The following is a 288,358-nucleotide window of genomic DNA, read 5'->3' as shown; positions in this document are numbered from 1 at the left end:
TTCAAATGCAGATATTGTGGAGGTTCACTTTAGTATTTTTTGTTTTTCTTTTTTGTTTAGATTTTATTTATTATTATTTATTAAATTATATTAGTTCCTTTGTTGGGATTGCACAAAAATAATGTTCTAATGTTAGTTCTGAATTAATAGAATATGAATATTTGAACAGGATCTTAAACTGTAATGTCTGTGAAACATAATTTAAGACCGAGTTTAATTAAATTAAATTTAATTAAATTTTCAGGGTTTGTTGGAAATGGGATAAGGAAGAAATGATTAAATTTTGGTGGTGATCGGGGGTGGGGGGGCCCACGGGGGGGGGGGGGGCGCAGACCACAAAATTTCATCAAAATCTGTCCATGACTTTTTGAGTTATGTTGCACACTAACGGACAGATAAACAGACAGACAGACAGACAGACAAACAAACAAACCCTGGCAAAAACATAACCTCCTTGGCGTGGGGGGGCCCATGGGGGGGGGCCACTGATCAGCCTTGGCGGAGGTCTGCGCTCTCCGAGTGCTTCTAGTTCATTCTAGTTTAGTTTTATTTAGTTTTGACTTATTTTCTCTAATTCAGTTAGTTTTAATTCGTTTTTAGAGCAGGTTTGCTAGTTTTTATTAGTTTTCATTTTTTTCTAAATGCTTAGTTTTAGTTTAGTTTTAGTATTAATTTTAGCTTTGTCGTATCTTTTATCTTCTTCGCCATCATATTCACATAAATCCCAGACAGGACTCTGCTGCTTTCTCCCAACTTTAGTCTCCATGTTTCCAGGTAGAGTGGGGACCAGAAGACGACTAAACGACAAGTGACGAGAAGTGACGGACCGTGAAGTACCATATGGTGCTCTAGCTAAAATTGCTAGAGCGAAATAAATCACTTTTGTATCAATCCGACGTTGACAAAGACGAAAACGAAGGGAATTTTATCCATAATTTTATACGTTTTAGTTACTTTTGTAAGCTCACAATACAGTTTCAGTTAGTTATCGTTTTCTTTAAATTCTAGTTTTTATTTATTTCAGTTAACAAAAATGTTTTTCAATTCTAGTTTTCGTCATTTCGTTACTTTTCGTTAACGATGATAACCTTGGTTCAGAGTCGCCGTAAATGTTTCTGGGTCAAAACACAGTAATGTCCCATCAGAGAGCGAACTTTAATTGATTGCCCTGCAGACATTTATTTCAATATAAAGTAGCTCCTTGGTTTCGATAAACCCTTACGGTCCAACTACAGCAAAAATGAATTTAAAAGTTAAAATATGGGTCATTTAGCAACACTAATCTGTCAAATGGTCTCTAAAATGTCCTGTCAGAGAGATTTCGAATAGCGTGTTTTGACCCCTCTGCAGCTTCATGACCAGACTGTAATGATTTTCACCTCCTCGAACACCTTTTCCCTTTGCTCTTGAAGCCATTTTAGTGCAACAAGAGACGCAGTCCATTGAGCTTTAACCACAAATTGACTTTCTCGGCCCATAAAATTATCTATTAACATCATATTTGTAAATGGTGGCACAATTAAACAAGCTCCAATTATACAGTTATTAAAATTATTTGTCTCTCTCCATTCCTCGTATTCTGTCCACTTTCATTGCCCTAACATTACCCCTTGTCAATCCTCACGTTATCTTTTGATCACTCTCTCATTTCATCCTGTTTTTTTGGACCTTTTGTCTTTTTTTTTGTTTTATTTCCCTCCTTCAGTGTTTTAACAGCATGAAGTTTCATAGCACCAAAGGAGCAAGACAAAGATGCACTGAGAGACAGAGGATCTAAAATGATGAAACAGGTCTCCACAATATTATCTTAGACGGATGATCAATTTCAACATCGGTTTTGGAGAGTATTACAAAGATTAATGTTATATAAGTTTAACTTAATGTTTTGAAAGACGTATCAGGAGTAAGTAGGAGCACTTTTTCCACACATTTATTTTTTTTCCCTCTCAGGCCAAGTGCATTAACACAAAATGTAATTTTTTTCATGGCCTTTTATGCAAGAGGTACTCTTCTGGAGACCACAGGGGAAATGCTACAATCCAAATTCAACAAATTATATCAATTACAAAAGTAAAGTAAGACATATATAACATGTAAACTTGAGACTATACACAGCCTGAGTAGTGGACATTATACTTGGTTTTAAGAGAATGATGAATACAACTCAAATCAGAAAAGGATGAGTTTAGAAAATGCAAATTAACCCTTTCATGCATGAATTATGAAAACCTTAATCAAGATTTTTTTTTCCTGAGTGTTTTTATTCCTCTTTAGGCATGGAAAAAAAAAAACAATGTAATTGAATTTTTTTTTTAATCAACCTGTTTTTCATGGAGTTACAAAAATGTCCACTCAGCTACACCATGAATTTTATTCTTGAAGCAAAGAAACATGTATTTAAAACCCAATATCATAAAGTGATATGAAAACAGTGAAATGAAACCATGTTTAATGCAGCTAATCTGATGTTTTCTCACATTTTAACATATTCTAATACTAGTTATTCACATCACTTCATGGAGATAATATGCAAAAAATAAATATTAACAATTGATTTCCACTCAAGAACCAATCAAGAACAGCAAAGTTACAATAATGGTATGAATTGCAGTTTATGAGATGATGCATAAGTGTCCACTGTGTTGGTTGATATGGAACTAAAACAACAAAACCCATGAATATACAAGAGTAAAGCTGTAGAGTAACTGTCCACTGGAGTGACCACTATGCATGAAAAGGTTAAAAAAGAGCAGTCCCTAAAGGTTAAAACTGACTTTGACCTGTATTCACTGCAGACAGTAAGAACACATTTCATAATTCGTTTGGTCAGTTTCATTCATTTGTACATATGCACCTTTTCCTCACTTTCAGGATGCAATACATTCAAACAAGAAGAAAAAAAGAACAGGGGCTATTTGGGGTTAGTAATGGGTTAAAATAATGAAATACTAATGTGATTTATGATGTGAACAGAGGATTGATATAATGATTTATCCCAAAAACAGAATCCAGTGAAGATATTCAAATAGAATATTCAACAGATATTCAAAATCTTTTATTCCTTCAGCTATCACACTTTTAAACTCTGACAGAAGCCATTTTAGTCATTTTATATGATTTTTTTTTATGTTAGCAGAACCAATAGGGTCTTTTAGTATTTTAGTCTGCATTGGTATTTATTGATTATTTATTGTTGATTATGTAAATGCATTTATTCATAGTTGCTTTCAGTGATCCTGCATTTGTGCACTGATTTATTTATGTTTCTCACATTGCACTTTGGATGAGGCTGATGTCTGTGGTAAACTGCAAATGAACTGCCCGTATGGGATAAATAAAGTTTTCTGAATCTGAATCTGAAGGACTAACCCTTTAGGACCAAAGATGGACTACCAGTTTGTAAAAAAAAAAAAAAAAATCGAATCATTTAGAAAGATAGAATGGGATATGGATGTTCCACCCTCTTCAGTGCAGAATTTAATCAACAGTTCCATGGAATCTTAATGTATTTTTAGTGCATAAATGGTGTAAACTCAACCTTAAACTGGATACAGTGATCTCTGGTCCTTAGACGACACCATATTAAGAACCGTCATTCATCTGTAACTGATAAAACCACGTGGTCAGGATTATAACACTACTACAGTTACATCCACCAGTGCCAGGTCAAACTTCACTGAGCCAAAAGGAAGCCAGACTGTTGCCAGCAACAAGTCCATTAACCAGGGTCTGTCATGGTCTGGGGTTGTGTGGGTGCAAAGGGCAAAGGTCACTGTCACTTGCATGATGCACCATTAATGCAACAACTGTTCTAAGGATATCTATATGTATTTCAACAGTCAATGCAAAAGCACCTTCTGCACACATGACAAAAGCCTGGCTGTGGAGGAGGACAGTGGGAATTCTGTACTGGCCTGATGCAGCCCCGACTTTTAATCAATTTGGAAAGTCTGGAGCATCTTCAAACCCCCAAAACAACAATGAAGACACAGTACTGTTGCACACCTTATGATTTGTTAACAGGAGGAATGAGACAAAAGTACACTTGTGATCACTTGCTGTCTTAAGTCTGTAAATACAGTGAACAGAAATGGTAACCTTACAAAGTGGTGAATGCTTGACTGTCCCAACATTTTTTGGAAAGTGTTTAATTTTACATTAGGTAAAATGTCAAATATTTTGATAGTAATACAGGACAGGTCAAAGATAATTAACTAATCACTGCTTTCAGTTTTTTTTTTTTTTAAAAGAACAACAGGAAGAAAACACAAAAACATAAATAAGTCAGGGTAGCACAGTCTTATCAATTATTTTGCTTATATAATGTCCATTTTTTTTCCACTTTTTGTTCATTTGTGGTTCTTGTAGTCTCAATCTGTGTGTTAGTTTTTCCATTAGAAATATGTCCTCGATTGTAGTTATCCATTGATCCTTTGATGGTACGTTCATCTTCCCCCAATTCCTTGTTATACATTTTTTTGCAGCTATCAACATCACCTTTACCAATTATTTATCGTATTCACGTATAGTGCCATCACCAAAGTTGCATAAATAAAGAATTTCAGGTTTCTTTGGAATTGTGTATCCTAATACTTGACATAGGACATTGCAGGTCATTTCTCAATATTCCGAAAGTTTTGAACATTTCCAAAAAACATGAGAATGGTCAACATCCATCTCCTCGCATTCTCTCCAACATTCCTGATGCCTCTGGAACTGTTTACTTTTAAACTTGGGTGGAATAAAAAATCTTATAAGATTTTTCCAGGCAAATTCCCTCCATGTCCGAGAGCTAGTAGTTGTATGATGTAATTTCCACATGTTTAGCCAATCTATATCATCCATTTCTATGTCAAATTCTCTTTCCCATTTCACTTTTACATAGCAAGTTGTTTGCTTGTCGAGATTTATCAAGGCTTTATATAATGCTGAGATTATCCTAATATTACCATCTTTATATGCTTTAGTCATGATTTGAACCACATCACTCTCTTCCATGGAGGGTCTCACTTGTATTTCCCCTTTATAGTAGTCTCTCATTTGAAGATAACACTCCTTTCAGTTTTAATCTTAGAAGAACATTCTGTCCTATACTATCTGAATTGGGATTGGAGATGATTATAAGCAGCGTAAAATAATAGAATAATAGAATAGCAACAGGAAATGTAACATACCATAACGAAACTCTGATGTGATGCAGAGTTTTTAAACCAAAAGTTGTTAAACTCACTCTAATTTCACCATCTGCAGTGAGAGGTTGAACTTCAGTCTGCTGGGTCCTCAACATGAAGGTTTTATCTTCTGCTGCCTCCCAGTGGACATGCAATGAACTGCATGAAGTCAGTCCACTTGGAGGGGTGCCAACTCATTCCAGTTCAGGGGCCACATTCCACTAAATTTGATCTGAAGTGGGCCGAACCAGTAAAATAATAATATAATAATATATAAATAATGTCAACTCCAATCTTTCCTCTATGTTTTAGAGTGAAAAAAGTAAAATTACATTATGAAAATGTTTACATCTCCAAACTATCCTTTCAAACATTGTGAATAGCATGAACAAACTGAAAAAAATAAGTGTAATTCTAATAATATCATGCTTCAGTTTATCATTTACACATGTACATTAAAACTTACAGATCAGAGTAGGTCTACAAACACACAAAACATTTATTAACAGGTGGAATATTGTTAAAATTGCACTTCTCTTAAGACATTTCAAGTTCTTCACATTTTTTGTGAAATTATACTTAGTTTTAGTGTAAATTTATACAAATATTTACATTTTCAAAGAGAAAAATTTGAAGTTAGGAGTATTTATAGTTTATTGGGGAGTATTTTACTGATCTGACCCATTTGAGATTGAATTGGTTCAAATGTGGAACCTGAACTAAAAGGATTGTTAATATATTAGTGTAATTTTTGAATTTCACAAATTCAGCCCAAGGGCCGGACTGGACCCTTTGGTGGGCCAGATTTGGGCCCCAGGCCACATGTTTGACACCGGTGACTTGTTGACTCTATTAAAAAAAAAAAAAAAAAGTAGAAAATCAGAAAAGCTGCTTGCAAATACAACATCGACAATATGAAATAATTGCTTGCATCAGTAAGTAATTAGGATTTTTTTTGAGTAACAGCAAAGCTAAACACAGACTGACAAAAAAAAAATCCTAATCTGTCAAACTCTGAACACTGGAAGACGAGAACCTCCTTTGTCAATTCTGTTGCAGTGACGTGTGGTCAGGGGAGGCAGGGAAGGAAGAGCCTCACCTGTCATCATGAAAAAAACAAAACAAAAAACAAATAATGATAAAATGAAATGAATGTTGATAATTGTCTGCTGATCTGTACTTGTAGTTTTTATGCTCCACACATCTGGAACAAACTACCAGAAAACTGCAGGTCTGCTGAAACTCTCAGTTCTTTAAAATCAAGATTAAAGACTCATGTGTTTACAGCTGCCTTTGATTGGAGTAGTTTTTTTCCCTCATAATTTTAACTGTCTTGATTGATTTAACATCAAATTCTTAATTTTAGTCAAGACTGTTTTTAGCTCATTCCTGTTTTAATTTGCGTCATTATTATTATTATTATTATTTTTATTTATTTATTTTTTTTTTTAATCTTTTCTACACTGTCCTTTTGTTTAATGTTTTCTTCTCTATGATTTTAATGTAATTTTACACCTCTGTGAAGCGCTTTGAATTGCCCTGTGTATGAACGGTGCTGTATAAATAAATTTGCCTTGCCTTACTATAAACTTATACAAGCCGGTCAGTAATGATTGACAGCTGCCGAGGAAGCTCCTTGGACCACCGCACCCAAACAGAAAAAATACTTTACAGTGTACATTCACCTCATGTAACCTGCAAAATACTCCTGCGGTAGCAGGTCTATTTTAACTCAAATGAATGGAAAAACATGATCAAATGTACATCACCTGTCACCTGACAATGGAAAGCATGTGGAAATGTGTGATTTAATGCTAAAATCGGTGCCCAGGTTCGGCCTACGAAACCCAATGGAGAACCTACGAGCAGCAGTTTTCAGTGATGGTCCAGTGAAACTTTGTGAAACAGTGAAGCTTGTATTGAAAAAAGATTCATTACTCAAAGCTTTTCAACACAGTCCTCTTTGGTGGCATCTAGTGGTCAAAAGTATGAAGAACAGCTTGATTCCACTCCTGCTAACCTACTGCTAACCATAGAGATGAGTTGACAGATTGGTGAAAAAATAATGTTTTGTTTATTTGATTAATGAATCATTTTGATGAATAAACGTTCCTTGTTAAAACATGACACACCCTTGGCTTTCCTCTTTTCTGTCTATGGGCCCGTCTACCTCCTCTTTTTGACCAACCTATCCCAATTTCTGCCAGCACCGTGTTCATCAGTAGCACAATGGGACTTCAGTCTGAATGGTCGTGTCATTTTATCCGACTGTTATGTCACTAAATTGCAACAGACGTCATATCTCTGCACTGGAGGGGGCGGGACCAAGAACCAGGAAAGATCCTCATATTTACTTCCATCAACACAGTGTACTGTGTGTGACATCACATTTTCTGGTTTCAGCCAAAAATGGGAAATAGTTATTGAGAGCTACAGTGTGAATGTACAGTTATAGTTGAAAACCATTTTCCTTCTGGTCCACAATTACCAAAAACAACTAATCTAATACATAAACTGCACTAATTCTAATCAAACAAACAGCAGCACTTCTAATCTGATGTGACTGACTAGGAGGCAAAATATAAGATACAGATATGAACAGAAGTCAGAGGTCAGATATGTTATATGGACAAAAGTATTTGGACATGTTGAATTAACCCTATTCAGAATAACCGAAAAACTTACATTACTGGACAACTAGGGTCCAAATGGACCCTGTTTTTCAAAAAATTACCAAAAATTTATTTGAAGTCCAATTTTCATGATCAATAGCTCAACTGAAAGGCTGGATTGTCTACTTTTAGATAAGCTATAGATAATTTGGATCAAAGTAGTCTGTAAGGGTCCCACATCTCCACTTCTGTAGAAAAGTGTGAAACTAAAGACATATTTTCTTTCAAAACTCAAAAACATCAAATACAAATTTGACAACACTCTATGCAATTTTTGGTACACTAGTGCTGAGCCTATAAACCAAATATGAAAGAAAAATACAGAGTAGTTTTTTTTTCTATGAATTTTTTATTCCCGAAAAGTAACAATTTTTTGTGATTTGGGCATTTGAAAGAACATACAATATATGCCCTATTACCTAAGGAATTAATATTCAATAATAAAGTCAACAAAAGTTATTCTTTCTCTTTCCTTTCAACAATCCTTTTCCAAAACAACTGTTATATAATTTATATAATTTGGTTGATTATCATTTGGATCTGGTGGATTTACTACACCTTGGTCATGAACAGCAATCTGGTGTTGCACTTGATCATGGCCTCTGCCACGGCCTCTGCCACGGCCTCTGCCACGGCCTCTGCCACGGCCTCTGCCCCTGTAATTGCCTCTTTCTCTGTCACCTCTGAGTTCATTGTTTCTACATTACATCAATTTCCAAGACATCATCAATATCTGAGTTTATTTCAGCCTCTGTATCACTATCAAGATTGTTGTCACTGTTTGGAACAAAATCATCATCTGAATCACTTGGATTAGCACCATCTGAATCACTTTCACTATTAAATAGTCCTTGGATGACAGCTGGGGTTGGGAATTTTGTCCTTCTGTGGGCCATGGTTCAGTTATTTACATTTCTGGAAAATAAGAAAAAAGGTTAGTAAAGTAAACCCAGAATTAAAGCATAAAATAAGTGATCAATTTTACAGGGTCCGAATGGACCCTGTTGAGAAACTTAATGCTACATAAAAACGAACAAAGCTATCATCATAATTTTCTACGGTCCACAAAATAACAAAATTTGGTTCACTGAAAAAAAAAAAATCTGACCGATTCATTGATCTTTGCAAAAAATAGGAACGTTTTTTCATCCACAGGGTCCGTTCGGACCCTGGTTATCCTGAATAGAGTTAAGCTGTTTCTTTTCTAACAGGGGTCTGAGCTTTAAGGAAAAAAAAATTGACATTTATATCACAAATAAGCATTAATGGGACATCTTACAATCAGCTGTAGCCATGATATGTCCCAAGTGTTTTTTTTTTTCCATACAGTTTATAAACATCAGCTTTTTCTTAAAATTTGATGGGAGAATTTTCTTCCTAAGTGAGATGTGAAGAAAGAAGATGGTTTGTTGTGGTAGAAAGTTATTATTTACAGTCAAATATTTAAGAAATTTAGAGGTAAAACATTTAAAATCATACCTTTATACATACACATGTATCATTGTTGAAAGAAATTAAGTAAAAACCATACCCAAGGAATTTTGGAAGCAAAGACAATTTAAACAAAACAAATCAATGCAATGCAATGATGTCTTTCCCAACATAAAACCATATTATGACATTTGTCATTATTGTTTTATATCCTAGACCCCTGTTAGAAAAGAAACACCTGAATTCAACGTGTCCCAATACTTCTGTCCAAATAGTGGATCTCAGGTTGGATATTAACGTAAGGCCTGAACAGGGCTGGTGCGTGTCAACACGAGGACTGGGCCTCTAAAGAAACAGATTGGATTACATAAAGCTCTGGAAAAAATTCAGAGACCACTGCCATTTCTTGTGAAATCAGCGTGTGTGCATGTATGACAGCCATTCCATTCCTGTGTCTGTTGAATTCCAACACAAGTGCACCTTATTCTACTGAATAAACACCTGACCCATGTCTTATTTAAGAAGGAGAAGTATAAATACCACTACTGCATCCATCACTATCTTCTTATAGGCAAAAACAGTGCTATTAATGCCGCAAAAGTAACTGGAATCCAAAAATAACTATGGAAAACTACTGGGTCTTCTATCAGGAAAATGCTCCTGGTCTCAGCTAGGTCCATAAAGGTGTAGATGATGGACCACCAGATGAAGACCCTGTCATGGCCAGCCCAATCTCCAGACCTGAACACACTTTGAAAACTTCTGGAGGAACATGGATGGTCCAAGCCATCGAACATCACTGAGCTTTTTGAATTTCTCTGTCAGGAGCTGCATAAAGTCATCCAACAGCAATGGTGGAGAGCCAAGACACGTGGAAACTGTCATTGAAAATCAGGGTTATTCCACCGAATATTGATGCCTCAACTTTTCTCAAGTTCCAACATTAGTATTGTGTTGTTTATAAATGAATATGACCTGGTTTTCTTTGCATTATTACCTCCACCTGGAGGTATTGTGAACACTTTGCTTTGTGTGTTTGTGTGCGTGTTTGTTTGTTAGCAAGATAACTCAAAAAGTTATGGATGGATTTTCAGGAAATTTTCAGGAAATGTTGATACTGGCACAAAGAAGAAATGAGTAAATTTTGGTGGTGATCGGGGGGGATCTGTCTTGGCAGAGGTCTGCGCTCTCCGAGTGCTTTTCTTGTTTGAGATCTGAAAACACTGCATCTTTTTGTTACTTTAACCATGTGTCGTGTTCTGCAAAGACATGCTCTAAACTACAAAAGCACTCAGAGAGCGCAGACCTCCGCCAAGCCAGATCAGTGCCCCCCCCGATCACCACCAAAATTTAATCATTTGTTCCTTGTGCCAGTATCAACATTTCCTGAAATTTTCATCCAAATCTGTCCTTAACTTTTTGAGTTATCTTGCACACAGACAGACAGACAAACCAATGCCGGCAAAACATAACCTCCTTGGCGGAGGTAATAACAATATTTTCATTTGGAATTTGGGAGAAATGCTGTTGGTAGTTTAGAGAATAAAAAAAAAATGTTCATTTTACTCAAACATACCTATAAATGGTAAAATCAGAGAAAGTGATTTTTTTGCATTGGTCTCTTATTTTTTTCCAGAGCTGTAGTTAATTTGGTTCACAGTTTGACACTAGAGAACCTGGGCCTCTAGGCCAAATGACTGCCCGCTGCTCTTTTCACAAACTTCACCTCTGTTTCAGTAATTTTGATAAATGTGGGTGACTTTAGTACCAGTACCAGTTTGTTTCACAGCTTCAGATCATTTGTGCTGCAGATTTTTTATGTTCTTGTCAGTGCACATTTACACTGAGCAGAATGAGTGGGCGTTGTTTGCTTTGTTGTGACCGCCCAGGTCCAGCTGAACGCCCCCACACTGCAACTCTGTCACAAACAGAGTCCATTCTCCTGTTCTCACCACAGAACCACTGTCATCACCAAGAGGCTGAATCATGTCTGAAATCTGACAAACACAGAGATAAAGGGAGAAGTAAAGAGGCGTAAAAAAACACCAAAAACTGATTGTGAGATAAACATCACCCACGGTTAAATCAATATTTTTTACTCGGTGATGTGCTCGTTCACATTAACTGACTGCAGATTGAGAGTTTTGGGGAAATATGTGGAGTTTCTTGGAACAGATTGAGAAGTCATAATGTTAACCAAAAAAAAAAAAAAAAAAACACTCACTATGACTAAAACACATTATGTGCAACCATATGACTACACATATATTTGTTAAGTTGATTTAGATTAGTTTTTATTATGCATTAATAGGTTTTGTACAGAAAGTGCAGGGGACATGCTAAAATTTCCTTTGCTTTGAGAGAAGTTGACATTGAATGTGACAATAAAGTTTGAATGAATGGCTTTGGCAAACTTTCTAACTATGAACTTTATCAGTGATCAAAAACACAACACATTCTTCGACATAGACCAAACCTTATGTAAATAACAAGTTCTTCCAAAAGTGACACATATGCATGAAACTTTAAGCAAAAACACCACAAACATTATAAAATACCACATAATGTAACACTGAACAATTTCTCACCCTGGTGCTGTTCATTTATGTGCAAAATAATAACAGTGCAATATTCAGCTAGTTTTATTACAAAACAATGTGCAACCATTTGTTTACATTTCCCAGTCAGTTCCTCATCCTCCTCTATGTCGATTTGTTGATTATTATTATCTGCACTCTGCTTTTGTTGTTTTTCTATTTAGAAAATTGTGTGCTTTTCTATTTAAATGTGTGGTTGTTTTTAAACGTCTGCCTGCGAAGACGACTTTCATTCTACATGTCAAATATTGAATGACAACAAAGAATCTTGAATCTTGAACGTAACCATTACACTTAGGCTGTGAGGATGTCGAGGCTGCGCTTTGGTTGGATTTAAGCACAAAAACAACTTGGTTAGGTTAAAAAATAAAGATCATCTGTGCTAAAATAAAAAAAAAAAAATTGTATTGCATTAACAATAACAAAACCATTGTTATGAAATGCAAATGCACAAAATTTGTTTAGGGTTAAGAAAAGATTGCGGAAATGGTTAAAATAGGCTACAAAAATGCATTATTTTTGCCATCATATCCATCCCATGCCATCTCCTTCTTAAGTTAATGTCACTTTTTATGTGAATCTATTCCTACAACCTCACCACTTAAAAATTCAATACTGAACAGTATTTTCTAGTATTGGGCTGCAAAATGTGTTTAATATTTGCTTTTTTTCAGATGTAATTACAAAATACATGTTATTACAATTTAATATTATTATCATTCTTATTATTTTACCACCAATGAGTGTGACAATCTTCCATCTTCCTTTATTTTTACATCCTATAGTGTAGCACAGTGATGATCTGTCAGGTTTGAACATTAACTAGGTACCAGGTGGGTGGCAGTTGTTGTGTACAGACTCTTCACTGTTCAGCCTGAAGAACACGGCCCATATCTGGCTTTACTCTTCTTTAATTAATCTCTTCTTTTAATATTTGTATTTCTTGTCATCTACCTCCACATCAGACACCCACCCGGTGAGTTCTGACCATCTTTCGCTTCACCTGACCTTCTTCCTGGAAATTATGGGCCACAGCTAAAATTTCCTGAAGCTCTCAAACAAATAACAGATTATAAATGTTGATCATTAGATGTAATCTGTGGTCAGTTACAATTAGCTTCATGATTATTTCATAGTCATAGGTGGTATATATACATGACTGTATTTTGTGGTCTGTGTACTCTGCGTACTCCAGCTCAGCCAGAAAAGGATCTGAAACGGTAACCTTTAGTCGCCCAGTAAACATAGCTGCCATATCTGAAACCTCAATTGACTCTCAACCCAAACAGAAGCATGATGAGGTACCATTATAATCACAAAGTATGAAATCTCCACAGCCCTCATTTTCATTACCGACAGTATTGTATGTATGGTTCGGTCTGTGTTGAAACATTTAACAACGTACGGTTTAGATCATCATGTTAATGGATGAAGACCTTTCAGTTTCTAAGGGGTAACCTTTTGTAACCCTAGGAATTTCCCTGTTATGTCACTGGGGAAAAAATAGTCTTCATCATTTCAGATCATGACAGTCTAGATAACTTTTAAACCAGTGTAGTCACTCTTTTCAGAAGAGAAAATTGTTGCTGATAGATTTTTTACCGTTTGTAATTATCAACATTAGCTTAAGTTAGCATTCACAGTTACTTAAGTACACACCTGTCAGAATACCTAAGTTCCACAAGCTAAAATTAGCCTCAAGTTTGACTTTATTACAATGTTTGGCTCGTTCGCATAATGAGCTACATCTGCGCATGGTAATATTACATAACACCCAGACTATATTATCACTACTAGATAACAATAGCATTATATTACACTGGGTTACAAAAAAAATGTTTTTTGCAAGTTGTCTAGGTTTTTTCAACTGAATTAGGACCATTTTGCACCGCTAAATCCAAAAATGACATCTGTTTTTCCCAATCAGGTCAGGTCTTTTTGCTAATTTGATTTTGAAAAAATTGATCTTCCCACAAAATTGATTACATTTTTGTGACTTTATCAGTTGATTTTTTATATAGTTCTCACCCAAAATAGGTTTTAAGAGAAAAAAAAAAATCATTTGATCACTTGATTCCTGTTAGGTACAATGGTGTATTCACCGCAGATGTAGCAGAATATGTCAGGCTTATTTTTGCAAGATCTTCTAGTCGAAGCCATTTCATTCACCTGTAATATTAAAAAAACCATTAATCATAAATTGGCAAAAGTAAAATCTTCAGAACTCGTTTATTGCAAGAAATATGAAAGAATTTTGTATCATATGATGTGAAAATGCCCATAAATGTAAGCAAAAATGTTAAAAAGCCAATATGTAGCATAGTTCAGAAAGTTGACCTGATTGAGCAAAATGAATGTGATTTTTGGATTCAGCACACCAACATTATCCTAAATCAGCTCAAAAAACTTAAACCATAAATTTGTTATTGACCAGTGTTATTGATGGTTATTTACAATTCCTCTTAACCTGTTAACACAACGTAGCTACATAAGATAATATTAGTATTATGCTTATCTTACTAGCATTAGTCACTGTGTTATTGATCAGGCTCATCTTTAAGTTTACTGTAGGCAACAATGGGAGCGCTCACAAACGTCACATCCAGTTAGAACAGGGGTCTCAAACATGCGGCCAGGGGGCCAAATGCAGCCAGCCAATGGTTCCAATGCGGCCTGTGGGATAAATTTGCAAAGTGAAAAAAATTCCTCAGTCAAGGCTGTTGAACTCATTTTAGTTCAGGTTCCACATACAGACCAATATGAGCTACAGTCAAATAACAGCATAATAACCTACAAAATTAATGGCTCCAAATTTTCTTCTCTGTTTAATGTGAAAAAAATATTACATTATGCCTATAAATAATAACAACTTCAAATTTTTGTCTTTGTTTTAGTGCAAAAAATAACATTAAATTCAGAAAATATTTACATTTACAAACTATCTTGTAACAATAAAATGTGAATAACCTGAACAAATATGAACAACCTGAAATGTCTAAAGAAAATTAAGCACAATTTTAACAATTTTTCTGCCTGTTACTAAGTGTTTAGTGTCTTTGTAGATCCGAGCCATAATAAACATGAATAAATGATAAGTTGAGGCATAATATTGTTAAAATTGTACTTATTTTTCTTAACAAATTTCAGTTTTTTTCAGGTTTGGAAAGTTTATAAAAGTAACTATTTTCATAATTTAATGTTTTGTTTTGTTTTTTTTGCACTAAAACAAAGTCATTATTTATAGCTTATCATGCTATTATTTTACTAGTCTAGCCCACTTGAGATCAAATTGGCTTGAATGTGGCCCCTGAAAGAAAATGAGTTTGAGACCCCTGGGTTAGAGTGAGGGGGAAAACAATCCGCCATAATCAAATCAAATCAAATTTTATTTATATAGCGCCAAATCATAACAGAAGTTATCTCATGACACGTTACATATAGAGCTGGTCAAAAACAGACTCTAAGCCAATTTATAAAAACCCAACAGAATCCTCAGAATAATGCTAAAGAGTTGCTGTCTGCCCCTTCGCACCCCAAATAAACATAAAAAAAATCACCAATGAAAGTTTTACATTTTACCAAATAATAAAATGGAACCACAAAGGAGGACAAAATGGCTTCGAGCTATCAGAAGAGAGGACGAGTTTGGCAGATTATGGACCCAACAACAAAACATGTGTGTATCTGCAGTCAGCACTTCATTTCAGGCCAGTTTAATGGAATGTGAACCATTTCCAAACAATAGTAGACAATGTCAGGGGTATCAGGAATATTAGATTAATTGTTTAAACCAGGGGTGTCAAACTCATTTTAGTTCAGGGGCCATATTCAGCTAAATTTGATCTGCAGTGGGCCGGACCAGTAAAATAATAACATAATAACGTATAAATAATGACAACTCCAAATTTTTGTCTTTGTTTTAGTGTAAAAAAAAACAACAACATTAAATTAGGAAAATACTTACTTTTATAAACTATCAAAAAAAAAAAAAAAAAAAAAAAAAACCCTGAAAAACTGAAATTTAAATTAAAAAATGTAAGAAAATTTAGTGCAAGTCTAACAATATTATTCCTCAACTTATCATTTCTCCATGTGCATTATGGATCAGATCTACAAAGACACTAAACACTGAGGAAAAGGCAGAAAAATTGTTCAAATTGTGCTTAATTTTCTTTAGACATTTCAGGTGTTTCATATTTGTTCAGGTTATTCACATTTTAGTGTTACAGGATAGTTTGTAAATGTAAATATTTTCATAATTTAATATTATTTTTTGCACTAAAACAAAGAAAAAAAATTAAGTTGTTAATTCTAGATTTTTTTTTTTTTTTGGCTTAATTGAAGATATTTTTACTTAATTGAAGATTTTTTTTTTTGGCTTAATTCAAGATTTTTTTTTTACTTAACTGAAGAATATTTTGGAGCTTAATTCAAGATTTTTTTTTTTTTTTTACTTAATTGAAGATTTTTTTTTTTAGCTTAATTCAAGACTTTTTGCTAAATTTGAGATTTTTTTTTTACTTAATTGAAGATTTTTTTTTACTTAATTGAAGATTTTTTTTTTTTTTTTTTTTGGCTTAATTCAAGATTTTTTCATTAATTCAAGCTAAATTTTTTTTTTGCTTAATTCAGTTCAAGACTGTGGAATTTTTGCACTTGGTAAAAACATCCCAGGGGCCGAACTGGACCCTTTGACACCCCTGGTTTAAACACTAGTGAATTTTGTATTATATTTGTAATTTGTGTAGATTTCCTCGCAACATGTACAAAAGTACAAATACAGTACCTAAGTAGAAGTACTGATACTTGTGTACAAAGGTCTGGTAAAAGTAGAAGTACTGTCTCTGAAATGTACTCCAAGCATAAAACCACATATAACCCTCTGAGGGACATTTCTATTGCCTGTTTCTGTGCAAAGCTAAAAGAACCACACGTCATATTTGACCAATAACAACATTAATTCGTCTATTTAATGTCAGGTACTGAAATAATGCTAAGTTTAATTCACCCTATCTACAGCAAAAGCGACATAGTCTCTTACCAGGTGACTCCATTAAGTAGCAGACGTCTGGAAATGACACTTCAGGACACTGAGTCGGATCATTGGCCCAGTCTTTTAAAACGTATGGACAACAGTCCAACCCCAGTGGATTTAATTTTTTAATATATTGATCCTTGTCAGAAGGGTTTAGCGACTCAAAGTACGTCATGACAACTTATTAGCGTTAGCAAAACAAGTTGACACTCCGCGTTTTAACATTATAGTGGACAGGCGGAAGGATCGGTTTGTTGTGCCGAATTCTATTCCCTGCCGAAAACAGCTCCCCCTTCCTATGTCAGCCATAAATAGGACAAAGTGCACCACATTCACCCTGTCACACCAGAATAGCTCCAAATGTGAGCTGCTAAAGTAATTTCACTCCTTTAGCTTCATAAGCTAATTCTAATGGGGGATGCAGTTTTCGGCAGTACCCGGTGCCGAATTCTGCTCCCTGCCGAAAACTGCATCCCCAGCTGCAGGTGATGCAGTTTTCGGCAGTATCTGTTTATATTGTTATATATTTTGTGTGTTGTGTATCTAAGATTTAACTTTAGAAAGTTTTATATACCTTACAGTTGCATATTCTTTAATATTAAACAGACAAAAACCATAACTGCAATACTGTCCTCTTCATGGCTGACTTAGGAAGGGGGAGCAGTTTTTGGCAGGGAGTAGAATTCAGCACTGCACAGTTTACCTCTCGGGTTTCCCCGCCCCCCGCTGTGATGTCGTTGCTGACTGTTAGCATACCTTGGCTACATTGGGTAATGTTATCAAAACATTTCAGACTACTGTTAATTAAAATAGTTGACCTGATATATTAAATCATCTTCAGTGGTGAATGTTAGTGTTAAGTTTATACTACTTTCATTCAACAACTGGCCTGTTAGCCACATTTTGCTACATAAGATAATGTTAGCATTTAATCAGCATTGGAATGTGCGGTCTTTTAGCTTGCACAAATGAGTGTTTTTATACTTTAAGCACAATTTTCAATAGTTACATTCATCATTTCATTATTAAAAACAACTTAATACAGTGTGTGCTGACATTTATTAAGCAACTCAGTTGAAATGACTTGGTGATTTTTAACATGACTGTGTTTATGAGCAGTGTCCACAGTGTCTTTAATTAGACAAGAGTCCACAGACCAAAGGATGGTGTCCCAATGCTACATTCACTTCTTTTAAACACTCTGGCTGAACTTAGGAAGACTTTAAGGACCAATATGTGATGGAAAAACCCTGATTTTCAGCTTTCATTTGTCTTGATATACTTTCTTTCACATTGCTGATGGCTGCTTTATGTCACTCCTGGACATTGGAAAGGGTCTCCAGTCCACTGCTGTGTATATTTACAGTGACCTCAACTGAAAACACTGACCTTAACTTGTAACTGAGCTTTAACAGTTAAATGTGCATGCTTATATGTCTTATACAGAGACATACCATTAAGTACACTCACAGTCAATGAAAACTTTGAGACCATATTTTTTGACGTAATTTTCATTTTGAAACCCTAAACTGGAATTTTTTCATATGAATCATTTGTTAGGATACTGGCATACAGAAACAAAAATCTAAAGTTTCAAGAAAAATTTCAAAACAAAAAACCTAACAAAAGAAAATGGCACCTGCCAAACACAAAGTCACAACAGTAGCGGTCCTGGTCAGGAGTTGTCACTCTCTCTCGCCCTGGATGTGGTCTATTGTCAGCAGAGCCTGTGGTGTTGTGGTGTTCAACCAGATTTCTGATTGTGGGTTGGGAACAGCCCATACATAGGCCTGGCTATATCACTGGAGCTGAAAGCGGCCTCCACCATACCCAGTGCCCAGAGACGTTGTTCACATGATAGACGTGGCATGATGCCGTTCACTGGACTAACAATGGTGGCCTTTTTGGGCCTTTATATACTGTAGGCCTTCAAAACCAATCCTCAAATAGTGCAGATACCCACTGAGTATTGCTCAATGTGTATTTGGTCCACTTTTGCAAAGAGACCAACCCATGTGCAATGAACCGTGACAACATGACAACTCATCATTATCTCAACTACCTGAGCACTAAGTCATCAATAAATCCACAATGAATAATTACAACCCACCTACAAATAGAAATATGCATACATTTCTACCTCAAAGTTTCTATTGAGTGTCAGTATAGATATAAAAAATTCAACTGGCTATGTAGGACATTAGTCAACGACAAAGAATTTGGGGAACTTAACAAATCTACAAAGTCTACTGAAAGCAGACATGTAGAAATGAAAAGTAGACCTTGCAGAGAAATTACACACCCACTGATAAAACCAAGAAACAATAGGAGGAGGAACACATAGAGATACTACAACTCTGTGCACAGAAACCCAAATTCCTCCCAAAATAGATGAAACAATGTAAATTGTGTGGCAGTAGCAAAAAACACTGACAAAAAAATTATAAGAAAGAGGTGAACGAATTGTGGTTATTGAGAAGAGCTCTCAGAACTGTTGGAAAAGTAGCTCTGTTGTGGTAGAATTTTATTAAATGGAAATGGTATATCAGCCTTCAGCTGTTTTCAGTGTAGATTCTTTTGGTGTGACTGTGGAAGGATCTCACTTTCAGAAAACCAGAGCAACCACAGGGTAGGACAGTGAAGTGAACATAGAGTAATTACTATAATTTTGTTTGAGCTCTTGTTTGAGAAAGAAGTCGTTTCTATTCACTGCGTAGACAGTATGAAGTCATATCTCATCTGTCCTGTTTTTGATGAATCTGTTGAAATCTCACAAAATTAACCAACCTCACATTATCATTCTGTCTTTCAGGTTGGTTGCTTTGAAATGAAGCGGTATCTCCTTCTCTTGCTATGTATCTGCCACCTGGGCTGGCTGTAAGAACAACTTCAGCATAGACTTTATGCTTTAAACGTATCTTCTCCTACAGAGGTTTTTCTGTGATGTGACCTTAACATTAACCTTTTGTTTTGCCAGGAGGAGCCCAGTTCAGCTTCCAGAGCCCACTGATCTACCCCAGAGCCCACTGATCTGACCCTAGAGCCCACTGATCTGACTCCATAACCTACTTCTGGTCAGTAGAAGGGAGAGGAAGCACACAGCTGTGAAGGCGGAGAACACTTCAGTCCTAAAGACTACCGGGCAATGGGGGGCGCCATAGAGCAACTTGGTTTAGAACTGCTGCAAAATCTTCCTGTTGGTCCACAACAGCCGAATGTCATCCTATCACCTCTCAGTGTAGCGTTTGCCCTCGCTCAGTCTTGCCTTAGGTCTGTCAGAGTATATATCTTCTGCAGAATAAATTTCCCACTTCATCCATGAGGATGTTGCAATGTTGACATTCCAAATTTAGTTTTCTTCCAGAAAATGAAGAACTGTCATTATTATTTCCTGTATATAAGCCTACCTGATACTTCTGTGGAACATCTTGGCAATTATGGGTTTTATTAATGCTAAAGTAAAAGGTCAAAATGCTTATTACAGACACGATATTATTATTCTTATTACAGACACTTGTTGGTTTGTAAATCCTGGGCTTTTTTAGTTTGGGTTAGTTTAACTCTCAAATGTAGTAGTGGACAGTAATGTACTTTAATGCTGGATGCCACTCACTATAAATAGATAAAAGGAGAATTTAACCCTAACCTTATGAACACTAAACATTAAAGCAGTTAACACTAGCACTAACTTCATGGTAAAGTATCATTCGATACCTAGAATCAAATAATGAATTCACATTTTCAGAACTTTCTGAGTTGTTTCACTTTTCATGTGTGTGATTTCATTGACTGCAGCCCTTGACAAAAAAACTGGACATGCACATAATTCATTAAAGCACTTTAAATAATTTCCATCTGCACAAAGTCAAGATGTTCACATTGTTAATGTTACTGTTTCATTTTTATTGATGTTTTTGCACAGATTATTATTTATATATTTATTTATTTATTTGGTCTTTAAGGTGCTCGTAATGAAACAGAGAAGCTGCTGATGAAGAGCCTTCATGCTAACAGTTTGCCATGTTATCATCACATCTTGGGAGGCCTTGTGCCCCACTTTACAAATACATCACTGGAGGTGGCAGCACGCATGTACCTGAAGCCAGGTGTGTGCTAAAACCAAGTTGTTCTTTTATAGGTTTGGGATAATATGTATTCTACCTCACATTGGTTACTATCACTTTTTTCTGTTTCTCTGTTTATCTGTCAGGTTTCGATGTGAAGCTGTCTTTTCTTGAAGAGTCTCTGGCCAGGTATTGGTTACATTCAGCCCATACAGAAAACAGTCCCACCCTTTCAGTTGTGCCCCACAGGAACTTGTTTCAGAAAAAAATGTATTGCATTCAGTGGCCAGACTATTTTTTTTATTTTAGTTGAATTAGGTTATCATTTACATGTGATGTTTGCAATTTAAAACATAACTTTATAGGTAAAGAAAGTCAATTTTTTGTAAAACTTGAAGTGTCAGACTGTGGAAATACATAAATATAAGGACTACACACCTGAAAGTCACAGTTCAGTTCAGTTCAGTTTATTGCCATTTCCAGTAGAAAACCACTTTGGAAAAAAGGTACAATAATCACAAAGTGCACAGTCAACATTTAAATAGACACAATACACAGATCTGAAAGACACACATGAAACAAACACTGTTATGGTAAAAACACAATAAAGACCAAATAAATATAGGAAGAGACGTCATTGCAACCGTCTCTTGCCATGATTTGTTCCAGTGCAGATGTTTTTGCAACTTCAACATAGACAAATTTAAAACTAAGTCATTTTCACCTCTTTTAATACTTGTTCACCTTGCTCTTGAAGATTGAGGTAAAAGGTGCCAAGGTTGAAGCCATTTTGTTGTTTGTGTATCACATGCAGAGATGCAGCTCATTGAGCTACTGAACACAAAACTAAATGTATCTTCACTATTTTGCCACCAACCAACCAACCAACCACCCAACCAGTCTTTATTTATACAGCACTTTTCATACATTGAGGACGAAGCACAAACACGCCCCCCCCCCGACACACACACTTAAAAAGACTGACTGAGTACGAGAGGACCAGAAAGTAAAAGAGGAGGCACTGTCTCAGGTGCTGTCCCATGGACTAAGACTTTCGTGTCCCCTTAAATTATCTTTTAAATGGACAAACATCATATGTGTAAGTGGTGGCACTATTACTATGGGATCAAAAAAAACATTTGTCTCTCTGTAGACTGTGTTCATGTTTTTCTGAAGTTAGGAAGAGGTCATGATTTTGGCTCCCTATACACACTATTATTCCGTAAAACGTTCCTATAAAGTTATATGGGGGATGGTGTGGTTGCAATGAGTGACCTGATCGGGCCAAAACTCTAGGATGGACTCCAGCTTCATGGGACCTCTGAGTTAATTTTTAATCTCCAGAGTTAAAATTGATACAACTGATTGGACTTACAGCCCATCAAACAACAAAATATGAAAAAAAAAAAAAAAAACCCCACATTTTTCACATTTTTTAATACATAGGTGGAATGACAAATATTTTCAGCAAATAAACACAGTATTGGATCAGTGTCTATTAAAATGCTTAAATTGTAATTTCTAAATAAATAATACATATAAATTTTGACCATCTAACCGCAGTGATGCTGCTAGTCATTAGTAAAACAAAGACAGAAGGGCAAGTATTTTACGTGGGAATGATAGAAAAATGTTGAATTATTATAACAGTTTATAAGCAGAGGCTGTGATAATGTATAGTTTCTTTGTCAATTGCAGAATTCTGTCTGTGTTTTTTTGAAATAGCATAAATAACATGTTGGAATGTTTTTCCGCGTAAGGTACCGATCACAGCCGAGTCCTCTGGTCTCTGTCGAAGAGATCAACCAGTGGGTGGAGAAGGCAACCAACAGTCACGTCCAGAACTTTCTGGAAAGTATCCCACATGAGGTGGTGCTGATGCTTATCAATGCTGTGTATTTCAAAGGTGAGCTGTCACCAAGGGCCACTCAGAATTATTGATGTGGTACACCATGTATAGGGACCTATGGACTGTTCTTACATGTCCTTTGCTCACCTTCTTCAGGTGAATGGCAGACTCGTTTTAACCCCCAGGCAACCACTAAGGGAGTCTTCTACCTGGACGGACAAAACTTTGTGTCAGTGGACATGATGTCGTCTGGCCAGTACCCTGTACGTGTGATGCATGACCCCGAACTGAAGGCACAGGTAATACTGGAGATGATGTTCACCTCTAACATCTGAGATGTGATTCTGGAAATATAAAAATGCATTTTTTTTCTCCCTCGTCTTACGCAGGTTGCCAGTTTTCCATTCAAGGGAAACGCTAGTTTCCTCATTGTCATGCCAATATTAGGAAGAGCAAATGTGTCATCAGTACTTCCCAGACTGAACATTTCAGACCTTTACAGTCGACTTCCTCCAGAGAAAGCAATAATGGTCAACTTACCCAAAGTGAAGCTGCAGTATCGCGAAGAGCTCAAGGAGGCGCTCACTAACATGGGTAAGGTTTTCACTGAGTCACAGCTACATCTGTGATTCTACTAACAAACAACAGGTGTATTTCAATTTAAAACAGGCGTAGATAACTCCTCCTTGATTTGCCACCTTATTGAGCTTTGTTGCTGGGGGCACATAGCTCCTGGAAGGGTCTCCCAAGGCAAACTGTCGGAGGGGAAGGGCCAGTCCAAGAGTGATTTATAGACCTTTATGAAGAGGACAAAAAAAGGAACGTGACCTTGCCCGGATCAGGGAAACCAGGGTGAAGAGCCCCTGTAGAGATACTGCTCCTCCACATCAAAAGGAACCAACTGCGTTTGTTTGTGCACATGGTCAGGATGTCTCCTGGACACCTGTCTGGACAGGTGTTCTGGGCATGTCCAGCCAGAAGGAAACTCCAGGGCAGACTCAAGAGATGCCAGAGAGATTACATCTCTTGGCTGGCCTGGGAATGACTTGGAACCCCCCCAGAGGAGCTAGAGGAGATGGCTGGGGGGGAGGGAAGTCTGGATTCTCTGCACAGACTGCTGCCCCCGTAACCTGGACCCAGATAAGTCAAAGAAGATGGACGGATGGTAAAGACAATAAAATATCACTATTATTTGTATTAGTACAAAGTTCATATTGATGATCGGAGTCTTTGATCATGACTCAGAGCTCACTTTGACGTCACTGATGCACCAGTGAATGTGTACCATGTACACAGGTTTACTTTCCCTTAGAAGAACTCTACTTTAGCCTCATAATTACCCACATGTTCACCTTCTGTCTCTGAAGTCTCTAATGCTTGTACTTTTCATGTTGTTTCAGGTCTGGGCTCACTGTTTTCAGTTCCTGATCTCTCTGGGATTCCAATCAACCTCTGAGGGTGACAGGTGTCCGTCATGCCAGTACTGTCGACACTCAGCGAGGAAGGTGTTGAGGCGGCCGCCACTGACAGCCGTCATGGCCACACGCACATCTCTCCATCTTCTCCATTAACCTCCCCCTTCCTCTTTGCTCTGGTTGATGACACGTCTCTGACCCCCCTCTTTATGGGTGTTTGTCACAAACCCCGCCCCTGACAATGACCTGATGCTAAAAGATGATCCCCATGGCAACAGCACCATGAGCGACCAGCCTGAGGCTGCACAGTATGAGTGAACCAGCAGAGGGCAGCAGCATGTGGCTGTGTAGCGCCTCCACTGGCCAGGATGAGCAACAGCAGGATGAAAACAGACTGGAGGTGACAACAGCAGGAGATAAGGAATGAAATCTGCTCTGAACCAACTGACTGTTGTGCCAGCCTGAAGTTTAAGATTGTACTTCTGATGAAACCTTGCTCTGTGTGTTCCCACTAAGGCTTAATAGTATTAAATACAAAATGCACTGCAATTATATTGATCACAATGTTTTGTATTCTCTGAGTTTGAGATAGATAATATTTTTTAAGACTGTCAGATTTCTGTTATAATTACTTTGAAAAACTTTGTGTTTATGGTAATAATATTGACTCTAAAGGTCTAGCGTGCAAGACTCAGGAGGATCTAATTACAGAAGTGTATAATCACTGAAGAGGGTTGCTGTTTTCGTTTCCTAAGAATGAGTCTTTTGTTTCTGCAGAGGAATCAACTACAGAGTTGTCTGTTGATAAAGCAGCTCAGAATAAACTTCACCCACTATGTCTGTGTGGACCAGAGTTAATATCTGCTCAATTAGAAAGATTAGAACAGACAAAACAAATACATTCTAACAAAACACTTTTGTGTTTGTGGAGTGAGTAGGGGTGATATGCATATGGTTGAAATTTGCAACTTTGCCATCAGATTTCACTAAATATCACACACTGAACCATTAAAAGTAACATTTTATTTGCTGTTTTGAAGTTGTTTCTTAGCTACATAGAAGATCTGGAAACAAAATGAAAATGATACTGTCACAAAAAAAGTGACGATATGAGCAGAGTGAAACTTCAGATCATGCATTGGTACATTGGTTGTGGACACTGTATATTTTTTCTCTTTGTTTAAAAATCACAACTTACAAAACACCTGTATTATTTATGTTCTCTATGGTCCAATGTCATGTTTTTATTTCCTTTAGATAAATGGCATTAGTGGTGGTGGAGGAAAATAATCTGTTTTTGATAATGGTCGACTGGAAACATTACTAATATTGATTTATTTTAATAGATTAACACAAATTAAAGGGTCATTCTTGGCTTTGTATCTCCAGGTCACAACTGAGTGATCCATTTTTTTTTTTTTTTTTACTTTTTCAGAGCTGACTGTCTCTCCAAGAGAGCTTTACATGAGTATCTGTTAACTGAGTTTAGCTGTTAATTTTGTTACATTCACGGTTATGTTAAGGTCCACTAAACTACCAAAGAGTACACACAGTAGTTGAGCTCAGCCTTAAAAAAATAGAGCAAAATGAATCCATAAACATGATACCAACAGTGACAGAGGGTAATTTATTGCACAGTCTACTTTGGCTGATAATATAATTTTTTCCAAGAAAATATTTAAATGTGTATTTCAGTATCATATTTGTACTTTTAATTAAGGTAATAACCTCTTACACAAGTTGAAGGACCTTCTAAATTCTGTGTTTGGCTGATTTATTACCCATGCGCGTCCCCGGCCGTTTTTGGCCGCAGCTCGACGCGCGCCGCTGAATGCGCGGAACAGGAAGCGCGTTCCCGGACAGACAGACGGACTCTTCTGCAGAGACTGAGGGACGTGGACGGTCCGGGAGCAGAACAGAGCAGAGGTGAGTGCGCTCTCTATGCACTTTATTGGTCATTTTGCGCTTTTATGACCAAGTTTAGTTGAACTATAGGAATGTTCACGGTGTTTACTGCAGGTTTGAACTGCAGCTCATCCTGCAGTCTGGAACCAAACTAGAAGAAAAGCTTCATCATGACACAGCTCATAATAAAGATATTTTATATGCATTTTATTTTTCGGGATGTTTTCAAGTAAAACGTTTTAGTCTGAGCGAACTTGGAGCTTTTCCATCTTGGCCACTCCGGTGCCAGCAGACACAAAGCCAGTTCTTTTTCCACTCAATAGTTTATATAATAGTTCAGATTTCACAGCAGCGGGGTCACTAATCTAATGGATCAGCAAAAACTCGCATATTCAGCACTTTTGGTATTACGTAATTGCACTGCATTTATACTAAGGAAAAAGCAAATGATCAGGGCAGCAGTGGAACATTCTGGGGCCCTAATTGCTTTGGGGTGCCCTCTTTCAAAAAAAAAAAAAAAAAAAAAATGTCTTTAAAAAATGCGTTGCTCAGTTTTGAGAACCAAGCTAGTTTTGGTGCTTAAATTAAAACTGTACAGCTGGATAACTACATGTATTTATTTATTTATTTATTTATTTATTTATTAGGGACAGTGAATATTAACCCTTTCATGCATGAACTATGATAGCCTTAATCAAGACTTTTTTTCTTGAGTGTTTTTATTCCTCTTTAGGCATGAAAAAGGCAATGCGATTGGGATATTTCTTATGAACCAATTTTTCATAGAGTTCCAAAAATGTCCACTCAGCTGGACACCATGTGTTTAATTTTGAAGCAAAGAAACATGTGTTTATTGATATATTGTGTGAAAACTATGACATAAAAACATTTTGAATGCTGCTAATCTGATGTTTTCTCATATTTTAACATATTCTAATACTGGTTACTACTCACTTCATGGAGATAACATGCAAAAAAAAAAACCTTTTTGTTTAAAAAACAAACAAACAAAAAAACAAACAAAAAACCTGTTACTTACAGCACAATAACAATAACAAGCAATTGATTTACACTCAGACATGTAACTGCAGATTAGTTTAATCAAGAACAGCGAAGTTACAGTAATGGTATAAATTACAGTGTATGGGATGATGCTTAATCGTCCACTGTGTTGGCTGATATGGAACTAAAACAACAAAATCTATGAATATACAAGAGAACAGCTGGAGAATAGCTGCCCACTGTAGTGACCAGTATGCATGAAAGGGTTAATGAACATCTACAACAACTGCAGCTGTAAATATGCCAGATTGTAGCAGCAGTGCTAATTTCCATCAGTAGTCCCTAAGATTAGTGCTAGTACTTGTTCCCAGACCCCCCCGATTTTCACAACCATGTGCATGTAAGTATGTAAATATTATTTAAATCTAAATTCACATAATATTTTTTATAAATACCAGATTTCTTTTTTTGTCTTATATTTCATGTTTCACTCTTATGTTGTTTTTCTACCCGTCTTTCTCTGCACTTATTTTGCTGCTGCTAAGTGTGGAATTTCCCCATGGTGGGATAAATAAAGTTTTATCTTATCTTATCTTATCTTATCTTATCTTATCTTATCTTATCTTATCTTATGTGAGACTGAATCCCATTATTCCACAAAATTCCAATGATGTATTTGTTTTCCCATAGCGGTGCAGCAGAGACTCCTGTCATTTATAAAAAAAAAAAAGTCTGACACTATATTAATAGTTTGGAACAGGAAAAGGCTGATAGCAGATCCCTGTCATGATCTGAAAACATGTAGACACTAAAAAAACAACATGCAAGTCTGAAATAACTTCTAAATCAAAATCTTCCCGAGTGTATTTTTCTCATTTCTAGTCAAAATATCTCATCACACTTAAAATAAGACAGAATCACCTAAAGAATAACTTTTTAGTGAGATATAAGAGCTTATTTTTAGACAGTAGATCTTGAAAATCTTATTTTAAGAAATCTTAACAAGATCATTTTCACTTGTTCCATTGGCAGATTTTTTTTTTTTTTTGCTTAATTCAAGATTTTTTAATTTTTTTTGCTTAATTCAAGCAAAAAAAAAAAAAAAAAATCAGCTTGTTTCCATGGTGTATTTTTTCTTCAGTGAATGCAATGAATGTCCATAAGATCTTGTTCAGATGAAAATATTTCTGATATTTGGAAGCTTTTTTTTTTTTTTTTTTTTTCTTCTTTCTTCTCTTCAGTCCAGTTGAATAAATGCAAACGTGTCAAAGTTCATTCAGGGCCGTAAAGGGTTTGGTGCCAAGAACAACTTTTCTGCAGTTCCGTGGAGTAATTTGTGGGTCGTGGCCTCAAAATCTGTTACCATCAAGGAGGAGAATCAGTGGAAACATCAGCTTCAGCAGAGACAGTTGTTCATCTGCAGGTTTTAACAGGACAAACAGTCAAATGAGACACACTTTGCCTTTAATGACCCCTACTTAAGACTGACTCTTATAAAGACAGCAGGATTTTTCCATGTAAATATTTAAGGAGCTGGAGTAAAACGGTAAAACCACTGCATTAAAAAAAAGTCAGATTTTCCACTGCTCATATACAAAGACTTTTGTGTGAAGCAGAAAGTGTTTAGATTCTGTTAGATCATCGGTCTGTCATCTTTAACCACAGTCGTTTCCATGTTGTGTTCATGTTCAGCTGGAAATTTACAAGACTATTCCATTCAGTTGCTGCTTTATAAAAATCTGGTTAAATGAAGAAAAGAAGTGAAGTAAAAAAAAACTCCCTTTGTCTGACAGCTTTACTTCGCAGATTTATACGTATTATTATAATACAAGTGCAATGATGATGTATCATTGTAGATTTAAGGGATTTGATGGATCTGGAGGTCCACATAACAGAATCTGGTAAAAGCAGGAACACAGATTTAACTCCTTTATTACAATAACAGTGAAAAAGTGAAAAAGAAGGAGATTTCTGATAAACAAAAGCAAACTGAACCTCACATTATAATAACAGAATAGGATGTGAAGACTAAAAATGATGTTCAGCCTTTTGTTTCTGATATGGATAAAAACATGTTAACACTTTAATCAATCTATAAAGCTTCTTTTATTGTCAGTTTCATGTGGTTATGACTTTTGGGTTGTTTTTTTGTCTTATTCATCATTTTCATCTTGTTTTGTCTTCTGTATCTTTTATGTTGATTTTGTCTTTTACACAGTTTTTGTCTAGTTTTGTCTTTAACAATGTTTATTTCATCTTGTTATGACTCCTTTTCTCCATAATCCAGTATGTGTTGTCATTTCATCATTTTCATCTTATTGTGTTACCTTTTTTCACAGTCTCTCTGTTCCATGTTGGTTTTGACTGTTATATTGTTTTTGCTTTGTTGCTTCTTTTACCTCATTTTCATGTTGTAAATCAGAATTTTCATCTTTTGTGTCATTTTCATCTTACGTCTTTTACATTGTTTTCATCATTTATGTTATGTTTGTTGTGTGTGATCGTCACTGATGCACCATGACGTGGTATTTTCAGCGTCTAATCAAAGAGGCAGAAAGTGAAGTTGGGCAAACTGGACAAAAATTTTGTCATTATTACTTGATAATTATCACAGTAAATATCATCAGAAATCATCATTTCCTTCCAGTTTTAATACAGATGTTTTGTCCTGAGTGAAAGTTAAAGAAACTAGGCAGTTATTGATAGCTCTTTTGTGACAATAAATGGAATATCTTTGGCTTGTGGGTCAAATGCGATATGTTTGGATATCATCTTGGCTTTGGGGAACACTTTTTTTTTTGGACATTTTCTGACATTTTATAGACAAAACACTTAACTGGCAAAAGAATTAAATAAAATAGTTGCTGAATAATATCACAATATTATTGTAATGTGATGTTTAATCTGTTTTAACATTGAGCCAGAACAAAAAGTGTGTTAAAATGTACTGGATGAGAGGAAAAAGTACAAATAAAGAGCAGTTGAACTGAAGTTGGCAAACATTAATCCATCAATAATTATATAATCCAGCAATTGCCCAATTCAGGGCAATTACTTGAACTTTTGGACTTTTAATTCCCATAAAGTTGGAATAATTGTGTTTTCAGATACATCAGTATCACCTTTGACCTCTGTATTTTTTATCTAATCTTTTGCATGAGAAGAGATAAACATGATTTATTCCATCTTTATGGGCAACAGTGTGTATTTTAATGCCGTCTTTAAATCTTGCAGTGTTTTTAGAATGAGTAGTGTAGTTTTAGTATTATAATATAAGTATTTTTACACTGTGGCATTTAAATCTCTTAGTTAAATCATATTTTATTTGTCCAGTTTTAATCAGTTTAGCTCAAGTTTTCAGTGTGGAAAAGCTCATAATATTATCGACTCGTAGCAGCTTCACTGTTCTGTTCAGGTCTAATGGTGAGAACGTTAGAACCTGAGGTTTTGGACACCGTCTGCTGGAATGAGAGGCTGGATTTCCCATCAGGCATCTGGTGTATGCGTGTGTGGTCTGAGGTTCAAATGACAGAGTTTTGTTTTTGTGAATCCAGGAGAAGCAGGTCCAGATGTGTGAAGGAACAAAAGAAACGTTGTCTGTTTGATTTTCCTATCAAGTGTGTGTTCAATTTCATATCAGAAATCACATCAAATAAGAAGCTCTCAGTTGATAATATGTTTTCATGAAACATTGCACCTACTATTGTTTTTCTGATTAACTTTGACATTATTATTCCTAATTTCATTACACACACAATGACAATAAAGGCTATTCTATTCTATTCTATTCTATTCTATTCTATTCTATTCTATTCTATTCTATTCTATTCTATTCTATTCTTCGTGGCGTTTACAGCATCATCACTTTGTTTTTTGAGGTGAAATTGGAGCCAGTTGTATAACTTCGTGGTATTTCTCTGTAACTGTGAGACCCTGTGGTCCTACACGATAAATCCACTAAAAAACAAGGCTTTAAACAGGACAGTTTATCATTCCGTGCAGAAATCAGCAGTTGCACAAATGGGACATTCATGTACAGTATTGGATTTGCTGACGTTGGGGCTTGTTGGATGATTTTAAAGGTTGTCATGTTTTTTTGCTGGAGCCCACAGCACCAGCCAAACATAGTCCTGAAGAAAAATAGTGTTTCAGTGACATCTAAAATGCAATGTAGACATGAAGAACTGAAAATCTACTAGCAAAGCTCCAGTTTGCAACATTCTGAAAACAGTTAAGATGGTGTATCAGTTCCATGGCTACAACTCTGAGTGATGTAAATATATGTAACCGGTGGCGTCGGACTCTGCATTGTGTTTTTTAAGGACGAGACCCGCACGTATGACTTTGGAGGCAGTCTCCGTTTATTGTTTCTCGGCTCCTGTCAAAAGTGACAAAGATACAAAAACCTCCGGTCAGCGACCCCCTTAAAACATGCCCCTCTCCCATAGAGATCCACAACAAAAGGGAAGAGGTAAAGGCACGAAAACTCTAGTTATAGCGGGCAGTGTCACACTGTAAATGACTCATTGGGGAACAGACTCAAATTAAAAGTTCCACATACTGACTCGGAGGCCCATAATGTCAGGTATTAAGCAAAAGAAATGAAAATAAAATGAACAGATTTTGTGTAATTATAACAAACAATACACAATATCATCTACGCACCCACATTGCTGCAAAATAATTGACCCTGTTACATATACGGGAGTAAGAATTAACTGACAAAATCAACAATTACAGGTGTGTTTCCATATTCTGTGTAAGTTCATTTAGTGAAAACCAGCCTCTAAAGTTCAAATAAAATAGTGATATTTATCACAATAAATGTTAATTTATTACACCGGTCTACAATCTTTTTTTTTTTTTTTTTTTTTTTTTAGAAATTATCAGCTTCAGAGATTAAATATACTAATTGTTACGCATTTTAATAAGATTAATCAGAAAACAAATAACAAAAGTGCTGGTTTGCTGATGTTTTCAAGGTATATGATAAAGTGTTATTCCACATATATATTGGTTTATGTACATTTATACAATAGATTTATAAATCTTACACTAGATAGAACCTGTACAGTGAATGCATTGTCATGTGCAGACAGTGTTTTGAAGTAGATCTGGTAGCTCTGACACTAATATTCCTTTGGAGTCAAACCCATTCTCTGGTTAATTCTTGAATTTCACATTTTGACCCAAGACTGTATCTTGGAAACTTCAGCCAATCAGCATTTGATTTTTCTTTATCAGTGACTCACACATGGTAAAATTTCACTACTTTTATTCTGGAAGTTATTGACCAATATGAAAAGGTTTATTGTGAAAACGTTTCTGGCTGTATCGCACAGTTCTACCACAGATATTGCTTAGCTTTGACAAAATTATAGGTTTCTGTAGACATGGTGTCTGTGTGTCTGACAGGCGTTTATTCAAGTCATCTTTGTGGGAAAATGAAACATTGTTGTGAACAATGTGCTAACATCCACTCGTCACCGCTATGTCCTCCAATAAAACACCCGAATCTCTAAACCTAACCTACCCGTACCACAGCTGCCATAACATAAACAGGTGAAGTTATCTGTGTCATTTCTTCTGCCATCGTCCAAACACTAACATGAGTTCAATCTGACAGTTTCAGTGTTTAACTTCACGACTGGATTTGATTTTTTTCCTCCAGGATGAAGCGAACAACTTTCCTGCTGGTGTTTGGAGTAGTCCTGGGTTTGACTCAGGCTCAGGTATTCAGATCTATGTATTTACATCAACTTATTTTAATCGTACTTTTTGCAAAAAGTATAAAGAACAGACTTTGTGGAGGGTTTTTTTTTTTCAGAAGTGTTTATTGTTACAGAAGGCAGTGTGTGCATGTTTAGTTTTGTTCTGAGCTGCAAAATTTATTAAATTAATTTAATTACTGTAATAACCTAACCCTTTTATGTGTGGTGTAGACATTGGACAGTTAAACTCCTTTTTGGGGTTAGTTTATAATGATGATTGTGAGTTCTCAGTGTCAGTCCATCTAATTTGATATTTTAACAGTAACTTATGTCTTACATTCCAAAAATTCCTTGATTGATATTTAGGTACTTGTGATTTAATTTCTCACTATTTATTTATTTTTTAAATTTTACAAGCCAAATAGTCAGTTGAATAATGGAGAAAATAATCAATAGATTACTCCATGATAAAAAAAAAAACTATCCAATCTTTGTGGAATAAAAATGATGCCACCTCAGCTACAACAATAATAACAAGTGTTCAGAGAACGCAAACCTCCGCCAAGAACCCTGAACGGTGTGCATGTGTGGATTGACTATTTCTTTTTAAATTAAATAGTTTCAAGGTTGTTCCATACAACAGAAAAAGTTGAAGCTTGGTACCAGTTGTGTTTGTCAAATTATATTAAATTCCATTCAATATTTGTTGAGTTCTAATGAAAAATGTGTGGTAAATGGGATTGACAATGTTAAATGTAAATGTCCACAGAGTCCACATTCCACAGTGGATGTGGACAATTTTGTGCCAGATACAAGATATTGTTCTAAGATACAGGTGTATGAAATTGGACGCTAATCGGAGTCATTTTGAATTTTTATGAATTTTCAAAAATTGCTCAATGATGACAGATAGGAAAATTGGAGATTTTGCGACCTTGCTGTGACCTTGAACTTTGGCCTACTTGGGCCAAAATTTAATGGGTTCATCCCAGGGCCTAGGCCTATCTGTGGGTAAAATTTGGTAAAAATGGTTGGAATAGTTTCCTGTAAAATTGCTAACAAATAAACAAACAAACAAACAAACAAACAAACAAACACACAAACAAACACACAAAGCAAAGTGATCACAGTACCTCCTGGAGGTAAAAAAATCCTGCTCTTCAGCCGGTGCGTAACTAACAATTGTAATAATGTATTTTGGTCAAACGCTACAAGGACCATTTCACAGTGATTAATATCGATTAATGTCAGAAAGCAGGATTTTCCGTTGCCATGGTAACACATGTCTTATCTCTTCCAGTTGGAGACGGGCGCTGAGGAGACAGGGGGAGAGGAGGAACATGTGGAACTCTTCACCACCCCAACGACAAAGATGGGCGCCGCCACTTCTGACTTCGGCTATAACCTGTTTCGTGCTTTGGCGAGTCGCGACAGCACGGCAAACATCTTCCTGTCGCCCATCAGCGTCTCTGCGGTGCTGACTCAGCTCTCTATGGGTGAAGGCACACACTGTCCACACTGTTTTAAGTACGCACAATGCTCTCCTAACCCCCTCCCATCTGCCCACAGGAGGGTCTGAGCGCGCTCAGAGGCAGCTGTTCAGAGCCCTGAGGTACCACACCCTGCAGGACCCTCAGCTCCACAACACCCTGAGGGACCTGCTGGCCTCGGTCCGGACGGCCGGAAAAGGCCTGAGCACCGCCGCTCGCATCTACCTGTCCAGACGTGAGTTACCTGAGAACCAACAGGCCCGGTCCTGGGACGGTTTATTTCAGGCTTTTCTTTTATTCTGTCAAAACACTTGATGCCCCCATTTTTTAAACGAATCAGCATAATTCATCTTTAAAGAATCTGGTCCTTCCTGTCTTTCTTTCTCTCAGTTATGTTGTTCATTTTATTTTTCACTTATTTGAGGTGTTTTTGTCTTTTTCCAGAAAGAGTAAATGCTCATATGCTGAATTAACTCCAATATAGTGAAGACTGAGCTATCTACTACAGTGGTTTTCAACCCCTCTGAGGGGTGTGGACACTTTCCCATGGGGGGCTAGCACATGGGGCGGGGGGGGGGGGTCGCGAGTGACATTGTCGTGAGTGTGTGTTAGTGACTACTGTTGTACCTCACATTATAAATCACTTGGCACATACTCTAACCCCACTCATGGATTGAGGTCTGTGAGTGGGGGGGGTTGCATATAGTCCGGCCCATCGTCCCCACTCCACCCACCCCCGTGGTCACAAATTCGTTTTTGGGGGGCGGTAGGTAGTCAATGATAATGTGAGTGGAGCTCACTTTCACTTTCTCACAGCTTTATCTACAGATCATTATAACCCACCACGTCCTCATATAGGTCTGTCATTTTACTTTTAGAATTATGTACCCCCTGGTCCCATAATTTTTTTCAGGCATGGGGGGGCATCAGTAGGCTTATGATGCTGTTAGTGGGGCGTGGTTCAAAAAAGGTTGAGAAACCCTGATCTACTAGAACACCAGGTTTCATGGAATGATGAGGAGACAAAATTCTTCCTCTGCCTCATCCATGACAGAAAAGGAAAAAAGTCATTTTAAATGGAAAACAGCCCATGTATTCTACACTTCTTCCACTCTATTTATGAGCCATGTGTAACGTGGCCCATAGCGCCACCTTCTGACTAATAAGATGTTGAGGAGGAGGTGACCATATTGCAGCCTCAAAGTTTTGTATTTTGTAATTTTTTTTTCCAAGCTTTTTGCAATTTGGGGTCTTTGTTAGGTTATGTTTAGGATTTTTTTTTTTTCATTTTTTTGCACATTAATATCTTGTATCTCAGTTAAATAAGAGATACGCCTGCACAGAAGTGGGTCACAGGGCTTTTGTTTACCGTATGCATTGAATCAGCTGCAAAAAGACTGGAAAGTAACTGAGTTAATTTCTTCGATTTTTCTTTTAAGTCAAAACAGAGTTTTTGAGGCCGACTCCATAACCTGCACTTGTTTTCCTTAATCTGCTCATAAATGTTATTATTATTATCTTTTATTTTTTATTTTTTTTACCAATTATTTATCGTGACATGTGTCAGTAATTTGTGTTTTACAGTTTAATCTTGTAACTGTTTGTTGTATTTGCTGCTGCCTATCTTGGCCAGCACTCCCTTGTAAAAGAGGTTCTTAATCTCAATAGGATTTTTTTCCTGGTTAAACAGAGGTTAATAAATCAATCAGTTTAGCAGATATATCATTGTCTGTGCTGAACTCGTTCCTAGGTCTTCGTCTGAAGCAGGACTTCTTCACGCTCGTGGAGCAGCAGTACGGTGTTCGTCCTAAACCACTGCAGGGCGGCACCAAAGACCTGAAAGAAATCAACGATTGGGTTTCTCAGGAGACGGGGGGGAAGGTGCTGCGTCTCCTGACCAAAGCCCTCCCCCGCAGCCCCGGCGTGAACACAGTGAGCGCCACCTACTTTAAAGGTGAGTACGGTTGGGGGGGGGCGCGGCAGCTACATGGACATCTATACTGAAAACTGTGTTTGTGAACAGGGAAGTGGGCGACTCGATTTGGTCAGAGTGGAATGACAGAGAACTTCCAGATAGATGGAGGAGCCCCTGTTCGTGTTCCCATGATGCAACAGGATAACTACCCTGTGAAGATGGGGATCGACTCAGATTTGAGCTGCACAGTGAGTGTTTCTAACCCACCGGCTGATAGGTCATGAGGTATTATGAAGGTGCTGTGTCTGTTGTTGTCGTCTTTGTGGTCGTCTTCTCTGATAAACCTACTGGTCGGATTGATTTCAAATTTTATATGTAGCTTCCTCCGGACAATGTCCACGAAGTTGGTTTACAGTTTTGAGAAATTTAGATTTTTGCATTTTTTAAAATTTATTTATTTATTTTTACAGCGTTTAATATATTAAAAATTTGCCTTTACTTGTAATGGTCCATATTTTGACGGCTTATAACATGGAAATGGTCACAGATATTTACTATTGATTACTGATAGGAAGTCATATATGGACTTTCATTTAATTAGTTGAGTTCTCCTCCAGTGAAAGTACCACCCACTTCTATTGGAGACTGATCTGCATCAAGACCACATGGCTCTAATATAGCGGCAGAACCTGACATCCTCACAAATTCAACTTATTGATTCTTGATAGGACCAGTGTCCCTGTATCTCACTGGCATGTTCTATTTTTTTTTATTTATTTGTTGAAATTTCTGACAAGTAAACTACAGTGATATCGCTAACACATGCTTTTCTGATTGGGTCCAATCAGATCGCCCAGATCCAGATGCAGGATGATGTCAGCATGTTTGTCTTCCTGCCTGATGATGTGACGTCCAACATGACGCTGCTGGAGGAGACTCTGACGGCCGAGTTTGTTCAGGACCTGTCCATGACACTCCTACCTGCTCAGGTGTCCCTCACTCTGCCTGTTCTGAGGCTCAGCTACAGCACTGACCTTCTGCCTCTGCTCAGCGACATCGGTGAGTCCTTTGATAACATAGATGCATTGAGGCACTATATTGTTAAAATTGCACTTTTTTCTTGAGAAATCTCAGGTTGTTCAGGTTATTCATGTTTTATTGAAAGGATAGTTTGTAAATGTAAACATTTTATAAGTGAATTTTCCTTTTTTGCACTAAAACAAAGAGAAAAATTTCTCATTATTTAAAGGTGCCGTATGTAGGATTGTGGCTAAAACTGGTACTGCAGTCACATTCAAAATACTGTAGAGCGTGGTATCCTCTCTGCCTCCCCCCAGACTAGGGGTTGCCAGATCCAACATGAGCATCTACTACTAGCGTTTCCACTAATCCTTGCCACCACACCATAAATTTCATACAAAAAATCATCACCAGACTTATTCTACATAAGTCTAATATATAATAGACCAGGACAAACGTCCTGCGCACTCGAATGAAAGTTTGCACAGATTCAGGAGGTACTTCTTTTTCTTGTACTTCCGCCAAGTACAAGCGACATGGATCACTACCGTAACCCCCCCTCTGACCAAACCACAGATGCCAGACTACTGAACCCCTCCGCCCCCCCCCCTTTCGGCTCATGGATTGTTACCGTACTCCACCCGCCAACTGAACTATGGACGTCTGACTACCCCCCCCCCCCTTTGGATAATGGATTGCTACTGTACCCCCCCACCCCCACCCCCTCGGATTACACACTGCTACATGCAGAGGTCACTTCCACAGAAAACACTGAACTACAAGGAGCTACCATGGCAAGAGACAAGTCCTACACCGGTACCCGGTCTCTTCACCAGTCCTGGACCAGCAGTCTCTTCACCAGGGCCAGGTGAAGAGACTGCAGCCCGGCCCTGGGAGAAGGGACCAGGTGAAGAGACTGCAGCCCGGCCCTGGGAGAAGGGACCAGGTGAAGAGACTGCAGCCTGGCCCTGGGAGAAGGGACCAGGTGAAGAGACTGCAGCCTGGCCCCGGCTCTCAGTGGTTCTTACCGGGGTTCAGACTAAGAGAGAGCCGGCGTCAGTCTTCAAATTCTTCTCCACTTTCATCCGTCTCCATGTTTCTAAATTATCTCCTGTACATCTCCTTGTTTTGTCTCTCACTTTGATGTGATGTATTTGGAAATAATAAGAGGCCTTTTAGGTTTATTAATGTCAGACATTTATGATCAGAAATGTTCCAGCTGCAGCTCAGTGGGAACTGGCATCCTGGATGCTGAAAGGCTACTGACTCTGTGATTGGCAGACAGGTGATGGGTGGAGCCTCAGACCAAAACACACAACGTCAACATAAACATAATTTCGGGGCTGACACTGAGCTTTTCAACTGCAAATATTCTGGCTGGACTACTACGGTCAGTGATATCAGTATTTGAAATGAACATGATTCCTTAATGTCTGGTGACAGTCAAGGCCATTTTATAATTACTTAGAACAGAATTCCTACATATTGCACCTTTAAAGGCTATTATGCTATTATTTTACTGTTTTTGGCCCATTTGAGATCAAACTGGGCTGTTTGTGGCCCCTGAACTAAATTGAGTTTGACACCCCTGGTCTACTTTATCCCAAACAAAGGTGAACATTCAAATAAAGGATGATATCATCTGCAAACCAGTTTACAAATAATGACTTACATAGTCAGTGCAAGTGATGTTTATGGGATGTTTCTATGTCCTATCCCACTATTCGCTTCACTCTCTTCATCCCTCTTATTTTTTTATCTATCCTTTCTTATCTTTTTTCATCCTCTCCTCTCCCCTCTTGCCACTTTATTTTTCATCCCCTTTCCTTTTTGTTTCTCTTTCCTTTCTGCAGGTCTCTCAGAATGGCTGTCAGATACTGACCTGGAGAAGATCTCAGCTCAGCCCGCCAAGCTCACCAGTGTCCATCACAAAGTTGTCATGGAGACGGCGCCTGAGGGGAACCAGTATCCAGGCGTCACCACGTCACCTAGCAACCTGTCGTACCGTGTGGACCGGCCCTTCCTGTACCTGATCCGAGATGAAGCGTCGGGGGCGCTGCTGTTCATCGGCCGTGTGTTGAACCCTAAAGCCCTGACAATGTAACGCACTAACAGGGGTCTTCCTGACGATCTTTAACTGAAGTTCTCACTATGGTGGCTTTAACCTGAACATGGTCCTCGCAAGAATAGACACACATGTACACACTCTTAGCAGGTCCTAGGAGGGAATTCAGCTGTTTGCCGAATATAAACAAGAATATTTGATGATGATTTGACACAATTTCTACTTTTAATGTCCATTAAAACACTCTGAGCTCAGCAAAGTATTTTTTTTCAAATATTGTCCTAAGTGTTAAAATGAAATAAACACGACAATGAAACAAAACCTGACTTTGATGTAGGTTTTACTTTGTCAAACTTTAACCTATGAAGACCCAAACACCCACCAGTGACCAAAACCATCTACTCAACATTCAGTGCATGTTGTAAACCAGTGTTTTTCAACCTTGGGGTCCGGACCCCATGTGGGGTCGCCTGGAATTCAAATGGGGTCGCCTGAAATTTCTAGTAATTGATAAAAATAAAAAAAACTTATTAATAAAAAATATATGGTGAGTTGAGAGAGACAATCACAACACATAAAAGACATGAAAAGCTGAAACTGAAACACTGTTTCTGTTTATCTGTCAAATGTTCATTGTGGTCAGTTTAAAGATGCTGCAGCTCTTTCATAAATAAATTTGACCCTGTCATTCAGGGGGCAGTGTCATACATTCATAAGATCTTGTATGATGGGACTGTATTAGACATGACTAAAATTAAGAAGGCATGGCAGGATGAGCTGGGGGTAAAACTAACTGATGAGGTCGGGGGTGAATGTTTAGAGAGTATACGCCAGTGTTTTTCAACCTTGGGGTCGTGACTCCACATGGGGTCGCCTGAAATTTCTTGTAATTGATAAAAATAAAAATAAAAAAACTTATTAATAAAAAAATATATGGTGAGTTGAGAGAGACAATCACAACACATATAAGACATGACAAACTGAAGCTGAAACTGCAGCACTGTGGTTCTGTTTATCTGTCAAATGTTCATTGTGGTCAGTTTCAGATGCTGCAGCTCTTTCATAATTCATAGTTGGAGTTATTTTTTTGGTTTGTTCAATATTAATTGTCCTCCTTGTAAATCCAAGCTGGACTGACTGCACATATTTTGACCAAGAAAATAAAATTCTCACTTTGTGCAGTAATCTACATCTGGCTTTTCTGCCTCTGTCCATAATAATATATACTATATAAACTAAATATTGTCTAAAATTAACGTTTATTTGCAACATAGTATAGCAAACTATTACATGATCTGAAACAAATTAATTTTTAGAAAAAAAGTCTCTGTTTTGAATGTCTGGGATCGCCAGAAATTTGTGATGTTAAAATGGAGTCATGAGCCAAAAAAGGTTGGGAACCACTGATACATACACTTTGCTTTCCAAATTTAAAAAAAAATATGAAAATGCTAAAAAATGAACAAAAAAATTATTTCAAACATAAAATTATTCTTTTATGACCAAAATGTAAAAGAAATTATTAATTTAAAGTTGCATAAAAACACATCGACTTTCACATGGGTAATTTTTGACCCATTTATGGAGGAGTGTGGGGTCCAGACACTCGTGCATTTAAGGTTTATTGTTCAACCAGCAGAGAGTACAACATATGTTTCTCTTTGTTTTATCATGTATCTAGGTTAGGTTGTAAATATGTGCTGTTATTTTTATGTAGGTATTTTAAAGTTTAATTTTAGATGTGTATTTTACTTATTTTAAATTAGCCTTAGTTTTAGTCTATTTTAATGTATTAATTTATTTATTAGTTATTTATTTTATTGATATGGCAAATACGGGTCCTCAGAAACCAGTTTCGTTCTCTTAGTTGTGATGGAATGACAAAACTCCTTTGAATTCTTTAAATCCTTTGAATCTTTTAAACTGTGGACTGTCTGCTGTACTTTGGGCTCCACTAAAGTACAGTTGTGGAAAAAATTATTAGACCACCTTTGTTTTCTTCAGTTTCTTGTTCATTTTAATGCCTGGTACAATTAAAGGTACATTTGTTTGGACAAATATAATGATAACAACAAAAATAGCTCATAGTAGTTTAATTTCAGAGCTGATATCCATCCATTTTCCATGTTTTTTTGATAAAAGCCAAAATCACTTCAGTTCTTACATCAGTATCTATGGCATTGTACTGACAAAAACAGCGCTTGTAGACATTCCATGTTTTCTTTTCTGTCTTTTTTAGTCATATGATACACACAGGAGTTAGTACTTGATTGCATAACCATTGTTTTTGATGACTTTTGATGGTCTAATAATTTTTTCCGCGACTTTATGTTCAGACTGTAGATCCACAGTAATGAAAAAGTTCCTGGATTATGTTTGTTTCAGCATCAGAGCAGTTCCATCTAAATCAGTGCTGGAATAGATAGAAAAAGAGTTTCGAAATGAAAAAAAATTAAGAACAAACCTCAAACATCTAAATGGTTTGTTGTCCTTTGTGTTTTTCTGTGCAACTTTGTGATTTTAATTCATTGTAGCAACACTGGGGTTTTTCTACAGACACAGAAACAGCAGCTCCTTTTACTTTCTGATTATTTCCCCATATGTGAAAGTCTGTCCAGGAGAAAATGCCAAAAAGACATCATATTACGTGACACCAAAGTGAGGTTACTTGTCATGTGTCTCCAAGAAAAGGGTCAAAAGCATCAATGTTTCAAGTCATTGGAATAGAATAAGGCCAAAGATAATGAATTTGGAATTAAAAAAAAAAATAATAATAAAACCATACAGGAAATGTGTGCTCAGCTCAGTCAGAGGAGCTGGTTCTGATGATCTGTGTTTGGTGGTTTTAAAGCTTCAAATGTGGTTTCATTGTGAACGTTATGTGTCCTCACATGTGTAGAGGAACAGATGTGTGTGTTTCACATGTGGTCTTGATTTTCCACAGTCACAGATTCCAGACCTTGAAGCGTTTCCCAGAAGAGAAGAAGAATCTACAAGAAAACAGACTCAATAAACCCTCAGACTCACAGATTTAACTGAAAGTAAAATAATACATCTTATAGTTTTAAAACTTCCATTAGCCTTTTTTTATGATTGATCTGTTAGTTTGGTTTAAGTTAATTGGTGCATGAGTCGTTTTTTTTTTTTACTTAGACTTTTCATTTTTCAGGTACGAGCAAAGTTTTGATTGATAGAAACGAAAAGAGGTCAGAAGTACGGGAGGTTCTGGAGAATTTTACATGAAGTGGAAAAAAAAGGGGGTGGGGGGGCATCTTCACATGGTGGTATGGAGAACAATATGTGGGAATCCCCAAATAGATTCCACAGAAATACTTTCAAAACCATTTACTGTCATATATTGGCCTGTATCAACACACTAACCAACAGGAACAAAAAAAATAAAATAAAATGGCAAAACTCTTAAAAAGTAAATGTATTCACATCAAAATGAAACTGTTACACTATAGGTTAAAGTTATAGGTAAATGTAAAAGGTTTCATATTGAGCTGTAATCCTGTTTATTAAGAAACTCTAACACCGGGGAAAACAAAAACGACTTTACCGGCTGATTTTGTTCATGTCAGAGGTTGACAGTAATACATGCATTTGGTTGTTAATAATATATAGTTTGAGCAGGTAAAAGTAGATTAATGATGAATCAGCTGATATAAAAGAAAACTTCATTGCATATTTAGACTTTTCTTTCTTATTCTACATACTTAACTCAACTATTTACAAGCCTTTTCATACAGACATGGAGCGGTAAGCGCCTCACAAAACAAAGCACATAAAATTAAAAGGAAAAAAAAGAGAAATTATGAAAACTCTGCAACACAAAAAACTAGAAAACAATACTTAAGCACATAAATTAAAAGAAAAAGAAGAGAAATTATGAAAATTCTGCAACACAAAAAACTAGGAAACAATACTAGCAGGATTAAAATTCAATTGAATAAACAAAAAACAGAGATTAAACCATATAAGAAACAGTGATTTAGTTTGAAAATTAGGATAATTTACAATATTTATAATATTTATAATACTCTTTAGTTCTGCAGAAAAATGTTGCAAATGAGCTGTTTGGACACTTTAAGATGTAAAATGTGTTTGGATCTAATTTCACTTTGTTGTAGTTCAGCAGAATTTCCAGCAGGAGGAGACAAACACTGATAAAGGGATGAAGTGGACTTTATTTTATCACTTGATGCGCATATTTGCCTCATATATGCACACAGAATTCGGTAATTCTTTTAACTTTTTTAATTTTTCTTTGTCTATTTTGTTTGTAAACAGAAAATACATGTATATTGGACCTTATTACATATTAAAATCAAATGAAATGTTTAAAATTTGAGCAAAAACTGTGTGTTTCTGATAAAAGAATAATTTATTGTAAAAATAAATTTACTTTAATAGTTTTCAAATCAGCTACAATGAGTTCACATTGGCATTAAATACTATAGTAAATACCATAACTGTGTAATGGAACCCTGATGTAGACAGGACTGTTTTATTTTGGTCACTTTCCACATCTCTGAGTTACACAAGAGGAAACAGTCTGACATTATTTTAACCCTGGAAAACAGCTGAGACACAAACCAGCTGCCGGGAAACCTGCAGACATCTGAGGGTTGAAGGTCAACGTATTTACTTCTCCTTTCATTAATGAGTCTGAACCCTCAAACAGACGTTCAAAAAAAAATAAAAAATAAAAAATAAAAAATAACTGACAAACTGAATTTCTCAGTTTGGAGAAAACCAGGCCACTTTCCAAAACAACATCCCACATCACCACATTCTTTTACTCATTTAGAAATCTTTCACTTTTCACTTTTCTTTTTTTGGTTTGTTTTAGGGTTTTTTTCTTCTTTTTTGGGGGGGTTTATAGGTTTGTAGGTTTGTTGTATAATTTCTTTGTATATATTGTGTCTACATGGTTCCTTATGTATAAGTACATGTTTATGCAAATGTATAATTTAAAATAACTAAAAAAAAAAAAAAAAGAAGAAGAAATCTTTCATTTTACAAACATGTGCTACTTTCTGAGTGCATGTTGTTCTTTATAACTGTAGCTACACTAAACAGAACATTATTATTCTGAATATACGTTATTTAGAGTTCGTCCTGATTCTGAATGTATTAAATTCTGCTCCACTGAATCACATTATCCCACTAATAATCAAAATAACAGTCCAATCAAAGTAAAAATGCTTGTTTTAACCACCCCAGTTGCTGTGGTTTCAGTATTTTTCAGTGTACTTGAAATAATTCTGATCGCTTTTTCATACTTTAAAAATTTGAAAAGCAAAGTGTATACTGTATATCAGTGGTTCCCAACCTTTTTTGATTTGTGATCCCATTTGAACATCACAAATTTCTGGCGACCCCAGACATTCAAAACGGAGACTTTTTTTTGGGTAAAATTAATTTGTTTTTGATCTTGTAATAATTTGCAATACTATGTTGCAAAAAAACGCTAATTTTAGAGGACATTTAGTCTATATAATGTATATTATTATGAACGGAGGCAGTAAAACCAGGTGTAGATTACTGCACAAAGTGAGAATTTGATTTTCCTTGGTCAGGATATGTACAGTCAGTCCAGCTTGGATTTACAAGGAGGACAGTTAATACTGAACAAACAAGAACTCAAACTATGAATTATGAAAGAGCTGCAGCATCTGAAACTGACCACAATGAACATTTGACAGATAAACAGAACCACAGTGCTGCAGTGTCAGCCTCACAGTTTGTCATGTCTTTTATGTATTGGGATTGCCTCTGTCAACACACCATATATTTTTTATTAGTAAGTTTTAAATTTTATTTTTATCAATTACTAGAAATTTCAGGTGACCCCATTTGAATACCAGGTGACCTCAGGTGGGGTCCCGACCCCAAGGTTCAAAACCACTGCTTTAGTGTGTACATAGGTTACTCTGATAACGCTGGTCTCCAATTTTTTTTCATTTATTTATTAATTTTTTTCAGAAATTGTCAGCTTCAGAGATTAATTGTGCTAAATGTTCCATATTTTAATAAGATTAATTGGAAAACAAATTACAAAAATGCCGGTTTTGCTGATGTTTTCAAGGTATACGATGAAGTGTTATGACACATGTATTACACATATGGTTTATGTACATTTATACAATAAAATTCAAAGTGTTCCACCAGATAGAACCTGTAAAGTGAATGTATTGTCATGTGCAGACAGTGTTTTGAAGTAGAGCTGGTAGCTCTGACACTAATATTCCTTTGGAGTTAAACCCATTCTCTCATTGATTCTCGAATTTCTTATTTTGACCCAAGACTGTATCTTGGAAACTTCAGCCAACTAGCTTTTATTTAAAAAAGAAAAAAATCCAAATAAACAAAACAAAACAAAACAAAAAAACATATTTATTCATTTTTACAAAAAAGAGCAGCTTTCTCATATTTATTGACTGATGGTAAAGCACTAGAAGGCCAAATGATGGCAATGAGTGGATCTGGATCCCGGTGCTTCCCAAAAACCACTGAAAAACAATGAAAAATACTCTTCCAGAATGAGTAAAGTTTAATGCATGACCAGATGGAGTGCGTCAAGTTGCTGATTGCAGACTTGCATTGGTTGCAAACTGGTGACACATTGGTAAAAAAGTTATTTAACTTCTCCCTGAGTAGTAGAGTCTATGAAATGTTTTAAACTGTATAAGATTGTGCCTGGTGTTACTCTCTAAACATTCACCCCAGACCTCATCGGTTAGTTTTACCCCCAGCTCATCCTCCCATGCCCTCTTAATTTTAGTCATGTCTAATACAGTCCCATCATACAAGATCTGATGAAAATATTATACTGCCCCCCCCGACTGACAGGGTCAGATTTATTTATTGTTTTCAGGGCCTCATGTCTGGTTAAGACACCAAAGTCTGACACCTTTTTCCTGACGTAATCCTGGATCTGTAAGTATCAAAAAAAAACTTGATGAGTAGATATTGTATACAGAGCAAAAGATACAAAGCTCCCGTTAACATATAGAACTCCTATTACACAGATCCCTTTCTGTCTCCACGCCTCACCCAACCTTCTGACTGGATTTTTCCACTCACACATGGTAAAATTTCCCTACTTTTGTTCTGGAAGCATTTTACTTGTAGACCAGTGTAATGTGTATGTTGACATGGTTAGAACTGTGAACTTCATTTATGTGCAAAGTAAAATTTCACCAGTTTTGCCTGAAATATAGCAGCAGAAGATGATCTTTTGCAGCTTTTTATTATGAAGATAACCCAGATGGATCCACAGTATGGTCTGGGGAAAAATATTGTTGCTTTTTTTTTTTAGAAAAAAAAAAAAAAACATTTAAAATGATGTATTATTCATGTCTCTATCTTAAATACTTTTTGAATTACAGTATAAAATGTAGTCGGGCACTCCCTACATAACCACGTGACTTGACCCTTCTATTTTTGCAAGCCTTTCAACCATAGTCATGTGAACTAATGTTACCATCAGATCAAGGCTTTATTTTCCTGTTGAAAGATTCTCATAGGTTTACACTATCCCTCTTATTCAGATTGAAAATTCATTCCAATCAGACCAGTCTCCAACTGAAGCCAATATATGACATTTGACTCTGTATGGACCCTAATGTTCCACCAATAATGTGAACAGCACTTAAATCAGAGTCTAAGAGGGAGGTTGTGTTGGGCTTTTTACATGGAACAGGGTTTGGGTTGTAACAGAGGTGTGAGGTCTGTGTTCATGTACCACTTCTGCAACGAACATGTGTCTAAATCCCAACCAAAACTACATTTTAACCCATAAAGACCCAGTGATACTTCTGTGGCAGTTCCAAAATGTTTTTTTCCTCTATATTTAGCTTTTAAGTAATTTATCGCCATTTATTTTCATATTATCCTCTGTGTTTTGCATTTTTTCCAATAAAAATCTGATATTTTCCTATATTTAATTCACTGATCATGTAGATCAGGGGTGTCAAACTCATTTTAGTTCAGGGGCCACATTCACCCCAATATGATCTCAAGTGGGCCGGACCAGTAAAAGAATATCAGTGAAAAAAGTAAAATTACATCATTTCCTTAAAAGTCTGAATAACGTGAACAACTTGAAATGTGTTAAGAAAAATAAGTGCAGTTTTAACAATATTCTGCCTCAGTTTATCATTTACACTTGTGCATTATAACTTACATTACAATTACAAATACACAAAACATTTAGTAAAATTAAAATATTGTTAAAAATATTGTTGAAATTGCATTTAATTTTGTCAAGACTTTTCACGTTCATATTTCTTCAGGTTATTCACATTTTTTGTAAAAGGATAGTTTGTTAATGCAAGCATTTTAATGTAATTTTACTTTTTTTTTATACTAAAGCAAAGATAAAATCTGTAGTAGTCATTATTTATAGGTTATTATGACAGTATTTTTCTGGTCTCACCCAATTGAGATCTAATTGGTTTATATGTGTGTGTATGGAACCTGAAATTACATGATTTTTACACTATTGATTAAAATCTTCAGTGTAATTTTTGCATTTCATAAATTCATCCCACGGGCCAGATTGGACCCTTTTGCGGGCCGGATTTGGCCCCCGAGCCGCATGTTTGACACCTGTGATGTAGATGTTCATAAACGCTCAGATTAAAGTTGAGGGTTATTCTATCAAAAACAGAGAAAAAAACTGAAGGAAAAGGGAATTTTTCAGTAAAATCTCTCATTAACTGAACATAAACCCAGTGTGTCCATCCACTGTCATTGATCCAACTCCATGGGTTTTACTGGTGAATCAATGTTGTAGAAGATGACAGTGTTTCCACGGTAACTACAGAGCCTCTGAACATCCAAATGGGTCATATCTGATGACCATGAAAAGATGAAGAACTGCACTTTACTTAAATTACTGAAATGTATCAATTAGATTAGTTCACCAAAAATTCCTGAACATTTTAAATCAGTAGATGCTTTTAGTCGTCACCAGCCATTTAGGTTTGAGAGGGTTAACCGTGTAAACAGCTGAGTAAGAAACTTCACCACTGACCCCTCACCCTCTTTCTACCCTTAACAGTCTGAACACACAGTCCACCTTCCTCTTCCTCCTCATTTCTGTTGTGGGGGCAGACTGTCCCATGTCTTTGTGATGAAACAGCTCAGTTTCCTGTTCGTGCTTGCTCAGTGTGCGTCTGTGCTCTTAAATGGCATTCGTTGGAGGGTTCAGACTTGTTTCCATGCACTAGAAGACTTGGAAAAAACTCACAAAGGTGAAGATATGACATGTCCTCTCACATGTAAACACAACAGGTTATCAGCAGGGTGGCAGTGGGATCAAAACTGATGATTATCGTACTGTGTATGCATGCATGTCTGTTTATCTATTTATTTTTTAAATTTAACCCTTTATTGGGCAAGTGACTATTTTTGGCAATTTCTGCACACATTACAAGATAGTAACAGCAACAGGTATAGAGAGGCAACAATCTCAGGTCCACTGTGGTCTACAGGGTCTGTAAGGTCCACCTCAGCATGAACAGTTAGTGGACCTGCTTTGTTAGGTACCATGAAGTAATGGTACTAATTTGATGGTACTTAAGTGACTTTGAGTACTTAGAGAAGCACTATATAATACAGATTTACTACTACTACTACTACTACTACTACTACTACTACTACTACTACTACTACTACTACTACTACTACTACTACTACTACTACTACTACTACTACTACTACTACTACTACTACTACTACTACTACCTCCGCCAAGGAGGTTATGTTTTTGCCAGGGTTTGTTTGTCTGTTTGTTTGTTTGTCCGTTAGTGTGCAACATAACTCAAAAAGTTATGGACAGATTTGGATGAAATTTTCAGGGTTTGTTGGAAATGGGATAAGGAAGAAATGATTAAATTCTGGTGGTGATCGGGGGTGGGGGGGCGCCACTGATCAGCCTTGGCGGTGGTCTGTGCTCTCCGAGTGCTTCTAGTTATTATTATTATTATTATTATTATTATTATTATTATTATTATTATTATTATTATTATTATTATTATTATTATTGTAAGGAATGATGTTCAAAGGGATAATGTGGATGTGGACAGGTGTCTGGATCAGCATTTATGTTGGTCTAATCTTCTAAAATACATGTTCCTTACACGTGTTTTTCTTGGTTTTTTTAATATATTTAATTCTTGATTTTTTATTTATTTATTTTTTTTGCCATTTATGGTAAGGAACCAAATATGGTAACTTCACTGACAATGATTTTCTACATTAACCCATGAGGACCCAGGGTGACATTTGTGACAGTTCCCAAATGAATTTTTCCTCTATATTTAAGAGTGATAAGTGTTTTATCACCATTTATTGTAATACTGTCTTTTGTATTTTGTGGCATTTTCAGTGAAAATCAGGTATTTTTTTGACATTTAATTTACTAATCATGTAGAGGTTCATAAAAACTCAGAGTAAATTTGAGGATTACTATATCATAAACAGAGAAAACTGAAGAAAAACTGACTTTTTCAGTCCAGTCTCTGATTAACTGAACAAAAACCCAGTGTCCATCCACTGTCACTGATCCAACTCCATGGGTTTTACCGGTGAATCGATGTTGTAGAAGATGACGGTGTTTCCACAGTTACCAGGCTGTTGGAGCAGAACATCTAAAAGCTTTCTTTTCCAGTTCTCTTCTGACTTTTGGAACTTGTAGATATAGCAGATCCTGGGACTGGAGACTGTAATTATGTAAGTCATTCCAACAGATGCAGACCAGTAAATATGATGGAATACATTTATAATTAAAGGAATACGAGTGTTTTAGTCTGAGTGTAAGGTTCGGTCCATCCAGCTGGAGCGTACAAAAGACAATGATGAGTCTGAGCTCTGATAATAAACCTCAGAGCACCGTGATAAACAGTATCAAGGGCACGCAAACACTGAGATGACGCATTTATATAAATAATGCTCCTGTAATCAAGCACAGACATAAGTTGCAACACCAACTACTGAAAGGATCTGAAAAAGAAAAACAGGAGGAATCTCACCTGTGAGTGGATATCATTTCCACCTGTTTCCGTTTGACTCATCTCTAATGACAGATTTTTAACCTTTAATCATCCACCTATTACATCTGACTCACACACACGATGTCTAGTGTGAATTTTCAGCCTTTTATTTAATGACCATGACAATTTGAGGTTCAGTTGGAAACACCTGAACATAAAATGATCATAAGTCTATAAACTTTTTGTTTTTGTTAACGCTGATGTTGTCTTTGTGATGCCTCAGATGTTTATATGGCTGCTCTGCTGTAGCTAAGACTGTTATTTAGAATTCACTGGTTAAATCTATTTCAGCAGAAATGCTCTGAAACTGAGCTCAGTCCAATTCTTTTCTCTTCTTTTCCCCTCTTCTTTACAGGGTGTATAAGCAGCACAATCAGTTTGATGTACATTTCTGCTGTATTGTAGTCGTCTGTCCGTAATTGCATTATCTGAAGAATGCATTGAGATATCTGCACCAAATTTATACTGTGGATGCATCTTGGCATAGAGCAGAAGAATATTAAAAACAGGTGACCTTGACCTATTTTTTCAAGGTCAAATGGCATCAAATGGAGACATGTCCACCAAATGTATACCATGTATACATCTTGGCATGGCTTGATTTGTTGGGGCGATAGGTTTGCTGGAAATAGCCTTGTGCAGTTATAATATCTGAGTACTTTCAAGTATAAATATGTATGTTACATGTTTTACACAAAGACAATCTAATGTAAACTAGAATAGCACTTAGAGAGCACAGACCTCCGCCAAGGCAGATCAGCCCCCCCCGATCACCGCTAAAATTTAAACATTTCTTCCTTGTGCCAGTATCAATATTTTCTGAAAATTTCATGAAAATCCGTCCGTAACTGAGTTATCTTGCTAACAAACACACAAACACGCACGCAAACACATAACGCAAAGCTATCACAATACCTCCTGGCGGAGGTAATAATTATAGGGCAGTAACTTTCACCAGAATCGTACACTATATTTGGCTGAGGGGGATTAAAAGTGCACAACACGTTATGTTTCTTTCTGTACTTTGTGTGAAATTTCTCTCAGAATGAAAAGTAAATGGCATTAATGTGAAGACAAATACGGTGAAAATTATGTAGATGAGGCTGCATTTCCATTCTGTTCTGGTTTCACTTGAATTTTGGCAGGTTTACTTGTTTACTGCATGTTCAGTGATACTGTTTGAATGACACATGACTGTGGTGTGATCGGTGTTCAGGTAACATCAGTTCAGCGGAATGAAGAGCCGACTATCATACATGCTAGAACCTGCAGCAGAAAAACATCTGCATGTCACATTTTTTGAGTTTTGCTGTTGAATCTGCCTTGACTTGTCTGTGAATGTGCCACCAGAGAAGAAAATACATGATGACTAATGAGGTTACATTTTGGATTTGGCTCAGTTCAGTTATTTATGGTTAATAATTTAGAAAATTTAGAGCTAGATTCATGCTTTTGCTAAAGGCAAATAAGAGCGACAAAAACTATATGTCATATTGTCTTGTCTGTCCAAGGTTTCCTTTAAGATACCCTTCAGGTGTCTATCAGCCTGTTTACATGACCGCAAAAATCTGATAAGTGGGAGTAATTACCTGCACCAGGGGGTATTGTGATCACTTTGCTTTGTGTGTTTGCGTGTTTGTTTGTTTGTTTGTTAGCAAATTTACAGGAAAACTATTCCAACCATCTTTACCAAATTGTACCCACAGATAGGCCTAGGCCCTGGAACCAACCCATTAAATTTTGGGCCAAGTAGGCCAAAGTTCAAGGTCACAGCAAGGTCACAAAATCTACAATTTTCCTATCTCTCATTATTGAGCAATTTTTGAAAATTCCTAAAAAATTCAAAATGACTCAGATTAGCCTCCAATTTGAGCTTATAACAATATCTTGCATCTGGCACAAAATTGTCCACATCCACGGTGGAATGTGGACTCTGGACATTTACATTTAACACTGAAAATCCCATTTACCACACATTTTTCATTAGAACTCAACAAATATTGATTGGAATTGAATCTAATTTGACATACACATGACTGGTAGCAAGCTTCGACTTTTTCTGCTGTATGGAACAACCTGGAAACTGTTTAATTTAAAAAGAAATAGTCAGTCCACATGCACACTGTTTGGGGTGCTTGGTGGAGGTTTGCGTTCTCTGAACACTTGTTATATAATTGAAATGATCTGATCTTGACACAAGCACATGGAGAACCCAAAAGCAGCACCACTGATTCAAGTCTTTTGACAAATTTATTATCAGACGAACTAGTAACAGACAAGGAACAGAGGGTGGGTTGGTCAAGGCAGGAAGGGGGTCGTGAACCGGAGAATCCAGACAGAACCAGAGGGAGCAGGCTGAGCCGTGGTCGGAGGACGGAAGGTGGGTCGATATCCAGGGCAGAGACAAACAGGCTTGGTCGGGCGAAGGCGGGTCGATACCGGGGGCTGAGGACAGGCAGGCGTAGTCAGACGAGCGGGGGTTCAGGGAATCCGGACAGGTGGGTCAGGTCGGGACAAAACAGGTTCTGGATCAGAGGTTCAGACAGGTAACGCTGGATAGTTGCAACTGGGTTGAACAACCTGGTAAAATACACATGTACAGGCAGAGGTTAAACAGGCCCAGGCCTAATGAGCAGCAGCTGGGACCAACAGGTGAAAGGAGTTGAGTAATTAGGGGAAAAGTCAGAGATGAGGAGGTGTGACTGAGAAAGCGAAAGCAAGTAGAGATGTGACAGATCTGTTTACATGCACTTCAGAAATGTATGCTGATGAATTTCACACACACACAAAAAAAAACAAACAAACAAAAAACACATGTAAAATATTAAAGAAAAAAATACAGAAATTTGGTATTTACATAAATATAATCACAATTAAATGCTATTTACATATTTACATTGTGGTTGCACATGCACATGGTGTGATATGGGGGCGAGTGGGGTGGAATGACCTGTGGTATCGATAATCAAAAACCCTGGTTTAGACACTCTAGTTCACTATCAGATTTCCTTCGAAGTACAGATGTGTGTATTGATGGTAGAATCAAACTTCCTATCATAGTTTTCTGCTCACTTTTGACTACGTAACTTCGAGTTTCTACACTTATTCTAACCCTAACCCCAAAAGAATTAAATTAAACCAGATTAACATGTATACATGCAGAAAGATGTCGAAGTATTGGAGAGAAAAATCAGGAGTGGTCTGTAATCTGATTTATTATAATCAGATTACTGCTGTTATCTGATGATCCAGATCAGATTATCCTGTTTACATGATCCATTGAATAATCTGATAACTCCAGAAATCAGATCATGATCGGAGTATTATTGTGGATGTAAACAGGCTCAGTGTGATGTCTTCATTGTTGTATTTTTCCATTTTAAGAAGCTCCACGCATTTTCTTTTTGTGACAAGTCAGGACAGCATCAGACCAGCCCAGCTCCTGCATACTCCTCTGCAGCCTGGCCCTCAGAATGTGGTGGTTTTTTCTCAGTGAAATATGCCTGGTGTCTCAGAAGTCGTCTTGGTGGGTAAGGCAGCATGTGTCGCTCTAAGGCTACGATCAGACTGCAGGAAAATGTGACCCAAAGCTTTTTTGCCCATATGTGACCTGTATCTGATTTGTTAAAGACAGTTTGAACAGCACAAATCCAATTTCAAATCTGACCCAGGCCGCTTTCATATGTGGTCCTAAATCTGATACGTACACTGTAAAAAAAAAAAGACTGTAGAATTAACACCGAAAAGTTGTAAAATTGCAGCATAAAAAAAACTGTAAGTGACAATACAATGCAAAGTTGTTTATTTGAAAAGATTTGTGTGAACGATTGAATCAAATATAGCTGTAGTTTTTACAGGAAGAGTATGTGAACAAAACCAGATTTGTATGTAGAAATTATGTATCTCTATTGTTTTTAGAAAATAAAACTGTAAATTAAAAAACAATGTGTGCCGTTTAAATTTCAAAGACCAAAGTTTATTTCTCTCAAATATTGTTCACAAATCTGTCTAAGTTTGTGTTAGTGAACACTTCTCCTTTGCTGAGATAATCCATCCACCTCACAGGTGTGGCATATTAAAATGCTGATTAGACAGCAGGATTATTACACAGGTGTGCCTTAGGCTGGCCACCATAAAAGGCCACTCTAAAATGTGCAGTTTTATCACACAGCACAATGCCACAGATGTCACAAGTTTGGAGGGAATATGCAATTGGCATGCAGACTTCAGGAATCTCCACCAGAGCTTTTGCCTGTGAATTGAATGTTCATTTCTCTACCATAAGCCATCTCCAAAGGTGTTTCAGAGAATTCATGAAGACTGCATGAGGAAAATGGTGGTCACACCAAATACTGACTGGTTTTCTGACCCCCCTGGACCACCCAATACAGTAAAAGTGCACATTTTGGAGTGGCCTTTTATTGTGGCCAGCCTAAGGCACACCTGGGCAATAATCCTGCTGTCTAATCAGCATCTTGATATGCCACACCTGTGAGGAGGATGGATCATCTCAGCAAAGGACAAAGGAGAAGTGCTCACTAACACAGATTTAGACAAATTTATGAACAATATTTGAGAAAAATAGGCCTTTTGTGTACATAGAAAAAGTTTTAGATCTTTGAGTTCAGCTCATGAAAAATGGGAGCAAAAACAAAAGTGGGGCATTTATATTTTTGTTCAGTGTAGAACCACAAAGTTTGAACGTGGCTGTAACTCCATATTGTGGATCATGACCGTGGTCTACTACAGTAATCCGAACCTGTGTTTGTGTCAGATATAGATGAGTGATAGTTCCTCATGTGGTGTCGTTTGATAAATCACACATCATAGTGTTCATCTTAGACCTGTGTCTTTGCCCTTTAAGCACTGAAACACATGCCTTGAACCTTTAAATTACACACCAAAGAAGATGAAGAATCCAAATCTCTATGTTTTTAAGTTTTTCAGTATTTTCCACAGTTCCTCATCTGTCTTTGCTTTTAAAGGACAAGACCTTTTCTAGATGGGGCTTTGATCGTGATTATTTTACCTTTCCCGAACATCAAGTGAAGGCCTGGGGGTAGATCTAAGAGAAAATCATAAAAACTATATAAACATGAGCCAAAAAGGGTAGAAACCCTCACCACCTGAATCTATCCCAACAGTAGACAAAAAAAGGTGCTTAGACCCACAAAACCAAGTGGGAAAAAAAATGGGGGGTGGGGGGTCTTTTCTTTCAACGGCAATACAGGGGGATCAGAATGGAGCTGTTGACTCCTCAGAGGTCACAACCAAACTGAACAGTGGGCGTCAGCCTCCTTATATCCCCTCCCACTCAGGACAATTGTCCTCAGCTGTGGTGGAAACACAGGCGCATCCACTCACCTGAAAACTAACAATGAGGCTGCTTACGTGACCATGAATGTCCGATAAATGGGAGTAATCCCATAATTGTAACCCTGGTTTAGACACTCCAGTCCTTATCGGATTTCTTTTGGAGTATGTTATGTAGTGGTGGTAGAATCAAACTTCTTGTTATTGTCTTCCGCTCATATTTGACTACGGAACTTCAGTTCTCTACTATTTTAATTGTGTTTACGCATGCACAGACGTAAAAGAACGAAATAGATCAGATTAACCTGTACAGGTGACATGGGAGTACTGGGGAGAAATCCTGGTGTTTTAATCCGAGTTCTCATAATCAGATTACTGCTGTTATCTGATCAAACATATCAGATTATCCTGTTTACATGATCACGTCAATAATGTGACAACTCCAGAAATCGGATAATGATCGGAGTATTAGTGTGGATGTGAACAGGCTCATTACCACCATGCATTATCATTGTTGGATGTTCCTTTGTACATCAGATATTCACTGGATCTGGATTCATCAGAATTGTATTTTGTGCAATCTCTAGTTTCATAGACACTTTCCAATCCTTTTTCCCATGTAATACATCCAGTCAGTTTTATATTACCATCACCTGCTTCAAATCGCAATGTCACTGAATTATTCCTACTCATTAGTGACCATAAATGACCTCTGATTTTTTTTTCAATGTTTTATCCTGAATGGATGCACATGTACAAACAAAATGAAGGTGAGCACGCAAACACATGACACATGATGTGATCTGATTTATAATTGTATGTTGTAAATCTAGTTGCGTGCTCATAATTTACTACTCTTAGATTTAAAGTACACATTTACAAAGAAGTGGGTCAACTCACCCCAAGATGTATGGAAATAGACCACATACATGTCTAATATAATAATATTAGTCTAATTAATACACCAAAACCAATTTCAGATTTTGCTTTATTGGAATGTCACACTAACATTTTTACCATAAACTCCTCACAGTTTCACATAAATTCAGCTTAAATCACCAAATTTGAGAAAATGTTCTAGACAACCATGTTCAATTTGCTTCACACTTTGTGTGTTGTTTACTAGGACTATTAACAGTATTTTTATGGAAGTATGACACAAATTGAACATGGTCAGTCAGGAGGTGTCTGGTGATTTCACATGGATTATCCCAAACACACCCATACATTCTAAAAAAAAAAAAAAAAAAATAGGGCCAAGGGTCCTGTAGTCCAACAGCATATTTAAAGACATTCATTGACATTCATTTCACCTTTCAAGGTCACTCAAGGTCAATGGTCATGGCACCAAATTAAAGCCCATATGTGACTTCTTATCTATTAGTGATTATATCACTATCTTCAACTGTTTTGAAATTATAGCACTTTGACATGTTTCCCATTATAAACCAAAGGGGATTTTTAAAATTTAAAAAATTCATTAAAAAATAAAAAACTCAATATCTCTCAGTTTATTTGAACAAACTTGGTAGACATTGCCCTAAGGAACCTCTGCTATGAATTTCAATCGATTCTGGCAGACAGTTTTGGAGAAGACATTTCTATAAATCTGGACATAAATGACCTTGGGTTTGACCTTTCACAATCAGTCAAGGTCAAAGGTCATGGCACCAAATGAAAGCCCCTATGACAGACAGACAACACCTGATACCAGTAGTCCATTGGACCCTTTGGGCCATTGGATTAAAAAGCAGAAAAACAAGTGCTGGTGATTTGTTTTCAGTGGATACAAAATGTAAGAAAAAGTAAAAAAAACTTTCATGACTGTGAAAAATAAAACAACACAAAGTAATAGTTCAAATTCTATTAAATTATTTACAAAAAGATATAAAATGTTCATAAAATGTAAAATATATATATATCTGCTTTAGTAGAAACTTGATAAACAGGACATTTTTAAAGCAGCGTATGACATTCGTCACCAATTTTTCATCAAATCTGTAAAACCCCAGTGATAGCCTAAGTATCATGAATCCGTTAGTCTTCCTGTGATTCACTTGGGTTTTACAGATTTGATGAAAAATAGGTGACAGATGTCATACGCTGCTTTAAGCGATTATTTAATACATACAGTAAAAAAACATTTCCACTATTTACATGGGGGGGGGGCATATACCTGTTAAAATCTGCACTTCCTGGTAGAGGAGGGGCAGGAACAGGCCACACCCACCCCTTTAATAAGATGGGTCAAGCCCATCTCCTGCCTTTCCTTTGTCTGATGTAGCATACAGCCTGTGTGAGACTGATTTTAGCCCACTGATTGGATCAATAGATGCATATTTGCACCATTTGCACTTCACATTTTGGTTATTTAAGTAAATTTCCTTTAGTTTGGAATTGCATGGTTAATTTAGTTTAATAGATTTTTCTTTGTTTAAACCTTTCATCATCTGATCTGAAATAAGTAAAAGCCTGTAAATAATCCTGCTGAAGACTAAAATAAAATCCTAGACCACTTCATACCTTACTGCATTATCTCATCCTACATAGTTTTTACAATACCTAAACACAAACTCAGATTAGGACCCTGTTCCAAAGCACTAAAGTTGTCCAAACATATTATTTTCTCTATTGTGACCCTAATATGCCACTGTACTCACACACAGAGTGATACGAAAATAACATTTTTGGAATGATACACCTCACCAAAAGTAATATTGTAAAACATCTTTTGTTGTAAATCTTGTGACGCATTGAGCATTAAAAATGTAACTGTGCTCTTTATCCTGATGGCGGTGCATCCTAACATACAACAGTTTTTCTTATTGGACAAAAGTGACAAACGGTATCTTAACATAATACAGTTAAAGGAGAGGGATGGTGGGCGTGGCTTTGATGTGTGATCTCTCATTATGAGTCAAAGTCCCGCCCCTTTCTGGTTGTATCTCATTAGACCAGGGGTGTCAAACTCATTTTAGTTCAGTTCCACATTCAGCTAAATTTGATCTGAAGTGGGCTGAACCAGTAAAATAATAAAATAATAATATATAAATAATGTCAACTCCAAACTTTTCTCTATGTTTAAGAGCGAAAAAAAATTAATTTACATTATGAAAAGGTTTATATCTACAAACTATCCTTTCAAAAGATGTGAATAACATGAACAGACTGAAAAAATAACTGTGATTTTAACAATATTCTGTCTCAGTTTATCATTTACACATGTACATTATAACGTACAGATCACAGTGGATCTACAAACACATAAAACATTTAGTAACAGACAGAATATTGTTAAAATTGTACTTACTTCTCTTAAGACATTTCCAGTTGTTCATATTTGTTCAGATTATTCACATTTTTTGCAAAATTATACTTTGTTTTAGTGTAAATACATGAAAATATTTACATTTACAAAGAGAAACATTTGGAGTTCCCATTACTTCTATGTTATTATGATAGTATTTTACTGCTCCTGCCCACTTCAGATTAAATTGGTCTGAATGCAGAACTCCAACTACAAGGATTGTTAATATCTTAGTGTTATTTTTGGATTTCACAAATTCATCCCATGGGCCAGATTGGTCCCTTTGGCGGGCCGGATTTGGCCCCCGGGCCGCATGTTTGACACCTGTGCATTAGACCTAATAAATGTATCATAGCCAATGGGGAGAGATATATTATTTTTTTGATCCCCTTTGAATCATGCCATCATTTGTATATATCTTTGCCGATTTAAAAGACAATTTTACAAGTTAATAAAGTCAAAACTCTGCCTCAACCTGTGAAAATACAGAAATACAAAGACTACACAACAGAGCATCATGGCACGGATGTCATTAACTGTCTCTGGGTGATGTGTTCAGAGTCACTGAAGATGTCTCTGCAGCTTCAACACAAGCAGACTGTAGTGACTTTCACCTTTCATACTTTTTCACCACGGTCTAGACTCTAGAAGGTTAGAAGGTAAATGTTGGTGTTGTTGACGTGTATCATGTGTGATGAGAGATGCAGTCCATTGAGCTGTTCAACACAACACTGGATGTTATTTTACCATCTCTGCCAAAAACTATGACTTTCTTCGCTCGTAAAATTATCCTTTAAATTGAGAAATATGGAGGCATCATTGAGAGAGAAATCAAACATTTGTCTCTCACCATTTCCTGTGGTGTTATGTTGCCTCCACGTGCCATCGGGAAGGTAATCCTCTCCACTTGTGTATTCGAAATTACAAGTGCATTGTGTTCAAGTGCTTTTTTTGTTGTAACGAAATGAAAAACGGCCGACACAGTTTCTCATGACCTGCTTCTTGGTTTTGTTACTTCATCTACTACTACTTTTTAATTCATTTTTTTGCAAATTGTGTCTGCTATAAAACTACAGCAGAATTTAATAAAAGCATCGTTTATCATTTGCGATGAAATCTCTCATTGCTCTTTGCCATGTTGAAAAGGTCAAAGGTAGGAGCTCGTTATCAAAAAATGTTCCCAGTTCTCCAGTGGAAAATACGACGTGAGAGGGTGTTCATGTCCAATTTTGAGTTTGTAACCAGTATTTACCATAAATCTCATAGCACGTGAAGGCAGGATTTGTTCCCATGGAGCTCTGCAGAAGGGGCGGGACTTCGGTTGTCCATAGTTTTCTTGGTGCAGCATCCAGTGAATGTGAGAGAAACTGCAGCTTATTCATATAAAACCATCAGTATAGTGTATGTACACCAAAATAAATCTATCAGCTTACATACTCATAACAGTGATCCCAGTGGAAATGTTCATAGAATGAAGACATAAAAACAGCTGTAGCCAACTGAAACAGCAGCTTCCTGTTTCTCTTTAGCATGGCTTTGTTCACGTGCTCAGTGTTTGTCTTTCCTTTCAGTGTCTGTCTGCGTGTTTTCAGGTTTTGACTGGACTTGTGCGCTCTTTATTTGAAGGGCCATCGGGCATTTTCTGGTCGTTCACCAGCTCGTAGCCGCCTTTGCTTTCCAGATGCTCATCCTTGTGTACCGCCCGTCTGCGTAGCACCACAACAGTCAACAGGAAGCAGAGCAACGCCCCGCAAACAAACACCACCTGTACACCCAGAAACCTGCAGCAAGAACAAGCACAAATGAAACGCTGTCCTACAAACCCCAAAATAAAGACTGTATATGGTCAATACTGTGTTCAGATGTTTCTGACTTTTAAAAAACACCATCTTCAAAGAATGTAGCTGTTAAACGTTCTGAGTTGTTCTCTAGTTGCACAGGAAAAATTACTGAGCATTTTTTCCAGAGTCAAAATTATTTTCCTCAACAAGAATAAATTTAACTCTACACTGAGTAAATTTGGCTCTATATTGAGCTTGGAGAGCTCTACCCAACGAATAACTTTAACTCTTTTTAGAGAGGGACCAAATGTTATCTGAGTAGAGTAAAATTTTCTTCAATTTGAGTAAATTTTACTCAGGCAAATTTCCTGAGTGGTCTCTGTACAATATGTGTCTGCCTGCTGTTGGGTGATGGAGACCAAAACTTGGTTAAAAGGACTGGACTGAAACTCAAAAGCATCACCTTTCTCAAATGATTGCCTGTCATTTTTTTGTGACAAAAAAGTTATTTATTTATTTATTTTTTGCCTAAATCATCAAATACTGAGTTTCTGGTTAAGTTTTCTATTTCCTGAAAAATCTGGGGAAAAAAGTTACTTAGGTAATTTATTACCTCCGCCAGGAGGTATTGTGATCGCTTTGCTTTGTGTGCATATGTGCGTGTTTGTTTGTTTGTTAGCAAGATAACTCAAAAAGTTACGGACGGATTTTCATGAAATTTTCAGGAAATGTTGATACTGGCACCAGGAAGAAATGATTAAATTTTGGTGGTGATCAGGGAGGGGTGTTTTGAGTTATCTTGCAAACAAACAAACAAACACGCACAGGAGGCAGATCTGTCTTGGCGGAGGTCTGCGCTCTCCGAGTGCTTTTCTTGTTATTTATTTATTTATTTAACCAGGTAAGTTAGTTGAGAACTGATTGTCATTTTCAATAACGACCTGGACAAATAGAGACGAACCACCAGTCACTCTCACATTCACACCTATGGGCAATTTAGATTAACCAATTAACCTATTAGTGCATGTCTTTAATTCTATTATTAATAATAGAAAGTGACAAAGTGGTCACAATCCTGCAGAATGAGATCCCATGTCTATGTGGCTGTACAGTGTGAAAGTATGTGAATGTGTGCTCAATAATTTGTCAACATTGTATCTGACAGTATGCTCTTCAGCTCCACCACAGGCAAGACAAGTTTATTCATATAATGCATTTCATCTGCAAAAGTAGAGCATCGTAATCCAATGGGTGCCTTTATCATCACCTGATGAGTGTCAATCCAGTCTTTTTTGCTTGGTTTTGGTCTCCACCATCTCCTCAGAAAGTAGCTGCTACATAGTCCAATTTTATTCACTAACTGGTTTTATTTTAAAAAGAAGTATGTGGGTATATAGGTGAAAACTTTTGTTATGATGTGGCGCTATATAAACAAAATTTGATTGATTGACAATTGAACCATGACAAAAAGGGTGTTGTGATAAATGCTAACAAAGACAAAGTTTGGATATTGTTACTTGATATATACATCCAACTGGTCACACAAAAAACAAGTGATATGGCATCATAACATTCAGTACAATAATATTCAGTGCGTCTAGTAAACTCTGAAATCTGCTTATCTTTAACCAATAAACTGCAATGTTCGGTGATAGATGAAATGCTGCATTCAGGTACATCCTGTACCTCAGAAATTTAGACTCTTATGGATAACAATTGGCTATATTTTCTGTCAGATCATCCATCCCTAATGTGGACTCAGCTGATTGTGTTACCTCTGTCTGAAGCGGTCCAGGTTGTAGTAATGACAGGAAGTCTGCCTGTTGCACTTCCTGCCCCACAAGATGCAGGTGGAGTCGATGACGCTGCCGTACAGCACCGGGCCAGGCATGAACGCTAAAAACACACACAGGAAACATTAGCTGTGTTCACACAGATTCTAATAACCACGATTTGATTAGATAGAACTTTATTGATCCTTTGGGCAGATCCCTCAGGATATTAAGGTTCTGATAGCAGCACAACACTGAATGTACACACATAAGAAATACAAGACAAATAGCAAAACAACTCTAAAAAACAGTAATAAAAAACAAACAGGCAATTGCACATTGGAAAGTACTAGTAGAAACAACAAGCAGCAAAGTAGTATTAATAAAGTAGTGGTAATAGTAATAATAAAAATAATGATAAGCAGTGGTAAGATAAATGAAATTACCAACAAGAAAACCAACTTTGCACACTGAAATAAACAATAAACAATATAATCAATGTGAGTAACAGGCCAGTTAGAAAAAAAACGTTTTATGTAATCAATTCAATAAGATGAAACTGACCCAATTACAAAGAATATTCAAGAGATGAAACCTTTCATTGTCTATTCAATGGGCAAACTTTGGGGCGTCATCACAACTAATGAAACAGCAGAAAGAGCCACGCCTTTATTTAAAGCAGGTTTCTATTTTTATTTGTAAAAAAAAAAAATTCTGTTGGATATGGGTCAAAACACAGTAATGTCCTGTCAGAGAGCGAACTTTAATCGATTACCATTCCAACATTTATTTCAATATAAAGTAGCTCCTTGTTTTGAATAATCCTTTATGGTCCAACTAAAGTAAAAATGAATTTAAAAGTAAAAATGTGGGTCATTTAGCAACACTAATCTGTCAAATTGTCTCTAAAATGTTCCGTCAGAGAGATTTCAAATACTATGTTTTGACCCAGATGCAGAATTAGTCATAATTAATGCAAAACCTCATGGTGTCAGATACTAATCAAACAATACGTCTATTGTCAACAAAAAATATGGATTTGAGTTATTAAAACTCATTTTTATTTGAGAATTAGACATTTTCCTAATCATATTATAACACAATTAGCTTTCTCACTTCCCCTGAATGGCCTGAAAACTATAGGTAACGTATTCATCACATTTATACTCAGCCTCGTCAAACCTTTGAACCATAGCTTGACTAAAGTTATAAGAACCTAAAAATGAGATGCTGACTTCACAGGTCAGATCAAAACAATGATCAGTTAATGAAAATATCGCTGTAAACATGTTGATAAAGTAGAATGAACTCCATCAGGTGACATTTAAATGTTTTAGTAAATGCATCAGAATCATGCTTTGCAGAGTTTTCAGTCTAACATACCTATTTTTTGTAGATTATATATAAATAATGTGACTGATCCTTCATCATGTGACTCACCGAGTACTCTGAACAACATGTACTGAACTCCAACTGCGAAAGACTTATCCTCTGTGGACACCGTCCTGCACAAACACACAAAAGTTGTAATTATGACTTCATATTCATTAATCATGTTGAATATTCCATCATCATTATCGGCGGTGGAAAACACTTTCTTCATTCAAGTACAGATATTTGTGTACAAATAGACGGTGGTAAAAGTGGAAGTACTGATTCGATTCTAAATTACTGCAGTAAAAGTGAAAAAGTACAAGCTCTGAGACGTACTCAGAGTATGAGGAGCAAAAGAAGGCCTTGGGAGGATATTTCTACAGGTTGTGTTGCAAAATGAACTGAATTACACTACAAATTCATACAAATTCAAGACAATAAAACATTTTAACTTAAATACCACAAAAATAGGCTCAGAAAATAACATTTATTCCTTTTCCTGAACTTCCCCTAATATTTCAGGGTATGAATGGGCAGAATTGTACTGCTGAATTTACAATAAAGATACAAATTACATTTACATTAAAATTGCACAAGCATGCACTTAATTTTATAGCTATGTCGTTCTGGTCAGCTGTTTATCGTTTGCTTTCCAACGCAAATTCCCCGATACATTCTTGTATCGGTAGCCTACACTGTTGAATTCCCCATGCACGTCGAGCATCAATGGGTTGTCTATGAGGCAGCGCTGAGCTGTTTTTTTCACTGCAGGGAAGCACTGTGGTCATAGGCTAAATGCATAAAACTATCCCACCCAAAACCCTCCCACAGACGTTCAGCTCCTCTGGGGGTGAATGGGTCAGTAGGTGGGCCAGGACGCTGGACTTTGGATGTTAGATAGGATGAACTGTTCACGTAGCATAACATGGAGAGCAGGAAATCAACCCCAAACAATTCCATTGGGAAAATGCAACAAAAGATAATAGAACATGCAGGAAATTTACTCCCTAAACAGGAAAGAACAGATTGTTTGAATCAGGAAGAGTAGAGAATGACATCAAAAGCATGTTGAAGTGAACAGTGACAGTGTGTAGTATAGTAGAGGGCTGATCAGGTTTTTGAGGGTAACTAGGCAACGTGAACAGATGTAAACAAGTCAAAAAGTAGGCAGAGCTTACTAATACCCCTGCCCGATCACACAACACTTTGCCCCTCCTACTCACTGATACCCCTGTCTACACAGGGATTTATTTTGTGTCTTCACTTTCAGCTTCTCAAAAATGTTTTAAAAATTTGCAAAAAAAAATTGAGAAAAAGGCAAATGTAAAGAACATGTGTGAAATTTGAAAATATTTGGGTAAACAGTGCTCGAGAAATTGGTTGGACAAAAATCTCTCTCTCTCTAGAGAGTATTAGAGTACTTGTATTTGAGAGTGTATAGAGTACTTGTATTTGACAGTACATAAAGTACTTGTACTTGAGACCATAAAAAGTACTTTTAATTGAGAGTATATAGAGTATTTGTATTTGAGAGTATAGAGAGTACTTGTATTTGAGAGTATATGTAGTATTTGTATTTGAGAGTACAGAGAGCATTTGTGTTTGAGAGTATATGCATTATTTCTGCTCTTATAGGAATTTTTAAAGGATGTTTTAGATGTTTTCCCAGCGGGGACTTGCACGAATGTTGAAGGTTTTTTACTGTTTTTTATGGAATGAATGAAAGTTCTACAATATGAGACTATGAGCTGAATCTTCGATATAATAATAACCACCTTTATGTCATATGCAGCACAAATAAACATGAAACCTGAATAAAGCTTCCTTCCTCTGTTCTACCAAACAGTTAAAACTTTTTCTTTCCTGCAGCCAAAAGACCATGTTGCATAAGTCACCTCCATGACCTACCATTAAGTCATGGAGGCTTTTTCCTGAAGCGGTTTCACTACAACCTGCAGTTTGTGTTAACGTTTTGCAGATGTGAGCAGCTCCTTAAATATCAGGGATCGTACAGCAAATTCATGAACTCATAAACATTCACAGTTTGTCCTAAATTTCTGTGTGTCCTAATTTTTGGATATTTGTAAAGTTGAGCTGTTCATGCTGTGTGCATTGAAAAAGTCAGGAATCACTGCTGTCTGTTTTAATGTGAAATGATTTGCTTGTGTTACTAACGATCGCTCCTCTGCTGGTTTTACTGAACCTGTTTCACAGAAGGAATGTCTGGTATTTCCACGTCTCTGTACCTGAGGATCATCATGTAGGACGGCGTCTGGGAGAAGGAGGCGACGAAGCTGGTGATGGCCATCAGTGCCATGAAGGGGATGAGGAGGTGGGAGCAGCCGCTGCCGCAAGTCCCAGGAGACGCCACTCCAGACCCAGTAACGCACGAACAGCCAGTGTAGTTCTGCAAAGACAGAACAGATAAGGGTCATCTGTGAACTAAAAGGACAGTTTGGCATATTACTAACGGAAAACACATCAAAATTAATGTTAAAATTCTACAAATGAAATGACAAATGTGATCAGGTTGTTGATTTAATGCAGAAAAACTGGAAAATAATGTATAAGAATTTCATGGAAGCTGTTTTTTCTCCACCATTGTCATCTAAGTCTGTATTTTCTTTTTAGCTGAAATTGCATAAATACACGAAAAAAAGACGATGAATAAACTATAGTTTTAAGTGTTAAAATTCTGTAAATATTTTACAGTCAATTTGAGTTTTATTGCAGTTTTGGACATGCTTTTCTCTATAACAAGCTGATTTTTTAACTGTTATGTCACAAAATGTAGAAACACATCAAAATCAACATTCAACTGCAAATTAACAGAATCTTGATAATAATGACAGGGTTGACCTTTGGTAGAGGACATAAAAAAAGGCCATATTAATGTCAATTATTAAAATACATTTACACGTACATTTACAGCTGCTATTGGAGATTTTTTTTTTTTTTTTTTTTTAAACAATTTACTTTTTAAACTAACACTTTACAAATAGTCCAAAAAATATTGTATTTAACATTTAGTAGACAGATAAATATCTTAACAAGGTGATCAAACTTAAATCTAAAGTGTTAAAATTCTGAAAATGACTATTCCATTGTAAGGATCAAGGACAGATGCTGCTGAATTTAACCCATAAAGACCCAGTGCTACTTTTGTGGCAGTTCCAAAATGAATTTTTCTCTACATTTAACCTTCCTTAAGTGATTTATCACCATTTATTGTAATATTATGTTCTTCATTTCACCTTTTTTTTCCAATGAAAATCAAGTATTTTCCAATATCTAATTTACTGATCATGTAGATGTTTATTAACTCTTTCAGTGCCATGGGCCGATTAAATCGGCTTTACGAATACAACCTTTAAAGTGCCGCGGACTGATCAGATCGGCTTTGGAGAACACGCCGGATGTTACCGAGCGGTTTCCTGCAGGATTCTTCAAATATTATAAAAACGACGCGAAATACTGAAAAATTCTGTGGCACTTTTAAGGCTTATTAGCCCCTTAACTGTCTGGCACTGAAAGAGTTAAAGCTCAGAGTAAAGTTGAGGGTTATTATATAAAAACTGAGAAAACTGAAGAAAAAGTGACTTTTTCTGCAAAATATATCATTAACTGAACATAAACCTAGTGTGTCCATCCACTATTGTTTTTCTATGTTCACTACAGAGCCTCTGAACGTCCACATAGGTCATATCTGATGACCATGAAAAGATGACAAACTGTATTTTACATCAATTATTGACATGTATTGAAAGGATTAATGGATCAACAGGTATTAAACATTTAGATCAGTAGATGGTTTTGGTCACCAGTAGCTGTTTGGGTCTTTATGGGTTAATGATATAATACTTTTAATGCAGTTCTTTGATGGGACCTTTCCCAAAAACAACATCGGATGTTACTGACAGTACTATTCTACTGCAGATTCATTGTTCTAAACTCTCTGTGGAGGTGACTCTAGTCATTCCTATATCCTCCGTCATTTACTCAGTCTGGTGGGTTTTCTCATAAACTGTTCTCTGAGGAACAAGGAACATTACTGAGGAAAAAGCGAAAGCAAAAACAGGGGTAAATATCTTCCAGCTGATGTCAGAGTTACTCCCATGTGGATAATACGTCTAAGCAGAGCTGCTGCAGATTAAAACAAATATTTAACTCTTAATGGTTAAAAAGAATCATGAAGTCAAGTTTACAAACATGCTCAAAACATCTGGATATGACATCTTTTCCCAAGTGAAGATAAAAAATGACAAGATTATGAAGCTAATGATGATGATTATTGTTGTTATTAGTAGTAGTAATAGTGGTATTTTAATGGTACATTTTCATATACTTTATCTGGGAGTTCAAGTTAAAGTATTAAATAGTGGCCTATATTTACCGCAGTGTCACACATTCATATAAGAATAACATGTATATTACTAACAAAATGAGAGGTTAAACAACAAATATCAATTTTGAACCAAAAAGGCTGATTTACGCTAATATTTTAGCATTTATAAAAAGAAAGTTATTTTGTTGTTGTTGCTGTTGACCAATTTATTTTGGACTATGCAAAAATTCCAGCCTCATATTTTTTAAATCTTGGAACTTAATTTTAAATGACATCAAGAATTTGGCTTCTTTTTTGGGATCTTTGTGTAAAAATTTTAACTTCACAAGCCATATATGTCAGAACCTAAATCTGATGTGGAATATGAAAGACGAAAACACGAACAACCTCAGCGACAAAGATTACAGATTAGGTGACGTATGCAATTGGTCAATATTTAACTCTTCACCTGCATATTTTTGAGACATAATACTGGATGTGGCCTTTTAATCATTAGCTCTAAATATACATGAGCTCTAAATATTCTGTTGGGTTTCTGTAAATTGGCTTAGAGTCTAGTTTTGACCAACTCTATATGTAAAGTGTCATGAGATAACTTTTGTTATGATTTGGCGCTATATAAATAAAATTTGATTTGATTTGACTGTTTCTATGAACACATGTATTATTTGGCAAATGCGTTTATTCCACATACAAAGTGATACCAGGATCTACTGTATTTTCTACTGTTTTCTTGATTTCTACTTTTATACTTAACAGAGAAAAGCTGACGTCTGCTTTTGGAGTTTGTTTTGAACATTCCTCCAGTCCCTGAAGGTCACACATGGAGCTTTATTTTGGCGTCTACATTAGTTGAACTGGAGATGTCAAGGTTTCCTGTTTTCCCTGACAGCGTTTCCACTTATACAAACTACAGGGAGGCTGGGTCTGTGTGTTGGAGATACGGTCAGATTATCGTCAGAGGATGTCTGACTTCAAAGACAAACGAAAATAAAAAATGAATAAAGTGAATCTGGATGCGAGTCAGTGACAAATGCTTAGATTGAACAATATGAATGTGAACACCTGATATTTTCAAGATAGGATGATGAAATAATTCTCACAATAACTTTGTTGTTGTTGTCCATCTCCATGGATAAACAGCCGGCGTGACATGGAGACCTGAACTCCACCCCGTCGGAACCACAGACGGGATTAAATGCCTCCTGAGGACACCCACAGCCAGCACTACACGGCAATGCATCAGACCTGTAAACACACAGTTGAAAACATATAATAATCTGTGGGCATTTATTTCATATTTGCAGCAATATAATGAAAATAATCATTCATATGGACAATTTTCACTGACATTTCTAAACTTGTATCTTCCTTTTGTTTAGTGACAGTCATAATTAAACCTACAGTTGGATACATTTCTGATTCTGCAGTTTCAGTCTGATGTCGGGGCTGAACTAATATCTGTCATTATGATAAATAAATGAACATAATGTTAGTGTCTGAGCTGAGACAAACAACATGAGGAAGATCACATTTTAATAGAGGGAGTTAAGAGCTAGAAAGTTCATGTGTTTTATACAGATTAGACTCAAAGAAAACGGAAATGCACCAAATTTGAAGCTGATGGAAGAGGTGAAAAAAAGATGTAAACTCCCTGGAGGGAAAAATCATGGGAAAACTGTTTCGTCCTGCATATATGGACCTACTTTCATATTTTGTCGGAGCTGTGCCAGCACTGAAGATGGGTTTGACATCAGAATCAACCAAAATTAGAATCAGAACGTTTTATTAATCCCAGGGGGAACTGTTGTGTATTACAGTTGCTCCATTCAGGTATAATAAAGAGTAGCAGGAAAGATATACAAATATCTAAATATACATGTTAATATACAGCTCTAAATAATATGTACCAAATATGTATTAAAACACAATTACAACAGCAATTTGTACATTATGTACTTGGCAATATATTATAAATATGATAATTAAAAGAAAAAGACATAAATAAGTGTGCAAAAATATTGTGTTATTAGAATTATGAGGTTATACAGTAGAAATCATCCACTATTGCTCTATAATAAATAACAACAACAAAAACCTCCAGTTTGTTTGGTTAGTTTGTGTTTCTCTAAATGAATTTAATTTGTTTTGGGTGTGGTGTAGGAAGACAGCAATGTTTTTGACAAACACTGTAATGGAGGGTGATTTGGGTTGAACATTTGCAGGCGGTGAGTAATGGAACAATAGCCTTAATTAAAGATTGATTCCCTGGAGAAGAAAATGCTGCATGCAGCATGTTGTTGCAGTTTGGAACACATTAAGGAGGTCTCTATAAATGCTAACATGCAGATAAACAATGGAGGGAGAATAAAGACTGAAACTGTGGCCCCATTTCAGGATTCCAAGTCCAACATGTGAGCCAGACTAGTACTGCTTCACTCTCTGCTTCTTCCTTTTTATATGTTTTTTATTGGAGGTCTCATTAGGTTCCACTCAGGAGTTTCTGCTGAGGCAAGAACAAAAGCTAATAATCTGTTTGGCTTTTTGGTGAAATTAGATCCCTACAACAAGGAAAACCACTCCCAGCTAAATGGGGGGATTAGTTTCTTCATGGTTGTGTAGTCAACCTTAATCACTTCCCCATCTACTGTAAATTACATTTCTGAAGTAAAATTTGTTCCTCTGTGTAGTAAATAAATAAGAAATGAAATATGTTCTCTATCACTGATAAACCAAATTACCTGTTAGTTGTAAATGGAGCTCACTCTCAGCAAACATTTTATCCCTATTAGTACTTGAATCATGGTATACAAATAAATCCTTCACTTAAAGGATTAAAATGAGTGTCGACAAAAAGAGCTCCTTTCTGTTTTCAAATTATTTTTCATGGAGCAAAAATAATTCCCTATCTCCACATCGTAATGGTAGTTAAATTACTATGCAGCTAGAAGAACAGTTTCCCGTCACATATCCTGATTATTAATTTTCCGATGTCATATCAGTTTCTTTTTGGGGAAATTATATGTCACAGGTTAAGCGTTTTAAGTGTCAAAGTCACAACAAAGCATCATAACTGACTGAAACAGACCATAGCTCCAGATGGCGTTTCCAAAACTTGTTAAGACTTATAGATATTATCTCTCTCATTCACTGTGTTTATTTCCTCAGTCTTTGGTTCCTGAAGGTGAACCTACCTGCTAGGAAACACCCCAGCAACTGTTTGTGTGGGGCAGCCAATCAGCAGCAGCGGCACGGCAGAGAAAATGCAGAGCAGGATGGCGGTGAAGCACAATCTACTGGCACCACGGACGGACAGATTCAGCCTTCGCATCAGGGCTCCACCCAGGACGGTCCCTAACACGGCCAAGGGGATCCCAATTCCACCTGGAACACACCACACCTTTCATTCAATATCATACTGAAGTCTCAACATTTATCAACTAACTAAACTCAGCTAATTTTTCATCCTCATTTTGTTTTCATTTACTGAAAATATCACTGTAATTACTATATTGTAGATTCACAGTTTAACTCTCGAAGCACTAACAAAGGTGTGCTGTTGGTGTCCACTGCCAAACTGAAGTCATGTTTGCAGATCTTTCTAAAGGGAACTGAAGTCTTGAAGCTCCTTATAAACCCACCAGAGTCTGTTTCAAAAGAAAATAGGACCAATATCCCTGTATTTCACCAGCATGTTCTATCACGAATCAATAATAACTTTAATGTGTGAAGTTGTCAGGTTGTGTTCTATGTTAGAGTCCTGTGGTCTTGGTGCAGAAGTGGGTGGTACTTTCACTGGAGGAGAACTCAAATAATTAACCTCCTAAGACCCAGCTATGGGTTTTCTGTCCACATTTGTGGACAAGAGTTTCACAACTTTATACAAAAAAAAAGAAAGAAAACTGTCCACCACAAAGGACATTCCATAAAAATTTAAAAAACTGCATCTGAAAAAACTGTTGCATCATGATGTTTCCAATATAGGCACTTATTTAATAAAAAAACAAAAAAAGCTTGTACTTTGCTGACAATTCCAGGGTCTCAGGAGGTTAAATCAAAGTCCATATGGGAATTCCTATCAGTGATCAATAGTAACTACACTGATATCTCTAAACATTTACATATTATAAGCCATGAAAATATGGACCACTATAAGTAAAGGCCCATTTTCAACATTTCAAAACATTTGTCAAAAATTTCTCAAAACTGTTAACAAACTTTGTAGACATTGTCCCAAGGAAACTACATGTAAAATTTTAAATGAACCCGACCAATAGCTTTGTAGAAGATTGTAGAGATCTAGACATCAGCGACCTAGCGCTTGACCCTTCAAGGTCACTCAAGGTCAAAGGTCATAGACCCAAATGAAAGTCCATATATTACTTCCTATCAGTGCTAATAGTAACTATATTGATATCTCTAAGCATTTCCACGTTTTAAGCCAGCAAAATATGGACCATTCTAAGTAAAGGCAAATTTTTAATATTTCAAAAATACGTAAAAATCACAATTTCTCAAAACTGTTAACAAACTTTGTTGACATTGTCCCAAGGAAGTTACATATAACATTTAAAATAACGTGACTAGTGATTTAGTCAGAGAAGATGTTTGAAGAAATTGCTAACAAAGATGACGTCAATGACGAAGATGCCGCTGGACACATCCCCTTCACTCATGGCCTATCGACCGGTGAGATAAACAACAATTTTACCACATTGACCAAGGGTGTTGCTGATCTACTACTACCATTTATTTGCTCATGTTAAAGTGGTTTAAGAAGCTAGTTTATCGAGGCAGCATTGACATGTGTTCTGTAAAATAATAAATAGTCATAATAAATATTAATAAAGAATAAAATTGTTTGACAAGTGAGTCTGCTGGTTCTTAAGAAGGTGATGAAGCTTTTATTATTATTATTATTTTTTTTTTTACTGCATTTTTGGTACAGTTTTCAGTAATAAAGAAACAACACTTAAAGTATTATAACTTGAAGACGTTAAATGCATCTATGTCTACGTGTTTTTGAACTTATTTATCGAGACGCGCTGGTCTAAGGTAAGATGCTGAACACGTTTAGTGTTTTATAATGCTAGTGCTATTAACTCATCCTTCATTTTAGTTACAGCTAATGAATCAATCACAGCCCTGTAACAAAAAGTCTTATCACAGTAATGCACTATTCCTTCTCCTCCAATCAGGACCAACCATAGATGTAGTATTTACTCCTTCAATTGATAAATTGATGACAATGACCCAAAGGACTATGTAGTTGTGATATTGATATGAGAAAATTGATTATTATGAGAAAGGATGGAGGACGGTCACCTGGTTAACACGCTAACTGCTGGGTATGTGTCTGCATTATGTTTGAAAGTATAAAAATACAGAACATTATCTCACCTATCATCATTGTTGAGAAGGAGATGGACTGATTGAACTGTCTCTCGATGAATTTGGCCATGAAGGTGGCAAGACCAGACAGCAGCGCCGCCAGGTTCACCTGCGCCAGAACCACCAGCAGGTAGACAGGATTGCGTAGGGTCCGCAGAGCGATACGGGGGAAACCTGAGGGGCAGCGAATGGAGATATTTGAGACATTTAAGACAAGACTTAAGACACGAAAGCACCGGTAAAACACTGGCCCAGATATTTTACTGGTCTAAACCACTTGAGATTGAATTGCTCTGTATGTGGAACCTGAACTAAAATGATTGTTAATGTCTTCAGTGTAATTTTTGCATTTCTCAGATTCATCCCTGGTGCTGGATTGGACCCTTTGTCAGGCTGGTTTTGGCCTATGTTTGACACCCGTGTTGTAGATGGCATGACCCCTCCTCACTGCGTTGACCTGTGGTGACTCCCGTTCCCTCCTCAGACAGGAAACATAAGAAACTCAAACGTACTTTTGAGGAACTGAAGCAGAGACATCTGCTGCACGTCGTCTGTCTGCTGTTTACAGTCTGACCCGGACTCCACCTCATCTGCAAAGTCCTGCACAAATATGGAAACATAACATCACAAACTGCAGCCGCTCTGTCTCACACTGAGGATAAATAAACACCATATCTACCAGATATAGTTACCGATGTTTAATGGACATTTTTCACTATATCTAAACAAATATTTTAGTCTTTTCATATTAAATGGTTGTGTCCTCCTTAAATTAGTCTCTAAGATTTTAATCTCATTTTATTTCTTTTTAAATCTTTTCCACGACTTTTATTATTGTTTTTGGTTCGGTTTGTTTGTTTGTTAACACTTTAGCAGCAAAACTACTGGTTGAACTCATACCAAATTGGGTTTATAGATTGCCAGTGACCCAGAATAGATGTGATTACATTTTAGGAAAAGTAGGTCAAAGTAAAAATTTTTCATGAATTTTTTACATCTTCTTTTCCCAATTTACTAATAATGGCCAAAATTTGTCTATGCCGACATCAGCACATGCATAGACATGATGACATCAGCTGGATTGAGGCCACAATAAGCTACAATACATGTGAGGGGTGGGGCTTATTAGTTGCTCATTTTATCTGAATAGCTTTAATTGTATTTTCATTTTAAATAATTGCATAAAAATCCGCTGAATTCACAAATGAAAGAAAACTGGACAATTACTTTAGATGTTTTAGATTAAGATCAAGTAATTATAAGAAAAGTTAAGTCTGGGTATCAATTATTGTCACATAAAATGCAAACTATATAAACAATTAAAAGAAGCGCTTTTTGTTCTCACTTTTGAGTTCAGTAGGTTCTTTTTTTTTTAACCTTTATGGTGACTTTATTATTTTTTTGAAAGTTGAGTTGCATGTCATTACATTCATTATCTGACACACCTCCCCATATCTTGACTTCATATCTGATCAAAGATAACACTGAAAGGTTTCTAAAGTGATCTGTTTATCAGACCTCCTGTTTCCCGCATAGCATTTAACAAAAATCTACATGGATGCTTTAAACACTGTATTCCATCAATAGATCAGATTTTATCTGCTGGCTTATATCCTGTCAGACCCAGAGACACTAATATGGAGGAGTTTTTACTCTGTTACTGCAAGTGAAATGAGCAGCAATTGCTCAACAGTTTTATCTGATTTATGTGACTGTGTGTGCTCAAACTGCAGCCAAAGTCCACAGGATTGTTTGTTATCCAAGCAGCTGAACTCTCCTCAACTTTCACTTTTAAAAGCATGAAATATGAGAGATTACAGGCACGAAAGCTTTCCTTCAGCATTTTTTTTTTTTTACATTTTTAAAAGCTTTTACAATATCAATGTACAAAAAAGCAAACAAAAAATAGTACACTGTTTAAGTGAGTGAACTCTTTATCATCTTATTCAAGTGTTTTTCCCCTAAAATGCAGCAAAGATATATGAACATTTTTAACCCTGGGTATTGTTTGTTTGAACCAATGATCGATGGTCTGATGGGTGGTCTTATGGTCTTTATTTCCTGCCAAGACATAACAAACCAAACATGTTTCACAAATGCACTGATTCACAAAAAAAGAAAAGCAAAATACTAAATACAGTGACTAATGCATTTAATTTTGTGTTTTCTATGTGACTGATGCACATATCATGTTATTTATATTTTATGGACAACATTAGTGTGATTTGGTGGAAACTTTACAACTTAAACTAATGTTCACCATGTAATTGTGTGGCCATTATGTTAACACCAATACAGGATCAAACAAAAATACAATTTAGAAAAAGACCAAAATTGGAAAAACACAACAGCAGAAAAAAGTTGGGAAAAATATGTTTTGTTAAGAGTTTGATCGGTGGAAGACATCGTCAGATGGCAAAGACAGGACCCATCAACAGCTGATCAATGCAATAAAACTGCCTGATCAGCTGATGTTCACATCTGCTGACACACACTGGATCTAAATCATTCCAAGCACTTTATCACTTTGGGCTTTCTATAAAAAAGGGTTTAGACGGTTTCATTTCGACATCTTCGTGGTGCTTAATGGTGTTTATTTTGGTGTGTGAGTGTTTCAGTGAGGCTCATTACCTCCTGACAAACATCAACACAAACAACAACTTCCTCAGACAGACAGTTTGATACTTGACATTATCGTGATATAATTAAGATAGACCATCGGCACTTCACGTGTGTTTCAATTAAGACATAAACACATAAACAGCAGGAAACTTCAAAGTTTAAAGGTCTGCACACGATTCAGTTCAAAGTCTTTTGATTATCCTTGGTTAACATGGTGCATTTACTGTCCTAGATTAAGATGGTGCATTTATTGTCCTTGGTTAATATGGTGCATTTACCGTCCTCAGTTAAAATAGTGTGTTTATTGTCCTTGGATAACATGGTGCATTTACTGTCCTCAGTTACAATAGTGTGTTAATTGTCCTTGGTTAAAATGGTGCATTTACTGTCCTCAGTTAAAATAGTGTTTATTGTCCTTGGTTAACATGGTGCATTTACTGTCCTCAGTTATAACAGTGTGTTTATTGTCCTTGGATAACATGGTGCATTTACTTTCCTCAGTTGTAATAGTGTGTTTATTGTCCTTGGTTAATATGGTGCATTTACTGGCCTCAGTTTTAATAGTGCGATTATTGTTCTTGGTTAGCATGGTGTATTTACTGTCCTCAGTTATAATAGTGTGTTTATTGTCCTTGGTTAATATGGTGCATTTACTGTCCTCAGTTATAAAAGTGCGATTATTGTTCTTGGTTAAAATGGTGCATTTACTGTCCTCAGTTATAATAGTGTGTTTATTGTCCTTGGTTAATATGGTGCATTTACTGTCCTCAGTTATAATAGTGCGATTATTGTTCTTGGTTAAAATGGTGCATTTACTGTCCTCAGTTATAATAGTGTGTTTATTGTCCTTGGTTAATATGGTGCATTTACTGGCCTCAGTTATAATAGTGCGATTATTGTTCTTGGTTAACATGGTGCATTTACTGTCGTCAGTTATAATAGTGCCTCTATATGGTGCATTTACTGCCATTGGTTAAAATGCTGTGTTTACTGCCCTAGTTTGACTTACAATTATGTGTCAGTTAAGATGAAAAACATTTGGGTTCAGATTTTTAAAAATGTGATTATGTGTAATATAATATTTTGTGGGTCACATGACTGATCAGAAGTCAGGTGATCTTGATTTGTCCAATAATATTTAATCTGCGTGGTGAAGTAGGATGTGGTCTCACCTCTTTGGGCATTTTCCTGGGGAAGAAGAAGTACGGCAGCGCTGTGAGGAAGAGGAAGCAGGACGCTATGAGGAAGCCGAGCCACCAGGCTCCGACCCAGCGCAGGTCTGTGAGGTCCAGAGGGATCTGGTCTGAAGAACACCAGATGACAATCACTATACCATCATTTTATTAAAAAAAAAAAACATCAACAAAACATGAAGGTTTTAGCATTTTTCTAGCAACAAACACTGAAATATCTTCTATAATGAACAATAACTAATATGTCAACATGTCAAATAATGTGGCACATTAATATCTAGGGCCTCATTCACTAATATGTGCAAATAAATTAAACATGGGGAGTATGTGTGACTCAAATACAGTCCTCCTGCTTATTGACACTAATTGAGCAGAATGAAACTGCAATGAAAATGAAGCATTGATTTCATGGCTATGTCACTAATAAATGTATGTTTTGAGATTTAATGCACGAACTGAATGGCCTTCCAGTGATTGCAAAAAAATATAGAAATCCCTTGTTTGAGTCAGTCAGTAATTTGAGGCCCATTTAGACTGTTGATTGGGTTGTTTCCCTGAATTAAAATAGAGAAAGATTGCAAAATTTTTTGCAAGACCACTGAAAAAAACACACAATCAGACTAACCCTTATGAATAATTAATGTTTATGAGGTTTCTGTTCTTTGTTGGATCTGCTGCCAGAGCAATTTGAATGTGGCTGAACAAGATTCAACTGATAAAGTGTGTTTACAGCTTCTGTTGGATAAATGCCCGAAATGCAGACTGTGACAGCAGCAGAGCCGGAACTCAGTTGATGAATTATTACTGAACAGGCGGTGACAGTAATCTACTACAGGTTTTATGGCATTAAAATTACATAAGCATTGGCTACAAACATATACTTAACATCCTAAATCTACAGCTCCCTGGGTTGTAGGCAGCAAATAAAAATATACAATAGCCAGTCAGAGTTGGGGACACTGAGAAAAGTCATTCTATATAATGTGTTTTGTCCAGTAGAACAGATACATGTAGTAAAGGAAAAGTAGTGATCCATTCATTTTTTCTGCAGTAAAAGGGAATAAGCTTCTATTGGTGCTGATTACTGCTCTATTGCTAATTACTTTAATGATTTCACAAGTTTAAGGTAAATTCCAACATAATTGTAAATATGTATATAGTTGTTAGAGTTTTATTACTTATTACTATTATTAATACTATTTTATATTGTTTGTCTTTTGCACGATCTTCATGCATGCACATTGTTTCATGTACTCGATTCTGTTGCTGCCTTGACCACTGAACTTCCCCGTTGTGGGATCAATAAACTAAACTAATCTAATGTAATCTAATCTAATCTAATCTAATCTAATGTAATCTAATCGTTTAGACCAGGGGTGTCAAACTCATTATAGTTCAGGGGCCACATTTAGCTAAATTTGATCTGAAGTGGGCAGGACCAGTAAAATAATAACGTAATAATATATAAATGTCAACTCCAAACTTTATTCTATGTGTTTGTTAGTGTGAAAAAAGTAAGATTACATTATGAAAATGTTTACATCTACAAACTATCCTTCAAAACCATGTGAATAACTTGCACAAACTGAATAAATAAGTGCAATTTTAACAATATTATGCTTCAGTTTATTATTTACAGACATAGTATTGTTAAAATTGCACTTACTTCTCTTAAGATATTTCAGGTTGTTCATATTTGTTCAAGTTATTCACAGTTTTTGCGAAATTATACTTTGTTTTAGTGTAAAGACATGAAAATGTTTACATTTACACAGAGAAACATTTGGAGTTGTGAGTATTTATAGGTTATTACCATAGTATTTTAGTGATCTGACCGCCTTTAGCTATATTGGTCTGAATGTGGAAACTGAATGAAAATGATTGTTAATATCTTAGTGTGATTTTGCATTTCACACATTCATCCAAAGGGCCGGACTAAACCCTTTGGCGGGTCAGATTTGGCCCCTGGGCCACATGTTTGACACCTGTGGTTTAGACTGTTCCATTTTGTTACATCTGTGTTTTCCATCAGGGGGCGCTGCAGCTCTTATGGCCTCAGACCTGCAGTCTTTCCTCACACTGTGACTGTGGACACCTGCGTAGACGATAACACTCATCCACACTCAGTGAACTCCTGCTTCAGTTGATGTAACATCCATATTAGACTCAGTTCCATTAGTCCGGTAGGTGTCAAATGTAGCCTCAATTTCATGGTCAACCAATACCACTGATGGAGTCTGGGAAAACATCTGAACAACTGAAACATGAGACGAACCAAAGCTTTCTTAAAAAGGGTGGTATCTTTACCACAGCAGAACCAGACGAACGAGTCATCACTTTCACCACCTCTCAGTGCTTTGACATGCGCAGCAGAATAAACAGAAGCTTTGGTTTTCATTTTTTCCCAGTGACTGTGTTTAGTTTCTCTTCTGCTTATTCGGCTGTTTTGATTGTCAGTGTGAACAGCCTGAGGCTCTGCTGCCGAACTGAACCGGTGCAGGTCAACAGAGGGTGAAATCGGATTGTTTAAAAGAAACTTGTCAAACGGATGCTCTGCTGTCGGATGTGTAACATCTGTGAATGCAGCACTGTTTGTTCATGAAAACATCCATTAAAGTTTGGATGCGCCTTCCCATTAAGTGTTTTTTCTAGTTTCCATTACTTTTTAGATCTTTAATCTAGAACTTAGAACTTTTTTTTTTAGAACTTTAATTTATTTACCTGGGTAATAGTATTCCTGGTAATCTGTCTGGTTTGCATTTCTACTGTATGGGGGAGTGGCAAAAGAAACTGCACTACACCTCCAGTCCAGTAGGTGGTGGTAGGAAGAGGCTTAAAGCAGCGTATGACTTTCATCACAAATTTTTCTTCAAATTTGTAAAACCCCAGTGACAGCCTCATTATCACTAATCCATTAGTCTTTCCGTGCTTATGCATCTAAATCACTTTCATCACAGTGAACAACTTTGAAGATAACTCCATCGCAAGCAGTCCATTTGTTTACATATTGTTAGAAAGCCCACACTGTTTTATGTATTGTTCCTATGCTTGTTTAATTGAATTGAAGGTTCTATAGTATGTTTTACTGTAAGTTTTCATATGTCCTACATAAAAAAAAAACAACAACGCACCATTGCCGTACCGGCACTACTAAATGCCAATATGTTAAACAACTGAAAACCGCTAATTTTCCTCTGACACAGCGACTGTTTATGTTCACTTGCTTTCCTCATCATTCACCTGTACCATCCTGGTTTTGTTGCTGTGTGTATGCCAAAAGGTGAGATTAATGACGTGTTGTCTGGATTGAATGTACTGTTGAACTGTTGGTTGGTGTTGTTTACCTGTGTATGGGTTGATGCTGTCTTATGCTAGTGTGTTGATGAAGCTAGTTTGGTCATACTGTTTGTGTGCTTTATGAGGTGTATGCAGGGGGAATTTGTTTCTACTGTATGTACCAGATAATATGATTGAGTGCTGAGTGCAGTACTTTATAACTTCAGTTATGTCATTGTATTTCTGTGTGATGTGTAGTGTTTACTATACTCATATTACTTCATGTTATTGTTACAGACCACAGCAAAATAAATCAAACATTAACTGGACATCTGTATCCGTGCTCTTTAACTGGAACACCACCCCCACAACTTGCCACTCTACCCAGTTGAATTCCTGGAGACAACAAACCTTCTCTCCTTTTTACATATCAAACCGAAACGTCACTCAGGCCTTTTCGGAAATGTTGTCACAAAGTGCATTGTGGGAATGGGAACGCCATGCAGCTGTGACAGGAACAAACATGGAGACAACAAGCAATGAAACCGTATCCGCTACCGGGTCGGAAGAAACGGAAGGAATCACTTTAAGTCACTTGTGGTGTTATAATATGGGGCGTGTGCTTGTGAAATCAATACTTAGTCATCAGTGTCATGGCATTTTCGGGAAATATGTCATTGTGTAGGCTTATCATACACACCTCGCAAGCATACAGGGTATGGCCGGGGCCTCACCGCTCCCTCGCTCCTTACAGTACGTGTTTCGTAAGCCTACACAATGACATATCCATCCACATCAGGAAGATTAGCTTGTAACTTTGGTGGCAGCTAATGGGGATCATTGAACATTAAAGGTGCTGGAGACTTTCGTCAGCAATTTTTCATCAAATCTGTAAAACCTCAGTCATAGCCTAAGTATCATGAATCTGTAAGTCTTTCTGCGATTACTCACCTGAATCTCTTGCATTACAGCGAACAATTCTGATGTGCCATCGACCATAAATAAAGCGTGTGTTTACACTCAGAGCCAGTAGGTAACTCGGGCATCTTCGGAATTTTGTCGCGACGTGCATTGTGGGAAACGCCGGTTTGCACTGCTGTCTTACAGTAGCAGCTGCTACAGACGACGCGGAAACGGCAGGAGCTCCCTTCCTTCTATGCATATTCCTTCAGCCGTTTTTGCGTTTCAGCCATTTCCGCGTAGTGTTTCATCCATATAATATCAGATGCTTGCGCTGCGACTGTCAGGCGGCGGCGCGAGCCTTCACTTCCCACAATGCACGTCGCGATGAAATTCTGAAGATGCCCGAGTTACCTCCCGACTCTGTTTGTAAACACGGGTTTGTTTATGGTGGATCGAACTAAGAAACTGTTCACCGTAATGCAAGAGATTCAGGTGAGCAATGACAGAAAGATTTACAGATTAGTGATACTGAGGATATGACTGAGGTTTGACAGATTTGATGAAAAATTGGTAACGAAAGTCTCCCGCACCTTTAAGACCTCATTAATGTTTTCATGTTTGTCCCTTTGGAGCCAGATGTGATATGCAAAATTTTTATATGATAGCCTACATTTCAAGAAAAATAAGAAACGCCTCATCATTGGCTGAAATACACATTGGGAAGTTACATTTCTGGCAAACAAACAAATGGTAAAAGTGCTCTAAAAACATATTAAAGACGATCTCCATAATGCATTTTGCCTTGTTTATGTGTATGCCAGACCATCACACTGACTTAATGGTAACGTGTGTCAGAAACAACAACTATAAATGAGCATCCCACTCTGAAACGGGCTAATTTTGTTTGATGTCTGTGGACATTTCTTAGCCAAAAAAGAAGAAAAACTATTTGTCATATATAATTATGCCTAAGGGATGCTTCTGCAAAATGCCAAGAAAATAAATAAGTCCTTGTTGAACGTGTTGTTTTCTTGAAACTGATCCGTTCTGTCCTTGTTTCTTGTCTGAACATGAGTCTGACATTGTTTTGAGGTGTCTCACTGTGATACGGATAAGTAATGTATGATCTGAAGTTCACTACTGATGACAGGTATGCAAAACTAGAATTACCAGCTTAGTTACGCCGTCTTTTTTTTTTTTTAATCTCTGTCCAGTATAAATGCCCATAGTTATTTCTATAAAGGGATTTAATAACACATAATCCTTTTCCATCCACACGAATCTGGTTCTAGTTCTGATCTAGGTCAGTTGTTTCAACTTGTAAATCCTCAGAGAACAGGTCTAAACATAAGACTTAACAAACACTTCCTAGTTTTCTTATGTGACTGTAACCACTGGAAGGCAAAAACCTAGTTCCTAGATGATGGTTAATGCTGGACAGTTAGCAAAACCCTGTCATTTCAAGATCTGTTTTAAGCCACAGATACTTGATCATATCTCATAAGAATTAAAAGAAATACACTATCTATCTATCTATCTATCTATCTATCTATCTGGACAAAAATTTTGGGTCACATCATGGCTACTGTTCACAAGATGTCCTGTTCATGCCAATTTGAGATATAAACGTCAATATTTCCTTAACCCTTTAAACCCTGAGCCTAAGCTGGTCTGTCTGGCCTTTTTTTCTTATTTTGACTATAAAAAGGTTAGAAAATATGCTGTGTGTGACTCCTTTTGCCCATTTTTCCAGTGCACTTAGAAATTTCTAAATCAAGCAGTCATTTACAATTTACTGCATGTTATAATCCTGCTAAAACAGCTTACTCTCCAGCTTCCAGTAACAGGTGTGACTGAAATCACCAAAATGACCCAATAAAGCCTGTAAAGCACAGCGTCTCAGGTTTCAGAAACCGTTGGAATTTTTCCAATTGCACAAGCAGTGAAAGAGTTACAGCCATCCAAACTGCATATGCTCAGGGTGTGTCAGATGTGAAGAAAGTAGATAGTGGTTAGCAGTGGTTAGCTGTGGTAGAAAATTATTATTTACAGTCAGAGCATGAAAAATATTTTAGAAAGTTAGAAGTAGAATATTTAAAATCACAGTCATGGATAAAAAAAACAAACAAAAAATGTTGAGAAAAATTAAGTAATGACAATCTCTAAGGCATTTTTGAAGCAAAGATAATTTAAGCAAAACTAACCAATGTAATGCAATTATATTTATCACAATATAAAACTATATTATGACATTTGTCATTATTATTTTGTATCCCAGACCCGTTTTAGAAAAGAAACACCTGAATTCAACGTGTCCACATACTTTTATCCATACAGTGTAAGTACAAACATTTGTGTTTCATGCCTGGATGGGTTATTTCTGCTGCTGCTGTTTGGGTGATGAACAACAGGAAATTGTTTATTGTCAAAGGTGAAGCTGATTCTGAATAAAACTCCAAATAGAAGTCACAGTTGTGCGAAAAGGCTAAACACATGAAAATGTCAACTACATTGTTGACCTGAATGCACCACACACACCAGCTGAGGGAAATCAAGAATAAAACATCCAGGCAGGAAGTCCTCCTCTTCCTAACACCATAAACCTGATGAATTCAGTGTGGCAGGTTGTGTTTTATGTGTGGGAGTGTCCTTACTTTTAGGAGTCTTGTCAAAGTCGACATAAAAGCGGAGCATTAAGGAGCCGGTGACAAAGCCAAAGGCCGGGCCGATGGACGTGACAGCGAGGAGGATCCCTGCAAAACATCAGAAGAACTACAGTAGAATGACAGTGGAAAAAAGAAAACCAGTGTCCCTGTATCTCACTGGCATGTTCTATCAAGAATCAATAACAAGTAGAATTTGTGAGGTTGTCAGGTTCTGTTCTGTGTTTGAGTCCTGTGGTCTTGATGCAGGAGATCAATCTCCCAATAGAAGTGGGTGGTACTTTGACTGGAGGAGAACTCAACTAATTCAATTAACGTCCATATATGACTTCCTAGATGAAATTTAGACATTGGTGACCTTGAGTTTCACCCTTCAAGGTGACTTAAGGTCAAAGGTCACAGACCCAAATTAAAGTCCATATATGACTTCCTATCAGTGCTCAATAGTAACTATAGTGATATCTTCATTTCCATGTTGTAAGCCATCAAACCATGGACCATTACAAGTAAAGGCACATTTTGAATATTTAAAAAATTCACCAAAAATTTAAAAATCACTATGTCTCAAACCTGTAATCAAAATTTGTAACCAAATTCGTCGGAGAACATGTTGCTGAAAATAGCGAACAAAGATGACAATGACAAAGATGATGAAGATGCTCATGGCCTGTTGGCTGCTCAGCTAAAAATGCTGTCAAAGTGGAAAATGTACGAGTCCATGTTCTGCAGCAGTCATTAACAGAAGCTCAAACGTGTCATTATAATATGTAAAAAGCATCATTTGCCATCAAATACAGCTAATGTTTCAAGGTTGCATATTTGGAATACAATCAAGATGTCAAAATAGTTTTGTGAAAGCAGTTTGCAAACACCTGACCCTCCTCTGTTACATTGATACAAGTCTCAAATTACAGATTCTGTACGACAATACCCATGAGTCTTAACTACTGTTGCCATGGAGATCACAGCTTAATGTACGGCTGTTTCAAAAAGTTACCTTCATTTATATAGTTCTATAAAATGCTTCCAGGGATCTTCAAATAAAAAATATAGATTAGAGTTATAACAGAAGAAATGTGAGGTCAATATATATATTAGACCTCATTAGAAGGAAAACATCTTCTGGTTTTTGTTTAAACATGTCCTAACATGGCTCATGACCCTAAAATCTAAAGTCTATAAGTTTATCCTAATGGACAAAGCAGGTTTATTTATGGTATATAGCACATTTCCTACAGTAAGGTCATTCAATATGTTTATATAAACTGCAAAAATAAGAAAAGATAAAAATACTGAGATGGAATACATGAAATTAGAATAAAAGAAAATAATATATTCACATTAAAAGAAGTCACAGCACTGAATTAAAGTAATGAGGAATTAATACAGCGCAACCAAATTAAGTTTAATAATAGAAAAAGATAAATGTTTTAAACTAGATTAGAAAATGTCTGTTTTGGGTTAATTCTAAGTCAGGGTTTCTGAAGGTATCAGCAAATCTAATCTAATGCTTTTTAATGCCCTTTTTAATGCCATTTTAAACAAATGTAATGCTCATGTCCAGCTGCAGATACAGTTTTTTTTATACAATTTTATGACAGTTTACCGTTGACAGGCTTTCACCAGGTTCTGAATAGTTCCTCCTCCAACCACTTCTGCTGAAACTTGCATTTTCCCATTTTTCCAACATTTGCTAATATTACCTCTGCTCTTTTGCCATGGCATGAGCACACTCACAACGTGTTGTATTCCAAGCATTCGGTGTTGCGACTTCGTGTATCGGCCATAAACAATAGCCAATTAAAGGGTTCCACCTGTCAATCATCACACGATACTTCCGATCAAAATTAATAAATGTTTATATAATCAAAATAAATTGTGAATAACAATGCTTTTTTCCATCAAGTGTATTTCATTTTTTAATGCCTCTGGACATCGAATTTAATGCTTTTTAATGTCATTTAAGGCCTTAATTTTCACAAAATCTATTTAATGACTTTGAATGCTTTTTAATGACCTGCAGAAACCCTGTAAGTTGAGTTTGTCCCATGTTGCAGTAGAATAGTTTAACATTGCTCCACCTTTATCACTGCCCTTGTCTATTTATTGATTAATTTCCTACTAAATACTGCTTTCATTGTATATGTGTAATAATAGACTACATCCCAGAATCTGTGTAGCTGCTTGTTGTCGTTTCCACCTTCAGCTGTGGTTTCATTTCCATCTACCAATAATGTATCAAATATTCAGTGTATGCTACTGTCACACAGAATACACTCACTAGACTGATTCATGGATGTTTGGGTAAGTAGGAGGGATTCTGGTCTGGATGACATGGAGAAACAGATTATTTCTACCTAGCATAATCTGAGTCCAGTTTCATGAGTGTGCAGATTCTGCAGGTTGGTGTTACTCCGCAGAGGCTCTTTCACATCAGCTTATTAACATGAAGACTCCAACACTTCAATGTATTTGTTTTTCTGTTTTTGACTCCTCATGTCAGTTTGTCACGGTTCATGGTTTACAGCTGTTAACCGTCGCTCTGTACTGAAGATGTGTCAAGACAGGAAATGCTGGGTCCTATCAACCTCTAATGACAAATGACAAATTCCATTCGTGTCAACAGCTAAATGATAATTATCAACAGGAAGGAGGTATTTGTCACCTCGCTGGGTTGCAAAATAGACCAGGAAGTGTTTCAGAAAATCAATGAGGTTAACATTAGAAAAAATAAACAGAGTAACAAGAAAAAACAGAACAAACCTATGTTTTAATGCTTTAAACTGCAGCATAGTGTTCCTTGCCTTCACACTTTAACTTGACAGTATAAAAAAACCACACATTTAACTTTAAAAGTAAATTTACTTTTAAACTAAATGTGTTGTGTGATGTGGACACAGTATCTGAGTAATAGCAACAACATAAATGTTAATCGTAGATGAACCAGTCCATGATACAACACCTAAAACATACTTTATGTCATGTAAACTTGGTATTTTTTGTTTATTTAAATGGCTTCCTCAATAAATTACTTCTAAAAAGGGTAGCATAATTGTAATTAGTAAATTGCAATACATTAATCAATAGCCTGCATAGTTAAAATATCCTACAGTGGCCAAATTTAGTTCCAGGATTTAGATATTTTATTTAATATACTACTTTGAGTTGAAATCTACCGTGAATAATCACTGTTTTCTCTGTTATTTGCATGTGAAATCCAGTGGAAACATTTTTATGGCCGTATAATTTATGCAATGAACCTAGAATTTTTAGTTATGGATATTTTGTGTAACATATTTATTTTGGTACAAGATAAAATGGATTATCCTGGACGCCTCCCTGGGGAGGTGTTCCGGGCATGTCCCACCGGGAGGAGACCTCGGGGAAGACCCAGGACACGCTGGAGAGACTATGTCTCTCGGCTGGCCTGGGAACGCCTTGGGGTCTCCCCGGAAGAGCTGGAGGAAGTGTCTGGGGAGAGGGAAGTCTGGGCATCCCTGATTAAACTGTTGCCCCCGCGACCCGGCCCCGGATAAAGTGGAGGATAATGAATGAATGAATGAATAAAATGGATTATTATTATGTTTGGGTTTCTTTCTACAAGGACTAAGATTGTTTAAAAGAAGTAACCACAAAATTTTTACTCAGTCGGGTGTGTGAGAATTCGAGGGAATTTAGGCGGATCTGATTACAGTAAATGTATTATATTACTGGTTTCGTTTTCATTAATGTATAATTAAAATCAGTGTATAAAAATGAGGTTTGTTGTGTTTTTGTTCCCAGATTTCTATAGAAGTTCAGAATGTTCCTCAGCTTGATTTTGTTAAATATCAAGGTACGTCCAGTGTTAATGTACTTTATTATCATATATTATGTCTGAATGTGGTTTATATTCCCTGAACTAAAACATCCAGACTTCCACTGTTTCTGTGACATCTATAGGGTGAGGAGGGTTTACATTTGGTTCTAGTCTAGAACTTCACCACTAGACAACACTGAACATTCCACACTGAAACCGTATACTTTGCACCCACCCCTGGTGTGTATCCAGTTTCATTTCAGGTGTATTTTTTGGTTGAATGAATGAATAAACAATGAATAAACTTTAAAGGTCAACAACTCTTTTATGCAAGTCCTCTGTGAACCTTTTCTACCATCAAAGTTGACTTGAATGCCTGCTCACAGTGGCTTGACAAAGCTGTTTCCTCTGTAATGTTAAGTGCTTTGTGTTGAGCTGTTATTTTCGGCACCAATTCTATGAAAAGAGCAATGCTTTAGTCAATGGTTGCATCTGGGTTCTTTTTTAATGTGTGTTTAAGTGGCTGTGGACAGAACATGGTTAGTAACATATGGAGACATTTGGGATTACAGAGTGTGGAGTTTTATGTTCTATAATCAGAATTACCATGTATATTATAAAAGCCAAATGGCCTCTGTGTGTGCGTGCTTATGTGTGTGTGTCTGGGGATTCACATAAAATCCGGAAATAGCTGACTGCTGCTGTTTGGCATACTTATGGATTTTTGGTTAAGGAAGACAGGAGTGAAAACAGAAAATTGATAGGACCAATATTTTGGGAGATATTAGTAATTTTGGAATACAATAGCCTTACAATCACGTTGCTATGGCCAGAACGCTTTGGCGGTGACTGCTGGACAAATGCGCTTCAGCATGCACGAATACATAACAGCATAAAACAGGGGTGGCCAATCCTGGTCCTCAAGGGCTGGCATCCTGCATGTTTTAGATATTTCCCTCTTCCAGCACACCTGACGGTCGTTATCAGACTTCTACAGAGCCTGCTGATAGGCTTATTATTTGAATCAGGTGTGTTGGAAGAGGGATATACCTAAAACATGCAGGATACCGGCCCTCGAGGAACAGGATTGGACACCCCTGGCATAAAAACTACCACATCTAGAACCTGTGGACCCCCAAGGATCAAAGCACTAGTATTAGTGTAACTGTTACTACGCAATGTAACCCCAGTCTATGATGTTACATGCAGGTAGATCCCTATTCACTGTTTCCATGGTAACATACCAAGGTAGAGTGGTGAGTTCTTCTTGCTGGCGTAGTCATCGATATAGGAGATGCCAAACGGTTGGATGGGGACAGCGCCAATGCCAAGCAGCAGCTGACCCAGCAGCAACACGGCATACACCCCCTGGTGGGTGGAGCTGTCCTTCTGACTGCAGCTCTGATTGGACGACAGGGTGAGGACGGAGCTCTCTGACTGGCAAAGGCCGGAAGTGTTATCACCTGAGGCTTGACGGTTAAAAAAAGAAAAGAAAAAAGTTGCGCATCCTTTCACCATCTTATCAGTTTGAACACTGAGTAAAGTGTAAATGTCATGAAATTCCAAAGTTCTACCGAAATGACTCAGACATGACTCATATTTTGGCTTCACTTTTTCCACAGCAGCATAAAGTAGCATCATGTTATGTATCTTTAGATTTGATCTTTAAATTTGGACAGAGTTTTTTGCACCTCCTGCCAACGCAAGGATTTTTAGAGATAGACTGATAAAGAGTTGAAGAAAAAGGTGTAAACTTTCAAGAGAAAGGTGTAAACTAACAAAAATCTCGTATGTTGCCCACGATAATAATAAAATACAATGATCCTGCCATATTTCACAAACATGCAAGATTATGATGCTGATATAGTATTTGTCATTTTACTTTTGTAGATCCCCTTTACTTTTTTTCTGTCTTACCATTATTTTCCACAGGCTACTATTTTCTCATACAGAAGACTGAAGAAATTACACTACTTCAGCTATTGCGCTGAGTTGTACAGTTGCAGCTTATCAGGTACCCCTTGACTTGTTGAGCAAAGGGAGTAAGACCTATGGAGTGTTTATAATGAAGATACTTAGAAGCGATGTATTTAGACCACCCACCCTCTGTCTAACAGCAGTAAACGTAAACATTTACAGCAGAGAAAACGTCATGAAAAAGCGGAACACTTTGTGTTTTTAACAATATCCTGATGGATCATTGCAGTGTTTAAATGTAGCTAGATGCTCAGGCTGCTTTTAGAGTCCAAGAACATATAATTTCTGGTCTGGCATAAGCTAAATACAACATTTGTCCAAATATCTGTTAAGGATGCATAAGGATTTTGCAAAAAAAAAAAAAAAAAAAAGATATTTTGGTTTACAAACGTATGTTATTCTTCTGGATTTACAGAAAACCTCCCACTATAATTTAGCTGTATAAATAGATTCTTGTTTTGACCAATGCAGAGGCTCAGTAAAGAGAAAATACAACAGCTTCACAGATATGCTACACATATGGTTACCCAGAGATCTAAACAATACCATGCAGAAAGGAAAGGTCACTATGGATAGACATTTCTCATTTATTTAATTAGCAGTAAATATTAATCAGCTGTGCCATCATCCTTTTCATCCTTTTCACCTTACTTTCACGTTAGACTGGGTCGTTAGACCAAAATATATGCATTATATTTCATTGGAAAAGGGACATTCTCTAGTTTCTGTGTTCAACATGTGGATAAAACACAACCAAAACTAATACACAATCCTTAGCATGTTAATATCCAAGACTTAAAGCTTCAGATGCTGTAATCAGGGTGAATATTGGAAAAAAAAATAAATAATGAAAATCCTTCTGCTGCTTCTTTTTGTCTGAATCAGAGGACTAAATATGAAAATGACCTAATCTGACCTGCAGTGAAAGATTCATCCAAAGAATGGATGTTAAAAAGGTTAATATATACAAGTGGGGTTTGTTTAGCTTTGTTTTTTTCCTCTTTTTTTCCATCATGTCCAATACTAATATGATTGTGTGTGTGATGTAAACTAAACTATCCTCAGCTGTACAGATGTGACCTTGCTTTAGATTCTCTTCGGCCTGTCAGGTCCATGTATGTCCAGTGCTTCTCTGTATAAGTGCCACATTTTCCAAAGTAAACACAAGCTGAATTCCTTTTGCAATGGCTGCTGGGAGTATTTGGCTTCTCCCTTGTGTAGATACACTTTCAGAATGTGAGCTGTGCTGTAAAACGATCAGGGAGGATAGTATCTCTTATAATGTAACACTGAAGAATGCAGGGCAGCCATTCAATAGCACAATAAATAAATCAAGGCAATATGAAATAGTTAATAGGTCATATGGGTATAAAAGATGACAATACATGTATTAAATGGAGTGTAGTTGAGTGAACTTTTTTCCATTTGTTGTGTAATTAAATTTAATTTCATTGGTTTGGTATAACAAAGAACACAATGATCCACCATCCCACTCAAACCACAGCCCTGCAGAGAAATCTGGGTCATTTCAGAATAAAAAGCATCTTAGTCTTGTTAACGAATCGTCACAAAAGAGGTAATTACATATAATCTTCAAATACACCAGCTCAGAGAGAATGGATCAGCAAAGCAAAAGAAATAATTAAGCTGGAAAACACATGCGTTAAAACATGGAAACCAGTGGAAAATTACTTTAAGTCTCTATTAATCATTGTCCTGAGCCAATAATTACCATCTTTTTTACATTAGCGTTCCTCTACCTTAACAGAACCTGTAGTATGTAGGAAGTCTGTGCAGCAGCTCCTTAAGATTTCAACTGAATTTGTTGTGAAATATTGAAAAAAAAAATAAAAATGTGTGGTTGCATTAACTGGCTTGGAGCAAATGAATTAGGCTGCATTATCATCAGCATCAACATCAGAAAGTGACAATACGGCCTACATTACAGATAGTTAGTAGTAGACCATTCTGTTACCATCTCACACTCTATTCTGTGAAAAGTACCTGAACATACAGTGAAAACTGAAAAGTGTAATACAGGCAATAATGGTTAAAAATTATGTAATTTCTGCCCATTGGAGTTCAATAAAGTTTGAGAGGAAACGATGCTGCACCGTCTCCTCAAGAGTTTAGAGGCTGAAGAAAATATACATTGTAATGGATGATTTTGATCAGATTTTATCTTGTTTTCAGACGGGTAAGTGGTTAAACAACTATAATATAGTTACATACTAACTATAATGTGACTGATGGCTGTAATTGTGCATCATTGTTCAGATTCCATCAGACATGACTCTGTTGTTTTACTCATATTTTGGTGTCACTTTTTTACAGCAGCATAAAGTAATGTCATGTTATCCAGACGCACCTGCAGACTTGAATTGTGAGGTAAGCACAGATAGGGGTAGTGAATGAGTTAGAAGACTGTGGGGGGGTAATGCATAAGAGCGGGGGGAGGAACTTCTCCAAAAGTACCAAGATGTACCTCTCTCTCTCTCTCTCTCTCTCTCAAATTTCACTGTGTACGCACAAGGCACACTCAACCCATATGGATGTACACTTGCAGGTGCCAATGATGTTATCTATCTTTATATGTAGTCTTTTGATTTGGACAGAAAGTAAGGCTTTTAAGGGACAGATTGATAAAGGGTGGAAAAAAAAATGTGTCAACTCACAAAACTCATGATTTGTTACCCATGATAATGAAAACATGAGAATACAATGATCTGGTGATATTTCATAAACATGCATAATGATGAAGTGTGTGACTTTTATTTGTTTTATCTTCTGGTTGTGTTTTAGATGCTATTGATCCTATTACTGTGCACCTGTTTTTACCAGTTTTAGCATATTTTATATTTATTATTATTTTTACTAGTTTTAGCATATGCTGTATTTTTATCTATAACTTTGTACAGCACTTTGGGTACTTTGTGTTCTTTTAAATGGGCTACATAAATAAAACTGATCTTTTGTTCTGTCTTATCATCCATTTGCACAGCTTAATATTTTCTCATACAAAAAACTGAAGATATGATACAACTTCAGCTATTGCAGTTGCTGCTTATCAGGTATTCCTTTGTCTGTAGGTTGTAGGTTACTATTTGTTGAATGAAATATTTGAAGGGAGTACAATTCAAAGACGGTGTAGGCTTATACATGAGCCAAGGTGTTTAAAAACACATCCTTTGTGTGTGTATGTGCTCTTACAGCTGATGTGGTTCGTGTACTCATATGGTCCGTTCACTAGATGCGGCAGAGCCATCAACAATGAAGCGAAGCTGGCCAGCAGAGCTCCGCCTCCGATTAACCTCGGCCGGTGGACTCGACTACCGAAGAAACTGACGAAGACGATAAGCACCGTGTTCCCCACCTTAAATAGAGGTTGAATGAATTGACTGAACCTCCTTCTTTTCTGGTTTGGTTATAGTTTTCATTAAAGACCTTTCAGTTCTGACCTCGTTAAAAGCAGCCAGCAGACCAGACTTCTGACTGGACAGACCATAACGCCGCTCAATGGTGGAGATGGAGCTCTTCATGTAGCCCGACACCAACAACTGGGCAAGCTGCAGCAAACTGTGACAAAACACAAAGAACTGCAAACAGAAGAAGAAGAAGAAGAAGAAGAAGAACAAATGAATGGGAAAATAGAAAGCACAGTGAATTTATTAGAGCTGATTAATTAATGATGCTTCTACATCATTCCATTCCATCAGTGTTCCATCCATTCCATTAGTAATACATAAAAAATGTATCACAAGTACTAACATTAGATGGACAGAATAAAATGACCTTTCCATTCAACACAAGTATTGTAAGCTTGAAACAAACTTTGGAGAAAAAAAACCCTAGTGTTTTATTTTAATTCACTTTCTTTTATCTTTATACATAAGTACACCTCCATGAAAGTATTTTGACAGGTAGCTGTTAATATACTTCCTCATCATTATTTCCATTATCTAACACTTAGGTATTAGCTTAGAGGCAACTGTTTGCTGATTGCTAATGCTAACCTGTTAGATGATTACTGTTAAGCTAATGGCTAACAGTGTGTTTCAAGTCTGAATTTTGGCTAAAATACTGTTTTTTTTTGTAACACCCAGTCAAAATGGATTGAGTAATTTGTCCAGTTGATTAAGTGGCCACATGTAAAATGTGGATAGTGTGTTAGCTCATTATTTTTCCAGCTATATATTGCATAAAATGTGCTTTAACCTACCTGAGGTTCGGATAAAGTGCGCTAACATCAGCATCGTAGGTCACAAGCTGTTGCTCATAGTACACCGTTGTTGGCTAAAGCTAACAAATAGTGTAAACATGTATTTCGTATATTATTCAGAACATAGTTTAATGTGGAAAACAGTATGATTGACTTTAAGTTAAGCAGGAAATCGCTTCTCACATTTTCCTCCCAAGGCAACAGAGCTAGCATGTTTTATCTCAGTCCTGGCTGAGGGAGAATTTTTGGAAAGTGATATCAGTAAAGTCTCCTATAGTCTGAATATCTGAACAGTTTAACAAACAATGTACTAAAACTACAAAAGTCAAATAATTTTTGTTTGCATTGTGTAGATACATATTTCGGCACCAGTCAGGACAATAATTCTCAGTGTTTGCATTTTACTGCAAATGTTTATTACCTCCACCAAAGAGGTTATGTTTTTGCCAGTGTTGGTTTGTCTGTCTGTTTGTCCGTGTGCAAGATAACTCAAAAAGTTATGGACAGATTTGGATGAAAATTTCAGGAAATGTTGATACTGGCACAAGGAACAAATGATTAAATTTTGGTGGTGATCGGGGGGGAGCACTGATCTGCCTTGGTGGAGGTCTGCACTCTCTGAGTGCTTTTCTTGTTTTATTTAAGTGTTCCTAAATCCATGTATCATTCGTTCTTTTCATATTCAATTGAGAATCCACAATTGGAAAACCAAAAAAATGACTCGTTATTTCATTATTCATGTACAAATCAAAACTCAAAAAACGGGTTGTTCTTCATTCTTTTGATTGCATGCGCAAATTAAAAATTGAAAATAAGCAAATGGACCAAATGTCAGGTTTCATGTTGACTTTTTTGATATCCGATTTGGCATGACCCAGAAGTTACTGACTTCTTCGTGTGTTGAGCTGGACAATCGTGGGTTTGTTAGTATTCTGCCTAATGCATTCTGTGCAAATGGAAAATTTAGTGTTTTTCAGAGTCAACAAACATGTTACTCTCAAGGAGGACGACGTGACAACTGAAAAAATCAGCAGGATCCTCCAGGTATTGTTGTTTTGTCTAATACAGTGCGGCCATGGTAACCAATCGAAGTAGAACCCACTTTGCGTAACACATGAAGAAGTCAGTAACTTCCGGGTCACACCAAATCGGGTGTCAAAAATGTCAACGTGAAACCCAACATTTGGTCCGTTTGCTTATTTCCAGTTTTTAATTTGTGCATATAATCGAAAGAATGTAAAACAATTCATTTCTTGATTTGTACATGAATAATGAAATAACAAGTAATTTTTTCGTTTTCCGATTGTGGATTCTCAATTGAATATGAAAAGAATGAATGATACATAGATTGTTCCTATAATATAGTTTCAGTGTTTCTGATCTGTGGGGTTAATCAGAATGTGATGTTATTGCATCTGTCTCTGAGTGCTGACAAAACTCAGCACACCATCTGAGATATTTACAAGTCAACAAAACTTCATACACAGGCAAATTACCATAGCTCCAAACTGCCTTTGTATGGTAAAATTAGAGCCAAAGGTCACATATAAACTACAGTGGAACCAGGTAGGGCTCATCTCCCTTTAATAATACATGACTCCACTGAAAACATTAGGAGGTCTCTGAAATATTAACAATATGCTATTTTTGCTATGCATTTTTGAATCTTCATTGTTGTGAATCATGTGTGAAATTAGGTTACGGTTGAATGAGTCATTCAAGAAGTTGATTCATTATTTAGTAATGATAGGGGCGTGTGTGTTGCTTTTGTTATTAGTGTCAAAGCGTCATGGTGCAATATCACAACCACCATAAAACAAACGGAACAAATTGTCCTCCTCAGTCTGCGTGCTGTGACACATTTTTCATTTCTGTTTTGTAGAAAACAAACAAATACATCATAAAGGAAGTACAACAACATGAGGAATGGGAATCAGGAACTGGATCCACATTGGACTTGGAACTGGAATCATGTGTCTTAGCTTATCAGTATCTTTTATTGACTCTGGCACGATTTCTGAACAGAGCTGAGCCATTTTATACGCTCACAACAACTCTTAAGGGCTCAGACTCATGTCAAAGCAGCTGTGACAGTTGATGAATCAGAACTATCCTTCCTTTCAAAATAGAAAATAAAACACACACTCCAGAACTGAAGTTGACTTCAGAGTGAACTGTAATCAGGTAGCCTTCTGTTGTCTCCAACCCACTATCAGTAACATTAAAAGAGATGTCTGCACTGCAACTCTAGCTTGTTTTCCATTAAATGTTAAAAGAATTTGAGGTTACAAAAATAAAAATATGATCTAGTTTGGAGTAAAAACCCTCATCTGCATTATGTTGTGAGCAAGCGGTGCATATCCTCTATCTACATACATTTACTCCTCGCCAAAAAAAAAAAAAAAAATCCTCAAGTGAGTGATTTTTGAGAATTAGGGTAATTTTTAAAATTTTGCTGCTTACACTGGCATTCTCTCGAGCAAAATTTCAAAATGTGCATTAAATAAACTGATGTTAAATTATTATATGTTTATGTAAAATGGATATATTATTTGTCTGTGTCTTTCAATTCTGTGTTCTCAGAAGATTAGAGTGAAATAAAACTATTATCTTTCTTAAGAACAGTGTGAACTACAGCTCAAATAAGATACTTTATACTCTTATACATATATATAAAAATAAAACTTCCTAAGCTATCACAGAACTTCCTATATTTTATTCAAGTACCATAGAACATATATTGGCAGCCACAGCTTATAGACTTATGTTTACATTCTATATCCAAAACTAATTGTACAATGTTCTGAAGACTGTAGGAATTACCAAGCAGCAAAGTTCAAGCTCATGAGAAATTTGTATTGTGTCCATATATGTTTACCTTCTTTTTTTTTTTCTTTTCTTTTAATGGGCTCAGCTGGCTGACAGGCAGCTGTCTATACCGATAAGGCAGCAGCTGACACCAACTGTAGGTAAACATATATGGAGTACAGTCCATATATGTTTACCTATTAAATTTAAAATGATATATCCAAGAAATGATTCAACAGAATTGGAAATGTTCACTTGGACACCACGATGAAATGTGTGATGAAGATTTTGGCAAAAGGTTCAAGTTTAAAGTCTCTTTTGCCCATTGTTATGGGTGCAAAATATCAGGAATGACATAAGAGAATTTAATAATAATAATGGATTAGATTTCTGCAGCGCTTTTTTGGTCACTCAAAGCGCTTTACATTATTGACCCATTATTCATTCATATATTCCCCCTCTGGTGGGGGTAACTACATTTGTAGCCACAGCTGCCCTGGGGCAGGCTGACAGAAGCGTGGCTGCCTGCACTGGAGGCAAGGAGGGTGAAGTGTCTTGCCCAAGGACACAACGGACTGTCTGGGACAGAGTGGGATTTGAACCTCCAACCCTTCAGTTATTGGACAACCCGCTCTACCATCTGAGCCATGGCCAAATTTGGTCAAACTGATTCCACTTTGGTGGCAGGAAGTCAAATGTCAAGGTCATTCTTACCTCAAAAAATACATTTTTTTGATTAAAAAAAATACATATTTGCCCGTAATTGTTAATAACTGATAGGAATGCAATGATACCACTTTTTTCCAGACCAAGTACAAGTACTTACATTTGAGTATTTGCCGATACAGAGTACCGATATGAGTACTTAATACCATTACAGTTCTTAGTTACTTTTGTAAATGTGCTTTATTGTCGTTGTCATTAGTCTGACTAGAACAAAGTGCTGCAACTGACATTTAATGTGTTGGAATGAGCATTTCTCAATCAATCCACCAGAGGGCACTGCTCTTACTTATTAACCATACTGGACAAATACCACAAAGAAGAGTAAAGCTTTTTGAGAAGAAGAAGAAGAAAGTCAATAATAACAAACATGGTGACGACAGAGGGGGTAATACTAATGTCGATGCTAATATTGATATTGATGAGGGTTGTTGTCATAAATCTGTCAGTAGTTTTTCTCTAACTCACACAGTCGCTCTATGAACAGATTAGCTACCTCCACGATTCCCGGTGGTACTGCTTCTTCATCTGGGTATGCACAGAGCCTTATAAGATAAGACGATGATCTTTATATGGCTCTTGGTACATATGCGCTAGCTCCCGGAAAACAGACAGAATTACATGTGGAATGTGCACAGAGGATGGACAACATGCTCCATCCGTATCCGTCTATGTCTTTAACGTTACTTTTGTCGCCGCAACTTTTGTCACCGTCGTTTATTTGCAAACATCTCCACGCTGCTGACATTACTCCTCCACCACGTACCTGCTGCACTATGAGGTGATCATCATGCTGCTGTCAAGTGGTATCGATGTGTTTGTATTGGAGCACTTTTACGAGTATGAGTAGTAGTACACGCGCTCAGTATTGGACCAATACCTGATACTGGTATCGGTATCAGTGCATCCCTTATAACTGAGTGAACTGGATGTACACATTATGATGTAGGGATAGTGGATTATTAACCCATAAAGACCCAGTGCTACTTTTATGTCAGTTCCCAAATGAATTGTTTTCTATATTTAACCTTATTTAAGTGATTTATCACATTACATTATGATATTACCCTCTGTATTTTGCATTTTTAAGTGGAAATCAGTTATTTTCCTATATTTAATTTACTGATCATGTAGTTCACAGGTGCCAAACATGTGGCCCGGGGGCCAAAACTGGCCCGCCGAAGGGTCTAATCCAGCCCCTAGGATGAATTTGTGAAATGCAAAAGTTACACTGAAATTACACCGAAGACATTAAAAATCAAAGACATTAAAATAATTTTAGGTTAATTCAATCTAAAGTGGGTCAGACCAGTAAAATACTATCATAATAACCTACAAATAATGAAAACAGCCAATTTAATCTCTTTGTTTCAGTTTTAAAAATGTTAAAATTACACAAAAATATTTACATTTACAGACAAGCCTTTTACAAAAATGTGAATAACCTGAAATGTCTTAACAGTATTCTAATTTTACTAATATTCTGCCTGTTACGAAATTTTTTGTGCATTTGTAGATCACTGTGATCTGTATGTTATAATGCAGATGTATAAATTATAAAATAATGCATAATATTGTTAAAATTGCGCTTATTTTTTTTAAAGAATTTTCAGGTTCGTATTTGTTCATGTTATGTTCAAGTACAGTTTGTAAATGTAAACATTTTCACCACGGAATTTGACTTTTTTTTCACTCAAACACATAGAGCAAACTTTGCAGTTCACATTATTTATAAGTCGTTATCCTATTATTTATATTATTTTATTGGTCCGGCCCACTTTATAAAATATTAGGCTGTATGTGGCCCCTGAATTGAAATGAGTTTGACACCCCTGATGTAGTTGTTCATACAAACTCAGGTTAAAGTTGAGGGTTATATCAAAAACAGAGAAAACGGAAGAAAAAGTGACTTTTTCAGCAAAATATATTATTAGCTGGACATAAAAATAGTGTCATTTATCAAACTCCATGGGTTTTACTGGTGAATCAATGCTGTGCTGAAGATGACAGTGTTTCCACATTAACTACGGAGCCTCTGAACGTCCAAATGGGTCATATCTGATGACCATGAAAAGATGACAAACTGTATTTTACACCAATTATTTACATGTATTGATAGGATTAGTGGATCAACAGCTATTAAACATTATATATCAGTAGATGCTTTTGGTCGTCAGTAAGTGTTTGGGTCTTTATGGGTTAAAATCTTGCCAAACATATCTTGTGCTTTAAAGGTAATCTTTTCTTTGGATTTACTAAAAAAACCATAAACCAGTTGACACAGCTCTAGCTACATCTAATTTTTTTATTGTTTGTTTTATTATGCATATAATTACTGATCAAATAATGAGAAATAAATCAGTTCTTAATAGAGGATTATAGCAGCTGTACCATTTCCCCAAACTGTCAGAGGAAACCAGTCAGACCACAAAAACCAGCAAATGACATAAAACGGAAGCAAACCTTAATGTTCCTGAAGAGACTCCTACATGTGGCCGGACGTCGTGACCCACTGAGGTCAGAGTTCATGTTGCTGGCTACCATTGTTTACCTTCACCGCCGAATCTCCAAAACCTGCCAAAGACAAACACAGTGTTGAGTAGATACATGGCCAGCCCAGTGGGTGAGGACTAGTGCCTGCAGATCCTGGTACTGGGACATTTATTCCACAATCTGTAGATGTTTATTCTCTAACCTTGAGCACAGTAACCAACATGGTGCTTTCGATTTTCAAGCCAAATGGGCCTGCAGAAACATGTCTTAAGTGAGACCATGTGCACGCTCAGTTTACACAGTCTTTTTTTTGCACAATAACATTTCACTTTGCTCCTCCTCTGCTCTTCACTGACATACTACACACTGGTGTAATGGAAGATAAAGGCTCAAAATACTGACGGGAAACAACCACCCGGAGAGAGGTTAAACATGCACAGAAAAATGAGCAAAAACAGATTTAGGGCAAAGTTTGAAGATTAAAAAAAGTTGCTGTGTGCTCTTTAATTGGCTTCTCATGTATAGTAAATGATAACAATATGACAAACACCACAGGACTCACATTTCATCATTTGCCTGAATATAATGGACATTATGAATTTTAATTGATAATTAGTATGGAATGAAAGACTGGCACCATGCATCTAAAATTAAATTAGCATTGAATACAACTTGCATAAAAATGGAAGTGGGAAAATATACAATGAAGCTTGAATGTGTGGAATGAAAATACACTGAATTAAACTTTAATACCTTCGATACAATCAACATTCCTTCTAATTTTATTTCTGCGTATTCCAACTTTTCTTCCATATATTCAGCTTTCATTCCATGTACTGTAACGTTCCATATTTTCAAACTTCACCTCCATATATTCAAACTTTTCCTTAATATATCCCAACTTTCTTTGCATAGTTTTTGTTTTTCTGTCACCGTATTCCAACCATTCATTTCATGTATTTAAAATTTTCTTTGACATATTTCGTAAGTTTTGTCAAAATATTTCATTTATTGACATTTTTCATTCCCCATATTCCAACTTTCATTCCGTAGTTTGACTTCTTTACCATATTTTCCAACTCTTCATCCACATATTTTACTTTCCATTCTTTTCTTTCTATATATTCATACTTCCATACACTATATTCAGCTTTTAGTCCACATTGTCAAGCTAACAACATACACACGCACATTAAAACATTTTCACATGTCATAATGTACAGGGTGGGGAAGCAAAATTTACAATGAACATTTAGTTGTTTTTTCTCAGCAGGCACTACGTCAATTGTTTTGAAACCAAACATATATTGATGTCATAATCATACCTAACACTATTATCCATACCTTTTCAGAAACTTTTGCCCATATGAGTAATCAGGAAAGCAAACGTCAAAGAGTGTGTGATTTGCTGAATGCACTCGTTACACCAAAGGAGATTTCAAAAATAGTTGGAGTGTCCATAAAGACTGTTTATAATGGAAAGAAGAGAATGACTATGAGCAAAACTATTACGAGAAAGTCTGGAAGATACTATTAAAGAAGAATGGGAGAAGTTGTCACCTGAATATTTGAGGAACACTTGCGCAAGTTTCAGGAAGCGTGTGAAGGCAGTTATTGAGAAAGAAGGAGGACACATAGAATAAAAACATTTTCTATTATGGACATTTTCTTGTGGCAAATAAATTCTCATGACTTTCAATAAACTAACTGGTCATACACTGTCTTTCAATCCCTGCCTCAAAATATTGTAAATTTTGCTTCCCCACCCTGTATATTCAGACTTTTTTTCAATATCATCAAACTTTCATCCATTCATATTCAGCCATACTTTCATACTTACAAGCATAACAAAATCCACATCTATCTGACTATGTTGTGTACATTTAGCCTACGTTATCTTATTATGGTTTAAAACCACCCAAACACTGTGACAGTTTTCTGTGTGGGCAATAAATGAGCTCAGCTGTTTGAATTTAGGCTGTCAGTGGTCACATGAGTCCCAGAGTAAGCATTCCTCCAGATAAAAGAGAGGAACAGGCCTTGAAACCACTGACCATATGGACGGCATTATCTCATCAACTCCCACCGCGTTACAAAGTGTTTAATGAATTCTACATTTTATGTTGATGAACTCAAAACTTCACAGAAACACCGATGCAAAGATGAGGTTAGAGTTCAAAGATTCTATGCACCAACAGTGTGTTAGCAATAGTTTTTGCTGTATTTTTTTGTGCTTTTTCAAAGATAAAAATAGAACCAATAGCCTTGTATGTCACTGGCATGTTCTATCAAGAATCAAAATCAAGTTGAATTTGTGAGGTTGTCATTTTATCCAGGTTGTCAACTAATTCAAAGTCCATATATGACTTCCTATCAGTGCTCAAAAGTAAGTATATTGGTATCTCTATGTTATAAGCCATCAAAATATGGTCATTTAAAAGTAATGGCAAATTTTTAATATTTAAAAAATTCATAAAAAATTTAAAAAACTGAATTTCCCAAAACTGTGTATACATTGTCCCAAGGAAGCTACATATATAATTTCAAATGAATCTGAGCAGTAGTTTTGGCAGAAAAGATGTTTGAAGAAATTGCTAACAAAGATGATGAGAAAGACGAAGATGATGACAAAGACGATGCTGGACACAGCACCTTCACATCGGCTAGTGAAGTAAAACCACAAATCTGTTAGAATGTGAGTGTAGTTTAAATGTTATGACCAAAATAATGACCCAATGGATGAACAGTTGTAGTAATAGTGGTGTTGGTAGTATTATTATGGGAGGAATTATTCATTCATTCATTCATCCATTCATTCATCCTCACGAGGGTCAAGTGTATGTTAGAGCCGATCCCAGCTACACCTTGGTTGTGTTACCAGTTCATCACAGGGCTGACATATACAGACAACCATCCACTGTCACATTCACTCCTACCGCTGATGTAGATTAATCACTTAACCTTTTAACTGCAAGAGTTTGGACGGTGGGAGGAAACCCCACTGACACAGGGATAACATGCAAACTCCACACAGAAAGACCATAATAGTAGTACTAGAAGAAAAACATAATGTGCTGCACACTTTTAGTACCCCTCGGCCAAATATAGTGTACACTGCAAAAAATGACTTCTAAGAAAGTGAAAAAAGCCTTATTTCTAGAACATCTGTCTTATTTTTCATCTAAATAGGGAAAAAAGCTTGCCAAGAAACTTTTAAATAAGAAAAATATTCTTATTTAAAAAAAAAAAAAAAAATCTAACTTTTTCTAAATAAGATTTTCCAGCTAATATCAAGGTGATTTTATTTCTTGTACAAAGCACTGTTTGCTAAAATTCTAGCATTTTTGTCTAGTTTTAAGGCACATTATGTTTTTTTTTAGTTGTTAGACTTTTTTGCTTGTTTTAAGAATTCCAGCAAATAATTGTTGGCAGAATTTTTTTGCTCAATATAAACCAATTTGACCAGATTTAGGAGTATTAGGCTTATTTCTAGCAGGGCATTTTTTGCAGTGTAAGATTCTGTTGAAAGTTACTGTCCTATAATTTAGATTAGATTGTCTTTATGTAAAACTTATTACATTAGGGATGCACTGATTCCAATACGAGTATCGGGTATCGGCTCCGATACTCAGTGTGTGTACTCGCATTCGTACTCGTAAAAGCAATCCGATACAACTGCACCAATACCACTTATGGCCGTGTGACATTCACAGTTCAGTGCAGCAGGTACGCGGCGGTGGAATAATGTGTGGGGAGTGTGAAGAGTGTAGAGATTTTTCAAAATAAATGACGGTGATAAAAGTAACGCTGACTGCAAGTAGTGAAAACGAAACCTATCGCTCATTTATCTTCTCTCTATCTGCTGAAGCTTCGCTTTTAAACCTTATCAGTGAAAACACTGCAATATTAGTATCACATTAGTGTTTCCTCTGTCATCTCCATTTGTTACGAACTTTCCTCTTCTTCTCAAAAAAACTTTACTCTTCTTCGTGGTATTTGTCCAGTATGATTAATTAAGAGTGGCCCCCCCTGGTGGATTAATTGAGAAACGCTCATTCCAACACATTAAATGTCAGTAGCATGACTTTGTTCCAGTCAGACTAATGACAACGACAATAAAGCACATTTACAAAAGGAACTAAGAACTGGAATGGGATTATTAAGTACTTAAATCGGTACTCGGTATCGACAAGTACTCAAATATAAGTACTCGTACTTGGTGCATCCCTATAATACATACATATTTATATTTGAAAGTACTCAGATATTATAACTGCACAAGACTATTTGACCATGAAAAAGTAGGTCAAGGTCACTTATTTTCAACAGGCTTCTGCTCCATGCCAAGATGCATCCACAGAATAAATTTGGTGCAGATATTTAAATGCATTCTTCAGATAATGCAATTATGTCATTGAATGGACAGACAGATGACAAAATGATTACAATACCCCTTTGGCCAGAAGTTGGCTGAGGGGTAATTAGTATTATTACTAGTACAAGCGCAAATAATCATCATATTAGTATTTATATTTATATTTGGCTATTGCAAGAAGCAAAGCCCCTCCCCTTCTGCTATGCCCCATGGGACCTAACTTTAGAAAAAAATGTGAACAAGGAGAGACAAATACATTTCTGATCCCGATTCAGATTTGAGTTTAAGATTTTTTGCTTTCCTTCTTTGCACTTTGTTCAGCACTGAGAAATACAACACTTTTTGTCATTTTTAATGTCATCAGAAGTCAGGCAAGGCTCTTTAAAAGAACTGCACACATGCTGCATGACAGTATCTATCAATATGATCAATTTCTTGCTGATCTGAAGACGAACCAGCGATGACAGTATATTTTCACTTCATTTCTAAATCTGGCATTTAGTATTTATAGTAGTATGGCACTGATATTAGTTGCTAGTAGAAACAGTATGATAATGACTATGATTGTTATTACACAATCATTTCCATAGTAGTAGTAATAGTAATACTACTAGTAGTGTATATTACTATAGCAGAATCTGTGTGGTGGTACTGACTGCTGTTTTATTCTGTGCATGACAATAAATCTTTAATACATCATATTATTAAAAGTCATTCATGACTGTTGTTTAATGATTAAGAGCAATGACTGATAGTGTGCTGGTTTCATTGATAAAACCCTAAAATTAGATGAGATGAGTAAAAATATTTTTTTTTATCACACAGCAGGAGAGTCAGTCAGTTTTCTTTGCTTTTAATTTGTAAAATGATACAGAGAAAATCTGCTGTTTCCAAAGAGCAGTGGAGGTACTCCCAGTATTCCCAGTATTCCCAGTATTCCCAGTATTCCCAGTTAAGGCTGCCATGTTAATAAGGATTCTGTGAGACTCACTGTGACGCTGGGCTGTCCTCGTCCTGTGTTTCGTCGTAATTCTGCAGCTCTGAGTTTCTTTGCTGTTGATTCTGCAGAAGCCTGAAAGGGCGGGGCTTCAGTAGGAGGGGGGAGGGAATCCAAGAAGGAGGATGTGGAATATGAACCAGTCTGAAGGCAGGGAGGGAAAACCACTGAAAACAATGAGGAAAGAAAGGAAATACAGTCCCACGTGTATTGTCTATCTGGAAACTGAAAGAAAGAATATTTCACAACAAAAAACTATTGTTATCTTCCCAAGATGCTATAGCTCATCTTGATGCCATCACTTAGTTATGTCTATCAGCTGCTCAGGTTTTCCCTTACAACTTCTTTTTCTTTTTTACAATTTAAAACATATATCTCTCTGTACTTTTTACTCCATATCTGCGTTACTTTAGTTTCAATACATTTATGGATCATTACTGATTATTTTTGTTGCCTCATTGTGCAACATTTAAGACAAAATCACCATATAATGTTGACCAGAAAAAAAAACAACAACCAAAAAACCACTACAACAAAAACAACAATCTGAGAGATACACCGAGATGAAAATGATGCAAAAGACGTAGAATGAAAAAGGTGAAAAGGATAAAAGCAATGTGAAAGATGAAAAAGAATTAGCGTAATTCATAACAAATAAAAAATAACATAAAAAGATACCAGCCTGAAATAACATGAGGAAAATGACATGAAAGACAACAAGTGAAAACAAAATAAAACTTGTACAAAGACAAAAACAATGTAAAACCTGTAATACAATGAACATGAATTATATTAAAAAATAAAAAATGAGTAGCTGTGACACTCTGGTGGACATAAAAAATGCTTTTGGAGGCGGACATGAGGCATCAGTCTATTATAAAATGTTTCTATCGGCCTCTGAGCTCAATGTTCTGCCTCTTAAAAAACATGGGAAATTGACTTAAAAGTCAGCTTCTCAGAAGATGAGTGGAGTAGAATTCTCAAGAATATGAAAAAATTGCCACGAGAATTACGATCAAGGTTGGTCCAATTTAAGATCTTAAACCAAGTATACTGGACGCCTTCTAGGTTAAAGAAAGCGGGGATAGCGGGGACTGATGCCTGTTGGAAGTGCCAGCATGATAGTGGCACTCTGTTACATATGCTCTGGGAATGTCCCAAAATCTAGGAATACTGGTCTTTGGTTCACACTGTAGCGAAGAAAGTTGCTGGTCAGGGCATTCCCTTTACTAATAGGCTTTATGTGCCAGGGCAGGGGTGTTAAACTCATTTTAGTTCAGGGGCCACATCCAGCCGAAGATGATATAAAGTGGGCCGGACCTGTAAAGTAATATAAACAATAGGATAAGAACTTTTGAGTGAAAAAAGTAAATTCTGTAAAATAAAAAATACACTTAAATATCCTACAATACACGCAAAAATACACTTAAAATTCCATAATTGAAATGTTTACATCAATGAATTGTACTTGAATATAACATGACCAAATATGAACAACCTGAAAATTTGTTAGTAAAATAAGTGCAATGTTAACAGTGTTACGCCTTAGTTTATCATTTATACATGTGAATCACAACTTACAGATCACAGTGGATCTACAAAAGCACAAAACAATAAGGAACAGGCAGAATATTATTAAAATTCCACATACTTAAGAGATTTCAGATATTCACATGTTTTTTTTTGTAAAAGGCTAGTCTGTAAATGTGAACACTTTTGTGTAAATTTACATTTTTTACACTAAAACAAAGAGACAAATGTACAGTTGTCATTATTTATAGGTTATTATGATAGTATTTTACTGGTCTGATCCACTTTAGAATTAACTGACCTAAAATTATTTTAACATCCTTGATTGTTAATATTTTCAGTGTAATTTTTGTATTTCACAAATTCATCCCACGGGCCGGATTGAACCCTTTGGTGGGCCGGATTTGGCCCCTGGGCCGCATGTTTGAAACCCCTGTGCTAGGGGATCCTTCTGTTCTGACTTTTTTGCCCTCCTCCGTTGCGCAGTGGGTACAAACTGCCATCATGATGGGGAGAAAACTCTTAGTAAGGGAGTGGAAGGCTCCATCATCTCCAACTTTCCCCCACTGGTATACCTCTCTTGGTCAATTGGCAGCATCTGAAAGATGATCGTATAGACTGTTAAATAGAGTAGATGATTACAATGACAAATGGGCCCGATACTTCTGCTACACAGGTCAATGACGTCTCCAGCTCAAAAATGTAAACTGGACTTAGTGATAAATAATGACTGTAGTAACCATGTATGTGTGTATTATTGGCATCGTCCTTATTGTTGAAATGATACATCTTCTGATACTAAGCCAGGACACATAATCAGTGATGTATCCTGAGGTCACTGGGTGTTTCGGGTCTCACGAACATCAGACATCCTCACTCAGGCGACCCTACTGAGGCTGATCAGGCCTCAGCACGTGCCCTGGCAGCTCACCCACGGATCGGCTCTCTTTATCCGGAGCCATCTAGAGGCTTTCTCTGCTGCCCTATTATTTGTGTTTCGTCTGGTCAGAGATTGTCCACATCTGCAGTATACTGGCATTGATAACTGGCATAAGATGTGGAAATGTATAGCATGTAAGAATTTATTATTATTATTATTTTTTATATGTATAAAAGAAAAACTTACTAAAGATCAAGTCATAAAAAATAAAAAATGATGTCAAGCATGTAGATTGGAGTAAAGTGAAGTTGTCATATAATTATTTTCCATAAATTCTTTCCTATTTACTTAGAGTAGGAATGATTTTCTTGGTGTCACATAACATTAATATGACATACGGTTCATGAAGCTTAATCATTTCTCACTTTCATCTCTTTTACACTGGTACCTTTACTTCTACTGCAGAATCAATGTGTGGACTTTTGTCACTTTTATATTTAAAAAATATCATTAATTTACTTGATATGTATGTAAACAGTTATATAGCAGTTGATTGAGTCGGTCAGGTTTAGGTCCAAAGAAGAATTGAAAAGACTGTTATGATATTGCATAAGGTTGTTGAAATAATACTATGTTGAATGTATGCCGTGGTCAAAGATTACAGTTTAACAAAATAAGGGACATTTATTGACCAATCTGTGTATGTAACTGTGGGCTACAGTTTAGGTGCAAAACCGACTTGTTTATTGTTGGAAAAGATCTTGTCTACAGGCTAAATTAAGAAAATTAAAAGCTGAAGATTACAAAAACGCAAATGTACTCCATATATTCAACCTAGGTCACCTTCCATGCATTTATTATTCATATGATCACACAAAGTAAGGTTTGACAAACACCTTCAAAATCAAACCAGTATTACTGAGGTTGGGCTCAACTCAAACAATTTCATCTGAAATGGACATAATATGGTGAATAATCAAACATCTGAACATCAACAGATCATGCTTCCATTTAATTTTTATTTTCTACTTCAGACAGCCTAATGTTGTGATATATTTAGTGTCGTAAATTAGTGGGATATCCCCATCTCCACAGGAAATAACTAAGAGAACAGTCATAACTGTAAAATTATAGGAAATATATTTAAGACATCATATCATCAGATTTTCCAGAATGCCTGTGTATTTTTTTTCTGTTTTGTGGCTGAGGTTTTAGTGCCCCCTAATGGTCATGATATGAGTTTACCCCTCAGTTTATATCTGACAGATGGATAAAGAAAAACGTATTAAAATTTAATTTTTTTTTTTTTTTTTTTTTTTGGGGGGGGGGCATGAAATTACCGGTAAAGTTACCCTGATGGGTGTTCTTCATTCAATTTAATTTTACATTGTTTTCTAGAAAAAACAAAATGGGTGACTGATGACTGGAACTGATTACTGTTTTTTTTTATTTTATTTTTTATATTTCATATTTACATTTAGATTTTGAATTATATTCATTTATTTACCACCATCAATTGTTTCCATTGCAAAGTATTGTTCTATTTATTTATTTATTTACTTTGTTAGTTAATTATACCTACATTATCCATTGTTGGTTGTATGTGGGGATGTCTGTTGGGATGGGTCAGTGTGTTTTTGTACTGCTGTCGTAACCAAATAATTTCCTGCAAAGGATCAATAAAGAATCTATCTATCTGTTATTAAGGCATATATCACAATGTATATTTTAGATTTTAGATAGAATAATCGGGTTCAGTTTGGGAAAGTTCATTGACCTCCAGGTTTTCCTTGTGGATGTTTTTTTTGTTGGAGTCAGGTTTTAGACGTGATGATAGATGATTGTTTTCACTTTATATTTCACTGTTTTCATTGAATTATTTGTTTAAAAACATGCAGGTTATTAATCTTCACGTTACACAGTGCAACACTGCATGAAATAAACAGAAAGTGTTGAAGTCTTTAAATGTAAAATGATCAATTACCTCTTCAGATTGACTTGAGTTTGGTTTGTAGACATAATTTAAAACTCATTTTATTTATTAATGTTTATAGATTGTAGTTATTTTACTGATAACTTATTTTTCTGGATTTTATATTGTTTCACTGGCTTTATTAAAAATTCAAGCTCTACAAGTTTATCTATTTAACTGTCTATTTGTTTAATCGATTATATCTGACTCTATTGGTATTTGTTCTGTCTTATTACATCTATGAAACATTTTGACCTACATTTAAAACAATGGCCTCATTAAACACTAGTATATGATTAATACGTCACCTTCCTGCTAACTGAGATAAAGGTAAAATAATGTCTGAAAGAGAAACAGCACAGTTCTCATACTTAACTCCAGTATATTTGCATTTTTTATTCTATTTTCTCTTTTTGTTGCAGTTTTAATCCTCATAAATTCATGTCAAATAAATCAAGTTTCACAGTCTGACCAGCAGGTGGAGACAAAGTCAAACATTCATCAACCACACACACAAAACCGCATTATTTTTATGCAGTTAATGTTTTCATGCTGCTTTAAAAGATGACATCATTGTGATCAATAAAGTTTTAAATATGCAGCTATTCATACTTTGTGTAATGAATGTGGCTGAATATGAATAATAATTTTAAAAGCTCCAGATTTGTATCATAAATAAATGATGAGAGTAAATAATTTACAGAAATGCTCGAAAGTAATAATTTATTAGGTTTTGAGGGTGAATGGGCAGGATAATAGATTTTTACTGATGACAATATGAATGTACATCTAGTGTTTCTTTCTTATGTTCGGCGTGAATTATTTACACACAAGCCAAACAAATGTTATCTCCTGTAACTTAGATATTTATCATTTGAACGTTCTCAGGGTTTGACCTGAAATACGGAGGTGAGCCTTCAGTTTTACTGCCCCCTCTGCCTGGAATACTCTTCAATTGCAGGTGAAAGTACCAGAACTCACTTCACTACAAGCTTTTCGAACCGTCCTATTGGCTAGACAGTGAGAATCCTTTGGACACGGCCTGTGTTTTCAATTATTCACAGACACTTTAAAATTTGAAACTTTGGAACGGCCTGCCCGAGGAGATAAGGCTTGCGGAATCAGTGACATCTTTTAAATCACAAAACACATTTTCATAGACTTGCTTTTATGTGATGTCTGTCCCTTTTTAATTTTATTTTTTTAAATTTGATTTATATCCTGTTTGATTATTAATTTATATTCCCATACATGATGTTGTTTTGTCATTTCATTTTTTGCATTGATTTAACAGCATCATGTTACGTTATCCCTGCCCTCTTTACTCTGATTCACTCATTTATTCGAAGTGCCATATTTTTTGCATTTGTTGTACACATCTCTCTTATTGTGTTGCTTCTATTTTAGTGTTTTCACTTGCTTCTTGTATCCTGCTGTTGTGCCCTCTGTCAAAGCACTTTGTAAACTTTGTTTTTAAAGGTGCCATACAAGTAAAGCTTTTATTATTATTATTATTATTATTATTATTATTATTATTATTATTATTATTATAAATTTGCTGTAGACCACAGGTGTCAAACATGTGGCCCGGGGGCCAAAACCGGCCCACCAAAGGTTCCAATCAGGATGAATTTTCAAAGTGCAAGTAAGGGCATCAAACTCAAAAATAATGTCATAATAACCTATAATTAATGACAACACCCTTTTTTTCTTTTTGATTTAGTGCAAGAACATTAAATTATGAAAATGTTTACATTAACAAACTATCTTTTAACAATAAAATGTGAATAACCTGCACAAATATGAAAAACCTGAATTGTAGAAAGAAAATTAAGTTGAATTTCAATAATATTCTGCCTGTTACTAAATGTTTTGTGCCTTTGTAGATCTGATCTGTAATGTAAATATATATAAATGGTAAGTCGAGGTATAATATTGATAAAATTGTACTTATATTTCTTAACAAATTCCATTTTTTTTTAGGTTATTCACATCCTTTTTGTTTGGATAGTTTGTAAATGTAAATATTGACATAATTGAATGTTATTTCTTGCACTAAAACAATTAGGAGTTCTCATTATTTATTGGCTATTGTGCTATTATTTGACTGGTCCTGCCAACTGCAGATTAAATTGGGCTGAATGTGGCTCCAGGAAGAAAATGTGTTTGACACCCCTGCTGTAGACTGCCATTACTAAATTATAGCCTGTTTTTTATTATTATTTTTTTAAAATTCATTGTTATCACTGATCTTTTAACCTGTTTTTCCATCATGGTGTGTGCTGTTATTATTTGGTTAAATAAAGGTTTAAAAAAAATGAACTGTCAGAGCTGCAGATTTTGGCCTGTTGGTAACTATCTGCTGCACCCACAGGCCAGCCATGTGTGGTAGGACTTGGCAGCTCTCTTTAACACCAGTGTCCATGAAAGGGTTTGGGCAGTGACGCCATGACACACACCAGTGACCTTATTTATGGCCACAATTCCAGCTGCTTCAGCCATGGAGGTGCTGGAAACTGCCCGTTCAGACTTAATGTCTCCTGCCTCCATCAGGCTGATCAGTTGACAGTTCACTCTCAAAGCATCCAAGACATACGCCACTTTTACACAGGGATCCTGGAAAAAAGGCGAGATGGTGATCCCACCTTTTTTTTTTACCACTGACCGATTTCCACAGCCAAGCCAAAGGAGTAACAGAGGTGAGACAGGCTGGACTTTTACACAGCAGACCTGCATTATGAATTCAAAGTTGCAGTGATGCGTCGGAAATACCCCGAGCACAGAGGTGTTGCTTGTTGTGCTGAATTCTACTCCCTGCCGAAAACTGCATCGCGCAGCAGCTGCTGAAAACAGCTCCCCCTTCCATAAGTCAGCCATAAAGAGGGCAAAGTGCACCAAATTCACCCTGTCACACCAGAATAGCTCCTAATGTGGGCTGCTAAAGTCATTTCACTGCTTTAGCTTCACAAGCTAATTCTGATAGGGGATGCAGTTTTCTGCAACATCTGATGCTGAATTCTGCTCCCTGCCGAAAACTGCATCCCCAGCCGCAGGTGATGTAGTTTTTGGCAGTATCTGTTTATATTGTTATATATTTTGTGTGTTGTGTATCTAAGATTTAAGTTTAGAAAGTTTTATATACCTTATAGTTTGCACATTCTTTAATATTAAACAGATTAAAAAAAAAAATAAAAAAATCTTACAATATTATTAACTGCTTAATTGCTACACAGGTATGATGGTGTTAAGAGGCTGAATAATTCACAGTTAATTTCATACCCTACAGTCAGAAAGGAGAAAAAGTTGTGACAGGATGAATTCGGTGCACACTGTCCTCTTCATGGCTGACTTAGGAAGGGGGAGCAGTTTTCAGCAGGGAGTAGAATTCGGCACGACATTGCTAACTTCTCCAGAGTCTTTCAACATTCCACAAATATTAGCATGTCAACAACATGCATGACAACAGCTTGCGGGTCTCAACATCTCCACAGTTTGACATCTTTCTGGTCGCATTGATATGTTTGTTTACTGTACACAGCCCACGCTCATTTTTAAATCCCCCTGGAGTGGGGGTTGCACATGCAATACCCTTTTTTGCCCTTTTGTATTAGCTCTGTATCTGTTTTTACCCGTTTCTTGTGTGTTTGTCCCTGGGCTGCTTATTGTGAAGCATCTTTGCGTACCTAGAAAAGCGCTATGTAAAACCGATGAAAACAAAAAAAAAAACGTCATCAAAATGACACCTTGTTTGTAGAGGAGGTGTTCCTTTTACACAGCATTCCAAAATCATGATTCCACCTTAACAGGGCTCTGTTACTACGTCCAGAGGTGTTACAGAGCTGTGACAGAGGTGGGACCAAATGATCCACCATTTTATTTACATAGACGTCGTTCTGGAATAAAGGTGAAATATTCCAGTAACAGAAATGTTGTGTAAAAGGGGTTACAGACTTACAGGTGTGATGACACAACTACAAGGTTGATCAGCGACCCATGGCCTAAGGCAGAGATGTCAAACTTGTGGCTCACAGACCAAAACTGACCAGCCAAGGGGTTCATTCCAGCCCATGGGATGAATTTATGAAATGCAAAAATTACACCAAAGATATTAACAATCAAGGGTGTTCAAATCATTTTAGTTCAGGGTCCACATATAGCTAAATTCAGTCTCAAGTGGGTCAGACCAGTAAAATATTATAACCTGCATACATAATGACAACTCCAAACTGTTTTCTTTTTTTTAAGTGTAAAAAAGTACAATTACATGACAATACTTACATTTAAAAACTATTCTTTTATAAAAAAAAATATGAATAACCTGAACAAATATGAACAGCCTGACATGTCTTAAATCAAGTGTAATTTTAACAATATTCTGCCTGTTAAAAATGTTTTCTGCCTTTGTAGATCCACTGTATTCTGTAAGTTGTAATGCACATGTATAAACGATAAGCTGAGACATGATATTGTTAAAATTGCACCTATAGTTATTCAAGACATTTCAGGTTGGTCGTGTTATTCTTTTTTAAAAGATAATTTGTAGATTTAAACATTTTCATAATGTAATTTTACTTTTTTCACTGTGACTATTTTACAGATCCAGCCCACTTTAGATCATATTGAGCTGAATGTGGAACCTGAACTAAAATGACCTAGGTGTTCTATTGCCATGCGCACATATGAACATTATTATGCATGAACAGGGTGTTTGTAGCAGATAAACTGTCTCTACAGAACACCACTCAGATTCAGGATGGACAGGTAGTTTGACCCAGTCAACCACCTCCAGCTATCACTGTTGTCCCCCAAATCCTAACTGGACCTGCTCCCAGTACTATACCTGAGGGATTCTGAGTAGGCAAGGGGCTTCTGGGTAAAAGGGAACTGCTTTTCACAATCCAGTGACTGATATTTTCTGAAATAAAACTATTATTTTATTCTCACAACATTCATTCTTTATCATGATTTTTTTCCCAAAGAAGATGAGGATTTTGTTGCTGATCTAATTTATTGTTTGTATTATTAGGACTATTTTCTCTTTATTCTAAATTATCATGACTTTTTTTATCATGATAAAAACACATTTCACTTAAAACAATCCAGATGCAGAATCCGATTGACCTAATGCTATTGTAGATTTAAATAAATAAATAAATAAATAAATAAATAAAAAAAACAAACAGACTCAAACAAAACAACTTTAATCTTATAATATTATCTCATTATATTATGGCTTCGGTCTGAAATGATCAGATTTGTTTTCCCTTCCCTAATGCATAACCATGGGACCTGTTCATCATCATTACTATATTTGTTCTAAACTTAAAACTTGTTTGACATGTTGCGTGTATGGAGCTCAGGGGAGCACAGCGCCCTCTAATGGTGTGTTAATGTCTCCATCAGGAGTAATGAGAGTTGTGTTTCTGAAACAGAAGCGATCATTAATGAGGTCCACTGTGAGCTGCCACTGAACAAAACACTTATCAACAGTTTCTGATGGTAATTAGTCCTGTGGGAGCAGAGACGGAGGACAGTCCTACATGTTTATCGGAGCTCAGAGGAGACCAGTGTTTACAGGAGCTGATGAAAACCGCTGAGGTCTACAGGGACTCACTGCCCCATCACCACAAACCCCAACATTATGTAACACCAACATCCAGCAGAACACAAACACTGGCATGACCCAAGACACACACTTCACTGCAAGGTCAAGTCCGAAAACCTCTGCAGACCATCCACAAAGGCCTTTGGACATGATACTGTTTTACCCAAACCTGCAGGATCCATCCATCCGTCCGTCTGTCCGTCCAGCCATCCATCCATCCATCCATCTATCATCTGTCTGTCCATCTGTCCATCCATCATCTGTATGTCCATCCATCTATCCATCCATCCATCCATCCATCCATCCATCATCTGTCTATCCATCCGTCCATCCATCATCTGTCCGACCAACCATCTGCCTATCATGTCTGTCCATCCGTCCATCCATCATCTGTCTGTCCATCCATCCATCCATCCATCCATCCATCATCTGTCTGTCCATCCGTCCATCCATCATCTGTCTGTCCATCCGTCCATCCATCATCTGCATGTCTGTCCATCTATCCATCTGTCCGACCGACCATCCGTCTATAATCTGTATGTCCGCCCGTCCGTACATCTATATGTCTGTCCATCCATCCATCCATCCATCCATCCATCCATCCATCTATCCGTCTGGCTATGTGTCATTTAATTGTACAGATCGAATCAAAAACTCACAAAGATCCTATGTCAGGCCAGTTCATACCATGATGTTGGACTTTACAAACAACCAAGAGACTTCAGCTGATGTAGATCGGCCTTTTGAAAATGCCATCATTCAGCATGAACAGAAATGGACAATATATTTTTTATCTTAAAGCTAACTCTAATGACAAAGGCCATACCCCTTGAGAGGATTGAGATTAGCTTTTGCCATTTTGTCACATAATAAGAGTGGAAATACATGAGGTCAGTGTGGTTAGTTGTTATTAGTCTATTTGCACTTGCAGACAATACCCCATGGAGGTCAAAAATAAATCATACTAATTCTATTTAAGAACAGCCCCCAGTTCACTGCAGACACTATATCAATCCACCTGTCAATATGTATCACTGATGGTGTCATGTGTGATTGTTTACAAATCTAATGCTTTCCTGATATACACAATGTGATTTCCACTAAAGCAAGTCACACTACTGTACATGCAATAAATTGGTCCAGATAGATAATAAGCCACCAAGTTATTTAGAATGTTGTAAAGCATATTCTGCCAAACCATAAACTATAAAGGGTTAAAATTGTTTGTTTTTGAAAGACTATGATTGATCTGCACAGACTTCTCGAGAACCTCTTTGTAAACGCTGCATGTTTCACCACCATCATCATAGTTCAGAGGCTGAATGGGAGAAAATCTGGCAGCAAGATAGACTGAAACCACAGCACAAACTCTGCAGCTTCAGATGAAGTGGATTTAATGAGGTGAATGCATGTGAGGATAAATACAATGGTCTGCAGGCTGGAGTCCCCTCAGAGACAGAGAACCTTCCTGTCCAACAGTCCCTGAATGCCTCACTGGAGCTTTTAATTCTATAACCCTGCTGGTCACTGAGAGGACACCTGGGAATACTGAGGCCTCCAGGACACTCATTACACACCAGTAATCACACAAATATACCCACTGAAATCAGTTTGTGCCTCAGCTTCAGGTAAATGGAGCTTAAGTGAAACCAGTTCCTGTCCCAACAGTTAGAAAAACACTTCAGAGTTCAATAGACATTTTTACTAATTAAAAAAAAACATACAGCCTGGAAGAATTACTGTACTGAAATACCCTCTTTTTTAACTATAAGTTTTTTGGGTTTTTTTGTTTTTACTTTTATTCTACATTTTATACATATATATATTCTCCAATTTGTGAGAACTAAGGTAAAGCTGGAGTCAAATTCCTTGTTTGTGTGCACAATCTTGGCCAGTAAAGCTGATTCAACTTCCGATTCTGAATGACATACAGTAATGTTGTGGTGGCTGTTAACCAGTATCATTTCCCACAATGCAACAACCAGACAGACTCAAACTGGTGAAATGAAAATATATTTTAAAATCACAAAGTTTTCAGATCCTGCTGTCAAACATTGCAGATTGTTTTGAGTTACAGTAGCAGCGTTGCCAGATGCAAAATGTTAAAGCATCAAATCAGACAAACCATGTCATGTTATAATTTAAGGAAAATTATTGTAATAATTATGCATCTGGCAACCCAGTACAAAAGCTGGTACAGGAGGCCTGACAGGAAATGGTGTCATCACAGCTTCAAAGTGAGGCCAGTGAATAAAAGATGTAACACTAGAAGATACTCGCTCCAAGACCGCTACCACTAACTTAGACTGAAACCCACTGAGTCTGTCATTTTTCTCCAGGAGTCACTCTGGTCTCCGTCCTTTAATAAGTACTAGTGGCATTGTACCCGTGGTGCCATTGTACGATAGCATGATAAGTAGAACTTGTCTGCCACCACTATCCATTTGTAAACTATCATTTAATCATGCATTGTGCAGGTAATCATTTGAGCCAACATGTGAAGCATGAAGGTAAGAGCGTGTATTTGTTTGGCCTGTCAAGGATGATTAAATTCATACAGCGGTAGTGAACTGCAGCCTTCACATTGTAGCATCGTCTGCTAGCAGTAGAAATGTCATGAATGGCAGCATAACCACTTCCAAAAATGGAGTATGGCGGAAGGGATGAAGAATTCAAAGTAGAGAGAGGCTAAAATCACCCAGCATCCCTCACAACATTTGAATACAGACATAAAATTGTGCCTAGTAGATAGTCAGGTAATGTTTCTATTCATCTGGTGAGCTTGGTGGCGATAGGGCCTGTGAAGGCTGAGGAAAATCCGTACAAACGCCCTCCTGTGCTGCAACATCGATGGGACACAGAACGTGTATTATGTAGTAGGATTCTGTGTAGTAGTGGTGGAAAAAAAAAAAAAGTGTTCTGCGAGGTTGCAGGTCACCTTGACTTTTAGCTACCAAAATCTAACAATCAGTCCCTCATGGCATTCCTGAGATTTCCCATTGATAAGAACGGACGGACATGAGGCCGTGGTGACTTCAGCCTTTAGTCACCCAAATGTTTTCTGTTGATGGTCAAGTCCAACTGAATATTTGTTCCAAACCTGATGAAAGTCCTTCAAGGTGTTTCTGAAATAATGTGTTCATAAAAACAGACAGACATGAAGACAAAGTGAGCTTCACCTTTGACCTTTGGCCACCAGAAATGACTCATTTCAATTTTGCAACATTTTGTCAAATTGTTCCAGAGTTTTAAACACAAAGGAGACAAACACACCTTATAGAGATGGTGTGTCATGGACAAGACCATTAAAAACTTTAAAACACAAATGCTTGATGAGGTTTCCTGTTTTACTTTAAAGTATTTGGTTCTGGTCCATTCAAAGGAAATATGTTTGATAATCCAAGAGGAAGTGTCGGTCAGGCGTCTACAGCCAAGACTGTTATGTGCATCTGTCACAGAAGCTCAGGAAACAATTTTCTGATGGTGACTTTGTGAGAGTCTGCGCATTTTTAAAATATTTTTATAGCACGTTTCCCCAATGACTTATGCAATAAGGCAGACCCATGATAAAATGTAGGACGATTTAAAAGTTGCATTTAAGTTTTACATTATTTTTTCACTATAACATCAGAGTACAGCAGACTGACAACCTACAGCTATAAAAAGTCCATATCTCCCAAAAGAGAAGTCTTGTTTTTTTTTTTTTTTTGTTAAACTGGACTGTAATAGTTTGCGTGGGTTCTCTCCAGGTACTCCGGCTTCCTCCCACCATCTAAAGACACGCACTGATAGGTTAATTGGTTAACCTAAATTGCCCATAGGTGTAAATGTGAGAGTGATTGTTTGTCTCTATATGTCTGTCCTGTGATGAACTGGTGACATGTCCAGGGTGTACCCCGCCTTCACCCATAAGTAGCTGGAATAGGCTCCAGCGACCCCCATGACCCTAGTGAGGATAAAGCAGGTTCAGAAAATGAATGATGAATGATTGAATTTAATAGTATCTTACATGCAAATGATTGTGGGTAGGAAAAGTCAGAAAAGTACGCTGGATTGAATATTGCTAAATACATCTAGAGATCTGCAGTTCATTGGTATATTGGACATACTAGAACTCAGTCTTTTTTTGGACATACTAAAAGAATGTTAATTTGGATTGGAATGCGTGGTGTATTTCATGTTTTAATTTAATAATCCAAAGTGTCTCCCTTTATAATAACAATAATAATAATAATGGATTAGATTTCTGGCTGACAGAGGCGTGGCTGCCAATTTGTGCCTACGGTCCCTCCGACCACCACCACCATACACATTCATATGCCGCGTTTCCACTACGTGGTATCGACTCGACTCGATTCGGTCTTTGTGCATTTCCACTACGAAAAAGGGCCTGGAATCTGGTACCCGGTACTAGGTTTTGGTATCACCTCCACTGAGGTTCCAGGACTGGGGACCAGATACTAAAACGTGACATGTAAACAATGCAGACCACTGATTGCTTGTCTCTGTGACCTGCCGTTTTACAAAAAACAGATACAGAAGTTTACAGTCAATATAGCGGTAGGTTAATCCACACGATGACAGCCGTAAAACTACACCATGGTTTGTCGAGGAGGTTCAGACGTAAAAATTCAGCATGAGCTTGACGAGACAACACGCACCGAGCGAGTTTATCAGCAACTCTCTGAGCAGATGACACGGAAGTAACGCGCCGCATCGCTATGATGTCCAGGTACTGTGAAGTGGGTAGTATCCTTTCATGGAAACGTTCTCCAGGAATAGGACCTGGTACCCGAGTCGAGCCGGTTCTATGTAGTGGAAATGTGGCAATACACCAGTGTGAGTGGCACTGGAGGGTGAAGTGTCTTGTCCAAGGACACAATGGACAGACTAGGACAGAGCGGGATTTGAACCGCCAACCATTATTGGACAACCCACTCTATCTCCTGAGCCATGGCCGCCCCTTTGTCTATGTCACAATGCCCCTCTGGAGCCATCTTTTGCTCACTCTTTATCTAAAACAGACACATCTTTAGTTTGTGCTGTTACCATAGTGGAAATGGTTTTAACTTTGTAAGAAGAAACGCCAATGTGTATTTTTGTGTTTGGACTTCTCTTAATTACTAAACTTGTTGGAGCAGCAACACCAGTATGAGTCATCAACTTATTTCATGTTATTTGTTGTTTTGAGCGATGCATCTTTGTTGTAGAGTGATCCATGAGGGAGGTCGAGTCTTTGGGGGAATCCCTGCAGAGTCCTGCTGCCTCCTGACACTAATTAACAAACCATCACTGTAACAACAGGAAACAAACATTAATTACATTACAGCAGACCCCAAACTCCGTAATGACCCTGTTATCTAAAAACCACATTCTATTCCTGGAAACTGACCCCAGACATTAAACAATGAAGTCGTGTTTACCAAGTAAGTTTGTGTAGTCTGTTAATAATTGTCTACACCAACATGTTTTGATGTAATGAAAGAAGCAGCTAAAAACATTGTGATATTCTAACAAAATGGATGGGCAAAACAATGGACTTGAGCTTATAAATGGAAAATAAATATTTGGCGCTAATGTAGAAATGACAACTAAGAGTGAAACAGGAAATTCACTCTTTCCAACCTATCTGACATGCTATTAATGCAGCGTTAGTTGGGTCTTATGCTGTGATCCAGTCCACCCGTAACTCGTGTTTTTCCAACCTTCTACCAGTGAAAAAGCACTGGAATGTCAGTCAAACCTGTGACTTCCCACCCATGAACTCGTACTAAATCGATGTTCTCCCAGTTCCGACTTCTGACGTCACGTAGCAATGGCCATGGATGCAGTGTTTATGCAGATTGTTTATTAAAACAAGGTGTTGCTCTGACATTATTTATCTGCAAATGTTCTGCATAATCAGCAGCTGTTCTAGCGTTAGCTAGTTTTCAGTCCAATGAGTGCAAGAATAAATTAATACCAAATACGTATCCAAATATACAAATAACATAACATAAAAGGTATAACAGCTTCTCTTGCCTTATTCGCTGTTTTTCCTCCTCTCTGTTTCCCTCAAATAAGCAAAGAGCAAGCACCTTTGGCGATAGAAATGATTGTAAATGAGCATAACATACGGTCCACCATGCTGGTTTGTTTACACGTAGCTCCCACAATTCCTTGCACTCAGGCAGTTTGGTGTGACTTGCCTGGAACGTTACAAAGTCGTGAGTCGTGGTTTGAAGTTGTGACTTAACGGGCTCAAAAACCAGCTTGGAACCCAGCATTAATGTCAGGTGACAAATGAAAGTAAAACACTGAATAAATTAGTGGAGGAAAATTACTCCATAGGGCTCCATCATGGGCCTCTGATCGCACACCATTCCTCCATGCAGCCTGTCTGGAGGTTTGACCATCAGTACTGGTGAGCCAAGCAGATGGCATCTCCCCATCTTGATCACATATCCATTCTAAGTTCCTGCACTACAGGGCTACATTCCATTCCTGTGTTTAAAGATTCTAGAGCCAATTCTATCCTTTTGGACTCACAACTGGAAGTAAGTCCCCACCACTGTCCACCTCTGTCTGTAACCTGGATGACAACTTCTTTCAGGTTGAAGTTATGCACCAGATGACCCCAGTGCCCCTCACTTTCTTGCCTGTCTTTTATTCCTACTGTTCGGCACATACTTCTTTGCTGTGAGTCTTTGCACCTTTCGGGGCGCAAAAATCTGCACCACTCACATCCGAAAAGAATCAACACCTTCCTCAGAAATACAATGTCACAAGATCGTGTAAACCAGGGGTGCCCACACTTTTTCAGCTTGTTAGCTACTTTTAAATTGACCAAGATAAAATAATATCCATCCACTAGCCTACATATTATACATTATATATCAACAGGTAGCTCAGTAGATAATACTACTGACACTGATGCAGGAAACCAGGGTTCAAATCCTTGCAGGACATGGACTAAATTCTTTTTTTTAAAGGACTGATATTTTGCTCTTTCAAATGGAATTATGCATTTTCAAACATTTCCCTGTGGTCGACATAAACTGTAAATGCTCTGCTTGGGTCTGAATTCTTCATTAATTCAACTCCACAGGTCCATCTTCAACCCTATTTCTGAGTAATGACACCAGAAAGGTGGTTTTGAGCGCTGGCCCTTTACATGAAAATGAGCCACTTCACACCCCACCCCCTCCAAGGTGTTGAACGTGCTTTCTGTCCCGTTCAGCCACTTGTGCTCCTTACTACAGCCAACAACTGAACATTTTAGGTAATTGACTTGAAGTTTTGATATATTTTCAGTTTTTACTACAACCGCTGCTGTTGACACACAATTATGGCGTACTCTCAGAAAAGTTCGTCACAAGTCTTCACCTTATATGTGCAAATGTTGTGATGTGACTAGTTGTACACATAACAAATTAAGCAGAAATTAAAACGGGTTGTAGAAATCCACTTGAATTTTGCCGGAATGAATATAAAGATAACTTTGCAGCACCTGGAGGGTTCAAATTCAAACTTTTTGAACTGTTAGGGTGCAAATGGACAAATAAATGAACCAAAGACTAATAAAAGTGGGTTTAGCAAAATATGACCCCTTTAAGAGGTGATATCTAACCATTTTTCATAGTTTTCTTGGTAATAACCAAAATCACTTCAGTTCTTACATCAATAGCTATGGCATTGTACTGACAAAAACAGTGCTTTTAGGCTTTCCATGTTTTCTTTTCTGTCTGTTTTAGTCACGTGATACACACAGGAGTTAGGACTTGATTGCATAACCATTGTTCTTGATAACTTTTGATGGTCTAATAATTTTTTCCAAGACTGTATTTCACCAGACGCCACTGGTGATAATATGTATCCAAGTAAAGTCCATTTGCCTGGAAAAACTACTGAGGTACGTTATGACATCCTACCCCTGCCATCAAACACCTGACCTGATATAAATAATTTTGTGATGGTATGGTTACACTGTTCTCTCTACTCCTTTGCTATATCACTTAGGGTTAAGGTGTTAGGTGTTTTTGCATTAGCTGCATCTTTTTCCCCACTGATATCGTTTCAAGTTCATCATCCTCAGCGCAAAATCACCTTTATTGTACAGGCTTTTTCTGCTGCTCTGAGTGTAACAGAGTAAATGTATGCAGAAATGAAATGCTTATTAAATGCATTAAGACTATTTTTACCATTCCAAAGATAGAAAGACACGCCATACCTCAACAGTACAATCACAGTCCTTTTTAGAACTCTTCAAAAAAAAAAAAATTAATAGCTGAGAACTTGTCATCCATGAACATCTTTGTCCTTCAGGAATATGCAATATGCAGTTAACTGTTATCATGACCTGACTGTGTTTCAATACTGCCTGTTTACTTTGGTCACTAAGTTGATGACACAATGTTCCATTATACATTACCTCCCCAGATAATAATCATAGTTATAAAAGGTAGAACAGAGACACACATCTTCTTTAACTTGTCAGGCACAGTTAAAGTACTTTCATTCACTTGCTGGTGCTGGAGACGTTTAAGTACTGTCTGTATTTGATGTTCTGTTGACTTTATATGTATTCGGAAAAATATTCATGAATACATAAGTAATATTTTACAACTAAAAAAGCTGGACATTTGTGTCTTGTTTCAGGCTAATGGAGAACTACACCCACAACAGTTTAATCTTGCAGGTGGAGGGGTTAAAGATCACAGGGGGTTCTATATATCCTGTGTTTTCCATTTTCATTTTTTTGTATATATTCATCATCTTTTCCAATTTGGGAATTTTGATCCTAATTGTCCTGGACAAAAGCCTCCACCGGCCAATGTATCTGCTGTTTTTAAACCTGCCTGTCAATGACATACTTGGAAACTCCAATGTGATTCCCCGTTTACTTGTGGACATGTTGCGTCCTCCGTCTGAACGTCTTATTAGTTATTATGAGTGTGTGGTTCAGGCTTTTATTACACATATGTGTGGTACAGCTGGCCACACTGTGCTCATGATTATGGCCTTTGACAGATATGTTGCTATCTGTAACCCACTGCACTATGCTTCCATAATGACCAACAAAATGATGATAAAGCTGACAGTTTTGGCCTGGGGGGCAGCCTTTGTTTTAGTGGGGATTCTGCTCAGTCTGACTGTAAGACTGAGCAGATGTAGGACAATAATTAAAGGTCTTTACTGTAGCAACCCCTCACTGTTTAAGCTGTCCTGTGAGAGTGTCTTCATTAATCATGTATATGGTTTCACCTTCGCTGTATCCACGTTTACAGCTTCTATAGGCAGTATATTACTCACCTACTCTAAGATCACTGTGGTCTGTCTGACCAGTAAGAATAAGTCTTTGAACAGGAAAGCCTTACAGACCTGCAGCACTCATCTCTCTGTGTATCTGATCATGCTGTTCTGTGGAATGTTCATAATTGTCTTACATCGCTTCCCCCAACATGCAATGCTCAGAGAAACTGCTTCCATCCTGTTGAACTTTGTCCCCAGCAGCCTCAACCCCATAATTTATGGAATTCAGTCTAAAGAGATACAAAAATTCCTGTCCAATCTATGTCAGCACAGAAAGGTTTTGAAAAGGGTTTAATTTTCTTATATTGTTAATTTTCTGTACATTCTTATCATATTTATCTTTAAAATAAATGAGCATGATGTGGACATACCTTCTGTTACCCTCACCTGAAAGGTGTATTTTATTCTGAGACATATAATCAAATGAGGGACTAATAGAAAACATAAGGATCTTACAGAAAAGAAGCAAAAAAGTAACAGATTTTGTTTAATGTCATCACAACTTCATATGAGCTATGAATATATTGGATAAGTTCATTATAGAATCATTATAACAGAATGGCATGGAAAAGGCCCTATTCCAAGCCAACAACCATATATGATAATAATCGCTTACAATCGTAGTCATTGTGAAAGTACTAACACTGTGAACTTCTCTAGAGATATTCATTCCAAGAGCCCTTCTGCTCTGAGCTGTTAGGTTTGGACGCTCTAATAAGTACAATAAAGATCTGTTTGTAAGTTATTGCCACTATTGAGGGCAACTCATGAAAATGTGACATAAGAAATGAACAAAACAAGACTACAAATAAATAAACTATGGTTGCACATGTCCTTGACTTTATTCATTGACTAGTATTTTTAACAAATAGACAACTCTACTGTGGAGTTATGGTTGACTTAAACTAACAGGATGGTTAAAAGTAAATTTTTTACGCACATAATGTCATTGATTTTGCCGTGCTGGGCCAAGGAACAGTTCCAGAAATCATTATCTGTTATAATGGAAAATCCCTGGTCCTCATTATTATATTTAATGTATTCCTTGAACCACAGTATTCCTTGTGCCCACATATGCCTGCTTAAACTTCTGCCTTCCCAGACTGGGTCAGTTTGACCTGGCTCTTCATTCTTAGGAAAGGATGCAGCTGCAGACTCCTGTCGGTAACTGTCAGTGCTGTACTCCTGCATGGCCTTGAAGCTACTCTGGAGCATTCCTTCATTCTGTATCGCACATACACATGGTTCTACTAAGCTACAAAGATTTTACAAATACACCCAAAAACTTCTCTTCGGTTAAGAACTCCAATCAGACTGTGACTTCACTCTGTCAGACTTCTGTGCAGAATAAAATTCACACAAAGACAACTTCTTTGTCTCAGCAACTTCCTCTCTCGACAGGTGTCACATGAAATTTCAGTAAAGTCAGTGGAACAATAAAGGGATGGATGGTGTGGTTAACAGTAAATTTAATACATAAATCTATTTTACCATTTATCAAATCAAATCAAATTTTATTTCTGTAGCGCCAAATCATACCAAAAGTTATCTCATGACACTTTACATATCGAGTTGGTCCAAACCAGACTCTAAGCCAATTTACAGAAACTCAACAGAGCAAACACTAGTGACTGGTGACAGTGGAAGGAAAAACTTCCTTTTAACAGCAGAGACCTCAAGCAGACCCAGACTGAGGAGGATGGCTGTCTGCCTTAACCATTAGGGGTTAGAGATAGAGGGTAAAGGAGGAAAAAAAGAGAGAGCGATCGAGATAGAGAAAGACTAAGGGAGAAGGGGGGAAGTAGGGGGAGACACATGGATGCAGTTGATGCACAGATAACTGAACTAGAACTGTCAAAAGTAGATCAGCTGGTGTTAGTATAATTACTAGAAACCAGAACAAAGGTCCATGACTGTTAATACTACTACTACAAATACAAGTACTAACAATGGATATACTACTATTACAACAGTTAGTACAAATAATAGAAACCTCTACCATCTATTTATGGGATGATAACACTTTTCTATATTTAATTATATATTTAACCTGCTGGGAATGTGTGAAGGTTGAACAGTAGAGACCCAAAAATGCAGCCTTGGGGAACTCCACACAAACGTTTTGAAATATACTAGTCAACATTTGCTAGGGATCAGTTTTATATTTGCACAATAATTGATGTTGTATAATATTTTGGGTGACTTCATATATTATGTGTGTACTTTGGCTAGTCATGTAAAGAAAAATGGACCAAAAGGTAAAAAGGTAAAAAAAAACATAAATTTTTATTGCACTTTCAGGCAAAAGGGTGATACAACCCTAGAAATTAGAGTTCATAACAATTACTCTTCCAATTTTGTTTTCACTGAAACCACTCAGAATGTTCTGAAACACATACGGTGTGATGTCAATAATGTGTGTGGCCACCATCCGCATCCGCAGGCTGTACTCCACTGGGAAAATAAACTGTCAAGTTTCCAGAATTATACCCCCGAATATAGCAAAGTTATAGTCCTGATCCCTAGCAAATGTTGACTAGTGTATTTTGCAGACGTGTAGGCACCATTCAGGCCAAAAGAGTCAGACTGATCTCAATAAATGGCATTGTATGTCACTGCGGTTCTTATGGCATTTGGCGTGCTATACCTGCACATTTTTGACCTTTCACCCCAACCCTAACCCAGTGGTTCCCCACCTTTTTTGGCTCGTGACCCCATTTTAACATCACAAATTTCTAGTGACCCCAGACATTCAAAACAGAAACATATTTTAGGTAAAATTAATTTGTTTTCGATCATGTAATAGTTTGCTATACTATGTTGCAAAAAAACGTTAATTTTAGAGGACATTTAGTCTATATAAAGTATTGATTGCTGTATTTATTTTGAATATGAATGTCAAAAAGAAGAAAAATAAACAAACAAAACTTTTAAACATATGACATACAATACATATTCGAAAAGGAGTGAGAAGAAGCATAACTTATAAACTCCCACCCCTCCTCCTTACATAATTAATAACAATAATAAGCTTCCTAGTCTAAACATATCTATATTTATACTATACTTAATGCATATTATTATGGACGGAGGCAGAAAAGCCAGGTGTAGATTACTGCACAAAGTGAGAATTGGATTTTCCTTGGTCAGGATATGTACAGTCAGTCCAGCTTGGATTTACAAGGCTGACAATTAATACTGAACAAACAAGAACTCAAACTATGAATTATGAAAGAGCTGCAGCATCTGAAACTGACCACAATGAACATTTGACAGATAAACAGAACCACAGTGCTTCAGTTTCAGCTTCACAGTTTGTCATTAGTAAGGTTTTTTTTTTTTTTTTTTTTATTAATTACTAGAAATTTCAGGAGACCCTTATTTGAATTCCAGGTGACCTCACGTGGTGTCCTGACCCCAAGGTTGAAAAACACTGCCCTAACCCAACACCATTTGATCGTGTGTCAATTTACGCCAAGATCTCTGGTTCACATAACCCTAACCCTCAGTGCATGGTATTTGATACATCGATTCAGGTTGGACAGGGGGCTAATAATAATAAAAGTGGCATGTATATTCACACGACTCATGATATCATGTTGAAATAGTCGTCAAATACCTAATGCAGCACTATGATCCAGTACTTTTACCACTGTTTAACACTGTTAAAATGGTGTGGTTGAGTATTTACAGAACATCAGGTTACATGCAGCTAAAACATTTTTTAAGATTGCTGCAGAAAAAAAACAAAAAACAAAAAAACAAAAAAAAACATCAAGGCATCTGCAGAAGGGCTTTAAATATTTCACAATTTATCTCCAGGGTTTGGGCTGAAAATTGTGCCATGTTAGTTTAAGATTTTTTTAGATGCACTATAAGTTTAGTTTACTACAAGTTACACAATTATCCAAATTATTCCAGGAAAGGAAAAAGCACATAGACTAGGAAGTGATCACATAAAAATGCACTGACATTTAGTAGGAAATACAAGCTAGTTTATGTATATATTTTATATGTATTTTTATCTTACATGTTTGCAGACTGTTTTTGTCATCATTATAAATTAACCAAAAACGCATGCCAGGTGCCAGGTGCCGTCTTAGCAGTTACAGTTACTAAGCAACTGTTGACCTGTGAGCTTGTGAAAAAGCAAATAAAAGCCTCCGCTGCTCCATTCGAGCTCTGGTTGGAAGTGGTGTGTGTTTCAGATGGTAATGTGATACACAGATACAAAGGCTGAATCATTACATTGTGATGGATTATGAAAGTATTTAACATTTACAACGGTATTCCTGTTTGATATTGTCACTTTACAAAGACTCAATTTGCCTTGAAAATGACATACCATTAAGTACTGTATGATGTAAAGAGTTAAACACACATTTAACATGTCTGAAATTGGATAACTGAGTTTAATAACTAAAAACCATCTATTTTTAGGTGTTTGTTGACAGATTTAAATATGTCTTAAACTTTCTGAAATTGAAGTTTGTTAAATTGCATCAGTGTATGTATTACAATACACTGTTGTTATGTCTTGTTTCTAAATTATATCATATTATGGGGTTTTGTTTTTATTTTTGTAAATGCCACACCTTTGTATTGAGAGGTTTTAATACTGGTGAGATTTGACATATTCAGCATCACAATCTAACAGCATTTTCCATGATTTATTATAGTTACTATAGTTCAGTTTGTCCTTTTATCAGCTTTCGAACACATGTTATTGTTTAATGACAGTGAATATTAGATAAATGTTTTCATAGTTAAGTGTTTCATGTTACCTTTCTGAAATTACAGAACATTTGTTAAGATGACTGGTTTAAATGTTTGCTATATTGTCAATATTTCACATTGATCAACTAATTGGAAACATTTAAATATGTTGTCATGTCCTTACACATTTTATTAGCGTTACTATGAAGTTAACTTAGTCATGTTTATTAAATTGTATAGACTATTGTTAAGATGACAGATTTAAATGTCTGTCAGATTTTCCATATTTAGCAGAACATTCACTGGAAAATATGAAAAATCTAACTGTAAATGATGACTTCCTTCTCCTGGAGGGGTTAAAAGTCACCACCCAGTCATCCACCCCCGCCTTCATCCTCCTTCTCCTCATCTACATTTTCATTATGGTGTCTAATGTGGGCCTGGTAGTGCTGATCTTCGGGAGCAGGAATCTCCGTCAGCCCATGTACATGCTCTTCTGTAACCTTATTATTAATGATGTTTTTGGAGCCACGATAATAATCCCACATGTACTCAGAGATATTTTCATTTCACAGTCAGATCGACACATTCATTACATTGACTGTGTGCTTCAAGCTTTCTGTGTTCACTTTTACGGCAGCACCTCTCACACTGTCCTCATGATCATGGCCTTTGACCGATACGTGGCCATCTGTAACCCTCTACGCTACGCCTCCATCATGACTAACAGGATGGTGCTGAAGCTGTCGGTGGCAGCATGGGGGTCTGCTTTAGTGATGGTGGCCATCCTCCTGGGCCTCACCATCCGCCTTTCACGCTGCAGGAGGATCATTCCCAACCTGTTCTGCGACAACGCTTCCTTATTCAGTCTTTCCTGTGAAAGTGTCCTCATCAATAACATCTACGGTCTCGCATACACCGTCCTCCTGCTCGGCTCTTCCATCGGCAGTGTCACACTCACCTACCTGAAAATCGCTGCGGTGTGCATGCGAAGTAAAAACAAAGCTCTGAACAGGAAAGCGCTGCAGACCTGTGCTTCCCACCTGGCTGTGTACGTCCTGCTGCTGGTATCAGCCTTCATCATCGTCGTCCTCCATCGCTTTCCTCAGCTTTCCAACTACAGGAAATTAGCGGCCATCTTGGGCGAAGTGCTTCTGCCGGCTCTGAATGCAGTGATCTATGGGCTGCAGATAAAAGAGATCAGACAGAGGATTACTGCTTTGTTTCATAACGGCAGAAGAGCTGTAGTCAATGTAAAATGATTGAATTGAGACCACTTTCAGGAAAATGTTTCCACCTTTCGTTACGGACACTGAATTATGTTTTATGGACCTGAAAACTGTGCCTTTATATGTAAAGTTTAATTCATATTGTTTCACAGCCTTTCGTAAGAAGTATTAAACACTAACCAGTGGTTGGAAGTACTTTTACTAGAGTTTTGTGTTTGTACTCTTCATGAGAACTACATTAACAATATACACCAAGTTCTATGTTAAGAGGCTGCTTTGGGTGTGTTAAAATGTTGACAAGCCAGAAAATAAAGAAAAGATAAGATACGATATACTTTATTGATCCCCTAAGGGAGATATTCAAATGTACTGCAGCAAAAGAAGCATCAAATACAAAAATAGAGAAGATAAAAAATATTTAAAAATTGTTAGTGACTAAAAATTTCACCAATAGTAATATTACTACTACTACTACTACAACTACTACTACTAATAATAATAACAATAATAATAAATACAGTAATAACAAGCATATAGTAGGTGACACTGACAAAAAGTGTGCAAGTGAGTGACACTGACACATGCAAAAAGCTAAAGGGTCAGGGTAATACTAAAGATTTGTACCATATAGTCTTCTGTTTTAATTAAAACATATTTTATACATTTGTATTGAAAATAGTACCATTCAGGCCTGGAAGTGAAGTTAAGGGACTTAACCCTGTACTCTCTCTGTATCATGGATGCCATGGCTCAGGAGATAGAGCGGGTTGTCCAATAATGGCAGTTTGATTCCTGCTCTGTCCCAGTCATGTGACGCTGTGTCCTTGGGCAAGACGCATCACCCACCTTGCCTCCAGCGTCACTCACACTGGTGTATGAATGTGTATGGTCGGAGGTGTCGCTTAGCACAGCCATGCTTCTGTCAGCCTCCAGGGCAGCTGTGGCTACAAACATAGTTTACCACCACCAGAGCATGAGTGAATGAATGAATAATGGATCACTAATGTAGCTTTTAAAAGCGCTATAGAAATCGAATCCATTACTATCATAGGAAAGTCACTGATGTGCTGAGTCAGTGGTTGCTAAGCAACAGCTGACCTGTCATCATGTGATGCTGCTGTACTAAAGTGTGTGCAGCTGCTTTTGGTCCAGACTGAGGGCTGTTAGTGATGTGAGAACTGTCTGAGGTTCACATTAACCTGAATTCGTTCAGTTAAAGCTGCAGAAACATTAATGACTTCCTGCTCTCAGGTTGACTTGTCCATCTGTATTTTAAATCCAGTTCATTGTTTGTTTGTTGTATGTCTATTTAACTGTATTTATATGTTACATATTTAGATGTTAAACAGTGAAAATCAAATAAGGGCAATTGTTTGATAAATCTGCACAGTCGAGATTAAATTATGTATTTTTGGTAGAATATCACTTAAATGTATTTATAATAAGAACAAATGCAGATTATTACTTTTTTGGTTGTTCCACCCCTAGTAATAGAGCATTTAGATTTCTGCAGTCAGACTTTATCTGTTAAAATTCACATTCATAGGAAAACAACTAAAAGTAACTCCTGTTATATAATCTTACAAATACAATAATTACTAAATGTTGTTAATTAAGGTAATTTCCTCTTCACAAACCTGGCCTGACACTGCAGTGTTGATAAACTGTTAATGGTTATTAGTCACTCACTGGTTAGGAAGACATAGAACTGGCTTTTTGCACCAGATGCTACTAATTTTGTCTCCTAGTCCACACTTAACTCTGCTGTAAAATTGTCATAAAATATAAAACATTGTCATAAAGATTATGTCCTGATTTCCAGTTTGCAATCAGTATACTGCAATATTATTAAGGCGGTGTTTATTAGTAAAAGTCAAATCACTGAACTTGCCCTTGTCATTTTGTTGTGTTTTACCGGCAACTAAAAATTTTTGCTATGAAATAGTGAAAAGACCAAAGGTTAAAAATAACTAACAATTACTAGACAAAGAAGTAAGTAGGACCAAGCCTTATGGCTAAATTAAGATTTTACTAGAGTTTGACTAACAGTGGATTTTTAAAGATGACATAATAATGATTTTACTGAAAATGAACTATTTCTGACTTTATTAGAAACTATTCCCTATTAGAAATAACTGCTATACAGAGCATCTCAGCCAGAGTAATAAATATCTTAATGAATAAACAAATACTATATAGGCCTACATCTGGAACTGAACATCAAACTGCCAATTTATTGTGTTGATTTTTTTTCGACTGGCATTTTCCCTCTATTTCTTAAATATATCACCTTAAACTACAGCTACAAGTACACAACTGAGTCATGAAAACTGTCAAGTAAAAACCCTAAAGTAACTAAAGTAATAGTATATTATTGGACAGATCGAAACGTAATGTTATACTAAAACAAATAATAATATTCTACACTAACAAACTGTTATAAAACTGAGTTGCTGTTGATTAGAAAGCTTTCATTATTCTATTGTAGCACAGAATAGAGAGAAATGGGCTACAGTTAACATTCCCCTTTACTGTCACTATAGGAATTAAGTTGCAACTTTGCCACTAGATTTTATTACATGTTACACACTAAAGCCTGAAAAGCATGAGTCATACACATCTGAGAGGCGTCTAGCACAGAAAATGTGTTATTGGTACACTTTATTCCTCTTTTTTTTTCTCAAATATTTATAAAAGTTGCTCCATATCAACCATTATTTCACAGAGGACTTTGCACCTACTGAGGAACATGTGTCAAATTCAAGTATTTATTTTTATATTTCAACCTTTAAAATTTTAACAGTGTGGAAACTCTTTACTATGTTAGAAATTGAGGATGACTTGAACTGTTCAAATGAGGCAAGTCTGCAGAAATGTAAAACACACACACAAAAAAAAAAAAACGACTTGCAGCTAATGGCTTGTCTTTTCACAGGTATGGAAAACTGGACTATAAGCATGGACATCCTTCATTTAGAGGGGTTCAAGGTCCCTCAGGAGTCCTCTGTCCCCGTCTTTATCCTCCTCATCTACATCTTCATCATGGTGGCCAACCTGAGTCTGGTGGTGCTGATCTTCAGGACCAGGAGCCTACATCAGCCCATGTACCTGCTCTTCTGTAACCTGAGTATTAACGATCTTTTTGGAGCCACGATAATAATACCTCACGTACTCAGAAATATTTTCGTCTCGCAGTCGGAGCGATACATTCATTATATTCAGTGCGTTGCTCAGGCCTTCTGTGTTCATCTTTATGCCACCTGCTCCCACACTGTGCTCATGATCATGGCCTTCGACCGGTACGTGGCCATCTGTAACCCTCTGCGCTACGCCTCCATCATGACCGACAAGATGGTGATTAAACTCTCTCTGTCAGCGTGGGGTGTCGCCTCAGTGCTCGTGTCGATACTTCTGGGCCTCACCATCCGCCTTTCGCGCTGCAGGTGGGTCATTTTCAACCCATACTGCGATAACGCTTCCCTGTTTAAACTCTCCTGTGAAAGCGTCTTCATTAATCAGATCTACGGTTTGGGCTTCACTGCAGTGCTACTCAGCTCCTCCATTGGATTCATCACTTTCACCTACTTGAGGATCACTGTGTTGTGTCTGAGCAGCAGAGATAAAGTTCTGAACAGTAAAGCGCTACAGACCTGCACCACCCACCTCCTGGTGTACATCTTGCTTCTGGCCTCAGGCTTCATCATAGTCACGCTGCATCGTTTTCCTCAGCTGTCGGACCACAGGAAGATGTTGGCGGTCATCAGTGAAGCAGTTCTGCCATCTCTGAATGCCATCATCTATGGCCTACAAATAAAAGAAATCAAACAGAGGATAATCATTTTGTTTTACAAAAGTAAATGTGATCAGCTATCGTGAACAAATGCAATATGGTCAGACAAGCCATAGATCAGAGGTATTCAAATCTGGTCCTCAAGGGCCGGTATCCTGCCGGACACCAAAGGGTCCAGTCTGGCCCCTGGGATGAATTTGTGAAATGCAAAAATTACACTGAAGATATTAATCATTCTAGTTTAGGGACCACAAACAGACCACTTAAATCTCTAGTGGGTCGGATCAGTAAAATACCATCATAATAAGTAATAAATACTCACAACTCCAAATTTTTCCCTTTGTAAATATTAACATTTTCATGTCATTTCACTGTATTTACACTAAAACAAACTAAATTTTCACAAAAACACAAACAACCTCAACAAATATGAACCTTTTGAGATGTCTGAAGTATAATTTTGACAATATTCTGCTTGTTATTAAATGTTCTGTGTATTTTTTTTGATCCACTGCGATTTGTATGTTGTAATTTACATGTGTAAATGATAAACTGAGACATAATATCATTAAAATTGCACTTTGTTTTCTTAAGAAATTTTAATTTGTTCATGTTATTCACAGTGTTTTAAAGGATAGTTGGTAAATGTACACATTTTTATCGCATAATTTTCAAGTTTGAAGTTGACATTATTTACATGTTATTATGTTATTATTTCACTGGTCTGGCCCACTTCAGATCAAATACCTAGCATGAAGACAAAACTGAAACTCAACATTCTTTCAACATCCAACTCCCTGCTTCTATACATCTCTTATACAGCAGACCTTACACAAAATTTCCCAACTTCTAGCCTGTATCCACTGCACCCCCTCCACTGCTCTATGGGCCCCCCACACAAATGCTGGGTCCCATGAATTTGTCATGCTTACCCCCCCTTACCGGTGCCCCAGGGTATACTATATTTTTCATCACTGTCATCACTGAGACCACTGCCTCCTCAGTCTCATCTGGTGGGACTCTTGTCTAAAGTCGACCTACTCACTTCCCATAATAATAATAATAATAATAATAATAATAATAATAATACTGGATTAGATTTCTATAATGCTTTTCAAGGTAACCAAAGCATGTTACATTATCGATCCATTATTCATTCACTCTCACATTCACACTGTGGTGGTGGTAAACTATGTTTGTAGCCACAGCTGCCCTGACATTGTTACATTCATTTTGATCTGCGTAAAAAAATAATGGTCAGAAAATGCATTTATATCCCTGCATGTTATTTTTATAGTGATTATACAAATGGCACTAAAATGAGTCTGACATCCCATCTTTCAAATTAAAAGATTGAGCTTGTGTTTGGTGCCAGGCACAGCAAACCCCACCCCTTACACATAATATAGGTTATTTTTTCGTCGATCCAGCTAATGACATCATGTTTTTGCATGTGCTGATTTCAGCATATCAATTGTCTCTAAATATGTGGCATGTTTGAAGTAAATCCAAACAAAATTAATGTTTTTATAGACATTTGAAATTTCACCCCTTATTATAAAAAAATGGGAGGGAAAAAGATTTTTTAAAAATTCATAAAACATTTTAACTTTGACCTACTTCACCCAAAATGTAATGACATCTATTCTGTGTCACTGGCAATCTATAAACCAAATATGGTATGAATTCAAACAATAGTTTTGCTGCTACAGACATTTGAAACTTCACCCCTAATGGGAAAAAACAAAGATTTACAAATTCATTTAAAAAAAAAAAAAATCTACTGCGACCTACTTTTCCTAAAATGTAATCAAATCTATTCTGGGTCACTGGCAATCTATAAAACTAACTTGGTATGAATTCAAACAATAGTTTTGCTGCTAGAGTGTTAACAAAGAAACAAACAAACCGAACCAAAAACAATGCCTCTTGCCTCCCCTTTGGGGGGCTGGGTAATAATAGTTGAAATAGTTAGTGTTACAGTCAGAACACTAAAAATAATGTGGCATCAACAAAACCATCTCCAAGCATGAGGCTGGAAAATGTTTTTTGTTTTTACTTTGATTGCCTGTTGCCAATATGCAACATACCCAAAACTCTACTTAATGTCCCATAGTCAAACAACCTTAAATTAGCATCTATTTGAAAGCCAAAACACAAATACTTTCTTTTAATATACTTGTACAAAAATTCAGGCCTTATAGGGTAAAGAATCACATTGTTTGGACAAATGGAGACAGGAAGCTGCATTTTGAGTCAGGAAAGACAATGAGACAAAAAATGACCTGTTTGTCCGTTTCTACTCCTGTTTCATCTTGTTTGATTTGGGTTTTACTATTCAGATTAGAAAACTTAACTGAAATTCACATTTTTTTTTGCTGCATTTCTGAAACTTGGATAAAATTTTGTAAAAAACAAAAAAGTAAAACAAACAGGCAACACAAGGGAGAGGAATGGAAGGAACTAAAAAAAGTAAAAGTAGTTAACACTATGAGACTTTGTGACCATTCTCCTCAAACAATCATTTACTTTAAATCCTAAAATTTCCTGATGTCACTTTTCTCAATGTACTAAAATCACAAAACAGTCAAAGGCACAAAATACACATAACTTTTAATACATTAAATTATTTCTTTATGCTATGATGAAATCATATTGAAGCTGCACACAGATGCTGGATGTGGAGTCATTTTCTGTGGTTGCCTAGCAACAGTTGGCCGGTCAACATGTGACGCTGCAGCTGATTTACAACATGACAGTGAATAAAAGTGTGTCCTCATGCAGGTCTGTGGTGGGGGTGGGTCATGTTTCAGCTGTTTAACCTTTGCATGAGTTTTAACTTTATCTTTATGAAAAAAGCATAGACACAGGGATAATTTTATTTGAATCATTCATTCATTCATTTTCTGAACCCACTTCATCCTCACTAGGGTCACAGTGGTCGCTGGAGGCTATCCCAGCTACTTATGGGTGAAGGCGGGGTACACCCTGGGTATTTCACCAGTTCATCGCAGGGCTGAACATATAGAGACAATCACTCTCACATTCACACCTATGGCCAATTTTAAATTAACCGATTAACAGTGCATGATCAGTGCATGTCTTTGGATGGTGGTATTTGAATCATATATGAAATAATTATTGCTAATATTGTTTGCACTAGACAAAAGGAATTTAACCGACTTCACAGCACCTGTTGACATAATTTATATATGCATTCGCGGTACATGCAGTGTTTTTCGCCTCAGTCTCTGCTATAACACACTGAACATATAGAGATTGTCTATTTATTTCTACCATACAGTATGGTCTGTGTGTTCCTACAGAATAGTCTATAGTTTAAATAAGCACTTTGACTATTAACAGTTTTGTTTAAAATTATTTTATCATTACCCAACAACTTTAGTTTAATTTTGATGAAATAATAGTTTTTACTAACTTTTCAATTAGTATTCATGTTTTGTTCTGGTTGTTGTTTTTGTTGTATTGTGACAAAAGCTTTGATTTATACAGACAAGGATCCATGACAGAAGAACTGTTTTGCAAAGCCATTTCATTCTGATTCAGAATTAACTATTAACAATAGAGGACAGTTTAGTTATATTTTGTTTAGTTTGTGTTACATTTTTCATAGAAACGTATCGTGACAATTACCATCACGTTTAATGAGGACATGTATATTTTTGCTTGTTGAAACAATGAGAGATGTCACATGGAAAATCTTACTTTAAATGAGGACCTCCTCATCTTGGAGGGATTAAAGGTCACTTCTCAGTTTAAGACCCCTGCCTTTATCCTCCTCCTCCTCAGCTTCATCTTCATCATAGTGTCTAACATGGGCCTGGTGGTGCTGATCTTTAGGAGCAGGAGCCTTCGTCAGCCCATGTACCTGCTCTTCTGTAACCTTGTCATTAATGATATTTTTGGAGCAGCGATAATAATCCCTCATGTTCTCAAAGACATTTTAATCCTTCACTCAGAGCGACACATTCATTACATAAACTGTGTGGCTCAGTCTTTTTGTGTGCACTTTCATGGCATTGCTTCCCACACTGTACTCATGGTCATGGCCTTTGACCGATACCAGGCCATCTGTAACCCTCTACGCTACACCTCCATCATGACCAACAGGATGGTGGTGAAGCTGTCGGTGGTGGCGTGGGGGTCCGCTTTTGTGATGGTGGTCATACCCACAGGCCTCACCGTCCGCCTGTCACGCTGCAGGAGGATCATTCCCAACCTGTTCTGTGATAACGCCTCTTTGTTCAACCTTTCCTGTGAAAACATCTTCATCGATAACATCTACAGCCTCGCATACACCGTCCTCCTGCTCAGCTCTTCCATCGGCAGCGTCACACTCACCTACCTGAAAATCGCTGCAGTGTGTGCGCGCAGTAAAAGCAAATCTCTGAACAGGAAAGCGCTGCAGACCTGTGCTTCCCACCTGGCTCTGTACGTCCTGCTGGTGGCGTTGGGCTTCATCGTCATCATCCTACATCGATTCCCTCAGTTTTCCGATCACAGAAAGATAGTGACTGTAATGGGACACATCATAATACCAGCTCTGAATGCAGTGATCTACGGTGTGCAGATAAAAGAGATCAGGCAGACAATAAAGGCTCTGTTTCACATCCACAAATTGGCTCTGAAAGGAAAATAATATCATCGCAGACACACTATATGGACAAAAGTATTGGGACACATCATGGCTACAGCTCATATGATATCCTGTTCATGCTGATTTGAGGTAAACATCAATATTTCCTTAAGGTTTAATGGGAGCTTTTTCTTCCTAAGTGAGATGTGAAGAAAGTCGATGGTTAGTTGTGGTAGAAAATTATTTACAATCACAGCAGGAAAAATATCTTAGAAATTTAGAGAACATTTAAAATCACAGTCATGAATTAAAAAAACATCTTTGAGGCATTTTGGAAGCAAAGATAACAATTTAAACAAAACTAATCAATGCAATGATATTTATAACAATATTGAAGTACATTATTTCATTTGTCATTATTGTTTCGCAGCTCAGACCCCCGTTACAAAAGAAATAGGTCCCAGTAGTTTTGTCCATATAGTGTATTTATCCCAATGTGAGAAGTCAGAAAACACACTGTATGTGGAGCAACAGAATCCACCATAAAAGACCTGCAGCTTTCAATGCCTCATAAGTTAGTAATAAGTCAAATAAGAAGGACATAATGGCATGAATCTGGTTAATAAATATATTTGTTTATTCATTACATAAAAGTGTGACTTCAGTTTGAGTAGTTTAGTGCTTAAAGCAGCGTATGACTTTCATCACAAATATTTTTTTCTGTAAAACCAGAGCGATAGCCTAATTATCACTAATCCAGTGTTTCCTGTACAATTGATCTCTTGGTGTGCCTGTGTGTCATGGGGGGGGGGGGTTAATTGGTTTCTGTTTTGCACTTTTAAGGAAAGAAAATAACTACATTGCAACAGCATTTCATAGTTTAATAACATTTAATAATGAAAATAGTATTAATTAAAGCTGCAAGCAGCTTTGGGGTGGGATCCTGCATCCTGACCAGGTTCTGCCTCCCGTCACCATGAGGGAGTAACTGGTATAGAAAACCAAGCAAAATCTCACATACCCACAATGCAATATAGCAAACCCCCGTTAGAAAATGTACAGGAAAAAAGTCCACTCCCCCCAGGAATCAAACCTGAGTCTACTGCATGGCAGTCTGATGCATTATCCACTACACTACACAGCCACTGTGTGTGTCTTAGTAAAATGGCTCCTTATGGAGCAGACGTGTGTCTGTGTTACATTCAATGAGAAACCACCTCTCAAACTAACTACTACTAATCCATAACTGTACATCATATCTAAACATTTTTTTGAACGTGAGTCTTGTGAATGTATCGATATATAATATGTGGGGAAAAAGTCTGAAGTGAAAAATCAGTTTCAAATTTAGCAACTTTCAAGGCTTATTAAAAAAAAAAAAAAAAAAGACATTTATAACAAAAGAGATCAGTTTTTTGACAAGAGTTTACTCTATCTTTTGTTGCTATTTATAAGCCAAACAGCTTGGGACTAGATCCATTTTAATGTTTTAGTTTGAAAGACAAACTGCGAACTTCGTGTTGGACTTAGCTCATAAGTGTCAGCATATGATTTGTAGAGCTGGATGAGACCAACATTTTGGTGTTGGTTTCATGTCTCTACGACACTCCTACTGGAAGTTTGTGTGCATGTGTTTTTTCATTGAAAGGTAAATTGCTAACTTCCTGTTGGAGTTAGCTCATGGGTGCCAACATATGATTTGTCTGACTCAATAAGACAAAAATTTTGGCGTTCATCTCTACGACATTCCTACTGGCTGCTGCGGACCTTTTAGTGTATGTAGGTGGCACTACACAGCACATTTTGGCACTTATGGGGTTAATTTTTATATTTTATCAAACTTTTTGCCAGATGTGACATGCGTGCCAAATGCGTGTCAAATTGTTTAGACAAATGGAGACCGGAAGCAGCATTTTGAGTAAGGAAAGACAATGAGACAAGAGTTGACCTATCTGTCCGTTTCTACTCCTGTTTCAGGTTATCTGATTAGTGCTGTACCATTCAGATTACAAAAGTGAACTGATATTCACACAGTCACATTTAAATTTATCGAATCCCTGAAATATGGTTAAAATTCTATAAGAAAACAAAAACAAAAAGGCAAAATAAGGGAGGGGAATGGAAGGAGCTAAAAAAAAAGGAAAAGTAGTTAACACTGAGACTTTGTGACCATTCTCCTCAAACAATCATTTACTTTAAATCCTAAAATTTCCTGATGTCACTTTTCTCAATGTACTAAAATCACAAAACAGTCAAAGGCACAAAATACACATAACTTTTAATGCATTAAATTATTTCTTTATGCTATGATGAAATCATATTGAAGCTGCACACAGATGCTGGATGTGGAGTCATTTTCTGTGGTTGCCTAGCAACAGTTGGCCGGTCAACATGTGACGCTGCAGCTGATTTACAACATGACAGTGAATAAAAGTGTGTCCTCATGCAGGTCTGTGGTGGGGGTGGGTCATGTTTCAGCTGTTTAACCTTTGCATGAGTTTTAACTTTATCTTTATGAAAAAAGCATAGACACAGGGATAATTTTATTTGAATCATTCATTCATTCATTTTTTGAACCCACTTCATCCTCACTAGGGTCACAGTGGTCGCTGGAGGCTATCCCAGCTACTTATGGGTGAAGGCGGGGTACACCCTGGACATTTCACCAGTTCATCACAGGGCCGACATATACAGACAAACAATCACTCTCACATTCACACCTATGGCCAATTTTAAATTAACCAATTAACCTATCAGTGCATGTCTTTGGATGGTGGTATTTGAAACATATATGAAATAATTATTGCTAATATTGTTTGCACTAGACAAAAGGAATTTAACTGACTTCACAGCACCTGTTGACATAATTTATATATGCATTCGCGGTACATGCAGTGTTTTTCGCCTCAGTCTCTGCTATAACACACTGAACATATAGAGATTGTCTATTTATTTCTACCATACAGTATGGTCTGTGTGTTCCTACAGAATAGTCTATAGTTTAAATAAGCACTTTGACTATTAACAGTTTTGTTTAAAATTATTTTATCATTACCCAACAACTTTAGTTTAATTTTGATGAAATAATAGTTTTTACTAACTTTTCAATTAGTATTCATGTTTTGTTCTGGTTGTTGTTTTTGTTGTATTGTGACAAAAGCTTTGATTTATACAGAAAAGGATCCATGACAGAAGAACTGTTTTGCAAAGCCATTTCATTCTGATTCAGAATTAACTATTAACAATAGAGGACAGTTTACTTATATTTTGTTTAGTTTGTGTTACATTTTTCATAGAAACGTATCGTGACAATTACCATCACGTTTAATGAGGACATGTATATTTTTGCTTGTTGAAACAATGAGAGATGTCACATGGAAAATCTTACTTTAAATGAGGACCTCCTCATCTTGGAGGGATTAAAGGTCACTTCTCAGTTTAAGACCCCTGCCTTTATCCTCCTCCTCCTCAGCTTCATCTTCATCATAGTGTCTAACATGGGCCTGGTGGTGCTGATCTTTAGGAGCAGGAGCCTTCGTCAGCCCATGTACCTGCTCTTCTGTAACCTTGTCATTAATGATATTTTTGGAGCAGCGATAATAATCCCTCATGTTCTCAAAGACATTTTAATCCTTCACTCAGAGCGACACATTCATTATATAAGCTGTGTGGTTCAGTCTTTTTGTGTGCACTTTCATGGCATTGCTTCCCACACTGTACTCATGGTCATGGCCTTTGACCGATACCAGGCCATCTGTAACCCTCTACGCTACACCTCCATCATGACCAACAGGATGGTGGTGAAGCTGTCGGTGGTGGCGTGGGGGTCTGCTTTTGTGATGGTGGTCATACCCACAGGCCTCACCGTCCGCCTGTCACGCTGCAGGAGGATCATTCCCAACCTGTTCTGTGATAACGCCTCTTTGTTCAACCTTTCCTGTGAAAACATCTTCATCGATAACATCTATGGCCTCGCATACACCGTCCTCCTGCTCAGCTCTTCCATCGGCAGCGTCACACTCACCTACCTGAAAATCGCTGCAGTGTGTGTGCGCAGTAAAAGCAAATCTCTGAACAGGAAAGCGCTGCAGACCTGTGCTTCCCACCTGGCTCTGTACGTCCTGCTGGTGGCGTTGGGCTTCATCGTCATCATCCTACATCGATTCCCTCAGTTTTCCGATCACAGAAAGATAGTGACTGTAATGGGACACATCATAATACCAGCTCTGAATGCAGTGATCTACGGTGTGCAGATAAAAGAGATCAGGCAGACAATAAAGGCTCTGTTTCACATCCACAAATTGGCTCTGAAAGGAAAATAATATCATCACAGACACACTATATGGACAAAAGTATTGGGACACATCATGGCTACAGCTCATATGATATCCTGTTCATGCTGATTTGAGGTAAACATCAATATTTCCTTAAGGTTTAATGGGAGCTTTTTCTTCCTAAGTGAGATGTGAAGAAAGTCGATGGTTAGTTGTGGTAGAAAATTATTTACAATCACAGCAGGAAAAATATCTTAGAAATTTAGAGAACATTTAAAATCACAGTCATGAATTAAAAAAACATCTTTGAGGCATTTTGGAAGCAAAGATAACAATTTAAACAAAACTAATCAATGCAATGATATTTATAACAATATTGAAGTACATTATTTCATTTGTCATTATTGTTTCACAGCTCAGACCCCCGTTACAAAAGAAATAGGTCCCAGTAGTTTTGTCCATATAGTGTATTTATCCCAATGTGAGAAGTCAGAAAACACACTGTATGTGGAGCAACAGAATCCACCATAAAAGACCTGCAGCTTTCAATGCCTCATAAGTTAGTAATAAGTCAAATAAGAAGGACATAATGGCATGAATCTGGTTAATAAATATATTTGTTTATTCATTACATAAAAGTGTGACTTCAGTTTGAGTAGTTTAGTGCTTAAAGCAGCGTATGACTTTCATCACAAATATTTTTTTCTGTAAAACCAGAGCGATAGCCTAATTATCACTAATCCAGTGTTTCCTGTGCAATTGATCTCTTGGTGTGCCAGTGTGTCATGGGGGGGGGGGGGGGTTAATTGGTTTCTGTTTTGCACTTTTAAGGAAAGAAAATAACTACATTGCAACAGCATTTCATAGTTTAATAACATTTAATAATGAAAATAGTATTAATTAAAGCTGCAAGCAGCTTTGGGGTGGGATCCTGCATCCTGACCAGGTTCTGCCTCCCGTCACCATGAGGGAGTAACTGGTATAGAAAACCAAGCAAAATCTCACATACCCACAATGCAATATAGCAAACCCCCGTTAGAAAATGTACAGGAAAAAAGTCCACTCCCCCCAGGAATCAAACCTGAGTCTACTGCATGGCAGTCTGATGCATTATCCACTACACTACACAGCCACTGTGTGTGTCTTAGTAAAATGGCTCCTTATGGAGCAGACGTGTGTCTGTGTTACATTCAATGAGAAACCACCTCTCAAACTAACTACTACTAATCCATAACTGTACATCATATCTAAACATTTTTTTGAACGTGAGTCTTGTGAATGTATCGATATATAATATGTGGGGAAAAAGTCTGAAGTGAAAAATCAGTTTCAAATTTAGCAACTTTCAAGGCTTATAAAAAAAAAAAAAAAGAAAAAAAAAGACATTTATGACAAAAGAGATCAGTTTTTTGACAAGAGTTTACTCTATCTTTTGTTGCTATTTATAAGCCAAACAGCTTGGGACTAGATCCATTTTAATGTTTTAGTTTGAAAGACAAATTGCGAACTTCGTGTTGGACTTAGCTCATAAGTGTCAGCATATGATTTGTAGAGCTGGATGAGACCAACATTTTGGTGTTGGTTTCATGTCTCTACGACACTCCTACTGGAAGTTTGTGTGCATGTGTTTTTTCATTGAAAGGTAAATTGCTAACTTCCTGTTGGAGTTAGCTCATGGGTGCCAACATATGATTTGTCTGACTCAATAAGACAAAAATTTTGGCGTTCATCTCTACGACATTCCTACTGGCTGCTGCGGACCTTTTAGTGTATGTAGGTGGCACTACACAGCACATTTTGGCACTTATGGGGTTAATTTTTATATTTTATCAAACTTTTTGCCAGATGTGACATGCCTGCCAAATGCGTGTCAAATTGTTTAGACAAATGGAGACCGGAAGCAGCATTTTGAGTAAGGAAAGACAATGAGACAAGAGTTGACCTATCTGTCCGTTTCTACTCCTGTTTCAGGTTATCTGATTAGTGCTGTACCATTCAGATTACAAAAGTGAACTGACATTCACACAGTCACATTTAAATTTATCGAATCCCTGAAATATGGTTAAAATTCTATAAGAAAACAAAAACAAAAAGGCAAAATAAGGGAGGGGAATGGAAGGAGCTAAAAAAAAAAGGAAAAGTAGTTAACACTGAGACTTTGTGACCATTCTCCTCAAACAATCATTTACTTTAAATCCTAAAATTTCCTGATGTCACTTTTCCCAATGTACTAAAATCACAAAACAGTCAAAGGCACAAAATACACAAAACTTTTAATACATTAAATTATTGCTTTATGCTATGATGAAATCATATTGAAGCTGCACACAGATGCTGGATGTGGAGTCATTTTCTGTGGTTGCCTAGCAACAGTTGGCCGGTCAACATGTGACGCTGCAGCTGATTTACGACATGACAGTGAATAAAAGTGTGTCCTCATGCAGGTCTGTGGTGGGGGTGGGTCATGTTTCAGCTGTTTAACCTTTGCATGAGTTTTAACTTTATCTTTATGAAAAAAGCATAGACACAGGGATAATTTTATTTGAATCATTCATTCATTCATTTTCTGAACCCACTTCATCCTCACTAGGGTCACAGTGGTCGCTGGAGGCTATCCCAGCTACTTATGGGTGAAGGCGGGGTACACCCTGGACATTTCACCAGTTCATCACAGGGCCGACATATACAGACAAACAATCACTCTCACATTCACACCTATGGCCAATTTTAAATTAACCAATTAACCTATCAGTGCATGTCTTTGGATGGTGGTATTTGAAACATATATGAAATAATTATTGCTAATATTGTTTGCACTAGACAAAAGGAATTTAACTGACTTCACAGCACCTGTTGACATAATTTATATATGCATTCGCGGTACATGCAGTGTTTTTCGCCTCAGTCTCTGCTATAACACACTGAACATATAGAGATTGTCTATTTATTTCTACCATACAGTATGGTCTGTGTGTTCCTACAGAATAGTCTATAGTTTAAATAAGCACTTTGACTATTAACAGTTTTGTTTAAAATTATTTTATCATTACCCAACAACTTTAGTTTAATTTTGATGAAATAATAGTTTTTACTAACTTTTCAATTAGTATTCATGTTTTGTTCTGGTTGTTGTTTTTGTTGTATTGTGACAAAAGCTTTGATTTATACAGAAAAGGATCCATGACAGAAGAACTGTTTTGCAAAGCCATTTCATTCTGATTCAGAATTAACTATTAACAATAGAGGACAGTTTACTTATATTTTGTTTAGTTTGTGTTACATTTTTCATAGAAACGTATCGTGACAATTACCATCACGTTTAATGAGGACATGTATATTTTTGCTTGTTGAAACAATGAGAGATGTCACATGGAAAATCTTACTTTAAATGAGGACCTCCTCATCTTGGAGGGATTAAAGGTCACTTCTCAGTTTAAGACCCCTGCCTTTATCCTCCTCCTCCTCAGCTTCATCTTCATCATAGTGTCTAACATGGGCCTGGTGGTGCTGATCTTTAGGAGCAGGAGCCTTCGTCAGCCCATGTACCTGCTCTTCTGTAACCTTGTCATTAATGATATTTTTGGAGCAGCGATAATAATCCCTCATGTTCTCAAAGACATTTTAATCCTTCACTCAGAGCGATACATTCATTACATAAACTGTGTGGCTCAGTCTTTTTGTGTGCACTTTCATGGCATTGCTTCCCACACTGTACTCATGGTCATGGCCTTTGACCGATACCAGGCCATCTGTAACCCTCTACGCTACACCTCCATCATGACCAACAGGATGGTGGTGAAGCTGTCGGTGGTGGCGTGGGGGTCTGCTTTTGTGATGGTGGTCATACCCACAGGCCTCACCGTCCGCCTGTCACGCTGCAGGAGGATCATTCCCAACCTGTTCTGTGATAACGCCTCTTTGTTCAACCTTTCCTGTGAAAACATCTTCATCGATAACATCTATGGCCTCGCATACACCGTCCTCCTGCTCAGCTCTTCCATCGGCAGCGTCACACTCACCTACCTGAAAATCGCTGCAGTGTGTGTGCGCAGTAAAAGCAAATCTCTGAACAGGAAAGCGCTGCAGACCTGTGCTTCCCACCTGGCTCTGTACGTCCTGCTGGTGGCGTTGGGCTTCATCGTCATCATCCTACATCGATTCCCTCAGTTTTCCGATCACAGAAAGATAGTGACTGTAATGGGACACATCATAATACCAGCTCTGAATGCAGTGATCTACGGTGTGCAGATAAAAGAGATCAGGCAGACAATAAAGGCTCTGTTTCACATCCACAAATTGGCTCTGAAAGGAAAATAATATCATCACAGACACACTATATGGACAAAAGTATTGGGACACATCATGGCTACAGCTCATATGATATCCTGTTCATGCTGATTTGAGGTAAACATCAATATTTCCTTAAGGTTTAATGGGAGCTTTTTTTTCCTAAGTGAGATGTGAAGAAAGTCGATGGTTAGTTGTGGTAGAAAATTATTTACAATCACAGCAGGAAAAATATCTTAGAAATTTAGAGAACATTTAAAATCACAGTCATGAATTAAAAAAACATCTTTGAGGCATTTTGGAAGCAAAGATAACAATTTAAACAAAACTAATCAATGCAATGATATTTATAACAATATTGAAGTACATTATTTCATTTGTCATTATTGTTTCGCAGCTCAGACCCCCGTTACAAAAGAAATAGGTCCCAGTAGTTTTGTCCATATAGTGTATTTATCCCAATGTGAGAAGTCAGAAAACACACTGTATGTGGAGCAACAGAATCCACCATAAAAGACCTGCAGCTTTCAATGCCTCATAAGTTAGTAATAAGTCAAATAAGAAGGACATAATGGCATGAATCTGGTTAATAAATATATTTGTTTATTCATTACATAAAAGTGTGACTTCAGTTTGAGTAGTTTAGTGCTTAAAGCAGCGTATGACTTTCATCACAAATATTTTTTTCTGTAAAACCAGAGCGATAGCCTAATTATCACTAATCCAGTGTTTCCTGTGCAATTGATCTCTTGGTGTGCCAGTGTGTCATGGGGGGGGGGGTTAATTGGTTTCTGTTTTGCACTTTTAAGGAAAGAAAATAACTACATTGCAACAGCATTTCATAGTTTAATAACATTTAATAATGAAAATAGTATTAATTAAAGCTGCAAGCAGCTTTGGGGTGGGATCCTGCATCCTGACCAGGTTCTGCCTCCCGTCACCATGAGGGAGTAACTGGTATAGAAAACCAAGCAAAATCTCACATACCCACAATGCAATATAGCAAACCCCCGTTAGAAAATGTACAGGAAAAAAGTCCACTCCCCCCAGGAATCAAACCTGAGTCTACTGCATGGCAGTCTGATGCATTATCCACTACACTACACAGCCACTGTGTGTGTCTTAGTAAAATGGCTCCTTATGGAGCAGACGTGTGTCTGTGTTACATTCAATGAGAAACCACCTCTCAAACTAACTACTACTAATCCATAACTGTACATCATATCTAAACATTTTTTTGAACGTGAGTCTTGTGAATGTATCGATATATAATATGTGGGGAAAAAGTCTGAAGTGAAAAATCAGTTTCAAATTTAGCAACTTTCAAGGCTTATAAAAAAAAAAAAAAAAGAAAAAAAAAGACATTTATGACAAAAGAGATCAGTTTTTTGACAAGAGTTTACTCTATCTTTTGTTGCTATTTATAAGCCAAACAGCTTGGGACTAGATCCATTTTAATGTTTTAGTTTGAAAGACAAATTGCGAACTTCGTGTTGGACTTAGCTCATAAGTGTCAGCATATGATTTGTAGAGCTGGATGAGACCAACATTTTGGTGTTGGTTTCATGTCTCTACGACACTCCTACTGGAAGTTTGTGTGCATGTGTTTTTTCATTGAAAGGTAAATTGCTAACTTCCTGTTGGAGTTAGCTCATGGGTGCCAACATATGATTTGTCTGACTCAATAAGACAAAAATTTTGGCGTTCATCTCTACGACATTCCTACTGGCTGCTGCGGACCTTTTAGTGTATGTAGGTGGCACTACACAGCACATTTTGGCACTTATGGGGTTAATTTTTATATTTTATCAAACTTTTTGCCAGATGTGACATGCGTGCCAAATGCGTGTCAAATTGTTTAGACAAATGGAGACCGGAAGCAGCATTTTGAGTAAGGAAAGACAATGAGACAAGAGTTGACCTATCTGTCCGTTTCTACTCCTGTTTCAGGTTATCTGATTAGTGCTGTACCATTCAGATTACAAAAGTGAACTGACATTCACACAGTCACATTTAAATTTATCGAATCCCTGAAATATGGTTAAAATTCTATAAGAAAACAAAAACAAAAAGGCAAAATAAGGGAGGGGAATGGAAGGAGCTAAAAAAAAAAGGAAAAGTAGTTAACACTGAGACTTTGTGACCATTCTCCTCAAACAATCATTTACTTTAAATCCTAAAATTTCCTGATGTCACTTTTCTCAATGTACTAAAATCACAAAACAGTCAAAGGCACAAAATACACAAAACTTTTAATACATTAAATTATTGCTTTATGCTATGATGAAATCATATTGAAGCTGCACACAGATGCTGGATGTGGAGTCATTTTCTGTGGTTGCCTAGCAACAGTTGGCCGGTCAACATGTGACGCTGCAGCTGATTTACGACATGACAGTGAATAAAAGTGTGTCCTCATGCAGGTCTGTGGTGGGGGTGGGTCATGTTTCAGCTGTTTAACCTTTGCATGAGTTTTAACTTTATCTTTATGAAAAAAGCATAGACACAGGGATAATTTTATTTGAATCATTCATTCATTCATTTTCTGAACCCACTTCATCCTCACTAGGGTCACAGTGGTCGCTGGAGGCTATCCTAGCTACTTATGGGTGAAGGCGGGGTACACCCTGGGTATTTCACCAGTTCATCACAGGGCCGACATATACAGACAAACAATCACTCTCACATTCACACCTATGGCCAATTTTAAATTAACCAATTAACCTATCAGTGCATGTCTTTGGATGGTGGTATTTGAAACATATATGAAATAATTATTGCTAATATTGTTTGCACTAGACAAAAGGAATTTAACTGACTTCACAGCACCTGTTGACATAATTTATATATGCATTCGCGGTACATGCAGTGTTTTTCGCCTCAGTCTCTGCTATAACACACTGAACATATAGAGATTGTCTATTTATTTCTACCATACAGTATGGTCTGTGTGTTCCTACAGAATAGTCTATAGTTTAAATAAGCACTTTGACTATTAACAGTTTTGTTTAAAATTATTTTATCATTACCCAACAACTTTAGTTTAATTTTGATGAAATAATAGTTTTTACTAACTTTTCAATTAGTATTCATGTTTTGTTCTGGTTGTTGTTTTTGTTGTATTGTGACAAAAGCTTTGATTTATACAGACAAGGATCCATGACAGAAGAACTGTTTTGCAAAGCCATTTCATTCTGATTCAGAATTAACTATTAACAATAGAGGACAGTTTACTTATATTTTGTTTAGTTTGTGTTACATTTTTCATAGAACCATATCGTGACAATTACCATCACGTTTAATGAGGACATGTATATTTTTGCTTGTTGAAACAATTAGAGATGTCACATGGAAAATCTTACTTTAAATGAGGACCTCCTCATCTTGGAGGGATTAAAGGTCATTTCTCAGTTTAAGACCCCTGCCTTTATCCTCCTCCTCCTCAGCTTCATCTTCATCATAGTGTCTAACATGGGCCTGGTGGTGCTGATCTTTAGGAGCAGGAGCCTTCGTCAGCCCATGTACCTGCTCTTCTGTAACCTTGTCATTAATGATATTTTTGGAGCAGCGATAATAATCCCTCATGTTCTCAAAGACATTTTAATCCTTCACTCAGAGCGACACATTCATTACATAAGCTGTGTGGCTCAGTCTTTTTGTGTGCACTTTCATGGCATTGCTTCCCACACTGTACTTATGGTCATGGCCTTTGACCGATACCAGGCCATCTGTAACCCTCTACGCTACACCTCCATCATGACCAACAGGATGGTGGTGAAGCTGTCGGTGGTGGCGTGGGGGTCCGCTTTTGTGATGGTGGTCATACCCACGGGCCTCACCGTCCGCCTGTCACGCTGCAGGAGGATCATTCCCAACCTGTTCTGTGATAACCCCTCCTTGTTCAACCTTTCCTGTGAAAACATCTTCATCAATAACATCTATGGCCTCGCACACACCGTCCTCCTGCTCAGCTCTTCCATCGGCAGCGTCACACTCACCTACCTGAAAATCGCTGCAGTGTGTGTGCGCAGTAAAAGCAAATCTCTGAACAGGAAAGCGCTGCAGACCTGTGCTTCCCACCTGGCTGTGCACGTCCTGCTGGTGGCGCTGGGCTTCATCGTCATCGTCCTTCATCGATTCCCTCAGTTTTCCGATCACAGAAAGATAGTGACTGTAATGGGACCCGTTCTATTGCCAGCTTTGAATGCAGTGATCTACGGAGTGCAGATAAAAGAGATTAGGCAGACAATAATGGCATTTTTTCAGAAAATGGCTCTGAAAGGAAAATAATACAATCACAGACACACTATATGGATAAAAGTATTGGGACACATCATGGCTACAGCTCATAAGATGTCCTGTTCATGCTGATTTGGGATAAACATCAATATTTCCTTAAAGTTTAATGAGAAGTTTTTCTTCCAAAGTGAGATGTGAAGAAAGTAGATGAATAGCTGTAGTAGAAAATCATTTTTTACAGTCAGAGCATGAAAAATATTTTAGAAATTTAGAGGTAGAACATTTAAACGTACATGGGGTAGGGGCGTCAGCTATATACGTGGGGGTGCAGTCCTTAACTAACGCAACTAACGCTTGTGTGAAGTGAAAGTGAACCTTAACATGCTTTCAACATCTGATTCCCAGCTTCTATGCTTCTATTATACAGCAGACCTTAGACGAAATTTTCACAACTTCTAACCTGTATCCACTGGGCCCCCTCCACTGCTCTATGGCCCCTCCAGAAATGCTGGGCCCCATGAATTTGTCATGTTTACCCCCCCTTTACGGCGCCCCAGACAGAATCCACCATAAAAGACCTGCAGCTTTCAATGCCTCGTTTTAGTGTATGTAGGTGGCACTACAGACCACATTTTGGCACCTATTAGGCTAATTTTTATATTTGATCAAATTTTTCACCGGATGTGACATGCGTGCCAAATTTGGTACGTTTTTGAGCATGTTTAGGGGGTCAAATTCCAGTTTAAAGTGGTGTCGTGAGAAAAAACAAACAAAATACAATAGGACCTTGCCTTTCAGGCAAGTCCTCTCATTCTGTGAGTGAGAGGGACTCGAGAACTTCGGGCTCGGTCCCTAATTATTGAGTCATAATACAATCAATGACATAATAAACAGGTTTTGTCCATACACTTAATTGTTCTTGGTTTATTGTAAAGTGTCTTTGAGTACTTAGAAAAGCGCAAAATAAAACCAATGTATTATTATTATTATTCTCATAAAAGAGCTCTCGAGCTCTCCTGTATGGAAACTCTGCTGATGGTGGACAACCAACTATGGTCCATCCACTGGTGACCTGGTGGTGAGCATCTAGGGATTTAAAATTCTTAAATTGTAAAGATGTGTAGGCGCTTGTTCCACAGACAAGGCAGGAAGTTAAGTCAGGGAAAGTAGTGTTTGGAAGATGGTCAAAATCACTGGCTCATTCCTTGTGCTCGTATGGATCTACTCCACCAACTAAAGTTTTTCTAAATACTGTTCCTTTGCTTGGCTGTTAAGTTTTTCACGGTAGGAAACAGCACACTTGCTTTTTTTGTGACTCATTTTTATTTCAGTCTATTTTTTCCCACTCCAGCATAACCAATGCACCTAAGATAACAGGTCATTAGTAGTCACTGTAAAAGTGATTTCCGTATCTGCAAAACTGGTGACCGCATCCCACAATGCACCGTTTCATGACAGAGTTGCCCGAACTCTACTGTTATTGTCAAAGGATGATTTGAGTCTCGGGACGAGTTGAGTCGCACATGCATAGCAGCATTTATCTCTGTCAGCCATCTTTTACAACTTGCTATGGCAATCTCGCTAGGACAAACCATACCCTCCATCGCGCCGTTTCCCCCAGATTTAGATCACAACGTTTGTCGGCTGGAAAGGCTCTCAGCTCTGAAAGAAACCGAAAGTAGGCATATAATTTGACTCTCAAAATCCCTTCTGATCACTAGAAAGATGCTCCTGGAAGCTAAAGTCTTTGTACTTTAAGATAATTTGACTCATAAAACAGTGATTTGTCCTAGTGAGATTGCTGTAACAAGTCATAAAAGATGGCCGACAGAGATAAATACTTCTACGCATGTGCGACTCACATTGCCCCTTGACAGATATGCTAATGCTAATGAAGACATTCACACATATTTGCATAAATTGTTAACGTCATTAGCATAACATAATGCACTGTGAATGCCTGAAATGAACGACCAAACAAACTTAAGTCTCTCAAACGTATTATTTCCAGCACTGAACAATCAAACTTACAGCCATTGCTTTCAAAGGTGTTGGAGAAATTAAAGACAGGATGGAGCTTTATCTGTGAACACATCTGCATCTTTCACCATGCACTTTACTGTTCACTGCTAAGGCATCTCTGACCACTAATACATAGCATGACTCCTAAAGGCATTTCAAAATATAGCTCAGTCTAATTAATCAATCTATTTCTATGCTTTAACTACATCTGTAATATATTTTAACTCTACATGAATGATTATTCATCACACATTTTAAATGATTTACATATAACTTATTTAACTGAACATCTGTGGACAGCACAATCATACAAAATATACTGAATTCAACTACATGAAAAATTAGGCTACATAAATATGAAAAAATACTAATAAGAATACTATTAAAGCCCTCTCTCTGTTCCCCTCTCTCCATCTCTTTGTTCTGTCAACCAAAAGGCAAATAACCAAACAATATGTTTTATATCTAATAAGAAATATAAACTGATACATTTATCCAACTGGCCCACTTGAGATCAAACTGGGCTGTACGTAGCCTTGAACTACAATGAGTTTGACCACCCATATCTATGCATGGATAATGTGTAAGATCTTTTTTTGGAGAGGAAAAAAAAAAAAAAATCCAGCACCAACAGCAGAGGATGATGAATAGATAATTACTGCAGACAGAACATATTTTATGTACTTTTCCATAGCGTCATGTTTTGTTTGGGAAAGAAAAGTTGTAGACAGAACTTGTGGGAAAGGTGGATCCTGACAGACTCTTCCAAGTCATGGTATTCAAGTATAAACAGAGGACAAGTCAGGAGGTTCAGGAGCTCAATTAAAATGTGAGTTACGGAATTAAGGCAAGGACATTCATTGAATGGTTATTGAAGTGGGAAAATGAGGTTGAAGCTTATTTGTTTTCTATGATTCTATGACCCTCGCATCCGATGTGATGACAGCCTGAGGAGCAAGTCATCAGATCCAGAAGCAACTTGAACAGTTAATGAAAGAGTCAAATTGTTTAGACAAATGGAGACCGGAAGCAGCATTTTGAGTAAGGAAAGACAACGAGACAAGAGTTGACCTATGTGTCCGTTTCTACTCCTGTTTCAGGTTATCTGATTAGTGCTGTACTATTCAGATTACAAAAGTGAACTGACATTCACACAGTCACATTTACTGAATCTCTGAAACATGGTTAAAATTCTATAAGAAAACAAAAACAGGCAATAGAAGGGAGAGGAATGGAAGGAGTTAAAAAAAGTAAAAGTAGTTAACACTATGAGACTTTGTGACCATTCTCCTCAATCAGTCATTTACTTTAAATCCTAAAATTTCCTGATGTCACTTTTCTCAGTGTAGTGAAATCACAAAACAGTCAAAGGCACAAAATACACAAAACTTTTAATGCATTAAATTATTGCTTTATGCTATGATGAAATCATATTGAAGCTGCACACAGATGCTGGATGTGGAGTCATTTTCTGTGGTTGCCTAGCAACAGTTGGCCGGTCAACATGTGATGCTGCAGCTGATTTACAACATGAGAGTGAATAAAAGTGCATCCTCATGCAGGTCTGTGGTGGGGGTGGGTCATGTTTCAGCTGTTTAACCTTTGCATGAGTTTTAACTTTATCTTTTTTGAAAAAAGCACAGACAGGGATAATTCTATTTGAATCATACATGAAATAATTATGTTGTTTGCAGTGCACAAAAAGAATTTAACTGACTTCACAGCACCTATTGATATAATTTATATATGTATTTGCTGTACATGCAGTGTTTTTAGCTTCAATCGCTGCTATAACACGCTGAACAAAAAGAGACTGTCTATTTATTTCTACAATACAGTATGTCTATGTGTGCTTAAAGAAAAGAGTCTATAGTTCAAATAAGCACTTTGACTATTAACAGTTCTGTTTAAAATTATTTTATCATTACCCAACAATTTTAGTTTAATTTTGATGAAATAATAGATTTTATTAACTTTTTCATTAGTATTATTGTTTTGTGTTCTCGTTGTCGTTTTTGTTGTATTATGACAAAAACTTTGACTTGTAGAGCCTTAACAGATTAGATGAAAGGATCCATTAGAGAAGAACTGTTTTCTTGTTGTTAAGTTTTCCAAAAGCATTTCATTCTGATTCAGAATGAGCTAATAACAATAGAGGACAGTTTTACTTACATTTGTTTAGTTTGTGTTATATTTTTCATAGAAATATAAATATTGTGTTTATTATCACATTTAACAATGACATTTACATTTTTGCTGAGTGAAACAATGAGAGATGTCACATGGAAAATCTGACTTTAAATGAGGACCTCCTCATCTTGGAGGGATTAAAGGTCACTTCTCAGTTTAAGACCCCTGCCTTTATCCTCCTCCTCCTCCTCAGCTTCATCTTCATCATAGTGTCTAACATGGGCCTGGTGGTGCTGATCTTTAGGAGCAGGAGCCTTCGTCAGCCCATGTACCTGCTCTTCTGTAACCTTGTCATTAATGATATTTTTGGAGCAGCGATAATAATCCCTCATGTTCTCAAAGACATTTTAATCCTTCACTCAGAGCGATACATTCATTACATAAACTGTGTGGCTCAGTCTTTTTGTGTGCACTTTCATGGCATTGCTTCCCACACTGTACTTATGGTCATGGCCTTTGACCGATACCAGGCCATCTGTAACCCTCTACGCTACACCTCCATCATGACCAACAGGATGGTGGTGAAGCTGTCGGTGGTGGCGTGGGGGTCTGCTTTTGTGATGGTGGTCATACCCACAGGCCTCACCGTCCGCCTGTCACGCTGCAGGAGGATCATTCCCAACCTGTTCTGTGATAACGCCTCTTTGTTCAACCTTTCCTGTGAAAACATCTTCATCGATAACATCTACAGCCTCGCATACACCGTCCTCCTGCTCAGCTCTTCCATCGGCAGCGTCACACTCACCTACCTGAAAATCGCTGCAGTGTGTGTGCGCAGTAAAAGCAAATCTCTGAACAGGAAAGCGTTGCAGACCTGTGCTTCCCACCTGGCTCTGTACGTCCTGCTGGTGGCGTTGGGCTTCATCGTCATCATCCTACATCGATTCCCTCAGTTTTCCGACCACAGAAAGATAGTGACTGTAATGGGACACATCATAATACCAGCTCTGAATGCAGTGATCTACGGTGTGCAGATAAAAGAGATCAGGCAGACAATAAAGGCTCTGTTTCACATCCACAAAGTGGCCCTGAAAGGAAAATAATATCATCACAGACACACTATATCAGGGATTAAAGCAAAAATTTTTCATCTGACTGAAAATTTTCTTCTGGTCAAAATCATTGGCCACTATTAAAAATGATGCAATACAATACTACTATAGCGTACAAGTTTATATAGTCAAATTTGGCAATACTGTAAAACACACTGAATGGGAGAGTGTACAGGTGTAGAGGATTAGTAACGGATAGAAAAACTGTCATGAGTGGTATTGGTGGGGGGTCTGGGGGTCCTCCCCCAGAAAATTTTTAAAGCTTCAGGTCAATTTTGGTGCTCTCTGGTTAATTTTAAAGGGTATGAAAACCTTTGAAGCAAGTGAAAATAATAACTAGAAGAAAACCTTACTGCAAAAAATGAGTGAAAAACTTTTTATTTAACAACTTAGGAACTCCTAAAACATAACTCCAACAGCACATGAATTTTGGGGAAAATGTCTGTGTAAATGTAACCCTAACCAACTAATCTTTTATTTTTTCTGCTTTTTGGCACTGAAACCAAAAGTTTCAAGCTTGGTCATTCCGGATGTACGCTTCTGTTTTTTTCCAGAGACACATGGCACATTAGTAGAACTTTTTACTTTAGCAGTAGAGGTGGAGGTTGTTGCAGGGACAGTGGAGTGGATACTCTCTGAGGGTATTTAAAATACAGTGGCTTTCCAAATACCAAGGGTGTTACACATTCATTCAATTTTATCTTCGTACTGTACCACACAGATAGAAATAAGATGCTAAATGGGTCAAAATAAAGCACTTATGCAGTCGGGGGCATAACTGCATAAGGCCACGGCCCACACAGCCGCACACACGGGAAGGGCACATACACACAAACACACACACTAGTCATATACTGGCAAGAGGAGATAAGCTATGAACCCAAACATGAAGGTCCATGTAGATCAGATCTGTCTTCTTCCCTTTTCACTGTGGTTCTTTCATAATGAAAGCTACTTGTTAGCACTAAAGTTAGCGTCTGGAGGCTGAACTTCGGTAAAGCTGAACTTGTCCATGTGTTTCTGAGGCACAGAATGAGCAGCATTTCCTTCCAAAGATAAATAGTCATCAATCTCTCCTCCCGACATAAAAATAAAGAAGTCATCTTATTATCATCACTGTAAAACCTATCAGCCCCCTGTGCGTGGCGTGCCTGTGTTAAACACCTGCAGACCGGAGCGCTGCAGATTCAGGACAGCATCACAGTGCCGACTGGACTCCGCGAAACACATGGGGAAGTTACTTCAATATGACTTTTTCCCCCCTCAGTTTTTCCATTTGACAGAAATCCGTCGTGGTGACGGAGAACTTTAATCCCTGCACTATATGGACAAAAGTATTGGGACACATCACAGCTACAGCTCATAAGATGTCCTGCATACACACAGTGCATAATTATTCCAAAACTATCGTAAACATAGTAGGTAGACCGTCTAACGGTTCAAAACGACACGAATTGGTGTCTTTTCAGACCGCGCACCCCCCCCCCCGCTTGGTCGCTTCGCTCCCTCGCCTACCTGTGCTCCCTCTTAGTAATTTTTTCTAGAAAAACCCCTGAAGGTCACCAAAGGTCAATGTTCTATCAGCCAGTGAGCTAAAAGCAAATTATTTTGTAAGCCACATTTAAAATATAACTGCTCTCATTTAAATGTTATCAGTATTCTTGTTGTGTATTGTAGCTTCACCCAACACTGCACTGGCACAGTGACATTTAATTCTGTGTATTGCACTAAAACGCTCAAAGGGGTAAAGGGTATTTTTTAATAAACCTCTCAGAATGGATTTACACCACACTATCAAGCCAAAAGAAAAACTAAAGCAAACTATATCTATAACCATCATTGTTTGGTAATCGTTCCTAACTTCAAACTGAAGGTCAGTGACATTAATTAACTGGTGGATTTGGTTTGATTCCATCAAACAGGGGTTCACCTCACCTGAGGGGAACACCTGACCTATAACTCTAGCCCTAAATGAAGATTAGTGTTGTTGGCTTTCGACATTTTACAAAATTATATACAATGGCAGATTTACCTCCCAGCTCATCTGTGGAACACTGCCAGTGATTGAGTGAATCATGAAGTCGTTAAACAGAGGCCTATACTTAAACTGTATCCTGTTGTTTTTAATTTAAAATGATTTGGAATGCAATGGAATTCATTGCCATAACTGAGGCCAACCTTACTTCAATTCCCAAAATGTACCTGTGAGAGAATAAAAAGATATTTGAAAAAATAGATTATTCACAACGCAGTCACACACACACACACACACACACCCACCCACACCCATCCAAGATGGCCGTGCACACACTTAAGCGTTTTTCCACTGTCACTAGGCACTTTCTCAGATTGGTTTTAATCGTATTTAATTGTTGTAATAACAGGCACTAAGTTTACAAGTGTTTTTAAATTACTTGTTTAAACAACTATTCTGATAATTTTAATCTGTTTTTAACTGGCATGAGCCACAACTCCATGCAAATCATTGTTGATGTAATGTGAGTAAGGGGTTTTTGCAACTTCACCCAGGGCACTTTTCCACCATGGGATTCCTCTACCTGCTGGTGCTGTGAAGCTGCCATCCGGGCTTGGCCAGGCTGTGATCCTCACCGACCCCTTTTGGGTTGCACAGGTGCTCCTTTCCCGGCCTAGGGGTTCCCGCTGTGGTACCTCGGGCTCTACTCGCTAGATGCTACTCTGGGCCCCGGTCCCCCCTGCTGGGTCTCGTTCGCTGACAACAGTGGCTGCTGAACTGAGGATGTCTGAGGATTTACTACCACACTGGTAATCACATATTGGACAACAGGCTGGGTCGGATCTGTCAGCTGCCACCGGTTGCTAGCCACTGGCCACTTGCTAGCCATTAGCAGCTAGAGGTTAGCTGCTAGCCACTCATCGTACACCTTTATGGGTCTGCTTCCCGGCTGGACGTGGTGGAGGAGAGTCCGGCTCCACACAAACATCGTCCTGTTTTACCATCCCAAGTCAGTCTAAAAACTTTGTACTGTGAGGCAACTACAATGAATTTTCCACTAGTAGTGTTCATGTTTCTCCCGTTGTGGTTGATTTGAAACTACCCTAACACTCGGGCTCATGGAGGTGCGCCACGCACCCTTTGGGTCCTGTTGGGGCTCGTGGACATGATCCACGCGCTCCTCTGGATCTTTCCACTTCACTGACCTGTTTGCTCATTGGTTTCACTATGGGTTTTGCTCATATATATATATATACATATATATATATATATATATATATATGTTGAGAGAGAGAGAGAGAGAGAGATAGATATGTATGTATATCTGTGGGTTTCGCTGACCTACACCTGGTCCAGTACTGACTTGATTAGATGTTTGTTGCCATCCCGTTGTGTGCCACTTTTTAATCATTATATATTGCTTCGACTGATTTGTATGGATGTCCTCAAAAAATGTTTTACACATAACGGTAGTTATGTTTTACTTAAACCAGTCCAATGACATTGAGATTGAGCCAAAATCGTTTGGCGGAAATGCTTTATTTTAGTTTTGCTGTTAGTATCAGGCAATGTTCAGCCAATTCAGGTCCCCCACTTTATAATATTGATACCCCTGATGAATCCAGATCCAGGTCAGGTTTTTGCATCATTCACATTAATGTTTGCAGCTTGTTATCTAAGCTAGACCTATTTAAAATCTGGATTCAAACTACTGACACATATTTTGGTTCTGTCAGAAACCTGGCTGAATAAATCAGTCTCAGGTAAAGGCATTTCTATATTTGGCTCTAATATTTTTTGGATCTGAGCCTGGATTGGTTGACTCAATTATCTGACAGTGTCTGAGACTCTTAAATCTAACCCAATTAATTGAGACTCCCACCCGCCCAAATGTCAAACACCCCACAAGATCTTCACTGCTTGATCTAATTCTGACTAATGCCCCATATTGTCACAGTTTGTTTAAGCAAGGCCTCTGGCAGCGTGCCATCGCTGGTGAGGGTGGACGCAGTAAGACAGTCATTTTGAATCCACTGTCTGGAACCGCTGTCCATTTTTGTAAATTTCCCTTGCCATCCATCCCCAAATGTTCTCAGTTGGATTCAGATCAGGGGAACACACAGAATGGTCCAAAAGAGTGGTGTTATTCCTCTGTTCTCAGTCCTTTGTCAGGTGGGCATTGTGAACTGCAGCATTGTCCTGTTTTTAAACCCCGTCATTCCCACAAAGACCAGGGGCCTCAGTCATGACGGATGCCCCCTGTACTGCACATAGCCAGCCACCGTTTGACACCTCTGCACAACCTGAAGCTCCATTGTTCCAATGAAGGAAAAGCACCCCAGATCATGATGGCCACCCCCCTCCACTGTGTCGCCCAGAAAACATCTCCAGCGTGATCTCCTTGTCATGCCAGTAATGTTGGACACCATCAGGACCGTCGAGGTTAAATTTTTTCTCATCAAAGAATAAAACTTTCTTTCACCTTTCAGTGTCCCATGTTTGGTGTCTCTGCCAAAGTCCAAAGGGGCAATTTTGTGGTTTCATTGAAGGAGACAAGGCCTTTGAAGATGGTTTTTGTTCTTAAAGCCCTTCTCTGGCAGATGCTGTCTGATGGTTATTGGGCTGCAGTCGGCACCAGTAACTGCCTTAATTTGGGTCAAAGATCGTCCTGTGTCTTGATGGACAGCCAATCGGATCCTCCAGCTCAGCGTGGGTGAAATTGTTTTGTGTCTACCACTTTACTTTTTTGTTCCGCAAATTAATTTAAGAAATTCAAGATGACTGCCTTACTGTGTCCAACCTTAGCAGCGATGGTGTGTTGCCAGACGCCTTGCTTATGTAGTTCAAACATCCAACCACGTTCAAACAAAGAAAGCTTTTTTGCCTTTGCCATCAGGAGGTCATGAGAGTGTGAATACCTGACACAAAATGACATCGAGTCCACCTTTTTGCACAGATTTTGGCTTTTAAAAGCTGTGGTCTAAAACTTTTGATTAGTTGATGAACAGCCTATTTCAGTTTGTTTTCAATAAATTGCTTACCTGCATTTTTTTTTTGTCTCACTCCCATTTCTTCTTTTTACATTTTGAAACTCTACACACACACACACGTGTGTGTATATATATGTGTGTGTGTATGTGTGTGTGTATATATATGTATGTATGTATGTATGTTTATATATTAGACTATTTCTCTGTGCTATAATTATGAAATCACATTGAAGCAGAGCACAGATTACCTACATGCTGAGTTGGTATGTCTGGTTGTTTAGCGACAGCTGGACTAGAAGTCAACATGTGATAATGCAGCTGACGTCCAAAGATGGAGTGAATAAAAGCATGTGCTACTCTAGGTCTGTGGTGGAGGGGGGGTTGGGTTTGAGTCGGTTATCATTTACACAGATTTTTAACACTGTCTTTATGGAAATATCAAACTGTCATGGTTTTAATGTTATTTTAATTTAATAATGTGTATGACAAGGTTACTGTTAATGCTGGAGTGTAAGTGGCTTTCCTGCAGCAATCATTGCAATTTGATTTGTTAAGTAACACCTGTATATGTGTTTTTACAGCTGAAAAACGTGTCTATAGAGATGTTTATTCTCATCCTTCTCATGTAACTGATGTGCATATTTATTGTGCTTGCAGTTGAGAGTTTATACAAGCACTTTAAGTATTACATTAGCTATTAACATTTTATGTTTTTTTTGTGCTTTTTTTCTTTAAGAAATTCAATGGAATAAGCAACAACTTACTAATACACCTCAGTCTTATCTTTGATACACGTGATTCAGTATTGCCTTTGCTTTGGGTCTTTAAAGAGTCAATTACCTTCACTTTTTTCCACACTACATCTTTCCAAACTCTGCATCTCTTTTGATAAGGGGCAGCTGCTACAGTCATTCTTCTTTGTGATTACTATTACTGCACTGATATCATTTGTGAGTTGTTTTTAAAAGAACAAACTGAAGTTTTCGTAGTCTTCATTTCATTTTAATGTTTTGCAAGTATATGGAGGAAAGCCTTGATTTGTAACAGTAAAACACAGGATGAAAGAATTCATGACATCAAATAAGATTCACAAATCAAATTGTTTATTGAAGATCCCATGTAGTGTAAAGATAATTTATTTGTTCACCAATAACCATTAACACAGGAAAAACCTAAACCAAGCTGATTTTATCTTCAGTTAGACCTTGTTTTATTTGGTGTTTCATTTTCTTTTGAAATTTTTACATAAACTCTGCTAGTTTTAGTTTTTGTCATATGTTTTGTTCAAGATAATCACACTAATGGCCATGTAGCTTAAGTTTTCCAAAACTGTACACAAAATTATCATTTTTTTCTTTTCTCTTTTGCCTCAGAGTGTATTCCTTAAAGTGTGGTGTAACTGCTACACCTTTTTGGGGGGATATCTAAAGTAACTTCCCATTCCTTATTTAATTTTTCTTTTTTTTCCTATTTTGTGAGTTCTTTTTTGGTGTTTGATTTCAAATATTATCTCTGCAATATTTGATCATTTTAATTGTTTTACTGGAAATGTTTATGTAATTCAAATGAATTGAATTTGTATCATCTGTGTGATAATGGCATGTTAATTATAGCTGAACGTCCAACAAATGATGAATAACACATGGAAAATCTAACTTCAAATGAGGACCTCCTTATCTTGGAGGGGTTAAAGGTCACCCCTCAGTCTAAGACCCCTGCCTTCATCCTCCTCCTCCTCGTCTATATCTTTATCATTGTTTCTAACCTGGGCCTGGTGGCGCTGATCTTTGGGAGCAGGAGCCTCCATCAGCCCATGTACCTGCTCTTCTGTAACCTTCTTATTAATGATGCTTGTGGAGCCACGCTTTTAATCCCTCATATACTCAAAGACATTTTCATTTCACCATCGAAGAGATACATTCATTACATAAGCTGTGTGGCTCAGGCTTTTTGCGCACATTTCCTTGGAAGTGCCGCCCACACTGTGCTCATGATCATGGCCTTTGACCGATACGTGGCCATCTGTAACCCTCTACGCTACGCCTCCATCATGACCAACAGGATGGTGGTGAAGCTGTCAGTGGCAGCATGGGGGTCTGCTTTTGTGACGGTGGCCATCCTCCTGGGCCTCACCATCCGCCTTTCACGCTGCAGGAGGAACCTCCCAAACCTGTTCTGCGATAACGCCTCCTTATTCAGTCTTTCCTGTGAAAGTGTCATCATCAATAACATCTACGGCCTCGGATACACCGTCCTCCTGCTCGGCTCTTCCATCGGCAGCATCACACTCACCTACCTGAAAATCGCTGCAGTGTGTGTGCGCAGTAAAAACAACGCTCTGAACAGGAAAGCGCTGCAGACCTGTGCTTCCCACCTGGTTGTGTACGTCCTCCTGCTGCTGATGGGCTTCATCATCATCGCCCTACATCGATTCCCTCACTTGTCTGTGCACAGGAAGTTGTTGCCCATCCTGGGACACATCATCACACCAGCTCTGAACGCTGTGATCTACGGTGTTCAGATAAAAGAGATCAGAGAGAGGATTAAGGCTGTGTTTCACATCAATGTAGTGACACTGATGGATAGTAAATAATGGAAGATTTAGAGATTACATCAGAGCAAAGTGATACTTAAAGGTGCTGGAGACTTTCGTGAGCAATTTTTCATCGAATCTGTAAAACCTCAGTCATATCCTCAGTATCACGAATCTGTAAGTCTTTCTGTGGTTACTCACCTGAATCTCTTGCATTACAGTGAACAGTTTCTTAGTGCCATCCACCATAAATAAACCATATGTTTATAAACAGAGCTGGGAGGTAACTTGGGCATCTTTGGAATTTTGTTGCGACATGGATTGTGGGAAACACCGGTTCGCTCCACTGCCTGGCAGCAGCAGCTGCTACAGACATGAGGCGGAAACAGCAAGAGCTCCCTTCCCTCTATGCATATTCCTCCAGCCATTTCCGCGTTTCAGCTGTTTCCGCATGTGTTTTCTTCATCCATATAATACCATATGGACGCGCTGCCACTGCCTCTGTTAGGCAGCGGTGCGAGCCTTCACTTCCCACAATGCATGTGGCGATAAAATTCCGAAGATGCCCAAGTTACCACCCGGCTCTGTTTGTAAACATATGGTTTGTTTATGGTGGATGGCACTAAGAAACTGTTCAACGTAACGCAAGAGATTCAGGTGAGTAGCCACAGAAAGACTTACAGATTCGTGATACTGAGGATATGACTGAGGTTTGACAGATGTGGTGAAAAACTGCTCACAAAAGTCTCCCGCACCTTTAACCAATATATCAATCCAATTTTATCTATATAATACCACTTCATAACAAAAGTTATCTCATGACACTTTACATTTAGAGCTGGTCTATCACTTTTATTTATTTTAAAAAGTCAGAGAAGGCATTTAGTTCATTCTGTGGATGCATTTCACAGAACAGTTAAAAATGCAGCCAAATCAACTTTGTGTAACAGAAAGCGCTGTAGAATCCAGATTTTAATACTTAATATACAGTAAACTTCATCACATGCATTGAAATATATTTAATAAAGCTAGTCTGCTGCAACTTAAGTGTTTTTACGAAATATGGCAGAAACTGTTTTTAGAAACATATTTAATTTCTGTCTGTGTTATTTCTTTGCTTTCTCAGTCTTAACAATCACATATCAACACATCATCACCTTGTCATATTTTGTCTATACAGGATGTATCAGAAAAAAGTAGACTATCAGAAAAAAACAACATAAACCCAAAATGCAAAGAGATTGTGAAAACCTGGTCATTTGTGTTTATTGACCATGTAATTCTCCCTTGATTGACATCAGTGTCATGGGTCACTTTTCATGCTTCAGTGAACAACACTACTTTGAATTGTGCAAAATAAAAGTCTTTTGTGCATGGAAGTGTAAGGGTTAATATGAGATCTGGATGGACACCATGGATGACGAGTTCCATTGGTCTTCTACTTGCATACATAAAACAGGAAAAAATTTATTAGGTTAACGCCCTACCATCGATACAAAGATTTCACACATTGATGAAAAACTGAAAATTAATAGCAAAATTTGTTCAGTGAGTCAAGATTTGGGTTTTACACTTCAGGATTTTAATTGAAGGCGCACACTTCCATTAGTCGATGGATTCCAGCCTATTTAGTCTTCCACATGAGCCCTGTACCTTGCCAAGCAAATCTGTGCCCTCCTAAACATATCTGCGACAGCACATCTTAGCACAGCTTAAAGAATCCTCACTAACAGCATTAACCCCTTGTGTTAAGCATGATAGACTCAAACCTGTCATTAATCTGAACTCTTTGTATCGATGGGCCCCAAATTGGGTCAGTTTGACCTAAAATCTAAACTGTCAGAAATCCACTATCAGATCTCAGAAACTTACTTATAGAAGTTAGTACTAAAACTGAATACCCCACTGTTTTAACCCATAAAGACCCAAATATCCACCAGTGACCAAAATCATTCACTGATATAAACTGTGTGAGCCACTAATCCTATCAATCAATGCAAATAATGATGGAAAATACAGTTTTTCATCTTTTCATGGTCATCAGATATGACCCATTTGGACGTTCAAACGCTCCTTAGTGAACATAGAAACCCCGTCATCTTCTACAAGTCTGTTTTCACTTTCTTATTCATGTTGATAAAATGTCATATACTTCATTTTGCTGCAAGTTATATTGATGACTTTAACCCATAAAGACCCAAACAGCCACCAACGACCAAAACCATCTACTGATTTAAAATGTTTAATAACTTCTCAACTACTAAACCTACTAATACATGTAAATAATTGGTGTAAAATGCAGTTTGTCATCTTTTCATGGTCATCAGATATGACCCATTTGGACATTCAAACGCTCCTTAGTGAACATGGAAACACCGTCATCTCCTGCAAGTCTACAGTGTTTTCACTTCCTTATTCATGTTGATAAAAATGTCATATACTTTATTTTGCTGCATGTTATATTGATGATGACTTTAATGTTAATGTTCAAACATAAGACAATTCAAAAACACTTATAAGAACATGTTTTGCACAAGATATAGGGAAGAGGGTTATTAATTGTCACCATATGTTCACTGTTGTTTATGTATATATTTCCTTCCTTGAGTAAGTTATTATTTATTTATTCACCAGCACAACTAAGAAAGGCATTGGTAAAAGATTATATGTGTATTTGTATGTGTGCATATGTACAAACGTATATATGTGTATATGAATGAATGAGTGTGTGTGTATGTGTGAATAGATATATAAATATGGAAGAGTAATATAAAAGGAAGAGGGACATATATTATTAATAATACTGTAGGGAGAGGGGGTGGGATTAAATAAGTTATACTTCTTCCCACTCCTTTTCGGGCATATAAATGGAACTACTGTGCTTTTCTTCTAACTAAGATTGTTATGATTCTTGATATTTGTATTATTATGTATGTTTTGCAAGTGCATATATGTTAATTTTCATTGCATGTTTGGAATAAATCACTAAATCACCAAAAAAAAAAACAAAGACCCGAACACCCACCAGCGACCAAAACCATCTACTGATTTAAAATGTTTAATAACTTCTCAACTACTAAACCTACTAATACATGTAAATAATTGGTGTAAAATGCAGTTTTTCCTTCTTTTTCATGGTCATCAGATATGACCCATTTGGATGTTTGGAGGCTCCATAGTAATGTTAGCTTATATAACGTTACCTGTCTATATGTAACTTTAAAGTAAAATTATGTGTGTCAGTTATGTTGTCAACTAACCACATGGTACTTATTCTAATATAGCTAATTAAACGCTAACGTTACCAAGCTACTTGCTCTCACTTCAACCTCGTAGCTCCTCTTTTTCATTGACCGCTGAACTTTCAGACTTCCACCTGGCATTAAACAAAGTCTTATAATTGAGTTAGTTGTAAGAGCTAGTTTAAGCGATTAGCATTAGTGAGATTGAGTAGCTAGCGAACTTAAGGGTGTTAGCAATAAAGTTACGTTAGCATTTAATTAGCTATATGGAATAAGTACCATATGGTTAGTTGACAACGTAACTAACAAAACACACATACACAAACACACACACACTTTTGCTTTAAAGTTACATATAGACAGGTAACGTTATATAAGCTAACGTTTAGCACTAGTACTAGTAGCTAACATTAGCTACTGCCGCTAGCCTACACTGAGCTGCATTCATTATTTGAGATCCAACTGATCTTATCAACTTCAGTTATCTACTCCTCTTTTCGTTGGAGGAAAGCAGCATTTCATACGTGTATGTGTGTGTTTTCACGTGTGTGTGAGTACATTTCACATGCGTGTGTGAATGTTAATTCTGAATTATGTCCCATATAGCCCCTCATAGAGTTGGATCAATGAAAATGGATGGACACACTTCGTTTATGTGCCCTTATTGATATATTTGCTGAAAAATTCCACTTTTTCTTCAGTTTTCTCTGTTTCTGATATAATAACCCTCAACTTTACTCTGAGCATTATTAACATCTACATGATCGGAAAATTAAATATAGAAAAATACATTATTTATAATGAAAAAACTCAAAATAAAGAAGATAATATGACAATAAATGGTTAAAAATCACTTAAGAAAGGTTAAATATAATAAATGCTATTGTCTAGGCTGATATGGTCATTTCAACCATAACATTGCACCTGTTTTAATCTTGGCACACTTTGACAGCCTGGTTCAGTTGATCATATCAGAACCACCTCTGCATCTGTGGTGGTGCTTTATGCTTTTTAAACAGAATATTCACAGCTTTTTCTGAAGTCGACATTATCATTCAGCTGCAATTATAAAAACACAGTGAGGCAGCACATACATGATGAAGGATGCTGAGACAGTATCTCTGGTTGCCTAGCAATGGTTGACCAGTCAACATGTGATGCTGCTGTTGACGTCCAAAGATGGAGTGAATAAAAGTGTGTGTGCCGATGCTGGTGTGTGATGGGGGTGGGTCATGTTTCAGCTGTTTAATATTCACACAGATTTTGTCACAGTTTTTACAGAAATATCAAACTGTTGTTGATTTAACGTTGACTTAATTAATCATGCTTTATTGTTAATGTTGTTGTTTGTCTTAGTAAGTAACTTGTTAGTGACTTTGCAGCTACAGTCCTTCAGTTTTATACCTTCACGATGTTCTTGTATGTTTGAGTGTAGGTCTGTTTGTCCAAGCAGATGTCGAATATCTATTACTATCAGTGTAGTCTAGAGTCTAGTTTATCATTTAATCATTATTAGTTCAGTTGAAGACGTTTGTTTGTTGATTTATTAATGCTGACAAATATTTTTTTAGACATTCATTTTTAATGCTTTTCAAACTGCAACAAACAAGACAGATAATGACTCACTGATATAACTGGATCTATTTCATCCATTATACATTGGATTTAGTATTGCCTTTGTGATGGTCTTAAAGGAAAGATTTCTTCCACCGTTTCCACCTCAATATATTTTTCCACACTGCATATTACCTTTGATAATGTGCAGACACTAGAGTGGGGATCTTCCATTGTGATTTCTACTGAAACACCGTCTTTCTGTCTTTTAGTTTGGTTTTTGAACGTGCATAAGTAGTTTTAGTTGGTATTTCTTCGGTATTATGATTAAAGCCTTGATTTGTAGAAGAAAAAAGTGTCATTGGGAGTAATACATGAAATCAGATATGATTTGTTAAATTATTGTTTATTTAAGAAAAGCCACTTTATTCTTATCCACCACAAACCATTAAGCTTATTTTACTTGCTGTTATATTTTGTTTTACTTTAGTTTATTGTTTTGTTGCAATTTTTATTTAGTACTTTCAAACTAGTTCTTTTCACTTCTACTAAAAGTTTTTCATTCATCATAACACTCTAATTAGGTGATAAATATTAACTTTGTATGCCTCTACACAAACTCCACTTCCACTATGGTAATGGATAACTTTTCTGTCAATATTTTCTATCTATTATTTACTAACATTTCAGGTATACTAATGATAATTTCCCTATAATGTTCTTTAATTAATGTGTTTTGTAATCTGAATGAATCTCTAATTTTGTGAAGCAGGTTCAAACAATGACCGATAATACATGGAAAATCTGACTTTAAATTTGGACCTCCTTATCCTGGCGGGGTTAAAGGTCACCCCCCAGTCGTCCACCCCCGCCTTCATCCTCCTCCTCCTCGTCTACATCATCGTCATGGTTTCCAACATGGGCCTGGTGGTGCTGATCTTCAGGAGCAGGAGCCTCCATCAGCCCATGTACCTGCTCTTCTGTAACCTCATGATTAACCATGCATTTGGAGCCACAGTAATAATCCCTCATATACTCAAAGATATTATTATCTCGCCGTCAAAGCGACACATTTACTACATAAACTGCGTGGCTCAGGCTTTTTGCGCCCACTTCCATGGGACTGCATCTTACACTGTGCTCACGATCATGGCCTTTGACCGATACGTGGCCATCTGTAACCCTCTACGCTACGCCTCCATTATGACCAACAGGATGGTGGTGAAGCTGTCAGTGGCAGCGTGGGGGTCTGCTTTAGTGATGGTGGCCATCCTCCTGGGCCTCACCATTCGCCTTTCACGCTGCAGGAGGACCCTCCCCAACCTGTTCTGTGATAATGCTTCCTTATTCAGTCTTTCCTGTGAAAGTGTCCTCATCAACAACATCTATGGTCTTACGTACACCATCCTCCTGCTCGGCTCTTCCATCGGCAGCATCACACTCACCTACCTGAAAATCGTGGCAGTGTGTATGCGCAGGAAAAACAAAGCTCTGAACAGGAAAGCGCTGCAGACCTGTGCTTCCCACCTGGCTGCGTGCCTCCTCCTGCTGGTGATGGCCTTCATCATTATTATCCTACACAGATTCCCTCATTTGTCCGACTACAGGAAGATGGTGCCTATTCTGGGACACGCTACTATGCCGATTGTGAATGCAATGACATACGGCGTACAGATAAAAGCAGTCAGACAGACCATTAAGAATGTTTTACATATCAAATAAGTGTAAATAATCTCATCTGAGAAACAAAATTGTGGTTCAGCAATACATGCTAGAAGTCAAAGAAAGCATTCACTTTGTTCTGTGGCAATATGTCACTGACCACTTTAACCCTTTCATGCATAGTGGTCACTCCAGTGGACAGTTTTTCTACAGCTGTTCTCTTGTATATTCATGGGTTTTGTGTTTTAATTCCATATCAGCCAACACAGTGGACACTTATGCACCATCCCATAATAATACACTGACATTCATACCATTACTGTAACTTAGCTGTTCTTGATAAACCTGATCTGTGCTAACAAGTTTGAGTGGAAACCAGTTGCTAATTGTTATTAGACTGTAATTACCAGTTGTTGTTGTTTTTAAGCAAAAAGGTTTTTTTTGTTTGTTTTTTTTTTTTTTTTTTTTTTTTTTGCATTTTATCTCCATGAAGTGAGTAATAATTTGTTTTAAGGTATGTTAAAATGTGAGAAAACATCTGATTAGCAGCATTCAAAATGTTTTTATCGCATAGTTTTCCATATCACTTTCTGATATAAGGTTTTAAATACATGTTTCTTTGCTTCAAAAATTAAATGCATGGTGTCCAGCTGAGTGGACATATTTGTAACTCCTTAAAAAAAACACAAAAACAAACAAAAAAAACTCAATCACATTATTTTTTTTACATGCCTAAAGAGGAATAAAAACACTCAGGAAAAATATCTTGACTAAGGTCCTCATAATTCATGCATGAAAGGGTTAAAGATGTAGTTGGATAATGGTAATGTAATATAAAAGTAATGATAATATTAGCTAATTGATTTACCACTTCTATTTAGCTTTTGGGTTGCTGGAAAGATGGATTTTTGTGACCATGGTAGGAATATTTGTCGTTGTAGTTTAAGGCCCTCCATTGCCTCATAGCAGCTACTTAAAGCGTTCTTCAAATATTTTGATTTTCCAAGGTGCCAGTGGTCCTCTGTTTCAAGGGGAAACATAAGCTGTCTTTAATGAAAATGCAATGCACTGGTGATAATCTTTATCTTTATATTTTTATCCAATCAGCTTATCTTTGTCATTGAAATTAAAAAAAGAAAAAAAAAAGTTACCCAGCCTCTGTCTTGCTGAGACAGCAGGAATTATTTGCTTTGTGTTGATTCTGTCTGCATTTTTGTTTAATAATTCAATAATCATTATCAGTAATTCTTTTAATCATCACTACATGTTTTTTGTGCTCATGCTTTGGTATTTTAAAAGCTATTACACCAAAAAACACTATAAAACCCACCTTTTAATGCTTCATATGTAAAGAACTTTGACATATACACTAAGCTGCTCATAATAAAGCTGATCTGGTTTCATAAATATGGTTGTTTATACTGTTTGTACTCAATATCTGTCCATTTGCCTACACATTTTGACCCCCAACTCACCACATTTCAATGCAGAGTACCCCTAGAACCCCATTTTTAGATGTACAGATTTACGCCTCTTTTTTTTTTTTCAATATGCTGTAGTTCCTGCCATGGTTACCATCTCAACTTTATGCCTAAAAACATCCTGGATAAGTGTTGGCAGAAAGGTCATCTTAAGCTTCACTTGTTCCACTGGCAGATTTTTTTTTGCTTGAATAATGAAAAAAAAATCTGGAATTACGCAAAGAAATCTGCCAATGGAACAAGTGAAAATTATCTTTGTAAGATTTTTTGAAATAAGATTTTCAAGATCTATTGTCTAAAAATAAGTTCTTATATCTCACTTAAAAGTCACCCTTTAGGTGATTATGTCTTATTTAAAGTGTGATGAGATATTTTGACTAGAAATGAGAAAAATATACTTGGTAACATTTTGATTTTTGCAGTGCAAGGTTGGAGATGGGCTTGTGGAGTTTAATTAATGAAGAATTTAGACCCAAGCATAGCATTTGCAGTTTATGTAGACCACAGTGAAATGTTTTAAAATAAGTAATTCCATTTAAAAAGAGCAAAAATATCCCTCCTTTAAACCAAAAACAAAAAGAAAAGAGAAAGATAAACATATCAACATTGATGATCGACAAATCCTCAGAGAAAAACTGATGCAACTTCAATGATGTCACTGAACTCTAAGAGACGTGTTTGAGCTGATAAATAGTCAGCAGCTCCAGTTTAAGCAGGGTTCACATCACAGGAGGTGAGTGACAGATGTGAAGACACTGTGAAGGATGTTCCATTTTAAGAGCCTATGTCTTCTTCTTCTGTCTATATTTTAGTACCACAACAGCCTCTTTCAGATACTGTCACTAAAAAGTATCTAACTGGAGTTGTTTTATAATGTGACCAGTTTTATGTGTTTAATTCTCATGCAATCATTGTCTTTCACAGTTTACTTATATTTAGAGTCTGTTTTATGTGTTAGGAGTTTAAGTGGGTTTATGTGAAAATTAACCTTACTATAGCGAACTGTTAATTATTGATTGTTCAGGAAACACAGATGATTTAAACCATTTAACGCAAGCCTAAATGAGTGAAATCGTTGTGTAAACGTAACAATGTAAATGTAAACAGAATAGCTTTTATTGTCATTGTGTGTGCAATGAAATTAGGAAAGTTACTCCAATCAGTGCAACAATATAAAATTTTAAAAAAACCTAAGCATTAAAATAAGAATAGAACTAAAGGTAGAATAAAGAAAAATAGACAGAAAATATAAATAGACACAATATTAACAGTATATATATCTATGAACAAGTCTATAAAACACTGTTTATGTTTGAATAAATATTGAATAAATATTGCATTGTTATTGCAAGAGCAGAAGATTTTGCCGAAACTGCAGAAGATTATTGTGCAAACTTATTGCACATAATTCACATTAAACAGGATTATTGTACATTACTGGAAATGATTGCATGAGGAAATAAATGTAAATTAGTGAGTAGAAAAACCTTTGACCACATATTATATCACTTTTTGGGTAATTTCTTATCTGACATTTGATAGTGTTTGTACCCAGTGAAAAACATTTAAAGTGATCAGTAAAAGTATTAAATATTTATATTTTTTGCACTTTAGTTATCCTTTTATCATCCAGTCTTTTCTATGAATCCTAAGTTATTAGACTTTATTTGGAAGAGATTTTTTTCCTTTCTGTGTTCAACACGTAACTGAAACACAGTCTAAACTACGGCAGTTTAATCAGATGTAAACTTAACCCTAAAATTGTTTATTGGTGAGTGATTATATATTAAGATGTTACACTATAGTATTCTGACACACATTTCACTATGTAGGACAGTAACTGAATGAAAATGCAAAGTCTGTGATATGAACTTCAGTGACATTTGATTACAATCGTATACAATTAAACAGAAACTTCTGAATTTCATTTGATTCTAATGAGAATTAGGATCATTCATTGTCTAAGGAATAGTTATTGTTAGTGTAGTTACATTGTTTACTTTTTTAAAAAATGAAAATCTGTTTTGGGGATTTTGTAATTTTGTTATCAGTCATTTAACCAAGATCTAGTTTGATTTAATTATTATAGACTGACTTCTACACCTTTACAGTATGGTCAAAATATATGACATAAAAATGTATGACTATGTATGTTATGTATGACTGAAATTGTCAAAATACTCAAAATTCAATTAGTATTTTTATGTCAGGATACTAGATTTGATGTGTCTTGTGCCATTTTCCTTAACCCAGTGGTTCCCAACCTTTTCTGGCTCATGAACCCATTTTAACATCACAAATTTTTGGCGACCCCAGACATTCAAAACGGAGACATTTTTCTCTTGGAGATGTCTTAGCAGGGCCAAGCGGGTGAAGAAATCTTTCCATTCTTTGTTCAGTCCGGTTTTCTGACTGCGATTGTGTCCAGGCTAGTTGAAGTGTAGTAACGCACATGGTCACATGATCGGGTCAATCAAGATATGCCCTCTCATATATTATATCCTGCATTTTATTTGAACTGGATTTTTATTAGGAAAAGTGTGTGATGTTTTAATTATAATGAAATATATTTTGAATCATTAAAAAATATTTTAAATTTGTAATTTTTTTTTTTTTTTTTTTAATCAATTACAAGAAATTTCAGGTGACCTCATCTGAATTCCAGGTGACCCCACGGTGAAAAACACTTTCTTAACCCATGCACCAATATCTGGCCAAACTATTCAAAAAATAGTTATACATTGAAAACTGGCATCCATTAAAATTTTTTCTCTACATTTTATCTGCCCTTGAGTAGACCTGGGGACTAGCTTAAAGGTAGAATAGTGTTTAAACTATTAAAATTCAACATGTCCAAATACTTTTGTCCATATAGTGTAATTATGACAGACAGGATTGAATATTGATGTATGTGGAAGTATTGATATGAAACATTTTTCATTTCCGAGAGGTAGAGATGGTCTGATCAACAGAAATGTCCAATGGTGACATTTATTCTGTTGAATATTTTTATATTAAATCTAAAATCACATTTAAACACCATTGTTTTCTTGGCAGGTTCACTGACCTGCTGTATGATGGAGAACCTGACTCTACAAACAGACATCCTGCTCCTAGAAGGGTTAAAAGTCACACCTCAATCTGCTGCCCCCGCCTTCATCCTCCTCCTCCTCATCTACATCTTCATCATGATGGCTAACCTCGGCCTGGTGGTCCTCATCTCCATGGAGACGAGCCTCCACCAGCCCATGTACCTGCTCTTCTGTAACATGAGTGTTAACGATGCGTTCGGGGCCTCTACTATCATTCCACGTATTCTGCAGGATATTTTCCAGTCACAGCGTTACATTTACTACGCCGACTGTGTGTTTCAGGCCTTCTGTGCCCATTTTCATGCCAGCGTCACCCACGCGGTGCTCATGATCATGGCCTTCGACCGCTACGTGGCCATTTGTAACCCTCTGCGCTATGCCTCCATCATGACCAGCAGGATGGTGTTGAAGCTGTCCCTGTCAGCGTGGGGTGTCAATTTGGTCCTGGTTCTGATCCTGATCGGCCTGACTGTACGCCTGTCACGCTGTAGGAAAGTCATATTCAACCCGTTTTGCGATAACGCTTCACTGTTTAAACTCTCTTGTGAAAGTGTCTTAATAAACAACATTTACGGCCTCGCATACACCGTGGTTCTGCTAAGCTCTTCACTGGGCAGCGTCACACTCACTTATGCCAGGATCGCCATTTCTTGTCTGAGTAACAAGAACGGAGCTCTGAACAGTAAAGCTCTGCAGACCTGTGCCACACACCTGCTAATGTACATCATCATGTTTGCATCAGGCTGCGTTATCATCTTCCTGCACCGTTTCCCTCACCTTTCAGACCAAAGGAAGGTAGCATCCATCATGTTCCACGTGGTTCCTCCTGCTATGAATGCCATCATCTATGGTCTGCAGATCAAAGCGGTCAGACAGAAGATCTTCATCTTGTTCACCAAGAACATAGTGACTGTGAAATCAAAGTAAATATACAGGTGCATTTTAATAAATTACAATATTGTCAAAAAGTTGATTTTTTTCAGTAATTCAATTCAAAAGGTGAAACACATGTTTATATAGACTAGCGGCATAACGCCCTCCTGTGGTGCAACAGCAGCATTGCACTCAAATGCCCTCCCGCGCTGCAACATCGATGGAACGGACATCGATGGGACAGACAAGGGGCGGGGCCGAAACATGCATTATGTAGTAGGGTTCATCACACACAGACTGATATATTTCACGTGTTTATTTCTTTTCATTTTGTTTTTTTATAATTTACAGCTAATGAAAACCCAAATTTTAGTATCTCACAAACTTAGAATACAGGGTATCCACAAAGTCTCTTTACAATTTAAACATTTTGTTTTTACAAAAGCATTTAATACGATACATATTAATCAGATTTGTTCTATGTACTCAGCAGTTATCAAAATCTTTAATCACATTGTGGGATCATGTTCAATCGAATCATTGGCCATGGGCTGGCCAAGTAGTAATGGATGGACAGCCTTACTACATTTGTGTTTGCCCTTTCTCAAGTCCAATAGAAAGGGATCAAAGTCAGGCTTTGAATTACACTGACGGACAAAAAAGGCTAACATAAATTTATGCTGAATTTAATGCCATCTAAGTATTCTTAAAACATTTTTCTAAAAAATAAAACTTGTGCTGGACACTAGAAGAAAAGTACTTTTAAAATACATGTCTTCAAAAGGTGATTTTAAATACATTTTTTACTCTAGAAAAGTGTTTTTCAACCTTGGGGTCGGGACCCCATGTGGGGTCACCTGGAATTCAAATGGGGTCACCTGAAATTTCTAGTAACTGATAAAAATAAAAAATAAACTTACTAATAAAAAATATATAGTGAGTTGACAGAGACAGTCACAATCCATATAAGACATGACAAACTGTGGAGCTGAAACTGCAGCACTGTGGTTCTGTTTATCTGTCAAATGTTCATCGTGGTTGGTTTCAGATGCTGCAGCTCTTTCATAATTCATAGTTTGAGTTCTTGTTTGTTCAGTATTAATTGTCAGCCTTGAAAATCCAAGGTGGACTGACTGTACATATTCTGACCAAGGAAAATAAAATTCTCATTTTTTGCAGTAATCGCCACCTGGCTTTTCTGCCTCTCTCCATAATAATATACATTATATATACTAAATGTCTTCTAAAATTAATGTTTATTTGCGACATAGTATAGCAAACTATTACATGATCCAAAAAAATTAATTTTAGCAAAAAAGGTCTCTTGTTTTGAATGTCTGGGGTCGCCAGAAATTTGTGATGTTAAAATGGGGTCATGAGTCAAAAAAGGTTGGGAACCACTGCTCTAGATATTAACCTTGGCCAGTCCCCTTTATCTTTTGACTGAATATGTGTCACCACCACAACCATCATTTTCCAGGTAGATGGTGCACCACCACATTGGGTTCTGCATGTGGGTGGGTTCCTAAATCAAACATTTCCAGACCGACAGATTGGAAGGGATGGTCCAATTCCCTGGACATCTCGTTCACCAGATACCACTCCCCTGGATTTCTCTCTATGTGGTTATGTTAAAGATATTGTATATCGAACAAAGATACGGGACATCAACGACCTGAATCACTGCTGCCATTGACACCATTGATGAGCTTATGCTACAGCCAACATGGCTAGAAGTCCAGTACCATCTGGATGTGCTTCATGCAACTAATGGTGTCCACATAGAAGTGAATTAAATGAGGCCAAAAAAAAAAAAAACCCTTCAATATCTACTTTTTATTTTGTAAAAATTTCTAGTATTCATTTGCTTTTGTAATAAATTTGCCAAATTGAAAAGATAATTTATGGACACCCTGTATATAGATTCATCACACAGACTGATATATTGTAAATGTTTATTTCTTTTCATTTCGTTGATTATAACTTACAGCAAATAAAAACCCAAAATTCAGTATCTCAGAAAATTAGAATATTACCTTCAACAAAGCAATGTCTCAAGGGTGCCATTATCTCTGTTGCTTGTGCACATTTTTCTGCCACATTTTTCCTTCCATTCATCTTTCCAGTCATGCTCTTGGACACAGCTCTGTGAACAGCTAGCTTCATTAGCAATGACCTTTTGTGTCTTACCCTCCTTGTGCAGGGTGTCAATGATCGTCTTCTGGACGTCTGTCAAGTCTGCAGTCTTCCTCATATGTCCTACTGATCCAGACTGACAGACCAGTTAAAGGCCCAGGAAACCTTCGCTGGTGTTTTGAGTTAATTATCTGATTAATGTTGCACCATGAGACTCGAATATTTAACTTCCTCTCAATATTGTAATTTTCTGAGATACTGAATTTTGGATTTTCATTAGGTGTGGTGCTGGTAGGTGATAGTCGTTAATCAGTTTGAGGGAGGGGTCTGTGGCAAAACGGGACTGAACCATGACACTGTGTGTATTAGGAACAGCGTTGCCAGACATATGATAATTATCATATTTGTACGATAAATTAACCCTCTGAACGGCGAACAATAATTATTCCAATAATAATAATAATAATAATAATAATAATAATGATAATAATAATATAATAGATTTTATTTGTAAACACCTTTCTCGGCACTGAAGGACACCGTACAGTAAAACAGTAAAACAGGAGAGTATAAAACAATCAATAAAGCAGAGTAAAAAAATAAAAGGCAGGTTAAAAAATTGGACAATGCAATTGTGTTCACAAAGAAAAAGAGGTCCTAAACAGATGCGTTTTGAGTCTGGATTTGAAGAGAATGTATAATTTGACCCCTTCAATACATGGCTATTAGCAAAACACAAACAGGATACATTGTACACTGCACCTGATGTTACGCATTGTCTCACATGCCTCTTTACAGCCAATCATCACATGACGCAGCATGAGTGACGCACGAGTGACACATGATACATGATGATTAAGAAGATGGTTCAATATGACTAATATTCTGGGCTGTTCAGTGCAGCGGCTCATCCTCCTCAAAGCAGGTGGGGGTGCTGTTCTGCCAGTGGTAGCTTTTTTCCAACAGTGCTGTTAGTTTATTTAAAGGTAAAACTGCATTATAAGCTCTACTATACGTGGTCTGTGGTTAGGGATGGGAACCGGTTCCCATTAGCGCGATTCCTTGCAATCGTTTGCCCGCCTGCTTAACGATTCTGCTTATCGATTCCGCCTTCGTTGCAGGTGCCTGATGGCATCACGCGTACGCTGCATTGTTTTGGTCAGAACGTAACCAACATGGTGTTGAGGCAGAAACAGTCTAAAAAGACAACACCAGGTCCACTTGTAACACTTGCAAAGCTTCCATGTCTTCAAAAGGGAGGAATCCCTCTAGTATGCTCAAACATTTGTCCACAGCATGTGATTAATTTACAGAAATGTCACGTATTTGATTCGCTACTTAGTGGCGCTTGTGAATGTAGCAGCAGAGTGAACGCTGGGCCCAGTTCTGGTTCCGGTGCGGGCAACAAACGTTGTACCCCCTCAAATACAAGTTTCCGAAGGTAGGGGAAAGGAAATGAGGGGCACAACAACGAGAGACAAGCTGAGCCGAGGCGAAGCGAAAGTGAAATGCGGCAATAGAGGAATTAATAAAGCGTTTTAAGTTTCACTTTCACTGTACGTCCCCCATCCCCCCGAACCGGGCCCAGCGTCATCTGTTATTATTATTTGTACAAACTGTATATGTTATACACTATATTGCCAAAAGTATTCACTCACCCATCCAAATAATCAGAATCAGGTGTTCCAATCACTTCCATGGCCACAGGTGTATAAAATCAAGCACCTAGGCATGCAGACTGCTTTTACAAATGTAGCACCCGTAGCCTGATCAGAAGAACACACTACAAAACATACATTCTCTCTAGGTTCGGAAAACTGGTAATAGTCACGCAACAATACCAAGAAGTTGACAGTTGACAATTTATTGCCACAACAATAATACTTTGCAGTGTTTGAAAATAAAGGTACCAAAAAAAACCCCAACAAAATAAAATAGAGCTCTTCCCAAAAAAATTGAAAAAATAATAAAATAAAATAACTAAAAGTTCAAAATAAATTGTCCCTCCTTCTTTCTTAGAATGTAAGTGCTCAGTTCAGTTCTGTGTCTTGTGTGTATAATGTTCCGTTCAATTGGTTACTACTCGGGTAGATTTTGTATATGTTCTTATCTGTATCACAAGTGAAGTGAAGCGATGTCTTTAGTTCCTCGGAGTGGATCCCGCAGTTGGCCAGACCGTGCACCATTCCGTCTGAGCCGTTCATCCTTCCTGGCTCGCCACCGAACCACCTTGGTTGGGAATCTGGATCAAGTCCTAATCCGGCAAAACGAAAAACCAGTCTACACATAGAGTGCAGAACAAATAACCATTACTCTCTATTCAAATCATGACATCTTTCTATTTCCACTTCTCACTCTATTCCACTCAATACCGAGATACAGGATACAGCAATCAAAGCCTTGTAAATGAGATTTACAGTACAACTTAGGTATTTCAATCATGACAATGACCTATCATGAACTTATATCTTAATAAAAATGCACTTATTCATTTTAATACAGCACTATTTATATTTTAAAACAGCTCTACAAATTAATATTTATCTTTTAAACCATGGAATGTATATCTTTTTAACTCTTCTTTTTAACCAACATGAATATTTTAACATCTTCAGTGCAGTAAAGCACATAATGCACATTACATTTATCAACAAACAGTTCCTCTATCATAATTGGCATCATATCCACACAATTATGCATCATATGCTGTCTCTTTCTCTCTCATATGTTACAGTAGTGGCATTTTAGCTTAACAAGCCACACCATTAGCATTCGAGTTGCAGGCAATACCTAAATTAGCCTAGCAGTGCTGACCTCAATTAATGTTAGCTTCCCGCTAGCTCGGTTAGCGATCCTTCTAAGCTACTCTTCGAAGTTCACAATGATACAGCTGGTACCACGGTGGGTTTAAAACATTGGAAAAACATTTCAGGAACATATCGGGGACTCCGACTGGTCTTATGTATATACTTCTATGAACAGGAATTTTCCCACACAACAAGCTAATATCAAAAAGCTAACCACAAGGCTTATTCTCTAGCATGTAGCATTTTCTTACCGGAGTTCTCAAAGAGGACGACACAGTGAAACGGGTTCCTCTCTCTCTTATGCACATTCACACGGCTTCTCCTAATAACAAAAGACCTATCAAGACACTGCGTGAAGATTATTTGATGGTTTACATGATTTCCGTCACGTTACATACCCTGGTTTGTCAGCTCGTTCCTAATGCACGTGCTCTGGTCTGTATCTCGCTCTAAGATGATGCTCGCAGACTGAGGTCACATTCAAAAATCACTACACCAGGGCTAATGTGCCACCTTGTGGTGGGGCTGAGGTATTACAATCAAATCACATATATTGGTTTAGTAACCATGTGGGTTACACAAACATCTGTGACAGAATGGGTTGCTCTCAGGAGCTCGGTGAATTCCAGCGTGGAACTGTGATAGGATGCCACCTGTGCAACAAATCCAGTCGTGAATTTTCCTGGCTCCTAAATATTCCACAGTCAGCTGTCAGCTGTATTATAAGAAAGTGGAAGTGTTTGGGAACGACAGCAACTCAGCCACGAAGTGGTAGGCCACGGAAACTGACGGAGCGGGGTCAGTGGAGGCTGAGGCGCAGAGTGCGAAGAGGTGGCCAACTTTCTGCAGAGTCAATGGTACAGACCTCCAAACTTCATGTGTCCTTCAGATTAGCTCCAGAACAGTGCACACAGAGCTTCATGGAATGGGTTTCCATGGCTGAGCAGCTGCATCCAAGCCATACATCACCAAGTGCAATGCAAAGTGGTGGATGCAGTGGTGTGAAGCACGCCACCACTGGACTCTAGAGCAGTGGAGGCGCCTTCTCTGGAGTGACCAATCGCTCTTCTCCATCTGGCGATCTGATGGACAGGTCTGGGTTTGGCGGTTGCCAGGAGAACGATACTTGTCGGACCGCATTGTGCCAAGTGTAAAGTTTGGTGGAGGGGGGATTATGGTGTGGGGTTGTTTTTCAGGAGCTGGGCTTGGCCCCTTAGTTCCAGTGAAAGGAACTGTGAATGCTTCAGCAGACCAAGACATTTTGGACAATTCCATGCTCTCAACTTTGTGGGAACAGTTTGGAGCCGGCCCCTTCCTCTTCCAACATGACTGTGCACCAGTGCACAAAGCAAGGTCCATAAAGACATGGATGACAGAGTCTGGTGTGGATGAACTGGACTGGCCTGCACAGAGTCCTGACCTCAACCCCATAGAACACCTTTGGGATGAATTAGAGCCAGGCCTTCTGTCCAACATCAGTGTGTGACCTCACAAATGCGCTTCTGGAAGAATGGTCCAAAATTCCCATGAACACACTCCTAAACCTTGTGCCTTCCCAGAAGAGTTGAAGCTGTTAGAGCTGCAAAGGGTGGACCCACGTCATATTGAACCCCATAGACTAGGAATGGGATGGCACTGAAATTCATATGAGAGTCAAGGTAGGTGAGCAAATACTTTTGGCAATATAGTGTATTTTCTGTGCAGAGATGGAAATATAAAAGACAGTTAATGCAAACACACCCATTTGTACTCTTTTATTTCTTTACCCAATGGGAATTGATAAGAGAATCGATAAGGAATCGGATCGATAAGCAAAACTGATAATGGAATCAGAATCGTTAAATTCTGAACGATTCCCATCCCATCCCTACCTAATGTTTTACCGAAGCAGATGGTCCTGAGCAACGTCAAATTGAGTATTTAAGACAATTTTCCTCAAAATACGATAATTTTAAGCATCTGGTACGATTATTTGTCATTTCTGATCTGACAACGCTGATGTGTAAAATGCCCCGCAGGGATAATAAAGCAGGTTAACCTATAAGTTGCCACTAATGACACAAACACACTGATGACATGCTGACAGCAACAGTTGCCCAGTGACAAACACATTTGCCATCGTATAAACCCCAACTGCCAGACTGACTCTGGTCCAGAGGACGCTCACATCAACAAAGGTAAAACTCTCTCTCACACACATACACACACACGCACACACACACACATACATGGACACACACAAAATGACGAATGAAGTTTTGTTTCTGTTCTTAAACAAGTGTAACTTTCAGTGCTGATGTGCTTTTACAGATACAGCCTTCACTCTTTTTCTTCACTGCAAAATAACAAAAAAAAAAGGATGACAGCTCTTACAATAGACTACATACAGTAATGCAAAAAACAGTGAACATGACATTCTGCCTTGTGTTGCATTACAACTCTGTGCTTAATTTTCTGTGATGTCTTTGAAGGACAATAACATTTCTAGTACAGCAAATGAACCAACAATGTGCTCCTTTGTCTTGAATCTTGGAAATATGTCAGAAATATATCAGTATTATTTAACCCTTAAAGACACAAACAACTGCCGCCGACCAAAAGCGTCTACTGATATGACATAAACTGTTTAATACCTGTTGAGCCACTAATCCTATCAATACATGTAAATAACTGGTGTGAAATACAGTTTGTCATCTTTTCCTGGTCATCAGATATGACCCATTTGGACGTTCAGAGGCTCTGTAGAGAACTCGGGAACACCATCATCTTCGACAACATTGATTCACCAGTAAAACATATGGAGCTGGATCAATGACAGTGGATAGAAATGTTTGTTTTAACTTTCACTCATTGATATCTTTGCTGAAAAAGTCACTTTTTCCTCATTACCTCACCAAGGAGGTTATGTTTTCATCGGGGTTTGTCTGTTAGCAAGATAACTCAAAAAGTTATGGATAGATTTTCATGAAATTTTCAGGAAATGTTGATACTAGCTCAAGGAACAAATGATTAAATTTTGGTGGTGGGTGGGGGCGACTGATCTGCTTTGGCGGAGGTCTGCACTGTCCCAGTACTTTTCTTGTTTTAATTCTGTTTTGATTTAATAACCTTTGAATTTACTCCGAGCTTTTATGAATATCTACATGATCAGTGAATTAAATACAGTAAAATACATGATTAACACTGAAAAATGTAAAATGCAGAGGATGATGTTATAATAAATGGTCAAAAATCACTTGGGAAAAAAATCATTTGGAAGTTGTGACAAAAACAGTTATGGGTCTTTAAGGGTTAATTCCACACTGACCTGATAGTTGACTTAGTGTTTGCAGCTGAGTGGTACTTTCCCTGATTTTCAGCTGCACCATCTGCTGCATATTATTCCTCTACTTTTCTTTCTTCCCTTCACTTCTTCTTGACTTGATCTATCAAATATAAACAGGAATGTTCACAGTTAGGTCTGAAACAAACTACGCTCCTAAACAATCCATGGGTCTGTTTTTTTTTTTTTTTTTTTGCCTTTCACAGTCATGTAAATACACAGTTGAATGTGTTAATCGACAGTAATATACAGTATAATGTATAAAATTCACAACTATACTACTGTATATTTCACTGCAAAATGAAGACTGTAACCAAAAGAGAGTAAATGCTTTGCTAAATTCAGAATAATCCATTTTATTTCAAGCATATAGTCTTATCTGTGTGTCAGGTCCATCTGTATCGTCAGTTTTGAACCAAAAGTGAACGCTTTAGATTAAATCTCTGTGATATTTGCTGCATTTGTGAATGTTGACTGAGAGCAGTATTCATGAGTGTTGTTTAGTTCGACTGATATGGTCAATGTTTGAGGGAGAAAATGTGGATGCAGAATTGAGACAAGTGTATAGTGAAAAAGTTTAACAATCAACTTAAAAAGGGCTGATTTAAAGTCACCTTCAACTTCAAAACATCAGTGAATTTACCATGTGTTCAGTTTTTAAAGTGAAATCCTGGTGTTTCTGTTTAAGTCAGCTTCATTTGTCAAATCTACTATTACTACTACTACTACTAAAAATAAATAAATAAATGAAAAATAATAATAATAAATGCATTATCTTGGAGCATAACACAGGCTTTCTTGCAAGACTACAAAATATATTTAATCTTACCAATATAGTGGAGTAAAAAGTACAATAAAAACTTTTTTTCTTTCTAACTCACAATGTAAGGGATTTAACATGTATAGTTCATAATATTGATTATACTTGCCGTATGGTTGTTTGAATAGCTACCACAAGGTCATAAAATTTTTGTGTGCAAAAACCATATCATAGGCAAATATGCTGAGGATGTTTTATAACTGTAGATATTTAACACTATTTATTAAATACTGATGCAGTGGTTGATCCAGAAAAAATGGAAGGGGGGGGGGGGGGGGGGGGGGGGCACTATACATACATATGAAAATATTTACATTTGCAAACTATTCTTTAACAATAAAATGTGAATAATCTGAACAAATATGAACCTGAAATGTCTAAAGAAAAATAAGTGCAATTTTACCAATATTCTGCCTGTTACTAAATGTTTTGTGCATTTTTAGATCCACTATGATCTGTAAGTTGTGTTATTAATAGAATGAGACCTAATATTGTTGAATTGTTCTGATTTTAATTCCAAATTCCAAAATTGTAACAACATTACCAAAAGTTTGTGTAGCATTCTGTGTAAATCCCATGTATAAATGATAATTTGAGGCATTATATTGTTATAATGGCACTTCTTTAAAGTTACTCACATCAGTTTATGTGGAAGGGTAGTTTAATAATTTCATAATTTAATGGGATTTTTTTTGCACTAAAACAGAGAACAAAATTTTGTCATTTTTTATAAGGTATTATGCTATTATTACCCCACCCCTCCAAGGGGAGGTAAGGGTATTGTTTTTGGTTCGGTTTGTTTCTTTGGTTTGTTACCTCATCACTTTGCTTTGTGTGTTTGCGTGTGTACATGCGTGTTTGTTTGTTTGTTAGCAAGATAACTCAAAAAGTTATGGACGGATTTTCATGAAATTTTCAGGAAATGTTGATACTGGCACAAAGACGAAATGATTAAATTTTTGAGGTGATTGGGGATGGGACGTGGGGGGTAGGGGCAGATCTGTCTTGGCGGAGGTCTGCGCTCTCCGAGTGCTTTTCTAGTTTGTTTCTGTTTCTTTGTTTGTTAACACTTTAGCAGCAAAACTATTGGTTGAATTCATACCAGACTGGGTTTATAGATTGCCAGTGACCCAGAATAGATCTGATTACATTTGGGGAAAAGTAGGTCAAAGTTGCTATCTTAAATGAATTTTTAAAATCTTTTTTAATCTTTTTTTTTTTTTTCATTTACTCATAATGGGCAAAACTTCAAATGTCTATAAAAACATCTATTTTGTTTCAATTTACTTCAAATTTGGCACATACATAGAGGCAATTGATATGCTGACATCAACACAGGCATAGACACGATGACATCAGTCGGGTGGCCATGGCTCAGATGGTAGAGCAGGTTGTCCAGTAACCAAAGGGTTGGCGGTTCAAGTCCCAGTCATGTGCTGTTGCGTCCTTGGGCAAGACACTTTACCCTCCTTGCCTCTGGTGCTGCTTCTCACACTGGTGTATGGATGTGTAGTCAGTCTGCCCCAGGTAAATGCAGTTTACCATCACTAGAGGGAGAATGTAAAAGTGACTGAAAAATGGATCCACTGTGCGCTATATAAATCTAATCCATTGATGCCAAAATAAGATGACTCCACTTGTTTTACTGTATATTGTTATTATTCTACTGGATCAAACCAGGATGATACACTTACTGTTAATCAGTGGTATTTAATGCAGGCCTGTTACGTGTGTTTTGCAGCATGGTTCCTCTGCAGAATGGAGAACTACACTTTTAATGCAGATATCATCTTCATCGAAGGGCTAAAGGTCAGCCCAGGGTCCACCATCCCTGCCTTCATCTTCCTCCTCCTCATCTACATCTTCATCATGGTGGCTAACCTGGGTCTGGTGGTCCTCATCTCCATGGAAACGACCCTCCACCAGCCCATGTACCTGCTCTTCTGTAACATGAGTATTAACGATGCATTTGGGGCCTCGGTCGTCATCCCTCGTCTGCTCACGGACATGTTCATTCCAAGCTCAAAGCGATTCATTCATTACATGGACTGCGTGGTTCAGGCCTTCGCAGCCCACTTCCACGCAGGAACCTCCCACACCGTGCTCATGGCGATGGCGTTTGACCGATACATAGCCATCTGTAACCCCCTTCGCTACGCCTCCATCATGACTGGCCAGATGGTGTTGAAGCTGTCGATAGCGGCCTGGGTGGCAGCCTTCATCTTTGTCATCATCCTCATCGGCCTCAACGTCCGCCTGTCACGATGCAGACGCTTCATTTTCAACCCGATGTGCGATAACGCCTCGTTGTTCAAACTGTCCTGCGACGATCTGATCATCAATCACATCTACGGCCTCGGCAGCGCCGTCGTCCTGCTGGGGTCGTCCCTGGGCAGCGTGGCGCTCACCTACCTGAGGATCACCATGGTATGTCTGAGCAACAGGAACAAGGTGAGTCACCTGTGGACGGCCTCAGGACTTTTACATCCTGGTAGTTCTGTAGGTTTGGATTGACTGTTAGAAGCTTGTTATTGCTTTTTGATTTGTTTATTGTCATTTTTTCCTTGTTCTTTGATTTTTGATCTTTTTCTGTTTTTTTGTTTATTTGATTTTATTTTGTTATTTTTTTTTATAATTCTTGTTGATATTTTTGTTCTTTGTTCGTTTTTATGTTTGCTACTTGTTTTGTTATTTTTTGCATGTTCTTTGATCTTTTTTCTTTTTTGTTTATGTTAGTTATTTGTTTTGTTTTGCTATTATTTGTGAGTTCTTTGATGTTTGTGCTTTTTTTGTATATGTTTGTTATTTGTTTTGTTTTGTTATCTTTCACTTGTTCTTTGATCTTTATTCTTTTTTATGTTTGTTATTTGTTGCATGTTCTTTGATCTTTGTTCTTTTTGTTAATGTTTATTTGTTTTGTTTCTGTTTTCTTTTGGTTGTTCTTTGTTCTTTATTCTTTTTTAATGTGCGTTGTTTGTTGCTTGTTCTTTGTTCTCTGTTTTGTTTATTCTTTCTGTGTTTTTGTTATCTTTTGCTCGTTCTTTGTTCTTTATTCTTTTTTATGTTTGTTATTTGTTGCTTGTTCTTTGGTCTTTGTTCTCTTTTTTGTTCATTCTTTGTCTTGCTTTTGTTATCTTTTGCTCGTTCTTTGATTTTTTTTGGTTCATTCTTTATATTTAGCTGTTTGTTTTCTTCTGTCCTTTTGTCGGTTTTATATGTGCTCTTTGTTTTGTTGTTTTTCTGGCTGCCTTTGTACATAATTCTCTGTATATTGGTTTTAATTTATTTTTGCTTTTGTTTTCCTTAGTTTTGGTGCTTTACTTTTTTGTCAATCTATGTTTTACTCACATTTTTTAAATAAATAAAGGTTCTGAATAGCCGGGCACTGCAGACCTGTGCTACACACTTGGCAGTGTACTTCATCATGCTCGTGGCATCCTTCACCCCGATGATAATGCACCGCTACCCCGAATGGACGGACAACGGGAAGGTGGCATCCGTCCTATTCCACGTGGCTCCGCCGGCGTTGAACCCAGTGATCTATGGCCTGCAGTGCAATGACCTGCGACTGAAAATCTTCAGTATGTCCAGTCAGAGACAGAAAGGGAAGAGGATCAGATGATGAAGTTTAAGAGGTTCAACAGTGTGAAGTGGTTTTAAAATACAGACTTTGTTCTGTCAGTCTGCGATGAAGAAAACACTTGAATGCAAAGTTTTTAATTCTTGTCCTTCTGCTTTCTATCTATTTTACTTTTATTAAATAATAAAAAAAAAATCACACTTCAGTTAAATCTCCTTTGTTTCATGTGTTTGACAGAATCCTTGCATTACCACAGAAGTGTTTCTATATAAAGATATTTTCTGTCTCTGTTTTTTTCTCTTTTTTCAATCAGTCAGCAAAATACAATATACGGACAAAAGTATTGGAACACATTGAATTCAGGTGTTTCTTTTCTAACAGGGGTCTGGGATACAAAACAATAATGACAAATGTATATTATATTAGGATAAATATTATTGCATTGGTTAGTTTTGTTTCAGTTGTTCTCTTTGCTTCCAAAATGTTTCAGAAATGATGTTTACTTCATTTCCCTCAACATATACAGTACAGGCCAAAAGTTTGGACACACCTTCTCATTCTTCGCATTTTCTTTATTTTCATGACTATGTACATTGTAGATCCTCACTGAAGGCATCAAAACTATGAATGAACACATGTGGAATTATGTACTTAACAAAAAAGTGTGAAATAACTGAAAACATCTCTTATATTCTAGTTTCTTCAAAGTAGCCACCCTTAGCTCTGATGACTGCCTTGCACACCCTTGGCATTCTCTTGATGAGCTTCCAGAGGTAGTCACCTGAAATGGTTCTCACTTCATAGCTGTGCCTTGTCAGGGTTACTTAGTGGAATTTCTTGCCTTATTGATGGGGTTGGGACCATCAGTTGTGTTGTGCAGAAGTCAGGTTGATGCACAGCTGACAGCCCTACTGGACAACTGTTAGAATACATATTATGGCGAGAACCAATCAGCTAAGTAAAGACAAACGAGTGGCCATCATTACTTTAAGAAATGAAGGTCTAGAAAATTTCAAAAACTTTGAATGTGTCCCCAAGTGCAGTCGCAAAAACCATCAAGCGCTCCAACGAAACTGGCTCACATGAGGACCGCCCCAGGAAAGGAAGACCAAGAGTCACCTCTGATGCTGAAGATAAGTTCATCTGAGTCACCAGCCTCAGAAATCGCAAATTAACAGCAGCTCAGATTAGAGACCAGATGAATACCACACAGAGCTCTAGCAGCAGACACATCTCTACAACAACTGTTAAGAGGAGACTGCGTGAATCAGGCCTTCATGGTCAAACAGCTGCTAGGAAACCACTGCTCAGGAGAGGCAACAAACACAAGAGATTTATTTGGGCCAAGAAACCCAAGGAATGGACATTAGACCAGTGGAAATCTGTGCTTTGGTCTGATGAGTCCAAATTTGAGATCTTTGGATCCAACTGCCGTGTCTTTGTGCGACGCAGAAAAGGTGAACGGATGGATGCTACATGCCTGGTTCCCACCGTGAAGCATGGAGGGGGAGGTGTGATGGTGTGGGGGTGCTTTGCTGGTGACACTGTTGGGGATTTATTCAAGATTGAAGGCAACCTGAATCAGCATGGCTACCACAGCATCCTGAAGTGACATGCCATTCCATCCGGTTTGCGTTTAGTTGGACCATCATTTATGTTTCAACAGGACAATGACCCCAAACACACCTCCAGGCTGTGTGAGGGATATTTGACCAAGAAGGAGAGTGATGGAGTGCTGCGCCAGATGACCTGGCCTCCACAGTCACCGGACCTGAACCCGATCGAGATGGTTTGGGGTGAGCTGGACCGCAGAGTGAAGGCAAAAGGGCCAACAAGTGCTAAGCATCTGTGGGAACTTCTTCAAGACTGTTAGGAAACCATTTCAGGTGACTACCTCTGGAAGCTCATCAAGAGAATGGCAAGAGTGTGCAAAGCAGTCATCAGAGCTAAGGGTGGCTACTTTGAAGAAACTAGAATATAAGAGATGTTTTCAGTTATTTCACACTTTTTTGTTAAGTACATAATTCCACATGTGTTCATTCATAGTTTTGATGCCTTCAGTGAGAATCTACAATGTAAATAGTCATGAAAATAAAGAAAATGCAAAGAATGAGAAGGTGTGTCCAAACTTTTGGCCTGTACTGTATGTATGTATGTATATATATATATATATATATATATATATATATATATATATATATATATATATATATATATATATATATATATATATATATATATATATATGTATATATTTATATATATTATTTTGTATCCGTGCCTTTGATTTTAAAAGCTCTACCTCTAAATTTTGAAAATAATTTTCTTGCTCTACCTATAAATAATCATTTTCTACCACAACTAACCGTCTACTTTCTTCACATCTCAATGAAGAAAAAATCTCCCATTAAATTTTAAGGAAATATTGATGTTTATTTCTCAAATCAGTATGAACAGGACATCTTACAGCTGTAGCCATGATGTGTCCCAGTATTTTTGTCCATATAGTTTATCTCCATCCACACCACTATGCATAAACAACCACACACTGGTACAAATGCTTAAACAAATCATTGTCTCTGTTGGGCTTCTAACTTTGGACATCATAGATAATACGAGACATAGCAGGCACTGAGGTTTTAATCTGTCACGAAAATGAGCAGCAATAACAACAACATCAGTGACAAACTGATGTTATTTAAGTGTTGTTTATGGGTTGTCAAAGTCTATTCTTTACATGATGTGAATTTGTTGGTGCACAGACATATGCCCACAAGACAAATCCCCACAACCTTAATGAAAAAAGAGACAAATGCCCACAACTTTATTTCATAATATTTTATTAGCAACAAAAGTAACAAAATTATATATATTGTTAGGGTTAGGGTTAGGGTTAGGGTTAGGGGTTAGTATTTGCATGCTTCATATAGTTCCCCCATTGGAATAATGCCATACTACAAATTGTGGGCATGTGTCTCTTTTTTTCATTAAGGTTGTGAGCATTTGTCTTGTGGGCATTTGTCATGGAATCACATTTGTCCATAACACTGGTCCGGTCCGTCTCCCAAAGATTCTGAGGTGTGATACCACTGTTTTCCAATTGGATACACAAAAACTGGAGTTTATAAAAATCTACATTTTGGAGGCTTTATAAAAAGAAGTTTTTGTGACTTGAAATATTATTTTCACCTGGGTGAGAGGGCCAAATGTAGACAAAAATGTCTCTTCTGAACTATATCCACATTTGTGTGAATGGTGCTTTACTATGAATACTTTACATTTACAGGTGAAGCATGTCCTGTTTTTGGTCTGTCCACCCGTCGTCTGTCCGTCCATAAACCGTTTTCCAAGAATCTTCTTCTCCAATACCATCAGTCACAATGACTTGACATTTGTTGTGGAAAATCTTTGGGGTAAGGTCTACCAAATTTTTTTCAAAGAATTGAGAAATATTTATTTTTTTAACTTTTTTTTTTTTTTTTTATGAATTTTTGACTTTTTAAAAATCCCCACTGGTTTATAATGGACCAAATTTCAGAGTGTAGTTGAAGATATTGATGTAATTACCACTGGCAAAAGATAAGAAGTCACACATGGGCTTTCATTTGGTGCCCTGACCTTTGACCTTGAGGGACATTGAAAGGTCAAACCCAAGGTCATCTGTGTCCAGATTGCCAGAAACTTCTTCTCCAAAACTGTCTGCCAGAATCAATTGAAATTCATAGCAGAGGTTCCTGCCAAGTTTGTTCAAAGAATTAAGATATATAGATTTGTTTTTAATTATTATTAATTTTTTAAAATCTTTTTTAAATCCCCATTGGTTTATAATGGGAAACATTCAAAGTGCTATAACTCCAAAACAACTGAAGACATTGATATAATAATTGGCAATGATAGGAAGTCACATGTGGGATTTCATTTGGTCCCATGACCTTTGACTTTGAGTGACCTTGAAAGGTCAAACAAATGTCAGTTAATATCTTTAAATATGCTATTGGACTACAGGACCCTTGGTCCTATTTTTAAGTATTAAACATGGACACTTTAATAAAACAACATTTTATCTGTTGTACTTCACTGTTTTGGATAAATGATCTAGCTCTTTAATATTTAAGAGATTGGCTTTAATTTAAAAAAAAAAAAAAATCCTGACTGAACTCATGGTATCTTTTTGTGTTTTTAACCATCCATCTGATCATGGTCCCTCATGGTCGCCAGATGGATTTTTGTTGAGTTTCTGTTTTGGTTTTTGTTTAATTATTTTAAAAATGGGGGAAAAGAACATTAATAAACAAATGAAGTGTGAGACATTTTCATTGTCACTGTGTCTGTTGTCTTAGATTTTCAGGAGGCTTCACCTAAAACTACTGAATTAGAGTCAGTGTCTTGTTAATTTGACTCTCACCAATAATGAAAATAAATCATATCTGATGTTTAGGGAGATTAAATGCAACAACAGGAAAACTGGAAAAATCAACAGGATCTTTGAGGTATCGCACTTTAAACAAAAACAAACAAACAAAAAAGTGCCATATTTACCTTTAGTTTAGTATCATTGTTCTGTGGTGAACACTAATGTACTGAGCCTCTTCCCTCTCTCCTGTCATTATAGAATAAAATAGAATTAAAGGCAGAACAGGTACAGTAGTGCATGAATGACCCCATAGAAGAGTTCTCCACTCTGACCCTTTCACATCATAACTTCTCCTGACTCTTACATCTGAACAAATAGTGGCTTTTAGTCCAGAAAATACAGCTCTATAAAGTGTAGAAATATAAAGCTTTATTAGTTTTTTTGTTTTTTTCAATCAAATATCTTATTGATTTTGTGGTGTGAAAGAAGCGATACAATACATGTTCAATTAAAGACAAAGTTTTTCAATACAGAAAATAAACATCAAACTCCCAACCATGAAAACAAAACAAAATTAAACAAAGAAAAAAAAAAAAAAACATTAATAAAAAAAAAACCTAAAGGACCCCCCCCCCCCCCAAAAAAAAAAAAAAAAAAAGAAAAAAAGAAAAGAAAAAGAAAAACGAGGACCATTGATTTTCTGTCTTTAGAGCCCCACATCAATGAAATAATGGACTGGGTGTTAGAATTTGCAGAAGAGATCAGATTACACAAAATTATAACAAAACAACAAACAAAACAACAAAATTACTAACTTTCATTTTTCGATCTTGGGTTCTTGATAAGCTATGAAACAAGGAATAATACACAGATTCACCTTTTTTTTTTTTTTTTGAATATGTTGTGCAGCATTATGACAACTGAATAAAAACAGGGTTGTTTCAGGACACGGTGGTGACATCCTTCCCACTGGACACAGCACTGGCTCTCAATCGACCAAACATCCGCCTGATGGCCTCTTGCAGCTCTTTGTTCCTCAGACTATAGATCATCGGGTTCAGACAAGGTGTCAGGGCTGCGTACACGACCGCTATGATGATACGCACCTGCAGTCAAACACAGTTTTATCCATACAGATGATATAACATGACAAAAAGGACTGTAAATATGAGCTATGATACTTGAGCCTTATGAAACAGATGTCAAAGATTCTATTGGCCCCAATGTTTTATTGATGGGCAAAGAAAAACATGACAAGAATGACTAAAACAATACGTTGCACTTGAGAGAGGACTTCAATGTCTCTGGCACAGGTGTCAAACATACAGCCCATGGGCCAAAACTGGCCCGACACAGGGTCCAATCCGGCCCATGGGATGAATTTGTGAAATGGAGAAAATTATTTTGAGATATTAACAGTCAAGGGTGTCAAAATCACTTTGGTTCAGGTTCCACATACAGGTTAATATGATCTCAAGTGGGTCAGACCAGACAACTATAATAATAATAATCTACAAATAATGATTCTAAAATGTTCTCTTTGTTTTAGAGTGAAAAAAAGTACAATCACATGAAAATGTTTACATTTAAATGTTATCCTTTCACAGAAAATGTGAATAACTTTAACAAATATGAACCATCTAAACTGTCTTAAGAAAACATGTGCAATTTTAACAATGTTCTGCCTGCTACTAAATGTTTTGTGTATTTGTAACTTGTAATGCATCAATGATAATCTGTGGTATAATATTGTTAAAATTGCACTTATTTTTCTTAAGAAATTTCAGGTTGTTCATGTTATTCACATTTTTTAAATGATAGTTTGTAGATATAAACATTTTCATTCCGCAATTTATTTTAGCTTTTAATTTAATTTTGTAACTTATTTAAAGGTGGGGTCTGAGATGTTTTTCTGCAGCATTTTTTACTATATTCCTTAAAATCCCCTTCACACCCCGATTACAACTAATTAATTAGATGCTCTAACACAAAAATTTTTTAAAAAATTGTCACCTGTGGAACGGACAGGACTGAAAAAACACTACTTCCAATCATTTTGAGCACCCACTCAATATGATTGAACAGTTACATGACTATCAGGCTCAACTGCCATTCACCCCTCCCCCCTTCCCCCCTCTGTTCGTACCCCTCTTCAAGCATAAATCGCGCGTTCCTAGAGGCTGGAAGTGCTTGTATAGGGAGCGAAGCCAGAACCTGGCTATATTAGTTACATTAGGATGGAAAGTTCACCAGGAAACTGTTTTGTCACCAACATAAATCACTAGGAAATGTAATTTTAGTCACATAGGTCTGAACTGGGGCTGTTCTGTAAGAGTGGGGGTGTTAGAGGAAACTGAATGAGGTATGCTTGGATACGTGAGCCGGAGCCTCAGCCGGGGCTGTAGTAGACCTCAGCCAGCGAGGGAACCTCAGCCCGTGTAGGAGACGGAGCTGGGCCGGACCGTAGACGACGTCGGAGCCCAAGGCGGGGATGGAGCAGAGCCTTGCTGTGCTGCGCTCATGAACCCTCGGAAACAAGTGTTGCGTGTGCCACTACTCTGGAGGCGTGGCTTCAGAGGGATGTCTGAAGAAAGGGGTTTGGACTTTTGAATTGAGTATTTTCAAAATGTAGCTTGCTCGAACTGTTTTTCTAAGATCTCAGACCCCACCTTTAACCCAAAAACATAGAGAAAAATTTGGAGTATTATTTTTCTGCTGTGACCCACTTGAGGTCATATTAGGATGTTGACACCCCTGGTATATGGCAGTGGTTCTCAAATCCGGTCCTTGAGGACCCCTATCCTGCATGTTTTAGATATTTTCCTCTTCCATCACACCTGGTTCAATTAATGATTAGCTCATCACCAAGCTCTGCAGAAGCCTGAAAACAATGCAATGACTTCCAGGTGTGCTGGAGGAGGGAAACATGTATAACATAAAGGATAGGGGTCCTCGAGGACCGGATTTGAGAACCAGTGGTTTATGGGATCTGGCATGTTTTTGGATCCAGCGTTTAGTGGCTGTTGGTGGTATACACTGTGAAATACTAAAACACTGGTTTCATGTTGGAGCCCTTTGGTCGTACCTGTGAGCTGAAGTTTCCCACTCTGTAGGAGATGTACACAACGGAGGCAGCCGTGTAGGAGACGGTCACCACTATCAAATGGGCGGCGCAAGTCCCGATGGCCTTCCACCGCTCAGCCACGCCCATCTTTGACACAGAAATGCCAATCAGGATGTAGGAGGTGAGGATGAGGAGTCCAGTGGTCCCCAGTGCCACCAGAGCAAATGTGAGGGCCAGGATGTTATCGACCCGCGTGTTGATGCACATGAGTCGCCGTAGAGTCGATATGTCACACCAGAAGTGTTGCACCATGTTTGGGCCACAGAACGGGCGTGTCCACGTCAAGGTGGCCGATGGCATCGTGCAGAAGGTGCTGAAGCCCCAGGATCCTGCAATGAGGAGGCGGCGAACAGGCTGGGTCATGATGGTGGTGTAGCGCAGAGGGTTACAGATGGCCAGGTAGCGGTCGTACGCCATGACAGTCAGGATGGAACGAGTGGTGATGCCCAGCTGGATGAAGAAAAACATCTGCATGAAGCAGATGGGGACGGACAGGGTCTGGGAATCTAAGAGGAGGCCGGACAGTGTGTGGGGGATGGTGGTGGACGTGTAGATCATGTCCACGAAGGACAGGTGGCCCAAGAAGAAGTACATGGGAGAGCGGAGCTTTGGATCCGTCACCGCCTGTGGGATGAAACAACAGGACACTAGGTGGGTAGGTGGGTAGGTAGGTGGGTAAGGAGGTAGGTATTGAGGTAAGTGGGTAGGTAGGTAGATAGGGAGGGAGGGAGGGGGGGGTAGGTGGGTAGGTAGGGGGGGTAGGTAGGAGGGTGGGTAGGTAGGTAGGTAGGTAGGTAGATAGGGAGGGAAGGAGGGAGGTGGTAGGTGGGTAGAGGGGGAGGTAGACAGACAGACAGACAGACAGACAGACAGACAGACAGACAGATAGATAGATAGATAGATAGATAGATAGATAGATAGATAGATAGATAGATAGATAGATAGATAGATAGATAGATAGATAGATAGATAGATAGATAGATAGATAGATAGATAGATAGATAGATGAAGCTACCCGATGCCACAAACAACAGATTCTACAGCGGATAAAAGTTACACTATATGGACAAAAGTATGTGGACACATTGAATTCAGGTGTTTCTTTTCTAACAGGGGTCTGGGATACAAAACAATAATGACAAATGTCATAATATAGTTGGTTAGTTGTGGTAGAAAACTGTTATTTACAGTCAGAGCATGAAAAATATTTTATAAATTGAGAGGTGGAACATTTAAAATCATTGTCATGGATTAAAAAAAAAAAAAAAAAAAAAAATCAGTCTTGAGAGAAATTAAGTAAAAACCATCTCTGAGTCATTTGCGATATCCCACTATAAAACTATATTATAACATTAGTCATTGTTTTGTATCCCAGACCCCTGTTTGAAAAGAAACACCTGAATTCAATGTGTCCCAATACTTTTGTCCATATAGTTTAGCAAGTTCCAATCATCAGTAACTTTCTTTGTGATTCTTTTTTTTTTACGTTTCACTAAAGCTGAAGTCTCTATGCAGCTTCTATCATGAACCCTCTACTTCATACTTCCATTAGGTCCTTCTTCTTCTCCATGTTCTTCCATATTAAACCTCTGCGTAATCTCAGGGATCATTAAAGTACAGATCATTTCCTCTGAACTGCACGTTACACCAACACACAGCATGTTTTTACCAAAAAGATGATGAGGCTGTTTCCTCCCAGGATGATGATGTAAATCAGCAGTAAGAGGACGAACAGGATGATCTTCCTGTCATCTGCACTGCTCAGACCGTCGATGATGAAGAAGGTGACCCTCCCCGGTGGAAAGGTGACATTAGTGGAACGCAACCTATGATTGGTCAACAGCAACATGGAGTAATCTGGAAAACAAAGGTTTGTTTGAGTTATTCTGACACAATGCAGACTGTGTTTTCACCCCATTTTACATTTGACATTTTTACACTAAGTTGTAAGAGTTAATTAACAGTAAATTAATATTTCAAGCATGAATTAATGTTAATCTTTAAATCAATAGACTCTAACCGATAACTCAGAACATGAATGTGGATGTTAAACACTAAGTTATTTAAGTTTGTATTTGATGCCATTCAGAAATCCCACCCCTCCTGACACAAAATGATTACTTAACAATTACTGATCATTTAAGCAAGTAATGCAAGTTTGTTTTGTTAGTGGAGCAATAATATTAAATTATTTATGCAGGCTAATAGATGCATGCACCAGATGTTTATGCATCTGAAATATCTTTAAGGTTAAATAAGTTGCAGCATTTTTGAATAGATAAGATTTATTTGTCATGTCCACAGTTCTATATTGTACAATTTATTTTATTTTATTTTATTTATTTCAAATGTAAAAAAAAATCCAAAAACAAAAGAGGGAAAAGAAAAAAAAAAGTTTAAGATAAGATTTATTTGTCATATCCACAGTTCTACATTGTACAGTTTATTTTATTTTATTTATTTCAAATGTGAAAAAATACAAAAACAAAAAAGGGGAAAAAAAAAAAAAAAGCAAAAACAAAAAAAAGTTTAAGATAAGATTTATTTGTCATGTCCACAGTACTATATTGTGCAATTTATTTTATTTTATTTTATTTTATTTTATTTATTTTTTTTTTTCTGATATAAAAAACCCAAAAACAAAAAGTGAAAAAAAGCAAAAAAAAAAAAAAAAAAAAAAAAAAAAAAAAAAGAAAGTAAAATAAATAAATAAATCAAAACACCATTTGTTTTGTTAGGGTAGCAATAATATTAAGTTACTTACGCAGGCTAATAGATGCATGCAGCAGATGTTTATGCATCTGAAATATCTTTAAGGTTAAATAAGCTGCAGCACTTTTGAATAGATAAGATTTATTTGTCAAGTCCACAGTTCTAAATTGTACAATTTATGTTATTTTATTTATTTTTAATATAAAAAAGTCTAAAAACAAAAAAAGGGAAAAAAAGCAAAATTAAAAAAAGAACACCATTTGTTTTGTTAGTGAAGCAAAAATATTAAGTTACTTATGCAGGCTAATAGATGCATACACCAGATACTTATGTATCTGAAATATCTTTAAGGTTAAATAAGTTGTAGCACTTTTGAATAGATAAGATAAGATTTATTTGTCATGTCTACAGTTCTATATTGTGCAATTTATTTTATTTTATTTATTTTGAATATAAAAATTCCATAAACAAAAAAGGGGAAAAAAAAAAAAGTCCCCCCCCCCCAAAAAAAAAAAAAACGGTGGAAAAGGAGCAGGATGAAGTACAACTTATATACAAAGTACCGTAACAAATCTTACACATGTCAAAAATAAATTCTAAACAATCCTGCGCAAAATGCAAAAAATATCCATTTGAAAAATAAACTCTGTCCATTTCATTACTGCATTTCATGACTGTGTTTGACACATCAAAATAAACTCTGTCCTTTTCATCGCTGTATTACACATATAGATAGACTTCACTTCAAACATACGTAGGCAAAAGAAATTCTAGATCCAATGGAATACAAAGCACAGTGACATGTATTCATGTACCTGCAGCCAATAGTAAAATAGAAAATAAAAGACATGCATCACACAAGGTAGCGTATTAGGGCCACATAAGAAAATAAAAACACTTGTCACTACAAAAATAAAGTCATAAACTATTGAGATAAAACCCATAATTTTATGAGAATAAAGTCAAATACAAAAAGAGCTAGAATTTCACGTGAATGAAGAGATAATATTACGAGAATAACATTGTAATTTAAAAACAGATGGGGAAAAATACAATAATTTACGAGAATGAAGTCATACCCACTCGTCGTATAATGGAGAACTTGGAACATTTTATAAGGTTCGACTTTCATTTGGGGTGAAAAACGGAGCCTATTAGCCCCGCCCACCATCAACACATTAGCATTAGCTGAAGGACTTTGAAGTTTGCACACGTTTGGGTTTGTTTCATCGTAAAAACTGAACAGATTTGGAGCAAATTTCCTCTTTTGTGGAGGAGGAACTGACAGTTTCTAAATTATGACTTTTTATCACACCAATGTGAATTTATTTTCAAAAAATTACAACTTTAATCTCATAAAAGTACAATATTATTTTCATAAAATTATGAGTTTTTGTTTGTTTTTTTTTCTTTTTTATTAAAGTACGACTTTATTCTCAAAATATTATGACTTTAAACTTGTAGTGTCAAGTGTTTTCATTTTTCCTACGTGGCCCTAGTATGCCGTCATAAGAGAACAAGCATATGTAAATATAAATGCATCTATAAACAAAGTGGCTGTTGTATGAACAGATGCTGTACAGAACTGCAGATGTGGCAGATGCATATACAGTGGATTTTCCTTGTAGCAGTCCTGCTGAGGCTTCGTGCTGAGCAGATAATAAAGGATACTTTAGATTATTTCTTTTCTTTTTTAACATTTTTTTTAGGATGTTTCATTTTAAAAACAAGGTCCAGTTTAAATAGATCAGGTAGATATTAAGGCATGAATTCATTTTGCTATTTTTAAAATCAATGTATGGACTGTTTCCAGTTCCACAAAAGATGACAGAATTAATGGCTAATGTCCTGTGTCTTTTACACTGATGTTGTTCTGACATACTGCTTGTTTCTGAAGTGTCATTACAATAAAGTACAAATGCACAAACAAATAACAACATGAAAGGACAGTTTTTATCCTAAAGGCAGCCTTATCTGTTGGCCCGTTTGGTTTGTTGCTACATTCACTAATATCATGTTACATCTAGACCTCACAGATGTGTTTCTGTTTCATTCTGTCTTTTTTTTTTTTTTTTGTAATTTTAAATCCCTTTAACTAAATGTTTAAGTATTAGTTATTATGTCTGTTCAGCACTGCCTACAGAAAAGAAATTCATTTAACTCACAGTTCAAACCTTTAACCCAGTGGTTCCCAACCTTTTTGGACTCGTGACCCCATTTTAACTTCACAAATTTTTGGTGACCCCAGACATTCAAAACAGAGACATTTTTTTGCTAAAATTAATTTGTTTTTGATCATGCAATAGTTTGCTATACTATGTATCAAATAAATGTTAATTTTAGACAACATTTAGTCTTTATAATGTATATTATTACAGACAGAGGCAGAAAAGCCAGGTGTAGATTACTGTTCAAAGTTAGAATTGGATTTTCCTTGGTCAGGATATGTACAGTCAGTCCAGCTGTGATTTACAAGGCTGACAATTAATACTGAACAAACAAGAACTCAAACTATGAATTATGAAAGAGCTGCAGCATCTGAAACTGACCACAATGAACATCTGACAGATAAACAGAACCACAGTGCTTCAGTTTCAGACTCACAGTTTATCATGTCTTTTATGTATTATCATTGTCTCTCTCAACTCACCATATATTTTTTTATTAATACGTTTTTTTATTTTATTTTTATCAATTACTAGAAATTTCAGGCGACCCCCATTTGAATTCCAGATGACCCCTTGTGGGGTACCGACCCCGAGGTTGAAAAACACTGCATTAACCCCTTCAAATCTGAATTAAACCTTATTTAATATTATAATAAAACAGATTATTTTATCATTTAATTATCATTATTGATTCATTTCAATGAACATTTATCTCTACTCTTATTATTTCTATTATTTTGTAACCTTACCCTTAAATTGAAATGTACATTGTCAGTAAAACTGCTTTTTTGCCGGTGTAATTCATAACACTCTAAACCCTGTCAAAGTTATTTCATATTTCCATTGACATAAATAAATCAAAACTGCAACCATTCATTTACTATTTACCAGATCTCTTAAATATACGCATTTAAATATTTATTTTTGCCCCATATGAAAATCAAAGAAAGCGCTCCAGACTTTACTATTAAAAATAAACATTTAAGAAGCTTGATTTTTGACATTTTACATAAATAATTCTGAATATTAAGTATACTAACAAAACAAAAACAGTAAAGTGGTACAGACCTTTGAGGTTTTCGTGTGAATCGTTAAATGGCAGCAGCTCCATCTCTCCTCAATAAGCAGTAAAAGGTCAGTCATAGGTCTGAAGAGTCCTTTTCTCCTGTATTTTTCTTTATTTGGCTTCTTTCTTTGTAGTAAATGATCAAATGTGTTGTTTAGCTCTACAGGTTTCTATGCTGCTCTGGTAAATTTTATGTGACGATTCAACGGTTGCCAAATCCTTTATTTCTGCATATAGTGAAACACAAACAGCTTTAATTACACAAAAGTGACATCAGAACCATTAAAACTGTAAAAACATCCCAAAGGATTGGTAATTTATACCTGAAAAACAAAAAACAGGTTCAGTAATGAGTCATTATACACGGTCCTAGTTCACTTTAATGAGCTTTGTGCATATTATTATATATAATGGGAATATAATTGTGTCTCTAAAGTCACATTATGGAGGCTAAATGATGCAGCTCCTTTAATGATAGGTTCCAGAATAAACACAAATCTCATGTTGTTGCTTTACCAGCAGACAAAATTATAGCATGTACGTGTAGAATATAATCACCTTCCTAAAATAATTCATTTCTGAATCATTAAATACTTAATTTCTGATTATATTTTTTTTATGTTTCCTGAAAAATCAGAAAAAAATCTACTTAACCAATGATTTTAGGAAGGTGACAATATGTAGGTCTTTAAAATGTATATATTCAATTAATTTCCAGATTGAATTATTCAAGGATGATCAGGACTGCAACTTTCTGTGATGTGAAATCTTTAGATTCTTTCCTAATTTAATTTACTGGCTGGTTAGTTTATAAAATGTCACAAAATCCAACATGATCAACTGAATCAGGCTGTCAAAGTGTTTCAAACAGGTGCAGTATTGTGGATGAAATGACCATATCAGCCTAGACAATAGCAGTTATTATATTTAACCTTTCTTAGGTGATTTTTAACCATTTATTGTAATGTTATCTTCTTTATTTTGAGTTTTTTTTTCATTATAAATCATGTATTTTTCTAAATTTAATTTTCTGATCATGTAGATGTTCATAAAAGCTCAAAGTGAAGTTGAGAGTTATGTCAGAAACAGAGAAAACTGAAGAAAAAGTAGATTTTTTCATTAAATATATCATTAACTGAATGTAAAAACAAACATCTCCATTTATGTCATTGATCCAACTCTACGAGTCTTACTGGTGAATCAATGTTGTAGAACAGGGGTGTCAAACTCATTTTAGTTCAGGGGCCACATTCAGCCTAATATGATCTAAAGTGGGCCGGACCAATAAAATAATATAAATAATAGGATAAGAACGTTTGAGTGAAAAAAGTAAATTCCGTAATGAAAGTGTTTACATCTACGAATTGTACTTGAACATAACATGAACAAATATGAACCTGAAAATTCTTTTGTAAAATAAGTGCAATGTTAAAAATATTAGATCTTAGTTTATCATTTATACATGTGAATCACAACTTAGAGATCACAGCGGATCTACAAATACACAAAACATTAAATAACAGGGAGAATATTATTAAAATTCCACATACTTCTCACAAGACATTTCAGATATTCACATTTTTAGTAAAAGGCTAGCCTGTAAATGTAAACATTTTTGTGTAATTTTACTTTTTTTTTTACACTAAAACAAAGAGACAAATGTACAGTTGTCATTATTTATAGGTTATTATGATAGTATTTTACTGGTCTGATCCACTTTAGACTGAAATGACCTAAAAGGATTTTAACATCCTTGATTTTTCATGGAAACACAGTAAATTCAAAGGTTAGCATATCAAAATAGAAAACTGAAGAAAAGTGACTTTTTCTGCTAATATATCATACACCGAACGTAAAAACAAACATCTCCATTTATGCCATTGATCCAACTCCATGAATGTTACTGGTGAATCAATGTTGTAGAAGATGACGGTGTTTCCATGTTCCCCACGGAGCCTCTGAACGTCCAAATGGGTCATATCTGATGACCATGAAAAGATGAAAAACTGCATTTTACACCATTTATTTACATGAGTTGATAAGATTAGTGGTCAACAGGTATTGGTTTATTTTTTATTTATTATTTCATTACCCTCGGTATTTTACATTTTTCATTGTAAATCATGTATTTCCCTAGATTTAATTTCCTGTATTTAATTTAGATGTTCATGGAAACACAGTAAATTCAACGTTTATCATATCAAAACAGAGACAACTGAAGAAAAAGTGACTTTCAGCAAAATATATCATTAACTGAACGTAAAAACAAACATCTCCATTTATGTCATTGATCCAACTCCATGGGTTTTACTGGTGAATCAATGTTGTAGAAGATGACAGTGTTTCCATGGTAACTACGGAGCCTCTGGACGTCCAAATGGGTCATATCTGATGACCATGAAAAAGAAGAAAAACTGCAATTTTACACCAATTATTTCCATGAATTGATAGGATTAGTGGATCAACAGGTATTAAACATTTTAGATCAGTAGATGCTTTTGGTCACCAGTGTCTGTTTGGGTCTTTATGGGTTAAATTAAACCAGTGGTTTTCATCCTTGGGGTGTGGACCCCACGTGGGGTCACCTGGAATTCAAATGAGGTCACCTGAAATTTCTAGTAATTGATTTTTTAAAAAATTACAAAAAAAAAAAAATTACACACACACACACACATATATATATATATATATATATATATATATATATATATATATATATATATATATATATATATATATATATATATATATGGTGAGTTGACAGAGACAATCCCAATCCATAACAGACAAACTGTGAGTCTGAAACTGCAGCACTGTGGTTCTGTTTATCTGTCAAATGTTCATTGTGGTCGGTTTCAGATGCTGCAGCTCTTTCATAATTCATAGTTTGAGTTCTTGTTTGTTCAGGATTCATTGTCAGCCTTGTAAATCCAAGCTGGACTGACTGTACATATCCTGACCAAGGAAAATTTAACTCTCCCTTTGTGCAGTAATCTACACCTGGCTCTTCTGCCTCCATCCACAATAACATACATTATATAGACTAAATATTGTCTAAAATTAATGTTTATTTGTAACATAGTACAGCAAACTATTACATGATCAAAAACAAATAAATTTTAGCAAAAAAAAAAAAAAGTCTCTCTTTTGAATGTCTGGGGTCACCAGAAATTTGTGCTGTTAAAATGGGGTCAGGAGCCAAAAAAGGTTGAAAAACACAGAATTAAACCAAACTAAAATTACTTTTTAACTTTTCTTGATTCAAATATATTTGACAAGCACTTATGTATTTCCTGGGACTGCAGCCCATAGATGACAGGGTTAAAGCTGCCAGGGATCACGTTAAACATGATGCCGATAAACTTCCTGCACTCGGCGTACATAGGGAAGCGATGGAGAATGACAAAGATGAGGCCGGTGGCGAGCATGATGAGATAGAGAAACAGGTGAGTGCTGCAGGTTTTAAAGGCTTTACTGTTCAGAGACTTACTCTTACTGGTCAGACAGGTCACTGTGATTTTAGAATAAGTGAGGATTATACTGCCGATGGAGAAGGTCAGCAGGACCACAGTGTACAGCAGACCGTACACGTTATTGATGAACACGTTCTCGCACGACAGTTTGAACAGAGCAGCGTTATCACAGTACATGTTCGCAATAAATGTCCTGCATCGCTTCAGTTTGATGGTCAGACCGAGCAGAATCCCCACCAATACGAACCCCGTACCCCAAGCACCGACCGTCAGCTTTATCACCATACGACTGGTCATTATGGCCGAGTAGCGCAGCGGGTTACAGATGGCCACGTATCTGTCGAAGGCCATAATCATGAGCATTGTGTGAGCGTTAGTACCGAACATGTGAGTGATGAAAGCCTGGATCACACACTCGTAGTAATGAATGAGGCGTTCGGACGGAGGCACCAGAATGTCAGCGAGCACACGAGGTATCAGGACGGAGTTTCCCATCAGGTCGTTGACGGACAGGTTACAGAACAGCAGGTACATGGGCTGGTGGAGGCTCTGCTCCGACCAGATCAACAGTGTGATGCCTACGTTGGCCAGTAAGACGAACACGTACGACAGAAGCAGGAAGATGAAGATGGGGTACTTGGAAGTCCCAGACACCTGCAGGCCCTCCAGCTGAAATATGAAGCTGTTGGATGAGGAGTTTTCCATCAGGATCAAATGAAACCTAAGACTGAGAGAGAGAGAGAGAGAGAGAGACAAAAGTGATGAGCAACATAAGTACATTATATAGACAAAAGTATTGGGACACGTTAAATTCAGGTGTTTCGTTTCTAACAGGGGTCTGGGATACAAAACAAGAATGACTAATGTTATAATGTAGATGGTTAGTTTTGGTAGAAAACTATTATTGACAGTTAGAGCATGAAAAATATTTTATAAATTTAGAGGTGGAACATTTAAAATCATCGTCATGGATAAAAAAAAAAAAAAAAAAAATCAGGGTCAAGAGAAATTAAGTGAAAACCATCTCTGAGTCATTTTGGAAGCGAAGGAAGGAAGGAAGGAATGAAGGAAGGAAGGAAGGAAGGAAAAGCTACCCAATATCACACAGATTCTACAGCAGATAGAAGTTACACTATATGGACAAAAGTATTGGGACACATTGAATTCAGGTGTTTCGATTCTAACAGGATTCTGGGATACAAAACAATAATGACAAATGTTATAATATAGATGGTTAGTTGTGGTAGAAAACTATTATTGACAGCCAGAGCATGAAAAATATTTTATAAATTTAGAGGTAGAACATTTAACCCTTTCATGCATGAATTATGAGAACCTTAGTTGAGTTTTTTCCTGAGCGTTTTTGTTCCTGTTTAGGCATGAAAAAAACAATGCAATTGAAATTTTTGTATGAACCTATTTTTCACGGAGTTACAAAAATGTCCACTCAGCTGGACACCATACATTTAATTTCTGAAGTAAAAAAAACATGTATTTAAAACCCATCATCAGAAAGTGATAAACTGTGTGAAAACTATGAAATAAAAACATTTTTCATGCTTCTAATCTGATGTTTTCTCACATTATAACATACTCTAATACTAGTTATTACTAACTTCATTAAATAATATGCAAAAAAAAAAAAAAAAAAAAAAAAAATTTTGATAAAGAAAACTGTTAATTACAGTCTAATAATAATTAGCAATTGATTTAACACATGTTAGTGCAGATCAGGTTTATCAAGAACAGCAAAGTTAGAGTAATGGTATGAATTACAGTGTATGGGATGATGCATAAGTGTCCACTGTGCTGGCTGATATGGAACTAAAACAACAAAACCCATGAATATACAAGAGAACAACTGTAGAATAACTGTCCACTGGAGTGACCACTGTGCATGAAAAGGTTAAAATCATCATCACGGATAAAAAAAAAAAAATAAAAAAAAAAGTGTCAAGACAAATTAAGTGAAAACCATCTGAGTCATTTTGGAAGCAAAGATAACAATTTAGAGATAGATAGATAGATAGATAGATAGATAGATAGATAGATAGATAGATAGATAGATAGATAGATAGATAGATAGATAGATAGATAGATAGATAGATAGATAGATAGATAGATAGATAGATAGATAGATAGATAGATAGATAGATAGATAGATAGATAGATAGATAGATAGATATACTCGGTGCCACACACACAGATTCTACAGCAGATAAAAGTTACACTATATGGACAAAAGTATTGGGACACATTGAATTCAGGTGTTTCGATTCTAACAGGATTCTGGGATACAAAACAATAATGACAAATGTTATAATATAGATGGTTAGTTGTGGTGTGTTTGTTTAAATTGTTATCTTTGACAAGCAAGACACTTCTGAAAAAGGACCGTTTCATTAATTATATTAAGAACAAAGATTTGACTTATCTGTTACGGGCATGTGGGACATAATTATTCCCTGTACAGGTCCACAATCATATGCTGTATTCTGACAATACTGCTCACCTGGAAGGACTCATAGATTCAAGCATTGATTTTAAATGTGTCTTTTTGTTTGTTTCTTTATTTATAGTATGCTTCCATTTTGTATATATAGCCTGTAATAATCTCAATAAATATATTATTGAGGGAAAAAAAATGTTATCTTTGCTTCCAAAATGCCTCAGAGATGGTTTTTACTTATTTTGTCTCAACATTGATTTTTATTTATTTTTTTTTATTATTCATGACTATGCTTTTAAACGTTCTACCTCTAAATTTCTAAAATACTTTTCGTGCTCCGACTGTAAATAATAATTTTCTTCAACACCTAACCATTTCTTTTCTTCACATCTCTCTCAGGAAGAAAAATCTCCCAATAAACTTTAAGGAAATATTGATGTTTATAAACTACATAGACAAAAGTATTGGGACACATCATGGCTACAGCTGTATGATGAGATAAGATTTACTTCACTGATCCCCCAAGGGGGAAATTCAAATGTGCACAGCAGCACAAGACAGTATACATCAATACGACAGGAAAAATAGAATGCTAAAAAACATAAACAAGTTTGTTAAAGTGGCGAAAGTGGCAAAAAATAGCAGTAATTCAAATGATAAAGTCGCAAGATGTCCTGTTCATGCTGATTTGAGATATAAACATCAATATTTCCTTAAAGTTTAATGGCAGATTTTTCTTCCTCAGTGAGCACATGTAGAGAGTACATGGTTAGTTGTAGTAGAAAATTAATATTTACTGTCAGAGCATCAGAAATATTTTAGAAATCATAGTCATGGCTGAAAAAAAAAAAAATCAACGTTGAGACAATTTAAACAAAATGAACCAATGAACTGCAATGATATTTATCACAATATTAAACTATATTACACACATTAGTCATTATTGTTTCGTATCCCAGACCCCTGTTAGAAAAGAAACACTTGAATTGAACATGTCCCAATACTTTTGTCCATATAATGTAAGGCTCTTTACTCAAGCACTGAACTTAAATATGAATTTGCAGTTTTTATTTATTTATTTTTTTTTAGATTTAAGAAAAACATATTGTGTGTAGATAATATTCATTCACTAATCAATTACTTTTCAATACTTCAGTAGTGATCAGTGCATGCATATTTTATGAACATCAACTGTTTCAACACGGTTAAAGGTTTTAGCAGCAAAGCAGAAGCAGTACAGAAATTCTATAAAATTAGTTCCATATCCACTGCTTTGATACGTATTTTTTTTTTAGTTTAATAAAACTGAATTTAATATTGATAATGAGAACCCTTTTTAAATAGTATGAATATTTGTACTGATACCACTCAATGTTTGAAGTGAAATCTTATATATCTTCGGAACTTTTCAGTTAAAAAACAATCCAAAATCAAAGGTGTCAAATGTAATATTCATACAGCTGAGGCTGGAAATATTCAATATGCAAATAACTCCTGCAGTCAGTATTCACAAAAACAATATAAAAATATATGTAAAAAAAAAATGGCTGAAAAAAAAAAAAAAATTATTCATGAATTGATCGTTTAATTAAATGTGTAACAACTGCTTTAAAATAAATGGAATAGCTATTTAGTATTAGTGTTTCTTCCATGTGACATTTCTCTGTTAGAATTCAAAGATGTTTACTTAAGTTTCGTGGGTAAACTGATAAAAACCACCTCTCTGCCTTCCGTGCACCAGTCCTCTGGCTTCTCCTGTGTGGAATCATTCTAACCTAAACACATGACACTGCTTTAAGAACGTCACTGTTCTGAGATACCTGTTAACTAAGAAAACATCATGTGGTATTTAGAGTAAGGTCATTGGTGCCCCTCTGTCCCTCCCTCACACACCTGTTTTCACCCCTACCTCACCTGCAGAGCCGTCAGTTTTAGTATGTCACATTTATTCTTTTTTTTTTTTTTTTTTTTTTTACTAGTTTCAGCACATCTTGTATTTTTATCTATAACTTTGTACAGCACTTTGTGTTGGTTCAAATGTGCTACATAAATAAACTTGACCTGAAGGACTCGACCTCAGCTGTTTTGCACTTAAAGTTTATACTTCTTCCTACTCCTTTCTGACTACGCAAAATTCAGACTTGCACGTACTTGAAGATAGGTTTTGTTGATTTAAATGTTATTTTGTTTTTATTTTGCCTTAATTTGCTTCGTTTTGTTTTATTTTGTTTCTTTGCATGTTCTAAATAAATAAATAAATGAATAAAGATTTTTTTAAAAATGACTGGGTACGCTCACAATGTGACACATTCATTATATCTGCTGCCGACTGTGTCTCTGCAGTTTATTACAAACATTTGCAGTGTCATGTGTGCTGCTCTTGGTTATTTGGTCCATTATAACTCTCCTTCTAGAACTGTTACTGGATTTGACATCATTGTGAATGGGTTTGATTTGTTTCTCCATAGAGCATCCATTTTATTGTTTATACAAGTTCTTTATTTTTATTCTATTTTGATCTCTTCTTTCTTTTAATCTCAATTCTCTGTATGCCCTGTGTATTTAGTGAATTGACAATTTAAAAACAAAACAAAACAAAAAAACAATCTTTGAATCTTGAATCTAACCGAACACTCAAATGATACTTTGCCTAAATGAGTTGTGTTTGATGAACATAAAGAGCTGAGAAACTGCATTTTACCAGAATTATTTGAATATATTGATAGGATTGGTGGCCAAAAATCATTTAACAGTTTAGATCAGTAGCTGTTTTCAGTCATGTAATGTAAATAAAGTAATCAAAGTCCATTAATACAAATATAAGTGTTTTTATTATTATTATTATTATTATTATTATTATTATTATTTTTATAAATTTTTGGCATTTTAGTCATTTGTTTCTGTGAATGCAAATGTATGTTTGCAATTATAGACCACAACAGGGTTAAGACAGTTCATATCAATATAAAAGTCCGTCAGATACGTCCATTTTCCTTCCAACAAAATCTGCTATCTTTAGTCAAAAACATGTTTCATGAGGTCTCAGTAGAGTTGACCTTCAGACACCAAACTCTGCCCAGTTCTTCCCTGAGTTTAAATGAATATTTTGTTAAATATAAAGACATTTTCTCAAGCTGTCTGAGGTGATTACAGGAACACAGACTAAAGATAACTACTTTCATTATCACTTTGTAATATATATTTTAATGAATTTAGATACAAACCTCAGATTTTCTTAGACCTAAAGACAGAGGAAGTTAAAAGAATATGGACACAGAAATTATTCGTTTGCCTTAAGCAATTAGTAAGATTCAAACATTTAGTGTTTTAAAATTAAATAAACGATTTGTCACTTGTTGAACTTAAACTGTCCCACCCCAAATGGTAAACCCATGACGCATCCACCCGACCACCAGTCAGCTGCATACCAGCGATTTATTTATATTTATATTAGTGCTGTCATACGATTAAAAATTTTAATCAGATTAATCACAGGATCGCTGTGGATTAATTTGGATTAAATATCGGTTTAATCGTGTTTCATTTTGCATGAGCAAACAGAATGAAGAAAGAAGAAAATATATATATATATATATATATATATATATATATATGTGCAACTAATGTGTTTATAAAACACCTTCAACTGTTTCAACAAAACAACTGTAAATAAATGGCTGTTCTATTTTGGGGTTTTTTTTCTCCTCAAATTTCCATCCAGAAGGCCAATGTGTTGTTTAGTGTCTTCCACCTTTATTGGTTGGTTCTGCTGCCCGTCACTTCTGGATCAACTGCCCATTTGTTCATGTGCAACAGTAACTCTACTTGGACAAACTAACCTATCTGCAGCGCAGAATGACTCCGAATGTCTCTGGCAATGCATTTGGGTTAAAGCTACACCTACCGATCTGGCATGTTGCACAGCACTTTGAACAGCAAGTTTGAACATGAATCACACCTCCTTCCAAAGCCCCGCCCACTTCCTGGTGCCTGAGCTCTGACGTTCCCCTCCTCACCTGATGCACGTGGAAGCGGAGGTCCGGTCCACTCTGGCGTGGCCACGGACCCCTCCCTCAGCAATCAGACACAACACCTTCCACCTGTGGTCTCCTTTATCATTAGGAGACCCTGTATTTAAGGGTCTGGTCTGTGCAGCGCTGGATCATTGCGTTAACTGCACCTCATCACCTACAGCAGTGTTTTTCAACCTTGGGGTTGGCTGGAATTTCTAGTAATTGATAAAAATAAAAAATATATAGTGAGTTGACAGACAATCCCAATACATAACAGACATGACAAACTCTGAGTCTGACACTGAAGCACTGTGGTTCTGTTTATCTGTCAAATGTTCATTGTGGTCAGTTTCAGATGCTGCAGCTCTTTCATAATTCATAGTTTGAGTTATTGTTTGTTCACTATGAATTGTCAGCCTTGTAAATCCATATGTACAGTCCAGACTGTACATATCCTGACCAAGGAAAATAAAAATCTCACTTTGTGCAATAATCTACACTTTACTGGCTTTACTGCCTCCGTCCATAATAATATACATTATATAGACTAAATGTCGTCTAACATTGACGTTTATTTGCAACATAATATACATACTAACCCTTACATGATCAAAACCAAAATACTTTTAGCAAAAAAAAAAAATTGTCACCGTTTTTGAATGTCTGGGGTCACCAGAAATTTGTGATGATAGAATGGGGTCACAAGGCAAAAAAGGTTGGGAACCACTGACCTACAGTAAAGGCTCCAGTTGGGCGGACTGGGCCGTACTGTGAACGATGCGGAGTCTGCGCATTGTCTGGAGACATTTGAGGTTTCATAGTCCATACATTTATCATCCTACATAATCCTACATTGTGTGACACCATGTACATGTACCTGTATGAGTCCTGCAGTCATAAAAACTGACCTTTGTGCAGACCTGTCTGAAGAGTCCAGTACACCAGACTTCTGGACTCCATCTCCATCCTTCATTTATCGAACTCTGACTGCTGCAGTCGGGTTCTTCTGTTTGCTCCCTTTGGTTGTTGTTTCTGTCAATAAATCCTTTTTTCCCTTCCACATGTGCATTTGAGTCCTATCCATACACAGCCCTAGACAGGAGACTGTGGTCAGTGACAGGAGGAGCAGCACTGGTGAAACATCAGATTCAGATTCACCAGTAGGCTATCAGCTGCAGGACTGGGTAACAGATGACTGACAGGAGGCTCAGCCAAATATTTTATTCAAGCCAAATAACATGATAGGTCAGACTTTTATCAGAAATATATGACAATTAAACATTTGAGTTTCTAAACCTGTTGGATTTCTTTTACATTTTAGTTTGCCACACGCTTATTAGGAGCATTTTAAGATTAAAAAAGAGAAGTGTAAAAATGCCACATCGAACAGTATAGCTTTAATTACGTTAAAATTTTTAATCAGATGAATCATGATGATGGATGGATCTCCATTAATGCATTAATTTTGACAGCCCTACTATCTATCTATCTATCTATCTATCTATCTATCTATCTATCTATCTATCTATCTATCTATCTATCTATCTATCTATCTATCTATCTATCTATCTATCTATCTATCTATCTAATTAATATTTAAATGGCTCTTCTTCTCCATGTATCTTTAAGGGGGGGGTTGACGCTGTGCCCTTTATGAACCAGCCACTGCTGCTCACACTTCTTTCTTAAGAATGCCCGTATCTCTTTGGACTGAATACCATAAACAATTGGGTTTAAGCCTCCAGGAACGATGTGAAACAGGATGGCTACAAATTTTCTTAACTCCGATAAATGGGGGAAGCGATGAAGAGCAATGTTGGCCATTCCACTGAGCAGCATAATCATATAAACCACCAGATGAGTGCTGCAGGTCTTTAAGGCTTTACTGTTCAAAGACTTGTTCTTACTGGTCAGACACACCACTGTGATCTTAGCGTAGGTGAGAACTATGCTGCCAATAGAGAACGTCATAAGTACTACAGTAAAAGTAAGGCCGTACACGTTATTAATGAAAACACTCTCACAGGACAGTTTAAACAGCGAGGCGTTGTCACAGTAAGGGCTTCTAATCATAGTCCTGCATCTGTTTAGTCTTATGGTCAAACCAAGCAGAATCCCCACCAAAACAAAGGCCACCCCCCAGGCAAAAACTGTCAGCTTTATCACCATTTTGTTGGTCATTATAGCAGCATAAGACAGAGGATTACAAATGGCAATATATCTGTCAAAGGCCATAATAATAAGCACAGTGTGAGCAGCTGTACCAAACACATGTGAAATGAAAGCCTGAACCACACACTCATAGTAACTGATGAGGCGTTCAGGTGGAGGACGCAACATGTCCACAAGTAAATGAGGAATCAGAATGGAGTTTCCGAGGATGTCGTTCAATGACAGATTGTAAAAAAGCAGGTACATTGGCTGGTGGAGACTTTTGTCAGCTAAAACCACAAAAGCAATTCCAAAATTGGCAATAATAATAAACAGATATGAGAAAAGGAGGAACAAAAACATGGGGTACATTGCATCCTTTGAGACGTTCAAGCCCTCCAGCTGCAGAGTGAAACTATTGTAGGTGTAGTTTTCCATCAACCTGGAAGAATAAACACTGATGTGAATGTGAGGTCAAATCCTGAAACACAAGCATCCAGTATTACCAATAATTCCAAAGATCACAGATAGTTTAAACAATAATGAAGGTATAAGAGAAAATGTTACAAAGTGACAATGAAGATTAAAGACAATTTACTTTTTCTACATGTTTTGATTTTCAGTGCAGTTTCAAGAATTGCATAAAGTTGGAAAGTTGGACTGTTCTTAAAAAGGCTGAAATGTATGAAATCTTTCTGAATCTTTGTGGCTGTATTCACTGTGTGACATGGACTCCAACAGGGAGAACAACTTGCCATGTTATAATAAAAAAGGTTCTACAAAGTATACATAAAGTTAGTTAGTAGAAATAAGTATGAAAAATACAATAGTGACAGTCAAAGAAGCCCTGTTCCACAGATAAACAAGTCCAGAAATAAAAATGAATTGCAAATATTATGTACTGACAATTCAAATTAAAGTAAAATGACAGATGCCTCATTTGTTTCTGACTAGTTTCAACCTCTTGCCTTGTTCTTTTGTCTCCCAGCACATCACCAGTTAATAAACAGTCGAATCAAACAGGTCCTCCTTGGTTAGCATGTTACATGGTTTTTTATTCAGGGAAATGTGTGATGCAACTTAAAGACAATAGTCATTGCAGACGTCACCAAGCTACAGTCTACTTTTTTCATAGTTCTTATGATTATTAACTCTAATAGTTGGATGACTGACTGGTGGGATAAGTGTGGTGGCCCAGATGTGCTACAGCCCAACAAATAATCCACTATAAAAAAATAAAAATAAATAAATAAAAAAAAGATTATTAGATATTAATATTAATTTAAAAAGAAGTAGCTGAAAAATTAAATATGCCCCTTAAATAAAAATACACTTGAATGAAAAAAAAAAAACTCCTAAAAAAAAAAAAATAATAATAATAAATTAATAAACAAAATTAGTACAAAGAAATAAAATAAACTTGTATGGTTTCTTTTAAAAATAATTATCTCCTCAAAAAAAAACAAAAAACAAAAAACAAACAAAACAAAAAAAATCAGACTTCTATAAAAAAAGTGTCTCAAAATAAAATTGAGCAACATCAAAAATTATACATTTATTGAAGAAAAGAAGTGTTTGAAAATATAAAACTTCATACGTCTAAAAAAGAAAACCCCTTCACTATTTAAATAAGGTTCAGCAAAAAAAATAAAAAATAAAAAATAAAAAAAAATAAATCCACCTTTTCAGTTGGGGGGGGGGGGGGGGGGGGCGCTGTTTCCCAACAGGTCTCTTGCTTTAAAATTAGCCAATGTGGCTAATGCTAAGGAAGTAACCCATAGGAACACAGGGTGAAAGGTCTAAAATGTATGTGTGTGTGTGTGTGTGTGTGTGTGTGTGTGTGTGTGTATAGCCAGTCAAGAGTCAAAACAACTGGCGTGACACACAACGCCATTTATTGAGATCAGTCTGATTGTTTTTGTCATGTCGGCTTCTGGACTTTGTCTGTCTTTTCTGTTTTGTTTGTCATTTCCTGTTTTATTTTGTTAAGTTTCCCTCATGTGTCTTGTCTGTTGTCTTTACTTCCTTTTGTGTTCACCTTTCACCTGATTACCTTGCTCCTCCCTGATTATCTCCACCTGTGTCTCATTGTCTTCCCGCCCTCTTGTGTATTTAAACCCTGTGTCTTCCCCTGTTCCTTTGCCAGTTTGTGCTCTGCAACTCGTTGTATTCACTTACCAGCGTTTCTTGGATCCTGTTTGTTCGTCTGCCGTGTTTGACCTGTTTTCGTCCCTCGACCTTCGATTCAGCCTGACCTCTTCCTGCCTGCCTGTTCCCGACCTGGTTCGTACCCGACTTCGTCTCTGCCTGCTCCCTTTATTACCTCAGCCTCCAACGTTAACCTGTGCTTCGACCTCCGCCTGGATTACTACCGTGAGTTTGCTCGTCCCCTATGTACCGTTGCTCGATTGATTGTTTTCCCGTGTATGACCTGGCTTGTCTATTGACCACCCTCTGTCTGTCCCTAGTGGGGATTCCGTGGGGGTTTTCCCGACTCGGCCGAGTCGGCCGTCTGTCTATCCCACCCGCAGCCCAGACGTTTACCCCCGGAACCGGAGGCCTCTCAGAAGACAAATATTCTCTGTGTAGAGTTTTTTCTTCTGTAAAAGTGTTTAATAAAAACACTAAATCTTATTCGGTATTTGTGGTCTTGCTTTTGGGTTCTGCCTCTGTACTCAGTCTATTACAGTACAAACTGGCCAATACCATGAACCCAGCAGACCTAGACCAGGTCCGGGAAGCAATCCGCCTACAGGGGCAACGCATGGGGGGACATGAGCAGCTCCTGCAGTCCCTTATGGATCAAATGTCTCAGCTGTCCTCCCAGATTTCCCAGCTCACCGGTAATCAGGCGTCCGCCCAGAGTCCACCGAGCGAACCTGAACCTTCTGATCCTCCTGTGAGGGCCTCGGAGGAGCCTAACATCCCTCCCCCCTCTAAATATTCTGGTAATCCGGACACATGTCGTAGTTTTTGTACCCAGATACGTCTAATTTTTGATTCCCAACCCAGACGTTTTTCTTGTGAGTCTGCTAAGATCGCTTATATAGCAAGTCTGTTAGAAGGACCTCCTTTAAGTTTTTTCAATTCCCTTATGGAACAGAATTCCCCTCTAACTCGGTCGGCGTCTAGTCTGCTGACGGAACTTAAAAGAATATATGATCATCCTGTTCGCGGTCAGCAAGCAGCACTGAGGCTCTTGAGGCTGAGGCAGGGAGACCGCCCGATCAGACAATATGTGAGTGAGTTTCGTTCTCTGGCAGTAGAGTCGGGTTGGAATGAGGCCGGATTAATTACTACTTTTCAGTCAGGACTGAACCGCACCATTGGACGTGAGATGGCGCTCCGTCGGGAGCTACATACCTTGGATGACGTTATCTCTGCTGCTATTCTGGTCTCGGACCAATGGGGCATCTGGCAGTCGGAACCGTCTGGGGTCCATCCTGCTGGTCGTGACAAGAAGGGTGTAGATCCTCCTCTACCAGTACCGGAATCTGGCCAAGCCTCGAGGGAGGAGCCGATGCAATTAGGCCGCACACGTCTGTCCGCAGAAGAGCATCGCCGTCGTTTGACTACCGGACTTTGTCTATACTGTGGTCAAGAGGGACATCGGGTCGCCAGCTGTCCGCTGAGGCCCAAAACTCCGGCAGGTGAGGGCTCTCTTTTGAGCCGGACTGTGTGTATGCTAAACTCTCCTCGGGTGCAGCCATTGGTCTGTTTGTCCTCTGATTCTGTTTCTCTACAGCACCCCGTCCTGATAGATTCCGGCTCGGACGCTAACCTTATGGATGAGAGACTGGCTAAGCGGCTTAGACTGACTCTGGTGCCAGTACAGCGTCCCCTGGAGGCACGGGCCATAGACGATCACATCATCTGTCGTGTGGTGCTGCGTACTCAACCAGTCTCTCTCAGTTTCAATGATGGCCATTCAGAAGAAGTATGTTTTCATATCTATCACTCAGACTCCCAACCCCTTATTCTGGGTCACCCGTGGCTTACCATACACAACCCGCGGGTCAATTGGAAGACAGGAGAGATTCAGTCCTGGGGTGAGGGCTGTGACACCCACAGGGTAGAGACCCGTACCCAGGATTCCTCGTCCGTTCCTGTCCAGCCAGTGGTGGCTTCAGTGGAGACCGTGAAGGAACCTGAGACTGACTTTCCTGCTCTTAATAAGGTACCTGAGTGTTATCATGATCTCAAGGAAGTGTTTAATAAGGCTCGTGCTACTTCTTTGCCTCCTCACAGACCTTATGATTGTGCCATAGACCTGCGCCCTGGTACCAATCCCCCAAAGGGACGATTGTATTCCCTGTCTGGCCCGGAAACCACCGCCATGAAGAAATACATCGATGAGTCATTGGCGGCTGGTTTAATTAGACCCTCTTCGTCCCCTGCTGGAGCAGGGTTTTTCTTTGTTGACAAGAAGGATAAGAGTCTCCGCCCCTGTATAGACTTCCGTGGTCTAAACGATATAACTGTCCGAAATAGATACCCATTACCACTCATGTCATCGGCTTTTGAACTTTTACATGGCGCCAAGGTGTTTACTAAGTTAAACCTCCGCAATGCCTATCATCTGGTCAGGATCAGAGAAGGTGATGAGTGGAAGACAGCGTTTAACACCCCCAGTGGCCATTACGAGTACTTAGTAATGCCGTTTGGTCTCACAAATGCCCCCGCTGTCTTCCAAGCATTAGTGAACGATGTACTACGTGACATGCTCAATGTCTTCGTGTTTGTCTATTTAGATGACATACTGATCTTTTCCCCGGATGAGACGTCACATGTCCAACACGTCCGTCAGGTACTCCAGAGACTCTTACAAAATCAGTTATTTGTGAAAGCAGAGAAATGTGAGTTCCACCGCCCGTCTGTGTCTTTTCTGGGGTTCATCATTGCGGAGGGAAGTGTACAGATGGACCCGGACAAGGTCAGTGCTGTGAGGGATTGGCCAACCCCTAGCTGTCGGAAGGATGTGCAAAGATTCCTTGGTTTTGCCAACTTTTACAGGAAGTTTATTAGGGGGTTCAGCAGTGTGGCTGCCCCCCTGCATGCCCTAACCTCTCTTAAGTCTGTGTTTAGATGGGGTTCTGAAGCCGAAACCGCCTTCAAGAGGTTAAAGGACATCTTCACTTCGGCCCCTGTCCTTTCGGTCCCGGATCCAGCCCTCCAGTTCGTCGTGGAAGTGGATGCCTCTAACCTGGGGGTTGGAGCGGTCATCTCGCAGCGGTCACCTAAAGATAACAGGCTCCACCCTTGTGCTTTCCTGTCCAGAAGACTAACTAAAGCGGAGAGCAACTATGACATCGGCAACAGAGAGCTGTTAGCCATTAAGGTCGCGCTGGAGGAATGGCGACACTGGCTGGAGGGAACGGAGGTGCCTTTTCTGATATGGACTGACCACAAGAACCTGGAGTACCTGCGGACCGCCAAACGTCTCAACTCTCGTCAGGCCAGGTGGGCGTTATTTTTCACCCGTTTTAATTTCTCTCTTTCCTACCGGCCCGGCTCAAAGAATGTGAAGCCTGATGCTCTGTCCAGACTATTTACTCCTGATGAAGTGAGTACTGAACCTGAAGCTATTTTGCCTAAGTCCTGTGTGGTGGGGGCGGTGCACTGGGAGATTGAAAAGGCTGTGTGTGATGCTTTAAAGGACTGTGTCATCCCGGCTGGCGTCCCGCCAGACCGTCTGTTTGTTCCCCCTAACCTCCGCCCACAGGTCATTCACTGGGCTCATTCTTCTAAGCTGTCCTGTCACCCGGGAGTCCAGCGGACCATGTTCGTCATTAAACAACGCTTCTGGTGGCCGGCCATGGAGAAGTTAGTGACGGAATACATCGCATCCTGTCCCGTCTGTGCCGCATGCAAGTCTTCCAATAAGCCCCCGGTTGGTCAGTTACTTCCTCTTTCAGTCCCTAGGAGACCTTGGTCGGATATCTCATTGGATTTTGTAACCGGCCTACCCCCGTCTGAAGGTAATACCACTGTCCTTACTATTGTGGACCGTTTTTCTAAGATGGCACATTTTGTCCCGTTACCTAAGCTCCCCTCTGCTAAGGAGACCGCAGAGGCGGTTCTGTGTCACGTTTGTCGTTTGCATGGGTTCCCTAAGGATATTGTGTCTGATAGGGGCCCTCAGTTTGTGGCACGTTTTTTGGCGTGCTTTTTGTTCCCTCATTGGGGCTTCTGTCAGTTTGTCCTCGGGCTACCACCCTCAATCTAATGGTCAGACTGAGCGGCTCAATCAGGTGTTGGAGACCGGCCTTAGAGTGTTGGCCTCTCACAACCCCTCGTCCTGGAGCCGCCAGCTGATCTGGGTGGAATACGCCCACAATTCGTTACCCTGTGTCTCCTCTGGTCTGTCTCCGTTTCACGTAGTTTTTGGTTATCAACCCCCTTTGTTCCCGGCTCTGGAGAAGGACGTCAGCGTCCCGTCGGCCCTGGCTCTGATACGGCGATGCAAGAGGACCTGGATTCGTGCCAGACAGGCTCTGTTAAAGGCGTCGGGAGTCTATAAGGCAGCAGCCGATCGTAATAGGACCCCGGCTCCGGTCTACCAGCAGGACCAGCGGGTGTGGCTATCTACCCGTCATCTCCCTTTGAGGGTGGAGAGCCGGAAACTGGCACCCAGGTTCGTGGGCCCGTTCCCTATATCTAAGGTTATTAATCCTGTTTCTGTGCGACTCAGATTACCCAGGACTATGAGAATCCACCCATCTTTCCACGTCAGTCAAGTCAAACCCGCCAAGGAGAGTCCACTGGTCCCTCCCACCCAGCCACCGCCTCCACCCCGGATCATCGATGGGGATCCAGCCTACACTGTGCGCCGGCTCATGGCGGCTCGCCGGCGAGGGAGAGGGTTCCAATACCTGGTGGACTGGGAAGGATACGGCCCTGAAGAACGTTCCTGGGTGCCCGCCTCCTACATTTTGGACCCGGACCTGATTCGGGAGTTCCATCAGCGCCACCCGGAGGTTCCTGGGCCGTCCGGTGCCGTCCCCTAGAGGGGGGGGTACTGTCATGTCGGCTTCTGGACTTTGTCTGTCTTTTCTGTTTTGTTTGTCATTTCCTGTTTTATTTTGTTAAGTTTCCCTCATGTGTCTTGTCTGTTGTCTTTACTTCCTTTTGTGTTCACCTTTCACCTGATTACCTTGCTCCTCCCTGATTATCTCCACCTGTGTCGCATTGTCTTCCCGCCCTCTTGTGTATTTAAACCCTGTGTCTTCCCCTGTTCCTTTGCCAGTTTGTGCTCTGCAACTCGTTGTATTCACTTACCAGCGTTTCTTGGATCCTGTTTGTTCGTCTGCCGTGTTTGACCTGTTTTCGTCCCTCGACCTTCGATTCAGCCTGACCTCTTCCTGCCTGCCTGTTCCCGACCTGGTTCGTACCCGACTTCGTCTCTGCCTGCTCCCTTTATTACCTCAGCCTCCAACGTTAACCTGTGCTTCGACCTCCGCCTGGATTACTACCGTGAGTTTGCTCGTCCCCTATGTACCGTTGCTCGATTGATTGTTTTCCCGTGTATGACCTGGCTTGTCTATTGACCACCCTCTGTCTGTCCCTAGTGGGGATTCCGTGGGGGTTTTCCCGACTCGGCCAAGTCGGCCGTCTGTCTATCCCACCCGCAGCCCAGACGTTTACCCCCGGAACCGGAGGCCTCTCAGAAGACAAATATTCTCTGTGTAGAGTTTTTTCTTCTGTAAAAGTGTTTAATAAAAACACTAAATCTTATTCGGTATTTGTGGTCTTGCTTTTGGGTTCTGCCTCTGTACTCAGTCTATTACAGTTTTGCCCTAAATGGTGCCTACATGTCTGAAAAATATCTCAAAACATTAGTGTGGCGTTCCCCAAGGCTGCATTTTTGCAGCAGGTCAGTGGTTAAATATGGAAAATTGCTATCATCCCACAAATGATAAAATAGATTTATGTATTATATTTACTGTTAACCACACCATCCATCACTTTATTGTTCCATTGACTTTACTGAAATTTAATGTGACACCTGTCGAGAGAGGAAAAGAAGTTGCTGAGACAAAGAAGTTGTCTTTGTGCGATTTTATTCTGCGCAGAAGGAAACAGTCTGACAGAGTGAAGTCACAGTCTGATTGGAGTTCTTAACCGAAGAGAAGTTTTTGGTTGTATTTGTAAAATCTGTGTAGCTTAGTAGAGCAGTGTGTATGTGCGATACAGAATGAAGGAATGCTCCAGAGTAGCTTCAAGGCCATGCAGGAGTACAGCACTGACAGTTACCGACAGGAGTCTGCAGCTGCATCCTTTCCTAAGAATGAAGAGCCAGGTCAAACTGACCCAGTCTGGGAAGGCAGAAGTTTAAGCAGGCATATGTGGGCACAAGGAATACTGTGGTTCAAGGAATACATTAAATATAATAATGAGGACCAGGGATTTTCCATTATAACAGATAATGATTTCTGGAACTGTTCCTTGGCCCAGCACGGCAAAATCAATGACATTATGTGCGTAAAAAATTTACTTTTAACCATCCTGTTAGTTTAAGTCAACCACAACTCCACAGTAGAGTTGTCTATTTGTTAAAAATACTAGTCAATGAATAAAGTCAAGGACATGTGCAACCATAGTTTATTTATTTGTAGTCTTGTTTTGTTCATTTCTTATGTCACATTTTCATGAGTTGCCCTCAATAGTGGCAATAACTTACAAACAGATCTTTATTGTACTTATTAGAGCGTCCAAACCTAACAGCTCAGAGCAGAAGGGCTCTTGGAATGAATATCTCTAGAGAAGTTCACAGTGTTAGTACTTTCACAATGACTACGATTGTAAGCGATTATTATCATATATGGTTGTTGGCTTGGAATAGGCCCTTTTCCATGCCATTCTGTTATAATGAACTTATTCAGTATATTCATAGCTCATATGAAGTAGTGATGACAGTAAACAAAGCCTGTTACTTTTTTGGTTCTTTTCTTTAAAATCCTTATGTTTTCCATTAGTCCCTCATTTGATTATCTGTCTCAGAATAAAATACCTAGACTTCTGCTACCCTCACCCTCAAATTATTAACAGTCAGTACTTGGCATGTCCACATCATGCTCATTCATGTTAAAGATAAATATGATAAGAATGTACAGAAAATTAACAATATAAGAAAATTAAACCCTTTTCAAAACCTTTCTGTGCTGACATAGATTGGACAGGAATTTTTGTATCTCTTTAGACTGAATTCCATAAATTATGGGGTTGAGGCTGCTGGGGACCAAGTTCAACAGGATGGAAGCAGTTTCTCTGAGCATCGCATGTTGGGGGAAGCGATGTAAGACAATTATTAACATTCCACAGAACAGCATGATCAGATACACAGAGAGATGAGTGCTGCAGGTCTGTAAGGCTTTCCTGTTCAAAGACTTATTCTTACTGGTCAGACAGACCACAGTGATCTTAGAGTAGGTGAGAAACACACTGCCTATAGAACCTGTAAACAGGACTACAGTGAAGGTGAGACCATATACATTATTAATGAAGACACTCTCACAGGACAGCTTAAACAGTGAGGCGTTGCTACAGTAAATGCCTTTAATTATTGTTCTACATCTGCTCAGTCTTACAGTCAGACTGAGCAGAATCCCCACTAAAACAAAGGCTGCCCCCCAGGCCAAAACTGTCAGCTTTATCATCATTTTGTTGGTCATTATGGAAGCATAGTGCAGTGGGTTACAGATAGCAACATATCTGTCAAAGGCCATAATCATGAGCACAGTGTGGCCAGCTGTACCAAACACATGTGTAATAAAAGCCTGAACCACACACTCATAATAACTAATAAGACGTTCAGACGGAGGACGCAACATGTCCACAAGTAAACGGGGAATCACACTGGAGTTTCCAAGTATGTCATTGACAGGCAGGTTTAAAAACAGCAGATACATTGGCCGGTGGAGGCTTTTGTCCAGGACAATTAGGATCAAAATTCCCAAATTGGAAAAGATGATGAATATATACAAAAAAATGAAAATGGAAAACACAGGATATATAGAACCCCCTGTGATCTTTAACCCCTCCACCTGCAAGATTAAACTGTTGTGGGTGTAGTTCTCCATTCGCCTGAAACAAGACACAAATGTCCAGCTTTTTTAGTTGTAAAATATTACTTATGTATTTATGAATATTTTTCCAAATACATAAAAAGTCAACAGAACATCAAATACAGACAGTACTTAAATGTCTCCAGCACCAGCAAATGAATGAAAGTACTTTAACTGTGCCTGACAAGTTAAAGAAGATGTGTGTCTCTGTTCTACCTTTTATAACTACGATTATTATCTGGGGAGGTAATGTATAATGGAACATTATGTCATCAACTTGGTGACCAAAGTAAACAGGCAGTATTGAAACACAGTCAGGTTATGATAACAGTTAACTGCATATTTGCATATTCCTGAAGGACAAAGATGTTCATGGATGAAAAATTCTCACCTATTCAGTTTTTTTGAAGAGTTCCAAAAAGGACTGTGATTGTACTGTTGAGGTACGAAGTGTCTTTCTATCTTTGGTATTGTAAAGATAGTCTTTATGTGTTTAGTATGTATTTAATCCAACAAAACATGGACTGGGATCGCAAGTTGGGAAACGTACAAACAAAACTGCACAAAAAAAAAAATCAAGGAAAAAGGGGTACAACAAAAACAGGGCCCTTTTAAAAGGGCCTCAAAAGGAGACTGAAAATTAAATCCTCAGTCACCCACTAAGTCGATCATGAGGATAGAAGAAATGAAAGGTGGGCCTTCAAAACCCTGGGGTGGAAGTGGGAGACAGTGGTCATAATGAGGGGAGGATAAAAGGGATGAAAAGTGGCCAGCTGAAAAACTAAGTGGGGAATGTAAACCGACCAAAAGGAATGTTGTTTCCTGGACAGTTCACAGCCAACTGAGCCGCATAGCTCCAGCTCCTTTTGAAGTCTACCTGACTAATTACAGCCAGGTGAGGAAATCATGGCAGGTGAACCTGATAATCCTAAATGACCTTTGGCCAAGCTCCTAACCCAGAGGAAAAAAAAACAAAACAATTGTGTGGGAATCTGTGCCTGTAACAAGATACAAGGCTGAAAATCAGTATTCGGTCCCTGTGGTTTTCAGGTCCTCAGGCTGAGTTGCATTAAAAACAGGTGTGTGATTCTGTAACTGAAATCATTGCGTGGGCATCAAAAAAACATTTTCAGAAATCATTGTCTGTGAACACGGTTCTCTGCGCCGCTCACTAATATAGGCTAAAGCTCTAAAATGCAAAGAAGTCATATACGTCAAAATGTATTTAAAATGGACTCAAGCAAAGTGGAAACCTGTTCTGACTTCAGATTAATTTAAATTCTCTTTATAAACCATAGATGCTGTGTCTGAACTAAACAGACCATCTGGCTCATTACCAGTGCTCAAAAGTCTGTATCTGTGATGGTATGGGGGTGCATTAGTGACTATGGAATTGAAGTTTGCAAATCTATAAAAGGCACCATCAAAGCTGTATAGCTTTTTCAGCAACATATTTCAGCAGGACAATGCTAAACCATCTCTGTTACAACCGCAGGTCTTTGTAGCAGAAGAGTCCGGGTCCTGAACTGGAATTCCTCAGTGCAGACCTTTCACCAACTGAAATTTTGGCAAATCAGGAAAGAAAAAAATATGACAAAGAATACAACATCAGACAAGAATGGAGCGACCTTCCTCTGCCAAAACTCCAGCAACTGGTCTCCTCAGTTCCAGATGTTTACAGATTGTTGTTAAAAGAAGAGGGGAGGCCACCCAAAGATGATGGACATGTCACAACTTCTTGGAGACACGCCGCTGCCACTTAGTTCAAAACAATCTTCCTTTTCTTTAAATAGTACATTTTCTCACTTAATACATTTGACATGTTTTCTATACTCTGCTGTGAATTAAATATGTGATTTGCAAATAATTTCATTGTGGTTTTATTTACAGTTACACAGCATTAGCTTATGCACATGTCTCTCTAGAACAATAAAGACTAACTCTGTTCTCGCTGTTGGAGCCAAAATTCATTTTTGTTTGTTTATTCCTCTTTTTCATTTTGACCTTAATTTAATAATTGTTTTGTGGGTGTGGCTGTGATGATTGCCACAGGTGCAACTCATCATGGGTGTTGGTTTGGGTCTGGTAAACTTACATATACCTGCTGTGTGAGGTGGGCGGAGTGTGTGAGGACAGCCCCAAACAATTTTCAGACCGTGAAACTGTGAGATTGAGTTGGTCGGCGTTTACAGTGTTTTCTTTTGTGTTAAAGAACCTATTTTGTTTATTTGTAGAACACATATGGAATGACAATTGTGAACTATAATGAACTCTTGGACTTAATATTGGAGAATAAATGGACTGGCATATCCAAACACAAAGAAACCCATCCAGACATTCATTTATGCACGTGTCGAAAATACAACAGGTTGAACCCTTCCACACTGTAGGAGTGGCTAAAGGTAAAGCCACTACACTCACGTTCTTGTGAAACGGCATCAGTCGCGGTCCAAGTACTGTTCCAATTGCAAGTACGCATAAACCAAGAACACATGGAATACCTGGATGCTGTTCTTGTGGGCTAGCTTAAACCAAGGATGCACTGGTTGGTGACTGGGAAATAATTCCCAAGATGCAGTTCGTGACAGCTCAAGCGGGACCCAGGCAGCTTGTTAGCCCACCGGCTTGACCAGGACCCGGACGGCTGTGCCCGGCTGAACCGACAACATGTATTACTGTTTTGAAAACTATACAAAATGTATAAATGACACGCAAATACCAGCACAAATGTATTGAAATCAAATTGAGTGATATTGTGGTGATTTGAGGGAAATACGTTAGGGAGCAGATGGATTAAACACAGCAGAGACAGGGAGGAAAGTTCACAAGTACGCAGCAATTATGATTACAGATAGATTTGCGTTCTTGGGAAGTACGTTCTTTGGGACCGTTCTTACAAAGACTGTACTCGCCGAGTTCACTAGACCGTACTCTGCGTTCTTGGTATTGAGAAACGGCGCTAGTGTTTCCAAATTTTTGACAGGCATTGTGTTGCAACAGATTTTGTTTACTGTGGTTAAAACAGGCAAATCTAATTTCCCTGGGATCTGAACTCTTTTCAACATTCATTCATTCGTTTCCTGAACCATTCAGTCCTCAACAGAGTTTCGGGGGGTACCAGAGCCTATTAGTGCTACCTGTAGATTACACCAGGGGTAGCCAACTCTGGTCCTCGAGAGCTATATCCTGCATGTCCCTCTTCCAGCATACCTGATTCAAATGATAAGGCTATCATCAAGCTCTGCAGAAGCCTGATAACGACCAATAGGTGTGCTGGGAGAGGGAAACACCTAAAACATGCAGGATAGTAGTTCTCGAGGACCAGGGTTGGTGAACCCTGGATTACACCCTGGACATGTCACCAGTTCATCACAAGGCTGACATAAAGAGGAAAAAAAAAAAAAACACTCCCACGTATGTGTGCATGTAAAATCCACACAGAAACTGCAGATGCCAACCGGTGCTCAGGTCAAACCAGGACCTTGTGGATGTCAGGAGACAGTGCCAACCATGGCACCTCCTCAAACCCATATGGATGAAACAATAACACATAATAAAGGCTACCCCTTGATTCAGCCATTGTTGATCAAACAAGAAAAAGATGCAACAAAAATAATAATAAATAATAATAAAATACACAACAAAATGAAAATGACATATATGTAATAAACAAAAAGATATTAAAATATGTAAAAAGGGGAAAATATAGGACTTAACAAGATGAAAATACTGTAAAATACAGTTTTTTCTGCTTTATTAGTGTATGTATATAGTATATATTTACTTCCATTTCCTGTAGATTTGTACATATACAAATCTTGTATTTTTTTTCTGCTTATTAATGTATTCTATTAATATAGTTTCTTTTTTTTTTGCTCCTCTGCTAGTGTTTTTTTGCATGCAACTGAACTATTGTGACCAAATAATTTCCTTTGTGGATAAATAAAGTTTGTGTAAGTCTAAGTCTAAAAGACACAAGATGTCAACAATGTAAAGCACACAAAAAACACATGAAATGTAAAATGTGTAACAAGACTAAACATCATTTAATACCCTCTATTGACTCTGTTAACTTTAAACCAAAGCCTGTACAATATTTGTGCTGTATTCAGCGCAATACATTTTAACACCAAACTAGTATAGTTTTCATCACAAATTTTATTATGTCCATTATTTATTTATGAATATGTATGTATTTTTATACTGACTATTTTATCCTGATCACAAGTGTTTTATCTGTGTGAGACCAATGCATCGTCATTTCGTTCTGTAGTGCATCTATGATGTAATCTTTAAATGACAAATAAAGAAATCTGAATCTAATACACATATGAATTCTTCATGTTGCATCGCCTTCAGTAACACTAACTGATTTCCCCAGTGATACAGTGCCACTTCTATAAAAAAATCGTAGCAGATTAGTGGTGCAGTGTAGAGTGGACACAGACTGATGAACAACAGACAGAGGTTTTGTCATGTTAGTCTGTTAATGAACATCTGAAATTAGGACTGAGAAGGAATAACCCATGGTCTCTGCTTTGTTATTTTAGGTAGATGGAGAACTACACCTACAACAGCTTCATACTCCAACTGGAAGGTTTAAAGGTGACAAATGATACTAAATACCCTGTCATTTTCTTCTTTGTTTTTTCATATGTTTTTATAATGCTTACAAATGTTGGGATTTTAGTTCTTATTTTCATTGACAAGAACCTTCACCAGCCAATGTATCTGCTGTTTTGCAACCTGCCAGTCAGTGATATCATTGGAAGTACTCATATTGTTCCCCGTTTACTGTCAGATATTCTGCGTCCTCCACCTGAACGCCTCATCAGTTACTATGAGTGTGTGGTGCAGGCTTTTACTTCGCATACATTTGCTACGACTTCACACACCGTGCTCATGGTTATGGCTTTTGACAGATACGTTGCCATTTGTAATCCTCTGTCTTACGCTGCTATAATGACCAACAAAATGCTGATAAAGCTGACGGTTTTTGTCTGGGGGGTTGCTTTTATGTTGGTGGGGATTCTGCTCGGTTTGACAGTAAGGCTTAATCGCTGCAGGACGATGATCATGAACCCTTATTGTGATAATGCATCGTTGTTTAAACTGTCCTGTGAGAGTGTTTTCATCAATAACGTGTACGGTCTTACTTTTACTGCTGTGCTTCTTACATCCTCTATAGGCACCATAGTTCTGACCTATACTAAGATTGCAGTGGTGTGTTTGACCACTAAAAGCAAGTCTTTGAACAGTAAAGCTATAAAAACCTGCAGCACTCATTTGTTGGTTTATCTGATAATGTTGCTCAGTGGAATAATTATCATCATGTTGCATCGTTTCCCTCAGTACTCAGACTACAGAAAACTGGCTGCTCTTCTGTTTATTATCGTTCCCAGTAGCCTCAACCCCATTATATATGGTTTGCAGTCCAACGAGATAAAAAAAACTGTATTTGATGTGTTTAAATTGTCACCACTGTTTAAAAAATAAGCATTTGCACATGTCTTCTGGTATTGCCCCTAAATAGAACCATTCTGGGACAAAGTCAACTCTGTGAGAAATGAGGTACTAGGATATACGGTTACTAAGAATTGTTCCACCTTATATTTGGGAAATATAAGTACAGTTGTACTGAAAGAAGATAATTACTTGGTCAAAATTCTTCTCAGGCTGGCAGGAAGGCCATAACAAGAAACTGGCTTGTTATGGACCCACCTGGATACAAACAATGGTTAGACATAGTACAGGAAATATGGGTGATGGAAAAAATGATGTATACCTTAAGATTAAAAAAGGATAAGTTTGATGGAAAATGGGACGAATGGATTGGATTTAAAAACAAAGACATCAGCACTGAAATGGTAATGTGATGTCATAATTTTCCTTTTATTGTATTATTTATGGATATCTTTTGTTGAATACTATAACCCTCAACTGGCCTTTCTGTACTATTTGTTGTATTTTATGTTCATGAACATGTGAAAAAGACAATAAAAAAAAAAACATTAAAAAATCATTTGCTATTTTGTTTTGGGCAAGTATATAAAATAAATATCACAAAGAATGAAGTGCTGTCTTGCCATCTGAAATTCTGCTCTATTGTTGCATACATTGTAAAGAAGGGAATAAATGTACATGACAAATTATATAACTAAAGCTGCCTTTCCTACATTTGGGATATTGTGGGCCTGTTTTTACTGAGTTGTCATTTGTCCGAGTAAAAATCTTAATTGTACAATATGAAAATTCATTGTCTATTTTAGAAATGTTCTTTTCTATCAGATAATCAATAAGCTGATAATAAGATTGAATAAACAACAATAAGACAACATAAGGTGACAGTACATTAAAATAACAGTACAAGATTTTGAGGTCATCTCTCCTAGAAATTTGCATGTTATTTAACATGAGTCTAACATGAATGTTTTGAGGCATTTTGTCAAATTGTTCCTGATTTATCCTACATTATAAAAGGGAAGTGGGCTCTGTGTGTCTCAGGCATCACACAAAATCTGTACAGACCTGAATGCTGCAGTTTGGCATATTTATGTATTTTTGGTCAAGGTTTAGACTTGTGAAAATGGCAAGTTGATAGGACCAATATTTTTTTGCATTTTCATGAAAATTTCAGTAAATGTTGATACTGGCACAAGGAACAAATGATTAAATTTTGGTGGTGATTGCGGGGGCGGACTGATCTGCGTTGGCAGAGGTCTGTGCTCTCCGAGTGCTTTTCTAGTTAGCAATGTTTTGTTCATTTGTTTTTGTGAAATTAAAAGTTTGATTAAAATATTAAATAAGAAAAGCACTCGGAGAGCGCAGACCTCCGCCAAGGCAGATCAGTCCCCCCCCCCCCCGATCACCACCAAAATTTAATCATTTGTTTTTTGTGCCAGTATCAACATTTCCTGAAAATTTCATGAAAATCTGTCCATAACTTTTTGAGTTATCTTGCTAACAGACAGACAAACACACAAACAGACAGACAGACAAACCCCGATGAAAACATAACCTTAGCCGTTACACTTGGTGGAGATAATAAAAATAAGAATGCTTTTGTGACAGAACAATTGCACAATGAGGCAGTTATAAGGCTTCTCATAAAAACACTGAAGGCAAAAGGGTTCATCAACACACAAACCATTCATATTTGTCTATTTAGGCTAAAAAAAAAAAAAAAAGAATGAAGCAAAATTCAGAGCCGTTTGGGAACCAGATCATCCCATCATTAGTTCACACAAGCATTTCCTCATATAATTTCTTGATGTTACATCACACATTTCCCTAAAGGAAACAGCAAGTGTATAGAACATGTATAAAAGAACAGAGGAGAACCCGTCTATTTCCACTTAATATTAACCTGCAATGTACTGTGAGACAGAGAGACAGAAGACCAGAGACTGCAACTAAAGGCAGACAGCTAAGGTATCATTTACAGGTTTTATTATTATTTTATAACATAATACATCCCTATCTCTATGTTCTTATTATGTTATGTATAAGTGAATGAATGAATGCATTAATAATATTTAATGTCTGTTGATCTGTTGAGAAAGAAATTTTACTTCTTCTTTATATTATAATATGACACTTAATTCATTTTGCTTAAGTCTATCAAAAAACAAGCTACAGTGACATATCCCTATATATAACATTTAAATCTATAATAAGTTTTACACTGATTCATGATCATCGTATTAACTAGTGTGTATTCTGTTTGTGTTTTTTCAACATATTGTTAGTATTTCAGTCATTCTGTTTCATATAACTCTCTTCATACAGGTTTCATACACGTCACCTGTTGTAAAGTTGTGATGCTGTTTTATGTTATGCTTTTGAGTTTAATGCATGGATGCATGGATTTCTGGATTTTACCTGTGAAATTAACATCAGTGTTTTCACTTTCTCATTCATGTTGATAAAAATGTCATATACTTCATTCTGCTGCATGTTATATTGATGATGACTTTAACCCATAAAGACCCAAACAGCCACCAACGACCAAAACTAACTACTGATTTAAAATATTTAATGACTTCTCAGCTACTAAACCTACTAATACATGAAAATAATTGGTGTAAAATACAGTTTGTCATCTTTCCATGGTCATCAGATATGACCTATTTGGATGTTCAGAGGCTCCGTAGTGAAGGTGGAAACACTGTCATCTTCTATAACACTGATTCACCAGTAAAAACCCATGGAGTCGGATCATTGACAGTGGAGAGACCTGTTTTATGTTCAGTTAATGATATATTTAGCTGAAAAAGTCAGTATTTCTTCAGTTTTCTCAGTTTTTTTTTTTTTATACATAATAACTCTCAACTTTAATCTGAGCTTTTACGAACATCTACATCATCAGTAAATTAAACATAGGAAAATATGTGATGTTTACTGAGAAAACGCAAAATACAGAGGTATAATATGATGAGAAATGATGATGAATCAGTTAAGAAAGTTAAATATAGAGAAAAAAAAAACTGCCACAAAAGTAACACTGGGTCTTTATGGGTTAATGCTTCATGTAAATAGCTTTTAACTGTTACTTTTTAGAGGATTCAGAATTTGCCCAAAACAAAACTGCATCGACACAGCAATTATAACAAAAGAATAATGCTTGCATGCTACTTTATGGAGTTCTGTCACTTCTTTAGCTTTTTCTTTATTGAAAACACAACATGTAGAAAAAGGAAATTAGCTCTAAACGCTTCATTGTCACTTTCTGTTGCTGTAACCATACTTCTGATGAACTGAATAGTTCATATAATGAACGCACAATGAGTTTCCCTAGGATTAATAAAGTATTCAGATAGATAGATAGATAGATAGATAGATAGATAGATAGATAGATAGATAGATAGATAGATAGATAGATAGATAGATAGATAGATAGATAGATAGATCGATAGATAGATCAAAATCAAATTAACATCTGTGTGTATATGTATTGCTATTATTGTTGTGTATTCCTTTATGGATGATGGCTTTAATGCCTTTAAACTGCTATTGACTGTTTTTTGTTTTATTTTATTTTTTTTAATGATGCAGAATTTCCCTGTAATAACGGCAAAGGATTAGGGCGACTGGAAAAAAAAAAAAAAGGTGCAATAGCTATTTTTTTTACTATCATTATAAGAAAAAAGTCAGAATTCTGCAATTAAAGTCAGAATTCTGAGGTTAAGCTCAGAATTTTTCTCATAATAATAATAATAATAATAATAATAATAATAATATATTGGACCTTAATTTTAAAAAAAAATCCCAGTGGCCCTAATCCTCTCCCGTACATAATATAACTGCAACAACACTGTAATTATAAGATATAATTCATTTTTCTTTATGCTATATTGTTGAGGACATAATTGTGTTGTGTAAACTGCTTAAACAAGACCATTTATTCTTCTGAAAATGAACACACACGGGTAAGAAGTGATATCGTTTAAGCAGCCACTGTCTAAATGATGAATGTGCAACAAAGACCATTTCAAGATCGATGCTTGTATTTCATGATTTCACTCACTACATTGGTGTTTTTCTTTCAGGTTGATGGAAAACTACACCTACAACAGTTTCACTCTGCAGCTGGAGGGGTTAAATGTCTCAAAGGATGCATTCTATCCAGTGTTTCTCTTACTCTTTTTCTCATATTTGTTCATTCTTATTGTTAATATTGGCATTGCTCTTCTGGTTTGCTTTGATAAGAACCTCCATCAGCCCATGTACCTGCTTTTCTGTAACCTGCCACTAAGTGATTTACTTGGAAACTCTATTCTGATTCCTCGTATTCTTGTGGACATGTTGCGTCCTCCACCTGAACGTCTCATCAGCTACTATGAGTGTGTGGTTCAGGCTTTCATTACACACACCATCGGTACAACTGCCCACACTGTGCTCATGATTATGGCCTTTGACAGATATGTTGCTATCTGTAATCCTCTGCATTATTCTGCACTAATGACCAACAAAATGGTGATAAAGCTGACAGTTTTTGCCTGGGGGGTGGCCTTTGTTTTGGTGGGGATTCTGCTTGGTCTGACCATAAGACTGAGCAGGTGCAGAACAATGATCATGAACCCCTTTTGTGACAATGTCTCACTGTTTAAACTGTCCTGTGAGAGCGTTTTCATTAATAACTTGTATGGTCTTACTTTTACTGTGGTTCTTTTCATAGCTTCTATTGGCAGCATGGTTCTGACCTACACTAAGATCACTGTGGTCTGTCTGACCAATAAGAGTAAGTCTTTGAACAGGAAAGCCTTACAGACCTGCAGCACTCATCTGGTGGTTTATATGATCATGGCGTTCAATGGATTCTCTATCATTACTCTGCATCGCTTCCCCCAGTTATCATACTACAGAAAAATCTGCTCCATAATGTTTCTCATCATCCCTGGTAGTCTCAACCCCATTATTTATGGGGTGCAATCGAAAGAGATACAAAAATATTTTTCTAAAATATTCTGCCGTAAAGTTTCACCCTAAAGAATCATGAGGAGAATTTCTCAGACTAAAGGGTGTGTTCATTTAACTCATCCTCTGTCTATCAAAAATAAATAAATAAATAAAAAAAAAATAAAAAAAAAAATAAAATTATATATATATATATATATATATATATATATATATATATATATATATATATATATATATATATATGATATGATATGGTGGTATGGTACAGATCTACTACTTACTAAGAGCACATTGAAAAAAACAACACACAGAGATTGACTCTTTTATTTTGGACAGTACAGAGATGCTTTCAATCTTATTTAGCATATATATATATATATATATATATATATATATCTCTTGAGGACTAATTGTTTTGGAAAATGAATGAATGAATGCTGAGGCCAGGTATAACAAAATGTAAGTTATACTAAAGTAATCCAGAAATCAAGTTTCCCCCATGGCCTAAATTGTTTCCCCTGGGAGTTGAGAAGCAGCAGGATTCTTCTCTAATGTACTCCCCCTGCAGTCAAAATATCTTCCATGGTCAGGACAACAGTAGGACTGGACTGATAAGAACTGGTAATAACTGAAGGACAGATGGACCTACTGTGTCTTTTATTTTGCACACAATCTTTTTTCACAAGTTTTTCCTCGCCACTGTCACCAGTCACAAGTGTTTGCTCCTGGAGGATTCTGTTGGGGTTCTGTAAATTGCCTTAGAGTCTGGTTTTGACCAACTCTCTATATAAAATGTCAAGAGATAACTTTTTTTTGTGATCTGGCGCTATATAAATAAAATTTTGATTGATTGAGTGATTTAATTGGTTTTCCCCTGTAAGTCGCTTTGGAAAAAAGCGTCTGCCAAAAGCGTAAACATAAACATCTTCCAAGGGCGCACACAACACACACATACATTTTTTCCCCAATCCAACCAGCTGCCCTCAAACTCTGTTTTGTTTTTTTTTTTCATCCTGTCCCCCAAATCCTACCAAATCCATGGAAAAAGTACCAGCATGTGTCCACGTGTAATGTGTGAAAACTGTATGATGTCTTATATTTGTGCTTTGGATTATCCTCTTTTCTTCTCTACAAATTTCGAAGAAAAGGGTTCTGTGGTGACGCACCAGCTAGGAGCAGCGGCCCGATGTCCCTAATCATCGATCTCAGTTTCTTTTGATGTACTCTGTGCTGCCACATGACAATAAAGGCAATTCTGATTCTGATTCTTCTTCTGAATGAATGAAAATCAATTTGGCCTACCTTCTGCTACACAAAATGTAGGACAACCAATTAGCAGTACTGCCTTGACAATAAAGTGGTCAATATCGATAAAAAATTATAATGTATGGAGCCCCCTAACAGACATTGGGGGGAAAAATTGATGGGTGGAACAGTAAAGAAAGACAAACTTTTTGCAAGTCTTTTGTGAGATCTCGCAAAAAATTTAGCTAGATTTCACAAAACTGTTTACATTGAGAGCAATGTTCTTTCAGGCCATCCATGCTCAGAACTGCAACAAAACAGACACAACAATAGAGTGGTCTTTTTTTTTTTTTCACCCATTATTTTTTCCCCCATTGTCCCTTAAGGGGCTTTGTAAAAATGCACTTTTTTTTCAATGAGTAAAAAATTTCAGTAATATACAACACTATACTCCATATCACAGAACTTTTTTTCAGCCTGTTCATCGAACTAAAAAAACTGTTCATGACAAATAAATGTACAGATGCTTTCAAAAACATCACCACAGTTAGGCTCCAGCTTGAAGAACACAATGCAAATGACACATAAACAAGATGAAAATGGCCAAAATGTCTTGAAAATATATATGGAAATTGAATATAAATGTAGCTGGCAATGCTGATATAAAATGTTATGAAATAATAAAGGAAAATAAAAGCAAATGATGACTTGTTTCTGACATGATCATTGTATGAACTAACAAGTTACTGACCTAACTGGATGTAGCAGGATCGTGTCGTGTGTTGAAATATTGTTGCCATGTTGGCTACGTTCTGACCAAAACAATGTAGCGTACGTGTGATGTCATCACGCATGCACAACGAAGGCGGAATCGATAAGCAGAATCATTAAGCAGGCAGGCAAACGATTCCAAGGAATCGAGCTACTGGGAACCGGTTCTCAAAAAGAACCAGTTCTCGATTCCCATCCCTATTCATCAGGGCAAACACGCTAAATGGGTTGCACCAGCTATTTTGCCCATTTGAAAGGCGCAAACTTTGGTGTGCCCTGTGAGTAGATAAGGTTCAACGTGTTTTTGCATGTGCAAACCTTTAGTAAATCAGGCCCTAAATGTGAACTGGTGAGGCTCAAAGGCTGGGGCAGGCAGGCTTTAATGTGTTGTGTCACAAGCCTCTCAAAACATCTTCTGACCAATGGTGTCAGTGCAGTGGGTCTGTTTAGTGAGTTTAGAGATGCTAGAGTTTTGGGGGACAGAGGTTATAACAGTTATTTTCAGATGTGGTTGGACTTTCTGTAACATCCTTTTTCCCTTTCTATTGTGACCTTGTGTGAACTGCAGCCTGTTGACACGAACTGTGAGAAACATAATGTCTTGGTGCTACGTCACACATTTCCCTGAAGGAAACAGCACGTGTATAAAATATAATACCAGGATGAACCTGTTCTAGTCTTCTAAATATTAACCAGCAATGTACTGTGAGAGAGAGAGAGAGAGAAGACAACAGACTGACACTGGAGGAAGACAGATAAGTTATCATTAACAGGTGTCATCACCATTTTAATTGTACTTCCATAATTCTGTATGTATGTATGTAAGACTGGATTAATATTTGATGTCTAGAATGTATGTCTTGATGATATGTTAGTATTTTAATCCACTGAGAAAGCAATTCTGTTTCCTTGTCTTTCACTACTGTGTAGAACATAGTTATACTACACTGTTGCCCATTAAGTTGGAAAGGAGTATTATTCACCTCTTCTCATGAAATGATTGTGACAAGGTCATTTATTCTTGATAGATGAAGTGTAACTCAGTATATAGTCATTGCACCTGGTCAAAGAGGATTACTGATGTGTATAAATAGGAATAAAAGGAGAAATGTGTCTGAAAACAAAATTATTTCAACATTATTGGCAACAGTGTATAACAAGACTATTCGATTTGCTGAGGTAAAATATTAGCTATTGTAACATATTGTAAGTATTTAAATCATTCTGTTTCACTGTTTAACTCTCTTCAAACAGGCTTCGCACATGTCACCCTTTATCAAGTTGTATTCTGTTTTATGTTAGGCTCTTGTTAAAGACAAAATTAGCAAAAAAACACAGCTGTAATTGATAAACTGAGAACTATACTTGATAAATATTCACTTTTTATACGATATAATTCTATCATTCTTCCATACCTAAATTATGGTGCAGAAACACGGGGAGGCAACTACTACTCAAATATTCATCCTATCTTATTACTTCAAAAAATGCAGTAAGAATTATTATAAATGCAGATTTTTATGCACCAACAAACACCATTTTTACAGAGCTTAATTTACTGAAAATACATGATCTTGTTTAAAAGACTAGGATCAGTATTGGTAGTTGAGATAAGGACATGATTGACCTGGAATAAAATTAAATATGTATTCTCTTTTGTTGTATATTTAGCAATAATAACATCAATGTTTTATTTGTTTGTTTATTTTCATATGGAAATATTGTGTTAATTGTAAATAGGGTTCAGCAAAATAAGTCTTTACTTCAGCCTAAACCCTTTCGGTCATATTGTATGTGGAACAATAAATATGTTGTTTTTTGTTTGTTGTTTAAAGCAATTAATGACAGAATCAGCTACTACTACTACTACTACTACTACTACTACTACTACTACTACTACTACTACTACTACTACTCGATGACTTTAAGACTTCATATGTCATTATGAATTAAGTTTTTTGGAATCACAAGTGTGGGAAAATGTCATATATTTAATGCTTTATGTTATATGTACGATGGCTTTAATGCTTCATGTAAATTGCTATTAACTGGTGTTTTTTTAAATTATGCAGAATTTGCCCTTAATATAACTGCAATAACACTGAAATCATATTAAATTTTCCTTTATGCTATATTTTTATGACATAATTATGTTATGTACACTGCTTAAACAAGAACATTTATTCTTCTTAAAGTGAACACACTCATAAGAAACAACATCATTTCAGCAGTCACTTTAAAGAGAATTTCAAGATTGATGCTTGCATTTCATGTTTTTACTTACATTGGTGTTTTTTTTTTTTCGTTTTGTTTTCAGATTGATGGAAAACTACACGTACAACAGTTTGACTCTGCAGCTGGAGGGGTTAATTGTGTCCAAGGATGCTTCGTATCCAGTGTTTCTCTTCCTCCTAATCTCATATCTCTTTATAATTACTGCTAATACTGGAATTATTCTTCTGATTTTTTTTGACAAAAACCTTCATCAGCCGATGTACCTGCTCTTCAACAACCTGTCATTCAACGACATGCTTGGAAACTCGATTGTGATTCCTCGTTTACTCGTTGACATGTTGCGTCCTCCATCTGAACGCCTTATCAGTTACTATGAGTGTGTGGTTCAGGCTTTTCTTATACATTTATCTAATACTGCGTCTTTCACTGTGCTCATGATTATGGCTTTTGACAGATATGTTGCTATCTGTAACCCACTGCGTTACGCTGCCATTATGACTAACAAAATGATGATAAAGCTGACAGTTTTTGCCTGGGGGGCAGCCCTTGTTTTGGTGGGGATTCTGCTTGGTTTGACCATAAGGCTAAACAGATGCAGGACTATGATGAAAGGCATTTACTGCAGCAACGCCTCATTATTTAAACTGTCCTGTGAGAGTGTTTTTATTAATAACGTGTATGGCCTTACATTTACTGTAGTTCTCTTTTCGTCCTCTATTGGCAGCATAGTTCTCACTTACACTCAGATCACAGTGGTGTGTCTGACCAGTAAGAACAAGTCTTTGAACAGAAAAGCCTTAAAGACCTGCAGCACTCATCTGGTGGTTTATATGATTCTGCTGCTCAGTGCAATGACTGTGATTGCTCTACATCGCTTCCCCCAGGCATCAGAAACTAAAAAATTTGTCGGTGTCCTGTATCACATCATTCCTGGAAGCCTAAACCCAATTGTTTATGGCATTCAGTCCAAGGAGATACAAAAATTCTTATTAAAATTCTTTGAGTCTAAGAAGATTTTGCCATCATAATGGAAATTTATGGTTTGTTGTTTTTCGACCTGTAAGGTTTTATAGTTAAAAAAGGTTGTAGCTAAGAAACTGCTACTACTGCTACTACTACTACTACTACTACTACTACTACTACTACTACTACTACTATTACAACAACAACTACTAATATTATTTATAGAACGATTGCACTTTTTAATTTCATTGTACCTGTACAATGACAATAAAGACCTTCTATTCTATTCTATTCTATTCTATTCTATTCTATTCTATTCTATTCTATTCTATTCTATTCTATATTACTATTACTGCTATTACTACTACCTCACCTGCTACTACTACTACTACAACAACTACTACTACTGCTACAGCTACTACTACTACCGCTATTACAACTACGACTACTACCATGACTACTACTACTACTACTACAACTGCAATTACTATAACTACTACAACAGTAACTACAACTGCTACTACTACTACTACTACTACTATTACTACTCCAGATGACAAACAACAGCTGTGGATTAATTTTACACTAAATATTCAATGTGTCTTGACATTAACATTACCGATGTTAACTTACCATTACTGGATTTACCAATGAGGACTAATGAAATGTCTCTGATGATGTGGATAAAAGTGGGTAATTTATAGAACTTCCAACTGCATACTAGAAAGCACAGACACACAGCACAGACCTCCACAAAGACAGATCTGTCCCCTCCCCCGATCACCACCAAAATTTAATAATTTCTTCCTTGTGCCAGTATCAGCATTTCCTGAAAATTTCCTGGAAATCCGTCCATAACTTTTTGAGTTATCTTACTAACAGACAAACAAACACGCACGCACACACACAGACAAAGCAAAGCGATCACAATACCTCCTGGCGGAGGTAACAAACAAACAAACAAACCCTGGCAAAAACATAACTTCCTTGGTGGAGGTAACCAGATAGAAACTTATATAAACCACCCAACCAGCAATAAACCACATAGAAACATATATAAACCAGATAGAAACATATGTAAGTGAAAAATGTGCAGTAAATGGGATTTTCAATGTTAAATTGAAATGTCCACAGAGTCCACATTCCACAGTGGATGTGGACAATTTTGTGCCAGATACAAGATATTGTCATAAGCTACGGGTGGATCAAATTGGAGGCTAATCAGAGTCGTTTTGAATTTTTTTATGAATTTTGGAAAATTGCTCAATGATGAGAGATAGGAAAATTGTAGATTTTGTGACCTTGCTGTGACCTTGAACTTTGGCCTACTTGGCCCAAAATTGAATGGGTTGGTCCCAGGGCCTAGGCCTATCTGTGGGTACAATTTGGTAAAGATGGTTGGAATAGTTTTCCCATAAAGTTGCTAACAAACAAACAAACACGCAAACAAACAAACACACAAAGCAAAGTGATCATAATACCTCCTGGCGGAGGTAATAAACCGAAACACCTCAGATCTGTTCGTGTACAAAAATAAATGGAAGTAGTTGTAATCACAATCAGATATGTGGTAACTGGAAGAAGTAACACATATTTTATCATCCTGTTGTTGTGGCACCAAATGACACATTATAACTAAAGCTCTATTATTTTCATGGGACTAATAAAACCTGGAGACAACATGTGACTTAGAAATTAACCTCATTTGCATGTTTTATTTGACTGCTGTACATGAACTATACATTAGTAGTTGGTTGTTTAATGCACCATATTCTATAAGATCAGCAGATAATTGTAGTGGTTGAAACAGGCCTATTTTAACAATGTGAAAATGTATTTTCTAGCAAATTCAAGGGGGCTTCAAAGGGGTTAATTTGGCTTAAAGTGTCTGAAACTTAACCCTTAAGAGGAAAACTTCATCCTTTAGTCAAATTCAACGTGTTTGGAGATAAGAACACATCACTGCAACAGAGAGTGATGACATAATGCAATCTGAAAAGTTTAATTATGTCACCATTGTTGTGAAACTTTTTTATTGTTGAATGTTTGGAGCTTGGGGAGCACAGCGCCCTTTAATGGCCAAAGAGTTAGTGTTTCTGAAACAGAAGTGATCATTAATGAGGTCCGCTGTGAGCTGCCACTGAACAAAACACTTAACAACAGTTTCTGATGGTAATTAGTCCTGTGGGAGCACAGACAGAGGACAGTCCGACATGTTTATCGGAGCTCAGAGGAGACCAGTGTTTACAGGAGCTGATGAAAACTGCTGAGGTCTACAGGGACTCACTGCTGTGTCACCGCAAACTCCAACATTATGTAACACCATCCAACAACACACAACGACTAACATGACCTGAAACACACACTTCACTCAAACATACAAGACAACAAACTTTCAGAGTTCAGCAGGCACCAAGTCCAAACTTTAGGACTTGGTCTGATGGTCCTGGTTGGTTTTCCAGTCTGATTGTTGGTTTGTCCAGATCTTACTCAGTGCAGCGTCAGGCGATAATAAAGCAAATTAATCTTTAGCATACCTTGTTATTGTGCATTCAATACTAAGCTATCCAAATAATACACAGGTCATCTGGGCAATACAAACAGCAACATGATAAAGACCATTTCAAAACTTGCACCATCTTTGCCTGATTTTTAATGTTGACCTTGGAAGGATTTAAGTCTAGATTGGGAATATTCAGTAGATTTTACAAATTTGACTTTTATGTGCCTGTGGGTTGTCTCTAAGTGAGATTACAGCTTTGATGGTTTCCTAGATTCATTTGACAGCAGAGTAGAACCAATCATACGTGGGTAATTCAATGCCATCTGTCTCCTTGATGGTAAACTCAAACTTCAGAGAAATATCTCTGCAGTCCACTTTGGCATCGTGTGCTGGGGAGCAAGGTTATTGTTGTTAACGAAAACTAACGAAATGACAAAAACTAGAATTGTAAAAACATTTTTGTTAACTGAAATAAATAAAAGCTATAATTAAAAGAAATACGATAACTAACTGAAACTGTATTGTGTGTTTACAAAACTAACTATAACGGAAATTTAAATTATGGATAAAATTCCCTTCGTTTTCGTCTTTGTTAATGTCGGATTGATATGAAATCAATTTATTTCCCTCAAGCAATTTTAGCTGCTGGCACCATATGATATTTAACGATCCGTCACTTGTCGTCACTTGTCGTTTAGAGTTGTCTTTTCATCCCCACTCTACCTAGAAACATGGAGATTAAAGTTGAGAGAAAGTAGCAGAGTCCTGATGGGATTTATTTGAATACAACAACGAAGAAGATAAAAGATTAAAAAAAAAAACCTAAAACTAAGCATTTAGAAAACAACGAAAACTAATAAAAACTAGCAAACCTGCTCTAAAAATGAATAAAAACTAACTGAATAAAAGAAAAAAAAAAAAAAAAAAACTAAATAAACTAAACTAGAATGAAAAATCCAAAACTATTCTAACCTTGCTGGGGAGCGGGTAGTACAGACAGAGACAGGAGGAGACTCAATAAACTAATAAATAAAGCCAGCTCTGTCCTATAGCCTGCCCACTGGACTCCATCGAGGAGGTGGTGGACAGAAGGATGTTGGCAAAGCTGACTTCTATCATGGATAACCCCTCCCGCCCCCTGCACCGCACTGTAGAGCAGTGGTTCCCAACCTTTTTTGGCTCCTGACCCCATTTTTACATCACAAATTTCTGGCGATCCCACACATTTTTTTTTTAGCTAAAATTAATTTGTTTTTGATCATAGTTTGCTATACTATGTTGCAAATAAACATCGATTTTAGACATCATTTAGTCAGTTATATACGGTATAATGTATATTATTATGGACGGAGGCAGTAAATCCAGGTGTAGATTACTGCGCAAAGTGAGAATTTTATTTTCTTGGTCAGGATATGTACAGTCAGTCCAGCTTGGATTCACAAGGCTGACAATTAATACTGAACAAACAAGAACTCAAACTATGAATTATGAAAGAGCTGCAGCATCAGAAACCGACCACAATCAACATTTGACAGATAAACAGAACCACAGTGCTGCAGTTTCAGCTTCACAGTTTATCATGTCTTTTATGTATTGTGATTGTCTCTCTCAACTCTCCATATATTTTTTATTATTAAGTTGTTGTTTTTTTATTATTATTATTATTTTTCTCAAATATTAGACATTTCAGGCGACCCCATTTGAATTCCAGGCGACCCCACATGGGGTCCTGACCCCAAGGTTGAAAAACACTGCTGTAGAGGCCCTGAACAGCTCCATCAGCACCAGACTTTTACACCCCCTGTGCAAGATCCCCACAGCCGTCAAACTATACAACAGTTCACAGGAAGCCTCCCCCACCCCCATATCGCACCATGTATATGTGCAACCACAATGTAAGCAATGTAAATATGTAAATACCATTTAAATGTTTAATTTTTAAGAATGTTTAATTCTACCTGCCTTTCTCTTGCACTGGTGTGTTGTATACAGGGCATATAAAAAAAAAACTATACATTTTGAAAAATTACCCCCAGTTCTGCATTTGATAATTTTTGGAATTTTCTTTTACAGACATCAGTAGGTAGGGGATTGGTGGATATTTGTCCAAATTTACAGACCCAGGTTTTCATGCATGAGTGAGCAGGGGCAAATCGCGCAATCCAAGTTAAAACTGGTTTGCGCAAAGTAGTGGTTGGATTTAAATCCAATCAAAGGTCATGGGAGGGGACAATGGGCATCCATGTTGTTTTCCACATAATTGCCAGGTTACAGCATTAACACTTTGGCCACCATGCCAATTTCATTTCTTTACCCAAGGCAGCTGTTCCAGCCTTTCAAAGTTAACTTGTTTAGGCCTGAAAATGTCACAGAGGACAGGCCAACTTTGGTTTAGGGGGAAAGAAAATTTCAAAAATTATCAAATGCATAACTGGAGGTAATTTTTCAAAATGTGTAGGATTTTTTAATACGCCCTGTGTTGCTGCTGAATCTCATCTCAATTTTTATCTGATTTAAGGTCGACATTAAAATGATGCAAGACGCCACGTTTACAAGGTTTGGGGTGGGTTTATTATTATAATAACACTGATTGTGCAGACTGAGTGTCCATCACGAATGTTGATCAGAGGGACATTTATTTAAAGGACGACACACTGTCTTCTTCTTTCAGAGTGTCATCAGAGCTCTGATGGAAAGAAGAGGGCAAAGTGGAATCCTTTAGGTTTTCATGAGAACTTATAAAGCGTTTCTTAGATTATTTCAAGGTTTAGTGGTTTAACAGATTTCTGAATTTCCACACTGACTGAATACATTCATCTACTTGTCTGTTTTCTGCTTTGCTACAGGTATGATGCTGCTGATTTTGCATTATAACACTGACTTTTATGGAGACAATGAGAAATGTTGAAATGGGGTAAAAACATTTTTCTTAAGTGTTTTTTTTTTTTCTTTAATTGAAAAATGCAACTAAATAAAAGAAAAACATTGATACTTCAAGCAACTAAAAGAATTATTGAAGATATTGCTCTGAGTCAAACTTCTCGATTTCACAAAGGAAACTCCTGTTCCTTTGCACAGATTTTGTATAAAGTAATGTTTTAGTCTGATACTAATGTAGCTCAGTTAGCTCTAATATCTCTATATTAGAGAAAACAAGATGATAAGAAGATCACCCTTTTTTTATTTGCTTGAGAATGATTTTTGAAATTACAATAGAAGAGAACACAGTTTTGGACAGTTTATATGAATGAGCTTTTGCATTATTGTTGCTTTAGTTTGACACTAACGTAGCTCAATATTAACTGCAATATCTGTATAAGACAAACATGTATATCAAAAAGCATACCTTAGAACACAGGTGTCAAACATGCAGCCAAATCCGGTCCGCCAAAGGTTCCAATCTGAATTTACAAAGTGCAAAATGCAAAAATTATCCTGAAGATGTTAACAGTCAAGGGCATCGAACTCAAAAATAACAACATAGTAACCTAGAAATAATGACTCTGAATTTTCTTCTTGGTTTAATGTGGAAAAAAATAATATGACATTATGCCTCTAAATAATTGCAGCACCAATTTTTTCTCTTTGATTTATTGCAAAGAACTTAAAATTCTGATATCCTTTAACAAGAAAATGTCAATTACCTGAACAAATATGAATGACCTGAAATGTCTAAAGAGAAATAAGTGCGATTTTAACAATATTCTGCCTGTTTAGTGTCTTTGTAGATCTGAGCCATAATGCCCATGTAGAAATGATAAGTTGAGGCAGAATATTGATCAAATTGTACTTGTTTTTCTTCAGAAATTTCAGTTTTTCTCCAGTTATTCACATCTTTTTTGTTTTGGATAGTAATAGTTTCATCATTTAATGTTATTTTTTGCACTACAAAAATTTGGAGTTGTCATTATTTATAGGTTATTCTGTCATTATTTTAGTGGTTCGGCCCACTGCAGATCAAATTGGGCTGAATGTGGAACCTGAAAGAACATGAGTTTGAGACCTCTGTTTTAAAGGATAGTTTGTATGTAATTTTACTTTTTTCGCTCTAAAACATAGAGGAAAGTTTGGAGTTGTCATTGTTTAGAGGTTATTATGTTGTTATTTCACTGGTTCGGCCCACTGCAGATCAAATTCGGCTGAGTGTGGCCCGTGAACTAAAATGAGTTTGACACCTTTGCCTTAGAAGATGCTTTAAACTGATTCATATGAATGAGCTTTCAAAATGCTTTATGTTTCTTTTGACACGTTCTGTGTTTTTTGTCTTTTCTGAGACCAAACTGCTGTTGATGGAGAACATAACCGTGGTAGTTCCTCTCAAACAGCCCATCACGTTCGTGCTGGAGGGCTTCTATGTACCACCAGGATACGGTTCGCTCCTCTTCTTCTTGGCTTTGTTGGACTTTGTGGTTGTCCTGCTGGGGAACGGAACAGTGATGCTCATCATCATCATCGACAGGAGCCTACACAGACCCATGTTTGTGATGGTTTGGAACCTGGCGCTGTGTGACCTGCTGGGGGTCATCGCAGTTTTGCCTCGATTTATGATTCACTTCTTGACAGGACAGAGGAGGATCGCCTACGGCCACGCCATCGCCCAGGCCTTCTGTGTGCACACATATGGAGCTGCAACACAGACTATTTTGTGTGCCATGGCCTATGACAGGTATCAAACACACCTACATATAGGACTGTCATATTCCTAACTGTTCTTACAGAATTACTGGTTCTACAAAGATCAAGGTCATGTTGCACTTACCTGTATCGAATTAGAGGTTAATGTCATTTGGCTAATCTGTCACTTCAACAGTTTCCATCAGATTTTATTGACAATACAAATGGATGCAATAGCTTTAAACCAGGGGTGTCAAACTCATTTTAGTTCAGGGGCCACATTCAGCTAAATTTGATCTGCAGTGGGCTGAACCAGTAAAATAATAATACAATAATATATAAGCAATGTCAACTCCAATCTTTTCTGTTATAGAGCAAAAAAAGTAAATTTATGTCATAAAAAGGTTTACATCTATAAACTATCCTTTCGAAAGATGTGAATAACATGAACAAACTGAAAAAATAAGTGTAATTTTAACAATATTCTGCCTCAGTTTATCATTTACACGTGTACGTTATAAGTTACAGATCACAGTGGATCTACAAACACAAAAAACATTTAATAACAGGCAGAATATTGTTAAAATTGTACTTACTTCTCTTAAGACATTTCAGGTTGTTCATATTTGTTCAGGTTATTCACATTTTTTGCGACATTATACTTTGTTTTAGTGTAAATACATGAAAATATTTACATTTACATAGAGAAACATTTGGAGTTGTCATTATTTATATGTTATTTTGATAGTATTTGACTGATCTGACCCACTTGAGATTGAATTGGTCTGAATGTGGAACCTGAACTAAAAGGATTGTTAATATCTTAGCGTAATTTTTGCATTTCACAAATTCATCCCAAGGGCCGGAGTGGACCCTTCGGCGGGCCGGATTTGGCCCCCGGGCCGCATGTTTGACACCTGTGCTTTAAACTATAAAGTGTATGTGTGTAGAAGGTACAAATTAAATTCTGATTCCATTTTACTTTATCTGTTTTTGGGCCTGTAATGATCTAATGCGTGTAAGTAGAGGACTAAATAAAGCTGTCGTCCTGTTTTAAGGTACATCGCTGTGTGTGAACCACTCAGGTATCACTCCATCATGACAACCGCTCGGCTGATCTTCAGCTTGGTTTTGGCCTGGGTTACTGCAGTGATGTGGATTGGCTCAGTCTTGATCTTTCATATAGACATACCACTATGTGGACATTTCATCCAGCATGTTTACTGCAGTAACCGTGCCATCCTGAACCTGGCCTGTGGACCCACCACTGTGAACAACATTTACGGTCAGTTCTAGTCACAACAACAATACATTTGCATTTTCTATTACCTTCTAGAGCTGCAAGCGATTAATTGATTAGGTGCTTGAAGCGAATGCAAAAATTCACGATTCGATTAATCGACTCGAATTGACTGAAGGGAAGTATTCTATTGCAGTTTTCCTGAATTGAAGCTTCTTTGTGCGTCACAATAAGCATTGAAACAGTGAAACACAACAGTGGAACCAATGTTTAACAGCAGAGAAATGAAGGAAACAAGGCTTTGATTGAGGAGAATTGTGGTTGAATGATTTTTTTTGGATCACTTTTGAGTCGATTAATCGGTTGCAGCTCTATTACTTTCATTTCTACTATCACTCACTGTTTTTTTGGTTTAATAAGAAATGATAAAGCAAAGGAGGGAGGACCCGGTGGTGCAGTGGATAGCACTGTCCTGGGTTCGATTCCAACCAGGGACCTTTCTGTGTGGAGTCTGCATATTCTACCTGTGTTTGTGTGAGTTCTCTCTGGGTACTCCGGCTTCCTCCCACCATCCAAACACATACACTGATAAGTTAATTAGTCAACCTAAAATTGCCCACAGGTGTGAATGTGAGAGTGACTGGTTGTTCGTCTCTATATGTCAGCCCTGTGATGAACTGGCGACTCGTCCAGGGTATACCCCACCTTCACCCATAAGTAACTGGGATGGGTTCCAGCACCCCCTGCAACCCTAGTGAGGATAAAGCAGGTTCAGATGATGGATGAACGAATGAAAGCAAAGGAGCAAAGCAAACTGAACCCAATCTTCTGATGGTGTCCCTGTGTTTCATGGTGTACAGAACCATACCACAATGAAACACTTAAAACGATTAAGTAGCATCAGTATTTTAAGATTAACAGTATTTTGATATATCTATACATATATTTGATCTGTGCAGTCACAATGGGCATGGACTATTTAACTCTCATATGGACACTGTCACACTAATAGTAGAGATAAGGCAGGTTAACGACACAAAGCCCATGCCCTCAAAAGTAGTCAGTGTGGTTGGTTTTTTTGCCAAGCAGCCTTTTTTTACGCTATTTTTATTGGACATTATTGCATTTTAACAACAAAGAGAAATAATGATACAGCAAAATAGACTAAATGCGACAAAAATTAAATTAAATTAAATAAACATTCAATCTTGTTTGAGGTGAGACTGTTCACCAGATCCAAATTATACTGAACACAAATATAAACACAGCACTTTTGTTTTTGCTCCCATTTTTCATGAGATCTAAAACTTTTTCTGCGTACACAAAAGGCCTATTTCTCTCAAATTCTGTTCACAAATCTGTTTAAATCTGTGTTTGTGAGCAGTGCTCCTTTGCTGAAGTAATCCATTCACCTCACAGGTGTGGCATATCATGATGCTGATTAGACAGCAGGATTATTGCACAGGTGGGCCTTAGGCTGGCCACAATAAAAGGCCTTTGTCCTGGACTGTGAGTCAGTCTGTTGCCATGACAACATTTATGTCCAGGTACTAGGAAGTGGGTTTACGTTTTTTGTTCAGTGTATATAAGAAGTAGTAATTACTCGCTTGACCTCCTCTGCAGACATCTGTACTCTAATTAGTGTATTTTCTGGTTTTATTTAAAATCAGTCAGCCACAAAACTGTTAAAAATGTCCATGTTCTGTTGTGAGTAATTCCATTACTTTTCCTAAGGTCTGTCTGTGATCCCTCTCTGACAAAAGCTTATTGTGACTTTGTCGTTTTTAGGCCTGGCCATGAGTTGGTTTATGAGCTCGAGCATCTTCATTGTCATTGGTTTTTCTTACATTAAAATTCTGCAAGCGTCAGTAACAAAGGGCAAAGGTGACAGCAGCATCCGCAGCAAGGCCTTCCAGACATGTGCATCACACCTTGTTGTGTATGTTCTGTTTGAAATTTCTACAACAATCATTATTCTGAGTCATCGTTTTCCCTCCATGTCCCAAAACATCAAGAAGTTCCTCAGTATCCTGTTTATCATCATTCCCCCAGCGGTCAACCCCATTGTCTATGGACTGGTCAGTACAGAGCTACGTAAAAGCATCATCAAATTATTTACTCTAAAATCAAGAAAAATATAACCAGCCATGTATCCTGGTCTCATCTGGTTATAAAGATGACCTTTCCCACTTTTTTCTCACTATGTACGAGTATGAATAAGAAACCTGATGGAAAGTGTATCTACAGGCTGTATCACACACTATTAATACGGATATATTACATAATATATTACATATTTTCTATTACATATTCTATTTTCTGTCTCATAAAACAGTCCTTTCTTAATATTACATCAGCTGTTTTTTGATCAGGTAGATTTTTCTCCTGAAAATAAAATGAAAATTCTGTTTTCATCTTTAATTTCTGTCTAAAATTGTGGTCAGAAATGATGTACACATTTATGCAGCATTTGGTTCACTGCTGTTTTATTAGTACAACAATAAAGAACACATATGAAAAGTAGCCTGTGATGTGAGTCTTTCATTGATGACGCAATGAGACAACTTTGACCAATCAGTGGTCTGCAGTGTGTACACATTTTAGTATCTCTTCACCTGGTTTGGAACTTCAGCAGAGGAAGTACTAAAAAAATATTACTGGGTACCAGATTCCAGGTTCTTTTGTGTAATGGAAAAGCATAAAGGCCGAGTTGAGTCGATACGGTACCAGGTAGTGGAAATGTAGCATAAGTTACTCAGTACCTATGTTCCCAACATATGTTCCCTGGGACATGTGTTCCCTGGTACCTATGTTTCCTGGTACATATGTTCTATGGTACCTATGCTTTCTGGTACATATGTTCCCAACTACCAATGTTCCCTGGTACCTATTTTTCCTGGTACATATGTTTCCAAGTACCAATGTTCCCCAGTACCTATGTTTCTTGGTACATATGTTCCCCAGTACCTATGTTTCCTGCTACATATGTTCCCCGGTACCTATGTTTCCTGGTACATATGTTCCCCGGTACCTATGTTTCCTGGTACATATGTTTTCTGGTACATATGTTCCCTGGTACCTATGTTTCCTGGTACATATGTTCCCTGGTACCTTTGCTCCCTGGTACCTATGTTTCCTGGTACATATGTTCTCTGGTACCTTTGTTCCTTGGTACCAATGTTTCTTGGTGCATATGTTCCCAAGTACCAATGTTCTCTAGCACCAATGTTTCCTGGTACATATGTTCCCCAGTACCTATGTTTCATGGTACATATGTTCCAGAGTACCAGTGTTCCCTGGTACCTATGTTTCCTGGTACATATGTTCCCCGGTACCTATGTTTCCTGGTACATATGTTTTCTGGTACATATGTTCCCTGGTACCTATGTTTCATGGTACATATGTTCCAGAGTACCAGTGTTCCCTGGTACCTATGTTTCCTGGTACATATGTGCCCAAGTACCGACGTTTCCTGGTACATATGTTCCCAAGTACCCAAGTTCCCTGGTACATATGTTCCCAAGTACCAATGTTTCGTGGTACATATGTTCCCAAGTACCAATGTTTCCTGGTACATATGTTCCCAAGTACCGATGTTTTGTGATACATATGTTCCCAAGTACCGATGCTTCCTGGTACATATGTTCCCAAGTACCAATGTTTCCTGTACATATTTTCCCCGATACATATGTTCCACTGTATCTATGTTCCCCTGTCCCTATGTATAGTGGGATCACTTGTGGGTCCATGGATGCCTCATGGAGACTTACGCTAACCCCGTAACACTTGGTACTGGGGAACATAGGTACCAGGGAACCTAGATACTAGGGAACCTTGATACTGGGGAACATGTGTACTGGGGAACATGTGTACTGGGGAACATGGGTACTGGGGAACCTAGATAGTGGGGAACATAGGGCTGACTCTCTTTGCTCAATGGATCATGGGGGCAGTAGCGTAAACAGTACGTCTGGAACCCTGAACTCCTCCTCCAGCTCCTCTTGGAGGTCAGCCTAAGCCAGGACTACAGTGTTGTGTATTTCTGTTGGCGTTTCTCCCCTTCCTTCTCTTCCTTCTGCTCTTTCTCCTGCAGGTGTGTGAGGAGGCATGGCTGATCTCCTGTCACAGTTTGCTTTGCTGCTGTCTCTGAGCTCTCCCTCAGCTCAGTTACCTGTTAAAGTTCCAATAAAGACTTTTTGGAATGTTACTGGTGAGACTGAGTGTGTTGCATTTGGGTCCTCACTACACACCTGCCTCCAATTTCAGTCTACTCAGTATATAAGCCTGTTTTTTTTTCTCTCCCTGACATCTTTGAGTCCCAACACTGTGAATTACATCCCACTGTTTTCTGGATTGTCTCCATGTCAGTCCATTCGACTCCACCACAGTCTCCAGACCTCCTCACCACCGTCACCTTTTGTTTTGTTTGGATAATAAATCTAATGTTGATTTCTGCCTCAAGCCTCTGCTTTTGGGGTCCACTTTCAAATTACTTCAGACTCTGGCTTTAAAAATCTTGATTGCAGAGAAGTACTGTGGTCCACTCTGGAAGCAATGTGGACTAAGATTTCTATTGCTGGAAGTGACACATGGCCAAACCTTTCTGCATTACTTCAGGAGAGGATGTTCCTAATTTTGGTAGGGTAACATGACAAATTAATCCTGTTCCAGACCAAGGTTATTATCATTAATGAAAACTAACGAAATGACGAAAACTAGAATTGAGAAAACATTTTCGTTAACTGAAATAAATATAAACTATAATTAGAAGAAAAAAACAGTAACCAACTGAAACTGTATTGTGTGTTTACAAAACTAACTAAAACGGATACAAATTATGGATAAAATTCCCTTAGTTTTCATCTTTGTCAATGTCAGATTGATATGAAATTGATTTATTTCCCTCGAGCAATTTTAGCTAACGGCACCAAATGATATTTAACAGTCTGTCACTTCTCGTCACTAGTGGTTTAGAGTCGTCTTCTGGTCCCCACTCTACCTGGAAACATGTAGACTAAAGTTGGGAGAAAGCAGCAGAGTCCTGTCTGGGATTTATTTGAATCTGACACTGAAGAAGGTAAAAGATATAAAAAAAAACTAAAACTAAACTAAAACTAAGCATTTAGAAAAAAAAAAAAAAAACTAATAAAAACTAGCAAACCTGCTCTAGAAACTAATTAAAACTAACTGAGTTAAAGAAAAAAAAAGTCAAAACTAAATAAAACTGAACTATAATGAAAAATCTAAAACTATTATAACCTTTTCAGAAAATAGTTTGGTGTGTTTATTAAACAGTAAGTCCTTGTCAAACAGCCCGGTTCATCACAGATGTACTGATGCCAGAGTAAGAATACCTTTGGAAAGCATGTCCCTTTAATTCTACAGCCAAATATCAATTAGTCAACTAAATTTACTTTAAGTTTTCTTACTTATACTCTAGGGTGCAGTAAAGGGGAGGTAAACATGGCAAATTCCTGGGGCCCAGCATTTCAGGGGGACCCATAGAGCAGTGGAGGGGGCCCAGTGGATACAGGTTAGAAGTTGTGAAAATTTTACGAAAGATCCGCTGTATAGTAGAAGCATAGAAGCCGGGAGTTGGACGTTGAAAGCATGTTAAGTTTCACTTTTGCTTCACGCCGGCGTTAGTTACGTTAGTTATGGACTGCGCCCCCACGTATATAACTACTGCTCCTTGCCCCTGCCCCGACAAATCAATAAGATACTGAATTTTATAAAGGGCCCACATTGGTTTGCTTTCATGGGGCCCACAGTTGCTAGCGGCGCCCTAGCTTATACTACAAAATATTTTAAAATTAAGTGTTTTAGAAATGTTGTGTCTGACCACATAAATATTTCCATATTTGACCTTTATAACCACTTGATGTTGTCATGAGGGTGTGAAAGACAAGACTCATATGCTTAAAACCTGGGACAGTTAGAGTCCGTAGAGAAATGAACGGTGAAGATGAAAGTCTGGGGTTATGGAGAGGTGAAGTTGACAGTGGTCCAGCGCTGCACGACTGCAGAAACGAGGCTTATAATCAGCTCTAATGATGAAGCACTGCAGCTGTGCAGCATGCAACAGGAGAGTGACATGAATCTGATGAAGAATGGAAGAATGGAGAGGGAGGAGCCGGTGGCCACACTGGAGTGGACTGTGACAGATGGTGGTGTAACAAAAATTTTGAAGCACTTTGAACCAGTTCAGGATTCCATTAGAATTTAAAAAAGTGGTAAAAAAAAAAAAAAAAGAAAGAAACCTGGTGTGGACGATGTTATTTAAAATGGAGGTGGGGAAATATCTATTTGTATAATATCTGACTATGTGTAAACAAGGAGAACAAACTGCAATGTTTACTCAACTGAACAACAGCTCTGGTCATATTTTCATGTTATTGAAAGACATAAAATGACAAAGAAGGAAATTTTTCATCCATGATCTTGTTATAATTCATTTTGTGCACTGATGAAAACAATTATTAATCAAATGCTCCATAAACGTAAATATAATTTCTGACTGCATTTTGAGGAACAGATATAATGTGAATGGAAAAAGTTATTTTACTTTTAGTAGAAAAATCCACCCATTCGCATACATCCATGTTTTATGAAAGACAGAAAATAAAAATACTTTCTTTTGAACATGTTTTGCATTTATTACTAGTCTATTACACATCCTGCAGACGCTTTTCATCACTTTCCTTATTTGATTCATACTATAAAATATAATGAGAACAAAAAAACAGAGTGAGGTGAACTCCCTGAAAGAAGACTGACAGTAGAACATTTGAACTTCATCAACAGGTTTAGATTTGCCTCACTGTTAGTCTGAATAACTTGATGACGCTTTTGCGTAGCTCTGTACTGACCAGTCCATAGATAATGGGGTTGACCGCTGGTGGAATGATGGCAAAAAGGATACTGCAGAACTGCTTGATGTTTTGGGACATGGAGGGAAAACGATGACTCACCACTATAATTGTTATAGCAATTTCAAACAGAACATACACAACAAGGTGTGATGCACATGTCTGGAAGGCCTTGCTGCGGATGCTGCTGTCAGCTTTGCCTTTTGTTACTGTTGCTTGCAGGATTTTAATGTAAGAAAAAGCAATGACGATGAAGACACTTGTGCTCAGTGTCCAGGTCATGGACAGACCTGAAACCGAGAAAAAGTCAGAATTAGTTTTCGGTTCACACATTCATTCCTCAAATAAGACAACAGATATGAATGTAAAAAGACTCCAGTCTAGGTAGAAACTTGTCTTTTTTGTGTGCGGGGGATTAGTTCACATTGAAAAAACTGACGCCCTCTCCACAACCTCCTGGCTGGACAGAAGAGCAGCAGACATCTCCTTTCACTGCATAAAAGAACTGAGTGGGTCTTTTGTCTCTACTGCACTAAGACTTTTAACACCTGCTAACCCCCACTGATCGTAAATTGAACACTTTTCAGGTAATAATAATCACATCTAAGGGATACAACTCAGAATAATTTTGACAGGTTTGATTTTGCAAAGCATAACTTAAAACAAATGTGAAAATATACGAAATGTAACTGGGGAACTGGAACTAACCATAGATGTTGTTCACAGTGGTGGGTCCACAGGCCAGATTCAAGATGACCCGGTTACTGCAGTAAACATGTTGGATAATGTTTCCACATAACGGTACGTCTATATGAAAATAAAAGAGTACACCAATGCAGAGCAGAGCAATAAACCAGGCCAAAGCGCAGCTGAAGATCAGTCGAGTGGACGTCATAATGGAGTGATACCTGAGCGGTTCACACACAGCAATGTACCTTCAACAGAACAACAGCTTTATTAAATCCTCCAACAACATAAAAACACTTATTGGATCATGAAAGGTCACATAAATGTAAACATAAATATAGAAGCTCTGTGTATGTTTTGGCCATTAATATGTTCATTACATAAAATTTAAAGCTATTGAATCCATTATTTGCATTTTCATTCAAATCTGTAAGGAAAGCCAGCTGAAGTGACACTTAACCCAAACAACATTTACCTCTAATTCTGATGCTAAATATTTCAGGAGCTTGATATTTCTGGAACCAGTACATCATATACAGTCTTGGATTATAAACTATCTATAGGAACAATTATATGACAGTCCTATATGTGGGTGTGTTTGATACCTGTCATAGGCCATCGCACACAGAATAGTCTGTACTGCCACTCCATATGTGTGCACACAGAAGGCCTGGGCGATGGCGTGGCTGTAGGCGATCCTCCTCTGTCCTGTCAAGAAGTGAATCATAAATCGAGGTGTAACTGCTATGACCCCCAGCAGGTCACACACCGCCAGGTTACAAATCATCACAAACATGGGTCTGTGCAGGCTCCTGTCGATGATAATGATGAGGATCACTGTTCCGTTCCCCAGCAGGGCAACCACAAAGTCCAGCAAAGCCAAGAAAAAGAGGAGTGAACCGTATCCCGGTGGTACATAGAAGCCCTCCAGCACGAACGTGATGGGCTGTTTGAGAGGAGCTACCACGGTTATGTTCTCCATCAACAGCAGTTTGGTCTCAGAAAAGACAAAAAACACAGGAAGTGTTAAAAGAGACATGAACATTTCAAAAGCTCATTCATATGAATCAATTTGAAGCAAGTAAGATTTCCTCATCTCAAGCATGTTTTTCAATGCAAATGTTTGTCTTATAGAGATATTACAGTTAATATTGAGCTATGTTAGTGTCAAACTAAAGCAACGATAATGTAATACTTAACACAATAGCCCTGTGAAGGAACAAACTATTCCTGTTTAAAAATGTCATCAATAATTGTGTTTCAGTTTATATGAGGAAAATGTGTTCACCCCATTTCCAGATGTTTTTACTTGATACAGAAGAGTTTGACTGTATTTAAAAACATTTTAGATTTTCTTTTTAAAAGTCATTATTAAAATGAAAAATCAGCAGCATCATACCTGTAGCAAAGCAGAAAACTAATAATTAGATGAATATAGTCAGTCAGTGTGGAAATTCAGAAATTCATTAAACAACTGAACATTGAAATATTCTAAGACACACTTAATAAGTTCTCATGTAAAACCTAAACGGTTCCACTCTGTCCTCCTCCTCTTTCCATCAGACGTCTGTTGACACTGACAGTGGGAGAAAGTGTGTCATCCTTTATATAAATGTTACTCATTCATTCATTCATTCATTGTCCATCACTAATATTGATCGGGCAGAATTATTATAATAATAAACCCCACCTCAGACCTTGCAACCTAGCCTTGTGTTGCATCATATTAATGTAAAAAAAAAAAAAAAAAAAAAAAGGGATGGTATGAGATGCACTAATTTAAAAGAAAGCTGTGAAAATAAAATTGTATGAAAACTTGTATTTTACTGTGGACAATATGACACATCTGTCATGTTTTGTCTAGCCAGTTTCATGTCATTTGTAAAGGTACATCCATTTCTCACATTCACGTTGCAACATGTTCAAGAAAAAAACTGAACAGTAGCAATTTAGGGCAAGTAAAGAGAAATTTAATGTGATTTCAAACAGTTGTGAACAGATATATATATACATTTAAAAAAAAAAAACATATTCTCCCATCCAGGTGATCTCTTTTTCAGGGTAGGCCTAGTATATTCCAGCAAGAGAAAACTACGCCTGATACTGCACCTAGTAATAGTGGGCTGGGAACAAAAGCCAACATCCTTTGGGCAGGGATTGGACCATACAAGGAATTTTCTGAGGATCTAATGGTCTCAGCCCCTTGGAAAGGTCAGTCACAGGCATCATCCTGTTCTACCTGTTGGACTGATGGAGAAAGGTTAGCCAAACATTACTTGAGTTGCATGTTGATGAAAGGTGACCTGTCAATTGATCTTCCCCTGTCCAAAATGTCTTTACATCCAGCAGAACTCCAATGGGGAACTGTGGATGTTGAGTCTAAATGGGTCATGTTCACCATTTCCACTGTGGAAGCAGCTTTTAATGGCTGAGAGTGTTTACCAGTGATAAAGTTAGCCATTATTCTAAAGGCCCATTCATGCTCTATGTTAAAGACGTATGGGTAGCAGACGAAGTGTTCTGTCTGTCCTCTGGGAACTTGCAGATGCAAACTCCAGTGGAGACTACAGACAAAAACGACAATAACCACACCCATGTGTGTGCAATAACGCATACAAACCATTTGCCCCTCCCTTTGAGATGTGTTAAATATAGATGCAGTTTCTATAAGCAAAATTGCTTTTGGGTTTGATAAATCACTTTGCGTGTGCTAAACTAATATATTTTTGATTTTCTCCACCCAGCACACGCATAATTATGTGTAAACACTCCTTATTGCATATTCATTGTGGCAAATGTACTAGCTGGATACAGATGCACTATTTTGCACCTTTGAAAGAAGCAACCCTTAGTGTGTACTGTTAGTAAATCAGTTTGTGTGTGTTGAGTTTGCACGATTTAATACACGTAAACCTTTAGTATATCTGGACCTATGTGTGTTGGCTGGCTTAGACTGTCCCCTCAGAGGAGCTGGAGAAGGTGGTGAGGGTTCTGGGCATCCTGTTGAGGCTGCTGCCCCCATGATCTGAACAAGTACAAGATGATGGATGGGCTGATGGTGCACGATTCATATATGAGAATGATTCGGGACTAGTGCCAGGTTTACATATAGCTGGGAATCTGGGAAAACTGATATTTTCTCATGCATTTTGTATAGGTTACTGAAAATGATTATTTATAAAAACTCTGGCCAAAGTGGAGATTTTGGAAAACTCAGTTTTCATCCTTGCTTTTTGTACAGAAGTATATGAAGTTTAATGTTCCTGAAAATCACAGTATCCAAAAAAATATCTGCTTCTATAAATACCTGGCTATGTGTAAACAAGGTGAACAAACTGCAATGTTTTCTTTTCTGAACAACAGCTTTCTCATCATATTTTCACGTTACTGAAAGACACAAACGACACAAAGAAGGCAATTTTACATCCACGTTCTTGTTATAATTAATTTTCTGCACTGATAAAAACAATTATTGATCAAGTGTTCCATAAATGTATATTACACTGCTGACTGCATTTGGAGAGACAGATATAATATAATGGAAAAAGTTATTTTACTTTCAGTAGAAAAATCCACCCATTCACATCTATGCATGTTTCATGAAAGACAGAAGATAAAACTATTTTTCTTTTGGACATATTTTGTATTTATATGACTGGTCTATGCCACATTCTGCAGATACTTGTCATCACTTTCCTTATTCAAGTCATACCATAAAATATAATGAGAACAAAAAAAAAAAAAAACAGAGTGAGGTGTACTCCCTGAACGAAGACTGACAGTAGAACATTTGAACTTCATCAACAGGTTTAGATTTGCCTCACTGTTAGTCTGAATAACTTGATGACGCTTTTGCGTAGCTCTGTACTGACCAGTCCATAGATAATGGGGTTGACCGCTGGTGGAATGATGGTAAAGAGGATACTGCAGAACTTCTTGATGTTTTGGGACATGGAGGGAAAACGATGACTCAACACTATAATTGTTGTAGCAATTTCAAACAGAACATACACAACAAGGTGTGATGCACATGTCTGGAAGGCCTTGCTGCGGATGCTGCTGTCAGCTTTGCCCTTTGTTACTGTTGCTTGCAGGATTTTAATGTAAGAAAAAGCAATAACGATGAAGACACTCGTGCTCAGTGACCAGCTCATGGACAGGCCTAAAACCGAGAAAAAGTCAGAATTAGTTTTCTGTCAGAGTTGGTTCACACATTCATTCCTCAAACATGACTACAGATACGTATGTTTAAAAAAAAGAAAAAAAGACTCCAGTCTAGGTAGAAATTTGTCTTTTTTTGTGTGCGGGGGGTTAGTTCACATTGAACAAACTGACGCCCTCTCCACAACCTCTGGCCGGACAGAAGAGCAGCAGACGTCTCCTTTCACTGCATAAAATAACTGAGTGAATCTTTTGTCTCTACTGCACTAAGACTTTTTAACACCTGCTAACCCCCACTGAACACTTTCCAAGTATAATAGTGTCATCACATCTTAGGGATACAACTCAATGTAAATGTAACTTTGACTGTGGAACTGACCGTAGATGTTGCTCAAAGTGGTGGGTCCACAGGCCAGTTTCAAGATGGCACGGTTACTGCAGTAAACATGTTGGATAATGTTTCCACATAACGGTACGTCTATATGAAAATAAAAGAGTACACCAATGCAGAGCAGAGCAATAAACCAGGCCAAAGCGCAGCTGAAGATCAGTCGAGTGGACGTCATAATGGAGTGATACCTGAGCGGTTCACACACAGCGATGTACCTTCAACAGAACAACAACTTTATTAAGTCCTCCAACAACATAAAAACACTTATTGGATCATGAAAGGTCACATAAATATAAACATAAATATAGAAGCTCTGTGTATGTTTTGGCCCTTAATATGTTCCTTATAACATAAAATTTAAAGGAGTCGTATATAGGACTGTGACCAAAACTGGTACTGCAATCACATTCAAAACACTGCAGAATATGATATCCCCTCCCCCTCCCCCCAAGACTAGGTGTTGCCAGATCCAGCATGAGAGACTACTACAAGGAGCTACCGTGGCAAACGATGAGTCCAGTATTTATACCAGGCCCGGTCTCTTCATCCAGTTCCGGACCAGTTTCTTTACCCAGTCCCACACCAGGAGGAGAGAGCCAGCCGATCTGCTGGCTCAGCGTGGCCAGCTCCTGGCCTGGGCCAGGTGTTGGTACAGGACCGGGTGATCTCTTCTTCCAGTCCGGAACCAGGTGAAGGGACCAGGCACGGTATAAATACCGGCCAGTGTGGCCCAGCCTGTGAGCGCAGGCCGGCCGGCTCTCTTCTCACGGTCCTGGTGAGACCCCAGGCCATGGGAGACCACAGGAGAGCCAGTGTCGGTCTTCAAACTCTGCTCTGCTTTCAGTCATCTGCATGTCTCAAAAGCATCTCTTATACATATCCTTGTTTTGTTTCTCACTTTGTCACAACAGATTTGGGAATAATAAGAGGCCTTTTGGGTTTAGTAATGTCAGACATTTGTGATCAGAAATGTTCCAGCTGCAGCTCAGTGAGAACTGGCAACCTGGATGCTGAAACACTACTGACTTGGTGATTGGGAGATAGGTGATGGGTGAGGCATCGACCAAAACACAAAATGACAACATAAACATTATTTCTTGGCTGACACTTAGCTTTTCAAATGTGAATATTCTAGCTGGACTACTACTGTCAGTGACATCAGTATTTGAAACGAACATGTTTCCTTAATGTCTGGTGACATCCAGGGCCATTTTATGATTACTTAGAACATAATTCTTACATACAGCTCCTTTAAAGCTATTGAATCCATTATTTGCATTTTCATTCAAATCTGTAAGGAAAGCCAGTTGAAGTGACACTTAACCCAAACAACATTTACCTCTAATTCTGATGCTAAATATTTCATTAGCTTGATATTTCTGGAACCAGTACATCATATGCAGTCTCGGATTGTAAACTATCTATAGGAACAATTACATGACAGTCCTATATGTGGGTATGTTTGATACCTGTCATAGGCCATCGCACACAGAATAGTCTGTACTGCCACTCCATATGTGTGCACACAGAAGGCCTGGGCGATGGCGTGGCTGTAGGCGATCCTCCTCTGTCCTGTCAAGAAGTGAATCATAAATCGAGGTGTAACTGCTATGACCCCCAGCAGGTCACACACCGCCAGGTTACAAATCATCACGAACATGGGTCTGTGCAGGCTCCTGTCGATGATAATGATGAGGATCACTGTTCCGTTCCCCAGCAGGACAACCACAAAGTCCAGCAAAGCCAAGAAAAAGAGGAGCGAACCATATCCTGGTGGTACATAGAAGCCCTCCAGCACGAACGTGATGGGCTGTTTGAGAGGAGCTACCACGGTTATGTTCTCCATCAACAGCAGTTTGGTCTCAGAAAAGACAAAAAACACAAAAAGTGATAAAAGAGACGTAAAACATTTCAAAAGCTCATTCATATGAATCAGTTTGAAGCAAGTAATATTTCCTCATCTCAAGCATGTTTTTCAATGCAAATGTTTGTCTTATAGAGATATTACAGTTAATATTGAGCTATGTTAGTGTCAAACTAAAGCAACGATAATGTAATACCTAACACAATAGCCCTGTGAAGGAACAAACTATTCCTGTTTAAAAATGTCATCAATAATTGTGTTTCAGTTTATATGAGGAAAATGTGTTCACCCCATTTCCAGATGTTTTTACTTGATACAGAAGAGTTTGACTGTATTTAAAAACATTTTAGATTTTCTTTTTAAAAGTCATTATTAAAATGAAAAATCAGCAGCATCATACCTGTAGCAAAGCAGAAAACTAACAATTAGATGAATATAGTCAGTCAGTGTGGAAATTCAGAAATTCATTAAACAACTGAACATTGAAATATTCTAAGACACACTTAATAAGTTCTCATGTAAAACCTAAACGGTTCCACTCTGTCCTCCTCCTCTTTCCATCAGACGTCTGTTGACACTGACAGTGGGAGAAAGTGTGTCATCCTTTATATAAATGTTACTCATTCATTCATTCATTCATTGTCCATCACTAATATTGATCAGGCAGAGTTATTATAATAATAAACCCCACCTCAGACCTTGCAACCTGGCCTTGTGTTGCATCATATTAATGTAAGAAAAAAATGGGATGGTATGAGAAGCACAAATTCAAAAGAAAGCTGTGAAAATAAAATTGTATGTCAACTTGTATTTTAATGTGGATAATATGACTCATCTTTTATGTTTTGTCTGGTCAGTTTCATGTCATTTGTAAATGTACATCCATTCCTCACATTCACGTTGCAACACGTTCAAGAAAAAACTGAACAGGAGCAATTTAGGGCAAGTAAAGAGTTATAAAATTTAATTTGATTTGAAACAGTTGTGAACAAGGATATATACATTTATAAGAAACATATCCCTCCATCCAGGTGATCTCTTCTTCAGGGTAGAGAAAACTAAACCTGATACTGCACCTAGTAAATGTGGGCGGGGAACAAAAGCCAACATCCTTTGGGCAGGGGCTGGACCATACAGGTACTTTTCTGAGGATCTAATGGTCTCGGCCCCTTGGAAAGGTCAGTCACAGGCATCATCCTGTTCTACCTGTTGGACTGATGGAGAAAGGTTAGCCAAACATTACTTTAGTTGAATGTCGATGAGAGGTGACCTGTCAATTGATCTTCCCCTGTCCAAAATGTCTTTGACTCCGTTTGAAAAGAACATACCTACTTACGTATGTAACCGTAGCCCAGGCTTTAAAGTCATTACATGATTGCTTTATGTAGAATTTATTCATACATTAATTTGATTTATATTTATTTGTACTTTAAAAACTGTGGGAAAAAAAAATCTGTTTAAAATGATATGCACAAATGTAGGAACAATCATTTGTAATCAGATTGTATTTTCTTAATATCCGCTGGAAAAGTGCTAGTATTTTTTTAAATTTACCTGGCTCTGTTTGATGAGCTTATCAACCGACCAATCACAGTGAGTCTTATTCGTACCGCCTTTCCGGTATGACAACTTCCTGTTTGTCCGATATAGAAATAGTTAGCACTCGTTCCTTCGTGCGCTATGCATTGAAACGCACAGAATCTATTCCAACACCCTCCGCTTGGTAAGAAGTAAAAATAACTCTTAAAATGTAGTTTTATCAGTTGTGGATGACGTTTAACGTCTGTTGATCGGTATATTGTCGTGATTGGGTTTTGTAGAGCAGCGCGAGAGGCCAATGAAAATTTCTATCTTCCGAGGTGGAATACCGTTAGCATGTTCTTACATTGACTCAGCGGTGAGTGGAAAATACTGTTTAAAAAGCTGTTAAGGTACTGTAGAAGCACTTAATTTTTCGGTTGCTCGTTGCAGATAGTGTTAAGAAGTGTCAATAAGTTATAGTGAGATTGAACTATTTGTGTTTTTTTTCTATATTTATGGTAATTGAAAGAGGTGAAGGTTTTGTGCATTTTCTCACTGTTTAACTGGTGCAGGGAGAAATAATTAAGCACGCTGAGCCTTAATGCCTTTACATTACTGTGAATATTATAGCATATTATTCAGTTTAACTGAGCGAAAAGAGTATTTCGTAGTGTTTTATTTGTATAAAATGATGTTTGTGAGTTATTAATGTAACTCTGAATATGTGTATAATTTCAAGAAGCATTTTGCTAACAAATAGCATTCTGAATGTATTACTTTCATAACTATGACATATATTTGAAACAGGGGTGTAAACAATTAATCGACTAACAATTAATTGTCGATAAGAATTTGCTCGATTAAATCATTAATCATCGGTTAATTGCCCTTTTCCGCCCGTCCACACCTGTCCGAAGGCTGCCGGTTTGTTGTGACGCTGCGGCTGGGATAGCCGGTCATTGAACTGGATCATGGCGTTGATGAGTTAGAATGTCTGTATGGACATGGTGGAGCCAAACACAGACCAGTCTGTTTGTGGCAGCGGTGCACCCCTGAATAAATACATGCACAACTGCGGGGTCCGTACTGGAGCATTTTCCCTTGACGTCGGTGTAGTCTACAGTCAGTCAAAAGTTTCAGTTTCACTTCTGCGGGGGCACGGACTGCACCGTACCCCCATAGTAATGGAAGTAGGACGGAAAGTGACGCACGCATGCATGCGGTTACCAACCAACACTCACGCATCCCCTGGCCGTACTGCGTGCATGTGAGTATTACCCCCCCCCCCCCTCCCCGAAACACACGCGCGTGCACCCCCACACACACACCGGCAAAATGCACACGTGTGCACCCCCCCCCCCATTACACATCACCACATCAACAGATGAATTCACAGGAAACACTGTCTGTACCCAATGGTTCAATAAATCAATCATTAAGGAATATGACATGCTTTTTTACATGAAGTGTATAATCAGTATTTAGCCTTTATTCTGATAGACCGTCTTGAAAAAGAAATTCAGGTACTCAGGAAAATCGTCGCTTATCAATTAATTGTTAATCAATTGATAAGGGCAACCAACTAATGATTAATGAATGAATTGATAATTTGCATCCCTAATTTGAACTGATTGATTGTTGTACAACTAAACTTTTCCAGAACATGATTTAAACTATTTAGTGCAAAGCTGAATGTATTTGATTAGTGATCATTCATGGGAATTTAGATATTAGAACATGATTTATATGGACAATGTATGAGTTTAACAAACTCATCGGATTTCATTTTGCCTGCTATAGGTAAGGGTTTTTTTTTATGGACGCCGTGAAAGGTGTTTCAGCCACGTCGCACCATCCATGTGAGCGTGTCCTGCAAGGAGTGTGTGAAGTTTCAACATTCCAAATTCATCTGAAAATTCCCAGTGTGAACTGGGTGGCAAGCCTCATCGAACCACTGATACTGAGCTTCAGCAACTGATCAGGATCCTTCAGACTTCATCCTTCAGACTGTGTGGTAAGACAAAACCAAACACTGACACTGGTTGGGAAGAAAAAGGGCCCAAACACAAGGCTTAATAACTTTGGGAAAACAAAGAGGGTTTTATTTTGCTGGCTTTATTTATTTTAGTTTGTTATTTTTCATACAATAGTTATTTTTTTCTAAGAATGTTGTAGGCTTAAAGTGTGTTATAAAACTGTAATGCAAGTGGTCATAAGACAAATACAAACCAATAGTGTCTGTGTTATTGACGTTCAAATTCCTGGCTCTTAAAACTTAGCACCTTCTTATACTGGTTCAGTTACCATTATTGATTATTATCTAGCTGTGCTCTATTACTACATTGTAATCATAGTTACATAAAACCAGCATGAATTAGCTTTAAATTCATATCAAGCTTGGTAGGTTTGTTGGATTCTAGAGGCAGCTGACCGGAGCCAGGAGGCCAAGCAGAGGATGACTCTAGCTCCAGCAGCAAAGTCAAAAACCTGGGTTCGTTGCAAGTCAAATGAAGCCAGGAAACATGACTTTTATTTGGCCTCAAGGAGGTTCTGATAAACCATCAGGTGACTCAGAAGGGCAAAGTGTTGCTTCACTAAAACCTTTCCCCAGGGTCAAGGAATGTTGCTTGTTCTCATCCTGGTCATGTACCAGCTCTTCACCTTCACTGTTGTTCTTGGGTGAATGGGGCACCTACAAGCAAATGGTCCAACCCAGAACAACTGTAGTTCAAGCTCAGTTCATATTGCTGACAGTAAGTCAGACTCATTCATGGGGCAGCCATTGGTTCAGGAGGTAGAGTGGGTTGTCCAAAAACCAAAGGGTTGGCAGCTCCCGCTTTGTTGTAGTCACCTTGCCTTCAGTGTCACTCACTCTGGTGTATGAATGCATGTGAATGTTTGATGGTGGTCGGAATTGGCAGCCACACTTCCATTAGCCTGCCCCAGGGCAGCTGGGGATTCAAATGTTGTTTACCACCACCAGAGTGTGAATGAATAATGGGTCAATAATTTAAAGTGCTTTGGGTGCCTTGAAAAGTGCTATAATTATTATTATTCCTGGCGGGGTTTGGATTCCACCAGGGCTGCCCTCTGTAATTCTGTTCTCAACTTTTATAGACATCATTTCTTTGAGTAGCCAAGGGATATAAGGTGTCCAGTTCAGTAACCTCAGGATGAAATCATTGAAGGAGTTGCTTCCCCAACTGAAGCTTAAATATCTTGACAACTTATTCACGACATGGAGAAGAATTGAATGGAAGATTGACATGTGTCTTGTTACTGCACTAATATGGATACTGTACTGGTGTGTTGTGAAGAGGATCCACCGGTTTGTCAGTGCATCTAGATTCTTATGGGTCCAGTGTGTCCTGGGCAGACAACACACACAGTGGAGAGACCAGGTGTGTTGGCTGGCTTAGACTGTCCCCTCAGAGGAGCTGGAGAAGGTGGTGAAGGTTCTGGGCATCCTGTTGAGGCTGCTGCCCCCATGATCCGAACAAGTACAAGATGATGGATGGGCTGATGGTGCACGATTCATATATGAGACTGATTCAGGTCTAATGCCAGGTTTACACATACCTGGGTATCTGGGAAAAATGATATTTTCTCATGCATTTTGTATAGGTTACTGAAGATGATTATTTATGAAAAGTCTGGCCAAAGTGGAGATTTTGGAAAACTCAGTTTTCATCCTTGCTTTTGTACAAAAGTATATGAAGTTTAATGTTCCTGAAAATCACAGTATCCAAAAAAATATATTTCTTTAAATACCTGGCTATGTGTAAACAAGGTGAACAAACTGCAGTGTTTACTTTTCTCAACAACAGCTTTTCTCAACATATTTTCATGTTACTGAAAGACACAAAACGACACAAAGAAGGCAATTTTACATCCATGTTCTTGTTATAATACATTTTCTGCACTAATGAAAACAATTATTAATCAAGTGCTCCATAAATGTATATATAATTTCTGACTGAAATTTGAGGAAAAGATATAATATAATGGAAAAAGGTATTTTACTTTTAGTAGAAAAATCCACCCATTCAGATCTATGCATGTTTTATGAAAGACAGAAAATAAAAATATTTTCTTTTGGACATATTTTGTATTTATATGACTGGTTTATTTCACATCTTGCAGATACTTGTCATCACTTACCTTATTCAGTCATACCATAAAATATAATGAGATAAAAGAAAGAAAATCAAAGTGAGGTGTACTCCCTGAACGAAGACTGACAGTAGAACAATTGAACTTCATCAACAGGTTTAGATTTGCCTCACTGTTAGTCTGAATAACTTGATGATGCTTTTACGTAGCTCTGTTATGACCAGTCCATAGATAATGGGGTTGACCGCTGGTGGAATGATTACAGTCAAGATACTGAGGAACTTCTTGATGTTTTGGGACATGGAGGGAAAACGATGACTCAACACTATAATTGCTGAAGCAATTTCAAACAGAACATACACAACAAGGTGTGATGCACATGTCTGGAAGGCCTTGCTGCGGATGCTGCTGTCAGCTTTGCCCTTTGTTACTGTTGCTTGCAGGATTTTAATGTAAGAAAAAGCAATAACGATGAAGACACTCGTGCTCAGTGACCAGCTCATGGACAGGCCTAAAACCGAGAAAAAGTCAGAATTAGTTTTCTGTCAGAGTTGGTTACACACATTCATTCCTCAAACATGACTACAGATATGTATGTTTAAAAAAAAGAAAAAAAGACTCCAGTCTAGGTAGAAATCTGTTGTTTTTTTGTGTGCGGGGGGTTAGTTCACATTGAACAAACTGACGCCCTCTCCACAACCTCTGGCCGGACAGAAGAGCAGCAGACGTCTCCTTTCACTGCATAAAATAACTGAGTGAATCTTTTGTCTCTACTGCACTAAGACTTTTTAACACCTGCTAACCCCCACTGAACACTTTTCCAGTATAATAGTGCTATCACATCTTAGGGATACAACTCAATGTAAATGTAACTTTGACTGTGGAACTGACCGTAGATGTTGTTCAAAGTGGTGGGTCCACAGGCCAGTTTCAAGATGGCACGGTTACTGCAGTAAATATGCTGGAGGACGTTTCCACATAATGGTACATTTATATGAAAATAAAAGAGTACACCAATGCAGAGCAGAGCAATAAACCAGGCCAAAGCGCAGCTGAAGATCAGTCGAGTGGACGTCATAATGGAGTGATACCTGAGCGGTTCACACACAGCGATGTACCTTCAACAGAACAACAGCTTTATTAAGTCCTCCACCAACAAAAACACTTATTGGATCATGAAATGTCAAGTGAATATAAATATAAACATAAATATAGAGACTCTATGTATGTTTTGAAAAGAGGTGATGACACGCACATCCATTTGGTGTGCAGGATCCCAGAAAACAGTGAGCTCCCAAGAGGATATTTATTCACCACAGTAGTGACATTTTGGGTATCGACCCTTCATCAGACCGGGGACGGATCATGACACACAAGTGTTTATATAGAATTGTAATTGCAATATCATGTGACAGGTAATGCAAATAATCTCATGTTAACAGTAACTTTTAAATAAATGTGTCTTTAAATTCATAATTCATACAAATACAATAATCAAGTTTCTTTAAATTAGTATAAATACAATGGTTTAGTTACTTTAAGTTAATGGAAACTCATACAAATACAATGATCAAATTACTTTAAATTTAAACAAATTCATACAAGTTTCTTTAAATACATATAAATACATAAACTAGTTTATTTATTGCCACATGACAGTCGTATATGCATGAATTTGTATGAATTTAAAGAAAGTACAGCGTTGGATTTATTTGAATTCGATGACGTAGAAGGTAAAAGATTTTAAAAAACTAAACTAAAACTAAGCATTTAGAAAATTACAAGAACTAATAAAAACTAGCAAACCGTCTCTAAAAACTAATTAAAACCAACTGAATTAGAGAAAAAAAGTCAAAACTAAATAAAACTAAACTACACTGAACAAAAATATAAACGCCCCACTTTTGTTTTTGCTCCCATTTTTCATGAGCTGAACTCAAAGATCTAAAACTTTTTCTGTGTACACACAAGGTTTATGTCTCTCAAATATTGTTCACAAATCTGTCTAAATTTGTGTTAGTGAACACTTCTTCTTTGCTGAGATAATCCATCCACCTCACAGGTGTGGCATATCAAGATGCTGATTAGACAGCATGATTTTTGCACAGGTGTGCCTTAGGCTGGCCACAATAAAAGGCCACTCCAAAATGTGCAGTTATATCACACAGCACAATACCACAGATGTCACAAGTTTTGAGGGAATATGCAATTGGCATGCTGACTTCAGGAATGTCCAGCAGAGCTTCTGCCTGTGAATTGAATGTTCATTTCTCTACCATAAGCCATCTCCAAAGCTGTTTCAGAGAATTCATGAAGAAGACTGTGCGAGGAAAATGGTGGTCACACCAAATACTGAATGCTTTTCTGACCCCCTTGGACCACCCAATACAGTAAAAGTGCACATTTTAGAGTGGCCTTTTATTGTGGCCAGCCTAAGTCACACCTGTGCAATAATCCTGCTGTCTAATCAGCATCTTGATATGCCACACCTTTGCGGTCGATGGATTATCTCAGCGAAGGACAAAGGAGAAGTGCTCACTAACACAGATTTAGACAAATTTATGAACAATATTTGAGAGAAATAGGCCTTTTGTGTACATAGGAAAAGTTTTAGAACTTTGAGTTCAGCTCATGAAAAATGGGAGCAAAAACAAAAGTGGGGCATTTATATTTTTGTTCAGTGTATCATGAAAAATCCAAAACTATTATAACTTTGCACTAGTGTGAAGTAATCTATATGAAACATCTATAGGAGGGGTCTCAGATCAAAGTCCTCATTGAGACCTTTAGGGCTAAGTGTGTGCAGTGTGTAAATCCAAAATGCCTCTTGTTGTAGTAACCTGTTGTGTGGACCTTATCTTATTCTTTCATCTATGTATGTTTGGGCCATTAATATGTTCCTTATTACATAAAATTTAAAGATATTGCATCTATTATTTGCATTTTGATTCAACTTTGTAAGAACGCCAACTGAAGTGATACTTAACCCAAACAACATTTACCACCAATTCTGATGCAAAATATTTCATGAGCTTGATATTTCTGGAACCAGCACATTATATGCAGTCTTGGATTATAAACTATCTATAGGAAAAATTAGGAAAATGACAGTCCTATATGTGAGTGTGTTAGATACCTGTCATAGGCCATCGCACACAGAATAGTCTGTACTGCAGCTCCATATGTGTGCACACAGAAGGCCTGGGCGATGGCGTGGCCGTAGGCGATCCTCCTCTGCCCTGTCAAGAAGTGAATCATAAATCGAGGTATAACTGCTATGACCCCCAGCAGGTCACACGCCGCCAGGTTCCAAACCATCACAAACATGGGTCTGTGCAGGCTCCTTTCGATAATGATGATGAGCATCACCATGCCGTTCCCCAGCAGCACAACCACAAAGTCCAACAAAGCCAAGAAGAAGAGGAGTGAACCGTATCCTGGTGGTACATAGAAGCCCTCCAGCACGAACGTGATGGGCTGTTTGAGAGGAGCTACCACGGTTATGTTCTCCATCAACAGCAGTTTGGTCTCAGAAAAGACAAAAAACACAGGAAGTGTTAAAAGAGACATAAAACATTTCAAAAGTTCATTCATATGAATCAGTTTAAAGCTGGTTAAAAAAAAAAAAGACTTTTGGGAAATGAAAAAATAAGAAATCATCTTCTCAAGTCAATGCAAATGTTTGTCTTATAGAGATATTACAGTTAATATTGAGCTATGTTAGTGTCACACTAAAGCAACAATAATGTAATACTTAACACAATAGCCCTGCAAAGGAAAAAAAAACTATTCCTGTTTAAAAAATATAATCAATAATTGTGTTTCAGTTTGAGGAAAATGTGCTCACTCCATTTCCAGATGTTTTTACTTGATACAAAAGAGTTTGATTGTATTTAAAGACACTTCAGATTTTCTTTTTAAAAGTCATTATAACAATTAAAAATCAGCAGCATCATACCTGTAGCAAAGCAGAAAACTAACAATTAGATGAATGTAGTCAGTCAGTGTGGAAATTTAGAAATTCATTAAACAACTGAACATTGAAATAATCTAAGACACACTTGATAAATTCTCATGTAAAACCTAAACGGTTCCACTCCGTCCTCCTCCTCTTTCCATCAGATGTCTGTTGACACTGACAGTGGGAGAAAGTGTGTCATCCTTTAAATAAATGTTACTCATTCATTCCTTGTCCATCACTAATACTGATCAGGCAGAGTTATTATAATAATAAACCCCACCTCAGACCTTGCAACCTGGCCATGTCTTGCATCATTTTAATGTGAAAAAAAAGGGAAGGTATGAGATGTGCAAATTCTAAAGAAAGCTGTGAAAAGAAACTGATCAAAAAAACAAACTAACAAGCAAACCATCCCCCCAACCAATCACACCCTGCACGCACATGTGCGCACACACACAAGTACACAAAGTGGCCTAAACAGTTTGTTCTCTGTCCTAAAATAAATAATTTGGATGAGTTTGTTGTCAGTGTTGCTCTTCAGTTTGTTAAAAGAGAATACTAGTTTGCCCTCTTGTTAACATTGCACTTAATGTGGAATTTTTTTTTTTGTTATCTTTATGAAGAATGTGAACTGACAGAACTGTGATTAGATTGTTGTTGTTTGTTCAAAACTACCTGTCAGGGAAAAGTGCAATACTAATGTTTAAAACACATTTAGTGATATTAATCATTTATTTTATTTTCAATTTGATTTATAGCAGCAGAATTATATTATTCCTGTTCGTCTATATTCTCTTGTGTTCAAAAATTGGGGGAAAAATGTTCATAAATTCATAAATGTATTACAGACATTTTGAGGGGTTTTCTTTCTTCCTGTACCGAACCAAAAACAAACAAAAAAAAAACTAACCGTGGCTTTCAAAATCGAAAACGTACCGAACCGAAAATTTTGTGTACTGTTACAGGCTGTGACAGGGTTCCTCAGGATGAAAGGAAAAATAACGGCGTAGTCGAAAAAAAAATATTTTTAAGTGTTTTATTGTGCTCGTCTTCCCAAAGTGCAAAAATTAGTGCTCAGTACAAAGTATGAAAAAATAACATTTACAATCGTAGAGAAAAAATACTTCTTCAGTGTAACCAGCTCAGCATCCACTGACCCATGATTGAGAAAGGCCCTCTTTTAAAACCCTGAGGCTCCTCCCCCAGGTAATTAACAAACCAAACTGGCCATAACTCCCACATTACACAACATCTCATGTTCACATTATTACAATAGATTCTTTCAAATACAATATGTGTAATATCCTGAACAATGGGTCTCTAAAACAACCAGGAAAAATAATAAAATTAATCTAGTGCAAAACCGGCACTTTGCAGTGACGTCACCAGGATGTCAGCGGACCGCGTCCCGCGTACGATGCAGTTTAACCCGGAAGTCAGAGAGGCGCTCCGTTTCACAGTCGGAACATGTGAATGTGGGATGTATGCTGGATGAAAGTTTGAGAGCCGGCAAACTATGGGAAGAACAATGGATTTACAGCGGTCAAGTGTGCACGCAAGACTACTGCGATGTCGGTCTGATGGTAAAAAGGATGAAAATGGAGTGAACGGACAGGAGATGAAGGAAATGGACAACCAGGTAATGAGTGTGTATGTGTATGTGTGTGTGCTTCAGCTTATCGCGGGAGTTTTCCTACGGTACCTGACGGGGCTCTTCCGTCACACAGGCCTACCGGTAATTCTAACCAAGCTCTGACTCTAATATAATGTGGACCTAACGAAGTGGGCCATGGACCCCATACTCCCAAAGCAACCCCTACAGGTTACCATAGGGAACACAGTCAAATGCCTTCTCTAAATCCAACTAACTATCCAAGTAACTCCAAGGCCTCCATGCCTGGATGCAACCAATCCACACTGCACCAGACCTGTATGGCTTCTTCTGCAGGTGGTGGGCCCACAGAAGAATGGTCCCCTGTAGCCTAGCTGGGCCCTGGCCACCAGGTGCTCAACAAGGAACTCCTTGCTCCAGGGTTGGGCCCCGGTAACCCTGATCCGGGTGAAGGAAACTGGGTTGCTTGATGTTGCATTCATATGGGTCAAGAATCACACTTTGTCTGGCTCGTCACCTTGGACTAATTTGCCTTGGGAGAGCCTATCAAGGACTACATGACCCTGACAACATAGTTCCTAGGTTTATGTGGTCACTCAAACCCCTCCGCCACAAAAGGCAGCGATTCAAGGGGGGACCCTTCTACTTCAAGTTACTTCAAACCAACTGAAACATGAATCTAGATCCAGTATGTGTGAAGGGTCAAGTATTCATGGGTGTTGTTTATTTATCTTGTCTTTCTCCTGTAGTTAGTGCTTTTCAGTTTCTGGTTGAATGTCCCTTTGAGTCCTGATGTGCCAGTGCTGACACGATATGATTTTTAAAAAATATTAATAAAAATTAATCCGTTTGCTCAATAGGAAACTTTTCTGAATGTGCTGATAGAATAGACATTGTGCTTTCCACACACCTCTGAACATGCTCAGTGCACTCCCCACCCCCATGTAATGGAGGGCAAAACTTGGAGCAGTGAATAAGACCGACTCAGGGGTATCTTCATATCTTTTCTCTTGCTAATTTATTGGGTTATTCTTTAAATTGTACTCTGAGTTTTGACTTTTTTTTCAAAAAAAATGTGATTTAGCTCTGTACAAGTACAACTGAACTGAATCCCGTGTGGATAATATGATCTAAGTTTGCAGGCTCTCATTCATTATAATGGACGCAAAGTAACACCTGCCGATGACCAGCAGCAGTAGCATTAAAGCTGCAATGAGATGTTCAGCGACTAAAACGGAACATTCTTCCACAGTGTTTACTGAGCTGAACAGCAGCACCTTCTCTACATCTCCATGTTACTGAAAGACACACCAGTCCGTGCTGTTTTACATTTTTTGTACCAATAAAACCAATTTCCTGAAATTGTCGTCAGAATTGAATTTTATTTATTTTATTAGAATTGTATTTATGAAGCACTTGACTGATGAGAAATAAAGAGAATGAAAGAAAACAATAGTTATCTCAGTCTATGAGAAAACTCTTCTTATTCTACTAGGTAACTTATACTTAACAATTATCTATGAGTCATAGATAAGTGTAAGTTACGTAGTGAATAATTAATAGTTATTAGACAGTCCATCCATTTTCTGAACTCTTTAGTCCTTTTGAGAGTTGTGGGGGTGCTTGAACCTGTCCCAGCTACCAGTGCATGTCTTCGGACGGTGCAAACTCCACACAGGAGGGCAGGTATTGAACCCAGGACCTTCTTGCTGTGGGGTGGTAATGCTAACCATTGCACCACTGTGCCCCTTCTAGTTATTTCCTTTTCATTAGAAAAATACACCTGTCCAGTAACAGTCAACACAGTCAACATGAATAACTGTTTTTTGTTTTTATGAGAAAAAAATATTGTTTTTCTGACAATAAAAACAAAAAAAGCAAACTGTCAGTCAATCATTTGAACTTTGTAAGCCGACTGAACAAATTCCAATGTTTACTGAACTGAACAACAGCTTTCTCATCATATTTTCATGTTACTGAAAGACACAAAATGACACAAAGAAGGCAATTTTACATCCATGTTTTTATTTCAATTAATTTTCTGCACTAATGAAAACAATTGTTATTCAAGTGCTCCATAAATGTACAGTATATATAATTTCTGACTGCACTTTGAGGAACAGATATAATGTGAATGGAAAAAGTTATTTTACTTTCGGTAGAAAAATCCATCCATTCACATCTATCCATGTTTGATGAAAGACAGAAAATAAAAATATTTTCTTTTGAACATGTTTTGTATATATTTTGGCCTATTTCACATCCTGCAGATACTTGTCATCACTTTCCATATTCAAGTCATACTATAAAATATAATGAGATAAAAAAAAAGAAAAAACCGTGAGGTGTACTCCCTGAACGAAGACTGACAGTAGAACATTTGAACTTCATCAACAGGTTTAGATTTGCCTCACTTTTAGTCTGAATAACTTGATGATGCTTTTACGTAGCTCTGTTATGACCAGTCCATAGATAATGGGGTTGACCGCTGGTGGAATGATAACAATCAGGATACTGCAGAACTTCTTGATGTTTTGGGACATGGAGGGAAAACGATGACTCAGCACTATAATTACGACACCAAGTTTATACAGAACATACACAATGAGGTGTGATGCACATGTCTGGAAGGCCTTGCTGCGGATGCTGCTGTCAGCTTTGCCTTTTGTTACTGATGCTTGCAGGATTTTAATGTAAGAAAAAGCAATGACGATGAAGATGGTAGTATTCACTGTCCAGCTCAGGAACAGGCCTAAAAATGATAGCCACAGTTAGCTTTCCACCAAAGATGGTTCACATATTAATTACTAGTTAGTAACTTCACTCTAAAGTGAAAATCAAATCTAAGTCAAATTATAAATCGCAAATGTATTTTTATTGTGACTGTGGAACTGACCGTAGATGTTGTTCTCAGGGGTTGGTTCACAGGCCAGATTCAAGATGGCCCGGTTACTGCAGTAAACATGCTGGATGATGTTTCCACATAACGGTACGTCTATATGAAAATAAAAGAGTACACCGGTGCCGAGCAGAGCAATAAACCAGGCCAAAGCGCAGCTGAAGATCAGTCGAACGGACGTCATAATGGAGTGATACCTGAGTGGTTCACACACAGCAATGTACCTTCAACAGAACAACAGCTTTACTTAGTCCTCCATTGACACAAAAACACTTAGATATTACAGATTGTATGAATATACAGAGACTTTGTATGTTTTGGCCATTAAAATATCCTTTTTTAATCTTACTGTATATAATTTAAAGTTATTAGATCCATAATTTTCATCATCATTCAAATTTGTGAGAAAGTGATGTTTTATGTGACAGTTAACCCTAACTACATTTGCCTTTAATTCTGATGCTGATAAGCGTTTCATGAGTTCGAGATTTCTGAAACCAGAAAACACTTGTTCAGTCAATCTGTACAGTTAGGAAAATGCTACAGTTCCACATGTGTGTTTGATACCTGTCATAGGCCATCGCACACAGAATAGTCTGTACAGCAATTCCATATGTGTGCACACAGAAGCCCTGGGCGATGGCGTGGCTGAAGGAGATCCTCCTCTCTCCCGTTAAGAAGTGAATCATGAGTTGAGGTACAACTGTTGTGGCCCCCAGCAGGTCACACGCCACCAGGTTCCAAACCATCACGAACATGGGTCTGTGTAGGCTCCTGTCGATGATGATGATGAGCATCACTGTTCCGTTCCCCAGCAGGACAACCACAAAGTCCAACAAAGCCAAGAAAAAGAGGAGTGAACCGTATCCTGGTGGTACATAGAAGCCCTCCAGCACGAACGTGATGGGCTGTTTGAGAGGAACTACCACGGTTATGTTCTCCATCAACAGCAGTTTGGTCTCAGAAAAGACAAATGCAGAAAATGTTACAAGAGACATAAAGCATTTCTAAAGCTGATTCATATAAATTATCCAAAACTGTCTTCACTTCGATCAGTTTCAAACAGGTGAAGAAAAAAAAAAACAAAGGGTTTCCAGAAAATGAAAGTTAGAAATTATCTTCCCTTATATTAAAGCTAAGGTTGAGCTACATTAAAGTCACACTAAAACCTCAGTTTATACAATATCTCTGCAAAGGAAGAAGAGTTTTCAATATTTTAAGAGTGAATGAACGTCTCAGTGTAACAATGTCATCAATAGACCTTTTTCACAACTTCCGCATTTTTGACCAGAAATACGCAATCGTCATTAATCCGATGCAAAATCAGCAGCATCATACCTACAGCAAAGCAGAAAACTGACAATTTGATGAATGTATTCAGTCTGTGAAAATTCAGAGAGCCATTGAACAACTGAACATTAAAATAAACATTTTGTAAGTTCTCATGCAAAACCTAAGTGGTTCCACTCTGTCCTCTTCCATCAGGGGTCTGATGACACTGAAAATGCCATGAAGTGTGTCGTCATATAAATAAATGTTTCTCTGTGTCCATCATTAATATTGATCAAACAGTGTTACGGAAATAACAATTGACCCCGCCCCAAACCTCACAACCCTGTCACGTCTTTGATCATTTTAATGTCAATCTTAAATCTGAAAAAGTGGTGATGATTACACAAAAAGCAGTGAAATAAAATGTGTACCTGTATTTCACACATGCCACATAGTCACGTAGTGGCTCGTACTTATGCAGTACAGCCAGAACATTCCTTGTTTCCAATCGAACCCGGTTGCGAAACCACTCTGTACCATGTGGGTGTCCGTCATTAAAACAGGTTGCATATTTTTCTTCTCAGGGCCCTTGACCAAGGTGCTGATGAAGACCAAGAGTTGGTCCCTGAGTGCTTTCAAAGGCAAAAACAGATGAGAAAATATCTGTTTTTCTATATACCTGGTGCATTCCACCAATCACAATATACTCATAGATCATTATTTTTATTCAATGCACTTACAGAACTATCAGTCAAGACCTACAGACCCCTGCCTCTTGGACCAAGACATCCAGATCCCTTCCCCCCCAGACCCAAGTCTTCTAGGCCCCAGACCCAAGACCACCAGACGTTTTACTTCAGATCTGCAATCCTAACTGAGAACAGGGGGGGTTAATATCAAATACCACATTAGCCCTGATTTTCAGATGCAACAAGATTTTCTAAGCACTCCTGTGTAATTTTTTAAAAAGTTTTTCGTCCAAACCCCACCCCCAACCCCAAAAATTACTTTTTTAGCTCTGAAAATCGCAACTTTCACAGCTTCTCCACTCTTTTGTCCAGTGCGGTATATAAATATGTTCATGATGGGCCATTTAATGATCTTGTAAGTGCCATATTGTATCGTGACAGTACTTTGTACTATGAAAAGTCTAATGTCAAGGTCATGTTGTAGGTTAAAGGTCACCAAAATGCCTAGGTTTTTCAAAAATTCATACCATTCTGACATTTTATCAAATATGTCCTCAGTTCTCTTCCCTCTGGTTTCCTGGTGGGATCCCCCAAGGCCTTTGGCCCTTTCAAACCACATTAGAGACAAAACATGTACATTCCATTTGAATTTGCCGCCATTAGTGTGGCAGGAAACACTAACACTTCATTCATTCATTCATTTTCTGAACCCGCTTTATCCTCACTAGGTCTCTTGGAGCCTATCCCGGCTACTCATGGGCAAAGGCGGGGTTCACCCTGGACATTTCTCCAGTTCATCGCAGGGCTGAACATATAGAGACAAACAATCACTCTCACATTCATACCTATGGGCGATTTAGATTAAGCCATTAACCTATCAGTGCATGTGTTTGGATGGTGGGAGGAGCCAGATTACCCGGAGAGAACCCACACAGACACGGGGAGAGCATGCAAAGTCCACACAGAAAGGTCCACCCCCATCGACTGGTGTTGGAATTGAACCCAGGACCTTCTGTGTGTGAGGCACCAGTGCTATCCACTGCACCACCATGTCGCCCACAACAGGACATATACATGTAAATGTCAGTCAAGTGAAACTACGCTTGTTATTTTTGACATGTCTATATGGATAATACAATGGGTAAATGGTTCTGTTTAATGTGTCTTATTGAGTGGAAGTTGTTTGTGGTCATTAGATGTGTTATGAGGAGAGCCCAACATTTGGAAGAACCCACATTAACAGCTTAATTCCATGAAATATGCATTTTGGACCATTTGGGTGACCTTTGACCTATAATTTGACCTTGACACTACACCTTTTGTAGTGCAAAGCACTCTTAAGACGTGATATGTCTCACAAAAAAAAACATTTAAGGGCCCAGCATGAGCATATTGCTACACTGTACTTCATCAAAAGTTTGGAAGTTGTCAGGGTTGATAAAGTAATTTTTGGGGGGGTGGGGGGGTGGGGGGGGTTGGGCTTGATTTGAAATTTTTTCACATTTTCATATTCCCAAAACATAGGAGCATTAGAAAATCTGGGCTAAAGTTGAATCTGAAAATTTTCCTGAAATAAGCCCCCCTCCCCACTGAGAAACTTGATTTATTTTTTTTCTGCTGGAGGATCTGCTGAGAACCTTATTCTACTTGGGAATATCATTTCAGGTGTAAGGTGGTCAGTCAAGTATATGGTTTTGTACTTTCCAGATTATTCACTGAAGACCAATAGTAGGCTACTACTAAAAAGAAATCCAACCTGAACCAAATCCAACTTATTACTGTGAGAAGATCTTTATGGAGCTTAAAACTGCAGCTTCAGATGCAATTGGAGATAATGAGTTAATTTAAGGAAAAAAAAAATACTGAGAGGATTTCAGTCAAGATGTTTGTTCATGTCCATGTGTATTGTGTGGTTTATATGGATGGACGTGTCAGTCAGTGGAGGTTGGACCTAATGTTATGGAGTCTGATAATGGAGCTCATTTTTATTAGAAAATACTGGCATTGATTCAACAAATTGCACTTTATTTTACTTTGGCTGTCAATTAATTACTTCTGGATGGAAAGACATAGATTCGATAGATTTTGTTTCTCTTGAATGAATCAAATCTGTGTTTTTATCAGTGCATCACATATCTGATGACAGCATACGTGGTCAGTGGTGACTAAAAAATAAAATGTCGTGGACAGTTTTGTGAGCTCTTTTAGAAGCATGTTGTTGTTGTTGGGAAACACTAAACTGGCCAGTATCTAAAGTACTTAATGTGAGCTCAGTCTAAAACATTCACAGCTGTAAAATAAATCCAAAACACTATAATTTATATATAGCAATACAGTAGTGTAATAGTAAATTACTGACCATTTCAGAGGTACAACTGGGCACAAAACCTACAATATTTAACAACTTTGTCATTTATCAAGATATTTGCACTGTGTTGCTCTGTCCTGTTATTTCAGTATGTCTGTCATGAACCATTTCACCTTCAGCAAAACCGTGTGTGTGTGTCAGTTTCCGTCCTACTTTTAATACCATTGGGGCATGGGCCTTTGCGTCTGTGCCCCCTGCAGAAGTGAAAGTGAAGCTTTATGCTCATTTATCTTTTCTCTACCTCCTGAAGCTTTGCAAACTTTCATTTGAGGAGGCAGGACGTTTGTCTTGGAGTATAAGAAGTCTAATGCAATGGTGAGGATTTTTTTTTGTATGAAATGTATGGTGTGGCGGCAAGGATTTTGCCGTGGTGCTGCTCCAGGCTAAAGTTGTTCTACAAAAAAAATGTGTTATTTCTTTGTTGCTTTTGTTTGAATTATTGCAGTGTAAAGAAATGAACCATTCTATAGAAAAGAGTTCTGATAAAACCCTGATCTAATCACATGCTTCAGTTTGACGCTGCACTGACTAAGACCTGGACAAGCCAACAATCAGACTGGAAAACCAAAACCAGGACCATCAGACCAAGTCCTAAAGTTTGGACTTGGTGCCTGCTGAACTCTGAAAGTTTGTTGTCTTGTATGTTTGAGTGAAGTGTGTGCTTCAGGTCATGTTAGTCTTTGTGTGTTGTTGGATGGTGTTACATAATGTTGGGGTTTGCGGTGACACAGCAGTGAGTCCCTGTAGACCTCAGCGGTTTTCATGAGCTCCTGTAAACACTGGTCTCCTCTGAGCTCCGATAAACTTGTAGGTCCTCTGTCTGTGCTCCCACAGGACTAATTACCATCAGAAACTGTTGATAAGTGTTTTGATCGGTGGCAGCTCACAGCGGACCTCATTAATGATCACTTCTGATTCAGAAACACTAACTCTTAGGCCATTAGAGGACGCTGTGCTCCCCAAGCTCCAAACATGCAACAGAAGAAAACTTTTGCAACAGTGTTGACAGAATGTAACTTTTCAGATTGCAATATGTCATCATTTTATGTTCCATTAATGTGGTCTTATCGCCAAATATGTTGAATTTAACCCTTTCATGCGTAGTGGTCACTCCAGTGGACAGCTGTTCAAAGCTGTTCTCTTATACGTATATTCATGGGTTTTGTTGTATTAGTTCAACACAGTGGATGCTTATGCACCATCACATACACTGTAATTCATACCATTACTGTAACTTTGCTGTTCTTGATAAACCTGATCTGCAGTAACATGTTTGAGTGTAAATCAATTGCTTGTTATTATTATTAGACTGTAATTAACTTTTCTTTTTTAAAACAAAAAAAAAAGTTTGTTTTTTTTTGCATATTATATCCATGAATTGAGTAATGACTAGAATTGGAATATGTTAAAATGTGAGAAAACATCAGATTAGCATTAAAAGTGTTTTCATTTCATAGTTTTCACTCAATATAACAGTAAATACGTGTTTCTTTGCTTCTAAAATTAAACGCATGATGTCTAGCTAAGTGGACATTTTTTGAACTCCATGAAAAATAAGTTTATAAGAAAATTTTCGATCACATTGTTTGTTTTTTTTTCATGCTTAAAGACAAATAAAAACACTCAAAAAAAAAAAATCTTGATTAAGGTTCTCATAATTTATGCATGAAAGGGTTAATATTGTGATTGACTGAAGGATGGAATTGATTTCACCAGTTATTAAAACTGAAGAAGTCTCTTGGATGAGAGACAATAATTAATTAATTAATTAATTTTTCCTTTCTTGCCTACGTGGGTGGTGTCTCCTTCAGACTCAGGTCCTCTACCAGAAGTCTGGGAGCCAGAGGGTTCTGCGCAGGATTTTAGCTGTTCCTAGGACTGCGCTCTTTTGGACAGAGATCTCTGATGTTGTTCCTGGTATCTGCTGGTTCCATCCTCTCAGCTTGGGGGTCACTGACCCTGGTGCCCCCCCATCACTAATACTAGTACATCACTGGTACCACTGTTGCCTTTATACCCCACATTTCCTCTATCTCCTCTTCCAGCCCTTGCTATTTCTCGAGCTTCTCGTGCTCTTTCTTTCTGATGTTGCTGTCACTTGGGTTTGCTACATGTATCACTACCGCTGTCTTCTGATGTTTATCCACCACCACTGTGTCAGGCAGACTGGTCATCACCATCTTGTCGGTCTGGATCTGGAAGTCCCACAGGATCTTGGCCTGTTTGTTCTCTGTCACTTTTTGGGATGTCTCCCATCTGGACCCTGGGACCTCCAGTCCATACTCTGTACAGATATTCCTGTACATTATGTCCTCTACCTGTTTATGCCGTTCCATGTATGCCTTATCTGCCAGTATCTTACACGCCGCTGTAATGTGCTGGACTGTCTCAGGGGCTTCTCTCCACAGCCTATGTTGCGCTCCCCGCCCGGATGTTCAAGGGAGACGGCTGCGTTGTATGTGTTATTGAAATGACCATGAACTCGCTACGTGTCCTTACTCGTCCGTGGTTTATTCAACAGCCGCCATTACAACAATCATTTCAACGATGCACATACGCACAACTTCCTTCTAGACAGTATGAATCGATCAGGCACGAAACATTGAACAAAACAGTGTATCGCTTGTTTAACATAAAACATTTGTAAATGCATTAGTTTTTTTTAAACAAAATATGTAATGATTTTTATAACTATTTAAAATGTGAAATTAAATTTATATAAACCCATATTTTCCCTCATTAACTAAACATAAGTGCAACCATACTGCACCCATGCACTTCAGTACCAATACATACAAATCTCTAACAATACCTGAGAACAACCCGACGTCTTATTAACCCAGTAAGAACATCTCAAAGAAATAATGTGCTTTTTAAGTTACAAAAAAATAAGGCATTTTAACCTGTCACACCTACATCTTGGGTCTTGTCTGGTCTGGTAAACCCCGGCCTCTATTGCTCTGGTGTTCAGGGCCTGTTCTTGTGCAGCTATGAGTAGTACCTCTGTGCTGTCTTTCAGTCCAGCCTTTTCCAGCCATCAGTATGTTTTCTTGATATCAGCCACTTCCTCATTTTGCCCGTGGTTCATGCCATGCAAGGGAGGTGTGAATGTAAGCAAGTCCAGCCCAAACAACCCCCATAAGGACTAAGCAGTTGGGGAAATTAGCTGCATATTAGTAGAACTCAAAGGAACCATTAAAAATGGCAACTAATGATTTTTTCTTGGATTCATCTATTGATAGATAGATTTTTGTTTTCATATTTGTGTGTTCGGCAGAAACATCAAATGTATTTTTCCTGCAGAAGTTCTAGATGTTGGCCGACCCAGTTTAATTAATAATTTGACACTGATTGTGGTCTGGGATCCAGATGTCCTGGATCAGATGAATGTGTCCAAACCTGGTGGAGCTGTCCACTGTGGATCATGAAAAATGCATTCTATTGCAGTTCTGAACATGTTCTGAACATGGCCTGAGGCTCCTCAATGCACCTGCATCATCCATCGTGACTATGTATCGGGGATAAACCAGGTGATGAACTGTGAAGCAACAACCAGCTTATTAGGTTCAACCTGCGGCTCCGGTTGAAGTGCCGTTGGGCCAGACACTGACCTGATGCTCCCAGAGACACAGAGTAAAGTATCACACAGAGAACTCAAATCTCAACTCAAATCCTTCCATAAAACATAAATGCTGATGGTTTTTCCTTTAAAGTCTTAGTATTTGGTGACATATAAAATGCCTTTTCTCCATCTGCATCAAATTAAAGGAGTGAAAACAAAATAATACATTAATAATTGAAAAAGGCTTCACAATAGATGTGTCTGTGGTGTGTGACGACACATCTAATGTCATTAAGTTGTTGTTCAGGATTAGATTTTAGATATTTAGCTCCATCTGCTGCTCACTTTCTTCAGGTGCAGTTTGTGTTTTGTGTTGTACCGTTCAAAGCGGAAGTACCAGGAATCAGTCTGAATACAATAAAAGACATTCACCAAACCAAATAACAGAATAATATTGGAATGGAACAATAGAACAAAACTAGGAAAAGGAAACAAAGCAAAGCTCCTCTTTTAGTTTGGTAATGTATCTATATCTTATATGCTCTTTAGATTTCAGTTTTATTTTTAGTTGATTTTTAAAGTGAACCTGTACTGGTCATGCTTACGGCATTAATTATGGTTTGTGCATCACTTATAAGCAAGGGAGGTGCAAGTTCAGGAAAAAAAATCATCATAAATGCACCACACTGTACCTTTTTATTATGTGAATTACATCAGTGGGTAGAACCCATGTGGAGCAGCCATTGCTGGCCGTAAGTTACGTACCCTTCAGTGAAGCAAACAGTGATGAAGGAACAAAGTGACACAGAACAGCCTTGGTAGATTCATTTTCTCAGTTTACATCCAACCTGTTTTTAGTAGGACAACAGGTTTTTACAGACAATAGCAGGAAGTCTGAGTGTAACATAATACCAATAAGCCTGCTCCAGTTCCTCACAAATAATCTGAAACATCCTTAAAGGGTGAAACAAGTCAAGGAACTTTAGATGTTTGTTTTTTATTTCAAACATGAACATTTAAAAAAACAAAAAACTAAGAAAAAACAGGGAAAAAAACATTCTAAAAGGAGATGTGGTGAAGGTGGTCACTGGAGCATTTAAAGAAGCTTTTAGTCTGGTGATGTGTGTTATCATTTTTCTTTACAGAAGGTCAAGGGTTTGTTTGTTTTTTAATGCTGTTTTTATTTGTCTAAAAGAATCTTTCTTCAAAAACAATATTTAAAGAGTTGTCTATATCAGGTAATTACTAATGTGATAATTGATACTATGATCAAAATACTATTGAGAAAATAATGAAATCATGGAAAATTGGGTGTTGTAAGTGAAGTGTAAACGCAGGGGTTAACAAGGTCAGTAATAACAACACATTGAGGTAGACGTCATTTTGGGAAGAAAAAAGACTTGCCAAACACTCAGTAAAAAAGATTTCATAAGAAAATTTTAATGTTTGTCATGATATTAACATAAACATCTGTGATAAACGATCAATGACACACAAACAGAGTATGAAGATACAGTAATGAATTTGGCATTTCTTGTTACAGAATTTGATATTTTGACAATGATCCTCAAATCTTTTTTTTTTTAAGTACATATTCTGTACCTCAGGTGCTGAAGGAAATGTAACTGCACCCAAAGGCACCACCTGTTATGAACTGACATATTTGATATTAGTCTAAAAGATCTAAAGTGTACATGTGACAACACTAATTTCTCTGTGTCCTCATTCATCCATTCATTTCTATCGTGGCTCATGTGAAAATCAAACTGTAGAATTATACTGAATCGTTACTAAACTCTGACAACACACCCTGCTGTTGTGACTGAAATGACACTCATAAATGCAAGTTGTGTTTTAATGTAACAATTTTCTGCTCAGGTCTATTGTAGTAAATCACAATTTTTGCTTTAATATGAAGGTGTTTTCAGATCCCATACAGACCCATGAAGGTTTCATTTCTGCTTCTTTTTATACTGTGATTATGACACAGAAGTTATCATATTTAGTTAAATAGGTTCCATCAACTTTGTTTAATAGTGTTTAGTGAAGTACTGTTTATTCAAGTCAGTAAACTAGCACTTAGCATTAGTTCACCTATGACCTCTTGTGCTGCCATAGTTCCACCTCTTTTGTCCAAATATGGTCACTTCTGGCTCCAAAAAGCCAATAGTGTAGCATTGCTAAATCTCAGACTACTGGCTTCAGTACAGCAGTTCAGAAATCAATGGGAAACATAACAGTTCATCTGGCCAGTGATAATATTGTCTGTTGTCTGGACTTTTGGAAATTCCAGGTTGATCTGAACTAAATTTGCATGTATGAAACCTTGTCTAGAACATGATGTGGACCAAGCAGCTGGTCTTTGGTCCAATCAAAAAAGTTGGCCTACAACTGAATTTTCATTCAGTTTATGTACAGTTTAAACACCTTGTTGATAGTGTACACTCTTAGACCAGTGAGGGGAGTCACCAAAACCCAAAGAAGACACAGAAGACAGAAGAACTCACCAACTTCAGCAAAGAAGAAAAAAAAAATATTGCAGAGAAATGAAAGCTAATATAGCATTTCATTGCAACAGAAATCCTTTCCCACCCTTTTGGACTGAAAACTGTTGGCAAAAAGCACCAAATGATGATTATATTATTCCATTCCCAAAACTGTAATGTGAAAGACAAACTAATATGGCCAAATGGATACATGGTAAACAAAAAAAAAAGAACCTAGGTTTGCATTTGTACTTTCAGATGTGAAAAATGCCCTTAGCTTCATTTTTATACCTATAATAATATGCATTCAGTGTCTCTTCAGCTCCACAAACTCCACTTAAAGCACATTTATGCATTCACTCTGTTCTATTTGTCAGTGTCATTGATCTTTTCACGATATGATATATAATATCAACATTTGGTGATTATCAAAACAAACTGATGTGAGCTGCGAAAATGTGAATAAACTTAACATCACTACAAACGTTAAGCAGTTTATAGAAGCTTGATGGATGCATTCCATAAACAAATCTGTCAGTGAGCTTATTATTATTGATGTGTTTCATAGTAGATAAAGTCTTAATGCTGCCATGCAAAAACAACTTATAAAAATGTATATATAAAAACAGTGTGATAAAATTAGCATAAAAAATGTATCAGTCATGGTTTGTAACAAATGTAGGAGCCACAGATCACATCATTTAATGTACGTGAAAAATGTGTAAAATCAAGAGTTTCGCTCCTTGAAACAAATGAGAAAATGTAAAACTCTTTCCCCTCTGGAAATCATTCATTTTTACTGAAAATGTCTTATTAAAATACATTTAATATATGAATGCATTTAAAAAAAAAAAAAAAA

General features: G+C 37.4%; 26 protein-coding genes across 26 annotated transcripts in view; 18 read left to right on the top strand and 8 right to left on the bottom strand.

The window, feature by feature from the left end:
• Window positions 1–24,552, top strand: part of serpinf2a (serpin peptidase inhibitor, clade F (alpha-2 antiplasmin, pigment epithelium derived factor), member 2a) — a 25,571-nt gene extending 1,019 nt beyond the window's left edge. The window contains 12 exon segments of the mRNA XM_030153544.1: window positions 13,067–13,172; window positions 19,989–20,176; window positions 20,452–20,456; window positions 20,869–21,012; window positions 21,117–21,159; window positions 22,731–22,876; window positions 22,976–23,118; window positions 23,209–23,413; window positions 24,220–24,255; window positions 24,258–24,310; window positions 24,312–24,452; window positions 24,454–24,552. Of these exon segments, the coding sequence (XP_030009404.1) occupies window positions 13,067–13,172; window positions 19,989–20,176; window positions 20,452–20,456; window positions 20,869–21,012; window positions 21,117–21,159; window positions 22,731–22,876; window positions 22,976–23,118; window positions 23,209–23,413; window positions 24,220–24,255; window positions 24,258–24,310; window positions 24,312–24,452; window positions 24,454–24,552 (1,309 nt within the window).
• Window positions 24,553–26,066: 1,514 nt separating this feature from the next.
• serpinf1 (serpin peptidase inhibitor, clade F (alpha-2 antiplasmin, pigment epithelium derived factor), member 1) lies at window positions 26,067–39,668 on the top strand. Its single transcript, XM_030155134.1, has 8 exons — window positions 26,067–26,160; window positions 32,813–32,873; window positions 34,153–34,348; window positions 34,422–34,577; window positions 36,093–36,296; window positions 36,366–36,505; window positions 37,106–37,316; window positions 39,131–39,668. Exons 2-8 carry the CDS (start codon window positions 32,814–32,816, stop codon window positions 39,379–39,381), a joined length of 1,218 nt encoding a protein of 405 aa, XP_030010994.1. The 5' UTR covers window positions 26,067–26,160; window position 32,813; the 3' UTR covers window positions 39,382–39,668.
• Window positions 39,669–60,586: 20,918 nt separating this feature from the next.
• On the bottom strand, window positions 60,587–105,832 carry slco2b1 (solute carrier organic anion transporter family, member 2B1). Its single transcript, XM_030154430.1, has 15 exons — window positions 105,734–105,832; window positions 100,338–100,448; window positions 93,583–93,720; window positions 93,335–93,497; window positions 89,392–89,616; window positions 84,340–84,438; window positions 77,486–77,616; window positions 74,204–74,291; window positions 73,701–73,865; window positions 71,495–71,684; window positions 69,404–69,548; window positions 66,202–66,362; window positions 64,022–64,086; window positions 62,585–62,705; window positions 60,587–60,809 (listed from the first exon to the last, which is right to left on the bottom strand). The coding sequence occupies exons 2-15, from the start codon at window positions 100,416–100,418 to the stop codon at window positions 60,617–60,619; spliced, it is 1,965 nt and encodes a 654-aa protein (XP_030010290.1). The 5' UTR covers window positions 100,419–100,448; window positions 105,734–105,832; the 3' UTR covers window positions 60,587–60,616.
• Window positions 105,833–124,367: 18,535 nt separating this feature from the next.
• LOC115432636 (olfactory receptor 5M11-like) lies at window positions 124,368–125,312 on the top strand. The gene is made up of 2 exons (XM_030153543.1): window positions 124,368–124,719; window positions 124,849–125,312. The coding sequence occupies exons 1-2, from the start codon at window positions 124,368–124,370 to the stop codon at window positions 125,310–125,312; spliced, it is 816 nt and encodes a 271-aa protein (XP_030009403.1).
• A 4,732-nt stretch (window positions 125,313–130,044) lies between these two features.
• LOC115432635 (putative gustatory receptor clone PTE03) lies at window positions 130,045–130,995 on the top strand. Its single transcript, XM_030153542.1, has one exon. The coding sequence runs from the start codon at window positions 130,045–130,047 to the stop codon at window positions 130,993–130,995; it is 951 nt and encodes a 316-aa protein (XP_030009402.1).
• A 2,904-nt stretch (window positions 130,996–133,899) lies between these two features.
• On the top strand, window positions 133,900–134,838 carry LOC115432634 (olfactory receptor 52N5-like). The gene has a single exon (XM_030153541.1). It carries the CDS (start codon window positions 133,900–133,902, stop codon window positions 134,836–134,838), a length of 939 nt encoding a protein of 312 aa, XP_030009401.1.
• Window positions 134,839–138,464: 3,626 nt separating this feature from the next.
• On the top strand, window positions 138,465–139,412 carry LOC115432633 (olfactory receptor 8U1-like). Its single transcript, XM_030153540.1, has one exon. The coding sequence runs from the start codon at window positions 138,465–138,467 to the stop codon at window positions 139,410–139,412; it is 948 nt and encodes a 315-aa protein (XP_030009400.1).
• Window positions 139,413–142,723: 3,311 nt separating this feature from the next.
• Window positions 142,724–143,671, top strand: LOC115432632 (olfactory receptor 8U1-like). The gene has a single exon (XM_030153538.1). The coding sequence runs from the start codon at window positions 142,724–142,726 to the stop codon at window positions 143,669–143,671; it is 948 nt and encodes a 315-aa protein (XP_030009398.1).
• A 3,321-nt stretch (window positions 143,672–146,992) lies between these two features.
• LOC115432631 (olfactory receptor 8U1-like) lies at window positions 146,993–147,940 on the top strand. Its single transcript, XM_030153537.1, has one exon. It carries the CDS (start codon window positions 146,993–146,995, stop codon window positions 147,938–147,940), a length of 948 nt encoding a protein of 315 aa, XP_030009397.1.
• Window positions 147,941–151,258: 3,318 nt separating this feature from the next.
• LOC115432630 (olfactory receptor 52N5-like) lies at window positions 151,259–152,200 on the top strand. The gene has a single exon (XM_030153536.1). It carries the CDS (start codon window positions 151,259–151,261, stop codon window positions 152,198–152,200), a length of 942 nt encoding a protein of 313 aa, XP_030009396.1.
• Window positions 152,201–156,453: 4,253 nt separating this feature from the next.
• Window positions 156,454–157,404, top strand: LOC115432628 (olfactory receptor 8U1-like). Its single transcript, XM_030153535.1, has one exon. It carries the CDS (start codon window positions 156,454–156,456, stop codon window positions 157,402–157,404), a length of 951 nt encoding a protein of 316 aa, XP_030009395.1.
• A 6,616-nt stretch (window positions 157,405–164,020) lies between these two features.
• On the top strand, window positions 164,021–164,971 carry LOC115432627 (olfactory receptor 52Z1-like). The gene has a single exon (XM_030153534.1). The coding sequence runs from the start codon at window positions 164,021–164,023 to the stop codon at window positions 164,969–164,971; it is 951 nt and encodes a 316-aa protein (XP_030009394.1).
• A 5,531-nt stretch (window positions 164,972–170,502) lies between these two features.
• On the top strand, window positions 170,503–171,429 carry LOC115432432 (putative gustatory receptor clone PTE03). Its single transcript, XM_030153271.1, has one exon. It carries the CDS (start codon window positions 170,503–170,505, stop codon window positions 171,427–171,429), a length of 927 nt encoding a protein of 308 aa, XP_030009131.1.
• Window positions 171,430–175,924: 4,495 nt separating this feature from the next.
• Window positions 175,925–176,869, top strand: LOC115432626 (olfactory receptor 146-like). Its single transcript, XM_030153533.1, has one exon. The coding sequence runs from the start codon at window positions 175,925–175,927 to the stop codon at window positions 176,867–176,869; it is 945 nt and encodes a 314-aa protein (XP_030009393.1).
• Window positions 176,870–187,658: 10,789 nt separating this feature from the next.
• Window positions 187,659–189,522, top strand: LOC115432625 (olfactory receptor 1009-like). The gene is made up of 2 exons (XM_030153532.1): window positions 187,659–188,351; window positions 189,268–189,522. The coding sequence occupies exons 1-2, from the start codon at window positions 187,659–187,661 to the stop codon at window positions 189,520–189,522; spliced, it is 948 nt and encodes a 315-aa protein (XP_030009392.1).
• Window positions 189,523–194,775: 5,253 nt separating this feature from the next.
• or6at1 (odorant receptor, family 6, subfamily AT, member 1) lies at window positions 194,776–198,807 on the bottom strand. The gene is made up of 3 exons (XM_030153531.1): window positions 198,628–198,807; window positions 196,920–197,582; window positions 194,776–194,940 (listed from the first exon to the last, which is right to left on the bottom strand). Exons 1-3 carry the CDS (start codon window positions 198,805–198,807, stop codon window positions 194,776–194,778), a joined length of 1,008 nt encoding a protein of 335 aa, XP_030009391.1.
• A 7,336-nt stretch (window positions 198,808–206,143) lies between these two features.
• On the bottom strand, window positions 206,144–207,082 carry LOC115432623 (olfactory receptor 146-like). The gene has a single exon (XM_030153530.1). The coding sequence runs from the start codon at window positions 207,080–207,082 to the stop codon at window positions 206,144–206,146; it is 939 nt and encodes a 312-aa protein (XP_030009390.1).
• A 7,353-nt stretch (window positions 207,083–214,435) lies between these two features.
• On the bottom strand, window positions 214,436–215,428 carry LOC115432622 (olfactory receptor 146-like). Its single transcript, XM_030153529.1, has 2 exons — window positions 215,080–215,428; window positions 214,436–214,950 (listed from the first exon to the last, which is right to left on the bottom strand). Exons 1-2 carry the CDS (start codon window positions 215,426–215,428, stop codon window positions 214,436–214,438), a joined length of 864 nt encoding a protein of 287 aa, XP_030009389.1.
• Window positions 215,429–224,124: 8,696 nt separating this feature from the next.
• On the bottom strand, window positions 224,125–225,093 carry LOC115432621 (olfactory receptor 52K1-like). The gene has a single exon (XM_030153527.1). The coding sequence runs from the start codon at window positions 225,067–225,069 to the stop codon at window positions 224,125–224,127; it is 945 nt and encodes a 314-aa protein (XP_030009387.1). The 5' UTR covers window positions 225,070–225,093.
• Window positions 225,094–229,608: 4,515 nt separating this feature from the next.
• Window positions 229,609–230,550, top strand: LOC115432620 (olfactory receptor 5AC2-like). Its single transcript, XM_030153526.1, has 2 exons — window positions 229,609–229,960; window positions 230,090–230,550. The coding sequence occupies exons 1-2, from the start codon at window positions 229,609–229,611 to the stop codon at window positions 230,548–230,550; spliced, it is 813 nt and encodes a 270-aa protein (XP_030009386.1).
• A 4,035-nt stretch (window positions 230,551–234,585) lies between these two features.
• LOC115433164 (olfactory receptor 146-like) lies at window positions 234,586–235,542 on the top strand. Its single transcript, XM_030154435.1, has one exon. The coding sequence runs from the start codon at window positions 234,607–234,609 to the stop codon at window positions 235,540–235,542; it is 936 nt and encodes a 311-aa protein (XP_030010295.1). The 5' UTR covers window positions 234,586–234,606.
• Window positions 235,543–239,807: 4,265 nt separating this feature from the next.
• LOC115433162 (olfactory receptor 2H2-like) lies at window positions 239,808–240,752 on the top strand. Its single transcript, XM_030154433.1, has one exon. It carries the CDS (start codon window positions 239,811–239,813, stop codon window positions 240,750–240,752), a length of 942 nt encoding a protein of 313 aa, XP_030010293.1. The 5' UTR covers window positions 239,808–239,810.
• Window positions 240,753–245,064: 4,312 nt separating this feature from the next.
• On the top strand, window positions 245,065–251,185 carry LOC115432619 (olfactory receptor 2K2-like). The gene is made up of 4 exons (XM_030153525.1): window positions 245,065–245,085; window positions 247,465–247,856; window positions 248,863–249,089; window positions 250,833–251,185. Exons 1-4 carry the CDS (start codon window positions 245,065–245,067, stop codon window positions 251,183–251,185), a joined length of 993 nt encoding a protein of 330 aa, XP_030009385.1.
• Window positions 251,186–253,068: 1,883 nt separating this feature from the next.
• LOC115432617 (olfactory receptor 2K2-like) lies at window positions 253,069–259,061 on the bottom strand. The gene is made up of 5 exons (XM_030153524.1): window positions 258,999–259,061; window positions 257,206–257,597; window positions 256,622–256,848; window positions 255,866–256,203; window positions 253,069–253,215 (listed from the first exon to the last, which is right to left on the bottom strand). The coding sequence occupies exons 1-5, from the start codon at window positions 259,059–259,061 to the stop codon at window positions 253,069–253,071; spliced, it is 1,167 nt and encodes a 388-aa protein (XP_030009384.1).
• Window positions 259,062–260,409: 1,348 nt separating this feature from the next.
• On the bottom strand, window positions 260,410–268,026 carry LOC115432616 (olfactory receptor 2K2-like). The gene is made up of 4 exons (XM_030153523.1): window positions 267,925–268,026; window positions 262,622–263,013; window positions 261,141–261,367; window positions 260,410–260,762 (listed from the first exon to the last, which is right to left on the bottom strand). Exons 1-4 carry the CDS (start codon window positions 268,024–268,026, stop codon window positions 260,410–260,412), a joined length of 1,074 nt encoding a protein of 357 aa, XP_030009383.1.
• Window positions 268,027–268,808: 782 nt separating this feature from the next.
• Window positions 268,809–283,631, bottom strand: LOC115432615 (uncharacterized). The gene is made up of 7 exons (XM_030153522.1): window positions 283,575–283,631; window positions 277,690–278,081; window positions 277,120–277,346; window positions 276,638–276,975; window positions 271,787–272,178; window positions 269,542–269,768; window positions 268,809–269,161 (listed from the first exon to the last, which is right to left on the bottom strand). The coding sequence occupies exons 1-7, from the start codon at window positions 283,629–283,631 to the stop codon at window positions 268,809–268,811; spliced, it is 1,986 nt and encodes a 661-aa protein (XP_030009382.1).
• Window positions 283,632–288,358: the final 4,727 nt, after the last annotated feature.

This window comes from Sphaeramia orbicularis, chromosome 14, assembly GCF_902148855.1.
Source record: "Sphaeramia orbicularis chromosome 14, fSphaOr1.1, whole genome shotgun sequence".
Taxonomy (NCBI): Eukaryota; Metazoa; Chordata; class Actinopteri; order Kurtiformes; family Apogonidae; genus Sphaeramia; species Sphaeramia orbicularis.
Note: the sequence above shows the minus strand (reverse complement) of the source record. Positions and strands in the feature narration are given on the sequence as shown.

Coding starts and splice junctions, on each gene's coding strand:
- serpinf1 (XM_030155134.1), top strand. CDS start 32,814: ATGAAGCGAACAACTTTCCTGCTGGTGTTTGGAGTAGTCCTGGGTTTG. Junction 34,349..34,421: donor GCTGACTCAGCTCTCTATGG/GTGAAGGCACAC, acceptor ATCTGCCCACAG/GAGGGTCTGAGCGCGCTCAG. Junction 34,578..36,092: donor TCGCATCTACCTGTCCAGAC/GTGAGTTACCTG, acceptor ACTCGTTCCTAG/GTCTTCGTCTGAAGCAGGAC.
- slco2b1 (XM_030154430.1), bottom strand. CDS start 100,418: ATGGTAGCCAGCAACATGAACTCTGACCTCAGTGGGTCACGACGTCCG. Junction 89,617..93,334: donor GTACACGAACCACATCAGCT/GTAAGAGCACAT, acceptor TTAACCGTCAAG/CCTCAGGTGATAACACTTCC. Junction 73,866..74,203: donor TCTGCTTCAGTTCCTCAAAA/GTACGTTTGAGT, acceptor GCTGCCCCTCAG/GTTTCCCCCGTATCGCTCTG.
- LOC115432636 (XM_030153543.1), top strand. CDS start 124,368: ATGGAGAACTACACCCACAACAGTTTAATCTTGCAGGTGGAGGGGTTA. Junction 124,720..124,848: donor TGGCCACACTGTGCTCATGA/TTATGGCCTTTG, acceptor TGGGGATTCTGC/TCAGTCTGACTGTAAGACTG.
- LOC115432635 (XM_030153542.1), top strand. CDS start 130,045: ATGAAAAATCTAACTGTAAATGATGACTTCCTTCTCCTGGAGGGGTTA.
- LOC115432634 (XM_030153541.1), top strand. CDS start 133,900: ATGGAAAACTGGACTATAAGCATGGACATCCTTCATTTAGAGGGGTTC.
- LOC115432633 (XM_030153540.1), top strand. CDS start 138,465: ATGGAAAATCTTACTTTAAATGAGGACCTCCTCATCTTGGAGGGATTA.
- LOC115432632 (XM_030153538.1), top strand. CDS start 142,724: ATGGAAAATCTTACTTTAAATGAGGACCTCCTCATCTTGGAGGGATTA.
- LOC115432631 (XM_030153537.1), top strand. CDS start 146,993: ATGGAAAATCTTACTTTAAATGAGGACCTCCTCATCTTGGAGGGATTA.
- LOC115432630 (XM_030153536.1), top strand. CDS start 151,259: ATGGAAAATCTTACTTTAAATGAGGACCTCCTCATCTTGGAGGGATTA.
- LOC115432628 (XM_030153535.1), top strand. CDS start 156,454: ATGGAAAATCTGACTTTAAATGAGGACCTCCTCATCTTGGAGGGATTA.
- LOC115432627 (XM_030153534.1), top strand. CDS start 164,021: ATGGAAAATCTAACTTCAAATGAGGACCTCCTTATCTTGGAGGGGTTA.
- LOC115432432 (XM_030153271.1), top strand. CDS start 170,503: ATGGAAAATCTGACTTTAAATTTGGACCTCCTTATCCTGGCGGGGTTA.
- LOC115432626 (XM_030153533.1), top strand. CDS start 175,925: ATGATGGAGAACCTGACTCTACAAACAGACATCCTGCTCCTAGAAGGG.
- LOC115432625 (XM_030153532.1), top strand. CDS start 187,659: ATGGAGAACTACACTTTTAATGCAGATATCATCTTCATCGAAGGGCTA. Junction 188,352..189,267: donor GTCTGAGCAACAGGAACAAG/GTGAGTCACCTG, acceptor AAATAAATAAAG/GTTCTGAATAGCCGGGCACT.
- or6at1 (XM_030153531.1), bottom strand. CDS start 198,807: ATGTTGCTGTTGACCAATCATAGGTTGCGTTCCACTAATGTCACCTTT. Junction 197,583..198,627: donor ACAGCCTCATCATCTTTTTG/GTAAAAACATGC, acceptor TTCATCCCACAG/GCGGTGACGGATCCAAAGCT. Junction 194,941..196,919: donor TGGGAAACTTCAGCTCACAG/GTACGACCAAAG, acceptor GTTTGACTGCAG/GTGCGTATCATCATAGCGGT.
- LOC115432623 (XM_030153530.1), bottom strand. CDS start 207,082: ATGGAAAACTCCTCATCCAACAGCTTCATATTTCAGCTGGAGGGCCTG.
- LOC115432622 (XM_030153529.1), bottom strand. CDS start 215,428: ATGGAAAACTACACCTACAATAGTTTCACTCTGCAGCTGGAGGGCTTG. Junction 214,951..215,079: donor AGCTGCTCACACTGTGCTTA/TTATTATGGCCT, acceptor TGGTGGGGATTC/TGCTTGGTTTGACCATAAGA.
- LOC115432621 (XM_030153527.1), bottom strand. CDS start 225,069: ATGGAGAACTACACCCACAACAGTTTAATCTTGCAGGTGGAGGGGTTA.
- LOC115432620 (XM_030153526.1), top strand. CDS start 229,609: ATGGAGAACTACACCTACAACAGCTTCATACTCCAACTGGAAGGTTTA. Junction 229,961..230,089: donor TTCACACACCGTGCTCATGG/TTATGGCTTTTG, acceptor TGGGGATTCTGC/TCGGTTTGACAGTAAGGCTT.
- LOC115433164 (XM_030154435.1), top strand. CDS start 234,607: ATGGAAAACTACACCTACAACAGTTTCACTCTGCAGCTGGAGGGGTTA.
- LOC115433162 (XM_030154433.1), top strand. CDS start 239,811: ATGGAAAACTACACGTACAACAGTTTGACTCTGCAGCTGGAGGGGTTA.
- LOC115432619 (XM_030153525.1), top strand. CDS start 245,065: ATGTATATGTGCAACCACAAT. Junction 245,086..247,464: donor TGTATATGTGCAACCACAAT/GTAAGCAATGTA, acceptor GTCTTTTCTGAG/ACCAAACTGCTGTTGATGGA. Junction 247,857..248,862: donor TGTGCCATGGCCTATGACAG/GTATCAAACACA, acceptor TCCTGTTTTAAG/GTACATCGCTGTGTGTGAAC.
- LOC115432617 (XM_030153524.1), bottom strand. CDS start 259,061: ATGGCTAACTTTATCACTGGTAAACACTCTCAGCCATTAAAAGCTGCT. Junction 256,204..256,621: donor CACTGTGAACAACATCTATG/GTTAGTTCCAGT, acceptor TCTCGGTTTCAG/GTCTGTCCATGACCTGGACA. Junction 253,216..255,865: donor TCAAGTTATTCAGACTAACA/GTGAGGCAAATC, acceptor GAACTTTAACAG/GTAACTGAGCTGAGGGAGAG.
- LOC115432616 (XM_030153523.1), bottom strand. CDS start 268,026: ATGGGGGCAGCAGCCTCAACAGGATGCCCAGAACCTTCACCACCTTCT. Junction 263,014..267,924: donor ACACACCTGGTCTCTCCACT/GTGTGTGTTGTC, acceptor GTCTTTTCTGAG/ACCAAACTGCTGTTGATGGA. Junction 261,368..262,621: donor TGTGCGATGGCCTATGACAG/GTATCAAACATA, acceptor GTTCTGTTGAAG/GTACATCGCTGTGTGTGAAC.
- LOC115432615 (XM_030153522.1), bottom strand. CDS start 283,631: ATGGTGATGACCAGTCTGCCTGACACAGTGGTGGTGGATAAACATCAG. Junction 278,082..283,574: donor ATAAACATCAGAAGACAGCG/GTAGTGATACAT, acceptor GTCTTTTCTGAG/ACCAAACTGCTGTTGATGGA. Junction 269,162..269,541: donor CACTTTGAACAACATCTACG/GTCAGTTCCACA, acceptor TCTCGGTTTTAG/GCCTGTCCATGAGCTGGTCA.